The sequence below is a fragment of the Corapipo altera genome, unplaced genomic scaffold, assembly GCF_003945725.1.
Source record: "Corapipo altera isolate COAL_440 unplaced genomic scaffold, ASM394572v1 61, whole genome shotgun sequence".
NCBI lineage: Eukaryota > Metazoa > Chordata > Aves > Passeriformes > Pipridae > Corapipo > Corapipo altera.
Window position 1 is genome coordinate 7,727,869 of NW_020884910.1, and position 246,737 is coordinate 7,974,605.

General features: G+C 41.8%; 8 protein-coding genes and 1 long non-coding RNA gene across 42 annotated transcripts; 3 read left to right on the forward strand and 6 right to left on the reverse strand.

Annotated features, from left to right (window-relative positions):
- Positions 1 to 208: 208 nt before the first annotated feature.
- Positions 209 to 29,645, reverse strand: ZYX (zyxin). Of its 8 annotated transcripts, none has more exons than XM_027653448.1 (10): positions 29,586 to 29,645; positions 8,904 to 9,164; positions 5,105 to 5,304; positions 4,024 to 4,116; positions 3,226 to 3,732; positions 2,771 to 2,912; positions 2,517 to 2,686; positions 2,181 to 2,359; positions 1,835 to 1,955; positions 209 to 1,413 (listed from the first exon to the last, which is right to left on the reverse strand). In XM_027653448.1, exons 2-10 carry the CDS (start codon positions 9,151 to 9,153, stop codon positions 1,303 to 1,305), a joined length of 1,773 nt encoding a protein of 590 aa, XP_027509249.1. In that variant the 5' UTR covers positions 9,154 to 9,164; positions 29,586 to 29,645; the 3' UTR covers positions 209 to 1,302. The 8 variants fall into 8 exon arrangements, with proteins under 8 accessions (XP_027509249.1, XP_027509246.1, XP_027509243.1 ...); XM_027653445.1 differs by lacking the exon at positions 29,586 to 29,645 and adding an exon at positions 27,423 to 28,108; XM_027653442.1 differs by lacking the exon at positions 29,586 to 29,645 and adding an exon at positions 12,934 to 13,265.
- On the forward strand, positions 12,527 to 14,278 carry LOC113951890. Its single transcript, XR_003529311.1, has 2 exons — positions 12,527 to 12,736; positions 14,090 to 14,278. It is a non-coding gene; the product is annotated as an uncharacterized LOC113951890 (long non-coding RNA).
- A 234-nt stretch (positions 29,646 to 29,879) lies between the features above and the next one.
- Positions 29,880 to 63,552, forward strand: FAM131B (family with sequence similarity 131 member B). 4 transcript variants are annotated; one of them, XM_027653455.1, is made up of 7 exons: positions 29,880 to 30,170; positions 49,163 to 49,272; positions 50,697 to 50,732; positions 53,283 to 53,376; positions 53,959 to 54,165; positions 54,494 to 54,637; positions 55,070 to 63,552. In XM_027653455.1, exons 1-7 carry the CDS (start codon positions 30,143 to 30,145, stop codon positions 55,612 to 55,614), a joined length of 1,164 nt encoding a protein of 387 aa, XP_027509256.1. In that variant the 5' UTR covers positions 29,880 to 30,142; the 3' UTR covers positions 55,615 to 63,552. The 4 variants fall into 4 exon arrangements, with proteins under 4 accessions (XP_027509256.1, XP_027509257.1, XP_027509258.1 ...); XM_027653456.1 differs by having other exon boundaries at positions 53,968 to 54,165; positions 55,070 to 55,614; XM_027653457.1 differs by lacking the exons at positions 29,880 to 30,170; positions 53,283 to 53,376 and having other exon boundaries at positions 49,195 to 49,272; positions 53,968 to 54,165.
- A 5,150-nt stretch (positions 63,553 to 68,702) lies between these two features.
- On the reverse strand, positions 68,703 to 125,175 carry CLCN1 (chloride voltage-gated channel 1). 6 transcript variants are annotated; one of them, XM_027653422.1, is made up of 23 exons: positions 124,991 to 125,175; positions 98,719 to 98,869; positions 98,077 to 98,208; positions 96,448 to 96,576; positions 96,211 to 96,344; positions 95,519 to 95,596; positions 92,081 to 92,159; positions 89,742 to 89,867; positions 86,345 to 86,429; positions 83,771 to 83,872; positions 82,263 to 82,347; positions 81,712 to 81,861; positions 79,743 to 79,812; positions 78,340 to 78,450; positions 78,000 to 78,252; positions 77,106 to 77,239; positions 76,374 to 76,600; positions 76,147 to 76,252; positions 74,407 to 74,489; positions 73,614 to 73,652; positions 72,866 to 72,970; positions 70,927 to 71,013; positions 68,703 to 70,444 (listed from the first exon to the last, which is right to left on the reverse strand). In XM_027653422.1, the coding sequence occupies exons 1-23, from the start codon at positions 125,039 to 125,041 to the stop codon at positions 70,046 to 70,048; spliced, it is 2,916 nt and encodes a 971-aa protein (XP_027509223.1). In that variant the 5' UTR covers positions 125,042 to 125,175; the 3' UTR covers positions 68,703 to 70,045. The 6 variants fall into 6 exon arrangements, with proteins under 6 accessions (XP_027509223.1, XP_027509222.1, XP_027509221.1 ...); XM_027653421.1 differs by lacking the exon at positions 124,991 to 125,175 and adding an exon at positions 105,047 to 105,387 and having other exon boundaries at positions 96,531 to 96,576; positions 98,120 to 98,208; XM_027653420.1 differs by lacking the exon at positions 124,991 to 125,175 and adding an exon at positions 105,047 to 105,387 and having other exon boundaries at positions 78,000 to 78,207.
- A 4,367-nt stretch (positions 125,176 to 129,542) lies between these two features.
- CASP2 (caspase 2) lies at positions 129,543 to 147,353 on the reverse strand. The gene is made up of 10 exons (XM_027653453.1): positions 147,046 to 147,353; positions 142,738 to 142,905; positions 140,967 to 141,042; positions 139,512 to 139,606; positions 137,893 to 138,069; positions 136,560 to 136,688; positions 136,039 to 136,129; positions 132,299 to 132,448; positions 132,102 to 132,211; positions 129,543 to 131,487 (listed from the first exon to the last, which is right to left on the reverse strand). The coding sequence occupies exons 1-10, from the start codon at positions 147,193 to 147,195 to the stop codon at positions 131,353 to 131,355; spliced, it is 1,281 nt and encodes a 426-aa protein (XP_027509254.1). The 5' UTR covers positions 147,196 to 147,353; the 3' UTR covers positions 129,543 to 131,352.
- Positions 147,354 to 148,767: 1,414 nt separating this feature from the next.
- Positions 148,768 to 153,715, reverse strand: TMEM139 (transmembrane protein 139). Of its 2 annotated transcripts, XM_027653463.1 has the most exons (4): positions 153,585 to 153,715; positions 153,277 to 153,362; positions 151,950 to 152,258; positions 148,768 to 150,606 (listed from the first exon to the last, which is right to left on the reverse strand). In XM_027653463.1, the coding sequence occupies exons 3-4, from the start codon at positions 152,195 to 152,197 to the stop codon at positions 150,198 to 150,200; spliced, it is 657 nt and encodes a 218-aa protein (XP_027509264.1). In that variant the 5' UTR covers positions 152,198 to 152,258; positions 153,277 to 153,362; positions 153,585 to 153,715; the 3' UTR covers positions 148,768 to 150,197. The 2 variants fall into 2 exon arrangements, with proteins under 2 accessions (XP_027509264.1, XP_027509263.1); XM_027653462.1 differs by having other exon boundaries at positions 153,277 to 153,715.
- A 17,246-nt stretch (positions 153,716 to 170,961) lies between these two features.
- LOC113951876 (rap1 GTPase-activating protein 1-like) lies at positions 170,962 to 216,577 on the forward strand. Of its 18 annotated transcripts, none has more exons than XR_003529307.1 (24): positions 173,869 to 174,348; positions 178,367 to 178,460; positions 178,924 to 178,959; positions 184,278 to 184,325; positions 185,441 to 185,479; positions 185,593 to 185,784; positions 192,409 to 192,512; positions 193,992 to 194,070; positions 194,354 to 194,407; positions 194,498 to 194,581; positions 195,292 to 195,392; positions 196,009 to 196,138; positions 196,387 to 196,542; positions 198,286 to 198,357; positions 198,548 to 198,634; positions 199,328 to 199,462; positions 200,896 to 201,042; positions 202,266 to 202,369; positions 204,545 to 204,661; positions 209,502 to 209,628; positions 209,717 to 209,819; positions 213,523 to 213,608; positions 213,766 to 214,398; positions 215,868 to 216,577. XR_003529307.1 is itself a non-coding variant. In XM_027653427.1 (24 exons), the coding sequence occupies exons 1-23, from the start codon at positions 174,305 to 174,307 to the stop codon at positions 213,787 to 213,789; spliced, it is 2,163 nt and encodes a 720-aa protein (XP_027509228.1). In that variant the 5' UTR covers positions 173,869 to 174,304; the 3' UTR covers positions 213,790 to 213,837; positions 215,868 to 216,577. The 18 variants fall into 18 exon arrangements, 14 of the variants coding, with proteins under 14 accessions (XP_027509235.1, XP_027509234.1, XP_027509241.1 ...); XM_027653427.1 differs by having other exon boundaries at positions 213,766 to 213,837; XM_027653428.1 differs by lacking the exon at positions 215,868 to 216,577 and having other exon boundaries at positions 213,766 to 213,837; positions 214,282 to 215,072.
- Positions 216,578 to 216,710: 133 nt separating this feature from the next.
- Positions 216,711 to 224,709, reverse strand: GSTK1 (glutathione S-transferase kappa 1). The gene is made up of 8 exons (XM_027653461.1): positions 224,456 to 224,709; positions 223,785 to 223,866; positions 222,881 to 223,009; positions 222,387 to 222,487; positions 221,942 to 221,977; positions 218,933 to 219,049; positions 218,326 to 218,419; positions 216,711 to 217,037 (listed from the first exon to the last, which is right to left on the reverse strand). The coding sequence occupies exons 1-8, from the start codon at positions 224,519 to 224,521 to the stop codon at positions 216,997 to 216,999; spliced, it is 666 nt and encodes a 221-aa protein (XP_027509262.1). The 5' UTR covers positions 224,522 to 224,709; the 3' UTR covers positions 216,711 to 216,996.
- Positions 224,710 to 226,913: 2,204 nt separating this feature from the next.
- On the reverse strand, positions 226,914 to 242,673 carry LOC113951874 (antigen WC1.1-like). The gene is made up of 15 exons (XM_027653425.1): positions 242,604 to 242,673; positions 239,678 to 239,992; positions 237,878 to 238,186; positions 236,005 to 236,319; positions 234,901 to 235,212; positions 234,150 to 234,467; positions 233,128 to 233,442; positions 231,582 to 231,896; positions 230,737 to 230,799; positions 230,336 to 230,650; positions 230,103 to 230,138; positions 229,646 to 229,783; positions 229,251 to 229,346; positions 227,419 to 227,592; positions 226,914 to 227,035 (listed from the first exon to the last, which is right to left on the reverse strand). Exons 1-15 carry the CDS (start codon positions 242,671 to 242,673, stop codon positions 226,929 to 226,931), a joined length of 3,198 nt encoding a protein of 1,065 aa, XP_027509226.1. The 3' UTR covers positions 226,914 to 226,928.
- Between the last annotated feature and the right edge of the window lie 4,064 nt (positions 242,674 to 246,737).

Sequence of the window (246,737 nt, forward strand, 5' to 3'; positions counted from 1 at the left end):
TGCAGTCTTCCACTCCTTTAAATGAGAGCTACTCTTCAGGTACAGCAAAAATTGGAAACTAAACACTCTGGAAAGGAGACCAAGACACAGAGAGAAAAACACCACGTTCAGACTCCTCATCTCTGGAGGCAAGGTGGAAGAACAGCTATTCTCCACTGCCAAAGACAGCAATTTTCATGGGCAGTTGAACAAACACAGTAGACATAGGTTAATGGAAAAAACCACACATTTTATTGAATGCAAACAGTGGTTGGACAGTGTTGTTATTCAAAAGGTTTGTTCAGTTTGAGAGTTTCTAGTCTAGAAATGGGGCTCGGTGCAGTAACACTTAGAGCCAGACAGTACATTGCAATTACACCGCAGCTTTCACTGACAGCAGTGACAGGATCCCTACTGGAATGGGGAAACGTTCCTCAGTCTGCTGAATCCTCATCCATGCACAGAGACATCTCCTCTCCGTGTGCTGCCCATCCATATGACAGTCTTTACTTGTAAACATGCATTCTTTGGACTGCTTTGCTACTCTGGTGCCCAGCCTGGCTGTCCAGAAACCACACTGGGAAATGATTCATTTTGGGAAGGGAAAAGGATTTTTTAAAAACAACAAAAAAAATGTTTCCAAACTCAGGAACAGAGTAGTAATTCAAATATTGCCAGTTTAATCTGGCTAAGGAAAACAAAAAGGCAACAAGACAGTTAATCAGTAAAATCCATTAAAAACAGGAAAGCTATAGCAGGTTAGCTTTTTCCAGCAACAGTAACAGATCCTTAATGTTCTGCCTCCACACTCTAACCTAGGAGTCAGGGAGGGAGCAGGGGAAGACATCCTGACAATAATGTGCCACAAGACAGAAAAAAAAATTGAAGACAGAAGTGGTGCTGAGATGTAGACTTCCACCTTCTAAACTCCCATCATTATTCTTGGCTCCATGGAACTGCAGAATGCTCAGCCCTTCCCAGCACCTGCCACCAGGTTGTTCTTGCTACTTCCACCAGGCGGTGGTGGAGGTCTGGTCTTTCTCCTCCAGAATCTTGAGGGAACAGCGACTGTGCACTCATCTTGATCATAGACTCCAGCCTGGAATATACTGGGGCCAGGAAACAGTAACAGAAGTGGTCCTTTCTTGGTGGGTGTGCAGAGTGAAGTCTAGGAGCGGTGAATCCTACATGAGTAAAGAACTGTGCTGGCATAGTCTCCATTGGTAGCAATCTGCCTTGTCAGGCAGAAGGGTAGGACAATGGCAGGGAGGGGAAGAGTAATGAGTGCAGGGGGGTCTCAAGGATATGCCCACTCCAAGCTCCTCAGCGTGCCATTTTTGCACGAACGGTGTGACACTTGATACACAGCACATGCCCATCCAGCGGAAAGCACCCATTCTCATCTGCTTCAATGGACAAAGGCTTCCCACAGTCCTGAACAGGGAAAGAAGAGAGAGGGAACTCAACAACAGCCCATGGCAAGGTGATTGCCTTCAAGGATGTAAGAAATGCCCCACTGTATCAGGATAATGGCTCACAGCCTACTGCTCTTTCTCTGATGGTGCAAATGGGAGATGCTATTTTGAGGGGAAAGCGAGCCACTTCTGTGATCCCAGCATGTTCCCCTAGTATACACAACTGCTGCATTAGGGGTGTTGGAGAATACAGCCACCCTGTATAGTCCTTGTTCATGGACCCATGGTCTGTGAATGTCTAATTTTTCCTGAACCTGCTTAAAAAATGCTCCAGATTCATTCAAAACAACTTTAGCATTTTGTCAGGATAGATAACTAAAGGTACCCAGTTGCTGGTGACGGGCATGGGAGAGATGGGAGGAGCTGGCTACCAGGTTTACCTCACACTTGTAACATTTCATGTGAAAATTCTTCTCCAGTGCCACCACACGCACTGTCTCATCCTTCCCAGGCTCTGGCATGATAGGCTCACTACAGACTGAGCAGCGCGGAGCATACTTCCTGCAACACATAAAAGCATGGAGGAGACTGTGACCACTGTGGTGACATTCAAGGCAGGTTTCTCACTGCTGTTCAATAGTATTAGCCACAAGGGAATAATAAATCACAAAGAAGTTTAGGTGGGAAGAGACCTTAACTGCTACAGCGTTGCTGACTCAGTTTTAACTTCACATCCAACAGATGACATGGGCAACCCAACCCCACATGCATGTGCTCTCTCCATACCTATGGTAGTCATCCACACAGTGAGGCTGGTTGGACTGGTCCACAATGAAAGAGGTCCCCTCAAGAGGGGTATGGCACATCACGCAGGTGAAGCACTGGGGATGATATGAGTTACCAGTGGCCTTCAGCATCCGATCTGTGATGGTCTGTTTGCAGACACTGCACTTTTCCAAGGTCCCCTGAGCCCAAAGGAAACAAGTAAGACACATTAATCCAATCCACCACCTGTGCAAGGCTATGCCACAGAGATCCAAGACAGAAGGAGGAAGGGAAAGCAAGAGAGAGCAACCACAGCAAGCTCAGCACTCTTCAGTGGCTTTTATTCCAGTGACTCACAGCATAGCAGTCCTCACAGAAGGGCTTCTCATCCACATTGTAGAACTGCTGCCCCTGCAGTTGCTTCTCACATTTGAAGCAGGTGAAGCATTCCACATGGAAGAGGCTGTCCAGGGCCCTTACAGCTGGCTGAGTTCGTGATAGGGGCTTCCGGCAGAAGCCGCAGAGCTCTGTCAATGGAAGAAGAAAGGGATTAGGAGAGATAAAAACTCACCGCAGTCTTAGTCCTACCACTGTCCACCGAGGGAACACACCAGAAGTAGCAGCCTCTGAGGGGGGCGGATGCTCCATATCCTTCATTAGTTTCTGAGTCAACTTCTCTAGCTCTTCTACCTCCTTCATGGTCAGACAGGAATTCCCTCTAGGTGGATCCGCAGTAGAACCTGTGGGTCTATGCTGCAGGAAGAAGAAACATTCAATACCAAAGGACACACACAGACAGAGTCCTTCCCACCCTGTCCCTAATAGACCTACTTCTCTCTCTTTTACTGGTCATCCCTATCCCTCTTTAGGGAACAATCTGCTATCCACTCTGCTTGCTCCTTTCTACCTTCACATGAAGTCCTATCCCCTCTTCACCACTATCTCTATATTTACATCTCTCTTTCAGATGGGTAACAGCCTACCCCAGTCTGTGGCAGAACCTCCCTCATCCTTTGTTTCACTCCCAGTGTGCCTGTCCAAAGACATCCGTAGCTCTTTCCCTTACCATGTCCTTTGCAGCAGCAGGTTGTTCTGTTGGACGTGGCTTCACCTGCACTTGGGGTCTTTCCCTCTGCTGGGCATAGGTGAAATTGGGAGGCTGTGGTCGAGAGGAGGGACCTGAAGGTGAAGGGGCTGTGAACTGAGTCTGAAGGGAGGTAGGATATCTTGTAGAGTTTGAGGGAGCCATGGGAACACTGGCATCTGATTTGGACACAGACATAGGAGAGCCAGCAACAGAAGGTGGGGTGAATTTAGGGGTAGGCTGAGCAGGAGGGAGAGAGGGGGGTGGAGGGACTGGTGCTTGGGGTTCCTTGCGTTGCTGTGGGGCTGCCCATGGGGTTGGAGTGGGGTTCAAATCAACTCCAGGGGGCTTGAAAGATGAGCTTCCACTTGGCTTTGGCGTGAACTTGGAAGGAAAGGAATAAGGAGTATCTCTGGGTGCAAATGGCATTTCCTCATGGGTTTTTGGGGCCAATGGTTTCTCCAGAGAACCTGTGGATCCTGGAGTTATCTGTAAAGGGAAGCAGCAGAAGGAAAACAGGCAGTTATCAGCAAGGTGGAAGAGAAAATATGCCGGCTATAGCAGTAAGTCTGCAGCTATCCCAGACCCAGAATGCTAGGAGTACCGTTATATATTTAGCAGTCCTGACAAGTTGCAAAGTCTATGCTTTCTGGTCCTTCACAAATACTTCCATGCTATAGTTTATCCAGACATTTTAATCTTCAGTAGCACCTTTCTCACTACCTCTGTTCAGCAAACTAGTCATCTCTTCTTCCACCTGCAACATTCTGGAGAGCTCACCCGGGATTTGAAGGGGTCATTCTTCTCCATGTCATCCAACATTACAGACAGTGAGTCAATCTCAAGATCAATGCTGCTCATCTTGCCACGTACCTATACCGCCATCCATGAGGAAAAAGGGAGCAGAGCATGTTACAGGAACAGCCAGAGAAATTAGTGTATCCCCTTACAATAGCAGATTTTGATACTTTGGACTGTGGTACAGATCTGCTCCTTGCTTTGAGTGGATAACAAGTTGGTGAAGATGAACAGGATACAGTCTCCAAGGTCTACAAAGGGTGGGAAAATGCACAGCCCAAAGAAGTTCTCAGACAGATTTAGGTGGGAAAAGACATCTGGAGGTCTATAGTTCAACACACTGCTCAGCACAGCTAACTCCCAAGATACACAAAGTTGCTCAGGGCCCTGTCCAGATGATTCCTGAACGTTCCCAGGGATGCAAGTTCCCCAGTCTTTCTGGGCATCTGTACCAGCGTTGAGTCACCCTTGGAGCGGAACACGGTTTTCTTCTGTCCAAGAGGAATTTCTCTTGCCATAACTTCTGTCCATTGTCTCTTGCTGTGCCCCAGTAAGAAGAATCTTGTCTTCTCTCCAGCCCTCCTTTAGATATTGCAGACTGCAGTTAGATCCCTCCCTTGGTCGCTTCTTCTACTCCAACCCCCAATGACTGCTACGACCATCTACTGGATTGCATCTCCTTCAGTATTCCACTGGAGTTATACCAAAGAGACCCAATGGATGCAGTCCTCCAAGATGCAGCCTCGCTAGCACAGAAGGGAGGAATAATCACAGTCCTTGCCCTTTTCTCACAAGTGCAGCCCAGAGTGCAGTTGGCCTTTATTGCCACAAGGACGCATTGCTGGCTCACATTCAGCTCACTGTCCACCGGGAACCCTAGGTCCTTCATCTGCAGAGCTGCAGCCCAGACAGCTGACCCTAAGCTATGCTGGTCCATGGGGTGGTAGCATTTTCAGCTTTCCCAGATCTCAGGGCTTCCTGCTGCTGAGGTCAGAGAGTAGCAAGAAGCTGTCACAACTGACAGAGCATCACAGAAACCACATTTCCTTTGAACCTCACTCACCTGTGGGGCAGGTACCATGCTTACAGGTCCTTCATCAAACATTGGTGGAGGAGGAGGAGGAGGAGAAGGAGGAGAAGGAAAAGCTTCTTCTGGGGCTGGTGGAAAAGGTTCTTCAAAGGGTGGTGGGGGTGGTGGAAACGCACAGTTTGAGGAGAAACTTGTCTCCTCTCCAGGTGGAGGAGGAGGTGGTAGTGGCAAGTCTATGGGAAAGAAAGAATGAGAATAAAAGTTTGGATCATTTCTTACTCCAAGCCAGGAGGGTTCTTAAAGGTATTGCAGCAAGTAGAGTCACAGAGTCATAGAACAGTTTGTGTTAGAAGGGACCTTAAAGAATATCTATTTCCAACCCCCTTGTCATGGGCAGAGATGCCACTCACTAGATCAGGTTGGTCAGAGCCCCATCCAGTGTGGACATTCATAGATGGGGCATCCACAACTTCTCTGGGCAACCTGTTCCAGTGCTTTATCATCTTCTGAGTAAAGAATTTCTTCTTAATATCTAATCTAATCTAAACCTGCCCTGTTTCAGTTTAAAACCATTGCTCCTTGTTCTGTAACTATCTGCCAGTATAAAAAGTTCCTCCTTTTTGTAAGGCCTCTTCAGGTACTAGAAGGCTGCAATGAGGTCTACCCAATCTTCTCTTCTCCATGCTCAACAACTCCAGATCTCTTAGCCTGTCTTCGTAGGAGAGGTGCTCCTGCCCTCTGATTATCTTTGTGGCCCTCCCCAGAATCCACTCTAAGAGGTTCATGTCTTCCTTGGGCTGAGGATCCCAGAGCTGGATGCAGCACTCCAGGTGGAGTCTCACAAGAGTAGACTTGAGGGGCAGAATCACCTCCCTTGACCTGCTGGTCTTCTGATGCAGCCTAGGATGCCACTGGCCCTCTGCTGTACCCAGGGGATCCTAGCACCCACCAAGGACAAGTGAACTCCACAGGCTGGTTTCCACCTTGTCCAAAGCTTTTCACAATCACGTAATCTTTCCTCAATAGCTGTTGCTATTAGTCATTGAGAATAGTTATTGTATATTTGGTAAACACATCTCACTATGTCCTTTCCCACTCCTTGTCTCAGTTGCTGGTCCACAGCATATGCTTTTCTTGCCAGTAACTTGCTCAGGTTACTGGATACAGAGCAGCAAAGACAGAGTGCCAGTGGACAACCCAGGATCCTGAAGAGCCTGTGTTTTTACAGGAAAATTAGCTGGCACCTCACAGCAGGGCAGTAAGCATATAAGAAACAAGTGTGGGGGGAAAAAAACCAAGTTGCACCAACTGCCCATTATGCATATGAAAAATCTTTGAAACTTCTTTGTTTTTCTGGGGGATGAAAACAGCTCTCCTTTTGGAGGCCAAGATGTCCTCACACCCAGTGCATATTAGGACATGAGAAATTTTCCAGAACCTTTTAAAGCAGGTTGAAAAAGCACCAGAGGACTTCAGTCTCCTAGAAGAAAACCCCGTTGTTACCAATTTGCCAAAGATGCGGAACAGGCAAAACCAGACATTTTCTACTACAACACAGTCAAAGAAATGTGAATCCTCTTCCCTTCACCATGTATGGGTAAAGTTGTCCTCTTATCAACCATGCAGCAAGAACAACAAGAACAAGGAGGTGTAACTTCCACATCCCTTCTTCTGGACACCCACCTCTCTTCCTAGCTATCCCCAACCAGCAGTAGGGTAAAAGACCAAGGTTTTCATTCCAGCTACTCCAAGTGCAACTTCTAACAGCAGTAATCGAATTGTCTCATCTTCATATCCAGCTGTTGTCAACAGGCTTTATAAGGACTGATCGGTAAGCTAAGGGAGACGATACTGCCCTTTCAGAAAATGAAAGCCAAAATCTTATTAGCCTGTGGAATGCATAAACTGCCCTGGTATGCAACACCTCTTCCAAGCCTTCTTGTGCCACAGAAATTCTATTGGGGGGAGGGAGTGATACTGTGTTTGTAATTTTTCTTTGAAATTACAGTTTGGGGTGCAGTTTGTACATGCTTACCTTTTGGTTTATTGAAATCAAAGAATATTACAGAAACAAAGCCCTGATCTGTTGTCACATTGTTTCAGATATGCTAAAAGCCTGTTTTATTAATTATTTATGGAAAAAAAGAAGCTGCCCATAAAGTTGTTATACCCGTTTTATAGAATAATCAATACCAAATATAACATTCCTACAGCAATACTAATTTAGCCATCCTGTCATTTAAGACAAAGAGACCAATTGCTATGGCTTTATATTATACTACATTTTGTTTGGGGAGTGTATGAGAAAGGCAGAAAAGGGTCAAATCAGATGCATTTCTCTCATGACTGAGTTTTGGTGGTTCATCTGTACTTCAGATGTCTTGCTGGCAGCTCTCAAATGATGATGACACAGCAGTCTGTGACAAATGGTTCTTTAGCTAATCTTTCTGTCTAGTTCATTCACAATACACATTTTAAGGAACAGAGAAGCAGAGCAAACAACACCCAGTGTTCCACTCACACTGTACACTGAAAAATTTAACATCAATCTGTCTACTTTAGTACTTCATGTAATGTATTTGTGTCAGTTTGAGACCTTCTGACAGACACATCCCTAATCCACACAACTATAGCAGAAGACCATAAAGCCTAAGATGGGACCTTGGTTTCCACAGATACAAGATTCCAGCCAACAACATACAAGAAATAGATCACCAGAGTTAGCTGGTACAATTCTAGGAGACAAAAGCACCGGCATGCCCTTGTGACTTGAGACATGGAAAAAAATGGCTTAATTTCTCTCCTCTAAGCACAGGAACAGCCTTCCTACCATCAGGTCAGCTGCCCACTAACTTAGCATGTTAACCTAAAAAATATTAGTGTTGCACAGTCTATGCTAAACAGGGAAAGAAATTTAAACCAGTATTATCTGAATATGTGTGTCCTGACTGAGATGTACCCTTGACTTGGTAGAACCTTGGGTTAACGTGCAGCATCAAGCATTAGCAAGGGGTCCTCAAGGAAATTTCTGATGGCCCTATGCTGATTAGTTCCAACTACAGAACCACACAATCGTGCTTCTTAGAGGACACAAAACCAAACAAGCAACAAAACATGACACACAAAAAAAAACATGCCACCACCACAGGAAATAAAAAAAAACACATAAAAAAAGAAAGAAAGAAAAAAGAAAACCACAGTGAATCAAGAAGTCACTCAACACAGGAAAACACACCCAACCCAAACCACTATGAAAAGTACAAAACTGTACAAGACATACAAACTCTAAGTCTCACTTCCTGTTTATGATCACTGCCATCATTTTTTCAGGCAAATATTTCTCCCTCCTCTTCTCCAGAAGGAAAGATGGCAACTGTAGGGTCCACAAGAAGGATCTCCACAGTCAGAGATAACCAACTTGAGCTGGAACCAATCATGAAGAAGGACAACAGCATGATTCATCACTATCAGGGTCAACTTCTCTGCAACATACTTGCTCTCAGATATGTTGGCCAGAAACTGACTGCAATTACACAACTATGCACCCAGGGAATACTGTGAAAAATCCATTGCATTCCTCCAGCATTAGTGCAATGCAGGACTGCCTTCCCACCTCCTTTCCTAACGAAGATACTATGTACTTGGAGAAGCCTTTCTAATCCATTTATCTCATTCTGGATATCTGAGACTGGAATCTGCCAGCCTCTACAGCAAGAATATCCATCATTTATAGCAGTTATGCCCCTGTTGTCATGTTTAGCCCAGTCACAGACCTCACACCTTGAGAATTTAGAAATGCATATTCACATCTGCCATGCCAGCCCTCACCTACCTTCTGCCAGCAGGGACATAGATGCTGATGGAACCTCCCCCACCTTCCCTATCTGAGCACGCTGGGCACCAGGTCCAGGAGGCGGTGGCAGCGACGACTCTGATGCTCCTCCAGACTTGAAGGGGTTCACCTTGGGTTTAGGGGCAACCACGGGTGCAAATTTCTTCTGTGGGTTGTAGAAGGAGGGCGTAGAAATGTTGATGCTGACTGTGGATGTCATGCGGGTCCCTGGGGCACCTGGAGAGGCCATCTTCTCAGCACCTGGCAGGAGAGAAGACGGAGGAAACCCACATGAAGTCATCCTTGAGCCAGAGTGGAACTTAATAGAGAGGATGTGAATGTGAAACAGAGGGATACAGGAATTTAAGTCAGGCCAGAGGGTGAGATGCCAGAGGAAAAAGGAGGAACAGAAACTGCAGACAGGTGAGTGAGCCATCATACTTCACCACTTCAACTCAGGATGGCATTAACCACAAAGGGGTTCTGGACACAGAGAAACACAGATCTCTGCTGCACCAGAGCCTCACACGCTGAAGAGGATCATGGTGATCCCCTGCACCCCAAGGGTGCCCCCAGAACTGGAGTCAGCATTTTCTCTTCCCCTTTACCCAATAACGCCAGACAGCTCCCCTCGACCTCAGCCTGTGACAGTCCCAGCAACGCTCCCCCAGCCCCCACTCCAAGACCCGGCACACCCCACCCTTTACCTCCAGGCCCCTCCATGCCGGCGGAGGCAGAACGACGGGGCAGGTGAGGCTCTCCTCGGTGTCACACCCCCCCAGGCAGAACCCCCGCTATCCCTGCTCCCTGCCCACGGCCGGGCTGGCCGCGGCTCCGCCGCCCGCTCCGCCTCCGCCAGGAAGCGCTCCCCGGATGCCGCCTCGGCGCCACCGCCCCCCGCCCGCCCCTTTGGGCTGCCGGGGGCGCGGGTAGCACCCCGCAGCCGGGGCTCCCCTCGGCCCGGTCTCCTGGGGGCTTGTGAACCTGCCCCTCTCCCTCGGCTCGAGCAGCCGGAGGATACCCGTACCGAGCCGGCTGCTGGGGGAACCTCAGGTCTCTTGAGAAAAGGCGCATCTCCAGGATTCCCCCAGGCCAACAACCTCACTCGTGCGAGAAGCCTCCATGGAGCCAGACGCTTTGTTGTAAAGCCTGGCATGCCTATAGCCATCCTAACACCCCAGCACAATAGGGCTGCCGTCAGCACAGGGGCTCCGTGCCAGCATTTCACGTTGGCATGTCCAAATCAGTGCCCCTCCACACTGCCGGCTTCTCTCACGGACAATAACAGCTGCTGGGACAGACAGCCCTGGTGCCACAAACATCCGCCCACCCCCGATTACCCCTGGCAGCTGATAAGACCTTCGTGCCCCATTCTAAGCGCTCCCACGACTCAGTGCAGTGTGGCACGATATAGTAACCTGTCACAGCTTCTCCAGGTCACAAGCATGTGACAACACAAACACAACGTCCATGCTGCTGCACTTTTCCTTCCCTTTGTGAAGGGCTGATGAGTTGCATATGCTTGGACAAACTCTTCTGAGCTTTTCAAGGGGAGAAAGAGGTTGAAACAGTAAGCACTAGCCAAAAAGCTGTGCTGAGCATCTCCCACTTGATCCAGCATGAGGAAAGGGCCAAGGCTGAAGAGTAATTAGCAGGGTCTGTCCTCAATCCCTCAAACTTGTAGGGGTCAAGCAGACTTGCAAGTCAGAAGGGACTGACCAACTCTCTCCATTCTACAGCTTCCAGCCAAGCTACAGAAGCTATTAAAAAGACCTCCAGCTTTTCTTTAGAGACTTCTGCCTCATACTCGACTATTTCACTATGGTGTAGTGAGCCACATGGTGGAACAGTAGTCCTACCAGATTTGACAGCATTATGAGCAGAACACTACAGTGACAATGTCACTTCTAAGCATGATCCATACCGGAGCTGGTCAACATACAGTTTTGGGACATTGGCTGCTTCACAAAAAGTTTTGGGACATGGGCTGCTTTGCTACCAGCAGCTGCTATCTCCCTTAACCCAAAGAAGCCCATTTCCCAATATGCTATGTTGCACTTAAGGTCCTTTTCAGCTCAGGGCTGTCTCCATCCAGCAGTTGCCCCTGCTCATCCTTATTTCTGTTTATCAGTCCACCCCCACACAGACCAAACCGCCTGAGAAAGGCTGGCCTTGCAGACTCACCCTCCCAACCCTGGGGCGCTGCCAATGCCATCTAAGCCTTTGCAGAAACACACAGCTCATGCAAGTCCTGTGGCGCAGATTGTGAAAGCTATGGGAGAGGGAATGTGACGCCAAGAGACCTAATCTCAAATCCTTCTCATCCTCACATTTTCCCCAAGGGGAGAGATTTTTCTACCTCCTGTAACAGTATTTAAGATGACTCAAGTGGAGCTAAGAAGAAAGATGCCCTCAAATGACACAGTCTGGATACCTAGTTGCCTCATACATTGTTTCACTCTGACAGCAAGGAAAAGTAGGAGGACAAAACCAAGTGACATCTCCCAGGAGGTCCCACAGTGGGTCTGCCACTTCTTATGCACCCAGAGAGCTTTCAGTTATTTGATCCCATGATACCACTTTCAAAAGTTCTGCTCCTTTCCTGCGGTAGTGAAAGCAGGAGGAATCTGAGGAAGCAGAGACCTGAGAGCCATTTTTCACCTCTGTTGGTAAAAGCAGTTTGGCTCTAGCCACGCTGGGAGCCCCTGTAAAAGCCAGCCCAGCATCGTGGTTCCACACACCGCATCTGCACTTCCCCTATTTCCCAACTTCCTCCCAACTGAGGGGGGTCAGAAGGAGAACTACAGAAAAAAAAAAAAAGGAAGAAAAAAAGATAAAAAGAGTATTAAGAATAGATTCAACGGATTTAGGAGTCATGCTTATTTTCATACAGAAAGTTCTCCCAGCCTGCCCCAAAGTTACAAAGTTTCAAAGAGAGAAAAGTCAGTCAGCTATGCAAGCTGCAAGGTAGAGCCTTAAAGCAACCGGGCTGGGGGAGGGGGATATTCGGAGTTACAAACTTCTCTCACAGATGCTGGGTTTGCCTCCTCCCTCTGCAAGGGAGGAAAAAAAGAGAGGAAAAACTCCAAAAAGCTATGCAAACGTATTTAAAACGTTAGAAAGTTCTACGACTTTGCAAGCACTTGAGTCTTCGCTTTCTCATGGCACTCCCAGAGAGACAGAAAGTCATAAATTAAGTAAATTTCATACACAAAGCGCCCCAGATTCCTCTCTCAAACACATCTGGAAAAAGGCTCCCGAGGTGTCTCGCTCATCCATGCGCACACAAAAGAGAGCTTGTCCCGAGTAAAGCCCGGCAGCACCCCCTCCCTCTCCCCCGCTCCCGGGGCTGTGCAGGAGCGCTGAGCCGCCTCCATTGCACTGAGAGAGAAGAAAACTCACCCCACAGACGCGAACCTTCTATCTGCGGAGGGGCAAACGTCCTCACGACCGTAAATCAGCCCCACCGAGAGCGAAGGTCTCTGTCCGAGGGCGGGAGCGGCAGGAAACCCGCACACACCTCCACGCCCCGCGCCAGCCCCAGGGCAAAGAACAAAAGCTTTGTCGCCAAGCCAAGCGAAGAGACTCACCTCTGGGGGAGCAGGAAATGCCACCCCCGGGGCTGGGGCTTTCGGGGCTGGGGCCGGGCTCCTCGGCTGCCCCGGCCCGCCCGCCAGGAGAGGCAACAGCACCGAGAGGCGGGGGAGAGGCTGAGCCCCGGCGCTTCCTCCCAACTCGCGAAAAAAGCCTCGCCCAGGCAAAGTTGTTTGACCATAAAAGGCGCGAGGCTGCGCGCATAGCTGAGCTCACTCGCTGGGGAATGTGGCAATGAGGTAACGAGGGGACGGGGCTTGCCGGGGCAGCGGCCCCGGGCTGTGCCGGCTGGGGAGGGGGCTGTTCTCTGCCTGCCCGAGAACGCGAGCGAGACGTGTCTGTCGGGGTTTCTCACCGGTACCCTCGGCACCGACCCTGGGCTGGGCTCGCTGACTGCCCCCCCGCACAGAGCCCTGCTCCTCCCGCTTTCCCTAACCTTGGAGCTGCCTCCAGCCCGTGATTTCACTTCCAGTCGCTGAGCTGGATTTTCGGAAGAAATGCGGCGGCTCTGGTGAGTCAGGGTCCCTGCTGGCCTCTTCCTCGCCCAAGCCAGCTGTGAGAGCATCTGACTCACGCTCCCTCATTCTGCCAGAAATTAAAGCAAACATCAGATGACTCCACCGTGCAGAAAAGCGACTTGTTCTCCTTACACTGGCTGCAAGGCAAACGCTATAAGGTGGTTTATATCAAATGCTATCTACAGGAATTGCTTTGTTGCATTGCCAGTGCTGCACATCGGTTTTATTTTTATCCCAGTGCTGGCTGTGGTTCCAGCCCTGCTCTAGAACAGGGACAACCTGACCCAGCACAACAGAACATGTAATTTTCAATCCTAGCCTTTGCTGCTTCTTGCTTCAAAGCCTCTCAGGAAGGAGGAGCACCAATAAAGACAGAATTCCTGTGCTGGGAGAAATCATTGTACTTGGACTTTGGAATTTGGTCTTAATATTGGGGTTAATAGCCCTACTGTTGCAAATGCCCTGGAGAATGACTGTATTTGGTAATGCTCAAGGGATTTGTGGCTTTTCTGCTCCTAAGACTTACCTATCAACACAGGTATCTTTCAGTACTGGTAATTTAGTTGCAGGTGGGTGAGTAAGCCACAAACCACACCAGTGAGACTCCCAGTCTGCACTATTGCAAAATGCTCACACTAGAGAGCTAGGCAAAGAGATTCATCCAAGGCTTAAATCCAGTGTAAACAAGTCTTTAATTTTACACATAAAGCTTGTACAAAGAGGTTATATCTTTTTATTTAACCAGATGATACTGTTGGAAAAATTTGGCTCTCTGAGGTTTTTCAGTGTTACATACCATATGAAAATGCCACCCATAACAATGCTGAGCATCTCACTCCTCACATAGCTGCAACCATTGATATATAGCTCTGAATTTCTTAGGCATATATAGCTCTTCTGTGGGTTCTAAATAACCCTGGAGTTACTGCTGCTTTTCTAGGCATGGTATCAGCTCTGTTACCTCCCATGGTTAATGCACAAGGTAATTATATAGGATAAGGAAGGTATCTCTGTGCTGGGTCTTCTAAGACTGTCACTTTTCTAGTGCAGTGAGTCCTTTTCCCTCTTGTTCAGGTAAAGATGTCAGTGCAGAGCTAAAAACATTTCATTGCGGAATTGCTAACCAAATTCTGGAACATCACAGCACCCTTTACACAATCAGCCTGACGTCAGAGAACTCTGCTGCTGTTCCCTGGGCTAGCCTTGACTCCAGAGGAAACAAAGAATGTCTCAGACTGAGATTAAAACAGTGCTGAGTGAATATGAAAAAAAGATCTGTGCTCTCATGTTTTCTGATCACATCCCCATAAAAACAGATGCTTGTATGTTTGATTGTCTCACCCATGTGGTGATGTTAAAAGTTCATGAAGGCAGGTAAAGCAAAGTGGGAATAAGAAAAGCAGATCGTCTTAGGCATTTTGTGTTAATTCCTCACTATGAAGAAACACATATGAAACAGAGGTGTTTTGCAGGTTGCACATGTGAAAGGTAGACTTCTCAAATTAGAATATATCAGTACACAGGGGGAAGCTAATCTGATTTCATGCTTGCCATTTAGTAGACTTAAAGTTTGTGTTTTGTAATCAGAAATGAAGATGACTTCCCTATGTTAGTTCTGACTGCTCTGGGAAGAGAATTAGAATCTCCTCATGCTAGCAACCTTCCTTCATGGAATTATTTGCTTGAAAGAGGAGACATTTTTTCACTGCAAATGAAAATTAGAGCCCTAAGATGTACACAGTTGTAGTCACTCTCATTAGTTGAAGGAAAATATTAGTCCTGAAGAGGCATTTAGCTGTCTGGGTACAGTGATGGATTAGCAGGTATACTTAGCTTGTGCCAGACGTTGTTATTTCTGGAATTAGCGGCAGTCCTCTGCATAAATCACTCTGTCTGTCCCATACCATGACTAAAAGTAATCTAATATTTGGATTATATTGTGATGCGAATGCTACTGTACACAATGGGTGAAGTGACAGCCCACTACAAAGCAGGTGTTGGAGGCATTTCGAAGACAAAGTTCTAGCTAGGTGCTTCTTTGAGGCAAATGACAGGATGCAAGCCCCAGTACTGGCTATCAAATCAAAGCTTAGAAATGCTTAGAGTTCAAGGCACTCACCTCAGAGAGACTAAGTTTTAATGAAGACACGTATAAAGAATCTTCACTGGTAATTCAGTCATGTAATGCAGAGTAAATAAAGAATAATGCCACACAGAAGTGATGTGGCAAATTCATATACTGCACTGGGATGAGGAGTATGCAGTGGTGCCTATAAAATGAAAATAAAAATAGATGTAAGAGAAGAAAAAATAAGTCCTTGAATGCAAAAGGAAGGATTATTTGCCAGAACACTATCAGGGAATTAAACTCGTTGGGCAGAAAATCTGTTCTGATAGTCAGGTAGGGTTCAGGTAGCTGCAGATGGGAATCTTTGTGTTAAATATATGTTTAATGTCAGAAGAAAGCAATCTGGAATCTGGACAGGGTGCTTTAGTTATTAATAACGCAAAATGTCTGCATCTGTATAATTTCTATTCATATCAACAGATCAATTAGTGCCATTTTTTCTCAGCATGAGTTAGTTAACAATTAGTGATGCCATGTTTTTCCTAAGCAGTGAAAAGTTCTGACTTATATCTGTGTCAAATCTCTGATGCTTTAGTCATATAACTTTTGTTTAGTCTAACCACATTTTACTGATTATTGCTAAGTTACCACTTAATAAGCTTTCCCCGTGCTGTATTAAATGCTATGTCTGGGCCTACTGGAAGAGTTAAGAATACGTAATGGATCTGCTTTGGTCCCCAGGCTGAGAGGTACAGATGAGGTTAGGCCTGCACTGTCCAGGGCAGAACCACCTGCCGCAAATTGCCTGCATCCATATGGACAACAGATGTTTCAGTTGGATTCAATGAACTTAGAGTTCTTTTCAAACCTGAACAATTCCATGATTCTATGTAATGCACCTTGGTAAGAGGTCTCCTAGGATCTGTTGTGCTCCCACAGCACGTCCGTCTTCTGGCATGCTCCTTGCTCCCACCCTCAAGTGCATTCTTGTAGCATTAAACCTGCATTATATGGGAAAACTGTGGTTTAAACAGGTTTTAGAATGGCTTTTGGTGGTGTCTTTGCAAACACATGCTTCTTCTTCCCAGCACCCCCTTTGTTATCCATGCAGGAATGTCCTGGGAAGGTGTCCTGAGGTGTGTCCCATTGGCCTTTGTTAACCTCTTCCTGTGATTGGGTGTTCCTGTAAGCCCCTTGAGACTTCTAATTGGTTACTCTGTGAATCCCCCTAAACCCTATAAATGTAACATCCCCCACAATAAACTCTTGCTTGCCTCCTCTCCACGCCCGGTGTCCTGTGACCTGTCTCCCTGCCGGCCATGGGGCCACGTGCGGGGGGGGAGGGGGGAGCACCTCTCCCCTCCAGGCTCAGGGCCTGAAAAAGCCCTGGGATAGCCCTGGAGTTTCCCTTTCCCCATCCCTCAAGGCGTCGCAATGGTTCTTCAGATGGAGAAGGAACTAGAACTGGGCCAGCCCCACGCCGAGGATGGGGAAAGAAATCCAGACATTCTCCATGTGAAAGACTACATCTGGCATAGATTGTCACCTGCCATGGCTGCTGCTCACACCCTTCGTGGAGGCCGTGACGTGTGTGGAGCTGCCTTTCTCCTGACCAAACAGCAGTTTCAAGTTGGAGTGCCTTAGTCCCCTTGCGGGATGTGTGTTGACAGCTATGTGCCAAACACAGCGAGCTGTGCTGGGGACAGCAGAGCCTTAAGAGACAGCAGTCCTTATGAGCCTAGTCATCTTCCTGCATCTGTGAAATTGGCACACAGTCAGGAATGCTATTTGCAAAGGTCACGAATTGTGAAGTCCCTGAATGACCAGCCCAGGACATATATCTAGTGTGTCCTTGCTGGTTCTCTTCAAAGCACCCATCAAAAGTGTCCTTCCCCAAGAAGGGGAGCTGTTTAGTAGCTACACAGAGCCTCTGTGATTTCTGCAACTGAAGGCCCTCAAATCCCACTGTGAAGGTATTGCATGGTACTCATGCACATATGTACATACTTCAAAAGGCCTCTCCGCCCACACACATACAATTATATTACCCTGACTAAAACACTAGAATAGGCCAAAAGCTGTAAATAGAAAAAAATCCAAACCTGTGAAACGCTTTTTTAATGAGGCAAATCAGACACATACAAATAAGTGGGAGCAGAGGATCTCTGTGGTATGACCTTGGTCATGCCAGGACATGACTGGTCATGGCAGCCAGGCACCCAGGAGAACAGGGGACTGGGTGGTGTCTCTCCAGGGAAGAAGCTCCATTTCCAGCAAGGCTGGCAGATCTTTCCTAGACAGAGCCATAGTAGGGCCTTCTGAGCAGGAGGTGCAGCTCCCAGATGAATCGCCACTGCTGTTTCCTTATCTCCTTGCACCAAAATTTCCTGCCAAGCTGCTGCCTCTATCTGCTTCTCAGCATGGCAGCAGGCCTGCAATTCCATGGCTCCTGGGGCTTGCTCACTGACAGGCTTCCCCTCACACGGCACTCCCACACCTACTGCTCACTGCTGCTGGGCTCTGTGCCTGAGGAATGAGGGATGCAAGCAGGCTGTCCCAGTGGATATCTCTTCCCTCAGGTGCTGTACGACCTGTTCTACAACTCTGGAAAACTACGAGATAGCTCCTATGGCATGCCCATGTGTGTGGTTGAGTACAGACGGCCGCCAGAGCCCATTCTGCTCGGAAAGCTGCCATTTCCACATTCCAAGGCACCCTTACCATTTCCTCAACTGTGTGCCCCACCCATTGCCACCAGCAAGACAAGCGGTGACATATTTGGATATTCTACGGCAAATATTACTGCTTGTCAGAAGTGACTATCAAAGAAACACATCTGTCAGCCTGCTAATTTAAGAGTTCCTGTGTGTAGTGCAAGCCTCTTTCCACCCGAGTGCCATGGTCTCGTGCAGAAGTCTTCACTCCATTATGTAGTCTTGTAAGCATGGCACAAACAGGCCATGCTACTTCCTACAAATGAGTGTAACCAATAGACACAGGTACTCCTAGGTACTCACTGTGTTGCATCCTAGGGGATTTTGGAAAAAAGTCCCAGAAATAATTCCAGTATATGTGTTGGGGGGAGGGTGCCACACCCTGGGAAAAGGGTTCTTTCCCTGCATCCTCCCTGTGACAAAGCTGAGAGGCAAAAGCAGGTTCTCAGCTCTCTTGATATCATACTGAGTGTCCTCCTATGTCATACAATAGAAGTTGTATAGTGGCTTCCCAGGGAAGGATCTGGTGCAGCTGCTTGGTACTGGAGGGACAGAGATGCCAAGCTACAGTCTCAGTAACATTAACCTGGTACAGGATCCTAATCAGTCCAGTCCACAGATGACCCCTTTCTATCCCAGTGCTATTATTTTCCTGCAGAAGAACTGGGATAGCCAGATAAGCAGAGACAGGCTTTGGAGACTGCTAATTCTGTGGTGCCTACAAAGAGGTGCCATGCATATGTCAGGGCATGCTGGACCTGTGAGTACATTAGGCATGCACAAGCAGATTGCTCTGGTCAGTAAGAATGACGCCTGGTATAGTCCACACCTGCATTATCTATAGGGTGTGGATCCTGAAGCAAACTATCCTCTCATAAAACCAAATAATTGGTTAACTCCAGATTAGAGTCCTGGCAAAACCTAGTATGTACACAGTATAGATGATCACGGAACCAAGGCCTGGAGCAAAGCAACAAACCAACCAAATAGACAATACAGGCATATGGTCCAACAGTCTGCTTGAAAAAAAAAAAAAAAGGGAAAAAGAAAAAAGAAAAAACCCCAGGCCAAATGTTACCCACAAGCTGCACAGTAAAACACCATTTGAGTACAGCTTTCCTTGCTTTCCAAAAGCAAAAGGTGTGGGGCTATATGAAGTTTCCTGCAGTTCCCAGGCTTAGTACATGTGGCTACTAGTACCTTTGCTAGTTAATTTACTGACAGTATAAAGGATAACTACAAACCAGACAAAAATCTTTGTTTCATAGGATTGTCAAGATAATTAGCAGGGACTTGCAGTGGAGCCACTGTCCTTTCAGTGGCAGCTAGGAGTCTGTGACAAGTGACAATTCACAGGAGAGAGCTGGTTTTCAAGCAGAGTATGATTTTCAGTAGGTTGAAAATATAAGGGTGTGACAGGTTTTACTGAAGATCTGTGCTAAGTTCATTCTGTATGCAGCAAAGTGATCAAGCACTGACTGTTTAGGATAGGGTAGTAGCAACTATAGGCCACCATTGCCAGCTTTGTAGCTAGTCTAAGTGACGCTGAGAGATAAGTAGCCACAGCTATTGTTCAAAATGCAGGAGAGGTCCTCAAAAGTGTTCCACTTTGTATTACCAAGTCATTGACTATTTGCACATTGGGGTCTCCAGAGGTGTGCTGGCATGACAGAGACATAGCCTAAATTCTGGATCAGTTGAGTCCCACCACTTTGTACCAATGCAAAGTGCTTTTCCTCCCATAACTGTGAACCATCCCTGCCTGTCAGTTGCAGATGCCTGGGCAAAGGCTCCGGACATAACATTATCTTAGAGGTCTTTTCCCACCATAATGATTCTAAGATTCTGTGATTAAAAAACTCAGCTTGCATGTACATTTCTGGAGAGGCATTTCCAAGGCATTCTTCAGTTGCCTTGATGAAGGTCAATATGATGACCATGTCTCCGAGGTACTTGGCAAACTTCCCGCCCCTTTGCTTCCATGGCTTATGAAAGAAGTCATTTGGAACCTTTAACCTTATCCAGAGCATTCAGTTTCCATATAAACCACTTTAGATATGCATTTGGCCAGTTGCAGTCTGCCTGAAGGTCATCTGTGTTCAGGCTTCATATGCAAATATACTTCTTCCCTGGGATTCTTGAGGGCCAGGTAATGCCTGTGACAGTGCTGGCTAAAAGTTGGGAGCAGCAGGTAGTGAAAGATGTTTGGAAACTAAGCCAGCAGAATCTCATCAGGTTGCTAATGAAAATAGGCTCAGGTTATGAGAAAAGCCCTATAAAACCATTTTCTGCAGAGTGACTGATGGTTTCAGAGATAGTGTTAGTTGCCAAAAGAAATGAATGGGATATTTACAAAGCTATTTCTCCAGATCAGTGTTGCTTTCCCTGGGCCTCCCACCAACAGCTTTCTTACCAACACCTTGGTATGTAGTGTTCAATGCCATGAAAAGGACTGCTGGGTCTTACCACCAATAATCCTTTTATTTCCTGTTTATTTGGCCTTTATTTCCATGCTTTCCAAAACTGTATCATCCCAAGGTGGTCATTAAGCTTCTATTTTAAGAATATAAAACAAAAATGAGATTTGATAAAAAAGGAATATTTGTTTGCAAATGTTTTTGGAGTAAACTAGAAAATAACGTGGATTAGTGTAACAGCTTGGCATATTTGAGACATTGCAAGAGCCACACATTACATCCAATCAATGTACAGGCAAGCAGTGCAACCTCAGATGAAATAACCTGACAGGGAGGGAGCTGCCTTAGTTCCAGTTGTCCACTTGCTTTGGGACACACTGGACAGCATGCATTTCTCCAATGCAGTAAAATTGCTCCCATTTTGTCCTGATCCAAGAAAGAGGAAATCTGCATAGAGGTCCACATTTAAATGTACATATGGGATACTATCTGTATCCATTCCCTCTTAGATTTCAAATGGAGGCATTCCACAGGGCTAGACTACATACTGCAATACGTTTTCTTGAGGAATGGGACAGGAAAGGGTAAAGGGTACAGTTCATCTGTGAAGAATATGGATGAAGGTCTGGTCTGGTTGATGCTGTTCATTGTCTCTAACTCCTCAGATGGTATCACTGCCAGACATCAGAGACAGATATCAGCCTTTTGGTGCCAAAAACCTAAATTCAGCTTAATGACCTTAGCTTGCAGTCAAAATTAGAGGGACGCTAAATTATAGACTTTTTTTACTCTTTAATGTTGCATATTCTCAGGCCCCTGGCTTGGTTTTAGGCTGGAATGATTCCCTCATTAGACTCAGAATTCATTTAGTCTTTCAGCCTACACTGATGAGGAACCTACAGTATGCTGCATCCTGCTTTGCTGTCTTACCAGATTATACCAGAGTCCTAGAGTCTCCATTTGTGTTTGCTTTTGACTTGAAAATTGTTATTCTCCAAATCCCTGCACCTCCAAGCAAGGAATGGAATTTCAGGTTACACGGTACCACTCTCCTAAACATAGCAATTATTTATGTGACTTGAGGGACCACAAGACCAGAACTCTCCTCATCTACAATAATTTCAACTCTGTCTCCCAGCTGACAGTAAACTGAGGAAGACGTAGTAAATATGAAAGTATGATAAATGTTCTCTTACCTATTGCAGATTAAAAACAATTTTGGGAAGGTAGAAAGAACTGAAGAGCAAACATTCTATGAGAGCAGATAAAAGCTAACAGCCTTTGCTTAAGTACAGTATTGATACCTAGTATCTCCACAGAGTGTGTGGTGCAACAATAAACATTATTATTCCAGTAGCCACCTCTTGAATTGCATTGGTGGATTTCTTTCAAGGATCAGCTATGATCCCAACAGGTTTGAGGTCAGGATGCTCTTCTTTGCTGGGCTGCTTCTGATAGGGGATGCCTCCTACTCAGAAGGTACCATCAGGATGTCAAGTGTTGCAAGACAGTAAGAAAAGGCAGCAAGACAGACTTCTGAGATCCTGTTCCTCAAATTTCAGTAGAGAACACAGAAAGAAGCAAGGTCCAAATGTTCTTATTAATGTGGTTGTCAGCAGGGAAAGACATTAGACCTCAGAAGACTTGTAAACAGATGGGAATGGAAAGGTCACCTCCAAATAAGCACTGAGGGAAACATTCTGGAACCCACCATATTCCTTATGGACTGCAGCAGAGCAGAGCAGGTAGATGTATTCACATCTTCCAGAAACAGCAGCAGGCCTGACTTGATTCCAAAAATAGTTTGAGTCAATGTTGATTTGCCAAAGCCTACTCACAACAGCTGTGTTCTCTGTGTTAGAGAGCAATTTCTGGAGATTTTTTAAAATGTAAGGGCCATTCTGTCAGCGCATGAGCGAACAGTTTAAGTTGATATTTTGCTCCAGGATACATTATACTGCCACTATTCCAGACTTAAGAATTTGGCAGTGAGGACAGAATCTCTAGCTTTTACAATAAGAAGTACTTTCTTTGTTCAGACTTGCTTTTAAGATTTAGGGTATTTTTGTATCTTTTTATTAAGAGCTGTAAAACTCCAGAAGCACATTGCAGGAAAAAAAAAACAAAACAAACAACAATGTATTTTTAAAACTGTGAGTATCCACAGTTTCTCTGAGTTTCTAGTCCCCCATCTCCAATATATCAAAGGGAGAAAGTGAGGAGATGACAACTGATATTTTGTAAGGCTAAAAATATTGTGCCTTTTTACATAACACTGAGAATTTAAAAAGCACATTAACTGCTTGCAGATTATTTTTAAAAATGCAGTTTGAGCAACACCACTAGCATAGATTCAACTGACATTTAGCAGAAGTAGCTGCTGTATATTTCACTGTTGGGAAATGAGACATTCCGTAGAGAATTAAGTAAATGTTTAAAAAAAGGCAAAATAAGACTCAGACCGCATCAAAGATGTCTGCATTCTAATATACACCTCCCATTTATGTCATGGGTGGTGTCTGTTTCTCTAATGCATATCAAGTAGCCTTTTTGACCCTCCAAAGCCACCTCCTCTGACCTTCCCTCTTGGCACTACCTACCTGATGGTGAGGAACCTTGACATTCTCAATGTGACTGCCAGAGGTTCAACAAATTCCCTTTTTTTTACACTCCTGGAATTTCCTTTCTTTTTTCCTCCTCATTTGTTAGCATCTGCTGAGCCCTTCCTGGCAGGGAGGGAGTGGGAAGGAGTGCCTTATCTGAAATCACTTATCTTCCCACTTCACTTGCTGCTGGAAAAGCCCCAGGCCATGGTGGAAAAAACTGGAATTTGAGAGCACGGCCCAGAATACCTTCAGTCTTATTCTGTGTGTAGCAGGCATTTAGCTGGTTTAGACACAAGGTAAGGACATATGAGGATGCAGAATAGATTTATGAAAGACACTTGCCAGAATGGTGTTGCTGAGTGGGTGAAGTTTGTGACAGATGAAGCAGACTTGCTAATTCTTTGATGCGGAGCTGCAGTTCCAGAGAGCAATGGTTCTCCATGCTCAAATGGAAGATGATGCATGATCACATGCAGTAGGTCAGTGTGCTACAAAGGCATCAGTGAAATGCTAACAGAGCAAGCTGCACCACCACAGTCCCAGATGGTAAATTCCTTTTCTATGTTTTCTGTAAAGTCATGAAATGGGAACTGTATGAAAATGAGATCTTAATATATACAAAACAGAGCATGACACTTCTGCATGACTCTGGATAAAAATCAAAACATGGATGAAGATTCTGAGTGAATATTACACTTGCTAAAAACCTACAAAACAGCAATGTTCTGAAAAACTCTGAAGCTACAAATTCCTAAGAAAGGCAAGTATCAGGATGAGAAAAGAATGGCGAACACTGAGTATTGCACATTTATCTGTGTACCAATATGTCAAACCCATGTGTTATACAGAAAGTTGATTACATTTTAATAAAATACCACCAAATTAAGTGAGGTCAAATAACAGGGATCTTGCAGCAAAGTACACATGTGAGTCCTGTCTAGGGCTAGGCTAGCAAACAGCTAGCCCACTGTTTGCCTGTGCTTTATGTTTGGGGATGACATACCTCTCCACTGCCGAAATTCTTAAAATTTGTTTCAGAAATACATTTTTTAAGAATCTCAACTTGCATTGAAATGAGTGTGTTTTTAAGGTATCTGGCTAACATCAAAGTATTGAATTCCTCTGAGTAAGACTGTCCTTAATTTGGGATGCTCCGTCAACGTTCAGTTTCCAATAGATCATGCCAGGATATACAAAGCACCTGTTTCTGCTTCGGCAGCACAGGCCAGTTCAAGAACTCACCACGCAGGGAGAGAGGAAAATAATGATTTGGCACTCACTATTACCTCTCTTCAGCAATATGGGACAAAATACCCAGGAGGATTTTTTGATAAATACACTATTGAGGTATTGATTATTTGTATTGATTAGTTCTATCTCAGCACTGAACTAATACGCTCTCCTAGAAGTTTTTTATGAGCTGTGGGTGCAGGCAGAAAAAGATCGCGTTTGCTCAGATGTGAGTGTAGGTAAGCATGAGCTTATATCACAATATGCAACGCAAACATATCCTACCTCTCTCCATCTGTTGTCCCTTCTAATCTTCAGTTGACTCACACAGCCTCAAATATTTTCCCAGCTTGAAAGGACCCAGCCTTTCACTTATGTCAGATAAGTTGCACCACTTTCAGGATCTGAACTACATTGACACTGCTTTTTTCACTCTTTAAACCTCATAAAAAGCCTTTCTGTTTGTCTCCTGCACCAAAGGAGCTCTGAACAAGAACAACTATATGAGTCATTTTGCTATCTCATTTCCTTTTTGGTCCACATGAAAATCCTATCAGTAGCTAATACAGTTTGATGTAGAATTAACTCTTATGGCATCTATCCATTACTTCTATGAAGCAATTACTGAGATCTCTGCCAGAAGTAGCTTTTGCTGGGGAATCCAAACTGCCAGTGGAAGGAGGCCAGAAGAGAAGCATATCAGAGCTACAGTCCCCAGAGGATGACTTCTGCCTCTATAGATCTGATATAGATACTATTTTTGTAAACATCTCCTACTCATGAACTTCATAGGCCTCTGTATATTTTCCACAGCTGAAGACACATCTTGCAAGAAGCATGTAGGAAGTTTCTCCATGTCTTTCTGGGATAGTAGTTGGTCACACAATATTACATAAGGATTTTAAAAAGCATCAGAGAAGCAGAAGGCAGCGAACATTCATTTGTCAGAGCCTTTTCATGGGAAGATAGACATGGTTCCCCATGACACCTCTGGGGACAGGAGTAGACAGAAGGAAGACATATTTCATGGTTGGTGATGTTTATTTGGAAGTGGAGCATTAGTTGGCAAGATTTATATTGGTATTTTTTTCATTTTAACTCGTTTAAGTGGTAGCTAAGGGAGATGACAGGGGCACATTACCTACTGTGATATAATCTGCATCCCTGATAATTAATTGATGAAAAGAATAAATTTACTCAGCAGGTATGACAGTGACAATAGCTCTGTATTTTATAAGCAGTGTTTCTTAGGAAGATGCTGTTCTGGTATTTATAATTTATAAGATCTTTATATTTATATAGAGATATAGGGAACACTTGGTAAAATAGGTTTAATGTATTCATCAATGGCTTATAGAAAAGATAAACACTGCTGAACAGCTGTCTCTTAAAACACAAACAAGAAGTTAACAATTTACAGCATAAGCCAGTCTCCAGGTTTATGACAGAGGCCTCAGAGTGGGTTTAGAAGAAGTTGTTAAAAACTATACTTAATCTAAAACTGCTTTACTCTCTGTTGTTACCAGCCCCTCTACCAGGCACAAGGTTACTATTTTTAGCTTTGCTGGAATTACGTTTTCCTCCCCACTCATTCCTGCTCAGACTTACAGTGACCACTCGGTCTGAATGCTGGGGGGTGGGAAGAGACCATTGGAGGCATGGATGCTTGTCTGTTCCCAACTCACCTCGGCATACAACTCCAGAAATAGGTGGCCCTTGCCTAGGAGCACATGCTTATTGAGTTGATTATGGCATCTCAATTTCTCTCTTGCATTCAGGACAAAGGTGCAGGAATGGAGGAAGAAAAAGGTCAAGGGAGCTTTATGTTGCACTTGCTCCACCAGCATCCTTGACCTAGTTTGGGCAGCACTGAAGCTCTGCTCTGCAAACAGAAGTTCCTAATGGCAGTGACCCACAGCCCCACAAGAGGTCAAACCTTCCTTCTCTTTTGCCCAGCACGCCTCTCACAACAGGGGCTGTGGAAAGGGAGGTCTACAGCTCTACAATAAACAGAGAGGCACATTATTTCATCCATCATACAAACAATTTAGGAGGTTGCAAGTGGCTGTTTTCTACTGCTCCTTCCTTTGAGATACCCAGCTATGTTAAGGATCAAGTGTCTCTCTAGACACTTAAATATCTCTCTCTCCCAACCCTGTATGAAAATGTTTATTTTCAAAGATCTTTCAGACCGGCATTTAAATCAGCACTTATCAAAGGTATTTTGTACACAATTTCCTACATGAAATTATAGCCTCATTGTTTAGGAAAGTACCCACAATGCTTAGCGAAAATACTTAGCGCCTGTCAAAGTGTATCTCAAAGAAAACAAAACCATTTATTTTCTGTCATTACCTCCAGTTCCTTGCAGCACCAGTGGGAATACTGTTGCTCAGGAAAAGCAAGGACAGAAACTGTGGGGGACAGTTAGACTTATGTTCTGTTTCAGTCCCTTGTTCAGAGATACAGTCCTGTCACTTCCCTCCTAGGTGATAATTCTCATGAAACCATGTACTGATTCAGAATGTAAAATAGATACTTTTCTTATGCTACTGTATGATAAACATATTTTAACTGATTTTAGAAAGTTAGTTATTTGCTTGTTAAAACCTAGAAACTATTCACAGATGATGAGCTCCCTATTGCATAGAACCTACTGTACAGAAGAGCCAAGCAACTGGGTGAAAGCTGAGGGATGATAGTCTAGCAAAATCTAATTAGAATGAAATTTGCTTTAAATATGGAGATTCATGTAAACATGGTCCATAATAAATAAAGGTGTGACTAAGAACCAAAGGATTGTGAAGAGTCTATCCTTTCATTAAATTGACTATATTAAAAATGGTAGACAAAACATGGCTGTAGGTGCCAAGATAGGTATTGCTTCCAGCAGCTAAGTGATATTGATTCCAAATTAAAAAAAGGAGGGAGCTTGTGGCATCGGGACATGTGAGGCAGCCACAAGACAGGCCAATAGTTCTGTGTAGTGAATGAATGGACACTTGGGTATAATCCTCCTTCTCTCCAGTTCTTTTTTTCTACTATGCATGTCTGACACTTACTTTGCAGCAGCATGGGTGCTTGCCAGATCCCTATGTAAACTATCAGCTCACTAAAGCATCAGAAGACAAATCCATCAAGAACTGAAAAGAAGTTTTGCAGGCAGAGTAAGTGGTAGGACTTGCCCACCTGCCTGCAGAATCATACCCTGAGGCAAGAGTCAGAGCAGATGTAAATGATATTGTAGCTTAATGAAAGGAAAGCCAAATGTGCACTTGCTAGGACCTGAGGTGTGACTTTAAGCTTGAGATAAAGTGATAGACAAGCTTAAGCATCATGCAGGGGGAATTAAGAAGAATCAATGTGACTTACCTGAAATCTTCATTTCAGCAGAGATCACTCACAGTGCAAAAAGCAGCTTCACTGAGGAACAGATTTAGATTGGGTGGGGTGGGTGGGTGAGAGAGAGAAAGGGATTAAGATGAAACCAAACTCTCTCTGAACAGAGGAAAAGGGATTCCTCACAGCTGTGTCGGTAATACATCTTCTCAGGCCAGGATGAGATGCAAATGCTGTTTGGTGGAGTTTGGTGAAACTCCTAAGGACAGCTGTCCTGATCGATCTGTCCACAGGAGACTGCAGATAAAACAGTTGGCTGGGCAGCGAAAAACATTTATCTGAAACAGGATTTGGGTCTTAATATACCACTCTTCCCATTGCAATTTGCTTTTGTTTCCCCTATACTTGCATTTAGCCTTCCAAGTCAATATAAATCTGCTTTTTAGAGATGGTGAAACACCTCCGATTAACATGAAGCTCTGCCAGACCTACGGTTCCCTGGTATTTTTATAACTTGGGTTTCAAGAGTGTAGATACGTTGAGAAAAGTATCTTTAGTGAGTCATTCAAAAAGACTAGATGAAAACTGATAGGTTTGGAAATACATGGGGGAGGTGGAAGGAGGAGTGAAAAAGGAATTTTACTTCAGGAAAAACTTCATCCTCAGCAGAGATCTAATGTGTTGTACCCAGTGATAAGCATCATAGCACCAGAGCAGACTGGCCTCGGGCACCCAGAGAGGAGAAGACTATGATTTCCTACACTTCAGCAGTGTCATGTTCATCATACATACATACATACATACATCACACATACACACATCATCATACATACATCTTCGATACCATAAAGGGAAAAGATACAACAGCTGCATATATTCAGACAGTGCTTTTTTTTCCCCTGCCTGCATAAATTTCCTTCCTATATAAATTTTAGTTCGTATGAGTAGACTTCCTGCTTATTGTTTCAGAGGGTCAGGCAAAATATGATATGCCTGAAGTCCTTTTCTTTATTTTTTTTTTCCTTCCTTAGGCTGACTGTAAGTTGTGCATGGGAATGAATGAACTTACATATTCCCTGGTACTGCTATTAATGAGGGCTGTTCAGCTGTCTTGAGTGACTTCTCAGCAATGCTGACAAAACCTGAATTTTCCAGGCCCAAGGATAAGATCAAAATAGCTCATTTGGGATCAATGAAATTCAATTTGCCATTAACTAGAGATGAGTGGAAGGATGCTGACGAGATCAGAGAGCCTTTTAGGGGTGAAGAATGCACAAAGGACCAGGGAGAAATCCTGAGCATTTCAGAGAGTGGAGGTGGAATGAGCAGACTGAGGGGAGACTGTGGTGGAGGGGAAGTGGGCAAGGAGGACACTGCCTGTTGCTTGTGCCATCAGCTGAGGAAGAATTTGGGCTGTGAAGGGAGTTGACCTAACCACACCTTCTCCATCTGCAGAGTCCCTCCTCACTGCCATATTAGCGGGGAGGACGTGGAAAAGGCCTCAGCAATCATCCTCAGGGATGAGCTTCCTTCACCGACCTGCGGGGCCACGGGCAGAGAGATGCCGGGCGGCGCCGCACGTCTGCGCCCCGCGGCCCCGAGCCCCGCAGCACGGCCAGGGGCAGAACGGGCGGGGAACACCGTCCTCCTGCCCGAGCTCGCTGCTGGGGCCGCTCCGCGGGCTGCCCGCCCCTCGGCGGCTCCCGCAGTCCCCGCAGGCAAGGCTGCGGCGGGGCCGCTCTCGGGGGCCGCTCTCGGGGACCGCACCGGGACCGCGCCGGGCCGGCTGAGCCGGGCGAGAACGCGCCGGGCGCGCCCCGGGGAAGGCGCGGCGCGGCCGCTGGGGGGCTGCCGGTAACTGAGTCGGGTCCGCAAGTGTAGTTACCGGGAAAACCGCGCCCGCCGCCGCCTGCCTCCATCCATACCTCCATCCTTTCTTTCATTTCTCCCTCTATTCCTCCATCTATTCCCCCGTGCCCCTCGCTGCTGCTGCTTCTCACTGGGACGGAGACGAGCCCCCTACCCGCTTGTTCCCCGCCTGCTCTACTCTCCCCCCTGGCTCCTGGCCTGCGGCACCGCCCGCCGCTCACCTGTGCCCGCCCCTCCCCGCTCCTCTGCCCAGGCCAGTGGGAGGGGCCCCGCGCCGCTGCAAACTACCACTCCCCCCGTTCCATCCCCATCCCGCGCCGCCCGCACCTGTCCCGTCCCGTCCTGCCCACTCGCCCGCCCGCCGGGGGTCTCTCGCCTCGTCCCGCCGCCGGCGCGCCCCGTGCCCCCCGCGGGCAGGAGGGGCGGCCCGGCCGGCGCTGCCTCCCCTCCCCGGGCCGCAGAGGGCGGCAGCCAATCGGCGCGGCGCTGCCGGGCCGGAGCTGTTTACCCAATCTCAGCCCGCCCCCCGTCGGGGAGCCGGGAGCGCTGAGCCGGGAGCGGGGGGCGGGCGGGCGGCGGGGGCTCGGCGGTGGCACCGGCGGCGACGCGGCCGCGGTCGGGGAGCCGCGCGGGGCGCGGAACAAAGCGCGGAGGCGCGGCGGGGGCAGATGACAGCCTGGCCCGCGGGCTATCCGCCCGCTCGCCTCGCCCCGGTGGGGGCACCCCGCGCCCGTACCTGACCATGACCCCGCGCCGGTCCCCGCTGGGCCACCCCGGCATCTCCCGCTGAAGGGACCGGCTGCTTTCCGACCTCCACCGCTCCCCACCTTCTCCGCCTACTCGCTGGTGAGGCTGCCGCCTCTCCCCGGAGCCCCGCCGGAGTGATGGGCTGCATCGGATCCCGCACCGTAGGTAAGGCGTTGGCGGGGACGGCGCTAGAGGATGCTCGGGCAGCCGCGGACCCCGCCCGGGGACCGGTACGACAGCCCCCGGCACGGCGGGTGGCGGGTCGCCCCTCGCAGCCCCCCTTCTGGTTGCCCGTCCAGCGCCATTAGCTGCGTGCGACCCTTCCCCACCTCCTCCTTTGCCCGGTCTCCCGTGGCGTAGCGGGACTCCGCGGAGCCCCGGCCGCTGGCCTAGGCGCTGGCAGCGCGACGTGCCCGGGGCCGGGGGGTCGTCTGCCCGTGTCACCCGTGACGGAAGGTCGTGGAACATGTGGGGCAGTGCGGCGCCTCCGGAGGAGGGGGTGGGAGCGGGGTGTGCCGTGCCGTGCCTCCCGGAGCGGGATCAGGCGGACGGCGGCTGCCTCCTTTGCTCGGTAGCGATTTATTGTTATCCGAGGATACATAACATTGCATGATCTGCACGTCTTCTTCTCTCCCCCTTCCCCCTACGTAGACTTCAATGGAGAACAGCGAACAAATGTGAATCCCTTCCCTCTCGCAGAGCCATTGCGAGGGGACACAGGGGGAGGGATCGCATCCTTCTAGTGGGCCATGCACATTTTACAGCAGAGGATCCCAAGCCTTTAGGCTGTGTAACCCATCTCTCCCCTCCTACACACCTGCAGATACCAAGAGATCCCTTGATCCCTAAGCACAGGTCTCTTCAGGTAAAAACAGCATCCTGGGCACACTTTCTTCCCTGCAGGAAAATTTCTTTCTGTGCAAACCACAGGTACAGTCATCAGTTATATGGAGATGTATCATTCAAGACACCAAAAGAATCTCTTGAGAGCAGACCGGAGTTCAATTGGTAGTACACGTCTCTCTACCAAACCTGTCCACAAAGCACATGGGCATGGGGACTTTTGTGATAAAAGGAGACCTCTGAGCACAACAGAGTTGCAGTACATCCCCAGAATAAATCCAAGGGACTGTCTCAAAGCCTGGGACAGTGACACTTGTCTCAATGGGAAAGCCCTTTGTGAGCACTTCCAGGGAATCTACTCCTGCAGCAGCAAACTTAGACTACAGAATCCCATTTCTACTTTGGGAATTAATTCCCACATCTAGCCTATGTCTCTTAGTGGTCTCGAATGTCCTCATGACCTAAAGAAATCTCTGACATCTTCTATAATGTCCACATGATAATGATCACTGCATTATTTCCCTTAAGATTCTTCAAGCTCACCTGGATCTCTCTCTCTATAGCATATCGAAACATATATTGCCTCCACCTCCTGTGTTGCCCATATCCCTCACACGTCCACACTGCTGAGGACATTATTATCCTGTTAACTGGCAAATTGTCCACGTGCCTTTTATTGATGTGTGTCTGAAGTAGCAACGTTAATTCTTGTTCTCTCTTCCCACACCACAACACTCTTGAAATAAAGAAAAAGCTTGCATCTAGTAGCACCCACTCTCCACTCCAGAGTGTAGTTAAGCTGTCATACCTAACCACACAGACATTTGTTCCTATGCATGCCAGTGTTTTTATGGTCTGTGACTTGAAATCTGTGTTACGAAAAACCCCCTTTGTATAATTTAGCTATTGCAAGTATCATTCTCATATGAGAATATATATAGTTATATATATATTTATAAATGTTATACAGATATGTGGGCCTAGATGAAAGTATAAAATAGTGTCTATGCATTAAAATGATGATGGGATAATGATAATTGCAGACTTTGTCTGCCAATTGCAGTCCTTAAATACAGACCTTAATGGTGTAGATATTGGACTGCCTATATGATAGCGACTTTTGGTTGATGCAATATATGTTCATTCTAGATGGTAATAGCACAGTGGACATTAGGGACCTATTTGTACAGTTAACTGAGGAGTTGTGCTTGACCTGGTGTTATGAAGGTGTGTGCTAAGGGGGATTGCACAACTGTAATTCTTATCTCCGTGGGAGTCAGATAGGAATGCAGTGATAGTACCTAATGCCTGTTTTGTGTAAAACTTCTATGCTGTTTTGCTTTAGTAGGGGCTTCATCTGTTCTCAGTCTTAAAGGCTGGATTGAGTGAAGATGGGACCCTTGAGTTTTATTTGGACTCCTCCATCTAAGGGGTTTTGTTCCGAACAAATCTTATTTGGCTGCCTAGATTTTTCACTCCAGCCTTCCTGAAGTTATAGGGAGGATTCTTCAGACCTGTTTTGGGAAAAGTACTAGGTCTGAGCTCTAGAATATGGTTGGCTCTAATACCCTAGCATGAGTAGAGCTTTGTATTCTCACTGTATAGTGTATCTAGATTTTTGCAGAATTAGTTTCTGCAAAGAAAGATGTCCTAAAGGTAGAAAAAAAGTGGTACTCTTGTGTTAGCTTTACCTCGGAATTTGCATGTGACAGATTTTGAACTCAGAACTTGGGTGGTTTTAATTAGTGATAGAAAGCTTGTAATCAGTCACATTTAGTTTATTCACCGCACAAGGGCCTGTGCAGGATTGTGCCCTGAGCTTGCTCCAGGCCTTTTTCCATTCCAATTTTAAGCAAACCACATGATTTCTTCATCTCCCGCAGGGATGTTTTGCTATGATCTAGTTAGATGTCATAGTTTGCACATGTTTAGTGATGTGCAACTTTACATTTTCTTTCCCAAATATGAGTTTTCTGATTATTTCTCCCTGGGGAAAAGTAATTGAAAGGGTCATAACAGAGTCGTATAACGTCTTGTAGTTTTATTGAGGACACACACAATGGTAATGATCAGATTATGATTTCCTGGGGTATGGAAAAAGCTAAAAAGTGATCTTAAAAGTCTAAGCTGATATCCAGTCACATCTCAATGTTATACATATGCCTTGTGTAACATGGTATGATAGCAGTTACACAATGAGCATTGCAGCTTGGCTTCTGCCTCTGATAATAGCTACAAGTCAGGTCTTTGTATTGGTGGTACCCCATCATAGTTCTTAAAGAGCTATCTAACAACTCTCATCATAGCTGGGACTCAAATTCAGGCAACGTATAGGAGGTTTTCACTGAGATTGCTACATAGTTAAGGTTGCAAAATCCAACTAGGAACTTGTAGATATTTGAGTACCAACTAAATGCCAAAGATCAGCTTGATTGGTGTTAGTAACTGAATTAGCAAAGTTTAGGATTTCAGGCCAGCATAGATATATGAATGTGTTGCAAGTGTACCTTCGACCACAGCTTAGACATCTCCTAACACTGGCTATTCTGACTAGTGTGGCAAGATTTCTTTTAATTCCCTGAATGGATTTAGATTAATAGAAAGCTCAAGCCTATTAAGCTCAAGATTGCTCTCTGTTTTTTTTTTTTTTTTCAGTGTTGTCTCTGATTTCTCTCATGTCTTTGCACAGAAGCCTGCAGCAAACATGTTTTGTGAAGTAATGTAAAACGGTGGGAAAATATTCCAAGAAATTAAAAACCAATAGTACTTTTGAAGTGTGGGAGAAGAGAAACTAGACGTTTTTACACTGGGTATCAGGAAAAACCTTTTGAGTGAGAAGTGTCAAGCATTGTAAGGGGTTTCCCAGAGAGGTTGTGCAGTGTCCATTCTTTGAGGTTTTCAAGACTAGACTGGATAAAGCCATAGATAACCTGGTCTAACCTCATAGCTGACTCTGCTTTGAACAGGAGTTTGCACCTCAGGAGGTGCCTTCCAACCCAATTATCCTGTGATCCTATGCTTAGGATCTAAAGCCTGGCACGGTTGCCTTTCTGAGTCAGGTTGGACCCATTGCTTTAGTCTTGTTCTGCAAGAGGACCCCGGGTCTTCTACATTTTGTTAGTACACTCCTATACATTCCCCCAGTCACCGCTTTCCTTTAACTACTGAGAGTACAAAAATCCCTCACCATGACAATCCCGGTTCTCAGCTGAAGTCCTCCCTGTGTGTTTTTGCTCTGTCAGTTTTGTAAGAAACAGCCCAAGCCATAGCTAGGCTCATGCACCGAGTTATCAGTTCTTGACCATACAGACTGGTAAAGGCAGTGCTTTTCATTTTTCAGTCTCTGGGTCAAATCTGATTGGCCAAAGCTGGCTACCTGGCTTGCTGGACTGCCCTCTACAAGTAATGGTCAGCATACTGCAGAGGCAGCAGTACGTACTTTCTACATTGCTTTCGCACTGGATGTTCTATACTAAGTGTAAATGAGTGGCTCATAGCATACACAGCAGGAGGAGTGGAGCCAAAGACCACCCACTTTTAATCCAGCTACTTTAGATTCAGCAGAGTGGGAGCAGGATAGGAGACTGATAGGAGAGGGGGTAAAGCAGCTGGAGCAAGCAGTGAACATCCCCTGCATTTTTCTCCTTACTCATGCCCCCCACAGATCTGTAGGTGTGTGGAGTGAGATCTGGAATGGCAAGTGTAGTCTACACACTTGGAGTGTGAAAAACTGAGGCATCCAGTCTGCATACATACATCATACATATCAAGAGGCCCAGTGTCCAGTTCCTCCCTCCTCCACCTTCAACATGTAAGGGAGTCAGTGAAAAGAAATATAGAGAGAAGCCTCAGAGAGGAAATGTTAATGCAGAAGGAAACTGAGTCATGAAAGTAGGGATATATTAATTTATTTGCATGCACACAGGTAGACGGGGAAGGAGCACAGAGCTCCATGTAGATGCTGCCGCTTTATAGGCAGTGTGGGAATACATGGAAATGGGCATCTGGATATACTGTTCCTCTCTTACCCAGGGGAGAGACAAGCAGAGCAGAGGGACAAAAGGATACCTTTCCTTCCAGATTAGACTGGTTTGAGGTTGTTCTCACTTCATTACTCATATTTCTTCCGAGTCTGGCTTTTTCACTTTCGAGCAGTTCTCAATCTGATCACTTAAAAAACTCAAGTAAAGAGCTCAGGGATAAGAATTTGTTTCTACCTGTAAGGATCTGAACAGACCTAGCAGCCAGTTGTCGTGAAGAGTGTACAAACTGATCATCTCTGAGAGCTCTCTTTCTCTCGTCAGGGTTTCTGAAACATAGGTGAGTTGTTTCAAAGTTGTTGTGGGGAGACATCTAGCAAATAGTATGATTGCCTAAGCCTGGCTTTATAAGGAAACCGTACTAAAAAAGGTGTGCAAGGTATGTGTATGTTAGCAATAGTCATTAGTATTAGAAAGCAGTCTTTGGCATGTTGCTGATTGACCTAAGACTTTTTTTGTGTGTATGTGTGTACAACACAACAGATGTTGAGGAACACAACAGATTTTGAGGAACAGAACTCAGGAACAACATACTGACTTTGTGAACTCTTATGGACAGTAATCTAAAAGAATTATGAGAAAACTTATGAAGGAGCTGATGAAAAAATTGAAGTAACGAATAGTTTTTCCTTGATGTGATAGAACTGGGAGTCTGACCTCTATAGACTGATGTGTATTGAAGCAGAAACAATGAAACTAATCAATAAATATTGTAGGTCTGTTTTCTTGAGGGGAAGTAGAAAAAAGTAGTTTTCAACTTGTTTAATAAGGTTAAGCTCTCCAACAGTAAACAACCCTGATTTTAGACTGGTGCTTACAACAGCCAATTCAAGATAATTTGCACTCGAGAGTTTTTAAGCGCTTGGATCAAAAGTCAAAGCTTTGTTTTTCGAAGTTTTGAAACAGTGAGGAAGAACTTGAAGTGAAAAGCTGGAGTGTTACTACAACTTTAAAAGTTCTCTGAGATGACCTAGGTACTTAATTTTGTCAGTCTGATAAAATTCCCAATAAAATATTAGAAGGACAATATGTCAGTGAGGATGGGTTTATAGAAAACAGATCCTGTCAAACTTAATTTCTTGACTTTTATGAGGCTCCCTGCAGCCAAGTACTTCTGTGATAAAAGTACCTTTACCTACAATCACGGTAATGGAGCTAAAACATGAGATTGGTAAAAGATAAAAACACTAATCAGTTAGCAGTCAGTTTAGCACCACATGATTCTCTGGCTAATAACATATGAATACAGTACATTTTAAGGGCATCAAAATTCAACAGATAGCAAAATAGTAACAAAGAAAGAATCACTGTTGAAAAACTTGTGTTCTTATGTGAGCCCACATCTCTCAATGCAATTGACAGTACTGTGTGATTTTAACATATTGCTCAAAATCCTAAGGGAGATCTAAAATACTGATAAACTTGGTAGAATCTAGAAAGACTGGAAAAACTGCTAAAAATGAAAGTACAAATTAAAAGAATAAATCGCTGATATGGAAAGTTTGATTCATTTTGAGTACTGAGGCCTGACAGACAGTGTGTATTTCAATCTAGCCAAATATGAGTTCATATATTTAATGAATAGCGTGAATAGTATTTACAGGACCAGAACTCCATGGTAGAAAGCAGTCACACTAAAAAAGCTTATAGGTATCAGAACTTCTAATCAGTAAATCAACAACTACTATTGTGATGCTGCAGCCAAAGAAGCTGATATGGTTCTTTGATCTGTTGAGAGCTGAATATTGAACAGGAGGAGAGGACATCTTTTCTCTGCATTTGGCACTTGTGAAAAAATTATTTTTCATCTACTTCGTCTAATTCTATTATTATCACTTTGAGAAATACTGCAAATGGCCAGATAATAAACATGGAACCCTGAATAAAAACTTACAGAAGTGACTTGGTGACAGTCTTTAAATGTTTGACTGAAGAAAAAAACTACCTCAAAGTCATCTGACTTTTCAACCCAGTAGAAAACTGTTAAGATGTAGTGGAAGGATGTGATACATTCAGATTGGAAATAAGGCAAAAATCAAGTGGTAAACATACTGAACTATTAGAATAATTTACCAAGAGTTCTGGTGAGCCCTCTGTCATGTGAACATATACAAATCAAGATTAAAAAAAAATGCTCTAGTTCAAGCACAACAGCAGAAAATATAATTAACAAAGGGAATACCATTAGCGTCTCTTTATTTCAAGGAGGTGAGATTAGATGATCAGGATGTTTCTCTCTGAGTTTAAGCTACAAGTTCTCAAGTCCAGGAGTATACTAGACTTTTACAGGAAATGTAATTCCTATATCCTGGAATGAATGTGGTTGTATCTGCAGATACTGATCAGACATGGCTTGCAGAAGAGTTTCAGTGCAAAATTTCTAAAGTACATTGGAGAAAATAGTTTGGTGATCCAAATGGTGACCATGTGGATTGACATTCCACGTGGGAAAAAGAGTTTTAGGGTTTATACTATTGATCATTTATGCTCACTGGCCAGGATGGTCACAGAAAGCTGTGACAGCCAGAGGAAGATCAAAGAGCCTGTGAAGGCAGGAAACTCAGTAGTAACAGAGACTTCAGTTAACCCTACGTGTAGGCTGGCAGATTAAGTGTTTACTTCAGGAGCTATTCGAGAGACTGTGAAAGAGTAACTTGCCTTGTGCAATGATTAGGATGACTTAGTGCATGATGTTACTACTAAAGAGGCTTCAAGTGACTTGGGGACATTCAGACCATGGCACAACATCACCCCCCCCAACCTCAAAACTCCAACAGTTTTATATCTGTTCATCATGGAAGAAGTGGTGGAATTTTATCCTGTGGAATTTTTCCGTGTTGGAGATGCATCAGATCAGCTTCAAATCAAAGACTCAGTGAGGTTGCAGAACAGGTAGACAAAAAAGTCATCAGATGGTATTCATACAAGACTTCTTGACAGGTTTGAGTGTGAAAGAGCTGAACTACTAATTATTATTTGTCATGCTTTCCAATTACTTTGGTGCAAGAAGATAGGAAGGTAGATAATGTGGTGCCAGATTTTAAAATGCTTTTGAGACTTGAAAAACTATAGGCTAGTAAACAAGCTAATATACTTTACTCTGAAGAACAGAATTAGTCCATGCATGGACAAATAAGATATTCTGAGAAAGAGTTAACACTACTATTGTTAAGGAACATCACAATTTATAAGTCTTAGAAGGGGTTCAACAAGCGTATTGACGGAGATCCAGTAACTATAGTCTACTTGGGTTTGCAAAGAACATTTGTTAAGGTCACTCACCCCAGGCTGTTAAAGACATGAATCTGCTGTTGAATCAAAAAGAAGTTCCTGAAATTGTTAAGGAGCTGGGTAAAGGTAGGAAAAAAGGATTAGCATGAAAGAGGGATATTTTTTTTCAGATTTGTGCATATCCATAAATGATACAAAAAAGAGGGGTATCTAATGAGGTAACAAAGTATGATAGTAACAGTAGTCATTTGGGGAAGCAAGCAAAAAACTGCATGCAGAGATTTGAAAAAGGATTTGATAATATCGAGTTACTAGGTCATTCGATTTCACAATATCGAATAACATAAATTATGGGTGAAATTTGAGAGGGATAAACGTAAGATGATGCACACAGGTAAAGCAATTCTAGTGTTACATTTGCAATGATGGAGGTTCTGAGTTTACTATTACCATGCAAGAAGGAGATCTTGGGATTATAATGTGTAACTTAATGCTTAGTATCACTAAAAATGCCAATCAAATGTTAGCAATTAAGGAAAGAATAAGAGAATAAAATGAGAAACAGCATTATACTATGCATAAATCCATTCTGTGCCCTTATTTTGAATATAATATGTTGTCCCTAATTGTCCATTCCCATTTCAGACAGACCATAATCAAACTGGAAAAGATTCAGAAAATGGCAGCAAAGACAATCAAAGGTATCATGTGGCAAATATGTAAGAAGCCTTTTAAATAGATAGGAATTTCTCAAGTATGAAAAAGAGATGATTAAGGAAAGTTATGACAGACATCTATAAAATCATGAATTTTCTCTGTGATAGGAGCAGCATGGAGAAAATGATGAGGGAAGAATACTTCATTATCCATTTCTAAAGAGAATCTAGACATCAAATGAAACTAGCAAGTGACAAGTTTCAAACAAATAAAAGTCAGCGCTTCCTCATGCGACACAGAATTAAATTGTGGAACTACTTGGCATAGGATGCTATGGGTACTAAGAGGCTTTTTAGTTTAAAAAGGGAACAGATGAATAGAAGAAAACTCCTTTAAAGATGACTAAATACAGAGGCGATGTCTTTTTCTGAGGAACTACCTGAGGTGTAAGTTGCGGCAGGCTAGGACAAGTATTTTGGGAAAATATCACTGCTATTTCCTTTATTCGTATACTCTTTCTTATACATCTACTCTCACTTTAGGGGCAAGCTGATATCCATCCCAAACAGATACTAAATGCCTCCTTTCCCGCTACTCCCCCAAAGAAGAAAAAAGTGAAGAAAAGAAACCAAAGAGAAAAAAAGACAGTCACTGGAGTGGGGAATGGGAAGAAGAAATAAGAAAAGAGTACGAGGTTAACAGGCTAACAGGCTAAAACCTTGAAAATAGGGAACCAGAGAGAAACAGTGAGCAGAGCACTTATGTATTTCCATGATATTCAGGAACTGGTAAACACTGCCTAGTGATGCCCTGTTCAGAACAAGGGAATAGAAATAGCACTGTTAGTTACTGAGATCTTGGCTTTTCCTCCTCCTGGGGCTGAAGATAACCAGCCTGATGAGAAACGGGAAAGTTGATAAAGAGGGCTCAGAATTTAGTGGGTCTTGGGATAGGACCTGTACAGTAAAGATGTGAGAAGTGCAACCAGAATCTTAATAATAATTTCTGGAGGAATCAGAAGACTGGCATGCTTGATGTGCCAACCTTCCTCTGACTGCAGAAGAAACATGACCTAGGGGGGTCCTGTGAAGAAACTAGTACCTTCTGCTTGATGAAGGATTTTCCCAATGATGTTCCCAATGGTCCATGAAATTAGCTTGAAGTAGAAACTGGCAGCCAGGATTCCTCATTCTCTCCTGAAAATGAGTGGACCTACAGCCACGTATTGTGATTGTGTTTAAGGGGGAGGAGGTTGAACAATTACTGCACTCACCTGACAGAGAGCAGTGACTGTCCCTTTGATGTGAGGACAAACAGCAGAGGGAGTGGGGTAGCCCTTGGGGATTAGAGGGGCCTCATGAACAGTAAGTACCCTCTGAAGGTTGGTCCATGTAGGTGCCTATGCCCTCGGGGCCAGCAGGGAAAATTGTGGGGTAGGATTATGGGTGGGTGTGATGGTGTTTGTGGTGGTGAACTGTGTCCTCACCCCAGCAGGTGCAGGACTGGGCACTCTATGCCTGCAGCTCTGCCTGATGTGCTCAGCTGCTGCAGTCTCAGGGTTAGCAGGTCTTATTTTTCCCAGTTGCTTGGGGAGCTGTGGTGCTCTGTCTGGTAGGACGCCTGAAGCCCTGCTGATGGTTTTTTAGGATTGGGAACAGTTTTTCTCACCAGATATCTGTTGGAAATACAATGTAGCAGAAAGGAAACAGACTGGGAGTTTCCTGGAGTGTGTGGAAGATAATTTCCTGATGCAGCTAGTGAGTAAGGGAACTAGGGAAGGCACCTGCTGGACTTCTTTTTTGTGAAGAGAGAAGGACTTGTGGGTGCTGTCATGACTGGAGGCCATCTTGGGCATAGTGATCACAAAAGGATAGAGTTTTTGATTCTCAGAAGTAAGGAGGGAGGTTCAACAGAACTGCCACCTTGGACTTCTGGAGGTCAGACTTTGGCTTGTTTAGGAGTCTGTTTGACAGAGTTCCTTGGGAGGCAGGTCCTGAAGGGCAAAGGAGTCCAGGAAGGCTGGACATTCTTCAAGAAGGAAATCCTAAAGGCACAGGAGCAGGGTGTCCCCATGTGCTGAAAGATGAGATGGCAGGGAAGAAGACTGGACTGGCTGAACAGAGAGCTTAGGCTGGAACTCAGGAAAAAAGGGAGAGTGGAAGAAGGGGTGGGCCAGTCAGGAAGACTACAAGGATGTTGTGAGTTTGTGCAGGGAGAAAATTAGAGTGTCCAAAGGCCATCTAGAACTTAATCTGGCCATTACCATAAAAGGCAATGAAAATGTTTCTATATTAGCAATAAAAGGAGGGCTGAGGAAAAATTCAATTTTTTATTGGATTTGGGGGGAAGCATAGTGACAAAGAATAAAGAAAAGGCTAAGATACTTAATGCTTTCTTAGCCTCAGTCTTTAATAGTCAGTCCAGTTGTCCTTAGGGTATTCAGCACCCAGAGCTGGAAGACAGGGATGGGGAGCAGAATAAAGCCCCCATAATCCAAGGGGAAATGGTCAGAGATCTGCTACACCACTTAGACACACACAGGTCTGTGGGACCAGATGGGGCTCTGAGCAGCTTGGTCTAGTGGAAGATGTCACTGCCCATGGCAGGAGGCTTGGATCTGGGTGACCTTTAAGGTCCCTTCCAACCCAAATCATTCTTTGGTTGTATGGGATTCTCCTGGAGAAACTGGCTGCTCATGGCCTGGACAGGTGTACTGTTCGCTGGGTAAAAATCTGTCTGGATGGCCAAGCCCAGAGAGTGGTGGTGAATTAACATCCAGCTGGCAAGTGGTCACAGGTGCTGTCTTCCAGGGCTCAGTTTTGCATCCAGTCCTGTTTAATATCTTTATCAATGATCTGGATAAGGGGATCGAGTGCACCCTTAGTAAGTTCACATACAATACTAAGTTGGGTGGGAGTACTGATGTCCTGGAGGGCAGGAAGTCTCTGCAGAGGAATCTGGACGGGCTGGATTGATGGGCTGAGGCCAGTTCAACAAGGTGAAGTGCCGGGTTCTGCACTTGGGTCACAACAACCCCATGCAGTGCTGTCGGTGGAGAGGATTTGGGTCTTCAGATAACAATGAATGCAGAGAGGAAGGAGGCATGAGAAGTAACAATTTTTCCCTGTAAACAGCCCTCTCCTCCTGCATGGGGTCCCCCCAGATATGTGGGCTATCTGCTTGTGACCACTGCTTCACTGTTTGGAGGGTTAATGACTCTTTCCTGGGTCAGAAAGCAGGCAATTCAGAAGTGTCCCTTGAGGAGCTGTGGATGCACAAAGAGATTCCTGATGCTGAATGTAAAGGACTCTGCAGCTCTCTAGGCCGTGTCCTGCCTCACTGTCTGGATGAGGACTCACTGGCAGAGGGAGTTGTCCTTTGCAGCCCTTCAGAAGAGAGATGGTAGGAAATACCAGGTTCTTTAGGATAAACAAGGGAGGTTTAATGAGAATAACCACATTGGGAAAAGGAGTGAGGCAGAAGTTAGTGTCACCTCTACACCCAGCACCTGGAAGGGCTTGAGGAGGATGAAGAAGCCCTTGCTGAGAGCCCTTTACGCATTGCCTCCCATGGAGTGGTTTGTATTGCCAGGAAGAAAACCTACTATGGCTTGGAGGTCACTGTCATGGCCTAGGGTATCACTGCCTCTGTGAACTCTCACACTTTGGTTTTTGGGGAGAGTGGTGAGAGGCAGCCAGCAGTCTCAGTGCCTCCTGGCTGGCTCTGACCATTGCTGCTGTTCCAAAACCAGGTGCTTGATGACGACTGCGACTGAGTGTGCGATGGCTGTGGTGGAGAAGGATGTAGTCACCTGCTGGTTGACTCCTGAGGAATACTGGATATAGTTCTTCCGCACTGTTAGGGATGAAGCTATGGCACATAGATGTCACATTGAATGGTATTTTTATGCTCCAGGACAGTGCCCATGTGACATGCGGGCTACAGAGAGATTAAAATTTAAACACATATGGAGAGCAACATATGAAATTGCCTGCTGCGTATTACTTCTGTAATGTTGGCTGTAGGCCAGCAAAAAAGGGCTGCTACCTTGGTTCATATTGACGTTTTCATACTTACTGTGCTGAATGAGGCCCCTGGGGACACATTCTCTGCACTTCAGAGAGGCAGTGAAGAATGAGGATAAACCCATCACCACTGTTCACGCTGGCTGATACTTGCTCTGCAAATGAGACAGGGCTTTGAGATCTTTTTTTTTTAATTTGTGTTAATTGGATGTGTTTCATTTTGCAGTACCTCCTTAGCTTAAATGACATGATTGCTTCTCAGGACAGAACTGCCTGTGTCTAGCATTATGCTCTCTGTTCATCTCCTCGTAGTTTCAAGGATGTGATATGCAGTAGCCTTTAGTATTGGTTTGAAAATGTTTCCAGTCAAGAAGAAAAATGTTGGTGTTGGATTTTGTTCATTAATTCTACTTCCTAAACAGCTCTAAAAAGGGGACCTACCTGCAGAAAGAGGCAGAATGGTCTGGAAAACTATTGAAATTATCCAAATCCAAAGCAAAGATCCTGAGAACTGCTCATCTGATTCCTCTTCTTACAGACATCTCAGAGCTGTAGGTGTTTTCATTTTTTGTCAAAAATTTCCAAGACATCTGTTTTGTGGAGACTGAGACATTTCTCTGCCTTGGTGAACACCAGCTGAGCTGATGATCAGTCCTGTCTCATCCAAGAAAACAGGTTTTTTTTCTGGTCCTCTTCGACAAGTGACCCTGTTGGTAGGTGCCAACAACAGCTAACTAAGTTTTATGTTTCCTTATGCAGTACAAGCTGGAATACTTATGGAGTTGTGAATAACTCAGGTGAATTGATTTCTCTGCTTTACCTGAGAGAATTTGAATAGTTCCACTGGAGGTTCACCTCAGGGACTGTTTGCCTCACAGAGGTTTATCCTTTCCTTGATGTTGACCTTATAGCTAGCTTTGGTTGGCTTTGTATAAAGCATGCAGGGAAGGAAAAGGTTTCTATGGTTATGCTATCCATCCATCTGTCAGTCCTTCCCAGTAGCTTCAGCTGCTTTAATTTCAACCACATTTGACAAGACATGGTGATGTTGTGTTTGACAGACACTCCCACAAGTATCATGAAAATTGGTACCAGGGAAAGAACAATTTACAGACTGATCATAATTACTGCAATTACATTTGTTGTTTTCTTAGTTGTTCAGGGAAAAGAAGGGAATGAAAAAGAATAATGAATCATGTACTCTAAATATTCATCTTTACCAACATTAACATTGGCTACTGATATCAAATGATAAGGTTTCTACTCTCTGCTGGAAAGTAAAATTTGAGAAATAGAAGAAAGTGTGCTAACAGGGGATAATAGCAGTGCTGGAAAGTCATTGTTTAATTAATATGTTTCTTCTTACATTAATTGGCATGACACATCAGAAAGCAAATGACACAAATACATATTTGGTATACAGTTTTCATCTTCACTAGTGTGATGTCCAAAAGGAAAACCCAAAATTTAAGTCTCTAAAACTGTACTGATCTACTTAAGTGTGGAACAAAATAGAGAAGACAAGTTGGAGATGATTAATATCCAGCACAAAAGTTACAACACAACAGATTATTACAGGCTATAGAGGCAGATTAAAGTCATAGATGCAGAAGCCTGATTCAAATGTATACCTTGTTAAATGAACAAAATACAGGCACAGGTACCAAATATAGTATCAGCGAATGCACAGTGGTGATAGCAATTGAGAAAATGTCAAGAGGAAACCCAAGGAGAATGGACTCGTTTAGATTAAGTAATGAGTAATTCAAACCAAAGTGAATTTCTTATGATCACAGAAATGCAAAGAAACTGAAAATATGTCTAACTAAGAAATTCTGTGTCTCCATGGTAAATTAAAGTATGTGGCAAAATGAACTAATGAAATAGGGAAAAAAAAGTAGTTATACTATATCAGCAAGGTAGGATACAGTCATCCAGATGGTTTCTTGGATTTTTCCAGTGCATTCATCAAAATGGTCACTTTGCTTGGGGAACACTTGGTACATACATGTTCTAGTTTCTGAGAGTTTGTGATGCTCAGAAAACCCACAAAACAAAAAGTAGGGAAAAGGGTATTTTCTTTCTTCCATTTTTTTCTCCTTTGAGTGTTTTTCATCTCTATTATTTAGAAAGGCTAGATTTAAAAATAAATCTCGATTTTTGCCTTAACAGTAATGTAAGAGAAAGAGGGATGATGTTTTCCCCCAAAGGCTAAAATGACTTGAGTTGGAATGTTACTTTAGTTGTAATGGAGACACCTTTTTCTGATGAGTGTTTTTCAGAGGTTGTTTTTATCTAATTTATGTTAAAAAATACAAAGCAACAATGATCTGCCATAATGTCTTAATATATTTATGTATTTCAACTGCTTTGGTTTTCTCTCATTGCTTCATGTAATCAGCTTCCTACTTGTTCTTCAGTCATCTACTGAGTCTTCCAGAGCAGAATTTATGATGTTAAAAACCCTCAAAACACATATTAAATTTTTAAATAAAATGAAGACATCTCTTAAGAGTTTAATGAAAATGAATTCCCTCTATATCCTTTCTGTACACACCATACAGAAACAATGACAAGGAAATCAGAAACCCAGTTATCTTTCAACTTTCATCATCTCATTTCAGAATATTTAAATGAGAAATTTGATAGGATGTGTTTGTAAAAATCCCACTTTAAAATTAGGTTTATGACCCACTCATTTTAAAATGCTTATCAATTCTGTGTGGAGTAGAGCAAATACTGTTCTGTAAGAGGTGATTGATCATAGGACTAGTCATGATTATTAGCAGAAGCTGGAATGGAAGATGGATAAGAGAAAATAAATTATATTGGAGAAGAAACGTACCATTACAAAAGAAAAAAACCCATACAAATTGATGGTAGAAAGAAGTTGACAAGAAGTTGGATAAAAACAATGCTGTGTACTGCTTTCAGTTTCTCTTTTTCTACTTCACTGTCCATACTTTTTTTTTTCCTGATTTTCCATGTTTTTTTCCTTCCATCTGTCAGAGCAGAACTTGATCTTTCGTGTCTGTGGGTTAATGTTGCTCTTGCTATTTCTAGCAGAAGAGAAAAAAACCCAGTAACCTTTATCCGACTTTCAATAAGAGAAAGTAACATTGGTCCAGGCCCAACACCAGTTAGAACACAGGGATTTTCTTTTCAGCCAGTGTGTGATGTTGTAACTCTTCAGCAGATATTACTGCATTTAAAAGCATTTAACAGATGTTAAAGAGTTATTTTCTCTCAATATATTTCTTTCTTAGTACCTATGAAACTATTTAGATCAAGAATTTATTTTCAATAATTATTCAGTCTTTATGGAGCATGCAAAATCACGTATTACTCATTCTTTTCCCTGAACTAGGTGGATGAGCTATTTCAAGTGGAGAAAACCAGTCATAAATAAAATTCTGTAGGCCTTTAGTTCTACTATTGTGGAACAGGTGTGGACTTTGAGACAAATAATTGTTTGATGTTATTGTTCTTCAACCATTTGATGCCACCATCTGCCAGAATAATATTAGTATACAACCTGGAGAAGAGGAGGCTCTGAGAAGACCTTGTAGCACCTTCTAGTGCCTAAAGGGGGCCTGAAAACTGGAGAGGGACGTTTTACAAGGTCATGGAAGGATAGCGCAAGTGGGAATAACTTTAAACTGAAAGAGGATTGCTTTAGATTAGATATTAAGAAGAAAATTTTTACTGTGAGGGTGATAAGGCACTGGAACAAGCTGCCCAGAGAAGCTGTGGATGCCCCATCCCTGAAAGTGTTCAAGGCTATGTTGAATGCAGCTCTGAGCAACCTGGTCTAGGGAAAGGTGTCTCTGTCCACGGTAGTGGGGTTGGAACTGGATGATCTCTAAGGTCCCTTTCCAACCCAAAGCATTGTGTGGTTCTTGGAATATTTTCCACAGTCTTAACACTTCAAGGAAACCATTAGTGAGCTTGCAGAATTGAGAGCAAAGATTGCGTGTCATTTGCCAAATTCTGGGGCTGTCAAGACACATGTGCTGAGCACCAGGCTCCCTGAGGTTGCTCTGTTTCTTTGACAGGGGTGGGGGTGTCTTTGCAGTGCATTCCTAGAGCTATGCTGCAGACTGTGATGTGTCCCAGGATGTCTGTGTAGACTTACAGAAGGGCCACAGTGTTATGTTCAGAAACAGCTGCGAGTACAGGGAAACTACCTCAGGTAAACAGATAAAACAGGCGTGACATTGCTACCTGCACTAAAGGCTTCTGTACAGCTGCCTTCTGCTCTGGAGAGGTGGCATCTCTCCTGCCTCCCCATCATCCCTGCCTTGGTCAGGTCTGTGGCAGGAATACCACAGCTCTCCCGTTCTAGTGTGAAGGGTTGCAGGTGGAGGGAAGGAGCACAGACAGAAAAAGGCAGCTGGATCCCAGCTTGCAAGGACAGGCTCCTGCTCTGCTCTTCACTGCGGTTTCATCCTCCCGCTGACCTCTGTTGATCCCTCAACTCAACCTGACCACAGTCAACCCCTCTGCTCCTTCCCGTACCTGTCCTCCCTAGATTTGCATTTCCTGACAGTGCCCCCTTCTTCTCCCCTTTACTCCCTTAGACCAAATTCCATTCTAAGCCGCAACCAAACCTTACAGCTGATGTGCCTGGGACTGTCAGTTGGGCTTTCACAGCTCTGCCTGGCATTTCCCCTTGCCAGAGATATTTCCAACCTTGCAAGATTTGTTTGGACCCCAGATCTAAGAGGTCTCCAGGCATGCTGGAAATAGGCAACTCATGAGTGGCCTGTTAAGACCTTGCTCCTCTCGCTTGAATACAAAAATGCCCAAGTCTCAAGATTGCCACTCTGATCAGCGGCAGTGCAGTCACCAACAGCTCAGTGAGTCCAAATGTATGCATGTGCTTGTCAAGAAAATCAGTTAAGTGGATCACAACCTTGAGAGGTGGTCTTTGTCATGCTCATCATACCTGTGTCCTGCCTTTTCCCGAAGTCTGTCTGTGTCTGACCTCTATGCTCACCTTTGTAGAATACAGTACAGGAATCCTTTTTCTTTCAAGTTTCTTTTAAGTTTCTTTTAACTGCAACTTTACTCAGCCTAGTTAGAAGCATATGGGGGATGCTATTAAAACACTTGGTTTGAATAATCCTGGTGAACAAAAACACACTTTGGAAGTGAAGGGAAAAATATCTCTTAGTTCTTTCAGAAAGGAGAAATTTTTGTACAGCAGAAAATTGAGATGTGAAGGAGTGGTGGACACCACAGTATACAAATAACATTTGCTTTCTGATATTTTACATATCGCCATGTTTAGCCTTTCTAGGGGACCAAATTATTTTTTTGCATTTTGAATTTTAGCTGACGAATGCCTCAGGCTTCCCACTCATAAGTGCAGACCTATGTGGGGTGGAGCACAGCATCTCTTGCCTGTCAGAAGATTTCTACCTGGGAAGTGCAGTGATGAGAACTATGTAAATGTGGCAGAGCTGCTAGAATGAGCAAGGGAGTTTGCATATGTTTGTGGAGGAGAAATTTGCTATAAAGAGTAAATAAAAAGCTAAAAGCTGATGGAAATAGAACCATTCACATTCAGTGGCATTCCAAATAGACTAGACATTGCTGAATTGATCCCAGGAATAAATGATCATTTGGGGAGCTATATTTCTTGCCAGGTTCTAGCAAGGCTCAAGTTTAAAGACAGTACAATTGTTCCTCTCTGACATGACAGCAAATAATTCTAAGCAGAGTTTGAGGATGGCGCAAAGGCTGAAGGCACAGTAAATCACTAACAGCACAGAGCAGTCCTGGTTACTTGGCTGACTATTTATGTGTGCTTCTTTGCATTTAGTTTTGCTTTTTAAATTTAATGTTCTTTAATTTTTTAATCTTAATTAAATTTTATCATTTGTATTTTATGTTATTGATATTTAAAATTTGAAATGTAATGGCAGGTATTAAGAAGGTCTTTAATCTTGCTAAGAATGGCAAAGCAAGGGCTCCAGCAGCCCTAAGTTGATGTCAGACCAATTAAAATTATAATGGAGAAATACCTTTTTAAGTGATGATGGTTTAATATTGGAAGGGAATATCAAAAGAATTGGTTCTTTTTCAGTCACACATCATGACTGGATGAATCTGTGCTTTAGCCAAGCATACATTATGCTTGAGAAAAACACAAGGGACTAGTCTTCATGTGGAGATAGCTGTGAGAAATATAATAGTTGATGATGTACATGTGGTCTGATTAAAAACAAAATATCTGATTTGAGGCTATTGTGGCCTTAAACTCAATGATTCTCTTGTTTACTTAGCTGAGTTGGCTTAAGACTGATAGAACAAATTGTAATGGCATTCAGAAGCCTGACCAGATGTGTTCCCACAGGAAATGAGGTGATTGCAGTAGACTGGAAGGGACTGAAAGATGTGGACCAAATCAATATGGACAGCACGAGTTCACTGCATGGAAGCAGCTTCCATCGACCTTCCACTGAGGTAAGTGCGTGTCCCAGACCTACTTACCCAAGGGGATCAGAAAATTTGAATTCTCTGTGAGGTCAGAAACGCGTGTTGTGCATCACTGAGGCATCATCTGGGAGAGGACCAGAATGCCAATGAGCACCTGAGCACCAGACTTTCGTACCTGTGTAGTTTGGCTTGCACTGAGTAGAGTTGAGTCACTCCTTCACAAGATCCATAGTGAGTAAGAATTTGCAAATGAAAGTGCTTTTTAGCCACTCATGATGGGAGTGGAACACAACGTGGAATAAACAGTGACAGTTCTCACAAGCCTGTAGGTCTGCATTCCTTGAATACAGATTAATGTTGAAATGTCCAGCACTATGTCTGTCCCAGCTTCTGCAGCATAGCCATAAAATCTTTTGATTTGTTTACATTTTGATTTTTAGGGCTGCATTCACTAGTAACTCCCAACCAATTGATTTACCGTGCAGTATCTCAAGGGCTGGTTCATTTGCTGTTCTGAATTACTGCAGCTTCTGCACTCTTAGATACCTGAATTTTCAGCTTTGTAAAGTTTAGTGCATGCAATGATGATTAATAAAAATACCAAAGCTATTTTAAATTCATAATATTTGAAGAATCACAAATAATGTTCACAAATAACCTTAAAAAAATAACATACAATTTGCAAAACCTTAAAAAATATTAATGTATCAATATTTTTATTTCCTTTTTATATGTCTTTGGCTTGGAATATAACTTCAAGAAACTTCGAGTTTCATGGAATCCTGGCAGAAATTGTTGGGCCCCATCTTGTGTGGAAGATTCAGTTAAATCAAATGCAGATCTAAAAGTCAATGAGCATAAACTACACCTCAGTGAACATCTTGATTTATATGAATGGATATAATAGGTGTAACTGACTCATCTAAATTTTCCTGTGTCCACATCCCCAAAACCAAGTTGTTGAGATGTGAGTCCTCCCAGCTGAAGGAAACACACTATGAATTGGTGCTGTGATGGCTGATATAGGAAATGGATGTAGTTTGCAAGGGGAGAGTGAGTCAGAATGGACAAACCAAAACACTACAAGAAAAAATAACTTCAGCAGACTTCTGTTGCTTGCTGTATTATACTTAAAATATAAAGGTGGTGTAGCTCCTCCTTGTGTTAGCCTCAAAGTGGTGCAACCCCCACAGTTGGAAGGGGAGCCTTGTGAAAAAGTGTTTTTCCCTTTCCTCCTCTATCATCCTATCTGCTATTGCGCCTCCAAACACCGTGACACCTACAGACACCATAATCAACAGGAGGGATTGAAACCAGCTTGAAAGACACAAGGTTCTTTTAATATATCAGATAACGTAGCAGTTGTTGATTATGGCAAAACTACCAGAGTTGCTTGGCTGTTCGCAACTTGTTTGTTGCACTGACGTGCTGTCATTCTTTACTTTCTTTAGCAAACACGGACAGATTTCTCCTGGGATGGCATCAACGTGAGTATGCGCTACACTACTGTTCAAATTTCTAGTTATAGGAAGACCAGGATTTGTCTGCCATTGGATGCAGTGGAGGCCAGAATGGAAATACGACTGAAAGTTTTTAGTGCCACTGAAATTCTGGGAACTGTCTATGATTCAAAGGATGGTGATAAATATTTTTTTGCTTTCCGTTTTTTGCTGTCTGGCAGGTATTTAGATCTGCAGATGGCTATTGAGTTGCCTTCATCCTTTTTGGGACAAATGTGTGATGTTTCCTATGTTCTATTTTTGAGATTTCTGGGTGCTGCTACATAAGAAAGTAGTCTGTCCAGAATGTTAAGAAGATTGTTAGTCCTTGGTCATAATTTGATCTTCTCTAGGAAAAATGTCTCTCTCATATTCAGTTGCATACAGAAGTAAAAGAATTCTTAATGTCCCTTGGGGGAGATGGTCAGTACTAGTTAACTTCAGTTAACAAGCAGAAGAAAAAACAAGCAAACATTTTAACACGTTTCTTTTGCTTTTAATACCTGTGCTATGAACAAAAAAATGTGGTGTTTTTTTTGTTTTGTTTTTCACAAAAGTAAAAACAACATCCTGGGAAAGGAATAATGCATATTTATGCTACCAAACTTTTTTTTCTTTTTTTTTTTTTTTTTGTGCTCAGTAGGCTTAAAAAGTATTTTAATGTAAGTTAATTTGATAGTTTTGTACACTTGTAAAGGCAAGATTAGAAGCTCCATTTTAAGTAGTATAAATATTTTCATATTCCAAATACTTTCAAAACTTTTAAAATGTCTGTAATTTTCTGGTAATCTGTGGTTTAAAAGTGCTTGGGACACTGAATATCAAGAGGACATTTTTTTAACTAATTCTCACCCTGCTGATACTTCTTTTATTGTAGCACTTATGGCTTGGGATCTCTTGCCTAGGATCAGTTAGAGAAACAAGTTGTGCAGGAAAATAATGGTGCATGCAGCAACTGTCTGGAAGAAATTTGTCAGATTTTTTTCCTCATTGCACCTCTGTCTATCTCAAAGCAAGGTACACAGTCATGTATCCTTAAAGAAAGTAGAAGACAGTTTCCTTACTTGCAGTTTCCCATTTTCCAACCCATTCAGAATCCATGGAGCTCTTCCGTAATGCAGCTCTTTTGCAGTGTAATTCCATAAACCTTCTTTGGTATCTAAGCTGGATCATTAATTTCCTTCTGATCCCATTCATTTCTGCCTTCATGTCATAGCTCTCCAACCTTGCAGTGGTAGAAACCCCCTGATTTTACTTTCTTCTCTGGCCGATTTCCATGAGGCAGCTCATGACCCAGCCTGCAGGCTGTCATGGAACAAGTGGGTGGATACTGAACAGCAGTGCCCAGGCAGGAGTGACCAGTGGGGGCATAGATGGACTTTCTCCATCAAGCTTCATCACCTTAGGAAATGCATCATGGAACAAGGGATGTGTTCTCACTTTTTACTGTTCTTCCCCTGCTTTGTGATTTCTTCAGCTCGTATTACACACAGACATTCCTGGTTCCAAAGTTACAGGGTGCCTTAGCTGCTGCCTTTATGCTCAGTTTCCAGAAAAACTCATCTCTCGTAATTCAGCAATTGACTGGAATTATATGCAGTTCAACATCTTTAAAATGCCTTTCTTTGCCTCCAGCTATTTCATTGCCCAGTTATTGCTCCACTCACTTTTTGTGAGGTCTGTGCCTGTGACCAAATGCTTGTTTTGTGTCAGGATTTAAAATTTCCGGCATCATGGTCACTACTTTTGAGTATTGTTGTGTTTCAGACATTCTGGCCTTGATTTTCAATGAGGTTGAAATGAAGAGCAGAAGCAATGCTTGTTTAGCCCTTGTGAAAATTAAGCCTCAGATCAAATGTGTGGCATCTCTGAAGAAGCCTGATGAATTCATCTTGAGAGATTATTTTCATTATGATATTTGTGACTGCTGACTGTCCCAGTAGTGTCCTGTCCTTGTTATTCTGGGACTTTGGATGAACATAGAGAAGACAATAAAGAAAATTAGCAGAACTGTATACCACATTTATATACAGGTAGTTGTAGGTGCTTGAAACAGGACACATCACTGATACAGTCATGTTCATTTTATTAAGACCATATGAGAAGAATAAAAACCCCCAAAGTGACATATAAAAATTATTAACTTTAGTATGATGAATATATGATACATTAATTACTGTGCCTTGCCATTTGCACTGACAGCTCCCCATTGGAAGTTCCCTGAATTGTCCATCAGCCATGTCTTGGATCTCTAACAAAGAGTTGGGAACGGTGCTGCATGTCTATGAAGGACTGGCAGCAGCAAAGGGAGGCTTCTCACAGCCTGGTTCTGCCTCTCCCTCTGACCTTGCCTCACTCAGTCCCAGTGCTACGCAATACCCAGTCCTGCTTAAATAGCCTCTAATTTTTCCTTTCCTTCTTTTGTTCCTATTGCTTGCTTCTGCTCCTCATCTTCCAACTACCTACTGATTTCTCACTCCAATTCACTTCCTTTTCTCCTTCCTGTATATCATTTCTTCATATTCTCTCTCTTTTCAGCTCTCCATGGAAGATACGACCTCCATCCTCCCCAAGCTGAAACGCAACTCCAATGCTTATGGGATTGGGGCTTTGGCTAAATCATCTTTCTCTGGTGAGGTCCTCAGAATTTGAGTTTATCCTTGGCAGCTTCTCTCCACAGGCCTTTGTGCCTCTTCCCATATCTCTCTGTTGCTCTCACACCTGCTCCTTTCTGACTCTCGCCTTTTCAAGGCCTTAGAGGAGTCTCCACCACCATGGTTCTAAATACAGAAATCTCATTGTTGTTGCCCTTTCAAAGAACAGATTTGTCTTACTCCTGTTGACTTCTCACGCTCAGACATCTTCAGTTGCTTCCCCTCAAACAGTCTTGAGTTTAACCCCATTTTCTGTTTCTTAGTTTGTTCACTTCCAGGCTTCATCCTTCATGCCCAACTCTATCCTAAATGGATTCTAGGCAAGGAAGGAAATGGTCTTTCAGATTTTGGGTTTCCCTTTTTCCCCCTTCTGAGAGCTAGTCCAAGGAAACATGGAGAAACTCTCCTGGAGAGTGATACAGGGAAACTGGGAGACACCCAGCTGCAGGCATGAATCCTGTCAGGAAAGGAGGGGAGAAGCTCCACTTCTAAGAGAGGTAAACAGCATGGCAGACAACCATGGAACTGTGTAATAGCCCTTCCTTGTTTTCTAATGTCTGGCCCCTTAGGGATATCTCGCAGCATGAAGGACCATGTCACAAAGCCAACAGCAATGGGCCAAGGCCGTGTGGCTCACATGATTGAGTGGCAAGGCTGGGGCAAAGCCAACAGCCAGCAGCAGCAGCACACGCACGAGACAGCACGCAAAGACGCCGATGCCTACTCAGACCTGAGTGACGGGGAGAAGGAGGCCCGGTTCCTTGCAGGTAGCACTGACTTTCTGGCATGTGGATTGGATTGGTTGAGATGACTCAGAGCAGAATCCCCGAGAGACCACTTAGGAGAGGTTGTGGGTGGTTCAGATGGCCAAAACAGAGCCATTGGCAATCCTTGGTGGTTAAAGGATTGCCACCCACATTTGCATTTGCCAATGGAATGCAAATGTGAGAAGGTCAGGGCCCATTGTGGGTGATGGGTGTTGCTGAGACAGGACAAGAGTGGGACAGTGTGACCAAGAGATGAGGTTAAGGAGGGTGATGAGAAGTGGAGACCTTCACACATCCCTGTTTACCCTTCCTGTTTCCTTTGGCACAGGAGTGATGGAGCAATTTGCTATTTCTGAAGCAACTCTCATGGCCTGGTCCTCCATGGACGGTGAGGATGTGAGTGTAAACTCAAATCAGGACAACCCAGCAAGCAACTACTCTGAGAACTATCAGGAGCTGATGGAGAGCCAAGGTGAGCTCCAGTGCTTCTTGCTAATCTTAAAACTTCCATTTCCTCCTCTTGTTTTCACGTTGCTGTCTTTCCCTTTACCCTGTTTTATTCCTCAGCCTCAGTCTTTGGGGGTGTGACTAATAGAGCCATCCCTATTTGTGGAGCTGTTCAAGGAATCTAATTATAACAGGGAGGCTCCAAAGTCCAGTTCCTTTTACCTTTTTTCGGGCACAACTGTGGAAAGCTACCAGCCGTTGCAGTTAATTGTGGATATAATCAAGGTTATCTACCTACTGCCTAGAACTGTGTTTTCTCTTCGCCCTCCTTCCCTCTAAGGGATTCATTTACCGTGTACAGTGCAGTGCCATGCACAGGCACACAGACTACCTGAATGAGCCAGCTTGGCCTAGAGAGATTGTCTAACTGTGTGTTGTTTCCCTCCTTTACTTGCAGAGCATATGGCCCAGACGCAGTATGATAGCTGGCCTCATTCCTACGTCTCGCAGGGCATGTATTGCTTAGGTTCATCTGATGCCTGGGAGGCCAGTGACCAGTCCCTCATCGCTTCCCCAGCAACTGGCTCCTACTTAGGCCAGAATTTTGATGAGTCCCAGACAAACCTTCAGGAAAGCATTTTGCTTCAGAGCAGCTTTCTCCAGCAGCAACAGCTGCAGCAACAGCGGCAGGAGCAGAACTTCATCCAGAGCACGGGGCTGGTCCACGTGTGGCCCCTGCAGACTGCTCAGAGTGGGGGTGGAGCTGAGTCCAGCACATACGTGGAGGACCACATTGAGGATGAAGGGAACCCACGTCTGGAGAAGGCTCCTCTCCTGAACAAGAAGCCCTCTCCAGAGGAGGATGATGCAGTGTGCCGGGACCTGGAATCTCTATCTCCTCGAGAGGAGATGGAACATGCTGCACTGAGCCGCAAAGTCTCAGATGTCACCTCCTCTGGGGTGCAGTCCTTTGATGAGGAAGAGGGAGAAACAAATAACTGATGCTTTCTGTGAAGTTCTCGATCACTGCTGAACAAAGAGAGGGGTGGCAAGGAATGAAATTACAGGGATTCTTCTCTCCAGCTCCCCATATTTCTGAGGAGGCACACCTTCCATTCTTGACATTTAATTATTTTTTTAAACAAGAGGAAAATCTCAAAGTGATTGACACATAAAAACCTCTTCTCCCCTCCCCCATGGACATATATTTTGGATTTTCATTGCTCTGGGCAACACGTGAGGTGCTTGTAGAGATCTGGATTGGTAAATAATTTCTAAATCTTTTTAATACAAAGTCTTGGCTGTGGATACAAATTCTTCTGGTACGGGGGATATGGCTGATGTGACAGGCTGGGTATAGGGAGCGGCTATGTGGCTAGAATTCATCTTGGCAGAATGGATGGTGTTCTGTGCACATGGTCCCCTTTGATAGAATATGTGAATATAAACTGGTTTAAAATGAAGATTTGGCTTTGCAAATATGGATTGCACTAGTATTGTGTGATTGTGACCGATACAGACTATAAGGCTGTATTCGATACATATTGTACTGAAATGAAAGATTTACTGTGTAACCAGATCCTCAATAGCACCTTGATACAAAATGGTAGGTTTGATGGATACAAACTGTGCTCCGTGGGCACGGGCTATGCTGCTGTACAGGTGGTGTGGCTCTGTGGGCCAGGCTCTGCTGTGGCATGGAGGAATGGTTGCAGATGTGAATCTAACCCTGTTCTCAGATATTCATGTTTTGGTTTCTTTCATTTATTTGTTTCTTTCTTTGACATTTCTGCCTTCCCAGGAGCTGGCAAGAGTGGTATGTCCTTTTGGCATTGGGCACTGGAAGCCGGTGGAAAGGACATTTTCAGCCTCGGAGATAGTAATAAAAAGCTGACTCTTGCAGGAGGCTCGAGAACATGTCCATCTTGGTGCTGCTGCTGCATCTTTCTGTATTCTCCCTTGCCAGCTGTATGGGGAGACCCAGAGAGTAGGCAGCAGATCCAGGAACAGCGTGTACAGCTATGAGATCACAGATACCCAGTTTACATTAGAGTTTTCAGCTTTTGCTTTTTTTTTAACCTTTTTATATTGCTGAATAAGTGTTAATAACAGAGCAGTTAATAATAGGAAAGGCCTGTACTCCGGTCATGACTTAACAGAAATACTGTTCACTTCCCATTTCTGCCACTCCTTCTGCAGTGCCAAATGTAGCTGGAGGAAAAGGGGTGAGAGGAAGTTTTCTCCTCCTATTTGTCTTCTTCCTGCCTATGTTTTCTTTTGTTTTCCCACGCCCAAGCAGTATCAATAATGCTCAGTATTTGATCTGTTTGTTTTTCCCTCCCATCTCTTTTTTAGGTGTGGAGGAAGCTGATTTCAGGAGTTTTCCCTATTTTTACGGGTTCTACATTTTTTGTTAAAAAAAGGTCGTTCATTGACTAGGGGAATTTGGTCTCTTGCAATTCCTCGCCATATTTCTACAGACCTCCTTTTGGGAGGAAGAGGTTTTGAAAGGACATTGTCTCCTTTTGAGCTCTCACCAGAAAAAAAAAAAAAACAGAGACAAAAGCAAAAATTGTACAAGGTTATTGATTTTGCTGAAGAACTGAACAGAACCAGCAGAGATTACCCAAATGCTGAGTTTTAATTGCGAGATGTCTTGCAAAAAAGCATCAGCAAAACATGGGTGTAAATCAGATGCTAAATCTGATGAGCTAGAGAAAGGAATTTGCCTGGGCACTGCCATACTGTTCCAGGGGCAACTCTTTCTCACTTACTCTGACTCATATCTGCTCCGTTTAATTCATGATACATTTGTTTTTTCTTTGCCTCTTCTTCAGGCTTGTTGTGTTTTTTTGGATGACAGGAGAGTGATGCGTGCTCCTTCCCTGCTTCAGGTTTAGTTCCTGCATATTTGCAGGGAAGAGTGTCTAAGGAGAATAAATTGTGACTGAAGTAATATCATCAAGTCTCAGAGTTCAGACAGCTCCTGGCAAGCAAAGCAGGTGACATCCAGAAATTAAGAAAAGTAGGAATGGGGCTCTCAGGTAGAACTTTACCCCACTCAACTTTCTCCCACTTACACCGGCAGCTGCATGAAGAGGGACTCCTCTTTCAATAACTAAGTCGTTCCAGCAAAGTCCACTTCAAGCAGATCTGTCTTTGCTGTCTTGCACCTCTAAAGGAAAGACCTTTGGGATATTTAAGTAAGATTGGTAATTTGGTGTAGGTAAAAGGGAAAAGTTTTTGTGATCATCTTTTTTTACTCATTTGTTTGGTCTTGCTTACATCTCTCTAAGGAGGTAGCTCTTCTCCTGAATGATGACCTTTCAATATCTCTTCAAAGATGTTTACACATTCAGGTGCTAACTTCCCCTGGGCAGGAAGGTTTGATAAATATGATCTTCTATAATTCTTGCAGGGCCAGTGCTAACTCACTGTCCTGAACTAGTTTGGGTCTAACCTTAGAGCGGGGCCTAGGAAATCACGCTAGCCAGAAAAGGGAGATGGGGCAAGTGCCAAGAGCACATCAGCAGATGACAAATGAGTAAGTGTTAACCTTTTCTTATTTCTTTTTTAAAAATCCTTCAGGGAAACAAACATTTGTTGGGTATGTTTCTTTCTGGGAGATTTGGGTGGCTTCTTGTTTTCCTCTCCAAACCGTTTTGTTCCCATGTGCCTCTCCAGGAGCAATCTGGATGTTTACGGTGACTTTAGAGTAGCTTCTAATGACCCCTTTGTGTTGTTTACAGGACTGGGACAAGTGGGTCAGCTTGTCCAGGGCTTCTTTTTCTTTAATATGGACATGTGGTACATTTACTAAGATGTGTGACTCATGTCTGAAAGATGTACATTTTCAAACCACTACACCATGGAAGACAGTGACAAGGAATTATCTACATGGGAGGAAGTGTGAAAAAAATTAACCTCTGTGGAATGGGATAGAGAATTATACCCTGCTATATAATTCCATAACCTGATCTCTAGAAACCTGTAGATAGCCTCATTCTCTGTGAATACAGACTGGTTTGAACACTATTCTCTGTAAAAACTTCCAAACTTACTAATTATTTCTTTTTTCATAAAGGTCTTGACTTTCTGTGAATAATAAAATTTCAGCCTTTTCCCGAAAGAAAGAAAAAGGCTATTTTCTGTGACCTCTCCACAATCTAAAAGAGAAATGTATCTATATTTGCTAGGAGCTTGACTAGAGAGAGCAGATCTGCCTATCTACACTTGCCACCTGCATGAGCATCCTGAGCTGAACTGGAAAGGCAGTTTGAATCTCTTTGAAAGTGGAAAATTGTTTGTATAACCTGGCCTTTTCTTATGTAACAGGCCTGCTGGTTGTGTGAGAGAGACCTGGAACCTCGTGTACGTTTCCCAGAAAAGCTGTTATTATGTAGATACACCTATTCAAGCATATGGGAGGCACAGGTGCTCTGTGAGTGAAATTTGGCCTGCAATCCCTTTATCCTGGTGAGGAGGGATGAGTTGGAGAGAGTCCAGCCAAATAGTTAGAGCCCAAATTGTATTTGTGAGGCTGAAAATAATATGAAAGGTAAGCTCAGTATTCCTGATCTGCAGTTACTAAGAAACTGAGCCTGCTGTTTGTTTCCACAAACCTTTTGTAAAGCAGAGCTGCACTACAGAAAAATTTGGATATTCTTGAAGCAGTGGAGGTGGAAGATTCTCATCTTTTCCCCAAGCCTGTCTTCAATAGGAACTTGTTGATATTATTATGCTAAACACAAAGAAAGCTTAAACACAAGTGACCCTAATTTAAAAGCTTCCACTGCAAGAAAATTCTTTCTTGCTCCTTTTCCCATGATTGCTCATACCTGATTACACTATTTCATAAGTCATTGAGGGTTTTTTTATAAATCTGAAGCTTTCTTTATAAGCCTTCTGAGTTCTCTTCAACTCCATTACCTCAGACTCTGGGATGGAGAAGTCAGTCTGCTCCTTTCAGTTTCTGTGCCTCTAAATTACCATCACCTTCTTCTGGAAAGCTGCTGACAAGTCACCCACTTGCTTTCCCCCTTGAAAACTTTAATGTCACCTTTAGCAACAGACTTGCAGCAAAGAACAGTTTAACCACGCTTCTAAGTTGATCCAGTGGTCAGCTGCTGTGAACGAAGGCAGCCCTTTGCCCTGGCTGTGCTCACCTCCCACAACCCTTGTGCTGATGCTGATACACAGTTGACCCACAGCAAACCATGCACTTTTACCCTACTATAAAAGTGAAGAGGGAACAGCTGTAAGCAGAGGGGGAGATAGTGCTGTTCACAACAGCTGGCTTTCCTTTATATCAGGTTAGAGAAACAGGGAAAGCGTGCTTTGAAGTGGCATCTTCATGATGAATCTAAGCTGCTTGAAGGAGCTGTCATGCCTCCTTTCCGCCAGCACCAGCTGTGTACTTCTACTGCCTAAAAAGCACCAGCGCTAGCACTCATTTGCCTGCTCAGGAACTGGTCCCATTGAAAACTAACCCAGTCCCCTATCAAAATAAGGGTTTCAGTGGGATGAACTCTTCATATTGCTTCAGTTGGTGAGGCAAGCATCACTGAAGGCTGGTAAAATGTGCAGATGGTCATGTGGAAGACTGTTTGGTTGCTGATGCAACTTAAATTGGCTTAAGCTGATTGTGAAGTACCTGTCTGAAAAGAATAAGCCCAACTGGGGTACCACGAAGGACATATTCCCCTTTCTCTCCCAGTGTTTTTCTTGGAATTTCTAGTATGCTCTTACTTGACTTGGTGTTTGTTGTTATTTATGCTCTGTTATTTCCCTCACTATTCCCTTCCTTTCCAAAGGCTCCTTTGAGATAAACCCTTGCAAGGGACAGGAGGACAGGAGTAACTTGATAGATGCATGGAATTAATAAAATTAACATGCACAAATCTCATATGCACTCAGTGATTAAACTCCATGGCAGCTAAAGGTACTGATAAGTCTTATCCTGTAATTGCAAGAGGAGAGCCTTGTGCAAGAGTGAAGCACAGCTGGAGCAAGGGAGGCTTATTCCTGTCTTTAAGCCAATTCCAATCTAGTGTGAGATCCAGAAGAGCACTTCTCACCTATGCAGAGTCTGTGCGTTCTGTACTGTGTACAGCAACAATGAAAAAATGTTAGTTGTAGCCCCAGAGAAGAGAACCAGAGAGAGGAAATTGTTCTCTTAGTTGGACAGAGGTATGAGGTATGGTGGTGAGGCAAGGTAGTTTGCAACAGTACAGGCTTGTGGACATTTATGTGTGCTCTGTGCAATGGCAAGGAGAAGTCTAGCTAGAGAAGGAAAGACATCAAGAGAAAGGCTTGGGGAAAAGGTCAAGAAAAGCTAAATGTCTTTTGTTTACACAACTTGGGTAGGAAGCTTCATGGCAGACTTGCTGCACAAGCTGTAAATCCAGGATTGTTGCACCTTATAGTACTCCTTAGTCCAAGCCACACTGTTTTTTCTGTACGACAAAGTGATAGGAAAGGGTACCTGCTAGCTTCTTTTCATTATCTTTGAAAAACCATTCTCAATATGCTTAGTTCTTCAGGGAAATCTTATGAGAAATACACCAAATAAGAACTTACTCCTTGTCTAAATGAAGTTAATGTGAGTTTTGTTCTCATTGGAAACTTAAAATACCTAAATTCAGCTCAGTTTGCCTTAACTGATGTATTGGTAATTGTCTAGAAGGAGAAACTCAAATAAATCCACCTCTAAATGCTATAGAAAGCAGAGCAACATTGACGTAGTCTAAGCTCTTCCTTCTGATTTCTCCCAGGTGGAATTTCCAGTGTTTCTTGTTCAGACAACTCTGGCATGTCTTTTAAATTAAATTTTTGACTTTTTCTAAAAGAAAAAGAAAAAAGAGGAAAAAAAAGCTGGTGCCCTTACATCTAGAAAAATGTAACTAAGTAACAGTTTCATCTTTGGTTTTCCTCCCCTGTAGCAATCTGACAGGGAAAGATTTCTATGCCGTGGCTCAGGGAAAGGAAAAATAAACAGGGAAAATGTGAGTAAAACAGTGCCTATTAGAACTAAACGTATGTGTAGGACAGACTACAGTCGTTAAAGCACAGTCTCAAATATGATTGCAAGCTGTAAAGTCAATGTCAGGTGCCTCTTTTGTATCATAGGCTTTTCCCAGGCTAAGTAGTGCAGGAGCAGAAGAGCTAGACTTGTGTGCCGGATCAATGTCTCTCTTTCAGAATTTGTCATGGAACCTGGAGACACTACACTCTCTCAGCAGCACAACCAGCTCCATGAATTGACAGGTGTAGGCATGAAGACAAATGATTATTGTGTTAACAAATGGACATGGACAATTTGCACTTGGAACATTAGGGTCTATTTACATCCTTGCACTGGCATTTTTCCCCAGCATAGGCAGATCAAAGTGTTATCTTTTCCTTGGAAATGAAGAGAAGCTCTGTGATTGTCACTGTTGGTCTGCACAAAAGAGAATAAATATGTGATATATTTTTCCAGTGCAGATACACGTTGGAAGAGGAAATATTTGGTCCGAGAAAGATTACGTTTACTGAAACTGTAGAGACTTGTTCAAGACTGTTCTCAGTGCAGCTACTATAGAATCACAGAATGGTTTGGGTTGGAAGGGACCTTAAAGATCATCTAGTCCAACCCCTCTGCCATGGGCAGGACTTACCTATTGATAAGTAGTAACTGCTGTCTTCTAGGAAGAGAGAGATTACAGTGTTCTGTGGATCTTCCTCATCTCCTTTGACTGGGGACATTTTAAATGCCCTCTGAAACCTAGTCGTGTTTTTACTTTCCCATAAGGGATCAAATGTCCATGCTAGCAAGACAATAAAGGCTTTTCTCCATTATGTAGACAAGATCATGCGTGAAGATTTGCTTCTAATAAGATACAGGCATCTAGTCCAGATTCATTTGCCTTCTGGGTTCATTTTCATTGGGCATGGAAATCTGGTCATGAGTTGGAGGCCAAAAGGTTAAGAATCCTCTTCCAGAGCCCTGCCAAGTTCCCATGAGGCAAGTACAAGTGGATTTCCCTTCCTTTCAGATACTGCATGCTTGAGCAATGTAGCAAGCCAAAAGCTCTTTTGCAGGTATATATTCTTGTTTGGCTTTAATTTTTCTTCTCTAATTTGTGGATGTTGTGCATGATTGGAGGTCTCTGGGAATTGCTACATTATAAAATTGGAACTCAAAATAATTTTATGAGGAACAGGATTTCTCTTGTTTCAGCTCTTTTTTAGATATGGGTGGGTAAAGACTGAGGTTTTGGGAGGTACAAGGGTGGTGGATGGGAGTCTCAGGGGTGGCATGCAGAATGGATTCCTGAAGCATGTATAAAAATAACTAAAGGCTTGGGTCTTTAAATGTTGTATTCTCAGTATCTGAAACTACTTTAGCGTAAGTGTATGGGACAATGGAGGTTGCTGCAAAGCAATTTTAAAGAGCTTCCCCCAAGCCTGTACACTTTCTGTAGTGGGGAGGCTGCATGGTGATTATATTTATTCTTTCAAGCTAGTGTTTACAGAGGTGCATTGATGTTTGGGGAGAAAGTACTGAATTGAAGTAAAACAAGGGAAAGGGACTTGCTATTGAAAGCTTTCATCCTTACCTTGTCCCACCCTAGCCCTTAATAACTAAAATGAGTCTGATTTGCCTTTGGTCTTCCAGCTCCAAAACATGTTTGCCTGAAAATTTTTGTTGGATATACTTCGCATGTTTTGATAATGTGACTTATGAGATAACACTTCTACAAAGATATATATAAATACATACATGTACAACCACATCCATACATGTGCACACACTACATATAGACTTAGAAATTTATATGGCACTACACACCTCCATGCCTGTATGTGGCAGTAACCACAGTGAAGGAGGGGAGGTAGCTCAAAATAGCATGTACAGTCCTTTATGGAGTTGTTATTAAACAGAATGTGGTCTTGCCATCCTGGCTGGTGGAAGTGTTTTATTTCTGTGGGACTGATTCCAGGGGAGTTGCGTCTCAGGAAGGAGGATCCTAGAAAGAGGGGGTGGATTTCCATAGTCGGATGGACCATGTTGAAAAGGATCCGTGGTGGCTTGGAGAAGCATTCCAGAGTAGGAAATATCTGATATGCTCTTTCTCATTAAGAAGATAAGAATGTTTGACTATACAGAGCTGAAATCTGATGTGTGTCTGTGACTACCATGACACGAATTCCAGGCCATTGTGGCGGATTTGAGGATAGATAGCATTACATCAACAGAATCCTCTAGTTTAGCATAGAGTGAGTTTTCCTGTTACACTGGATACATGTAAGTTTTGTCCTGATATTGATGACATGCAGACACATCTGGCATAGAGTTGGACAAAAGTTTCACAGCAGCAGGTTAGGACTGGACACAAAGAGGAGTTTGATGCTTAGGCACTGACTTTGGGTAGCACATTTCAGTTTTGAATCAGTGCTTCTCAGCCTGGTGTTCTCTTAGCAGATTGAGGAATTAGTTGACCCAGAGGAAAAGGAACATCTCTGCACTTCCAACATTGTTGTATCATCTGCTTCTGATCTAGGACATTAGGCCAGATCCAGTAGCTATTTGTTTGCCATATGAGACTTTTAAATTCTAGTCATAAAAGATATATATTTCCTTGTCAAGGTACTTCTGCTTTTTCTCTGGTTCTTCCAGGGGCTGAGTAATGTCCCTTGCCCTGCCTAAGGCATAGCATATTTCACAATCAGGGCTATTTAGGTGATCATTGCTTTCTGTACTCTATTTGAAGTTAATTTGCTTCTTTCCAGTTTACCTGCTTTTGCTACTTGAATAGATTGCCACCCACCACTCGGTATGTATATCTGCATAATTATGTACATGTAATTAATTTTGACTTGCGTAAGACACACTTAACTTCTTCAGGTTTTTTTTTTTATTTTTGTCAATCCTTGTAAGTCCCACAGTACTCTCTCCTGGGTTTGTGGAGGATTTTCTGTCTTTTGGGTTTTTTTCCAAATGGCCTTTAAATTGTCACTACTGTTTTTTTTTAAACATGTGCCAGATGAAATCAGTTATTCCACATTTGTTTAAGTCCTTGGGAAAATAAGATTTTTCTGAGCCTGAAAGTTGTATCTCTGCAATGTCTTTTTTTCTTAATTTCACATTATGCTACAAAGATGATGTCCAGCTGCTGAGTGCTTCACCTAAAAGAACTCTTTTACCATCATACTAGGCTAGACTTATCCCTCAGTTAAGTTTGTCTCCTCTGGATTTAGCTGCTTAGCCCCAACATGAATCTTATTCTATGGTGTCTGCCTCAGGCTCTGATTTCCACTTTCTGCTTGTATCTCTGTTTAGACTAGATGACAAACCTACCATATGTTTCTCTCATGTTACTGTTTTACAATTTCTCCTATCTTACTTCTAAGTCATTTATGAAAACAGTAAATAAAAAGGGCATAAGAGCATTTTTGCTGCAGACCTCACTGGATCTGCACTGTGCCAGCTGCAAGGGTATTTTCTATTCAGTTCCTCAAACAGTTCATATCTTCTGTGCCAGAGAAATTGTAAATTTGATTTAAGCATAAGATTCTGTGACATGTTTGGTCATAATCCAACCATCTCAGCTCCCATTTCTTTTCACAGCCTGTTTGCGTAAGTACACTGCAGAAGTTTGAGGGGGAGAAAAAAAGCAGATTTTTTGTTTTGTTTTTTTTTTTGCAAATGCATTCCTCATAAATCTTCCATTACTGTCTTTTGCATTTGTTTCTGTGTGGAAAAACTGAAAAGCTTCTAATTTGAGTTCATGTGACTTTATTTTTGAATATATCTCAGTATGTCTTGTATTTTTACCTTCTGTTCTTCACACTTAGTAGCTATCCAGTAAATAGTCAGATATTAGCAGTGTTTGGGTTGTTGTTCATGTAAAGCAGGCAATTCACATTTTCATTTCTCTACATTCTGTTTTCTTTATAAATTTGCTACAGGACTTTTCCTCAGCATACATTGTCTTCCATATCAGGTGCAATCCTTCAAGTTGGCTGAATATGTTTCAGTAAATGGTTTTACTGTGGAACAGAAAATGTTTGCACAAGCAGCACACCATAACAGCTGGGATGTGAACAAATGCTCATTTGAAAGGCCAGTGCTTGAACTAGTAATAGGTTTTGCTGAGACTGGCTTCAGGTAGCTTTCACACTAATCCCAGCAGTGGCCCCAGCAATGTCTTTAGTTGCTTGTCTTTCCATGAGGCTGCACCGCGACTTAGTGACTTCCAGCAAGCTGAGTGAAGGGGAGATTTGGTTCAGGGCACAGGCAACTGAATTGCAGAGCTTTCTGCTATTGCACAGCTGTGATTTGAAGGAGGTGATGTTTGAGTGTGTGTGAGTACACATGCACAGAGTTGTCTGTCCAGTGGCAGGGAGAGAGACAGAACAGCCTGTGGCTTTTGATCAGGACCAGCTTAAGCTTGTCTCTCACAAATAAAGCCTTAAAAAGTTTTGCATTGCATGGCTTAAGATAATTAATATTTTTCTCTGAGAATAGTAATGATCAGGCATGGCTTTTAGGTGGAAATATTGATTATTGGTCTCCAGTGTTTATTAAATTTTTATGAGAGCTGTGCCCAGATATGTGCTTATGTGACCGTGAATAACTTAGTTCTTGCTGTGACCGTATTTTTAATAGTGTGTTTTTCATTATACCCTTCCTGGGGTTGGACTAATTTGGCAAAGAGGAATCTTTAATTGCTCAGCTAGTTATTACCCTGTCTTGTACTCTTTGGCCACAAAACACACACTTCTATACAGTGTTTGTATAACTGGGAAGAAGAGGGAAGTTATTTTCATGGACTCTACCTGTCTCTCTATTTCTGCTTGTACTATGTGATTTTGTCCTTAGGCTTAGCAAACTAGAATTTTTCTTAGTCTCAAGTAATTTTCCAACCAAAAAAGTTACACTGTTCAGGCAAATTTTTCTTGTTGTCCATTAGTCCATATCCATGTGTTTTCTCCTTCATCTGACTCATGACTACGTCTCTTAGCCTTGTCATAGCTACCCAAAGCCCTACCTGTTATCTTACCAACCTTAAGTCTCCCCTATTTTTTCAGTTCTTTATATTGATGCATTTAAAAACAAAACTTCTGCTTTCACCTTTGAATGCCATGTGAGAGTTCTATTTTTTGCTAGATTAAAATTTATGACATAACTTCTCACCTTCATTTCCTTCAGTGAACTGACAATTAGTTGAAATTAAGATTGCACTTATTTTGAAGATACAAGGTCAAAGGATTTTATTTAGTTTTTCTTTTGTTGTTTTTGGTGGTGGTGTTTCCCCCAGATTTTCTGCTCTGATGGAGATATTTCATTGTTGTGTTCTTCTCATACTGCTATATGTTGGGTGCTGTCTCAGTTTAACGAGACAGCAGTGTTTACTAGGGAGAGCGGGTTCCCTTGACGAGTGTTCAGTGTCAGTTTACTACACATTTTACACCTATTGAAGTACTTGGCATCAGCTCAGTGAAGATTTTATTGGTAAAATGGAAGTGGAAATAACTTCAGCCTTTGCAGACCATCTTTGTAGTATGTTTTTTGTCCCATCCTGACTCCCTATGCTTTTTCATCTATGAATACAGGTGAGAAAATGGTGCAGATGAATGCTGCTTCTGTTCCATGGGAGGAGGCAATACCTGGAATGGATCTTGAGTAGTGTCTACAAGAAGCAGCAGTTACACTCACCTTTCGGTTTCCCCACAGAGAGAAATCCAGCTCCTCATAGGAAACCTGAGAAGCTAAAGGCAATAGGAATGGAGAAATACATGTGTGTGAATGTGTGAGCACACACGTGTGTGCTTGTATATTGTCAGGTGACAAACCTCAAGAAGCTTTCCAGGTTAGCTTTTGTCTTACTCCAAGCTCCCCAAGCCGCTCCATGTGCATCATTTTTGTTCCAGCTTCATCTCCCCCAGCTCACAATCTGTCTGTCATGACTCACATGCTCACTGGCTTTGATTTAGACTCCATCTGCTTTCTCAGCTAGTCAAAATCCCAGTTCTTCTGTAACACACTGTAGGAGAAGTGTGGGACTGGAGCAGAACATGTATCTGTATTCAGGAGAGAAGAGGGGGAGGTGTATTGACTCCAGTCTCAAAATTTCTCCTTGTCTCATCTATCTCAGTGGAAGCATTTGTTTAAGCTACAAAATGTAAATCTGCACTGTAAGGCTGGGGATGACTTGGAGAAACTCGTCGTTCATGAGGGTACATGGACCCTCAGATCTGATTTGGTCTCAGTGTTGTCACTCACTGCACATTTGTGTGGGTTTAAAAGGAATGTCCTTTCTCCTTTGCTTATATAAAGGACTATCACAGTTCCCTGAGAAAAAAAAGCAGTTGTTTTGCCTCTTCTCTGCAGTCAGCAGAAGGGGACACAAAGGTAGCAGGGAGGCTGTGTGCTAATGCCTGGCAGACAGAAATGTGCCCCTCTGGTGGAGGCAAGCAGCTGGTGTGTGCAAGAGACTTGCCCTCAGATCAGTGTTGTCTTCTCTTCTCACAAGGACAGGGGGACTCTGGGAGGACAGAAGGGAAAGGTTGTCCCCTGTTAGCTCATAAAGGTGGATCATGTGCCGAAGACAATACACAGCTGGTGGGCTCTGAATTCCAGGCAGCAGAAATAAATTTTTCCCCTCTTCAAGAGACTAGCTGGTAAAATTTCCTTCTACTATAATCTTGTCACAGACTCTCCTACCCATAAGCATCATCAGAGAGGAATTGGTGCAAGGCCAATGTCAATCCTTGGAATTAAAGCCAGGAGGGAATTTTCCTTTGGCACCTGGGTTAGAGGTAATGATATTTTTGACTTGAGAGAGCTTATGGAAAATTACCTGGTGAAACTGGTCACTCTAAGTTAGGTAATGCTATAATAATATCAGGAAAGGGGATGTCACCCAGCATCTGGGAGAATACCCCCAAGAACATATTCTCCAAGCCTGGATTTCTTTTCTGTTGCTGGTAAGTGGAAACACATCCAATAGGCTGCTTGGGATTGCATATAAATGCCATGAGACACCAAAAATATGATAGAAAGAGATGTAGACTATTAGAAGAAAGCTGCAGAATACACAGAATTTGATTTTGCCTGTTTACTGAGAAAACCTCACAAGAGCGGTGAGTTAAACAAACCAGCATCTTATCTTTGGATGCTAAGATTTTGCATGCATGACACGAACTGACAAGACATCTTTTTGCAAGATGCAGATCAAGATCTGCTCCAGATTTAGAACTGGAATAGAGAGGGATTCTGTAGACAAGGGTTGAGATCTCTGCTGTTAGTCACAACGGAGAGAAGCTGGCAAAAGTGAGAGCTGGAATTCTCAGATATGAGGTATGCAGAAATATGTGGAAAGTAGGCAGTGCAGAATTAGCAGGAAAGAAAGCAGGAGTTTTCAGAAAGAAACCTGTTTTCAAAGTGTAGAAAGTGCGGCTTCCCTCTGCTATATTTCTTGGCAGCCTGCAAACACTCCATTTTTTTTTTTTTTATTTTGAGTTCTTGTATTTTAAGACTATAACTGTGGAAAAATTGTGAACAGTCATTCAGAGAGACAAACACAGGTATTTGAAATATAGGTACATATATGCTGCTTTACTCCTCTTCCCCCAACACTGAGAATGCCCCCACTTGAAATTTTCACATTCTGTTTAAAAATTCCAGAGATTAGGGGAAAACAAAGAGGCTTTTCTCCCTTCCAGTGCTTTCTAAAGCCCTGGTTGAATTCAAGACATGAGACATATACCAATTATTTTCCTTCTATCTGTTTTTAGGGCGTGGCTCAGCTAAAGGACAGAGGAGAAGTTCCTAACTGCACCCCCATCCAGGAAAATCCCAGAGTAAATATTGAGAAAGAATAAAAATGTTCTACATGGGAATGTTTGGGGGGGGATGCAAGATAAGAGCTAGTGAAAAGGAGCTGCAGCAACATGGACAGGATTGCAGTCAGAAGCAGCAATTTGCTTCTAGGGTGGGGGCCTGGCTGTGTTACACTAGTGTGTGCAGGCCAGGTGTGACTGGAAGGATGACACCAATGGTAAATGAGAAGAACTGCTCTTCTTCCACTTTCTACGTGGCAGATTGACCCAGGGCATCCTGACCGTGTCCAGCAGTATTCATATCCTGTTACAACCCCTTCTGCTGTGTTATGTAGTCATGGCAGAAGCCTAAGCATTATGAGCCTGTACTTTGGCACCTTCCAGTCCACATCCGATGCTTGCACACACCCGTATAGTCCAACAGCCCAACAGTCTTTGTGCAGAGACAATGCAGCAGAAGAAAGGATTGGTCTGATGCCCCTCCTCTCAGCTGAATCATACCTCTGTGGGGATTGCAAAGAACATCCAAAAGCTTCTCTTTGAGGAGCAAACACAAGAAGACTGGCTCACTGAAGAGTGTGATGGACTACTACCCTCACACCAGTTATAAGCGGACATCCTCATCCTCATCTTCATCTTCATCCAAGTCAGTGGTGCGTAGGCTTATGTCCTTGAGGATGTCTGAGATGTTTTCAGCAACTGGCCCTGTAAGCTCCATTTCTTCCAACTCAGTATCAGTGGCATAACTGGAGCATGGGACTTCCCCCTCGTCATGTGAGTGTGAGGGCTGCGGGGAGTCCGGGCAGGGAGGCAGTGGGCTCTCTGTGCCCAAGGGTGGTGCTTGCTGTGCTGCCACCATGCCATTGTCCTCCCGGCTCCACGCCTGAGCGGCCTGACTGACCTTCTCAGTTTTGGTGGAAGTCCGGTTGGTATTTCGGAAACTGGCGAGGGGTGGGCGGAGACGAACCCCAGAGCGTGTGGAACCTTCTATCGCCTTCTGGAGCTGTAAGAAGAGAAAAAGTTCGGAAGAAACAGATGAAGAGAAGGGTGATACAACCTTACTCAGCAGAAGTTCATCTACTCCCCAGGGCAAAGGGATCACAAATAGAGTCATAGCTCTAGCTCTGAGGCCTATGGAGATAATCTTTTACATTGGTCGTGTAATGAAAAATTCCGTGGTAAATAACAAATTCCACACCACTTTCAGAAACAGCAATAGCCACTCAGTTAAGAGCCCTACATTCACGAAAAGGATGAACCTTCTAACATTCCTGAAAACAACACCTGCTGCCTCCTCTGAAATGCAGTCATCCATTCCTCTACATGGCTTCCAAAGAGTTGATTCAGAATTCAACACTGGATTGAAAACGCAGCAATTGTAATTACAAATATTCCCAGCTGGAACTTGCAGCACCTCTAAGGTATTGCAGTGATCCACAGAACATTTGCAGTTAATTAAGAGGATGGTAAGGGATCTGTACTTACCTCTTCCAAAGCCAACACTCCCCTCAGCTTCCCCATACTGGTTACATAGGCATGGCTGAGGCCCAGTAATGAGAACAATGTATGCGTCTATGAGCAAAACCACAAAAGACCGTTTCAGGGATTTTGGAAACTGGTAGCATGGTACCTGGTGCTAGAGCTGGTACTTGGGATTTAGAAATGGGAATCACAAAGGCATGCAAGTCTGCAGTTATCCCAGTGAGAAACTGCCTTCACCCTTTGTATTTGCCAAATGCTGCTCTTTGGTCCTTCTGCTGTGCAGCCGTAGTTGGGAATGTGTTGATGATGGAGAACATCATTCTCAAGGTCACTCTCATCCTGCATCTGGCAGAGATTCACATACAATACCCTGTGTTGTGTATTTGGGGACTTACGCAGATCTATTTCATTTTGGTGCTGGAAATTGACCTAGCCTATGTAAAGCCAGAAACTGCTTAGGTTATTTATTCTAGTGCTTTCCTTAACCATAGAAGATTTATTTTTTCCTGTTTCAGAATAGTTTTTATTAAAACTTAAGCTTGTTGCTGCTTATCCAGTGCAGTGAGAACACTGAGAACAAGTTATTCCCTTTCTCTTGCAAAGTCTCCTTGAAAGGGCAAATATCACACTCTTCTTTTCTTAAGCTTAAATATACCCCATTATTTTACTATTCTTCATAGATCTGGCTTTCTAAAACTTTCCACTTTCTCAGTCCTCATCTGTGGTGTATTTCCAGCCTTCAATTTCTTTTAGCTGAGCTCCAGCTGGACTTTACCTGTGGTCTTACATTTAGTCATCCTTCCACAATTGGTGTTTGCCTGTTTTTTTACATCACGAGATATTGAATGTCATTTTCAAGTGTAAATTAGGAAAAATCTCATTTCTCAGGAACAAGACATTTTACCCTAATGTAAAAGAAAATGAGACTGCTTAAATATAGTTTGATCATGGTAAACAGTTATATTCTTGCCATTGTCAGTAGTCTTACATTTAGCTCTAACTGTGCATACCTCAGATAGTTTGATTATTTATTCCTGCTTTTTTGTGTGCATCCAAGTTAAGTTGATTTGTCTCTTTTTTCATTTCTCACTTGCTCTTTTGTATAACGGGTACAAAACTTCCCCTTTTGCAGCCTTCAAGTGTAATTTCTTGTAACCCCTATATTCTCAAAGATAAATGCTGGTGGTTTTCAGATCACTTCAGCCAGCCCTTTAGAAAACACCAAACTCATCTGAACTATATGCTAACCTGTTCTTATTTTGCTCAAGGCTATCTTACCCCTTTGATAACAGCAATTAATTAATTTTGTGCAAGGTATATGCTGACCATTCACATTAAATGAATATGTATAAAAACAGGCACTGTGCACTTTCACTTCAGTAGACTGCTTTTCCTTTCCATTGAGTGAAAGGCCAGTCCTCTCTTCCCCTGACATACAATGATTGCTTTAATCCCCAGTCATCCTGTGTTGACTCTAGAAGTTGCATGATCCAGCTTCCTCTTTCCCTGTGCTTCAGTTCAATGAAGAACCTATGATATAGGCAGACTCTAAACCCTGACAGAAACACCCTGAGAAATCCAGGAGTACTCATTCCAGTACTGCACACTGACAAAGTAAATCTCAGTGTAATGCCACAGCAGCAAGGCATACAATTCTACTACAGTGTTAAGGCACTGACTGGGAAATCCTGTGTGGTGTCCAAAAGGTTTATAAGTAAATGCACTCAGACTTCTTATCACATAGCCTTTTGTTTTGCAGGAGATTGGAGGTACACACAGAAGGTTGTAGGAACAAACTGACTTCTGTAGCTGGATGTGGAAGTAGCTGGTGGTAGTAGTTGTAGGTGAAGACAAGGAGAAGAAATAAGTCATAGACTGAACTTGCAATGATAGATAGGATGGAGAAAAATGATATATGCCTCAGGGAGACATCAGCACCCACCTTGTGCAGGGAAGTTCTCTCCACCAGTTGGAAAGGGCAGGGGTCTATGCGGCAGCTGTCAAAGCACACGTTCTTGTTCAGCTCCTCCTGTTCCCAAGCATCTATCTGACACAAGAAAGAAAAGGAATCACTTACAGTGATCTGCAGTGTTGCTGCCTTGTGTACCCAAACTAGTCCCCTTCTTCTGTTAATGCTTCTTCCTTCCTATGTAGACTGTTCATCTTGCCCATTATATCACCCTCCTGAGGTTTTACATCCCTTTCTTACTTGATGTCAAGTCTCTGTGGAAACAGCAATTCCAGTACCTCAGAGGTTTTCTGAGAAAATGAGGGTTTGCTTCTTCCTGCTTAAAGAGGGAGTGAACATCTTTCGCTTTCCTTTCTGAGTGCATCTTCCCCTTATCATTGCAAGATAATTGATCCTTTGTGTAAAAAGTGAAGGAATAACATAGGACCACAGAAAGATTTAGGTGAGGGGGCACATGTGGAGGTCTCTAGTCCAAAACACTGCTTGCAGCAGGCCTGACTTTAAAGGTAGGTCACATTAGTCAGAGCCTTATCAGCACATCTAGCCAGACAATCTGCTCTTACCGGGTGAGACTGTGCAACTTGAAGAAGAAAATGGCTTTAGCCATGGCTTTGTGTGGCAATCACTGAGGTTGCTGGTGTTCAGGAAGTATTGCAAGTGACAGGAAATGGGTATAAGAAGCACTCACTTAACCTCACTCCCTTTCTGCAGCTGGTCTTACCTCTTCTGGTGTCATTGTCTCAACAACTTCTGCCAGCTCCTGTAGGAGAAAGCACTCTTCAGGACAGCCAAAAACCCCACAGTTTCACTGAGTAAAGAAAATAAAAACCTGCACAGACCCATGTGGTCCCCTTTTTGCTCCAAATAGTATATTACTGAGTGCTTAGATTTTCTTTATATTCATCCATTATAAGGTGTACCTTGTTCCTGCTGTGCTTCTCTTGTCAATGACAATTCACCATGGAATTCTGGTGGAGCAATTCAGGTGCCCAAACATGGGCATCTAGTACTGATTTAGATGCTCTCAAGATATCCCATGTGGGGTCCAGCCACTGCTCTAGGGTGGATGGGTCTCCCATAAGCTCTTTATGATATCCACAAAGCCTGTGCAGATGTGTCAGATAACCAAGGACATTTAACATGGCAAGAGCCAAAAGCACTTTTTAATTTTTCTCTGTCTAGCCAAAACTGTTTGCCAAATGGAATAGAACTGCACTTTATTGCAGGTTATCCAAAATATCATTAATTTTTTCACTGAGAAAAAATGCCCACGCTCAGTCATGGTGGCAGCCTTGACACCTGAGCACAGGTGGCTCTTGAGGAAGATACACAATCCTTTACAGTAATCACACCCTTTCTCTTTGGAGAGTGTTCCCCACTGATGCTGTCAGAGTTCAGGACCATAATTGTGTCCATGTTTTGGCCAAATGCTGAATGTCTCTGAATAGCAGGTTCTATTTCCATTGCATTCCCTTCCTTCTTCAGGATACTACTAAGCTCTCTGTAGCTCTAACCTGGGCAGTGCTCTCTGTTTCAAGTGGACGGCTGCAATGGCACAAAAGCTGCTGGATCAGTTGCCTCAAATGCCTGGAATTGCCTGAACAATGAGAACAAACACATGGAAAAGAGAGAAGAACAAATGAGAGACAAAAATACAGAGCCCCATGCCCATCCCCTTACCCAAGGCAGGCTTGGAAATAATATGAGGGACATGATATGATAGGGCTGAGTCAGTCACAATCTAGTATTGAATTTGTAAGGTGGTGTCTGGGACATTCCAGAATGAATATTCCCATGCAATATCTGTTTTTCAAAGATGGGAAGTAAACCATTACAAAGTTGTCTTTGCAGATAATATTCATAGATCAGAAAAAACAAAACAACAAACCAAAGGCAGGATTACTAATACAGCAAACAATCTGATACCTGGGATAAAATACTGTGACAAGAGGTTTCTGCAGTCCACAAAGAGAATGTAACTTGGAGGACAAATGTGGCAGAGGAGGTAAGAGTTTGGAAAATGGTTCAAAGACAAAATATATCAACACACTGAATGTGACAGGTGCAAAGGGGTGAGGAGTCCATGGGTTGTAACAGCAGTGTAATTATAGGAATGGAAAAGACCAGAGTTATACTCCCACGCAGGATAGGCAAGAGTCAGCAAAGAGCAGGAGAGAATTTCGTGCTGTTGTAAACAAGGCTGTGGAGGAAATTTGGTCAGAAACGATAGCTATGAGCAAAACTAAAAATGGCAAGGCCTCACGGAGTCATTCCTTTACCACTTCCTCTTGTCATTACTGGGTCACTCAGTACTATCTTCCCACAAAATGTCTCACACACTGTCCTTGTTTTCATATGTGATTCTTTTTCTGCTTTGGTAGGGAAGGTGGATGGCTGCTCCAGCACTCCACTGCTGTGAAAGCATAGCATGGGTTTTTCTATGCCTTAGAGGTTTAGTCATACATGAGGGGTGTCAATGAACCAGAATTTGCTATATGCTGTATTATATGCTAACCTCTGGGTGCCTAAAAGTATGAGCTAGAGTCCTATCCTCTGTATTAATTCTCAATAGTGAGGTATATCTCTGTGCTTACTCACTCTCTGCATGTTTCAGGATGTGTAAAGGAGAAAAACAACCCACCATCCTGTATCAAATATACATGACAAATGAACCAGAAATGCACTCTGAGTACAGTCTTGAGAGCAAAGCTAATATAGACTGGGTTGGTACACAAAGAACACAATACATCAGTATTTGTCCATCATATTAATGTAGCTGAATCAAAGAGTTGCATGTCTAAGGGAAGAACTGTTCAGTTTTGGAGAAGGCTGAACAACAGCCTAAGCTACTCAAAAACCAAGTGCGGCTCTTTAGCTCTCAGGCTGCTTTCCCCAGGGAAATTAATCCATGTGGTGAAGAAGCCAAGAGGTGTTCCATTCAGACTCTCCAGAAAATGTCCAAGGAGATGTTATTGCAAAGGGTGGAGTGGGGAGTACTAAAAGAGAGAGAGCATCTTTAGTGGGCCTACTTTTGCCATGCTCTCTGAGAGATCACAACAGAAGATCTTTCCGGGTACAGTACACTGATTTTCAGGTGCACTAACAAAGTATCTTTAATACTGGAGTGACAGAGAAAGCTCCTTCTCTCAGTCTCTGGGAAACTAGCACCTCGCACAGGCATGTACAAACAGCTAGCATGAAAGCTTCCCCAAGCTGGCTAGGATGTGTTTGAGGCATGCCAGAAGTTACCATACCTGAACGTTGCTGGGGCTCCATAGTTTCAGTCATTTGTTTAAGTGGACTTGTCAGGCCATTTGGCTCTTCTGGGTAACTGGGAGTGGGACTTGGGGGCTGAGTCAGCTGTTATGGAAAGGAGAGAAAATAAAGTCCACCTTGTGTCATTTCTTTCTCAGCATCTCCAAATGCCTTACTGCTTCTTAAGCAGTCTCTGTGTTGCAATCTCTCCACTTGTCTCCCTCACCTCTCCCTTCTCATCTGTATCCTCATCCTCATCAACATAAGCAAAAGAGTCATGCTTCAACTTTGGCAGGTTTGCCCACGGTCCCTGGCTGTGTCCATCGTAAGGTGCCGCAGACAGCTTCTGCTGCATTTCTCTGTTGAGGAGCTGTCGTCGTTCTGGGCTTATATGTCTCTGGAGGAGAGCTTGCAGTTCCGATCGCTCTACAGACCCCAGAAGGATCATGGTTTCTGCATAACACAGAGCAGAGAAGCCATTAAGCCACTTCAGGGTTTTGATTGTCCCTTTCCTCCCTCATGGCTCTTCAAAGTGCTTGGGCTCATTCTGTCTAGAGCTATACAGGAATCATTAATCAGCCGTGCTAGTTGCTACTAGGCTGTGGTAAGGAAGCTCACCATTCCTGAGCTGTGCCCCTCCTAAGCACCACATCAGAAGCAGGCTCTTAACTTATGCAAGATCCCAGGAGGGCCCTGTATTCACAGTTCAGTCTACAAACTTCCCACACACCTCCCTTTTGTGCTATATCTGCTTCACCGCCCACACTCCAGCTTACCTGTCTGACCAGCTGGAACAGCCTCCTGTCATACAGCATCCCCAGAGAAAGATTTTTAGGAAGATTTTTTATGTAGTAGGTTCACACTGTCTGTTTCACAGCATATAATTTGAAAGCTAGTTTATCTGGCTCTTTAAGCTGAGACAGTCTTCAGGAAAGATGAGTTTCTTCACATTGCTTACCTGGTGAGTCCACCAAAGGCAAAGTCTTCACTGTGGTGCTTTGGAGTACAGTTTGCAAGTCTCGGTATTTACAGTTGGAGGAGACAAATTTCACATCTTGGACCATAATATCCTCCACAAAGATATTGTATTTGCTGTGAATTTATGGACAATAAGGGGAAGAGTTAGCATATTAACAATGCCTAGCAGGTAAATTCCTTAAAGAAATACATAAATGACCATTTCTTTAAAAAGTGAAAGTTGAAAATACAAATACCAAATGGTCTTCTGCATGACTAACCAGAGGACTTTCCAGCAGGATCAACACAAACTAACTGGATATTCATTACAGTGTTATTATTACATATATTATTACATTCCATATATTATTACACTACATTAATGTATTCCACCTCATTACCCTACACCAAAAAATACACACATATTTATAGAAGTTTTTTATATACTTACCTATGTATATTACATATACTAGAGAGAGGAAGTCATATGTATGAATAACTGAATTTTGCTTCAAGCAAAATATCCAAATAAAATGATATTTCAAACATTTGTTAAAGAAAAAAACCCCAAACCCCACTGAATTAAGATAAATGAAACTCTCTATTTTAAAATTTTTAAACTAAAGCAATTTGGCAATTTTTATACAGATTCAGTAACACCTCAGGTCATTCAAACCTGTGCTTTCAGTGAAAACAGAGGACTTTTCTCTGTTTTTGTGTATGAACCCTAATTCTACTCCATCACTTGTTTTTTTGAGCTGCAAGCTTTTTCTGTCTTTTTATTTCCTTTGTAGTACTATCCCGTTTTCATAACTTTTTTTTCTCCTTTGGTCTTATCCTTTTCTGCTTTATTTCTTTGCCACTCCCTGCCTCCACCTCTGTTTTACAACTATACCTTATGTGATTCCAGCCCAGGTCTGGCAGGTAGGGCAACTTCTTCACCTGGATGATGCTGTCATAGAGGCTGGGCTGCAAACTCTGGGCCACCATGTTGGCAAGAATGACAGCCACCATCATAGGAAGGATGTGAGAGATCTGACCTGTCAGCTCGAAGCAGATCACAGCAGTGGAGACAGTGTGGCTCACGGCTCCTGTCAAAGCTGCTGCACCTTTCCCAGGTAGGGTGGAAAAGGAACAAGGAGAGAAGACTATCATATAGAAACAGCATGTCATGTCAATAAGGAAAGTTCCAACGATGGGACCAGGTGGAGACAAAGAAAGACATGGAGACTCACCAATGACAGCATAACCTCCAGGTAAGATTTGATAAACAATATCATCAAAGAGGATCCCATTGGGAAAAAGTGCTGCCATGATTTCCCCAATAAGACGTCCAAATGCAGCACCTGAAAAATATCACTGACAGTTACAGAATTAACATTTAAGGAACATCCAGTCTGTCCTGTGCAGCTGTGCTGGGCAATCACTTGAATATTTTCTAACAGAAACGAAGCCAAAACTTACATTAAAATGACACTGCGGACTAAAAAGTAGTTCTCAGTTACAAAATATGGAAGTTAGATTCCAGGAGGAGAAAAGGATGCTAAGAATATAAATACAATTGACCCCTCATTCATCCACTTGGACACACCAGGCACAGCTATACTTACGCTTCTCAGGCAGGAGGACATATTTTCAGACTGTGTACCATGTCACAGTTGAGGCCCTTCAGACATTCTCTGAATGTCCAAACATTAGAATCACAGTTTACAGAAAAGTTTAGATGGGAAGGGACTTTTGAAGGTCTTGTTCTGATCCCTGCTCAGAACAGGACTAATTTCAAAGCGAGATCAAGGCACCCATGGCCTTGTCCAGACAGGTTTTACAAGTCTGCAAGGATCTTTTGTATTGGTGGACACAAAATGGCACAATATTCCAGAATTGTGTCCAAAATGCTGAATGCAGGGAAATAACCAATTTCTTTGCCTTGCTGGCAAATTTGTTTTTCCAAATACAGCCTTGTTTGTAGTTAGCCTTCATCACTGCAAGGGCATGATACTGACTCATGTTCAGTAGCTGCCTGCAAGAACATGGAGGTCCTTAGAGCACATTGTTATGTTTGACTTGTGGGTACTTAATGCTGAACTTCATGAGTTTGTATAATTCAGTCTAACTTAGCTTCTCTTTCTTAACATTAGCATAATAGTAATTTTATTTTTTGTTATTGGAATTAAAACCAGCTAAAAAAGCAATAGACTTCTGTTATCACATTTCAGTCAGAAGAAATGAAGAAGTCATAGATTACATAGCAGGTAATAGTTTTGAGGTTGTCTCTTCTAGCTGGCCTTCATGGGTGAAAGGAGCAATTATTATGAATTGTAGGATGAAAGTTTCTCTGTAGGTGAAGAGGCAGAAAGATTAGAAGGCCATGGCTCAGCATGTCTTCCCAGTGTGGCTTTCCTTATGTAAAAGGACAGGGATTTTCTCCTCAGTATTTGGCTTCGGGGGTTGGGAGAATGGCAAAACCAGAGATTCAGAGGTTGGTGTATGGACTGATAATCAAGCTTGTCATAGAGATCATGTGATGACTCTTCATATACTGGAAGAAACCTACTGGGCATGTATGCATGCATGCAATGACTCTCTTATCCTCCCCACCTGTCAGACGTATATGCTGCAACAAAAAATTGAGACTCACCTAATACGAAAACAGGCATGAAGCCTCCACAGGGGATTGGCATCGTAGTAAAAACAGCAGACATGCAGAACTAGAACAGAGGCAGAGAGTGCAGTTGTTACTGAGCAGCAATAGCATTTCCTGCAGCTTCACTCTACTGCCCATCCTGTGAATCTATGAGGAATCACGTTCTGAGGGATCTGGCAGTTCAGCCAGAAAGTAAAGGATAAAGGGGCTGTGAGGCATGAAAGGGAGCTGGAGGAATTGTGGCAACACACCAACACTGATGCAGAGGACCTCTATGTGACCCCTGTGGTGGCAGGGAAGCTGAATCACCAAGGGGATGGATGAACAGGAGAACTCCTTTGCCTTGGACCTCAGGAGTTGATATTTCCTACTGCTCCAAACACCTTAGCTTTCTATAGAACAGGGTTGTAAAAAATTCACTGACTCAGAAAGATTTCAGTACAAAGAGAATTCTGGAGGCCTTTTCCCCAACTCCCTGCTCCCAGAAGTGCTAACTCCTAAGTTAGATGGGGTTGCTCAGAGCCTTCTCCAGGTGAGTTCTAAACATCTTGAAGGGTGGAGATTCCCCAGCTTTTCTGGACATTTGTGCTACTGCTGACCCACAGTCAGGAAAATTTTTTCCTCAAGTCTAACTCCTAAGTTTTGTTTTCTCAAGCTTGTGTCTGTTGCCTCTTGTGTTATCACTACATTGGTCAAAATAAAGAAATCTGTTCTGGTATTGCTAAGACCAATTAAAATGCTGACTTAGCCCAGCACATACAGACTTCTTCTGCAGGCAACGATCTTAAAAATACCTCAACGGCCAATGTGCTCTTCCTTCCATAAGCCATTTGAGGAAAAGTTCCTGGCTGGCCACAGAGGCCAGCAAGCTGCAGAAATGGAGTACTGCTAACTAAGCTCTGTCTTTGCAGTACCAAATCTGGCCAAATATAGCCGAGAACTGGAACTATAGTGCAGTGGAGAATCAGGCCAAGGCTTTGCCCAGAACAAAAACAGCAGTTTCTTGTTTATATGGTCTATCTCAACTCTGAACATGTCCTGAAGAAAATAAACTGCTTGGTACAGTTGTCTAGTGAGTTGAGAAAACCTTTAGTTAGTAGGACAAGGCCAATGACTCTAGTATCTGAGGATGCAGCTCTTCCAAAGACAAAAAGATGGACTCAGAAGAGATACACCATGTAGTCCATACCTCTTTTATTCAGCTGAAGGAGACCTTATCTACTTGGAACACTATAATAAGAATTATCACACAAGCAGAACCCTTAGCCTCCTGTCAGAAATTCGATAGACTGTTTTACTCTAGGTGGAAACAGCTGTGTCAATCACTCATTGATGTCCATTCCTGATCTACTGAAATGTTTGACTGACATTGCAAGGTGGCCTCAGCTCTTCTGCTCCTTTGCAACAAATAGGAAAAAATAGGACCTTTTCTATGATATTTTTATCCTTTTATATATTTTTTTTCCATCTTAGGAAAACCTCTTTCTTGTTACTTGTATTTTGAAAACTGGAATACCATGTTTTCTTCTTTCAGATGTTTTCTTTTGTTCTGTCCTGTATCAGTTACACAATTGATCCTTTCAAGGCTGAACAGTTGCAACCTCCATACACCATGTCAGCTCAGAACTTTTAATCAGCTGTTGCTTTCTGAGATGCAAGTAAACTGTTTTCAGATGTATTTCTCCATCCAATTATGGTAAACAAAGAAATTGTAACGAATCCTTGATCCTCACATATTCTTATTTGTCGCCTATCTGTAGTCAGGAATATAAAATAGATGGTATCAAAATTTATTTAGATCAAATATATATTATCCAAGAGCTTTTTAGTCAAATATTTATTTTTGTGGAATTTGATAAATCTTTCCTGATGTAGTCCTCCCTACCAGCATCTATACAGTGAGTATCAAAGGTCATTCATCAGAATGTGTGATGAGATTGACCTAGGGAGCAGTGCTTCTTACCTTCACGAGGAAGAAGAGTAGGATGATGATGAAGATGCTGACTTTAGGATGAATCCAGGCAGCAGATTTCCCTAGGATCTGAGTGTCCCCAGTGTGTTTTATCCAGGTATAGTTATCAAAGAGAGTGCTGATGGCTTCCCGTGGCATCAACTGAACAGCAAAAAAACAGGTGTGAGTCATGAGATTAGATGGAGTAAGTATTCTAACTGTTGCAAGAAAGTGGAGGAGATTTTTGCTTTGGTAATTCATGATTACTAGACTTAATTCACATTTTTCATCTTCAGGAAGAGAGATAAAACTTTACCTGAACAGGTGAAAGGATAACTGCTTTTACACGTGGGGTGACATCTTCCTTATTATTTGCTTAGGAGAATGGACCTATTTCAAGTTTTATATGAAGGAGATAGCAGGGATCATATAGTGCCTCCTCAGTTCAAACTCCTCCTATATCTTTCTTCCCCTTTCCATGACACAAAGTAATGGGGGCACAGGATAAGAAGAGATTGTTCTGCAGAATTGCACAGAATTGCTAATATATGTTCCGCTCTCACCTCTCCTGCCATGAACTGCCCAAATCCAGGAGGAAATGTCGCAGTTGCTATAAGGAAGGTTATAACCCCAGGGTATATGAGTCGGCTGTAAAGGAAGAAAAATTTATTAAAATATGACCCCACATTCTCTTCTTGTAGCACTATCACTTCAGAACTATGAATGCTATTTCTGTGACAGCTCTCTGTACCTGTATCCTGTGCTTTGGAGTGCTGTTACTGGCTCCACTTATCATCACAATTCATAGAGAGTTCACCTGTCAGCAAAGCCCTTTTTCCAACCAGAGTTAATGTAATGGGAGGGATGAAGGGAGAGAGAGGGATGTACAAAATGCACAAACTTGAATGTGCACAGGGAAACTTGTATTTGCAATGATGTGTCGACCAACTGTCAAAAGCCAGTACCTCCTCCATTGTCCTGATTATGCCAGTCTTGCTTCTTCATCACCCATGCAATGTGTCCTGTCCTAGTGGATTTAAATGTACAGTTTTTTCCTGCAGGCACCCCCTACTGCGTTAAATCTTATGGGAAAAACTGCTTCTCTTTCCACGGAATTGCTGACCATCACAATTCTGGGGAAGGTGTCCTTGGTATTTAGTGGGTCTAGATGTGCTGGGCCAGTGGGCCATAGCTGGAGAGCAGGCTGAAGCCATCTGTGTTTTCATACTGCTGTGTCCAGTCCCAGTGTGGGTTTCTGGGTAAACTGAGACACTTCATGAGCACTAGGACAATGTTAAGCTACCTCTACATGCTGGACTAATTCTGTCATGTATCCCCTGGCAAGTTACTGTGTTCACTATAGGAAGTGTTTTCTGAGATGCTGTGGTATTCAGGAAGGCAAAATATAAACTTTAATTTCTTTCAGTCTAAGGGCCTACAAAATTCTGAAAAAAATTAAAGTAAATTCTCACTTTGCAGGCTTTGCTTCACTTTGTTATTAACTTAATTTGATGGCTCTGTCGATGGTTGTGGGTAATGCTACATAATGAAGAAAGACAATTTGTTTTCCACATAAGAAATTAAGTTAGTTTGAACTTCTATTTATCTAGTAGTTTTATTCTGCTCAGGTTTGCAACTCGCTAAGAAATGTAGGTCCTCCACACCTCTCATAGCATAAGATTTCTTCTGTTAAAGAGACTGAAGATATTTACAGTTAGCCATTTTTTCTTCTTCAGATTATATCTTTGGAGGTTAGGACTTTATTAGAGAGGGGGAAAATATTACCTATCTAATCAATAGTTTCCCTTGTCCTCTTAATGAATATTACAGTCACCTTTCTAAATCAGTAAACTATTTGAAACAATTGGGGCTGCTCAAGAAGAAAATCCAGTGCAGAAAAACCCTCTTGATGGTTACAGAGATCTTACTCCTGTATGAGAGCAGCTTCTCATATTTTTACTATCTCACACTTGAAATATTATAATACCTTCCAGAATGCATTTGTTACTATCCAACAGCAGTAGGGTGTAGAAATCTGGTCTCTAAAGAGAGTATCTTCAGAGGCACTCACTATTTGGTGAGAAACTGGCTCAGAGCCTTGTGACGCCGGACGCACAGGACCACTTGGCGATTGAGATAAACAAAAAACGCTCCAAGGAACCCAGAACATATGCTAAGATGGAGAAAAATAAATAAAGTCATAAAAAACCAGATAATGTACAAATGATCAACCAAGAAAATGAATTTAAGTGGTTTCATCTTTAGCTGCTTATGAAGTCTTTTAAATGTCACCTAAAGGGTTACTCCTACAGCAACTCATTTGAAGACATTGACTCCCTGATGAAAGGGAAGAGATTACTTTGGACCTCTTTGTCATTCATGCTGTCATTTTAGCACTTAAATTTTCTCTTGCTTAGAGGGGGAAATCTCATCTATAAAAATCTGTAAAATAGTCTATAAAAAGTGATTGCAAGTTCTCAGTGGGGGCTGTCAAAGAGCAACTGGACAAAGACCAGTATTGTCAGAAGTTAAACATCAGGTTGGAACAGGAAATAGTTAAAATGAAGGGAGTTTAACTCTGATTCAGCAAAATTATATGCCTAAAACAAATACTAAAAGTAATTGCAACTCTTGTGCCTACAGCAAAGTATGTAATTTCTATGATCCTAATCACCTAGGCCTAAGTTTCTGATCCTAATAAAGTAAAAAAAAATTATAGTGGTCTTATCCTTATGCTCTGAAGCCTAACGAAACCAGGATAAATAGGGTCTAATATTGAAAGGTAAAAAAAAAAAAAAAAAGAACAAAAAAAGACTGCATTTGGAATTTGTGAGGGGAAGCCTTATTTTATGTGGTACATAATTAATCCACATAATATTGAGAATAAACAGATAAGATTTTCATTCTATTAATTTTAAAAATTAATGGAATTTTCCTTCTTATATTCTAAGAATGCTTTTGCCAAATCTCAAAGATTAACTTAGCATACTTAAAAAATTGCATGTTGAAAAAAATCCTGCTTGGTCATTTAAAAATTGCATAGAAACAAGTTTAAGCTAAATCTAAAGCTGTTCACAAACAAACATGTCCAATGAACTACTCTTAAATATTTTAAGCAAGCACTGTTTAGAACTACAGTTAAAATAGACCAGGCAACATAGGCCTAAGAACTTCACAGTGAACTAAATTTCTCTGTAATACCTTATTTTTAAAAATAGATCTCTGCATTTATGTCTAATAATTTGCCAACAAACTGGAAGTGCACTTCCTGTATATATTATGCACTTTAATATTTACTGACAGGGAAGAACAAGATCTGCCTGTTGATAGTGCTTGTCCTACCTGAAAGCGAAGAAATATGTTGGATAGAAAGAGAGTTCAACTTTGAGACGTAAGAGAACTTGGAGCATTCCAAGTTGGCATCAGGACTTTATCCAAGATTATCCAAGTCTTTAGAACTGTCTTCTATTTTAACTACCACACTGAATACCCAGGCATTTGAAAGCATTTTGCTTTCATACTCCTTTTCCTAGCCTATATGCAGTACCAAAAAAATCCAGCTCGGTCAACTCTGTTCAAAACATGGCAACAAGAAGTTTTGCATTCTACCAATCAGCTGTAAATCAGGATTACTTTTTTCCTTGACAGTCTAAACAAATAGATTCCCCCTAGTTCAGCATGGAAGTCTGTTTAAGTGGAAGAACAAAATGGATACATATTATTAGCAAGAACTCGTGTATATTCATGCATTTTCAATATATCTGATTGCCTTCAAAAAATTCCACTTCAGTTCATGTTCAAATAAATTATGAGGAGGGCAGCCTACTAAAAGGAGCTGGAAAACCTCAAATACATTTCTGGTCTGGGATCCAGGTCTTGCAACAGAATGTGATCACCACACTAGTACAGGTGTTTGTTCTTACGGTACATTCCCTTCATTACTGCTCTGCAGTGATTTCCCTGGAGCCTCTCTCAGGCTCTAACCACAGCAATTCCAAATTCAGGTTTTCTCTAGTATTTCCCAATATTTATTCTTCTTAAGTTCATTCTTTCATTTCCAAATCAAAGAATCCACATCCACAAAAGAAACCAAATCAGATATCTCCATAAACAAAATAAAACTGATGTTCATCTTAATAAATTAACCATTGTTCTCACTGAATCCAATTACAGTTCAGTTGCCCTTGCCACCATGTCGGATGTACCAATCTCTCTTGAAAATTCTGATCTGATGAAAATGAAACTTCTGGTTAAATCTTTTGTTCCATTTTTATCATATGAAAAGGCCATACTTGTTGGATCAGTTCACTTGGGGATGCCATCAAAACAGTTAAAGGCCCATTCAGTAAATCTATTCCCAGAACTTCAACCAAGTTAAACTGACTTTTTTTTTTCCTCAGAACTTAATTTTTCAAGAAGATATGTGGAAAGGAAATAACAAACAGCTTGATAATACCCACATTTCCTTCTTTACCCATTGTGCTGCATGGACACCATCTGAAGGAGGAATTCCAACAAGTAGAAGCCTTATTTGTGACAACCAAAGTGTCTAAAAGTGATGTATGTAACTATTTGGCAGAAGAATTTCTAACAGAGATCACATTATAACTTTGCAGAGCAAGGAGTCAGTTTCCTGGGAACTTACCCTATTATAGCAAACGCTGGCAGCTCTTGCAGATCAAAGGGGAAATCCATACGGAAGTTTGTTCTGAACAGGGCTGTGATGGTATCTGTGAGAGACCAAGGAGGTAGAGGAGGAAAAATAATAACGAAGTGAGAAGTTAAATGCCATAAAATCTAGGAGTAGGGACAAGGAAACTAGTTTATATGTGCTCCTGTGTGGTTCCATGACATTATATACAGTATTACAGATTGGCAGACTGCTCTGATTTTAGTAGTGCCTATTTCTGAGCACTTGCAACCCTAGATATTATAAATTTGTTTTCAGAGACTGTATACATTTTTTAACTACAATCCCAGATTTTTAAAGGGTTTTCTTTTCTTTCTTGTCTTCTACCATCCATTCACTATTGCAGAAAAAAAAAAGCTCTGTTCACTATACTCACTGACTCTGAAAAGGTCTCTTTGCTGAGGCAGGCAGTGCTTGCATATCTGGAGAAGCTGTGTCACCCACAGTTGATTGCCTTCTAGAAACAAAACTCAGATCCTCTCTGAAGTTACATCTGCAAAATTTTTGACTGGTACCAAAACAATGAAAGGCTTAGAAATGAGAGATGGAAAAGATCAGCTAAGCCCCATCTTCTCCAGCTCACTCCTCCTGGTAGTGTTGCCCTGCTAAAATGAAATATTGAAACCTGTCTTACTTTTATCTGGAGGTACACTGTTGTGTGGAAACCATACATATCTGTATGCCAATGGGTGAAGTACAAATTAGCAATTTAATTGGGTGGAAATGCAGCTGAATGAGGATGTATGTAAATCCCAATTTGCCCTGGATGAAGCGATTATTTGCAAAATGAGGAAATAAAAGAAGCAGTGAAAATCTAACATTGTATAGCAATGATAGGAGGCATTAATTACTTGTTAATTGTTCAGGCAGCACTAGGTTTAGGGCAATGATTTAATCAGGTCTCTGTGAGTTACATTAGCTAAGATAACTGCATGCTACTTTCCAAATTGGGAAGATCTTGCTGTCTGCCTCTCCACCGTGTTCCTTCCCTCCCAGCTGCACTATTCTCCTTTCCCATCGTGCCTATTCCCACAGCCTTCACTTAATTCTTTCTTCTCATTGCAATTTGACAGAAAACGTATCTGCTCTTTTCCTGGATTGGTCCTCTGCCAGGAAAGCAAGTTGAATGGAGGGGTCCAACAAACACAGAGATGGTACAAGGGAGGGGAATCGAAGATGGTGAAAAACGAGATATCCTCTTTTTTTTGTTAGATCAGCCCAAAAAATGGATCATCTCAATACAGTTTTAGGAAGCAGATGGTCCAAGCCACTAAATGGCAGTGCACTAAAAAATATAGTAGGGCTCATTTTCGAAGACTTTTGCCACAGGGTGACCAGAGCAAAGGGAGACAGTCACAGCACTTAGTCTGAGTCTTTCTAGGTTCCCTCTCTACTCCCACAAGACAGAAAGAACTTTCCACAGAAAGATTCACCCCACCTATCTTCATTCTGTTTCCCGAGTCGCTAACCCATCCTGAAACTGAATGTCTAAGCCCTTTTCTCTCCATTGGCTACAAACTTCACCACTTTAGAGTAGCTGTTCAATTCTTTCAAGGTTAGAAAAAGTAAAAAGAAATGAGAAAGTCTAGTTAATGTGAAGTCTACTTAAAAATAGCTTTGAACTTTAAAATAACACATGTAAACACTTTAAAATAACATGTAGAAGTGATCAGAAGGAGCAGAAGGAAGGCAAGACATAAAACACTATGGCAAATAAGATGAAAGTTCAGGACATGGTAAAGCAGAAGTTTTGCAGATTGTAGAACTCCAGTCCTCCATGGCTGGCAAACAGGGGCTTAAGCTTCAGCAGTCAAAGAGAGTGGGTCAGACATTATTTGCAAAGTACAGACAATGGTGTAAAGCCTGCCAAGAAAGCCATGAGTATCTAGAAGCAGGCAAAGATTTTGTGGGTCTAAGAAATAAAAGACTTTTGGTGAGATGCTACACAACTTAATTGCATTTGTCACTCTGATATGATCGCTTCCCTACCTGCTACTGCCTGGTAGCAGGCATAACAGAAAAACCCTTGCATGAACAAAGACTGAAAAAACTGCACTTGTAACTTCCAAGGGAAATGAGCAAGAAAAGACATGAAAGATAAGTTAGAGCAGGCATGATAAAAGATCATAAAATAATGAATGACTTAGCTACACAAAAATTTCTAGTTCCTTAATACAAGAACAAGGAGACTAGCAACACAGACAAAGAAAATTCAGAACTATGAAAAGGAACAATTTGTCATAGACAATTGAATCATGGAGCTTTTTAACCCAGACAGTCAATGAAGGAGAACTTAAGGAGCCATTAATACGACAGGAGTCAAGATGTTTCAGGATTAAGCTGATTTCTAGTGATTTGAGAAAGTAGACAAAGTGAAGGACAGGAAATTATCTCCTGTCATCTCTCTTTGAATTTCTTATATTTTTTAATGAAAAGAACAGAAAGATTGAGGGGAGGGGTGTTTTGGGATGGATCTAATGGTTGAATACCCCTCGCTTTTAGGCATTGTGACATAAACAAAGATGTAGTCACTTTCTACATTCGAGTAGAAAGTGTAATCATTTTCTATATTCAAGAGTATGTTCAAACTCTGAAAAAATCCAGCCCTGTGAAGCCCAGAGACACAAGTTACAGCAGTTTTAACTAAGCAAACTGCCCCCATGGAGCTCAGATAATAAAATAGATACAACTGTAAAAATGAAATAAAAAGGCATTATAAGGAAGAGGTTTACATAGAAATGGCATTCTTCTGCACCAGAGCTCTATTCCTGCAGTGTCTGAGATGCTTTCCTGAAGAAGCTTGCCCTGTGCTATTTCTGTCTGCACAAATGTCACTCTCATGCTTTTCAGTTACTTGAGACAGTTATTTTTTCAGGACCTTCAGTCATATCCTACCAGTCCTGTAGCCTCTTAATCATTTAATCATCTCAATTTTCTTGACTATTTGTTTTAATGTTTTTAGTTAAGAGATGACCAAAGTAGACCATGGTATTTCCATCAGATCACAGCAGCACATACTGTGGTAGATATTGCATTCTCTGTGATGGGATATCTCTGTGTTTACAGCCTTCATATTATTTTGAGTAGAGGCAAAAATCTCGCCTCAGGGGCCCTTTTGTTTGCCAAACACTCATATTCTGTCATTTATCAGTCATATCCTCAGCACACTTAGGAATAGGTTATGTTAGACAATCTGTGACAAGACACTTCTCTTTCTCTTCTCCTCTGTACTGCTGAAATCACACGTTATGGCAGAAGTTTCAAACGTCGTAGAACATTGTGGTTTGGAGGAAGATGGAAAGTAGTGCATCAATACAGCAACTTTTTATGAAGACAGTAGCTCTTAGCTTACCTGCATCCTTGTTCCAAACTGCAAGAACTCGGAAAATGAAGGCACTAAAGGTAGCTGCAAAGAAACCTCTCCAATAATTGCGCACAGCAAAGTAAGTGGAAGTGACCTCAATGCTGAAAAGTACCCCTAGAAAGAGATGGAAAGGGAGCAAAGTTAGAATCAGAAGTGCAATGTTAGAAGCATGAGAGAGGCTTCTAAATAGCCTTCTAGAGCAGTGGTCTCCACACTTATTTGATCACATACTCCTATCAGTAAAAGATTTTTCAGCATGTACCCTCCCTTTTATAAGTGTATTTATTTAAAAATAATATGCATGCATTACTGTACTAAAATATTATGTACAATATAAAACATACACAAAAAAGAAATTTAAAAAAGATGAGGTGAAATAAACAAAAATTTTAAAAAAGTATTTGTTTTATTTCTTATTGGAGCAAAAAAATTTTGTTCTCACCTTCAAGTGCATCAAGTACATGCATCAAATATGTTTATTTTTTCAAAAATAACTGCTAGGTAGCATGCTACTGGCAGACTCCTGTCATCACAGAAAAGATCAGCAAATTCAGAAGACTTGTCATTTTTGTAAAAGAAAAATGTGTAACTGCTCTTTAAATTCAGTTGCCATGAGATAATCAGCAAATATCTCTAGAATTTTCATGGTCACTGCCCACCCCATCTCATTACAATGTATTGCAAAGACTCTACTGTTTCAGTCTTGTTTTTATGAAATGAAGCACATCAATGATATCCTGTAGCACCTTGTGCATGTCTGTCTCCCATTTCTTTGCTGCAATAGCTCATCCATGAACATCACAGTGAACAAATTCCTGATGTAGCACTATCAATGTAACCACCCAGTCCTTCTCTTAGTCCGCTCCACAGCTTTTCCATAAAGTATTTTTATTAAAGAAGTGATTTACTGTTGAGAACACAGCTTCTGTACTAGATCTTTCCTTCAGTGACTCACAGAAAGTAGTTCTGCATGTATTTCACTATTGAAACAGAATTTGGCAAATACCATAATGTGAGGCATTTTAGAAACACCTGTACTTTCATCCATCCAAACAGGAAGCCGCTTCTAGAGTGTAATTTGTACGAATACCTGTTTCTTCAAACCTTTAGCAATATTTCCTATGTATCTTTCCACAGTGTTTGCTGACCAAGGAATGCATTTTAGTTTGCTGCTCTACTGTGTATTATTGCAGACATTTTTACCTTGGCAGGAAGAACAAGTGTTTTCTCGGTGGTGTGTGGCTTTTTGTATTTCACTGTGAAGCAAGAAAAACCTTCCTGTCTTCTACACTAATGTCATTAAGTGTAATTTGTCATTAAGTTCAGTGAAATTTTGTACTGTATTGAATGTCACATGACTTGAAACATCACTAAAATAATTGTAGAGGTTTGTCTTCATGTTCTGGGTGCTTAGATTTTAAATGTCTTACTATTTCTTATGGCTTCATACCATCATTAGTGAACTTCTCAAAGCACAATACACACTTAGGGTGAGGTTCATCGTTAATGATAGCAGATGTAAATCCATATTTAAAATAGTCTTTGATAATTTTGATTTTTTTGTCCAACTTCTTGTCAGGTCTGATTAGCTGATCACTGCTGTACCTCATAGTGTGGCTGATTAAGAGCCTGTACAAGGAGTAAAAGTGTCAGCTCTGCCATTTTCTTGTCGTTTGTCTGAGCTTGCATTATTAGTGTTATCTTCAATCCGTGGCCTCTTTGCAGGGATCTTTTTAAGCCACTTGTAAAATTTGTGAGGATTAGTTTAGTTAACACTAGATAATATAATCCAAAAATCCACTTAATCCAATGTGGGCACATATTGATTGCAACACATGGCAATATGCTGCAAGAAAGCAAATGATTGAGGCACCATGGTCAACTCTCTGCTTTGGGAACAACCCTATGCCTCATGCACTGTATGTGATAAGTGGCCATATGACATAAGAGGGCACCATGGCCAATACGTATAATTAACGTTAGCAAAGTTTAATTTATTTAGTTTTTTATATTAAAAAAATAAAAATTCCGCTATTTCCTTCCCACACCCAATCGATCACCTTGCACACCCCCTGGGATATGTGCACCCCAATTTGGAGACCACTGTTCTAGAGAGCCTTCCCCTCTTGCCTCCAGAAGGTGGACAACACGTGTTAAAAAAGACTGTGTCAGAGATGCTGGAGAGGTTGGTAACAATAAAGGTAAGCTTCTTTGTCCAAAGTAAATGATAGATCAAAAATGTGGTGCAGGAAAGGGGAAGAGGAGAGGAGGACTAGTCAGGAGAGGATTTAGGTACCTGAGAAAAAGGAAACAGAACAGCCACTTGCCTCCAAGTGGTGTTCCAAAGCAGCAGCCAACGCCCACAGCACACCCCACAGTCAGGACATCTGTGTAATAATATGGCTGCTACTGGTGAAAGAGACAGAGACACAGACAAACAGAAGAAAGAAGGAAAGAAATCAGAGACTGAGTAACAAAATTGGCAGGTATGGCCACATAAGATCACCCAGCTCTGTCACCAGTCTCAGTTATAGCTACATTTATCTTATTTCTCCCTACTGAAATGGCTTCAAAATATTCAAAAGACAAGACCTGGCCTAGGACAGGCATATACCTGGAATCACACATTCAAGACACATGAAGAAGACAGCATCTCATCTTCCACATTTCTGTCACTGTAAAAGAAATGTCTCATGGAAAATATTCCAGAGGGTTGAATGAGCCTAAGTAGGTTTCGCTCCATCTCTTTTAGTTTGGCAGGGAATCTCAGGATGCACTTGTGCCACAGACTACCTCAAAAAACCCACTCTGTAAGTCAGTGTGTACAAGGCACATGCATGTCCAGAGCAGAGTGTGTCATGCTGAAGGTCCTTTCACACTGGGTAGGTGAGTGGGTAACAGATCACCTAGTAAAACATTGTGATATCCTGGTGAAAACTATCATGATAATAAAGGGAATTAGAAGGTATAAAAGGTAGAGTCTTTCTAAGAGACTGGGCACCATTAACTTGTCAAGGGATAAACTGGTTTTTTATATCCATCCTCATTAAAACATACAGTGGTATTTATCAGCAACAGTGCCAAGAATTATGCACCACGGGCAATATGATATGAAGTTGCAAGCTATATCCTGGACTAAGGTCAGTTGAAGATTACATGTCTCCCAGGTAATGGAAATCACATATGGCAATTTGGTGTGAATCCAAAAGAGGAACTAGGGCTACAAAAACTATTATAATTTTCTGTTTGTTCCCATACTACAGTGTTATCACAGACTCACAGCAAGTATTAGTTTGGAAGGTGGTTCTGAGTGCTTCTCTATCTCTCCGTCAGAGATGGACTAACTCCAAGGTTAGACCAAGGGTGCTAGGATCAGGATGTTCTGGATCAGGGTGCTAGGTGAGCCCTGAACACCTCCAATGGTGGAGATTCCCTAGCCTCTCTTGGCACTTCTGCCCCCTGAACCACCCTGGGGCAAGGGAAGAAATGTTTTTTATGCAAGGATAGAATTTCCCTTGTTGCAAGGGGACATACAGCTCTCAGCCTCTTTCTTGCTGAGCCTGATTTTCTTCCTGGCACATCTTTTCTCAAGTTATCAATTGAAGAACCTCTAGTCTGTAGCAGACAAACTACATTCCTTTTTTTAAAATAGCCAACCAGAGTAAAGATCATTATTATTGCTGCTGCAAGACCATGTTGCATCTGTCAGCTAACTCATTCGTTTGAAGACTAACAGGAAAGTAGTGTATGGGCGAAATAAAGCCAACTTAGAAAAAAACATAGCATTTAAAAACTCCTTAAACTTATGAGCACAATAACCATGGAGAGAGGCTCAGGGCAGTGCACGGGGAGAGAGAGAAGTGAAATGAAGGCACAACAAAGAATGGAGAATGTTTTAAAGACAAATTATTTATGAATGTATTTCCACTGCTTTAAGAGAAGTTATGTTCCTCTGGCACATGTGCTGTTTAAAGAAATTCCATGAATCAGAAGACTAGTACAAATGTGAGGAGGAGACATAAATTTCCACATTTCTCCTCAAACTGGGATCACAGAAAGGTGGGAAGGGACTACTGGAGTTGCCTCTTTCAACTTCCTGCTCAGAGTTCTGCTAATTCCAAGGCTAAATCAGGTTCTTGTCCAGGTGAGTCCTGAACATCTCCAAGGGTGGAAATTCCCTGGAAACTCTGAGTATCTATGGCAGTGCTGAATCACCCCGGGGAGAAGGGAACATAATTTCCTTGAACACAGTCAAAATTTCCCTCATTGCAAGTTGTGTCCATTGCTTCTTGCACTATGTCACTCTGGAAAGAGCCTGGATCAATCTTTGCTAAAACCTTCCTTTAGGTGGCTGATGACATTGGTTACATCATCCCCCTTTAGCCTTTTTTCCTTTAGGCTGAACAAATCCAGCTTCCTGAGCTTCTCCTCATATACCATTACTCCAAACTCCCAATCATCCCATTGGCTCTTTGCACCTCTCTTATATGGGGAGTTCAAAACTTCACACACTGAAGTTTCTGTTCTCCAGTCCATTGCTGAAGTATTCATGTAGTAGTTTCGAGTTCACATTATCACTTCCTGTCACACTCACCATCACCTCCTGCTCTACTGCTACTCCTTACATTGAAGTGCTTTTTAACTTCCATTCTCTACTCGATCCTTGTTGACTTTCTGGACAGCCCTTGGTGCTCTCCAGGTGGAACAATGTCCATGGCAGGCAGGGACTGAACAAGCTATTGATTAGAAATCAGCATATTAATTGGTGTCACTCTTCCTATAATCTTCCCTTCCTTTTGCTGCCACCAGTTTCATGTGAAAAGAAAGAACTCGTGTTGCTAGAGTGGTAAGGTGTCTGTGGAGAACCTTTCCTGAGAGCAGAAAATCTCACAGCAAGAGGCTAAATGACTTGTACATTAAATGCCACATATAGGAAGACACTTGCCTCCAAGAGGAGCCCCGAAGCAACATCCAACTCCAACTGCGCAAGCCGGCACCAGAAGGTCGAACTGCCTATGCACATTCTGGAACACAGATTGCAGCCAGAGACGGGCATGCTGGGGTTAGAGGGAGCAAAGCCAGGGGGTTAGGACCCAGAATAATGAAAATAAGCAACAGCCAGCAGCAGATTCAGCCACTGCTATTACAAATAGCAGGCTCTACACGCTTTAGTGCAGTCTTTAGTACTGTCAGCTGGTCTTCGGCAGTGACATCTGGTCCTTGTGCACAGACACTCAAGTAAAACAGCCCCTCCAGTTGTTGTATTATACAGTAAGTTTCTGCTAAAAGCCTACATGTAAGGGAGTTCCTACATTTAGCTATATGTGCAGTTAATAGATTTTTTTGTACAACTAGTCAACACAGTGATTGGCCTGCAGAGGTTGTTCTGCAATAACAAAAGCATAGAGATGGTATCAGTGTCTATAATTAGCAATGCTGTATAAATTTGGCTTAAGGACAAATTGATTTTTGTCTGCAGCTACTTTTTTATATAGACAATGATCACAGTGCAAAAGTATCAGCATTGAAAACTTGTCAAATACATATTCCTAATCAGCCTCTGTGTAATTGAAAGGTAACATTGGTGGTCCTAGACTGTATATCTGGCCTCCCACTACCATTTTGTCTGGTTTGTATTTTGCTGCTCAGCAGTACAGTGAACTTCAAACCATATTTCCTCTCTGTTTTGTGGCCTACCCATACTATCCTATGTGTCTGCGGAGTTCAGCCTGTGGAAAAGCTATATGCAGAGACATGTGTCTTACCTCATACACACCACAGAAGATTGACATGAACTTGCTGAGTACTGCAGCACAGATACTGGCAATATGAACAAAAGGACCCTGCAAGAGAAGAGGAGGAGGAAATAAGAGAGGGTTACCCTCTGGTTACTGACAAGCATTTAGCTATTGAAGACCTCATAATTTCTCTTTGGCCATCTCAGCCATTCAGACAATCAATAGGGTTGGAAAAGACCTAGATCACCGAGACCACAGAGTCCAGTTGTTAACCCAGCAGCACCATGTTCACCACTAGACCATGTCCCCAGATGCCACAATCACTCAGCTTTTGAATTCTTCCAAGGATGGTGATTCCATCGCTTGCCTGGGCAGCCTATTTCAATACCTGACAACCCTTTCAGTGAAGAGGTTTTTCCTAATGGCTAGTTTAAACTTCCCCTGGTGCAACTTGAGGCCACTTCCTCTTGTCCTGTCATTTGTTACCTTGGAGAAGAGACCAACCCCCACCTGGCTACAACCTCCTTTCAGTTTGTCTAGTTGTAGAGAGTGACAAGGTCCCTCCTGAACCTCCTCTTCTCTAGGCTAAACCATGCTAGCTCTCTTAGCCACTCCTCATAAGACTTGTGCTACAGACCCTTTAATCTTCCTCAGTCCTCCAATCTCCATTTATTTTCCAGACTCTGATCACTATTGCACATGGAAACAGCAATATTTACCTCTTTCCCCACAGGCATGCCACTTCCAAGCCCAGCTGTAAGGCTCACAACTTTGGCCACAAAAGCTTTGAGAGTGAGATATTCCTTGAGGACCACTCCCCTCATAATGGTCTTGAGCTCTGGGATCCCAGACCCTGATAACAACAGCAGAGCAGGAAATGAACTAAACCCGCAGGCAAATGAAACAAGAAAAACAAGACAGACAGAAACAGATGTTGCCATGCCTTCTGCCCTCACCAACAGCCTGTGGAGAGACGAGGTGGCAGACAATGGCCGCAAACAGAATAAGAGCAAGTGGGTATGCAACCCACACCACATACTGCATAGGAACATTCGGGTGCAGCTTTCTGTACATCCACTTGTAGGCTGTAGACAGAAAAACAGAGAAGTTGTCAGTAACCACAGCTGCTCCAAACAGGTTGGTACATATCAAAGAATCACACAATTGCAAACGTGCCCATGCTAAATCTCCCTGAGAAATGCTACCCCAAAGTCTTTATTTTCTAAGAGAAGCCCTGTTACATTTTGAGTATGAATTCCCAAATAAAGCAGGCATTCTGGAGGAATGGGTAGAAAACACTATTAATGCCTGTGCCCCAGTGTGACCTAAGAAGAGGTGTGTTGACCTAAGCAGTTGTGAAGTTGAATCACTGTACAGTCTCTTTTCATTTGGCAGCCTGACTCTCTTATGTGTGTCCTGAAGGAGAATAAAGTGGTCCACCAATCTTTTCTTCCTAAAAATTAGTTTAAAAGCTCTGATTATGATTTGCCTTGGAGAGCAGCAGCATGAGGGGAGCTGTGCCAATAGCTATTAAAACAGCAGTGGTACCATTGCTCAGGTAGATACCACAGCATGAGTGGCTGAGAATCCATACTGAACTGTAGCTCCTGTGCAACTGTATCTTCTCTACCTGAGCTGGCTCCCTACATAGTAGGAGGCTGAGACTTGGGGGAGGGAAAGGAAAAAAACCCAAAAACCAAAGGACTCAGCTGCAGAAAGTAAAGGATAGGGACTCTCAGAGACTGGTAGACTATAGCAGACTCCTGGCAGATGGGGAAGTTCTGGGAGGAACCTTGGCTGAAGGAATATTGGGAGCTTTGAGGAATTGCAGTGTCTGGTGGAAATCAGCAGCGAAGCAGAAAGGGTTAGTGTGTATGTGCTGGTAAGGATTGGGACACTGAAGGTAAGGACAAAGGAACAGTGTAGTTAAAAGGATGTGAGCAATGCTGTGTGTGCATGTGCACACTGAGATAAGGGGAAGGGGGCCTGAAAAATTGTGTAATTTTCATAGCTGGGAAAGGGGAAACAGACCACAGGAAAAATGCAGGGAAGGGATATAAGACAGCAAAGAGGAGATCTTTCTGAAAAAGGTCAAAGGTCAGAGCACTATGATGCCAGGTAGCAGAAAACTGCAGGGCACTGTATAAATAAAATTTGGAAAGAATAATGATATAAAAAGTCAAAACAGTGTCAGGAGGACGTCTAAGAACTCCTTCCCCTTCCCGTCTTCATGTGCTTAATATTCTTGGGGAGGAAGAGAAGCAGTATAATAGGAAGGACCACAGTACTACTTCCCTGTGCTCCTGCATATTCAAGGGAGCAGAAGGGGAAGGTATTGAAGGTAATGGTTTTGTCTTTGGCTCATTATACACATATCCTTTGTTTATGCCCACTAACTTCTAAATTTTTCCCTGCCATCCTTCTAATGAACCTCTTCCCATTTAACTGTCAAACTTCAAACTTCCCTGACAGCAAGGGGTGAGGATATATGCTGATGTTAAAGGAGGAGGAACATTGATCATTGGGCTTTGTAAAACATTTGTATAATTTACAATCTGCTTTTGCAACACCTGAACGGGACCCACCCTGTAGGCTCTTCGCGCTGGCATAATCCATTCCCCAGCTCACCAACGCCATGACCAGACCCAGCAGAACCAAAAAAATCCAGTCCTCTCCAAGCTTCTTGGTAATATATTTCTGCATGCGTTTAGCACAGTCTGTGGAGGGAAGTGAACCAGAAAAACTGAGGGAAGATAGATGAAGCATGTGTCTATCTCTCCTATGGTGAGAACTGACCACAACCAGGATTTATTTGGAAGCATCATGGGATTTGTGTTGAAGGACTGGTACCCATCCCTCTCTCACACAGTTATGCAAAAGAATAAAAGGGGAGGGTGTGTGTGTGTGTGTGTGTGTGTGTGTGTGTGAGGAAAAATAGGGTGGAATTTAACATCTTGTACACTAGCAGCAGAAGTCTGATACAAGGAAGTCGTTTTCCTCTTGTTACAGAGATCTGTTGTGGAAAAAAATATTATTATTGTTTTTTATTACAAACAGATCTTGACTCTTCCTAGGATGAAAGCTCACATGAAGAAGTTTTTTCTTCCAGTGAGATTCCTTTTCCTTCCCCCTCTGCTTCTCCCCAGTCACAATTCCTTAAATTCCATCTCTCTGGTGGGCCTACCGTATGTCTGGTCATAGGGTAATGAAAGATGAATTCTCCCTACCTTGACATTTGGAATAGTGTTCTTCTTTGATCTGTACTTGACTGTCACGTTTCAGGGGTCTTCCATTGTTCTTTTCGACCTGTTTCTTCAATAGTTTTGCTGCTTCCTTCTCTGAAATGTCAGTTATCTGATCTGTGTATTTGCCATAAAGCTAGAGGAGCAGAAAGCAAGAGAGATCAATAGAAAAGGTAAGGCAATGCTCCTTCACAGATAGCATTAAGGATGAAAAGGCAGATCAATCCACCAATAGTCCAAGGTGCAGGCCCAAATGTACCCAAGGAGGGAGACTGAGACAGAAACTCTCAGACCGATGCAGCTCATTTTTCTTTTTTTTCTTTTTTCTTTCTAGTTACCACTTCCCAATCTTTCCAAAACCTTTTCATCTCCTTTTTGGGAGTACAAATATGGTCACAGAATTCTCATTGTTTTCTAACATGCCAAGAAAAAGCTGGCTGTGGTCTAAAGAGATTGAGCAGACTTTCTGGAGGTACAAAAGAAGGTCAAAAGAGTTCACATCAGGCTGCCATCCTCAAAGCTGTCTCACAGATTTCAGCAGCACTGTAAAACATCTCTGAAGGTTTTGAGATGTATTACACTATCAAACAGGCTGCAGGAATGTCCTGCATCTGTTCCTCCTGCTGCCAAGGAATGCTTAACAGGGCACACAGCCACTGATGGTGCCTGCAGAGGAAAAGAATCAGCATCAGCTCAGAAATATCACTGGGTACTGCACTTCTGTTATTTACCCAAATCAGCATGTTAAATCCTCGTGTATCTCCAATTCCTCTGAATTTCCTAACTACTTAGTCCAGTCTTTGTCTTCAGATACTAATCTTGAAATGCCATTGGTTATATGCAATTCACAACTAGCTACACATGCTTACCAAGGATATATCATACATGGGTATGCAGTAAACACGGCAGTTGTGCTGTCTTGTCAACAAGATCTTAAGGGAGTCTGAAGAACCCTGACTGTGCCCCCTTGTTTGTTTACCAGATTCTCTGAAGAGCAGCTAACCTACCTCACTCTTCCAGAGTATAGGTGGGGAAGGTGTGTATTTAAGAAGCTGAGAATAAGCCTCTCCTTCTCACATGTCCTTCAACGAACCAGGTTTAGCTTTACTTCAGGTCAGGTTACCACCTGGTGCACTTCCCACCTGTAAGAAGGCAACTCTGCTTCCTCTGCAGTACAACATCTGCTTCTCTGAGATTTTTTGAGTGGCAGGAGGAGAGTGAGCAATGTTTTTATCAGCAAAGTCAAACACTTTAGCTGGAGAATGACTAGACATAGGAGAGAGATAATGCACTACCACACACTTAGAAGACATTTCTATTTGACAGTTCCTGCCTCCTCCTTTCGAGGTAACATAAGAGATGTTCCTGTTCCCCTAAGATAAAATAGATTCAGAGAATCAAAGAAAGATTTGCAGTGGAAGGCACCTCCTGAAGTTTCCAGGCCAAGCCTCTGCCCACAGAATGCAAACTCCAAAGCCAGATAAGCCAGATTAGGCTGCTCAAGACCTTGTCCAGGCAATTCCTAAACATCTCCAACGGTGGAATTTATCCAGCTTCTCTGAGCACCTGTTTCAGTGCTCTATCAGTTAATATTTCAATATAACAAATATGACTGAAAGTCCTAATTATTTTATTTATTTGCACATATTCCTCAAGAGACGCTTGAACCATATGCCATAGCACCCTTTGGAAATCCTAGTGGATTTTTTTTTTCACTGAACACATCTATGCTTTATTAAATCATGCTGTTCTAAAGGTGGCTCACCTAGTGTCGCTTGGAGAGATTGATCCTACCTGAACAGCTGAAGGCATTCTTCTTTTCATCACTGTATTGGAAACTACACAAATTTAATGCAATTATTAACCACATGATTATCAACACATTCTAGGTAAATTAAGCAATGCAGATCCTTTGCAGTGAGGAATGGCCATGCTCTGAACTCCATAATAGAGACAGGACAGTGAAACATCAGGTTGAAGAATTTCATCTAAAAGCTGCCACATACAGAATGCAGTCCTACATAGCAAACTGCTCAGGTTTTTTTCTCTCACTGTGTCTATTTCAGCCAGAAATGCTAAGTACTAACAGATTTTAGACAAATGCATCTTCACATCACCTCAGCTAGTGTTTCATTGCTGTTAAATGGTCATGAGGGATGCATTTATATCAAATACAGCTTAAACCCAATTGTGAACTCAAACCTATATCAAGTATGAGATTCAAATTAGAATCTTCCATCTGCCAGATAGAACATCATGACAGTATAATAGTAAGAATGTTGAAAGTCCTCATATGGTATCCTAGTTCACTGCTTCTGGCTGGCTGGAAAATGGTGCACTCAGGATGTGGGAAAAGAGAAGTTAGTCCACAGACATAAAAAAAAAGAAGTTTGTCCTGCCAAACAAGATAGTTTCAACTCATTTAAAGAATGATTCGCACATGTGCTTTGCTTCTCCAGGAATCTGGCAGTATCTAAAATGGTAAGAGATTGTGGGACAGAGAAAGAATCCAGAAAGCAAAATTAGGTTAGGCAAGAACTATCTACTCCACTAGAAGGCATGTAAAACTAAAAATATAACACAGTAAGACTCTGACTGTTTCTTCTTCTGTTGCTCCCTCACTAACACAAGGAATACAGGATTTCTGAGCACCAGAAAAATTGAAGACAATTTTATAAGATCTCAGTTACCACCTAAGAGTTGAATCAGAAAAGGTACTATCACACCTAGCTTGGCTAAAAGTTGAGTGAGACCGTGATAATGGCGCAAAACCAGCTGAAGGTGTAAATACCACTAAGGATTAAGGGGAGGAACATACATATAAAAAAAAACCATCCAGGGAAAAAGCACAACCAGGGTGAAGAACATTTTCGGGGAGGAAGCATTTATTAATGCTTAACTGTAAACCAGCAGGGTTTGTCTTTTCAAAAACTGGGGAAGTTTCATTGCTTGAGTAACAGAGGAAAAGCTGCACAGAATCTCAGGGAAAAAATACATTACAATCTCAAGACTTTTCTGGTAGCTATTTTCTGAGAGCTCAGCACATGTATAAAACTGTTCTCTCACAGTCCAAAGTCCAAGCTATTTCCCATGCTGTTCAGACTGAACAATACATTTTACAAAGAATACTCCAGTCCTGAAACCCCCTCTCCCCAGCACTGTCAGTGCATCCCGTTTATAAGTTGCTGCTCCTAGTCACTGGGGCTACTTCTCATCCCTTTCATTCCAGCCTTGTAACCATCCTGCTATCTTCATTAGGTGATTTTTTTCTGATGGATCACAAAAGAGAAGCCATATTGGTCTCAAAGGTGAAACCCCAGAATTCACTGCATAAGTAGATTCAGATGTCAGTAAAAAGTCTTGACTCAATGGCTTAGACATAGAGCCAGTGAGGCACATGCAAGCAGTGGGGGACAGCAACAAAGTAATAGTTTTTCCTGTAGAAAAGGTGGCAAAGGGGAGGGTCTGTCAGCAATTCCATTACTTGAAGGGCGAGAGAGAAACATCAGAGCAAGACTTCTTGGAGGGGCACAATGAAGGTCAAAAGGGAAAAAATACAGCTTGCAAAAAAGTCCATGCAAAAAGAAAACATGTCCCCATCTACCCCCTCCTGAGTGTGGTTCAACACAGGAACAGATACCCAGAGAGCTGGGGAATCTTCAGTCTTGGAGATGCTCAGAATGCGCCTGGACAGGGCCCTGAACAACCTGACCTGTCTCTGGAGTCAGTCCTGCTATGAGTAGGAGCTTGGGCTGGAGAGCTCCAGAGGCCCTCTCACCTACCTCTCTGTGAGCCTGTTATTCTGTATTACTGCATTGCCTGATTTCGTATTGCACATCCCTCCCACTACACCCATCTGTGTATTGCTGAGTGAGCTCTCTGCCAGGAACACACTTTCTATAGTCACAAATAACACAGCTTCTAAATACTTCACCAGCTGTAGCTGCTTTTTCATGCAGACAGAAAGCAATACAAAATCCTACAGTGTATGATAATGTATATTTTTATCAAAGTATATTATATCATCTATCATATATCTACTGTATGTTATCTTAATTGTCCAACATCATGTGTATATTATTATTATCATCCTACTATTGTTATTATTTTATTATCTATTAAGCACTATATGCTTTTTTACCATTTATTTTCTGAAGGTCCAAGGCAAAAGACCAAGACTTCACTGTTCTAGGGCCTGTGTAAACCCAATCAAATCACAGGTAAAACAGATAGCAACAGCTAGCAAAAGAAAAGTGTACAACAGAATCAAAACCTCTCTCTGCCAAATGTTTTTTCACGCATCACTGGAGAAAGAAATCTTAATGATTAATCTAGATGGAAATGGATGAAAACATGTGCAGCAGGTTGTTTTTCATGTTAATAACATGCTAATAAGTATGCATGTTTGTACAAAGTATACATGCATATTTATAATTTATCTGAATGTGGATGAATGGCTAGCAAAATACACACATGCACAGCAAGCCTGGCTTTGCCAGAATATGTCTGCATACAAAGTTTCATACATAAACATAGGTGCATATGTGTACATGGTTGTTTATGTAAAGTATTTCTGGGACATATTTTTCAGTAAAACTATAAATAGAACAGTTGCTTTTTTCGGTTTCAAATTTTGTTCACAAATGCATGCTTGCTTGGGGACATATCTGCCTGAAGATACCCTTGGGAATGGATTTGATGGCCTTGTTTGTGCTTGAGGTTGTCTATCTACGTGCACTGACCATCATGCCTCTGGAGCCAAGCACAGAGACATTCTGGTGCCAGGCAGCAAGAACACAGCGGTGGGTTGTATCTCCTTACTGTGTCATCTGTGTCTGCTGGTGAGTATGGTTTTAGATGTGTGGGACTGGCGTATCTGGTGGATATGCATGAACTGGAATGTTTCTGGGATGCGCTTAACTGGAGAAGCAGTTTACATATCTGCAGCTCCCTCCCACACCCCAGCTCACTGTCAGTTCATGGTGCACACACCAAGGTGCATTTCCTTTGCCCATCTCAGCTCTCCAGCCCCAGGTGCTGCCCTACTTGCACCCCATGGGGCAGGCGTGACCCCCAGCGGAGCTCAGCTCCAGGTGGGCACACGCACCTCTCTCTCCATCCTGTCCCACCCCACCCCATGCTCCAGTCAGACCTTTTCCAGAGGCCTTCCCAGTGGCACTGCTGATTCCAAACCATCCGGGGGGTGGTTTTGGAAGACTTTAGTGTAGGACACATGCAAATTCTCTGATATTGTAGTTTCAGAAGAGAAATTCCTGAATATGGCCAGATAACCAATTCTCTTATCTTTTGTGATGTGACACGTAACCATCCTCCTTGGGATGCTTATCTACTGGAAGAGATTTTCTTGGTGCCAAATGTGGCTTTTTTTTCTATCACTAAATCACAAATACCTTCCCCCATCAATTATTCACCATCCATGTAAGGGGATTTGTATTCATGTAAGGAGAAACACCCACTCTATGAATTGCACATTCACACACTCTCTCCCTCATCATTTAATTGGATCCTTCGTTGCACCAAAGCCCTCTTAGGTCAGATTGGTTTGAGCAGAGTGGTAGGAAATTAGATACCAGGGCTCTGCTGTAAAACCTCCCTTTGCATGAGGCTGTCCCAAAAGTAGAGGTAAAGGAGATACAGAGAGTAGTGGAACAAGAAGCCATAACCAGAGTATATCTCTGTCTCAGATATTTTTCTGAACCACTGCTTTTAAGAACTACAACAAGAGCCAGGTCAAGTGTAAGGGTTAGAAAATCCCTCATTTACAGCTCCCCTAAGAATTATCAAAACTATCAATACACATGTATGGGTCTATGACCATGAAGTTCTTTTTGTTCAGAGAAAAGTCACAAGAGAGCTTTACTTCATCTGTACAGCTGTGCAGACAGATACCCATCCATCTACATCACTGTTCTCTTTGATTTTATTCACTCTTCCATTCTAATTAATATCACTATGCAGATGAAGGCAGCTGCAGCCTCTCTTTGTTGTTACAAGTACATTAATGCACTGGTTGATTTTTCCCCATCCCAGCATGTCCATTCCAACTCTAATTGAATCTATGGCAGGTGAAAATGACCTCTGACTTGAAATGCTGATAAGGACTCCTGGCTTTAAGTACAACCCTGAATGCCAATGCCTGACCTGGGAGTCAACAAACAAAAAGAGGAGAATTTGTGGAACTGGGAATGGACAGCGATGTGTCCTCTACCAGCACTGCTCTGGGAGCCCTAAGAGCCTATGTGATCTCAGGGAGACCTATGCTGCCACAAACATCCCAGTTGTCCAGCCCTACCTGTGGGTAGCTGAGGGAGTTCTCCAGGTAGCGTGGGTCGTCCCCTGTCCCCCCGGCCTCGCGTCCTGCCTCCAGGGGTACCCCATAACGGGTGCATTTCTCAAAGCAGACATAGTCGTATTGCGGTGTGCCCCCCCACAAAGCTGGCTTCAATTCGGGTTCCTGCGTCATGGTCTCTGAGCTCTCCATGCCTCTACTCTTCCTCACGCTCATCCTTAACGGAGTTGCTGCTCTGGGCCTTACCTAGAACCACCTCGTGTTCTGGTAGAGAGCAAGGCCTCTGCATTTTCTGCTGCTCCTTCCTTCTTTTTTTCTCCCCTCGGACCACTCTGACTCGTCCTGTTCTTGCACTCTCTTTCTTTCTGCACCCCCTACCCTCCTCCTCCTTGTGCCTCTCTCACTTTCTTCCCTTCCTGCACAAAGGCAGTGATGACAGGGTTCAACTATATTTATAGCAACCTTCATCTGCCACATGATTCCTCAGTACCGTGCCTGATCTCAGCAGAAGGCAATAACTCTATTGGGATTGAATATCAGGTGTGAGCAAGAGGGGAACTCCTGAAGGAGAGGGAAGGGGGAGGGGGAAGGAGGTGGTATGACAGACAGAGATATAAGTACAGAGAAAGAAAGCAGACAGGAGGAAGCAGAAAATATTATCCAGGATATCAGTTCTTTCACAGCTTCCCATCCTGAGCAAGCCGTGTTTGCAATGACTACAAAAGTCAAGGGGCTTCCTCATTCTCTCCCCAGATACCAGGTGTCCAGAAGACTGAGCGACAATGATAAAGATGCCAGCAACTATGATGAGATGGAACAAGATAGGTGTCCACTTAGTGTCCCAAGAAAACTTTACCTAAGTCCACAGCCCACAAGAGAAGGAGCAATCCCTAATGGAGAAGTCAGGCATCCCTGTAAACTGCTGAGCATTACAGTCTAATCTCAGCCTTCCCACGTGCCCTTATGGGTAACACTTTGCACTTTGAAGAATGTCACCAAACTACTCTGCAGGTACTAAATTATAGGTGTATGCAGAAATTTATTCTTCTTAGTGCTCACTTTTCACACACTAGAGCATTGAACAGCTTTTTTTTCTCCAATCTGCCAGCTGTTTCTCAGCAAGGGAAAAAAGCAACAAGCTCAGCCAACACCAGTGAGCTACCAGACAGTGCTAGGAATATAAAGCGTGTTACAGCAACATGGCCTAGAGGCATCTACCAGTACTACCAGTGTGCTGCCTGTATCCATTCTGATGGCTATTAATTAAGGAAGAACAGTGAGTTCAAGATCCTAAAAACTGTGTACAAAAAAAAAAACAAAAACAAAAGACCCCACATGTCAAGCTTCTCATACTGCAGGATAAGAGATTTGCAGGCAGGATGGTGTTGAAAGAGAGGCAAAATTCCGAGCAGTGGTCCCATTATTTCATTTTGCAGACCCCTGTAAAACATTTCTTCTTTTGCTTTTTCTTAATCTGCATAGTCCTTGAGAGTGAATTAGAAAGAAAGAAGAAGACATACTTAATTTCCTCCATAAACCACCTTTTCAACTCCTCCAGTGTTTCTGCTAAGATATCCATATCGATGTTCATTAGCAGTAATATACATATGGATATCGTTAGTCTCTACAACCCATGACTGGTGGTGGGCCAGGTAAGCACTGAATATTTACAAAAGCAATACCAGTGCTGCCTCAAAATCTAGAGACTTACCTGTTTCATTCCCACCAGCACTCACTTTACTGTCAACAAGCAGTGTTTTCTGGAGGAAGGCTACCTACCAACCAGTAGGACAAAACTTGTAATGAGTCACCTTAAAGAAGAGTTTCTAAGTGACTATGTCTAGGAAATCAGAGAAAAACATTTGGATACCCTCATAGATTACCATCTATAAAAGCATTAATTGCTCCCAACATATTGATATGTTTTTGGAAGACCAATGTCACTATGGCATAGCATATACTAGTGTATAAAACATAAAAAACTCTGTAGAATATAAGTGCACATCATATATAGGAAGCCTAAACACCAACCACAGTAAGGCTCAGCAAACACCAAAGCTGTAATACAGCGCTAGATCTTTAGTTACTATTATGTGTACCGGAGGGGAACAATCATCACAGCCACTGGAAGAAACTACTGAGAACCTTTACCCAAAAGTTCTCTCTTCTAGCTCATGTTTTTCAAAAGGCACAAGAATAACACATTAGAAATTGCTACAGTATTAAAATGAACCCCACACTGCCAGCTAATCAAACTCTACTCTCTCTCTTGCCTGATATTGTTGTGAAATTTCCATAGGAAATAATTATATAACAATAGCCTAAAATAGGATGATCCTACCCTGAAAGGCTTTTTCCAAGAATTGTCCCTCTCAGCCTCTCAGCACCAGTGTCACTCACCTTATCAATAAAAGCATGAACGATCCCAAGGCCAACATTCACCAAATGACTCTAGATGCCACTTGAACCTCTACTATCCACATGTAGAAGGCAACCTACAAAAACCCTGAGCCCTCACTCTTGCTTTCCACAACATAATATATCTCATCCAGTGCATGGAGTGGTAGAGTGATAATTGAACAATCATTGTGCTGTGGTGGTACTTATGTACACTCTAAAGACCTAGCTCCAAGGACATCTGCAGCTAAGGACCTAGGATTTATCTGATTACCAGTGGGACAGCACTTCCCACCAAAAAATATCTCTACCCCTGGTTTCCTGAGATACCATTTACCAAGAAAAAGACTGAGAACTGATCTAATGAAATGTATAGTTCCAGCTCTACCCGTTGTCTTGCCTGTGTTTTTAGATCCACAGAGTCCCATAAGTACAGAATGCAGAGCACACTCCAAAAAAAGTCTGCCTTTCTGCATTGCTGCTGCCTGGCAACTGCTGTCAAATCTCCTCTATCACTTTTCCTGTAATTTCTTGCCACAGTTCTTCTTTCTGTATTTTCTTTATTGTTCATTTGTCCTGCTTTCTACTACCCAGGGCTTGCTCTGCCCTTATACCAGAACTCAGCAGTGTAGTACTGCTGCTGCTTAAGAAGTTGCCAGCAGACTCAGGAAACTAGCACAGACAAAAAAAAGAGGAAGATTTAATAACCATCTTGCACTAGCTACAAACACAGATGATTTGTATGCGTGGCTTGACTCTTCAGGTGCACCTAAGCCTCTTGAAAAGGCTCACAAAAGTTTCTGGACTGCTCATGGCATGCAAGAGGAAAGGTATACAACTTGCTCATACACCTTTTTTTTTTCTTTGCACATTACAGGCCCTAGTGGGACTGCAAAGTATGTTTCTGAGTGTACTTCCTTCAAGCAGGGCATCTTTGTGACAGATAAAACTGCAGCTATAGTCCAAATTAGGGTATTAAGTGATGAAAAAGGAAGGAACAGAAATTGGAAGAACTCGCACCCAAGATGGGTCTCTTCTCCAGTCAGCCATCTATTTTTCTCCCTCTTCTTCCCAGTTTTCTCTCAGGTCTCCCTTTCTCTGCCTTTATTTCTCCTGCATGCTTTTCAAGATGCAGAAAATAAACATATAATTCCCTTATATATGTATATAATGGCCTTCCCATTCTACCGCCTTTATAGTGAAAGCTCTGATAGGGTGAGGGGACAGATAATTGAAGACTTGCACTTCTCTTATGGAGATTTATCACCTGAAATCCCAGTACTATTAATCTACAGTGACAATCTTAATGTTCCCTGTGCCCTGCCCACACAATTATCAGATATCAGTCTAACTTCTGAGACTTCTGCTTATGCTAGAGCTTTTTTTGGTTTGTTGTGTAGCAGATTCATCCTAAAAGATCTAAACCACTTCATGACCTCACTGTATACAAATGTTATGGCCCACCACCAGACTGAAGCCTCCTCTGGAAGGAAACATCATGTTTGTTTTTCAGCTGCCACCAATACTTCATACACAGACATTATAGCAGCTGGTAGTGCAAGCCCTCTACCACCCCAGACTGACAGAAGTTGAATTTTCTGAGGCAGAGTTATTGTTACTTAGAACCCTGCATGCAGAATAGAAAAACAGTCATTTAAGAACAAAGAAAAAATAGCATTCTGTGCTTAAGAAAGCTCAGTCCAAGAGGTCTATGAGGCTGTGAACGAGATAATGTAAAAGATAGATATGAGACAAAAGAAACTGTAAAGGTGAAAAACGGAGTTTTAAAGGAGGAAGAGGAGAAAGGTAACAAAAGGAGGACTACTTAACAGCAACAGAGGGTCTAAGAGATAAACACAGAGGTAAAAAGAGACAAAGCACAGAAGGGCATGAGACAATGAGATACTGGACAGGAAGAAGATACTACAAACATATTTTGCCTCAAGCAATAGCTTGAGATAGAGCAGAAAAAGATGGAAAAGGCAGGAAAAAGATTTCAGTATGTGTCAGACAAGGCAATGGCTTCTAAATGAGAACAAAGTGCTTGACTAGGACATTTTATTAGAATACCCATGGTGGCTTCAAAGAGCTACAGGAGGCAATTAGAGCTTTGGCAGAGAAAGAATGCTGTGAAAAGGGTTAGGAAGAAGGAGGGAGACTGGAAGAAAAGACAGCTTTTGAAGTTAAAGAAAGATATAGATCATGGACTGAGGCTTGAACAGCAGCAAAAGACAAAAATTTAAGCTGTGCAGGGGCACATAGTAAGCCAGGTGACACAATGACAGAGAATTTTCAGAGGACACTTAAGAGAAGGGTTGAATTCACAGCAAAAAGTAAAAAGACCAGAAAGTTCAAGAGTTTTCATCACAGAGAAATAACAAGATAATATGATGATATTCAAGTGGACATGTACTGACTAATACTAGACTGAATAGAGTAGAATTGACAGAAACAGGGCAGATTTTGAGAATCATTAGCTTTTGATAACTCAAGTAGAGAGAGGCAGAATGGGGAAAAATCTCACAATTGAAAGCAGGTAAATACAGGAACACAAGGACATGAAGGAGCCATTGAAGTACATGTTGGAATAGATGAATTTGGAAGGAAACTTGAATAGATCATGATAGGGCATGATGACACTGTGGTATGACATGATATGACAGTATGATATACCATGACTCGACAAAAAATAAATGTCTCAGTTCCAAAAACAATCCAACTGTGACAGTCTGCACAGAGCACCATATCCATGTTGATGCTGATACTTAAGGTAAATTACTTGTTAACTTGAGATTTTCTTGTCCTACATCACAATGTGGTCACAGGTTGGAACTGAGAGCAAAAATAACAAGCAGAGAGAACGTAAACAAACCCAGCAACAAGAGTAAGATACAGAAAATCAGATGAAAGAGAAGACAGCAAAATTAGGTTTTATAAATGGATCCCAGCTCATTCAGAGCTTTAAAGTGGATCTGACTGTCCTGGTGAGACCATCAGGCTTCAAAACTCAAAACAGAACAGCCTTTACTGGAATAAAAATAAGATAATTTGATTTTTTTAAACAGAGAAAACTTCAAGCATGCAAGTCAGGAAGCACAGAAATAAATATATAGCTTATACACAACTCTCCTCCACCCACTGTGACCTTGGTTGCAATTAAGCTGACGACCTTCTGAGCTGCTAAAATTTTGTGCTTACAGTCTATTGCCTAGGAGATTGTTTCCATACCTCCACAGCTTGGATGGCTCCTCCCCTACAGCTGCCCCTCTTCTTAAATTGCAGTCCTCAATTCCATCAGCGATTCCCTACCCTACAGCATCCTGTAGCTTCTATTAAATAATTTCTTCTTTGCATATGCTCAGAGACTTTCCAAATGAAGAGGTGTCTTACTGGCAGGGTAGAGAAGTGATTGTCTTGTCTTAGAATAAACCAAGAACAAATCAAATAGGCACAGTGTGTATACAAGTGCCAAAAAGTTAAAGAAAAAAGTAATAGTGGACTGCTGAGAAGCAGAAGACTTTCTGTAACTGGACTGTGCATCCAAAAGCAGCTAAAGTCAGTGAGAACTAGCAAACATTTAACTGTTTGAAGTGGATTCAGTGGATTTCTTATTTTCTAGGATAATAATTTTGCGTGACAAACATTCTCTGATGTAATTGGCTTGAAGACAGTTTTAGCAGAAAGGACCAAAGAACATCTACGAAATACAGATTTATTAGGGATGCTTCTAAGCTAGTGTATTCTTTTTATTTCAGCACAGATAATCTCCAGTTTGTGCCTTTTTTCCCCTTCTCTCTACAGATTGCCTGTTGCATAGGTAAAATTAATAACTGCACATTAGGTCTGTCAATCATGCTATTACACAGCAGCATGACTGTCATCACAAGGGTGGAAAGAAAGTGCAGTGATGAGCTGCATAGAGCTGGGCTGCCACAGGCTGTGCCAGGGCTCCTGGTTTTGAGTCGGATTTGGCTAATTTCAAGTGAAGAATGCTGCCTCTTATGTAAGCCATGGCCAACTAGGAAAATGTGTGGTCAAAGCTGAAAGGTTTAGGAAGAGGACTGGCTTATGAAGTAAAATTATTTGGACTGAGTTGAAACAGGAAAGTTTCAAGGACATGTTTGTGGTGTGCTTGAGCTGGGGTTGGTCAAGAAGAAGAGACCGTAAGTATGGACAGGGTATCTCCAGAAGGCCATAGCTAGGATTAGAGATATGCAAGAAAAGAAATAATGTATTTAATTTTCTTGATATATGTTCAACTTTCAAAGTCTTGAAAAGTAATTTCTTTGAAGCCCAATAATCTATAGATCTCTCTGAAAGAGCGATTACATTATATAATTTAGGGGACTTAAGGAGCAGATTGGTTGAAAAGGACAGTCATAATTTTTTACATACTGGAACTAGTGATCAGGAAGCTTGATGCAAGAAAAAAAATTAATTTTTCAGCCAGCTCAGCTCTCCATTCCAAGTGATGAACAGCCATGTGAATATTAGTAAAGAAGTGGTCAGGAACACACCTAGAAATGAGGAAAGGGACTGTCTTTTCTGATTGCAGCAGAGACATAATCAACCATAACCCTTTTCTCAGTAACATGTGAGTCTTGCTTACATTTCAGACTTCCACCATGATTAGATCAAGTGCTGTAAACTACTTACAAGAATTCCATGGTTGCCAAGTACCAAGTACTAGTTGTTGTCTGTACGAGTTTATCCTGTCCTGTCTCAGATAACCCAGACAAATGGTGTCAATATAAAAGTTATAGCACAGATGTATTATCATTACCATTCAAGATTTTTTTATATGCCTTATTTACTATGTTATACTAGTAAATCTTGTACAGTTTTGACTAAGCTTCCTGTTTTCCTTCTGCTTCCTCCATCTGAATGCAGATACCCATACAAAAGCACCTAACCATCCAGCACAGCTGAGGTCTTGCCTGTTTCCCAAAAAACAATCCCTGGTGGTAATATGAGACAAAGACTAAGGTAAACAGAGGGAAGATAGTGTTTCTCTTGCCAGCCTGAATAATAAATCCATCACAAATGAGGGCAAAGCAATTCCCCTGCAGCAATAAGCTTTCCTGTTATCACTGGCTGCTAATACAGGGATGATAGTGAGAGTCAGCTGACATTCACTGGACTCTCTCCCTCTTTTATCAGTCCCTTGCTTTGACTTGTAGGAAGGTGTTGGGGGAAGGGAAGAAGAACTGCATCAAGCAAGTGCATCCAGGTTGAAGTCCTGGGCCACTCTTGGCATGAAGGCTGCAGAAAGTCTTTTCTCTGTGGAACTTATTAAACTAAAGCTGCTGCATACTTACCAGCAAGAGCCTATTTTGACTGTCACAAGTGAAAAAGTGAAAGAAGTACTCCAGGGCTATGAAGCAGAAACAATCTCCATATGTCAAAGAGAGAGGAAGCCTAGTATTTACAGTCGATAACAAGATAAATCAGCAGAAGTGCAGGAAGTTGCCCATAAATGGCATTATGTCCCAGAACTGGCATTTAATGTCCATGCCATCTAAAATATGAAATATTTTTATTTATTATAAATAAAGCTGGAACAGGAGTCCAGGAAGTGGACGTAGATCAACATAAGAAGCTGTTGACCGAAATCAGGAATGGTGGAGAGATAATGAGCCAACTCAGAAGAGGATGCAGAGGATAAACAGTGGAAACTATGCTAACTTTCATTCAAATTGAGAACAGAAATTAGTTCTAGGAGCTGCTAAACTCAGACTGCTTATGAGAAATTACAGATTTTTGGATGCCATGTTTGTTTGTGTAACAGCATTGCTCACAGTCCTGCTCGTGCATTACTAGGTGTTCAGAGTCAGCAATAATCCCTAAGAGTGTTCATGGTATCTTGTTCAAACACTGCCCTTGGTCTGGGGTGTATATCAATTGTTGCCCATCTGTATCACAGACAGATTCTATTCCACAAACAGCGTTATATCTATAGAATATTTTGATACAGATAAGTCAGTAAACCAAAAAAAAGCAGAGATGGTCCTTGCGAATTTTTTCAAATCCCATTCCCTCTGCTGGTTGTTCTTGCATCAGGGAGAGTGTTGCTGCTCTCTGACAGGTGCACTTAGTGGCCTGGGGACCTTTACTTTGCAGGAGGAGGACAAATATTTCAGACCACAGGTTTTGTGCACCATGAGGGCCATGGGCTCACATAAGTCTGCAGGCTCCTCAGACACATTGTGCTGAGGCATAAGCTGTGCCACCTGCTGAAGACTCATTGCTCTAGGAAGAAGATGCAGCTGACCCTTGCCATGGTCAATTACAACCTCATCTTTATCAGTGTTCAAAGAGAGAAGGTGATCCAGAGGGTGTTGCTATGGTGCTTCCCTGTACCATGAGGACCACAGCTCTGGCTACAGAACTGGCTGGTGTACAGCACTGCTGGTACCAGTGGCATGACCACTGCTGGCTACGAGGTTCCTTTCTCCCCTTCTCTCTCCGCCCAAATGAAACTGCTCAAAATGCTGTCATTACACCCCATGGGATGGGGGTAAAATCTCTGTAGGTACACAGTATTCTCTTGGCTTTGGGCAGGAGGGTTCCCCACTGTCTTCCTGCAGAAGATCTTCACCAATCTAAGCGTACTTTGTGGCAGGACCACTTGGACAGGCATGTCTGTCTATACAATTTCATACTGAGTTTTGCCACACTCATCATTACAATCCTGTCCTGTCTTGACCTATAGTCTTGTACACTGAGGAACATGATTGTTGCACTAAATCAGCTGCTGCACATTCAGATCTGCTTAGAAGTGTTTTAATGTCTTTAATATCTGTGTTCTTATACCAGGTCTGCAATGTCATTTTTACCGAGACACCTTCTTCAGCAGTCCTCAGTCCACAGGAGTGTTTGGAGCCAGCTGTGAATTTTTATTCTGCCCGGCTGATAGAACTACACTGGAAACAAGAGGCAGATATCATCAAGAAGGCAGGAGGTCAGCACTCCCTAAAGGACTCCTGGTATACTCTCCAACCAGATAATAATGCTTCTTTCACCTATATCCATGTGGAACGAATCAGTCTGAGCTGCTCCTTACTAGACAGAACCTGCATCTTGCACAAGAACATCTCATGGACAGCCTCTGGCACCTAACTGTTGTCCTTCCCAGATGACCATCCACTCTCCGTAAGGGCTGTTGTCACTTCTTGCTGGCCTGATGGTCATTTCAATATGGGCATTGTAGGACCTATGGAAAGACAGGTCCAAAGGCTTTGGAAAATGCCATGTACCTGATCATCTTGCCATACCTACACATAGTGATGGCTGCCAGCAGAAGGATATGGCAAACATGCAGTTGTATCAAGAGGTTTTGGAGCTGGATGGGTATTTGCCTTGTGATCCATCATTTTACAGTTAATGTTGGCAGAAGTAGAATAAGGTGTAGGATTTGGAAGTTTGATTGTCCTGACATGTTGGTTTTTTTCTTGTCATTGCTGCAGCTCCTCTGGGAAACAGATCATATCATACATTTCCTCTACACCCTGAAGAAAAAGAGGGTTCTAGGAAGCATATCACCTGCATTCTGGCAGAGGGCAGCACTAATTTTAAGAATCTGAATATTTAGAAGGTTATCAGCACACTTTGGACTGAAGATTTAGGAGAGAATCATGCGTGCAAAAGCATTTTTTTCTTCAGGCTCTTTCTATGAAGGATAGCAAAGTTACAATAATTCTGTATCCTCAGGTGCAGGGCAGATCAGAGTCTGTGAACAAACAAATTAGACATAGAAAGCAAATATGGTTCAATGCAAATGAAGTACCAAAACAGGAACCAAAGCAGGTACACCTGCTTCTCCAGACTGGTTATGGAATCAGCTATGTCAGTCCTCCACATTCAGTAGCAAAATGCCATCAGCTGATGATTGTTCATTCTCTTTAGACAAGATCCCTTTACTACAAACCCAAGCACACTGATCTGGGAAAGTGGGAAAAAGAAGGTAAAAGCCTACACATAGAAAAAGGAGTTGTGTTGGAAGTGGAAACCACTAGAGGTTCTGAAAGAGTCAAAACTCTTTGCAGAATGATTTAGAAAGGGTATGCTGGAATGTCTAACATTACACTATTTGCTACATAGCATTCAAGCAGTTTTTCACAGCGAAGGAACAGTAAAAGTAGAGAATAAGGATGACATAGGGTAGCTCAGGGCTGTAGCTGAATGGGGAGTGAAAGGTACCATGAGGAAGGACTACTTGCAGATATTCTGCCTGTTTCTGGGCCCTTGTGGTGAGGGGCTACAAGCCAGGATGGAACAAGACACTCTACCCAAGCTATGCACAGAAAAGGCTGCCTGTCACACTGTACACTGGCCTAATCAAAAGCCAGTAATATATCAGACCTTGACCTTCTTAGTCTCCCTTGTCCCACATCCCCAGACAAAGTGTCGAGTCTGGTCTTTTATCTTTTGGTATAAGGCAGCTAAAGAAAAAAAAGAGAACTTTTCTGCAGTCATGGCATAAGAGTAGTTGAGACTGCTTTTGAAATATAGCTCAGTTAAAGAAGAGAGAACACACAGCAATTCAAGATTTTTCAGTGTGGCCCGAACCTTCACAGCTGTCCCAAAACTGTGAGCAGCATAAAGAAAGGACAGTCACATTCCTTTCCTTGCACTAGCTTTGATATTTCTGCTCTGAGCATTGTGAAAGGTAAACTGACAAAGAAATATTCATATCCTCATGCAGTTAACTGCTCAGTTGTGCTCTGAGTGAGTTCACTACAGGTTAGAGGAGCAGCATGTAAGTACCAGGCTATTCATGTGGCTGTCAACATATCATGTCAACTACAAAGTGCATGCTCATGTGCAGCACTGAAACATACGTTTAGGGAAGAGAACTTTACTTAGCCTTTGCTTCATCTTCCCAAAAGAAAGATTTCTATGTACCTCTGGAATAAAGTTCCTACCCCACTCTGGCTTTTTCTACTGTCACTACTCTGTGGCACAGCTGTGATAAATTTAATGCTGCATTTGCCATTACTTGGAAAAGCTTAGGTGATCCTGCAGCTCTTTTGTCCTATGAGCCTGAAGCATTATGGACTTCAAACTAATGGAAATGAGGTTTCCAACATGCCCTATTTCTATATGAAAATGGAACTAAAAGCAGCCTACCCTCAGTGCCATGTCCTCTATCTCTGATAATAAACTTGATGCCAAGCAGCATTAATATCAACTACCTCTCTGGTCTGGATAAGGGCTAACAGTGTAGTTAAGGAATTCAGAAGAGTAAAAATGGTTGAAGAATTGTACAAAGACTTTAACAGGATGATTGAGCAATAAAATCACAGAAGTCAAAATAAATCTAAAGTGATTACTGTGAGGAGGAACAGACATTCTAGCTTTGCATACCCCAGAATCCTCCAGCTGTTGCTATTTAAACTTTTACTATTTAAGAATAAGGTCTTGGGGTTACACAGAATGGTCATGATAATGATTCCCTCAGCATTTATTTAGAATTACAGGTTAAGAAGAAGGAAAATAAGACTGAACTAAATGCAATATGGAACTACATCTGAGTAAGGTTTGCCTTTCTGTTTCCCCCAGTTTAAAAAAGAATATAATAGAACTGGAAGAAGTTTCAGAGGATGGTCAAAATTATGGAATAGCTGCTGTATGAGGAAGAGTTAAATAGACTTGAACCTCCCAGGCTGAAAAGGGCAAGGAGATCTGGACATGAATAAAATAACGAGTGATTTGAAGAAAGTGAACTGAGATTTGTTTTGCTGTATCTCAGGAGGTAGGGTCAGTTGTTCAGAAGGGTCAGTTCAGAAGAACAACAACAAAAAAGTTGATCAAAAACTATTCATCTTGTTCTACTGAAGTCAGAATTTCTTGGAACTTAGATGCAGGCAAAGAGTTTTAATTTGCTTCTCCATAATAGAAGTAAATGACAGGTTTGTGTAAATCACTTAACATTAAGGGTAGATAAGAGAGTTCATTACAGATGAAGAATTAAAAATACATTCTGCATCATATTTAGAAGACAATAATCTTGTAGACCAGTAGCTAACTTGCACTGCTGTTCCTCTGAGTACTTTAGTTAATTACAGAATCGCAGAATAGTTGAGCTTTGGATGGGACGCGTGCTGTCTTGTCCAATACCATGCTCAAGCAGTGTCAACAGAAGCAGGCTGCCCTAGGCTATGTCCAGACAGATTTTGAATGTCTCCAAGGATGTAAACTCTACAACCTCTCCAGGTAACCTGTGCTAGTACTCAGTCATGCAAATCCTCTTTCTTTATGTTCAGACAAAAATTCCTATTTCAGTTTGTGCCATTTCCATCTTGTCCTGTCACTGGGCACCAATGAGAAGAGTCTGGCTTCACCACGTTCAGTCTTCCATCAGATGACAAGAACTCACCCGAGACTTCTCTTCTCCTGGTTGAACAATTCCAGCTCTTTCAGCCTTTCCTCAGATGTGAGATGCTCCAGTCTCTTCATCATCTCTGTGGCCTTTTGCAGAACTCTTTTCAGTAGCTCCATATGTTTTTTGAACTGGGGAGCTTAAAATTGGACACAGGACTCCAGGTATGGCCTCATCACAGCTAAGTGGAAGGACAGGATCACCTCCCACAGCCTACTAGCAACACTCACCCTAATGCAGCCCCGGATACCATTGGCCTCCTTTGCAGCAAGGACACACTGCTGGCTCATGTTTAACTTGGTGTCCACCAGGACCCCCAGGCCAAGCTGCTTTCCAGTCAGTCAGCCCCCAGCATGGATTGGTGCATTGGATTGTTCCTCCCCAGGTGCAGGACTCTACACTTCCCTTTGTTGAACTTCATGAGATTCTTCTCTGCCCATTCCTCCACCCTGACAAGGTCCCTCTGAATGGTAATGCAAACATCCAGCATATCAACTGCTCATCTGCAATCTGCTGAAAGTTTACTTAGTTCCATTATTTAGGTAATTAATGAAGAGGTTAAACAGTACTGGATCCAGTATTGACCCTTGGTGTACAGTGCTAATGAGTGGCCTCTAGCTGGCCTTTGTGCTATTGTTCACAACCTTTTGAGCCCTGCAGTTCAGCCAGTTTTAAATCCACTTTGAGGTCCACTTGTCTAGCCTTAATCGTCTTCCTGAGGATGTTGTGGGAGACAGAGTCAAACACATTGCTAAAGTCAAGATAAACTAGTCCATTGGTTTCCCTTCATCCACCAAGCTGCCATCTGATCACTGAAGGCTATATGTTGGTTAAGAGCGATTTTCCCTTCGCAAATCCTTGCTGGCTACTCCCAGTCACCTTCCTGTCCTTCATGTGCCTGGAAATGGTTCCCACGATGAGTTGCTCTATCACTTTTCTGGGGATTGAAATGAAGTGGGCCAGCCTGTAGTTTGCTGGACTTCTTGTCCTTTTTGAAGATGAGTGACATTTGTTTTATTCCAGTCCTCAGTAACCACTGTGAATCCCTATGATCTTTGAAAGATAAGTGAGAGTGGCCTTGCAATGAGATTGACCAATTCCCTTGTACTTGTGGGTGCATTCCATTAGGTTCCATGGATTTGTGCATGTCCAGTTTGTTTAAACACTTCCTGACCTCAGCCTTTTCCAATGAGAGTCCTTGCTCTTTGTCATCTGGTCCCCTGACCATTTTTTGCTGTTGATATACCTGTAGAAGCATTCTTGTTGCACAAGATTATGTACTTAAACACTGCGTTTCTTCACATCACCAAATCAGAAAACAACATACCACATGTAATTTGTCAGAGTTTTTAGACCTACAGATAATGGTTTTCTTTGAAAATGTGTAGGTGCCACTCACACTTGCATTATCAATGCAATAGATACAGTGAAGGTGCTTTGTATTTTTATGTACTTTTAGAATCCACTCTCAGTGCTGATAGTTGATAAGCAAACATTCCTGATCCATGGCCTTTTATAAATATGTTATGGAAATGGATGACTGTGACTCCCAACATCCACTTGGTTCCTTTATGGACACATAAGAATCAATTTCTTCACCAGGAGGCAGGAATTTGTCGTAGAGGTACATGGCTGAGTTTTAACAAAGTGAGCAAATCCTTTAACCCTCCCTATATCCTTATCAATGTCAAAAGACTAAAGTGTCTGTTGCAGTTACAACTCACAGAGGATCTCTTTGCTAGTCCTATGTTCAGTGTGAAGAATAAAAAAACATAACATGCAAAGAACCCACAATATAATCTGGTTCCCCAAGAAGTCCTGCGTCATTCAGTAGTAAATGTAAACACTAAATAAGCAGATTCTGTCTGATAAGGTGCTCTCCAACATTATTAACCTATGTTTGTTCTCCCTCTGTGTTAATGAGTTAACAGTTATCATTTATTATGCAGGTATGTGGAAGCTGTTCCATCAAAACTGACAACAGCAACTTACTGCTACTTTGCTAAAGCAAACATTGAAAAAATAACTTATTTTTATGTAGTGTTTACCACCAGCTTCTCTCCAGCATGTCCATGTTTTTTGCTGTGATTTCATGGAGATTCACAACAGTAGTCAAGTTTACCTTGGGGATTTTTATTTGCTGTACATTTCAGTATTGATGAATTATTTCTCATTTACCATACTTTGTATGCCACCTGCTGTACAGCTTGGGCACTAATTTCTGTATTCCAGTTGCCCCTCTACTGCCATTGTTGAGAACTATACTAGCAACAGGTCTAACTTTTTTTAATGTCAGGAATTCTAGTACATGGTCTTTCCATACATACACCCCCTGCCACAAACTTGCCTGAAATAATTTAATCTGCTACATTGCCAAATTAGCATATATCAGCTGCCAAAACAATTATGTACTTTCTTTGTCCATATATTAAAGCTTATAGCATGTAGCTACCCTATTAAGTTTCAAACAAATGTGGGATGCCCCCATATGCCATTTATACACAAGCAAGTTTTCTTACTTTTTACAGCACAAGATCAACAGCAAGGTTTAAATTGATCAGCATGCTACCAGCCCCTGGGGTTTATTTGTTGGGCAGGAGGTCTGTACAATCCATGGAAAAGCTTAAATTTTGTAGATTATAAATAAGGGATATGTAGCTGGACAAAATCACTGAAGTATATTCTTACTGCTACTGTGCTATAATTGTGACAGCTTTCTCAGGAATAGACAACTGCAGTGCTGAGGGACAACACCACTGCTATCCCACCAGCTCCTGGTGAGAGAGCTCCTGGTGTGAGAGTTTCATTTTGTACCTGGACACTTCAGGTGGTTTGGAAATAACATTTTAAAAAGTATAATTCTGTACACCTTCCCAAAAGAACCAAATACCTGACTGATGCTGGAAATGTGTGAAAAAATATCTTCCTGCAAGTAGAAGAAAAGGTCCCTTGCACCCCCTGCCACAATGGTGCTATCCAGAGCACAGTGTCTTCAGGGAAGCTGCTCCTGTGGTTCAGTACAAGGACAACGTAGGCAACAGCCAAATGACAAGTGGCAGGAAAAGTCTTTAGTGCCATATCTGTTGCATGTGCTACTGACCAAACTTTCTCTATGGGAAAAAGCATTTAGGTCAGGAAAATACAGCACTAGTGTGCAGCTGTGGGTGTCACCTTGGGAAGTCTTGCCTGGATTGTTTTCTGGACAGGTTGAAGGAGCTGGGTTTATTCACCCCAGAGAAGAGGCTGAGGGGGATCTATTTGGTGTCTGCCATTACCCAGAGGGAAGGTATAGACAACACAGAGCCAGGCTCTCCTCAGAGAGGCACAAAGAAAATGCAAGAGGCAAAAGCCATGACTTGAAACAAGGAAAATTCATGACCAAGGAGGTTGGACAGGATACTGCCAGAGTTCCCTTCCCATCTAGATCTTACTATGACTCTGTTTTTTTTTGCTTTGATAGAAACAAAAACAAAATAATGGCAGGCAAACTTCAATTATTAATAGAACTATGGAGACCAGACCTGCTAGCAATACAAACTGGAAGTGAGAGAATTTCCTCAGTAATATGCTAGGTCTCACAGCAGAGCTTATGGCCACAGCAAAATATATCAAAAAAATTCCTAGGTAGGGCAGCTCTGCACATCTCTCCCATGCAGTGATGGACTGAGTCAAAAATTCCTATTTTTCTTTTCTTCTGTCACAGTCAGCAGCCTACATCTTGCCATGTACAGCTTGGCCCCGTATTCATCTGCATCTTTTGTCCTCTCCAGCTTTAGAACCGGCAATAGAAATCTGCACAAATGATCTTTCTCATGACCTCAGTTCTCCAGGTCTCTTCTGCCTTCTAATATTACTTTCTGTATGATTGACAACATCTTCAAAAAGAAAAAGAGGAGAGAGGAGCTGTGGAGAATCCCCCCTCTGCCTTGGGACAGCACAGGGAAAGGGTCATATGGGATATTTTTAGAACAGAATCCAATGGCAGGGATGTGAGGAAGGCACAGAGAAAAACACAGCTGTGAAACCTAACACTTGGCTTCATAGATATTGAGAGCAGGAGTGGCAGAGAAACAGATTGAGGAGACGCAGCAGAAGACAAGTGAGGAAAAAGTATATGACGATAACAAGAGAATGGTAAAAGAGTAAGTGACAAAGAGGCAATGAATACCTAGTAAAGAAATGGCTAAAATAGATTATTGGAGAGGAATGGGGAAAAAAAAGCCAGGAGTGAAAAAAATTAATAAAGTGGCCATATTATATAAATAAGCAGAGATACTTCAATCATAGAAGGGACCTAAGCACAAGAAATTGTCAGATGACTCATCAGCACTCTCATGTAGACCATTTGTGACCTTGACGGCTGACCAGCAACTACTCACTCTACCATATCTCCTCATCCCAAAGTATAAGTTACTTCACGAGTAACTTAGGTTATGGATTGTGACACTGCAATACATTTTCTAAATCAGAGGAAAATAGAAATCATTCCTACAGTCTTTGAAGTCAGGTAGTGACCTGCTGTCTCTCTTTTACTACTGATCAGCATGCCCAAAGAGCAGCGATTGCTTTATGTCTGATGTCTTGAAATGAATGTATGCTGCATTAGTTCAGAAGTGCTCTCTGCTATTGTTCACTCACTAAACAAGAAAGAACTAACATGACTGAGAATACAGAGTGAAGAGAGGTAATGATGACATTTGAGAGGAGCCTGCTCCTAAAGATAGCATTTAAGGTGTAAAATTGCTAAGATACTCAAGTCCTGAAAGTGTCTGGTATCCACTTAAGGCAACTACATCCAGAATTACGATCCCTTTTTCACTTGCTACTTAATCCTTATAAATGTTATTAATTTTTCGTGTTTTGGGAAATAATTTATTCTTCATTGAGATTCAGCGCCTACTTAACACTAATGCTTGGATTATATCCAGCAACTAGCTGCTCTCAGTAATTAGCTGCTACTCTGCCTATGATTCCTGAGGACTTGAATATAGATGGTCATTCTCAAAGAATTCCCAACTTTACAGTCATCTCTTATGAAACAGGTTGTAGCATGGCTGCCTCCTTATCACAAAGCTTATCTGGGACTTGAATTCAATAAAGAACTGATCCTTTTGGGTTTACCTATGCAGATACCTCAGGAATCAAACGGCTACCATTTATTACACTATCCTGACCTGTCCAGAAGCCTAAAAGAACTCTCAATTGCAAATATTTGGGATAAATTTATGAATAAATTAAGATCATGTAAGACATTTTCTTTCTTTCTTTCCCCAATAGCTATTCAGTAATATACAAATATTTTGTCAACGACTTGCCTTCGCTCACATAATACAGACCACGATCTTTGAACTCAAGAAATCTAGTACTAGTTGTGTCTTCCCACATTCAAGAAAACTCTCATTAGTCTAAATACTCTGACTAGTCTAGTTCTACCCTAAAGAACCTAAAACTGAAAACTGTAGATATTCATGAGTTTGTTACATTTGCAGAAGAAATATAGACATTTTATCCAAATAGCATACTTGCTATTTCTGCATCTTTTTCTGTCCCATGCTCTCTTCTTTACCACTGCTTTTGTTCAGGTTTTTATTATTTCCTTACAGTTCAGTGTCTTATGCAATCATTACAAGTTTGTTTACTATGCAAACAGGTCACTGCAGTCCCATTATGTTCTATATTAGGCTCAGTCTTGATGCCCCAGTGTTGGTACCACTCACTCCGAACAGTGAGGATGACTCTTTTTTGTATTGGACAACAAAGTCAGGCTGCCGGAGATGAAATATATCATAATCCAGCCTTTCCACTATAATGATTGTATCCTTCAGCAATGTTAGTACTTTATATGCAATAAATAGGGCTCTTAGTAAAACATTGTTGAGCTGAGGGCATGTGCTTGTGATATGCCTATTTGGAGCACTCAGAAATTTACATTCATTACATAAGTCTGAATTTTAAATCAATATTTCAGTCATAAAGGGCTATATGGTCACATCAAAGATCATACAGTTCTTCATTCATCTGTAAGGCACTATGTCCTACACAAGAGCAGTGTTCAGCAGCAGAGAATTTTGAACTGAAAGCTACTCTCCTGTTCTTCAGCTCAGCTTTCTGCTCCCAAAAACAATCATACCTTCTCCTTAGTAAATCAGATATTCTAGAAACAGAAACCAGAAAGTGTAGCAACAGCCTTCATTCAAATATCTGTAAACCAAAGCAGTACAAGACCCTACTTGGATGTGCCCAAGAGACACCATAGAGCAACAGGTAAAAAAGTCTCCATCTTTCTTTTCAGTAGCTTAAAGAAGATGAGATTTCATACTTTCCTCAGCCTCAACACAATCTTATTTGTCTCTAAACACTGCTACCAAAACTTTGCATGCTCAGGTCACTAATCATTTTTAGAGGCTGGGATTCCCTTCGTGCTGCTCCACAGGCAATCTAGAATGTATGATGCTATGTTTCACCTCAGTGACCAAAGTGGCTTTTTAGACACAGTACAGGCTGCTACCTCCACTTGCCCAGAAAAGTGTGAGGACTTACAAGATGCAACAAATCTTAGTTCTCCTAGTTGGTGATAACTCTTTAAAGTAGTTAAAGCAGAAAGTGGTGCAACAGTTCATATCCAAATACCTATAAAGCAAAGCAGTGCCCGACGCCAGTTGGACACGCCCAAAAGATGTCCTAGGACAACATGCTCCATGCTCTCACAGCACCTGTTAACAGCCAGTATGGCAGAATCCTAATCACATCTTCTGGGAGCTGCAAGGAAGGGCAGGGAAAGGTTTCAGTGTCTTATCTGTGGTTGTCTGGAAAAAGGAAACCCATTCACAACCAGCAGTTGAATTTCTATGCATCTCTGCAGAGTAGGCATTGCTACAGCCCTGAGTCACTCCAGCACCTTTTTCCTTGTCTGGTGGTGTAAATTTTTCATCCACGTGGATTAGGATCAACTCTCATTTTCATACTGAGCAAAGGAAAATATGGCCTCGTTCTCTCTTGGAGGAAGCCACTACTGGAACAAGTTCTCAGGCAGATCTCTCACAGAGTCTGTCTAATGCAAACAGGAAAGGATATTTGTAGGCAAAGAAAGCATTGAGCCCCTTAAGCAGAGAACGGAAGCCAGCTATCATGTAGGAAACATTCTGTCCTGCTGCAGGTATTGTACTCACCAGTGTTTGTTGGTATCTGAACGCTTTTGTTGGAGAGGCATCCCCAGTCATATCCCCAGCAACAGTGTCCTGTGGGATTAGGGTTTGTTCAGGACAATGTCTTCCTATCTGCCGTCCACAGCAGAATCATGGAGTGAAACAGGCGCAAGGCTTCAGCTAAAATCCCACAGAGCACCCTGAGAGAGAAGGTTACTGGTGAGGGAAAGACAGAGAGGGAGAGTGTAACCAGAAACTCCCTGCCCCCTCCTGTTCAGTCTGCTTGGACACAGCAGCCGCTTCCCTGCCTTAATCTCTCTCTGCTGACCTGGCAATGGGACAGCTCAGTAAATTAACAAGAGGTAACATTTCCCTCTCCTCTCTCAGGCAATGTCATTCTTCACTGCATTTGGAAAGGGTGGGGGACCATAGAAAGAATAGATGCTGACAGCAGAGAGAGACTAGGGATAAAAAGGGTGGAAAAGAAAAATTACCAAAATTAGAGACAAGAGAACCATCCTGCAACTTCAGTAGGATTATTCCTACAACTCGTTTCAGGGACAACTTTGTGAAGTGTCAGCATCTGAGAGGGCAAGTATTCCTAGCTGGCTGTGGAAGAATATTCTTTATATAAATTACAAGCTGTCTTCACATTTAACGTAATTTTTCTTAAAGCACATCCATTATTGCTCGTTACCTCACCATGAATAAGCAGCCTTCCTCACAGTCTTAATACCTTCATCCATGGGCATAACCAACACTCAGTGTCTTTTCATCCAGAATCACAGAATGGCTGATGCTGGAAGGGAGCTCTGGAAGTCATCAGGCCCAACTTCCCTGCTCAACCAGCGCCCCTGGAGCCAGTTGCTCAGAGCCATGTTCAGACAGCTTTTGAGTATCTCTAAGGATGGAGACTCCGCAACTCTCTGTGCAATGTCCTCCAGTGCTCAGGCACCCTCATGTAAAGACATGTTTTTATTCTTGTTTTAAAGTTGGTGGGGTTTTTTTCTTAATCTCTGACTAGAAATGACATGGGAATATAGAAGACAACAGAAAAAACTATGCTCAACCAAATTTTGTTATACCTAAATCCAGTCAAAGTTGTTCAACAGCACAGTCAGGAAGGGTTTGTGGGCTCTTGAGGATTCTGGGACATCTGCAAGGTTGCAAAGTAGGGAGGTCCTGTGTCCTACCCTGCTGTGTGTTTTGGGCCTTTGCCACAAGAAAAGCAAGGTGGAACTAATAGTATAGAAAGCACAAAATCAGGGTGCTGCTGCGTGCTTCTGCCTTGAAGAACAGCACTGAGCAGCTGTAGCAACAGCTACATCCTCAGCTGAGTCAGTGCTACTGTCTGCTGTACCCTGAGGCAGCAGCAAGCACAGAAGTGTGTGGGGAAAGAAGCAGATAATATAGGCCACAGATCTTTTCACAGACAACTGCTCATTTTTTTTATCTGCTATCTGTAAAGCTTTTCATTCAGGGAAAATGATAAATCCTATATCTAGGCAAAGCAGTTACTTAGAGCAACGTCATGACTTCCTAAGCTGCTGCTCCCACTAAATAAAGATGGGTTATGTAAGGTTATGTGAAAGGTGAAAGCATCTCCTTTATTAAGGTTATTCAGTCAAGGACTTTTTAAGTGCAAAAGTTGGGAAGCCACAACTAACACCACAGAGACCCAGAACTCAGAGACAGAGAGAGAACAGAAATCATGCAAAAGACCAAATATCTAGTCACTATTTGACAGGCCATTAAGAAAACTACAGCCACAGCTTTGGACAGGTCCAGCCTGGACTTTTTAACTATTATGAAGAGGGAAACAAGAGGAACATAAGGATTTGAACTAAGTCTGCGGGACTATGCAAACCTTGATAAGGAAAAGGGTTGGGGAGGAACAAAAAGGGAAACAGATGGAAAGGGACAGGCTTTGTGAAAACCAAAGCTGGTCAATGTCTGTCCTATCTTCATATCAAATGCCTTCTTCATTATCTTTCCACGAAATCTCATTATCCCATGCATATGACACTGTAAGTTTGAGATGCCAGCAGCTGGCAAGACTGGCATGAGTGAATTTGGGGTCAGCAACTGCAGTCAGACCAGGGGTGTTGGGGTTCTGGGGACAGGAGCTGAAGCAAGTGGGGTCTCAGCATCAGTAGCTGGAGCGGCCACAGCTCTCTGGATCATCTCAAGGGGTGCCCAGAGTGTTAGCTACAGGTCAGACCTGTGTGAGGAGACCTGGCACTACTAACTGGGTCAGACCAGGGCTGTAGGCAGCCCAGGCCTGTGGTCTTAGCAACAGGAGTGCCCAAGTGTATGCTCCAGCCTCTAGGATAGGACCAGTACATGTCCCTGAATGCACCTGCCCGGGCATAAAGCCCAGGATTTCTGGGCTGGGCAGGAGGAATACCCAAGCCAGAGATGCAAGAGGCAGTGGCAGTTTGTAACATTCCTTAACTGCTTTTTCTGTGTAAATTGATTTAGAAAATTTAAGCCTGTGCTCAGTGTGACCTCTTCTTCTCACCCTAAGTCACTTTACAAGTGACTAACAGCTAGCTAGTTTGTGTTTTTTCTTTACAAACTGAGCATAAAAAAATCCAAATCTAAGTATTTTCTTAATACAGTATGATGCTTACCTTTGTCAAAGCATGATTTCTATGGGAGGTGTAACTGTTCATCCTTATTTTGCAGCTGCAAATCAAAACTTTCAGGAGTGACAAAGAAAATTAAAATAAAAAAAAAATTAATGGCCTGAACAATAGCAATTCCAGTTATATTTCTAAGTTAGAGAAATGAGTACAACTGTGAGCTCTTTCAAAGAGGTAATGAATTACACAGATGTCATCTTAAGAATTTGTGCATGCAGGCGGAAGAGTTTATGCAAAACCACATACTAAAGACCAAGTTATACATAACACTTACCATAAACAAGGTACCAAATGCAGATGAATGGAAACAAAAGAATACCTTCACAAGAGAAAATTCTGTGTGTAGGACTGGTAAAAGCAGCAACACCAGGCCAAATTGCACTGAGTAGGACATAGCTCACTCTTAGTTAAACAGACTCACCAAGGCTGCTGATCCTGTGACAATGATTGGTTGTAACTTCTCTGGAGATCCTTGTTTCATTCCCTTCCTTTTAAAGAAACTGTTTTCTGTATGCATATGCTGATGACATCATCTATTACATAACAGTATCTTCTTTTCTTGCATTTTCTTCTCCTAACTTAATAATTTAGTGTTGTGATGTAGTGAAGAATTCTCATACCCTGAAGGGTAAGAACACTTTGCACAACACAGGTACTGGGTATGTTAGGAGTCTCAGTTTTGCATAAATTTTATTTATAAGATGTTACCCAAATCTTTTCATGTTTTGGAAAGCATGCCCTCTTTCAGTACCATTCTGTACATCCTAATTTTTAAGGGGACCAATGACTATTTTTATAAAGTCGGATCCTTTGAGTACCTATTACTTTTAATAATGGTAAATGTGGAAACAAAATCAGTTTAATATTACAATTTCATTAATTATACTGAATTTTAAATAAATGTACAATTTATAAATAATTAATAAATATTTTCATACAATTTAAGATTTTTAAAATAGTTTGTCATCATTGCGTTTACTGTTTTCACTCCCCATCCCATAAAAAAAATCTTTGGCCTCATTCTTTAGGTTTCAAGACAAAATGTAAAGCTGTTAACATTTGTCAGCTATCCCAACTATTAAAACTAATTCCTTAAACTATACTAGTAGCTCAAAACTTACTTCTGTGAAAATACAAACATCTTGTTTACTACAACTTCTGGACTACTAGAAACACTTTCTCCACAAGTAGATGTTGGTAATTCCAGTGCTAATATTACTACTAGATTTCCTGTATCAGAATTCAGTAGTATTAACAAAACCAATGTACTCCTTCACTAAAAACAGAACTCAGACTCTTCTAGGTGTCACAAATGACATGGTAAATGGCAACCTCTAGTGGATCTGGATACTGGGGATTATTTTAGAACTAATGAAAACAGAGCTTTTACCTTCTTATTTCACACTCATTGGCTTTCATTGCTTGTTTGTGAAGGAGGAACAGAAAGTTCTGTTGGTTCTGTGCTGTACAGCTGTTCCACTTGGCCTCTGGGCATCCCCTGGCATTTGTTCCCATGCAGCTCTGATTCCTTGGATATTCCCCCCACTTCCAGGATTTTTCCTCCAGCTGGTATCTTCACCTTCTGTTTGGGCTCTTCCTCCTTCCAAGACTCCTTTTTTTCAGGAGCCATTCATTTTGGCAAGAACACCAAGCCCAAAATTTTCTGATGTGCTGAAGCACATCATCAGCCTCCTACTTGGTGGTTCTACCTCATATGTCTTTATTAATGTATTAGCCTTTGTTTAGCTCAGGTGTTATCAAAATTTACAAGCAACTCACACTGGTTGCAGCTAGCAAGTAGCAGGCCTAAGAGTTCAGAAGTGCCTCTGGGATGTACTATCTCAAGAAATTATGTGAAGTTGTTTTTATATAGAACCTCCATTTCTGCACAGAGGTCTGACTCTCCAAATGGAAGATACTGCACAGATTAATCAAACAAGAATTCTTTATTTTAATGCTTCAAGGCAGTAAAATACAAGTATACAAAAAGAATATACAAAAGTGGCAGTGACAATCCAACTTGATGCAATCCTACAGAAATTTAATCAATCCATCAGAGTGGACTCTTCATCAATATACCTATCTGTAAAATATTGCACCATTTCATAGAGGGAGCACTCAGGAAGACTGTTAATACTCCAGGAAGGTACAACAGCCTCTAAACTGGTATATTAAACTTCAGAGTAAGGCACCAATTGGCAAGCATGATTCTTGTTCCGTTTATCACATTGTGTGTAAGATAAATGTAAGATAAATGTTAATGATGCACCTTTGTCAACTGGAGGAAACTCAGCCTTCATTTTCCTAGGTAGAATAATAAAAAAGCATATGCCTAGTTTTTCAGCCTCCCTTCATATCCCTTTGTGCTTCCTATTCATAATTCTATCCTGAAAAAAAATATTTTAAAAGCCACACTTACATTAGAAAAGGAGTAAACCAGGAACTATGCCAGCTTACTACTACAAAATGAAGAAGACTGAGACTCAAGTGAACAGCCTGTAGTCCATATGTAATCCAGTATCCCAGGATTTAGGCTCTACCACAAAACCAGAAAAATGCCCATCTCCCACATCACATCAAATGGGAGTAACTGCAATTGGACACAGCAAGAGACAAGCTACAGCTTGAAGAGACTGCGAAGGAAATTTTCAAAAGAAGCGGTAGATTATGCTTTGCAAAGACCATGGCTGAAGAAAGAAAACTCATAATAGGGTAATAATGTGAAACTCTTCCCTTTCATTTAAAAGGGAAACAAACTGCAGTGATAAATAATCTAAGTAACGTACTTAGACTGTAAAGAGCTGCCTTGAATATTTTTGTTAATTAAAAAAAAAACAAGCAATCCTTTTGTTCAAGGCTGTAGGGCTTCAGGGCTTCAGTTGTACAGTGCAATTTATAGACTCCTGAGAAGTTGGTGGACTGAATGCTGTCAGTCATGACACATAACTACTATGGCAAACAAATTCCTGAAAAATAATATTCCATGCAATTGTTCATTCTTGTGACTATGGGGAACTAATCTACAATTTATAGATTTAAAACTATTTCTGGGGCAGTTTCTGCAGACTTGTCTAGGTCTCTATTTGTTTTGCTGATACTCTGGGATGTCTTGTAACTCTCTTGATAACTTTGCTACAGAAAGAATGTAGAAAAATAGACTTTTAAGTGATCACAATGGGTAGGAAAGTGCTGAATACTGAGAACATAACCTTTCATTTTAAAGAGGGGGAGGATTCTCCTTCACAAGGGAGCTCTTTTTCTAATATACACAGTAGTAAACTGTCCTGTATGAAGAACCACACAGAAAGTATTTAAAATTTTTAAAATACAAGCATAAGATAAGTAGCATTTTATGACTAATTTTCCTTTCAGAAAGGCTTAACTTTTTTTAAAAGTTGTACTAATAGTCCATTTTCACTTTCACTTTGTTTATAAATGTCCTCACATCTCCTTCCAAAGGATGTTCCCACTTCTTCCAAATTCTAGTGCTGATCCTCTTTCCATCATTTTCTATACATACAAAGCAAATCAGAATATTAGAATTTTAAACCCTGAACTGAATCAGATTACAAAGAGAGTTGCCAGAATATTTTACAAAAACACATCAAGCAAGAATTGGACTGGCCAGATGAAGAAGCATTCCTTGCTTGCACATCTGATGTCACAGTCAATAAGAATAAAAACGCAGACATCCATAGTCAAAGTTCAGGTTTGGCAGTATCCCTCTTCAAATACAGAAGGTTATTTTCCTGGTAGATAACCAGGAAACAGGTAAAGATCCCGACAGAGTGTGCTAGAATATTCTGACATTTCCTTGCAGCGGTGAAATTCTGTGTCTGGGGCATAAGCCTCTCGTTGCTTGATTTGCCTATTCACCTAGATGTGATATTAAAAAAAATAAAAAAAATAAAATGACTGGAAGGATTAAGATAGAAGAAAAATGTCATCGTTTTCTGTACTCATAGATTGTTCTGTTTAACATATTAAGTAGTCCTCTTTGTATTGCCTCTCTAAACTATAAGAAGGAGAAAGAACTAGGGTGCAGTTCCACAGCAGCTCAAGTTGCCGTGATCACACTGCTTTCTTCACTCCTTCTTCCCCGATTTTCTCAACCTTTACCTTATGTGAGTACTAGAGCTTTTACAGCTATGTGGTGTGCTTGTTCAGGGAATGAATTCACCCGAAAAAGAAAGTTATTTCTATAGAAGAAAAGTAATTCCTGGCAAGAAAGATTAATTCTTCTTGCAAGTTTATCATGTGACCACACAAGTGAAACAAAAGCAGTGCAAGAAACAGCATTTTTACTTTGGTTAAACTGCTATGGATCTGCATATAAATAAATAAATACGAACTGGGAAACAAATAGTAAATTTGCTACAAACAAGGCAAGAACAATTGCTTTAACAGTAGACTAATCCTAGCATTTTGAAGCACTGAAAGGCTGTTCAAAAACCAGGTAAAAGTGGGAGGGTGAATACACTCCTGCTTACCTTCACCAACATGTCAGCCACGTGAGTGTCTCGGGAGTCCTCTGCAAACACAGAGGTGAGAGCTTCGATATACCAGGATCCATGCTTGGTGTTTCGAATGGCCACAGTGCCTGAAAGGAAAGTGTCTATGATGAAGTTTTTGGGGAACACAGACACATAAAACCTCTTTATGCACAATTAGGGCCTCTACCCAGTACCTTTCAGACAAGCATATCCACAGATCATATCCGAGCATGTAGGCAGACGCAGCTTGAGACTTTCTTCCTTGTTTGCATCACTTTCCTCACAGCCTGAGGAATCTGACCGTTCTTTCCCATCTCTCTGATCCACTCCCTGGTCAAATGTATCTGTGGTGGCAACAAACAAGGAGGGGCGGGGGGGGGAAAAGAAATTATCCAGAATTACTGGGTGTAGTTTTCCTGTACTTCCTTAGTTTTGGGCTCTGGTCAGCAATGCCACAACTGCTGTTAAGCAGAAAGCTTTTGCATGAACTTTAAGCTTCTTCAGCTGTTTTAAAAACTCATCTGAAAGTCCTTCTGCATAAACTAATGCAGATATCAACAACTGCTCAACCTAAGCTGACTTAGTCTGCATGCTGATTTCTGCTCCTCCCTCTTCCTATGCAGATCATGGGATAACCACGAAAGTAGAGACGTTTCTGACAGTTCTCCACCGTCCATGGAAGGATTTGATGCCTAGCCATAAAGTTTTGATTTTCCACTTGTACCTACCTTAAAAATATCCAAAAATGTCTAGTGCAGTTTGCAGTGCTAAAGACCTATTTACTGCAGAACCCAAACAAGAGCTATAATTTTAGTTGCTCAGGTCGACCTCCAAGACATATAGAAAATCTGGACCAAGTATCTCACCGAGTTCTAAAACCTGATTACAATACTGCTTATATTAATCAAAAGCATAAATTGTGCAGCAGTAAAATGCAAAATAATCTGAGCCCAAATATGAGAACTCAAGTACATGGAGATTAGTTTAAAATCTTGAGAGAGTATTTGATGCCTTTTCTAAGATTTATTAGTATGTACTGTAAAAGTATAGATATTCTCAAATTTTTTTTACATGATGCAGAGTTTCCATTATAATCTAGATTAATTGCTTAGTGGTGATAACTTTGATAGTTCAGATATGTTGTAAGAAAATTAAAGCTACATTTTTATATAATTTTGCCTTCTCACCCCCTTTACTTTTAAGATGAGAATCTATTATTCTACTTTCTTCCTAACAGCATGGGTCAGACTAGTCTTAGGAGATGAAAGTGTCCACTTCAAAGGCCTTCCTGTTATGATGGTTCTTAGTTTTTGATGCCAGCTCAAGCCTTAGAAGTACATTTGGACTTCTAACCCTTTTACAGGCAGTGGCACCAGTGGTATCTCATAATTATGCACAGGAAATGGTCAGTTCATAAGTCAGTAACATTGTTCTTTTCCTCTAAAGTGAAAGCAGCAGTGGGAGGACTGTGATTATCTGACAGGTTAGATATAGCCTAGAATAATGCTCCATAGCTCAAATGACTTCCATTAAGTTTCTTCCTCATCTCTTTAAGGCAGCAATGCAAATTTTTCCATTTTTAACCACACTTTTTTCATGTCTTTTATCACAGTTTTCCAAATCCCTTCAGTTCTCTATCTTCTTAAAAATTCAGTGTGTTTTTTACGGTGTTTGTTATTTCAGATAAGACTCAGGTAATTTTACAGTCAAGCTATATTATTCACGCTGCCATCATCCCATTATGTAAAAAGTCAAAACTTTTTCTATTAAAGCTTCAGAATTACACATCTTCCTTGTGCATTTGTCTTCAAACACCACTCAAGTCAACTTACCAACATAACTAAAACCTGTAAAACACTAACCCTCTGCACACTTAACCTCTAATTTATATCAGCAATAACAGCCACACAGATTGATCTAGTCTGTTCACATTTTATTGAAGCTGCCAGATAGGTATTTTGCCAACTGACTTAAATAACTGCTAACTACCCATTTGCCATTACTTAGCACAGTTCTTTACTCTTCTGGATCAACTACTACACTAAACACAGATATAAAGCAGCTTCAGAGTTACATTATGTCACACTGAAACTTTTCCCATTGTTTTCTGTAGCCACTGTTTTTTGATCCATGACTGTAGATGGACTACTTCAGTTCTTTAGTAGACTCCTGCCAAAAGCTCTTTGGAAATTAACACTTTACTGAATCTTCTTTAGCTACATTTTTTAATGTGCCATTAATAGAACATAGAGCAGGCTTACTACATAACATTAGGGAAGAAGAATAACCTGTGCATTTCTCATTTTGTTTCAAATAGCTCCAGCTAACTTGCATGGCATTGATAGATTTACTACTATTCTAAAGTTTCCATACTATTTATACAGTCTTTTAAATGCTGTTTTTGAAAAAAAATTGTATTGGCTAGTCTAACCTTTGAATGCTAACATGAAAGGGTACACATTTTTGTTGACAATTAATTACTTTGTAACTGGGTTTCCCCTCCAACTATTAATCAAGGTTTAAAAGAGGTTAGAAAGGGCAGGGTTTTGCCTTTCTTTTTTTTTTTTAATTGAGGAAAGAGTTTTCCCTTTCAGTTGTTCGAGTCTCAGTCCTTTGTCTTTTGGAGTATCCCAGTTCTAAAGTATTGCGCATAGCAAGCTTTACCACTCTTTCTTAACTGCAACTTTTTTGGGAATAGAAAGGCCAAGCTTGATTTGTTAGTCTTAACAGACTTGTTATGGTAACATTACAGTCAAATAAACCTAATTACCAATTATTTCATTACACTTATTTCCACACTGAGTCTGTGCATTCACATTTGCTCAAGAGTATCTAAACGTTCAATAACATAAGGAAAGCAATCACATTCATTACATATTGTAAACATGCATGTTACAATATTTCCAAATACTTAGAGGGATTGGAATGTTTCTGATTGCCAAAATACTTCACGTAGACTTTAGGTTTTTTCCCTGCATTGGGATTAAACAAGGTTAGATAACAGGTGAATGAACTATCCTCTTGGCTAGAGGACAAACTATAAAGCTTGATAAAAATAAAAAGGACAATTGCAAGGAACAAGGGAAAAGCAGGGGAAAGAGCATATACACTAGAATCGCTATCACAAGGGGAAAAAACAAAACCATAAGACAGAACTTCACTTTGGAGCATCTGCAATTTCACAGCGATCTCAGAAAGTCCAAACACTTGATGGAAAAATTCAGTCATTAGCAGATCTAAAAGGTGGTTAGTTTACAGATATGTGTTTAGTTACAAAAAGAAGGAAAAGGAATAGGAGAATTAAAAAAAAAGACAAAAACCACAAAGCATAGAAAAAGAACAGGTGTATGAGAATCAAGGAAAGAGTTCTGTACATTAGCATGTAAGAATTCTCTAACAGTATGAGGAATAGGGTAGAAAGAATGGCCATTTTGAGGTTGAAAACAGGTTAGGGTAAAGTAAAAAAGAAGACAAAACCCCAAAAATACTTGGAACCAACTTTGACAGCTCAAGAGACAACCACAAGAGACGCAACACATCGAGGATGAAGAGAAAGACACAATCTCAGACAAGATCCCAGTGCCAGTGTACCTCTCCATGTTGTGCTACAATTTGTGCACCGTATGCCCCACTCCCCTTAATGCAGGCACAGTACGAGAAAGCCTCAATGTATGAGTGGGGTATGACAGAGCTTTATGTCACTAAGGTGCTCTGAGGTCTGCAAGTCAATGCACACACCTCATGCAGAGCAAAAGACACTTACAGAGCAACAGATGCAGTGGCAGCAGCAGGGCAGAGGGAGGTGAATATGGGTCCCACTTACACCTGAGAGAAGCAAACAGGAGAGATGACAGCAAGTTGAATGTGAGGGTGTGCATGTGTGCAAAACGAGCCTTAATGGCATGCCAAGTACTTTTAGCATTTGGGCACTCACCTCCTCGGCAGGCCTGAATAAAGAACATTTTAGGTTTATTCTGGAGATTTGGACAGTTTGCGTTATCAAAGAGCCGGAAAACCTCCTGCAACTGAGAGAAGAAAGAGGATTCTTCACCGTAGCCTTCTACAAGCCAAACCCAGCCTCACCTTGCTTCCCTGTATTTTGGTTATTACCTCATCAGTCTTGGTATTTTCTCCTTTATCTCCAAACTCAGCATGTGACAAACACACCCCTTCCCCATCCTTTATCCCAGCTACTGCTAGTTTGAGTTCTTGCACTTTACCTAGTACTTGTACAGAAAGAATGAAATAATTTCCCCATACTCGCCAGTCTTTATCTTCCAGACCACTCACAGACTCCTGCCCTTTTCTTCTCACAAGCCCTTATTTTTTCCATTTAAAAAAAAATGTGAATCCTCAGTCTCCCATCACTTCATTTTTTTTAAATTTTTCCCCCCTTCTTTCTTGGTACTTTCCTAGAGACAACCTACAACACCACATCAGAATACAGCAATATACCTGTAGTAGCTTGCCATCACTACCATAAACCGCACCCTCCACACCATGGGAAAGCAAAGCTACAATGCAGGAATCCACATACTGGTGATTTGGCAGCTTGGAGAATCTCTCCAATGCATTCTGCATCTCCTGGAACAGAATAAAAAAACCTGTTTAATCCTTTCCAGACTTGCACAGGGAATGCGAGTCAATATTCATGGAAAAACATAACCGGTCCCTCCTCTTACAAAAAAAAAAAAAAAAACAAACCACCTACATAGAACAAGTTTGTAGTAAAAAGATGTGTTTTATTTAAAAAAAAAACCCACACCAAAAACCAGCAAAATGCTCTTGTTCTTTTATGTAATATTCAGTTCTAAGTATGACATTGTGAAGTAAGAATCACTTGGCCAACAGGGGTATACAGCAAGTACCTGAGCTGGTACATGTGGATTCAACACAGAAGAAACTAACTGGTATTTTACAAAGGTTTTACACTGACACTTGAGTCTGACTGGTATATTGGAGCAACTTAACAGATATCTATTCTGGGACTTCAGGTAACACTAGTGGTCAATAAACAATTTTAACTGAAAAACTTTACAAACTCTGACAACATGGCAGGTGCAAAAGTATTATTATAATGTTGCAAAAGCTGCTTTCTTGAGTAAAACACTCTTTAACAGGTTTTGTACCACTTGGGTTCACAGGGATTTAAAAGAAATAAGAACAAATGAAGCTGGAAAAGGCAGCAGTTGCATTCCCAGGGATAGCGGCTTGATTAAGTTAGTCACGGAACACTACTAACTTTCCTAAGTGAAACACAGCCTCTTCTTTAGCAAAGCAAAGACTGAAAAAGTGGAACTTAACTGCACAGATACTGGAACACTGATAAATACGACGACAATTGACTTCATCAATGAAAGGACATGAAAACATCACACTTGCAAATACTACATCAAGTATTTGCAAAGTTTAATTTTTAGGGCAGCAGAACACTGTAAAAGTCTATCTAAAGTGTACACTTCATTCATTTGTGTTTTAAAAACACATGCAAGGTGTGGTCTAAAAATTTTTGCACCTTGTACTAGAGTCAGACTGCAGTAGTACCTCTCATGGTCCTTTGTAATACTGCTTTCCATTGTAAGAGCTCTGCCTTCCAAGCTTCCTCATATTGATCAGTACGTGAGCAGACATTATCCCACTTAGCCTTATTTTCTATTCATAAGTGATAATTCACACCTTCCCGTTCAAAGCTTAGTTACACACCAAAGGGAACATCTTACGATGATTATGTAACAGTTACAAACTTTCATTCCTACCAGTTGTGAAGTACTGGGATCCACCTCCTTACCTGTGCAGTTCGATTAGGAAGAACAGTCACTCGATACCCGAGGTGCTTGAAAAGCATCTCCAGGGAAGCACAGTCCACGTCTCCCCCTTTGCGATAATCCAAGTCCTTCTCACAGCTGAAACTGACGTTGCTGAGAATAAGTGCTAAGCCTCGGGGCTCTGATACCACCTTGTATGCCTGAGAAAAAGATTTCAAATCGATAAATTTAAACTACACAAAGAAATAACAGTGTGTTAGAGTAGAACAGCAACCCCTACATACCAACTTGATACCCTATTCCTGTATTTGCAAGCTTCCACAACTGATAAGCCTATGATACTATTATTGTTAGACTGGTTTGCCTTATTTCTCCTTTTAAAAGAAACACAGTTTATTCATTTCAAACTGCGAATTAGCTCTTGCTAACTTTTTTCCCCTTTCCTCACCCTCACCCCTGCAGGGCCCCACATATTTCCACCATCCCTATCAATGGTACTAGAAGAACACTTCATAACATTTAGCTAGTATTTCTTAATTGCTGTTGGGAGCAGACAGAGATGTAAAATAGCATGTGAGGGCAATTGTAACAGCAAGAGACTGTCAGGCACTGACCTTGAAAATTACGTGACTGGCAAAAAGCTTAACAGGAAAAGAACTAGTTTAAGAGCAGTATCTTCAAACTAATTTCCCCCTTTGTCCCTACCAATTTAACAACAACAAATCAATAGCAATTCAGTTACTAATACTCCTGTAAATTGGAAGTAAAATTTAATACCAAAGGAGAATATCAAATAAGGTGTACCCAGGTATAGATGTAAAAGGAGCCAGTCAAGTTCACACTGGCACTGCTTATTAATCAGGTCACCTCAACAGACAGTTTCAAAAAAAACCCCAAAAAACCCACAACCAAACAAAAACAAACACAGAGAGAAAAAACCCCTCTGTTTTGCTATACAAAGAGCCTCTGACAGAAGTGTTGTTAGCACATTGTGTAACCCTAACGAAGCATTTGCCCCTTTATACAAAATAATTTTATTCCTTAAGCCCACCCCACCACAACCCATGCTTTACAAACAGAATAAACAAAAAGTGATTAGACTACCTACATAACTCCAAACACTGCAGCAGAAGATTAGAAATTCAGGATGTTCTACCTAGTACTACCCAACACAGAATCCCGACCTGGTTCTTAAGCCTAAGGACTCTTTCAGGTAGAGGTGACAATTGAAACAGCCAAGTCTGTGACTACTAGTTGAAATGCTGTTCTGCTACCTTATGGTCATTTACAGAGCGTGTCATTATACAGAAGATGAGGACACAGACAGATAAATCTGAGGCAATAATACTGACAGCTTACACAGAGCAACAGAACAAAAGGCATTCCACCAAGCTCTTCATGAACAAAAAATAGAGGCAGAAATTTGTATAGAGTTACAGAACAATTTCTTGACACTTGTAAATGACAACTACATCAAATGGATCACGACTGGTAACACCTTTCAGTTACACAAATAGCACAGCACTGATCTGCATCCCAGTGAAGGGTTTCAACTCAAAAATTTTAAGTAGCAGGTGTTCAGCTGATAGACTAAACACCTCACAACTTTCACATCTTAAGAATTTCTCTGTTAATGACTAACCGAGTGCTGATGATCACGATAAAATTCAGGAGTGCAGTATTTCACTGGAGGAATTGAGTGACCATCTCCATTATCCAAGGAAACTTCCATTGGTCCTGTGTAAGGCAAACATATCAATAATAATAAATTTCAACCGCAAAGTCTCTGCATTAAGGAAGTAACTTGCAAATTCTGAACTACATTCTCTTAGGCATATTTTTGTATTATACTATTCCCACCCCTAAAAATTTTGTTTGATCAGGGACTACAGACACAAAATGAAACACAGCAGAAAAAACATACTGTAAGGGTATTTTTTTATTATTATTTTAATTGGTGACTTGTTTTTTGGCTAGTATGTGGGCTAGACTTATCTAAGGCCTAGTGAATTTGGGTCTACAGAATGAAAACACCATTCTCATCTAAAATTAGAGCCTTGTGCTGTCATTTCGCACAGTATGTTATCCCTTTCACAGTTTGGTTGACAAAATGTTGCTAGAAAAATTCAAACAAAATACTGTTTTTCCTTTCATAAAAGGCTTCCCATGCTGAACACATGCATAAGTGATCAAATGAGAAGTTTCTAACTTTCACAAAGTGCAATGCCTTTTTTTTTTTTTTAATCTGCTGCAACACTTTTCTCTGAATAACAGCAGATGAGGGGAATGATAATCAGCTATTTGCCATTTGCACGTAAACACTCCTCTGTACTGGAAGAAACTGAGCTAATGACATTCACAATCTCCTTTGAAATTCTTTTTCAGCCTTTTGAGGTATGGCTTTCCTGGTTGCAGGAATATATGCTCTAAAAAAATCAAAACAATCAAACCCTAAAACCGTTGCACGTAAATAAAAACAACCCAAAAAAGTCTCCAAAAAATAGTTAGGGAAAATGAATACTCCAGACGTTACCACAAGCAACATAAATACTAGTGAGGAGATTCATTCCAACAACTATTTATTAGAACAGTTCCCTGGTCTAAGTCACAAATGCATGTTAAAAAAAGCTGATTTGCTGCCCTTGACAGAAGCTACAGCAAACCAAGTTGTGCTCATGTAACACACATAAGGCCTTAGACTGCTTTTTCCAAGTAATAAGTTAAAGTTAGGGCGTACTGCCCAAAATCAGTATCTTGTCACAGCTCTAGTTCAGTGAAACTCTATTACAAATCTTAAACAAAAAAGGAAATCTTTGAAAAATCTAAAATTTTACTGACGTGTACTGTTTTAAGCAACAAAATTTCCTGTAGGAGTAAATGAAGCTGACTAGAAACTAATTTGGTTCTCTCTTCCAATATACTATTTCACTTCCATTTTCTAGCGTAAATCACTCTCTTTATCTGTCAAGTTTGTATTCCTGGGATGAGCAAAGTGGTGGCAAGCTTGTTTCTAGAATTGAATTAAGAGACTATTAAGAAATTAGAAGCAGCCAAATAGACATCAAATCAAGTACCCACAAAGTCACACACAACTCACCAATCCAGCGTGGTCTCTTTGAATTACAGGACTCACTCACAGGGAATGGAAGATCTGATCCATGACAGTGCTCAAGCTACAAGACATCCAACAAATACATTAAAAAAGTAGCATAAAACAGCTATTGTTTTCATCTATGGTACAAGCCTTAAGTTATCATGGAAAAAAGATACATGCATTTACCTACACATAAAAATGACTTCAAAATAATACTACAGTTCACATCCAAACAAAATATCATGACAAGGCACCAGCATTTTCTCTCAAGATAAAACTCCTTCCTTTCTTTGCTCATCTCTTCTTCTACCCAAATTCTCAGTTTGGAAACCTTACACTGAGGTCATCATATCCTCCTTGTTTTGGCCAAAAATTTGTCCAGTGATTCCTATATTTTTGTCTGCTGTCAAGATTTCATTGTTTGAATAGTAAAGCACAACTGAAAACAAAAAACAACAGAAGAGTGTAAATCCTATATTTTAATAAGGGAACATCTCTGTTCAGAAGTGTCTTGTCTCCATTCCTTTGTAGAATATACGCTTAATGAGAGTTTCCATCCTTGCCAATGCACTAAGAATATGGAATCTGCAAAATTCTTCCTGTAGTTCAATGTTAACAACCACAGAGAGTGAAAAGGTGAAAATAAAAACACCAAAAGAAAGAAATAAAAGTATCTCTTTCCTCCATAGTCAAGACTAGCTTTCAGTAGCTTCCTACTCAGAGAACCATTAAATGTTAAATCAAAAAAATTTGGAGAAAATATTTTCTTTGCAGCTTTTGGATTAATGATGGCATCCATTAACAACATGATGGATGCAAGAACACCCAGGAACACTGTACAGTTCAGAAAGAGATGTTCAAAGTCCTGCATTTGGGGAGGAGCCATCCCATGCATCAATATATGTTGGGGGCCATCCAACTGGGAAGCAGCTTGGCAGTAAAGGACATGTAAAACAGGAACCAGCAATGTGTGCTTGGCATAAAGACAAATAGTACCCTGGGCTGCATTAGGAGGAATGTTGCCAGCAGCACAGACGAAGGGAGGTGATCCTTCCTCTCTGCTCAGCCATGGCAAACCTGTATCTGGAGTGCTGTGTCCAGTTCTGGGCTCCTCTATACAAGAGACATGGGCATACTGGAGAGAGGCCAACAACAGGCCACAAACATGAAGGGACTGGAGCACCTCACATATGAGGAGAGGCTGAAGGAGCTGGGACTGCTCAGCTTTAAGAAAAAAAGGCTCAGAGGGAACTTATCAATGCATATGAATACCTGAAGGGAAGCTGTAAAGAGGACAAAGCCAGGCTCTTTTCAGTGGTACCCAGTGACAAAACCACAGGCCATGGGCACAAACTGAAACCCAGGAGGCTCCATTCTGAACATCACCAAACACTTTTCTACTCTGAGGATGCCTGAGCACTGGAGGAGGTTGCACAGAGGGGTTGCAGAGTCTCCATCCTTAGGGATATTCAAAAACCAGCCAGACATGACCCTGGAAAACCTGCTGAAGGTGATGCTGCTTGAGCAGGGGAGTCAGGCCAGACGACCTTCAGAGGTCTCTTCCACCTTGTGATTGGTGGTAGAATGAAAATTCTCTTCTTCCCAAATTCCCTCCTCTCTGTTTTTACTAGGCTTCTACAAGCTTCAACTTGCAACAAAATCCCATCCTGTTTTTCGTAAACAATTGTTTTTTTCCCCCATTTGACAGAGTCCTTTGTCCCCAACCCAATCTGAAATGCAGTCCACTCGTCTTATTTTTTAAAAACTATTATACCCTTGCAATCTCATGGCTCAGGTCGGACACTGTCTTCAAGATCCTTGCCTCCAGATGCTGCTGTTGGGTTTCTCGTAAAGCTTCACAGAAGGCTGAGAAAGCATTAGGGCCTCTCTTGGGCAGCAAATTGAGGAATTCCACATTTCGTTCAAAGTTCCCAGACTTTGCCTAGACCCAGAGGAAAAGAAAACAAAATCCACACTCTATGTAATACCCAACACAATTAATTTTCAATGAATTATCAGAACAACTACTTTTTAAATTTCAGATAAACATTTCACCACTATGCTTATCTATGCTAGATCCATTATTACACTCTTCCTAGATGATTTTGTTCACACTCCTCTGTTCCTATCTGCTCAAGGATGAGAGTATATAACAATACAACAAGCCAACAATTCATACATTACCATGCACAGGAATACACCATATTCTCTCCAAACTTTTACTTCCAGTTACTGTTGGAATAGTATCTATTTTTCCTCATTGAATACACAAAGAGTCCAAAACACAATACCATCCAATACTATCCAATGGTTTATGGTCACATGCAGATACTCAAATCCTCCAGAAAACATTACTATAAACAGTCAATTCCAGAAAGGTACTTGGTATGTACAGACTGTAACATTTAGACCAATGAGGCAATATATTCTAGTCTAAGTGAAAAATTATCCATCAAAAATGAAATTCATGTATTTGTTAAACATTGTCAAGTTCTATTTGTTAGAATACTAACAGGGCATTTGCCAACAAAATGTATAATTTATACAATAACCTTCCCTGTGAAATCTAAAAGACACCAAAAATCACATCCTAAAATACCGGATATCATAAATAAGTTGTTTTTGTTTTTTTCATTAAACACCCAAAAAGCTGTACCTCTTTATTTAACCTCCACATCAACACCACATTTAGATTACACTAAATAATGTTCAGCAAACATTCAGAAGTAAAACTCCCTAAGACACACTTCTTTCATTTTATTTTCCAATACATCCTTAATTTATTTCTGTACCCTCACGGATGGGTTTGATAATCTGCATAACAGGAACTGGTTGTAAAACAAATTCTGCATTTCTGTCAAAATTCCATAATATTAGTCTTATTGAGCCAGAATATAAACACAAAATCTGTGAAAAGACCATACATATTTTACAAACATTCTAAGCAAATTTATTATCACTTTGTCAAAACCAGCGATCCCTTCATTACTGTCTAGTGATCAACACAGAGTATTTATATTTCCAAATCTACATAGTCTCAGTCTTTGCTTACAGTAGAGAGTGTTCCAATCGTTTAAAGAGCAAGAGAAAGCTCTTGCTACCTTATCTGCCATTTTGAAGGTCCATCCTAGAGCTCTGGAAGAACATCTGATGCTCTGAGAAGGCGGCATTTATAAAGTGGATTTTGGACTTTGCCTTAAAAACAGCTGTTTCCACTATCCCACTTTATTTCCACCTTGTTTTTGCTCTGTGTTCAAAATTCCCCTCTTCTGGGTCTTCACCTAGATAATTTTATTTACATCATCTTCACTACAAAGAAAACACAGTTTTTTTCTTTACTCTTTATTCAAAGTGTATATAGTGGAAAAAAACTCACACTGTTTAATATCTTTGTGAATGACCCAATTTAAATTCATTCCTATCTCCCCACATTTCAGACATCAAAGGAAGCTGCTTCTATTTATTAATTCTTCTCCAATGTACACCTAAACTCTTTACTTACTCTTCATACTCCTTATGAGCTCCAGAATCATTTTCTTCTTTTGTTCATCTTAAATCAAGCTCACAGGATCAATGTCACTGCTGTGCTTTTAAGACAGTATGATTTAGAATGTAACTATTTATTCCGATCTTGATTTCCTGACTTACTGGAGGAGGAGGGGGAGATATATATATATATATATATATAACACCAATTAGTTATAATATCCAGGAAAATCTATGCTCTTCTATCAGACACAGTGCCAATTGGCTCCTCCTGTTTCCACTAAAGTACCTGATGATTGGCATCAGAATGCATTTTCAAGAACAGCCTACCTAGCAGTACTTCTAAGACCTTTGCTCACACTTGAGCCAGAGACTGGAAGAATATTAAAAATTCACAGACCTACAACAGAAAAATGAAAGGTAAGACAAAGTGTTTTCCATTCAAGTGATTTTTTTTTTAGGTATCTTACTTTTTCTCTATGGCACTCTTATGACTAGTACTATCCTGAAAATGTTCCCTTCATTTCTACCCTTCTAGTACAACGCATATTTTGCAGTACTACTGTTCCAGCTGTGAATGCTTTCTGCCTACCTCTGCCATATTTCCATTTTTTTTGCAATTTCCAGATCCATACCCTGCAACAGTAGCTCAAGTCCCTTTGCTCTCCTGCTCAGGCTGCTATTGCTGTTTATATACATTTAAACTCCTAGTTATGTGTGTATATTGTATTAGGCAGAATTTTTTCACTAAGCTATTACTCTTTACCTCACTTATCCATCATAACACCTTTCTCCTTACTGATAATCCCTTACTGAGTATTGTTGCATCTCCTTTTATTCAAATACATCTGGAGGAGAAGATTCCCTTAGTCTTCTTCACCTCTCAGTTTAACACGTTTCAACTACAGCAGCATCTTGCCAAAAGCAGTATTATCTCTGGTATTACTCTAATTTTGAGAGGGCTTTTTTTTTTACCCTTTTCCTTCCTCTCCCCTCACTCTCCATTCGGTGACAAACTGCAGGTCATCAAATGAACATCCCTACTAATCACCCATACTTCAGCAATGTTGCTGTTCAAGACCCGGCTGCTAAGCACCACGCAGACGCTCTGTTACTCCCTCCCCAGCAGGATAGTGGGCAGAATCAAAACTGAACAAGCGAGAGAACTTGAGATAAAGATGGTTTAATAGGTAAAGCAAAAGCCACACACACAAAGTAAGACAAAGAATTCATTCACTGCTTCCTGTCAGCAGGCAGGTGTTCAGTCACCCCCAGGACAGCAGGACTCCATCCCGTGAAAAGGTGACTTGGGAAGACAAACACTGTCACTCTCAGAGTTCACCTCTTCCTTCGTCTTCCCCCAGCTTTATATGCTGACCATGACAGCAAATATTGTGGAATATCCCTTGGGTCAGTTGAGGTCAGCTGTCACAGATACGTGCCCCACCCCCCCCCCCTGCCCCCTGCACGATTGCTGAGGTGGGGCGAGAAGAAAAGTCCTTGGCTCTGCGTAAGCACTGCTCAGCAATGCCTAAAACACCTCTATATTATTAACACTGTTTCCAGCACAAATCCAAACACAGCCCCACACCAGGTACTGTGAAGAAATTATTCCAGCCAAAAGCAGTACAAGAAGGGACTTGAACTATTTCAGGTAAGACTGCCCGCATCTCCCACAACTTAGCACTGATATCCTTGACAGGTCCCACGAAGAATCTGTCATTATCTTTGATACTGAGCCAAAGTATGCAAAGTGATTCATGTTATCTTTGACAATGACTCAGAATTAATCTGGAAGTTATTTCATCATTGTTATCAAGAATCTTATCAGTCTCAGGTTTACACTGTCAGCAGTGATGCCCAGAAAACAGTTCATAATCTGTTCTTATTACAGGACCATCAACTTTACTAGGGAACTAAAAACTCTCTCAGTTGCTTACTTGAGTCCTGAGATGCACTTGCCGTGCAACTTCAGTCATTTCCTTTCCAGTCTGCTTTCTTTGAAGACCTGTATCTCCATCCTGCATGGTGTTCAGTGCACTACCATCCCTCTGGAAGAAATCCCAAGCTATTTCCCATGACTTCTCTCCATAGCACCCTCTGCACAGGGTAAGTAACACAGGCCTACAAACGAACGGCATTTGTCAGCTGAGAGTGGGCCTTGCACGCAGTTTACAAAAACACATATACAGCACAAATTTTTCATGTGAAACGTGCCACAACAAGCTGGTTGATAACGTATTCATTTACTTGCTTTCACGGTATTCTTTTGGAAACATGTACTATTTCTGCTCCTACGAGTGGAGAAAAAAAAAGGCGGAAAAAGATAACAAAGGACTCCGATCCACAGAGTGCAGCCTGCTGCAACTGCACATCAGCACCCAAACAGTGAACTTTTGACAAAATACACATTGCCATAGTTCTTCTGCACGCTACAATCAAACCCCACATCGCTTTGCACGTTCCCTAAATGCAATCACGTTAAAATGTGCAGGTAACACACAGGTGAGATTTCTTTCATACTGCCACTGCTAAGAACGACACCGAGCTCAGTCAGAAATAATGGCCACGGCGCAAGCGAGCCCACCCCGCGTACCTGTATCATCTCCACCATCTCCGGGGTGATGATGTCTTTCTCTACCATGTGCTGCACCAGTTCATACAACACGAGCTGCTTCGCCAGGATCACCCGGTTCTTCTTGAGCGCTTCCTGGTGACACCGCTGCATTCCGCACGCCACCAGCATCCTGGGAGAAGAGGGGAGAGCCGGGGCACGCTCAGCGGCAAAGACCCACCCGCACTCCTCCCGACTTTTCGCTCAGGAGGGACAACACGGGCGGCAGCCTCCCGCTCACAACAGACGGAAAAGGCCCTTCCCGCCCGCCTTTTCCCGGCGGCACCCGCGATTCAAAGCGCGAGACCCGCTTTCCCGCCGTCACGTGACCTCCCACGCAGCGGGAGCGGTTTCCCGCCGCCTCCTGCCCGCGCGCGGGCTGGGGCGCGGCCTCTCAGGGGAGGGGGGGGTTGGAGGGGTGGAATCATGGCAGGGGGTTGTAGTGCGGCACAGCAGAGGCGCGGCATGGTCCTGTCTGCAGAGAGTCTTAACAAGTGCAGCTTTCTTTGGAATTTTTTTTTTTTTTTTTAATTTTAGAGGTTTTGTTTCCTGTCTTTTGTTACACGTGCGTTTCAGCGGAAATCAGCTGAAATCAGAAAACATAACGCGCAGTAATTCAGAGGGAGACAGGGAGCACGCGGGGTTTGCAGAGAACATGTGAAATACGAAGGGAAGATCAAAGTGACCATCCTTCTAGCATAAGCAAATTCGCAGCACTTGTCATATTATCACAGGGTCATTATGATTGGAAAAGATCTCTGACGTCATCGAGTCCAACCTTTAAACACCACCTTGTCAAACTAGACTATAGCACTGAGTGCCACATCCACCTCCAGGGACAGTGACTCCAGCACCTTCCTGGAGAGCCAGTTCCAATGCTTGACAACCTTTCTGTGAAGAAACTCCTCCTGATGGCTAACTTGAACCTCCTCTGGCACAGCTTAAGACTATGTTCTCTCGTCCTGTCCCTAGTTGCCTGGGATAACAGGACACCCCCACACACACCTGGCTACAACCTCCTTTCAGGTAGTTGTGGAGAGTGATAAGGTCACCCCTGAAACTCCATTTCTCCAGGCTAAACAACCCCAGCTCCCACAGCTGTTCCTCATAGGACTTACAAAAACGTCATGTAAAGCTTCAGATGGTTGCTCCTTGGTGTGCAGGAGTTCCACATGCTAAAGCTTAACACAAGTCCAAAGGCTTGAAAACCCTTACAGATGCTGAAGACAAAATCCAAGTGGTCATAACTGATGGCATTTTTGGTCTTTGTTTTGGCCAATTTTTAATCTGTGGTGGTTACGTGAATTTATTCCTCACTCCTGGCAGTTTGGTGCACACAGAGTTGCCCAGTTTAAGACTCAAAGTTTCTATGCCTATGTTGTCTACCCATATCACTTTTTAGTGAGGTTTTTTCTTTTCTGTTTGCAGTTAGAGGAGGGAAATGCAAGTAGTGATTGGCTTTAAAGAAATCACATTGCCTCTATCAGCAAATTTGTCTCTCACAATACTTCTATGATAGAAGTATCATACCTCCTTCATCACTAGTGATATTAAAGTGATGTAGCTGTACATTCAGAAGTGGAACCCTTCTCCTTTTTCTGAGCCAAGATTATCAGATAAGCAGAATGTGAGCCAAAAGCACAGCTTTGTGGAGTGGTTGTTTTGGGAGGAAATATAAATGATGCCACCAGGAATTTTTAATGCAGTCCTGTTTATTTACAAACAACATAAAGGGTCCTTTTTTTTCTTTGAACTATGAAGAATCAAACTATAAGAAATAGTTTGCTTCTAGCTGTGGTTTGATGGTTCCTCATAGGAATTCAAGATGATGCAGTCATACAAGCAAGGCTGTGAGGATTGCTGCTCTCCTTCATAGGAGATTCGGACGACCATTTTTATTTTTATTTTTTAATTTGGACATTCACCAGATGTGAATGTCTCCTTGCATAGTCTGTGATGTAGACCACTTTGACACTGCAGAGGCTATCAGTTTAACTCACCCATTTTAAGAGACTGCACATTACCACTGATCAGTGAGAGCTAACACCTGGCTCCAGCCTAGAGCCGTCATGATGAAGACCACTTGTGCCTTGGGACTATTATTCTCAGGTGCTCTGGCCTTGGCAGACAGACTGGACCTTCCCAGAGTCCAGAGAGAAGCCTCTGAGTACAGCATGGTTACAGAAATTTCCGTGCAAGTCCTTGCCATGATGACAATAAAGTATCTCGAGCCATCTGTTAGGGGCTGCATTACAGCAGAGACACACACCCTGCTGTAGAGCCATCAAGACTACTGATCTAGGCAGAGGATGCTTATATGTGTGTATATCCCACTGCCAGCCTCTCTTACAGGAGGAAAAATTATCCCCCTCTTGTACACTACTGGCTGTGTGGGATGAGAACCTTGTGAAGAACAGAAGTCAGTTCATGGTGCCATGCTTGCCATCAGCTTTTTAACCTTAAGTGACACACATTAGGTGGTACCAGCTTCCAGATGCAGACAGCCACCCTCCCCTCCATCATGCTCCAGTGCAGCACAGCTGAGGATGTGGCACAGGTGTGGCAGAGGGGCAGTGACAAACAGCGCAAACCATAAATTTTTGTTGCCGCAAAACAGCAACTACGGGAAGTGCAGGTCTCTCTGTAAGGATTTCCATGTGGCTGATGACTGCACAGCTCTCAGCAATATTGCTGTTTGTAATGCACAGGCAGAACGTGCTTAGTGCTGTTTCTATTCCTCCCCTTTCCCAGGCAGATTCTTTTGGCTGCATCTTACAGTCCTTCTTCAGAGGTCCTTTGATAACCTTGTCTGTTCTCATGATTTGCTCTTTTCCCCCATAAAGGTGTATCTTCAGATTGAGAATGTTGCTGTATATAACACAACTTTCCTCACAGTGGTTTTATGTATCTGCCAAGTCGAAGCATTGTGGTATTGCATCAATTTATATTTTGTGCAAAAAGATTCTAGTGACATCAGAAGTTGTGTTTGTAGTTCAACTCTGTTTCAAAGAATGGTGAGACAAACTTTTACAGTTTAAAAATGTATGAAAAATCTCAGCCCTTTCACCTTCTTTCTAGGAGCATTCTGTATTAGGGTAAGGGTTTGGTTCTGTATTCATGGAAGGTGAAAGTAATCATAATGCAGAGGGCTGGCAAGCATCTTCAAAGACCTCATCACTGATGGCACTCTCATAAGCAGGTGGTGGAGTGAGTGGTTCTAGTGGTTCAAACCTGTCTTCAATATCTCTCTCCTCATGGATGTCTGAAACAAACCGCTGCGGTCTTGGGGGCAACACCAGCTGCAGCTGTATCCTGGAGCCCATGTCTGTCTCAGAGGTGGGCCTCGTGTCTGGTGGCACTGACACCCGGAGAGCCTCCACTGTAATCTCTTGTTGGCCAGAGGATTCGATAACGACGCTGTAAGGAGGAGGCTCGCTCAATGGCGAGGGCACTGGGCCTGGGTTGGATGTAATCGTCCATATTGCTGGAGATGACATGGTCATCACCTCCTCATAGGTGGGCGCTTCATAGGCAGCATTCACCCTTGTGCAAGAGAGGAAAGCCAGTTACATCGGTTATTTTACTGCTTAGTTTATGCAGAGGCAGATAGCACAGATTATGTACTATAGGGACCATGCTACAATCAACAAATAGATGAGACTGAGACAGGGTATCTCACGTGGTATTGCTGTATGGGCTATTCTGCCCCTGGATCAGCTCACTTGTCCAGCCAACTTAATGTCTTGCTTACTGGTGCAGAGAATGGCTCATCTGACCATTTTCCCACACTCCCCAGAGTAAGTGAAGCGACCCCCACTGTTCAGTTCTGTGTACCAGGCTTAGCTTGATGTCCCTCAGTTAAAATCTCCTACCAGTTAAAATTTGTTACGAAGAATTGTTAACTACTGATTATTTCTTGGAATAAAACAGGACCTTGCTTTTTTAATACATTAGCTCAGTGTCCATCTATTTTTAAGAACTGAAGAAAATTAGTATTTTCATTTCATTTAAACAAGGACTAATTGTTCTGTGTTGAGAAGAATTATCTGCAAAGAAAAAATGCTACTTTGGGAACATTTTCCTTTTCAGGTCATACTTTCAAATAAAAGATACTAATTTTCTTCTAGTATGCCCCCAAGATAGCAGAGCCCAATATAGTCTTTTTTTTTTCAGTCTTTCTAAAAATAAACACATAGTAACATTTTTTCTCCTCCCACAGGTCCTGTATTTGAGAGTGTTAAGTCATTTACGGATGTGGAAAATGATTACCTGGATTATACAAGGAAGCAAAGATACAAATAAAGTAAAACTTGTCAACTATAGTAGGCAAACAAGAGTTAAATTAGGTGATACTGAGAACCTGCAAATGTACATGAAGCCAAAAAAAAGTATTCAAAGCCTCTCAAAATCAGGATTATTAGTGTCAAATTGGGATTTTAAGACTGGAAACAGATCCAATACAGGTTTCTTTTAAAAAGTTTGCCAAGGAACAGTTGCTCCAGAGATAAGTTTTATAGAACTAAACCCAAATAAGATTCAGTATTGCTTCAGCATTTTTTCTTTTTCCTTGTCTGAGTCATTGTTTGGCAAGCCTTGATTACTCAAAGTAAAATAAAACTGGGCCTGGATCTGTTCAACCTTGGAAATTTTTAGTGAATCAGTTTCCGGGGGGAAGAAAATACGTATTGTACAAGATACAGGAGATGCGTGGCATAGATATTTGCAACCTCCACCTGAAGAATGAAGGAAAACAACCTGAAAACAACTTTTGTCTTTGGGAACGGAGTCTGTGTTTGTTGCCCCAGGGGAAGGGCAGCAAAACAGTGTGTAAAATGTCCATGACGGAGGTGAGAGGGTTAAAGAGCAATAACCAGGTTGCTGCTTACCCTGCTTGGCTTTGACTGTTTGGAGGTATTTCATTTGCGTCATGTCGGTGTTGATTCCTCAGGTAACACTCAACAAACACACTCAGCAAATAGCCGACCAGGCACACTCCCCCTACCCCTAGAAAGAAATAGCCTACTGGGTTGATATTAGATGAAATGGCCAGCATGGTGACACCAATGAGAAGAGCAGCAGTGAAAAGAAGCAGCAGGGTTTGGCGGATGTTCTTCCAGCGTGTCTCTAACCACATGGTAGTATAGATGGTGGTAGCAGGTAGTTGAGAACAGATGAGCAGTTAAAGGGACAGACATCTGTGGAAGATGGAACAGTTTTTTCAACATGAAACATAAGAATATAAACACATTATAAGTTTCATGACCAAAGTAAGAACATACATACCAGAGCAAAGGACATCATGAGAACATGAACTATGCACATACATAATAAGTCTGTGAAATCCTCATAAAGGCACACCAATGTAAATGTACTAGAATTTCCTGTGTGAATGCATATTGAATAATAGGAATACTTGGACACACAGTTGGAAGACACAAAATGCATAAATAGACCCTGAGCACTTATTGCCAGGCATATCTAAGAAGATCTGGCTTCATAGAGCAGTCTGGGATGCAGATTTGAGGTTACTATGAAAGTGAAACACAGAATAACTTTAAGGGTTAATTCTGGGACATTTGTATGTTGCATAATGAACATTCAAATATTCATTCAGATCCCGGAAGAAAAGCAGTCTGATTTAATGGGCCTGTCTGCCCCACTAAATTGAGAATCTAACTTCAGTGTAGCATTATAGCAATAATGTTACTTTAGGTTCTGGATATAGCTAGGGTACGTGTGTTTTTGCAAAGTGTAGGCATAGTTTGAATATTTGCCTATATCCTCAGTTCTTTCTCTGTTGATGTGCTTATTTTTGCACCATTCTCAAACACAAGAGCCCTTTCTGTCCTGCATTCCAAACCCCATCTCAGTGAAAGAGACAGCACTTTCACTATGTGCAGTCAATATAGAATGAATACTAGGGACCTGTGGTATTCAAGAATACCATAATTAAGGAGTTGTCTTACATGTGTTCTGCTAACCTACGTGTATCCCCCTGTTTTGATGAAGACCCCTTTGAAGGAAAAAAGCATGACACAAGGAGCATGTTTTTTATGAATATGCATCTCCAAACAAATATACAGTTTTATATAGTTCCATGTTACATTGTGTAACATGTACACTTTTGCACACTAAATGTGTCCCCTTGTTACAGCAAAAGTAGTTAAATGTATATATTCAAAAGAAACACATTCTTTTTCAGCATACACTTACCAGAAAGAGGTCTCGGTAGGCAGGAGCAGTCATGGTTTAACTTCTCTCTTCATCACAAGGAGAAATGTGCGCTGCTGCTTCCCGTTCTGACCCAAGAATAGGACACCAGTTAGAACTCTCCCTTCGTCCTTTCGAGTTTTCTTGTAGGGAAACAATGAAGATTTCTTTTGAAAATAAAAGTTGGAAATCACTGAACATGGGAAGGTACCAAACATCGAGAAGATCCCATTGTATGAGTTTTGCATGGGAAAGTAGAATCTCCTTTTTCCAGGTTCTGAATCCAAAGCAATTTCTAGACGATCACATACCTTCTACTCTTTTGCAGCTCTTCTCCGTCTGTCCCACAAAAGCAGGAAACTCATTAGGAAAGAAGGCGGAGTGAGCAGTGGGGGAGTGCTCACCTGTGTCGTATCTGTTTGGTCTGCTTTACTTTAGTGGGAGAAACTGCCCTGAAAATTCTGGTTTTTTTTTCCCTGCGTAGCAAAGGAATCTTGAACTCTGCCTCACAAAGCAGGAACAACTGCCTGCCCAGCCCACATCACATGGCCCACACATAAAACTATTTACAAGTTCTGTAAAATGTAAAACTATACATTTTTCTATCCTGATCAAGTGCTTTTTGTCAAATGTTGTTTTATGTCCTCTTTGATTTTACAAACAAAAGGGGGGGAAAAAAAGGGGCAATGGGTTATTATATCACAGAGGGCTGAGTTAAAAACCTTTTTACTCCCTAATGTATCTGGGAAAGATAAGCAAGAGAACAGGTACTGAATTACTTCTGTTATCTGAACCTTTAGTGTGTGTCTGAAAATTAGAATAGAATAGAATAGAATAGAATAGAATAGAATAGAATAGAATAGAATAGAATAATTTCAGTTGGAAGGGACCTGAACTTAGCCCAACTCCCTGACTGCTTCAGGGCTGACCAAAAGTTAAAGCGTTTTGGCTTTAAGGGTATTGTCCAAATGCCTCTTAAACACTGACAGGCTTGGGGCATTGATTGACCCCCTCTGTAGGAAGCCTGTTCCAGTGTCTGGCCACTCTCTCGGTAAAGAAATGTTTCCTAATGTCCCTTGACGCAGCTTTGAGCCATTCTCACGCGTCCATTCACTGGATTCCAGGAAGATGAGATCAGCACCTCCCTCTACTCTTCCCCTCCTAGGGAAGCTGCAGAGAGCAAGGGGGTTTCCCCTCAGCCTCCCTTTCTCCAAACCAGACAAGCCCAAAGTCCTCAGCTGCTCCTCACAACATATGCCTTCCAACCCTTCCACCAGCTTTTTTGTGCTCCTCTGGGCACATTCAAGGACCTTCACACCCCTCTGAAATGGTGGGGCTCAGAACTGCACCCAGGAGTCCGTGTGAGGCCACACCAATGCGAGCACAGTGCGATGATCCTCTCCCTCTGAGGGGCTGATGATGCCGTTTTTGGTGCTCCCCAGGACATGGTTTGCCCTCGAGGCTGCCCAAGCACACACTGCTGACTCACACTGAGCTGCTGCCCACCAACATCCCCAGGGCCCGCTCTGCAGGATGCTCTCCAGCCACTCCTCTCCCAGTTTATACTTGTGCTTGGTGTTACTCCATCTCAGATGCAGAATCTAGCATTTGACTTGTTTAATTTCACACCATGAATGATTGCCTAATGCTTCAATCTGGCTAGATCCCTCTGCAGGGCCTCTTGTCCCTCAGACCTGCTCTTGTCCTCTAGATCTGCTCATCTCAGCAGTTGTATATTACCTGCAAAATAGTCCTGTCCTATTGCACAGAAGTGGCCCTAGAATTGAGTCCTAAGGAACACCTCTGGTGACCAGTCACCAACCAGATGTAGCCCCGTTCACTACACCCTTTTGAGGGTTCTTCACCCAGTGCACAATGAAACCACTCATCCCACAGCTGGAAAACTTCCATCCAGAAGGAAGTGTCCAGAAGTGACAGTATTAATAAACTTACTAAAATTCAGAAAATCTACATCCACTGCCTTCCTTTCATCCACTAGGCAGGTGACGTTATAGTAAAAGGATATCAAATTGACTAAACAGGACTTTCTTCCCTTTGTGAAACCGTGTTGACTGTGACAGATGATTGCACTGGTCTTGAAGTGCCCTTCAGTAGTACCCAGTATGATATGCTCCATAATTTTTCTAGGTATTGAGGTTAGACTAACATGTCTGTAGTTCCCCCGGTCTTCCCTCACACCTTTCTTGAGGATTGGAATAACACTGGCTAGCTTCCAGTCAGAAGGGACCTACCCAGACTCCCAAGACCTTTGGCAGATGATCAAGAGAGGTTCTGCCATAACATCCCCTGGCTCCTTCATGTCTCTGGGCTGAAACCCACCAGGCCCCATTGGCTTGTGAACATTCAGTGATACCGCCGGTCCCTTACAATTTCAGTGTTCACAAACTGAAAGTTACTGTTCCCACACTCATGGTCCTTCAACTCAGGGGACTGGGCAGCCCAAAGTCCACCATTATTATTAAAGACTTGGCAAAAATCACCTTGAATGCCCCTGCTTTTTCTTCATGCCTACTAGTCAGGTGACCATCTTCAACAAATATCACTGAAAATTTTAAACTCAACCATTTCATGATCACTGTGGTCAAGACAGCCTCCTACCATCACATCTCCCATAAGTATTCACAAATAGCAAGTCTAGGAGGGCATCCTTCCTAGGTGTCTCACTGAGTATCTGTGACAAGAAGTTATCTCCTACAAACTTCAGGAATTTCCTAGATCTTCTCATCTCAGCAATTTGTTATTGCAAGTTGATATCTGGGAAGTTGAAGTATTCCATAAGGACAAGGGCTACTGATGCAGAGATTTCTCTAAACTGCCTGTAATAACTCATCAGTACTTATCACACTGGAAATTCTCAAATATGGCATGAATTACATCCAGGAGCTGGCTGCGGCTCATGTGTGTCTGGAATAGGAAGATGCTCTACTACTAAATGTTTATTAATAGTATTTAGTTTGTAACATTGGGCCAACAAGAATTCCGTGAGGTTTAACAAAGATAAATACAAAGTCATGCAGGGATGGACCAACCCTAAGCAGCAGTACAGGCTGGGGTCTGACTGACTGGGATGCAGCTCTGCTGAAATAGCCTTGGTGGACATGATGAATGGGAAGCTCAACAGGAGTCAACAGTGTGTCCTTGAAGCAATAAAGGCAAACCGTGTCCTGGGCTGCACCAGTAAGAGTGTAGTCAACAGATCAAGGGGTGGGATTGTTCTCTGCAGCACTTGTTAGGACACACCTGTAATACTGTGTACAGTTCTGGTTCCCCCAGTTTGGGTATGGTCTGAAAAACTGGATATGGTCTGGTGAATTGCCACAAAGATGCTTTGAGGGTTGGTGAGTTTTGACAACTTAAGAGGCTGGATTTGTACAGCCTAGAGGAGAGAAGGCTTGGGCAGATGGTGAGTGTCTACTTACAGTTTTCCAATAGTAGTAGGTGGTTATGGAGTAGTAAGTAGTTATAGTAGTTACTAAAGAGTAATAGGTAGTTAGAGGAGGGAGGTAGTCTTCATGAGGGTACATGGTGACAGGACAAGAGGCAATAGGGTAAGTGCCTGTGGATATAAGAAAAAAAAGTCTTTAATGTGAAAAGAGCAAAATGCAATTACTTGCCCACAGAATTGGAGGAATCCTCTTGGCTGGAAATATTCAAGACAGAGCTGAGTCTAAGGCTCAGCTTTGAATAAGGGGTTGGACCAGATAATCTGCCCTTCCAGCCTAGACTTGTCAATATTTTTATGTTTTGAATATTTTTTCCTCATAATTGCCTTTTTTGACTGCTGACAGATAAAGGACCTTTAGTTCTGATTGTTATCCATTCTTTGCTGTCAAGAGAATTCCTTGAAGATGGCAGACTTAATATCCACGTAAAGGGGAGGAAGTAAGGATTCTGGTGTGTAGCATGTCATTTTGCGAAACTATCATTTAAATCAAAACTATAATTTCCATTTCAGGGTTGCCTGGTGTTGAGAACATCTTGACTACTAAGGAAGATTTGACAAAACTGTTTTCACAGTCTCTCTTCACAGGAATAATGACTGACCCATGGTAGAATCTGCACGTGTTGGTACTAACAACAACTTCCTTCTAACCAGTGTAGCTGGTGGTTGTTAGAACCATTCCTTAGAGATAAAAGATTTATATCTGACTGATTTGAGAAGGTAATTAAAATTATTCTTCCTGCTTGTCCTCAATTTCCTCTTGTCCTTACCTTGATTCAGTGCTCAGCTGATCTCTTTCTGAGCCAGCCCAGTCAAGTTGGCTAGTCGGAAAGTATTTATATATTTCCAGAGTGAATTTAGTGCACGGAATCTAGTCTCCAAAGTATCATCTAACCACTAGTTCTGCATTGGGAATGTGTAGCTAGAGTGGTGGAGGAAAAGGGAGGAAGAGTGGATAATTTCCAGGGCTGCAGTGACTGTCATTTGACCAGGTCAGCTCAAACCACTGGAGTAGAAAGAAATTCTTCCTTCTTTGATGGAGTAAGTCTCACAGAAAGGTGTAGAATCTAAGACCCATCTTGTACTCAGCAAATCCTGTTAGTTAGATCAGGGATTTCCAGCTCAGCCTGATGACTTTAGGCAACTCCCAGCTCTGGTACATTCACTGACTACTGTTAAAATCCCCCAACAATCTGATCATTGTTGAATCCTCCTTGTAAGTACCTACAGAAGGTACTTATGCTTCTTTTTGCTGTGTGGAGGGAGCTGAGGCACTTTGCTTGTCTGCACATTCTCCTGTGGGGAGTAGGCACTGCTTTGGGGCTAGATCTTTTTGCTAAGTTAGGAGAAAGTCAGAAAGGTGAAAACATTCTTCATTATTTGGTGGAAAACTACCCTGGTGATTGGAAAGGGTGTATTTGATTTGTGGATAGATAGAAGTATGTTGGGTTTGCTGAAAATCTGTATAGTAATTTTGACTGGTGCACCATTTTAAAAAATGTTAATAGACATAGATATGAAATATCAGGATGAAAAAGGCTAGAAATTGTAGATGTCTTTGCTGCGTTAATTGTTGCTTGTATTATTTCAGTTTATTTCTGTTGAGGTCCAGAGTTCAGTAACTCCTACATGGAGTTCATGGATGACTGTACTGAATATTTAGGAATTTGGAGTTCATGGATGACTGTACTGAATATTTAGGAATTATTTTTATTCATTTACCTGAATGCATAAAACAACAATACTGTACAATGCAGCTGTGAATGCATTAGTTGAACATGTTTATGGATGTGATTAGACTGCTTTGTGGGTCTAAGGATACAAAAGAGGATGAACCACTATGAACTAACCTTTGCAATCTGTTTTCTAGCAACACAGTTCTACATGAGGCCTTTTGGCATTTCTGAAAGACTTCTGAAATTTTAATCTGTCTGCTGTTTTGATTGTCTCCATAGTCTGGTTCAGACTGTCATTGGTTACAGTGTGTGGGGATCCATAACAAAGAAAAAAATGATCACACAGCAGGGTCAAGAAGTCTTTGGTGATGAAAAGATTCAGAAAATGCAGAGGGGCTCTGGAAAGGCCTGAGACATCACTATGCAGGGTTTGTTAAACAAGGTGTTGAAGTCAGGGAGAGTAAACAAGGACATTTATACTGCCATCCTAAACTGTCTCCCTTTCATGTGCAGAAGAGATTTTTTTTTTTACGAAAAGCTTTTTGTTCTGTTGTTCAATCATGCTGTGGGGACCTTCATTTAACAGCAGATCTCTTTAGTTAAGACCATGGATTTCCTTTTTTGTTTTTAAATCTTTCTTTGTTTCTTCCAGTATCTTGTTGTCCCCCTCTAGGAAGCATTTAACCTTTCCCCTGTTTCATCTCACTATCTACTCAGCCTCCTGCCCTGACTGCTACTAATTAACTTAGTACCTACAGTAAGCTCACTTATCAGCTCGGTATGCAGAGAAGCTTGCTTTATTCCCAAGGGCCTGTGACGTACATACCACTGCACGATTAATCTCATGGTAATCGCTAAGTCTATTCTTCCCCATAACCTTGTCCTGAAGCAATTTCTGAGAACCTGAGCAAGTACTGGGGACAAAGGGCTACTGAACCACTTTTCCTGTCTTGTCTACCTCTCCTCTTGTCTCCTAGGTTTTGCTTAGTCACCTTTGTGACTAAGAAAAATGCATCATTGCATTGTATCTACAGAGACCACAGGGCAGCCATGACCTCTGGTTTATATGTTTCTGGTCAGTACAATGTCTTAGGCAGGAGAAAGCAAAACCCCAAAGAAAGCAAAATGCCAATGCTTGAGTATTCAAAAAATGTGTGTAACTTTGAGAAAACCAGTTGTTTGACCTGCATAGCTGAATGTTCATACATTTCTTGGGAACTGGCAATCTCTTTTTGTCTTCCAGCTTATTCCAGTTCTTACAGGACAATGGTTGAAAGTTATCATATGTGTAGTCACTGTGTGGTGGGGTTTTTTGGCATGGCTGTCTTCTACCTGTAGTAGCTGAGATGTGGTCACAGGACTGATATTACAAGAAGAGCTTCTACTGCTGCTATTAATTCCTCAGCTGTCTGAAGGTTAAATGAAAAGCATAAATCTACAGAGAACAAGTCAGAGACACTTGTTATGTTGTGCAGAACTAATGGATTTCTCTTTGCTGAAAGTGAGGAGTCACGTTCAAAATGAGAAGTGTTTCCAGGGCTGTCTGCACACCTAAAGTTCCTATGTATTTAAAATTAACAAAGCAGCACCTCCTTGTCTGCCAGGAGAAGAACAAGTAACAAGCATTTGCCAAGACTATATGAGGGTTTTTATCTCCTCTTATAACCTTTTAAATTCACTTACATCACATGTTTTGCTTTTTGTCTGAAAAAAAACACAAGAAAGCAAATGCAAGAAGCTTCTTCATCTTTTTATTCTGAGTTCTCTTTAGTGTAACGGCTTTCAAATTGTGAGGTTTCATCAGCATTGGTAAAACTTTGTGCATCTGATTTAGTTTGATGATAGAGCACAACCTGGTCTAAATTATTTACTTTTTGTTGGAGGACTTTCTACACTTATGTAGAATCTCTGCACACCACAGTACTTCTACTGATGAAAAATCAGATGTTACTGTATTTGGGATGTAAATTGGAAGTACACAGTTCTTTGAAGGAATCCACTCTGGTGACTGCAGTGCTACTAAATGGAACACTACAGTGACCTCTCCTCTTTTGCTAATTTAGAGCTCCTAATGTGGATCAGACAGAGGAGGAGATGTCTAGTGGTGATCACCGAAGATGAAGAAGAACAAGAGTAGTTAAGATCCTACTGCTAGAATATGGTGAAAGAATTAAGTGAAATACCTAGTGTGGAAAGACCAAATGAGCAGAAAAAAATAGTTGCAAGATGAAATTAAGGAATCAATTGAGAATAGTTAAAAGAACACAGTAAGATCATTTACTATCCTTCTGGGCTGTACTAGGTGTCTCTGGAAATAAGAGAAAATAAAACCTGTAGATGCTGAACTGCTTTTTGATGGAACATTCTTTTCTCTAGACATAATTGCACCATTCTAAAACAGGAAAGTTTTCAGGCAAAGGAGATGCAGTGAGAAAAGTTAATGTGTAATTGCCACAGAACTTCTGTTCCTTATCTTCCTCCCTGGTCCTAGTGACATATTCTTGCTGCTTATGTTGCCAAACCTGTTATACACTGGAACCCTCTCTGACATGTTCTGAATTGCTAACAAGACACAAACAAGTAAAAAGGAAAAAAGCACTATTTTCTCTTGTGTTAGTAAAACAGTCACAAAAACATGCAGGTAGTACCAGTACAGCCACAGGAGAAGAGAAAAGACCTCATGGCCCGTTCCTGTGTTGAAGAAAGGTGGATGCCCTTTTCATTTCAACAGCATTAGATAATTCTGCTAGGGAACCACACCTGAAATATTTGGGCATTACCACTCAGCATTAAAATATAGTCTCCTTGGGTTGGAATTCACCAATTATCCAACTCGCTGTGATACTAAATAATTGTGGACTAAAGTGTAATAGGCGTGAGAGGAGTAAAAGAGGCTGAAGCTCCTGTCACAGAATGCAGATTCCTGAGCAGGAATTTGGCATTGTTTGCTGTCACTGGTGGGACCCACCACATCTCTCCATGAGGTGCTCTTACATTCCTATTGTGTAGAGCTGCACTTTCTTCAGATTCTTTCAGTAAATAGAGGGGGGAAGAATGGAGGAGGTGTTGCCAGGCAAAGAGATCACTTGACTATTTTACTGATGAGCTGTGCTTTGGAGAAAAAGAGTACACTGCTGTTATTGGTACTGGTCCCCTCTCTAAGTGTTGTGCTTTATAGCAAACGCAGTGCAGAATCCCACATGCTCCTTGGTGCCTATTCTCAGTCTAAGGTGCCCATAGTCTAAAGCAAGTGTGACAAAGACACAGAACAACAATTCAAGTACAGAAGGCCAGAGAGAGATAACTTAGTCAAAAAAAGAAAAAAAAGAAAGAAAAATTAGTAAAATCTATTTTAATAAAGATAGTTTTTGCCTGAAAACTATATGTATAACTGGGATCCTTTTTTATTACTTCAGTAGATATCTTCCATTCAAAGACAATACCGTTTGTTTCAGCCTAGTTTTAGCACTAGTTTTCACTACACTTTGCTCCAGCTATGTGCCATAAAGGCAGCACACCTCGGAGAGAGGAAACTCAATCTGGTTCCTTTTTCTGCCTCAGGAAAAATGGGTGTTACATTTCAGTTACATCCCTGCAAACAGACATTCACAGGGGTCAGTGAAAGAGCAAATATGCTATTTTATGAAAGCAAATAGTCACATGAGCTGAAAAGACCGTAGCTTCTATCTTGGCCTGGTTCCTCAACATGCGAGCTGCTAGTTTATTTAGAGACACATACAGGTTTTGTCCAGTTCTGGCATGGATTTGCATTCCTAATGGACACTGCCAAATTAGCAAGAGCACATCATAATGCATTTCTGGTATGTGCCATTGTCATGCCTTATAGTATTGCAGTTTGTATGGCATCTGAATTGTTATTCTGGTACATTCTAGCATGGCATTGTGACAATGTTTTGGATGTTTGTTCCTGTGGAGGGAAATGACTGTTTTCAAGGTCAGCCATCAACTGCAGGGACAGTATCATAAAGAGCACTGTGCCACATCACTGCCAGACCAGCCTACTCTTTGTGAATCAGTGCTGTGAAAGCAGTACACCACTTTTGCTTTCTCCTGAGGCGGCAGCAGTGGTGATTACTGCAACTCCTATTGTTTATAAAGGGGAACTCTGTGTTATCAAGGCTTCTGTTGCTGAGAGATAGCTTTCTTGTTCACTGTAGGCAAGTAAAAATCAGGACACTCAATATATGGAATTAACTGTATATCTATTTGAACTGATGGCTTTGAGAATTTATTAATGGTGAAAACTGTGCAAGTCTGCTGCTTCCATGAGAAAGTACTGACTAGTTCCAAATGGTCTTTCTGTGAAAATGAGAAAATTTCCATTGAAGGGAGAATTTTAGGGTAGAGTGGTCATAGTTCATGGCCATCTGTGTTGGACTGAACTCTGATGCCAATGATGATCCATGAAATGGTGCCTCTGTTTCTTGGGAAGAGTTTTCAAGTTTAGACTATTGGCAGCCTCTCATTCACAAAGCTGTTCTGTGAAATCCCTTGCTGATGAAAAATGTCAGAGTGATTCAGGGGACAGTGTTTACTATTTGAAAAGCTCTCAGTGACAGTCATTGCATGAGACATCATAGTTCTAGTCGAAGAGACTTCTTTGAATATATTGGAACTACTGATGAGCTATATATTCTTGTCCACTGCCTCCTCTGTTCCTCCCTTCTTCCTCCAAATTTTATCTCGCTCGATTAAAAAAAAAGGGATAATAGTCTTTTGTAACAGAATCACTGTTACATGACCCTTTACTTCTCACACTTGAATTTGTGGCAGTATGTGACACCCAGATCTCTCACAAGTTTCCGGTCTACACCTGCTTGAGATCCTGCTTGAGATTAATATTGAAAAAGTCTCCAAGCGTCCATTAATATTGATGAAGTTGCCAAGTCTGTGGTACATAGTGGTACTGCTTATACTCAGATTCCCCTGCTTATCAAGCTACTCAGCAACAACTTTGACCGTCATCAAGACTTCCTAAATTTTCTACTTCAGCCACTGCTATGGGATGTACATTTGGCCATCTCCATGATAAGAGCTGACTCCTCTGCTTCCTTGGCAATATTATGTTCACCTGCTGTTCTTAAAAGATATTCACAGAGCAGCATGAAGAATCTATGGATGTGAAGTAATTTCTACCATTTCTTAGGAGCACTGTAAAGGCCAAATGACGCACTGATCTTTATTTATGCAAAATCCCTGACAAGTGTTTGCTTATATTGAGGACTACAGCTTTCTGCATCTCTTGCTTCTGCTTGCTGCTTTCCCCTTGCAATCCTACCTTGAAGTGTCCTTCCATGTCAGTCCAGCTACACTGAACTTTGTAAAGCTTGTCTCATAATTTTTAAAATTCTGAACGTCAAGTATATGAAACTGGCAACATGAGTATCTACCATATCAACACACTTCATTATGGGGCTGGAGAAGGCAGAAATATGTTCATTTCCATGCAAGGTATGTCATATTTAATGTAATAAAGAACAAAATATGACTCATTAAAACACTTCTAGAGATCTTTTCAGATATTATTTTTATGCTCTTACTTTATATTTTATGAATTTGCAGGCTAAATATTTTTTCTTACAAGTTGTGTTGAAACTGGTAGGTCAAACAAGCAGTGTACAATCTGACTGTAAACATGTTTCCAAACAAAACAAAGACAAAATCAAGGCTTCTTATTAATTGTGGCTCTCTAAATGGAGAAGTTTTGGCTAGAAATTGCCATAGTAAGATGTTTTTGTGGTAGGTCAGTAAGAGACAACTGAAGTGGAACAGCTTGAAGAACACGTAGAAAAGGGTGGAAATCAAACCTGATATTCTCCAGTTTAACACTATATGTATATAATTGCATGAGTCAAGGGGAAAAGAAATGACTGTTTGGGGGTGATAGATGAAATACTGATATTATAAAAAACAAGGCTGTGATTAGCTGATTCCCCACATTTGACATGCCTATGCAAAACTCTTCAGGATGAGAGAGTAAGTGATTGTTCTTGCTGTTCCTAAAGTCTCTGGTTTAGCTGTTGACCCTTCTGAGTTCTCTTCATACCATTCACACCAAGCCAGATGGGCTGGTTAGTTGCACAAATAACGCAGTGTAAATATTTACTGCCTAATAAATCTAACTTTCCTGATTTTGGTAAAGTCCCACTATTGATTATAGCTCTGCCTTTCATTCCACAAATATATTTGCATCAGTTATAACAATATATTTATCAATTCTTAATATTCTTTGAGAAGGAAATAAACATCTTGTCCTCCTTTCATTACATTTTAGTTTGTGTAGCTCTACTTGGTGTTAGAAGATTGCTGGATTTTCTCTATTCTCAGTTTTATATGTCACCAAAACATTGCTGGCATTCTTTATTTCAGGTCTGCAATTTATAGAAGACCACTTGTTGCCTGAGAATGGCTGAATGCTTCTTATCCCATGCTGTGCTGGTTTTGACTGGTTTTGGTAGAATTAATTTTCTTGAAAGTACCTTGTATGAGGCTGTGGGTTGGATTTGTGCTAGAAACAGTGTTGATAATTTAGAGGTGTTTTAGTCAATTGCTGAGCAGTACTTTGTGCACAGAATCAAGGCCTTTTTGGCTTCTCACCTCACACCACCAGCAAGGAGACTGGGGATGCACAAGGAGCTGGAAGTGGACACAGCCCGGATAGCTAAGCCCAGCTGGCCAAAGGGATATTCCACACCATTTGGTGTCATGCTTAGTATATAAAGCTGGGGGAAGAAGGAGGAAGGGAGGGACATTCGGTGTGATGGTGTTTGTTTTCCCAAGTAACCACAATGCATGATGGAGCCCTGCTCTTCTGGGAATGGCTGAACACCTGCTTGCCCATGGAAAGTGGTGAATGAATTCCTTGTTTTGCTTTGCTTGTGTATGCAGACTTTTCTTTACCTATTAACTGTCTTTATCTCAACCCATGTGTTTTCTCACTCTTACCCTTTTGATTCCCTCCCCCACCACATTTCAGGGAAGTGAGTAAGCTGATTTCACTGCAATCTATTAGGATTTTTTTTTTTTTAATTGTAGCAGTTTAGCTCCCTGCAGCCTAGGAATTTTACTGGATTCTTACTAACTAAGGTGCTTTATGCAGGCTGATTTTCCGGTAGTGCTGTTTGTCCTCTTAGTGCTCTCCAGGCCAGTGAGGTGCTTAACAAACTGGCCACAAAATAATTTTTCCTTATTTTTTTTTTCATTTAAATTTGATGTAGAAACACTATTTTGTGAGAAATGTTGTCTGACATTACTCCACAAAGTTTAGGGAGCACTTCTTTGTAATAAGTAAACTTGAAGCCATAAATTCTGTTTTTATTGCAGGGCTGATAAACAGAATATATGTATTTTATAAATATATGTGTATCTATACTGTACAGCCCACACATGCCATGTGAAACTGTATCCTACTGTGATATGTACTGTACAAACACATTAGGACATGGTTTTAGCCATTCACAGAAGCAAAATGTTCCCCACATTCTTCACTGGTAGATTTTCTGGGTATTTGGGGTTAGTGTGTGGCTCCTATGTGGTAGACACTTTCTTACTGAATATCATGAAGTGATTCTTTTTAAGTCATTGTATAGGGCAAATATTTGTCAGTGTTGACTGTTCTTGGCTGTTGTCCACATACTACTGGACCCTCCTTATTCTCTACGTGTCCGTTTTGGTTAACAAATAAATGATCCATTATTTTGTCTCCTAATGCTTTGCATAAACCAGCTATCTTTATTGCTTTCCAGGTGGCCTGTCATTGTGGAATAATTTGTAGGTGCTTTTTGATGAAATTCTGTTGAGGAATTAATTGTGAACAGTTTGCATGTTGTTTGTTTGCTGTCCTGATTCCTGTTAGTAACAATGTCCTCCTCTTTCCGTGATTGAGAAAGGCATTGTATCACAGGCTTTTCTTTTATTGACAAACAGTAAGAAGGAAAGGTGAAGCAAGGAGACAGTTCCTGTAAGTGAGGCTCTGATCTCTGATTCAGGTAATCTCAGATCAAATTCCAGTTGTTACAAACCCTTCGGCTGTGACTTTAAGCAAATCTCTTCACTGCAGGTGTCTCCGAGAACATTTTCTTTTAGAATGGGGACCTTTGCAAGTAGGGCTGAGATTTCTCCCGAGCTATCATCTTGCATCCTCTTTCAATTAAAAAAATAAACGGAAACGTTTCACAGAAGTACAAATGTTTCACCGAAGTACACCATTTCATAATATTTCAGGTGTTAATCAAGTCCAAGAAATTATCAGCACGACTCCTCTGCCCCCACCCCGCCTGTATTTACAAGCGACCCAGGGGTGTAAGCCCTGTCGGGTCTCACATACAGGCTCCGGGCACGGCAGCCTATTTGTGGGCGTCCCGCTCCGCAGTGGATCGTGCCGTCCACACTAATCAGCACCGGCTCCCATTATTAAAGGGGCCGCCGCATCGTTCTCATTTCCCAGAAGAGGGGGCTGCTGCCAGTGGAGGGGGGCCTGAGTGTCCTGTCCCCGGGGATTCCCCGGTTGGGTTGGTCTGACAGGAGCCGTTCCTGCCACCCTTTGAGCTGAGGGCTGCTTTAACTCCTTCTCTGCCCTTCACAGTTGCAGAAGATGTTTGTGGGGAATAATCCCAGCTGGTTCAGATTATCTGGACAGAGAGAAATTGAGAGCAACTTTATCCCTAATTCTGCAAAAGGAACTTACTTGTCCAATTGCCTTTCCATCCAGGTGTTCCTCTGTTGTCTTCACCTGCACTGCATCCCGGTCTGACCTCCATTCCTCCCCAATCCGCATGTCTTTCTAGCAGCAAGCACCATTTGGAAACTTGTGGGTATACACATAGCAAAAAAGCTTTGCCTGTGCTCCCTGTCTTTTTGTTTGGATTAGGCAGCTATTATTACCCTTATTTGAATACCATTTCATTACTGCAAATTGTTAAACCTGTTGATCCAACCCAGGCAAGGCCCATATGTTCACCCATATGCTCTTCAGCCTCTCACCAGTCTAACAACCTGCCTTTCTGTCTCTTCTGTCCATCTATCTGTTTTATCATGACCTTGGCAATCCTTTCACTTCTCTGCCTTGATTTCACATGTAATTCACGGACATGAACTGGCTTTGTATATCCACGTATCACTGCTTTTGAGGGACTGGGCTGAGAGAGGGTGTAAAGAAAGTTTTCCTTTGTTAAAATTATTAATTAAAGGCAATTATGAAGTTAATTGTGCCGTAGAGCCTAGGAGCACCTTTCTCTTAGGTGTTCTTATTATATAGATACTGCACTACTATTTGCAAACTATAGGCTTGTTACAGTGCCTTCCTCTGGGAGAGTTGTCTTCACATCTCATGTTTTCCATCTACCTGAGTTATCCTCTCATTGAGCAGCTGTGATATACTTCCAGGGCAAGACTTGCTGGATGCTACAAACTCTCTGATTTTCCAAATACTTTCACATATGCCAAGAAAATTTTTACCTGCTGAATGATTAGAGCACTTGATTTCTGGGTGGAAACCACTGGTGAAAAATTTCAACTTGATTATGATCTGATACACTGCAGAACTTGAAGCTCTCACATATTGTACTGACATTATGAACTTTGAACTTTTGAACATTTCATGCCATGGATTTTCCAACATGCAGTGAATAAAATTATAGAATAAATTAGAAGGGAAAGGTCTCTTTTAGGTCAACTACTGTGCACAAAACAGACAACTTCAAAGCTAGAACAGGTTCCTCAGGGCCTTGTCCATATATCTTCTGAAGATCTCCAAGAATGATATTACTCAGCCTCTCTCGGCACTTTTCAGCACTGAACCACCCTCATAGGAAGAACCAGTTTTTCCTTAGATATAGCTGAAATTTTCCTTGATGGAACCTGAATGTTATCTCTTGTTTTTCTGCTGTGTCCATAGTGAGAACTTCTGTGGAGGAGCTGCTTCCTCTTTTCTAAATGCTGGGCATTCCAGTCACATCTGAAATTAGCAAGTAATCCCATAATTTCCTTCCATATGAATTTTTTCTGTTAACAAATATCCAGAGTTATACTGTCAAAATCTCCCCCAATTCATACAGTAATGACAGGCAAATAAATTAATGCTTCACACATCATTAAGTTCTACTAGCAGGCAGCTTTGCTCAAAGCTTGAAAATAAACTAAGTTGTTATTAAAGGGCTCTGCTGAGAGAATGATGATGCACTTCCAAGGGCCAGTTTAAAATTCTGCTGCTTGCGAAAAAAAGTAGTCCTGCCATATCCCATTTCCATCCCTGACCACTTATCCCAGTCCCCTTCATCGCATCAACACTAGCATTCAAGATGTTGCGTGGATCCACTGGCTGATCCAAGTGGGACTATCCCTGTGTCAGTGTGGTATGCAGGCATCTCAAGCTGTTTATACAACTGTACTGATGGACTGAGAGCTCTATCTCCTTTTGCTGGCCCTGGGTGACAGTGAGGGTTAGTGTGTCTGTGCCACTTTATCCTTATGTGGAACACTGGTAAGCATGGGAACGAATATCAGTAATGTATTGTGAGATCTTCAAATAAAGGTCTCAAGGAAATGTGAAGTGTTAGTATTTATGTGGAAACAGTATCTTTTAGAGTCTTTACAGACATATGTGAAGACTCAGTCAGTTTATAATCTAAGGGTGATTTAAAGACATATAAATGGCAGGATGTTATAACTGCATTGATCAGGTTATGAATAATATTAATTTCAAATTGTAAGATGCCAAGATAGTCACACAATTAGTCCAGTATGAGTCTAATATTCAGGAAAAAAAAGCAAAAATATATGCTCCTATATCTGCAGGTAGATGCACAGGTATTGATATTTTTTGTTTACTGGAAAGCCAAACATGACAGCTGTTCTAATACTTACAATGCTGATCTTTTTACTTTTATTGAGTTTTACCATGCTTTGGTCTTAGTCGACTTTTCTGGAAAAACCCCATATTTTAGACAGTCTATCTGTGTACCATTATCCCTTAGTAACCTTTGGAATAGTTATATTCTACCAAAATTAGTGTATCAAGGTCTCAAAGATAATTTATTGATTTGATAATTTCCTTAAAATTATATTCTGATAATTTGATAATTATATCTTTGATATATCTTTGATAATTACCTCAAAGAGAATTTTTTTCTGTTACATCAGAGAAGAGGTTCCTAACAAATTAATTAAAATGGTCAACCAGGAAAAAAGGTTTCCCATAAATGGTCCAAAGGAGGGAAAGCTTGCAAAGTGAATGTCATCGAAGATTCAGCACAAGAGAAGGGTCTTGTAAATGCTCCAGAGAATTCAATCAAAGTTCTTAGACCTGAAACAGCTGCACAAACTAAATCCATGGAAAATTTGTTGGTTTTCCATCTATAGTACTTGATGGTTCCTATGCTCAAGTAAAAACAAAAAGGTGCTAACTTTTTCTTTATTTAAAACAAAGAGTTTCCAGCCTTCATAATTGTGGAGAAATGCTTGACAAAGACTGATCCATGAAGTTTTGAAAACAAGATAATTAAAAACAATCACAGTGCCCTCTTAAAAAGAGTTGTTGGTTTTCTTACTCACAATTTCTATTAGACACTTGATTTTTAATGTAATTTCAGGAAGCTCTTTATTACTTATGGTAAAATTCCTGCAGATTTTTTTCAAACGATGGGAAAAGTTACCTAGGGCAGAAAAGCCATGGTTACCTTCTGTTTGAGCACCATAGTATATTGTTGGGGTTTTTTGTTTGTTTGTTTGTTTTTTTGTTGGTTTTTTTTTTTTTTTCTGTCTCTGTGGTGCCTCTGCCACATCTGTGGTCATGGGAAGATTTAACAGAAGAAATTACTGTGATGTTTGAGTTGACCTAGCAGGAAGGTCCCCCAGCAGACCTATGGGACCAGCATGAGGCTGAGTTACTCCAGTGCAAAACAGAGCAGCTAATTTGGCCTGGGAATTGAACCTAATTTTGCTGTTAGGCAGATCTAAAGCACTCACCCAGTTGTAGGTAGTAGCCCTCTACAAAGGCAAAATGCTTTAAAAGCCTTGGCCTAAGTCTGCCAGAACCCATTTTACCTTTGCCTAAGGCTGGTACCACGTAAGAATTCTTTAATAATCTACAAAAATTGTGACACAACAATCATGCCAACTCACAGGTCAATCTCATGACTATGATTACCAAAAGCATTTGCAGAAAGTACCATGTCATCCTGTCACCTCAGCTTATCCTCTTAGTTCCTTTGCAATGATACTAAATCAGTACTATGTAAGCAGGTTTCAGATTTTTCCAGTCCTCTACTTTCCCTTTCTACTCTGATCTATACACATGAATCCTGATGACCCAGCTCACCGTCACCAAATAACTGCCATTATACTTGAGAGGACTAGAAAAATGTACTTTTCTGTGGAAAAAACACCCCCTTTTTCATTTTTAAAGGTGATCCCCGCAGGTCTGGGATTAGAAGTGCAGGGAGCAGGATGTTGAAGTACAGAGCGGTCCGTGCTCCACCTCTGGAGCTGCCCCCTGTCTGTCCCCTTCTGCTAGGGCAAATCTTCCCTGCTTAAGAGCACAGCTGCTCGGCAGGCTGACTGTTCAATCGGCAATGATCTCTAGTTTCAAGTATGACAGCACCGACCTGCTCAGCCTCCATTCAGCCGCAGGTGGGGGCAGCGGAAGAGAAAGGGAGGGAGGGAGGGAGAGGGAGGACACTGCAACCTACGTGAATAATTGATAGTGCAAGGAAAGGAGAGCAGCTGGGTTCCCTGTCTCCATCTGCTCACCAGCTGGGGATGAGAGATCCTTGCTCAGGTAGGGGATGAACAGCTTAGCTGCTTTTATTCTCATCTTGCCTGCAATGCCAATTAAAATATTTTACATCTAGAAGGAATGGGAGCAAAGATAGCTGGGGGAGGGTTGATCCATATCTTCTCTGTTGCTTGCGTGGCGTTGTGTAATGGATAGACTTTGGGGTAGTTTCAGCCTCAGCGGGGAAAGTGTTTGTGTGGTTTTGTAAGACATTATGCTACACTGCATTGTGTAGAGAAGCAGTTGGAGAGAGAGAAAGGGACAGTGAAGCTGGGGAGAGCAGATGTCTATGTAGGAAATGAAACAAACTGAAGGGATGAAGGGGCATGAAAGAGGGTCTGTCCAGACTCAAAGGAAGCCCACCCTGATTCTGTCAATCTTGGACATAAAATGATGGGTCCAAGTGCGCAGCGGGAGGTGCAGTCTGTGCACAGCCAGTACTATATATAGAAGCTGTGTGCATACGTCTGTGGAAACAGTTGATGTGAAAACATGTATGTTTCTATCTGTGGATGTATCTATGAGTTTGTGTAATATTGTAGTAAAACATTAAAAAAATACAGCTTTTACCCTGAAGAGTTGACCCTTGAAGGATATGCTGCTGTGTTTATCTGGTACTGCGCAGTTTCCGTGGAGCTCCTGATGTTCTCACAATGACTCAATTAATAAAATTGCAAGGACTAGTTTCTGTGTTACAGCCAGTACAGACTTTTCCTATGTGAGCAAGATAAAATGCTAATGCAGGTAAACAAATGAAAAACTTCTGCTAATAAAAACTAGAAAAATACATAGCAAAAGGTATAAACACCAATTACTGTAATACATGTATTAATATAGCTACATGGATATCTGAAAGAACAGAAAATTGTATGCCAGTCCCTAAAACACACAATATCTATAATATGCATAATGACCTATGCAACTATAGACAAATATATGGATTACAATCTGTGACGGTAAGTACACAGAATTAGTCATATCAGAATGCAACTATCAATAGGAGCTGAAGCTACTTAGTACAACTCAAGGCTTATATTTGGTGATATTGTTGCATCAGCAGGGTAAATAGTAACAATCATTAGCTTGATTATAAGTTGAGGAACAGAAAGGGGTCCTGGGATTTGCTTGCATGTGATCTATTCACATGATTATTGCTAAAAGAGGCTAATTAAAACAGTAGTTAAGGTATTTAATAATTGTTTTCTGGTTTGCTTGTGTATCTTGAGGGCTTTGTACACAACTGGAGTTGCACAGAAGGTTAGGTAAAGCTGTGAGACAGTTAAGTGAAAACTGAGCCCAGTGTGGCTTTGAATGTGAACAAAGTTGGCTCTTGTCTGTAGTGGCAAGGAGCCAAAGAACAAGGATGGCAGAAAGACCTGGGCCTCACTGTATGCTTTCACGATGTCCAGGCTTGCTAGTGCTGCTGATAATGACCCTGAGATGGGGGAGGGCAGTAGTTACTGCTGGCAGCCCTCTCTAGCAGCAAAAAATAATGTCTCTTCCTCCTTCCTAGATGCAGCAGAAATGGCAAGCTTGGCTCTTTGCCTTGGCCCAGTCACATCTCTGCTCAGACATTCAGGTGAATGAGTGAGAACTGCTTGTGCTGCTGTATTCGGTGCTCTGGGTCCATTTGGGAGGCATTTGGGTTGGAGCAAGGACGTAGGCTGTATGAGTTAGCCAATACTCCAGCATCACATCTTCCAGGGGAAAAAAAAAGAAATAGACAAGAGGAAATGGAATCACTTGAACTCCATGCAACTTACTAAAAATAGCAAGTAGTCACTCTCTTTGTCTATTCAAAGTTGTCACCTGCCTTGATTCCTTACTCCTTGCAGTCTCTTTTCTCACAGACCCTTGAAGTCCCCATAATCATTTCTATCCAGGTCTTTTATGAGCAGAATTTATAGGAAGCATTAAGATGAAAATGCTGCACTCATCCCTAAACCTTTGATGTAACTGCTTGCTCTCTATTTTTCTTTTTACTCCCCCCCGCCCTCACTATATCAACTATCTCATATTTCTGTCCGATTTCTCTGCATTTCATTTGTACATCTTTTCCTAGCTCTCTGGCTCCTCTGCAAATTCTCTCTTATTCTATGTTTCCTTATGTCCTCTTCATGAGTCAGAACAAAACCAGTGTGAGACTGACACTTGGTGTAAGGTTCTAGCTGCTGCTTTTATAGGTCCTGATGTAAAGAGGAAACATTACATCATCCTGTGGAATGAAACTGAGAATCAAAATTAAAAAAAATTGTCCAGAAGAGCTCTGTATTCTTGTTTAAACACAGGTATGTGCATACTCTTGCAATGGAAAAGCATCTTCTCACGCTCAATTTTTATTAGGAATGACGATCTATTGAGTGAATGCAAATACATGTGGTTAAGGGGTTTGGGATTCCTGAAAATGTGAACTTCCTAAGTTTACATGTTAGACAGGTGAGCTATTTCATAAGCTGTGTAGTGCCAAATCTCTGTAGTACTTGATGTATGCCAGCTCCAAATGCCAAGGGCTAGTGGATTTAGTATCTTCTTATCCTTCCCTTGAAGGGAATGGACATATACGAAGCCTTGATGCTCGCTTTCCCCACTGGATACTGAGAGCTTGGGGAAGTGATTTTGTTCTATAGCAAAGTTGAATAAGGGACCCCTCTGCTCTTCCTGTCTAACGCTGCGCTTGTCTTACCATCACGGAGAACCTGGAGAGCAGCATCCCCGGCTCGGCTGTCCCAGAAGCTGCTCCTGCACTGTCCGTGGACTCCCCACAACCCAGGGCTCTAAGGGGAACCCATTTTCCCCAGCGGAGGAGGGGCAGGAGTCACCAACCCATCCCCCTTTATCTCATCTTCCTCCATCCCTCCTCCTCCTCCTCCTTCTCGTCCTTCCCTGAGCCGCTGCCGGCTGGGGCCCGGTGCCAGCCGTGGGGGTCCCTTCGCTGCCTCTCCGGTGAATCCGGCCTGCGAGGAAGAGGAGGGGTGGGGGCGGGAGCCGCGGCTTCGCGGGGGACCGGGAGGGAGCGTGAGTCTTTCTCCATGGCGAGGCCGGGGGAGAGGAAGCTCCCGAGGAGGGAACCCGGGAGCTGACTCAGCGGAGCATTGCAGCATGTTTTCCCGGGAGCACGGCTTCCCTGCCGGAGCCTGCGGAGGGTAGGTACCGGGACCGGGAGTGGTGCCGGCGGCCGCGGGGCCTGGGGCCCTGCCTTTCCCGGGCAGCCTGGGGACGGGGCAGGGCAGCGGCTGCCGGCGCTTGGGGCGCAGTGCTGGAGCAGCAGGAAGAGCCCTCGCGGGTTGCCTGGAAGGGCGGAGGGCCGAGGAGGGGTAAGGCGGTGGCTGTGCCCCGGCCCAGCAGGTCCGGGTCTGGCTGTGGGCCCGACGCTCCCTCTTCTCTCCCACCCTCCTTCCCTACCTCCCTCCCGGACGCGCTCTGGCCGGGGGGACGAAGGCGGTGAGGTGACATACATCAAGAGGGTGCTCCTCTCCCTGGAGGGAAAGAGGGAGGCTCGGCGGGCTCTTCTGCTACCCTGGGAATGGGGAAGCTCTCCAGTTGGGACTTCTCAGGAGCTGGGAGTGCGAGATAAATTTCCCTCTAGAGTTATCCTTTCTCCTGCCCCGCGGGGCAGTACCTCACGGGCAGAGAGAGCTGGCTGGGTTCTCCAGGCCCTCCTGATACCCTGCCCATCTCCTTTGTGGCTGCACGAAGTCCTGAGCAGAGGGCATGGGCAGCCCACGAGTGGGAACAGTGGCCTCCACACGAGGGGCAGGAGCTGGGGGGAGTGTGGCTGGAAGTGAGGTTCCTTACTGGAAGTCGGGGTCTACGAGCAGAAAGTTTGTGACCGCCTGAGAGCAAACCACATCTCATCCGTAGTGGTTGTTTCCTTTTCTTAGTTCTGTCTCAGTAATTCCTTCTCTTGAGTTTTATGAATCTGCGTGTAAGTAAATTTCAAAGCTGTGCAGGTGCTTGAGGGTGGGGCTATTCGTGTGATGTTTTCAGCTGTCTTCACTGTATACCTAACAATCATATTTGGTAGACTAAATGTGTCTCTATAAGGGGGAGATGAGAGAGAAAGAGCAGAAGCTGTTGCTCATGAGAAGTGGTTGCCCGGAATTTTCCTTGTGAGTATTTCAGGCCTGCTTTTGTTTCACATTGCCTTCAGTTCTGAATTGCCTATCCCTTCTAGTGAGGGATTTAAAAAACATATTAGTGTCTCACTATCCTATCAGGCTGTGCCACCAGTTATTTTATTGACTGTCATTCCATAGATAGCTGCAAATCATGCTGTAGTGTTTCTCCTTCTGGAAGGCTTCCAGATTAGCTGAAGTATTTACGGTAGCTATGCACCTTCTTCCCTGTGAACTTCCAGGAAACTAGTTACCCGAGGATTTGGGGCACTTGTCTTTTAGAGTGCAACAAATCCCCTTTACCTCTGGAATACTTATGAAAGGATGTATGAAATTCTGTCAAGTCCCATTTGTATTTTTCTTAGAACAAATATTTGCACTGACTTGGTTCTTGAACTGGCTCAGCTATAGCAGATAGTGATGATTTTGAGAGCTGTATAGAGGGATCTCTATATCAGGACTGAAATGATGCTGCAAGACAAGAATATAGGGCATGAGCAGAGTTCTGTGTGTGTGGAGATAGAGGTCTGCAAAGGTGCTTCCTGCACTGTTTCAGAATTGAGAGTGGAGTCTTTGGCAGTGGATCAGCAGTACCTACGTTTAGTTTGGTTACCCACTTGAAAGTAATACACTGGTTAATGTCAATAGCAAAATCCTGGTTTAGACTTCAGCATTTTCCAGGCCCTTTGCTTCTCCTAGTTGCCATTTCCTAAAAATAAAGCTTCAGCAAATAAATATTCCACTCCCAGATTGCAGAATTGCTTTTCTTTCTCAAAAGGATGATATTCTTCTTTTCTGTGGTCAAAGAGTTTGAAGTTCCAATTTGAAAAGAAGTATGTTCTCTTTCTTTAATAAAACTCAGTGCTTTTCATTCCAGAAGTTAAAAATTCACAAGTAGATTTTCAAGCAGTAGTTATAATGGCCCCACATTTTTGTGATATTTTATAAAAGATAACATAAAATTCAAGTAATCCTCCTGGATTTCTAAAGTCTGTTGGCACATTCCTAATCTGGGATAATTATAGAATTTTGAACATCTCTAAATGTATGGTAAGACTGGTGATTTTGGTCTCTGCTGGACTCATTTTGACAATAGAACTGTACTAGGATTCAAGAGTAAAGGAGCAGTTGCTGCACAAAGTTCTCTGGTCAGTCCAAAGTATAGAGATAAATTTATGGTGAGAGAACAGGGGCAGTACTGGTCAGAGTTATCTCATGTAGGAACTGCCAGATTTCCATGATGCAGGTGTGTATTTAACTCTTCACTGGATGATTCAGCGTTCAACCCAGTGACATGCCAAAGAAAATGCTGTAGCATGCAACAAGGCCCCAGGGCATCCAGTTGCACAAAAAGTTCAACTATTACATTCCTTTCTGAAAACGAGAATTTATCAAATTAAGCTCTTATCTTTTTAGGGCTCACAGAATAAAAACTTCAGGTTTTTAAAAGAAACAATGAAAATCCTTCATGTACTGCCTTGGACATATATTTTGCTTATCCCAAATATGCTTCAAGTAAATGAATAAGATGATGAATGAAGCATGTATTAGTATAATATTAATATTCATTTAAAATACATTTGCCATCAAATTATTTCAATATTTATTTGAGGTTGTCAAGACTAACTCCTGCATCTTCCCTCCCAGATATTTTATGGCTTTAATCTCTAGATGCATTACACAGATCTCTCTCATCTCCAGTTTCAGGATGTGGGATGGAAGCATTGTGTTACTTTGTGTAGATGAGCCTATATGCAAGTTACATGATGCCATTGGGCCACTAAAATAAATTGTGAATTGTCAGAGCATTATGCTTCTTGGAGCTTGTGATAGAGTAGCTTCATGATTGCAGAAATATGTTGTACCTCCATACAACAGGGAATGCAGCCACTGGTTTCAAAGCAAGAGTCTGCATGACTTACAGATACTGATCTCTTAGAATGGAAGCTGTAGCAGTCATGCATCTAACAGCTAGAGGATAGCAATTCTTGATTGCATTATATTATTATTATATGCATTATATGATGATTATATGGCCAGTGATGAGTGGTGTCCCTCAGATCTGTGTCTTGGGACTGGTGCTCTTTCATATCTTTATCAATGTCATAGACAGTGGGATCGAGTGCCCCCTCAGCACATTTGCAAAAGACACAGTGCTGAGCAGTACAGTTGACACAACAGCAGAAAGGGACCATCCAGAGGGACCTGGACAAGCTCGAGAAGGGGTCCCATGGGACCCTTGTGAAGTTCAACAAGTTCAAGTGCAAGGTGCACCTGAGTCAGGGCAGTCCCAGACATAAGTACTCAAGAATAGTATGTGTGTCTTTTAAACTACAGTTTGTGTTACTTTTTATTTTCCCTTCTATGAAATCAAATAAAGTGCTGCTGCTTGTACACACTACTGCTCCAGCAGGGGCCATAGTAATAATATATTTTCCATAGCAGGTGGGCAGGCAAAAGCCCATCTAATCTCCACGCTGGCTTTACTAGCAGTGGTAACACAGAACCATGCCTGCATCTCTCCTGCAGGCTATATCAGTTCTGATCTCACACCATCTCTGTTATGCCCCTGTCTTGGAGACTAATACCCAGGCTGTCCTTTAGATGCTGATTTTGGTGATATTTCAGAACTTTCGTCTCTTTTAATGCGGTCGAAATCTGAACACAAAGCTTCTTGTGAGACCTTCTTGTGATTCTTTAGTCTGCTGCAAATCTGTGATGGAAGAGGAACTTGGCAAAGAAAGACCATTCAGCACTTACATGACAGTTGTGAAGAAAATATTGTGTGTGAACAGAGACAGAGCATTCAGGGCCAGAAGATTTTTGCTGTTATATCCAGGATGTTTTCAGGCTGTAAGTAGTAATATCTCAGGGATTCTCACAGGAAATGCCAGCTTCCTCATAGGTAAGAAATGGTCTGGGGAGAGGAATAGTAAGCAGAAGGCAAAGGAGACACTGCAGGCAAGCGCTGGCATCTTGAATTCTCTAAGTGTTAAAACTTTTTTCTTCTTTTTTTTTCTTTTTTCTTTTACTCTCTCTGTTGCAGGAGGTCTGAGGAGGTAGCGCGGTGCTTCAGCAATGTTATAGACTCTCCCACTGAAGGCTTTCCATGTGCCCTCACTCCGGCTGTCCCAAACAAGGTAAAAGCAGTCCATGTTCCTCTGGCTTAGGGTTGGAGTGTGCTTTGAACAAAAGTTATGTGTGCAGAAGGAATGACTGAAATCAAACTCGTGTGCAAGCATGTCTTACAGCTATAGTCGCCTACTTCTGTGAGAATCCTAAACTTTTTCATTTAAACTGTTCTTGTGCCATACCGTATCAAGTCAGTGTGACCCGTTGAAAGAGAGAAATTCCTGATACCTGTCTGACCAGGTTTCAGGCCAAGCTTTTGCAACACAAGCTGAAGACAATTTGGCCAGTTGTTTTGCCCATGCTATCCGTTATAAGGAAGAACAATTCCATCATGTCTTTGGTGAGCAAGTAGTTTCTTTGCTAGAACATGGAAGGAATTGTTGGCTCCTTCAATATCTGAGATATGACAGAAGATAATGTTAGCTTCTTCAAATGTTAAATTATTTTCCCCTCTTGTCTTTTCCTTTTCAGACTGTGGACTTGTTTGAGATGATTGAAAAAATGCAGGTAAGGAGAAGTAATTCTGTCCAGTTTTGGGATCTCTTGATTTTTCATAGCCAAACAAATAAACAGCTGCCATTTGTCCTGTCACTTCACTCCCAGTGCCCTTTAGTTTGGGCTTGCAGAATGTTTAGGTCTTCTGGGCACAAACTCCTATGCCTGCTCTTCAATGGGATATCAAAAGCATTTTTCTGTGTTTTTTCCAACCAGCATGATGGAAGCAATAGACACAGATTATTATAATTCTGTATGTTCTTTGAGGAAGTGTGATTCTGAGAGAATCAAAGCTGCATTAAGGTATCTCTGTCATCTTCTTCAGAAAACTGTGTTTCTGATGGGTAGCAGGTACTAATGACAGGTGATTAATTGGTTGTTGACCTAACTGCGTTTAGCAAGGTCAAACAGTTTAATAAATAACTATGGTAGGCCCTGTCTTTAACTTGTGCAAGGTAGAAGGACTCTGCCTTAATTCTTATATGGAAATAGGTGCATTTAGTTGCATATATTATGTTATAAAATTAAAATAGGGCAGAGTTAGGTTTCTCTGCCTTTTAACTTATCAAATAAAGAAGTAAGAGTATAATAGTATATGTGTTAAATATATAACAATGAAGTCTTTAAATTTTTCACGTTGTGTGTTCTCAGAGCATCCTTACAAGCTGCCAGTATTTTCCCTGAGTGGTGCACCTTCTTTAAAATGCTGTGCTTAACCTTGACCTAGCATAACACACAACGTGGCACATAACTCCTGCTTTTTATTATGTGCAGGAATTAAACTTATCAAAACCAATTAACTTCTTTTCTGGCATTTGGGTGATCAAATTATGAGTATGAGGAAAATGCAAGACTTCGGTGGGACCATAAAGGTGAGGAGGTGAAAGGTAGCAGCAAAATGCTGAGGTAGTATTTGGCAGACCAGAAAGGAAGAAGGAGGGAGGGAGGGGCTGAAGGTATATCTGCTATATATTCATGTTAGACAGACACAGGCCTTGTAACCACTGTACTGACATTCAAACTATATTTGGGGTCTATTCTCAGTGATTTAGAATGACAAGCTCTGTAAGTGTGCCTGGCTTATTTAACTCTGTGCTGGAAAGTAAGCTTGAGCATGCAGTGCTGCTTCAGTTCAAGCACATGTTAAAAGGTATGACAGTCCTTTCCAAGCCTTTTGAAATATGTTTAGAGAAGAGTCACTAGCAGATGTCTCTTACTGGAAGACTGTTGCTTAAGATTCTCAGTGTTTCTCAGCTCCCAGTTTACCATATGAAAAGTCTCTGACTGGATTTACACTCCTTTAGTTAGATAACAGGAAGCTGATAAGAATTTCCGACATATGCAGGCTGCTTAATTTTGCATCTGTGTTGTTTTCTTAGCTGCCCATTGTTAAGACTGTATAGTAGTTTGTTTTTTTCTAATTCAGTTTGTTTTGTCATCTGACTTGCACTAGGAGAACTAGTATCTGCTGTGTAAGCATGACAAAAGTTTTTTGAAAGAAGAGAGATGTTTTCCAAAAGAAAAAACTCCCCCGATATTTTGTTTAAATATCTGTTGTGATCTTTCTTTGTATTTTTACTAATTTATTTTTTATTCTTTTTGGGTTTTTTTTTAGTTTCTCCTTCCATTTGACTGTGACAATCTTTTAGATTTGTTGAATCAATCTTGAAAATGAAATGTGGGATTTTCATTAACAGTCAAAGTGAGTAAAAGGCAAAGCAAGAGACTTGAACATTTCTTTTGTAGAATAACAACAGCAAAGCTACGGGATAGAATTGATTTTTGAGTATTTTAACAATTGGTTTGGAGGCTAATTGTATTACTGACAATTAGCATAGCCATTTTGCATTGCGTGTGATGAATTAACAGGTAAAGTTGTGCTCTCTTTTTAAACTGAAACCAATCCCCAAGATCTGGGAGAGAAGTTTGCCTTTTTTTTTCCTTTCTTTTTTTGTTTTCAATTTTAATTGGACTTGGAAGTAAATGGGCTATTGGCCACTTTATTCCATGCTTCCAGGTGTAGTGAAGTCACAGTAAACGCTTTAAGGACACATAGGACTATGTTGTTCCTAGATTGCTTTGCAGTGGAAGTAGTTGAAAAACATGGACATTTTATTTCAACCAATAAAACCAGATTTTTCACATCTTCACGTTTGCATAGCCAGTCCCTCTTCACTTAACTGCTTTTGTTTGCTGCCTCTGTTCTGCATTATTTTTTAGTTTCCGCATATTTTTCAGTCTTCTTTTCTCACAACTACCTTCATGTTTTTTCCCTGTATTCCCTTTTGTATCCAAGTTGTCTGTTTTGAACTAGTCCCCTCCAGACACTGCTCTTTCCCCATGAAAAATGTGTGTGACTGTAGCGTTGTTATGCCATGTTGGACCTGACTTTGGGTCTGGACAGTTTCTTCTCTGCCATTCATTCTCTCATTTTGCTCAGGCCAGGTGTTTCCCCTGTACAAGACCTTGGGAATATCAGATTCCCAGAATGATCCTGTCTTCAGTAGGGTACCCAGGGAAACAGTGAGGGAAAGCCCTTCCTTAAAGGCAGTACTGCAAGCCATACTGGACCAAATCAGAAGAGTATCTCAACCAGTGGCTGAGACTGCTGTAGTTTATGCCTCTCCCTTTCGAGGAATGACAGTGATCATCAACAAATTGGTCTGCCCATGCTCTGACACTTCCAACAACTTATGCTGTATATTTCTGCAGTCCTGGTTACCCTTTAAAATAAAGCTTTGGACTGTACAGCCCACGGCTCCATTAGATCTTTGCCAGTGTTTTAAGCTTCACTCTAAAGGAGAGGTTGGTAGCTTTAGACCTATGTCTTCTACTCCCAGACTAGCAGGAGCTCCCTTAACAGTGCAGGGTCATGGAATGTGCTGGTACATTCCTCTGCTCTCTATAGAGGCTCTGATACAACAGCAGCTCCTTTTATCAGGAAGTTTTCCCTCAGGCCTTGCTGCGATATTGGTCTCCTACCAGGACCTCCTTTGAAACTGGAAAGTTTTTGCAGTTATCAAATCTGCCAAAAATGTCAAGGAAGGGGAGACAAATATTAGAAAATTGTGGTTTCCCAATCTCCATTTCCATGTGTAGAAAGCCCATGGTGCACAGTAAGTTTGTGCCAGTACTTTCCACAGTTAGTTGCAGAAGGCTTTGGCTGCTTTATACCTATGTATGCCCTGGTAATTTGTTGTTCATTTTGACTGCTGTATACCAAAATCACAATTCAAAACAGGTCTTCTGAAGTTTCTCTATGAAAGGTTTCAAGCTGCTATTTGTTTAGAATCCCTTGTTGAAAACATAAATGAAAAAAAAATATTTTTTTTGAGGGCAGGGTGGTGGTGGTGGTGGTATAACTCTCTCAAAGTTCAGCTTTTATAGTTTGATCCTGTGTCACCCTGTAGATACTATTCAAAGCTTCTTTCTCCTAATACAGTTAAGGAATTCAATTTCGTTTTCAATTTTGTTGTCTGCTGATTTTTCCTTACTTGTTTTACTATGTTTCTATATTTAACCAACTAAAATTTGTTGTTACTGCTCCTTTTTGCGATTGAACTCAACTTCAAACTTAGGAAGAAGGACCTCATACATCTATTTCTAGTTTTCCTTACCGTGGAGTTTAGCCATACTGTTTTACTTCTGGTTTTTCTAAGAGTTTTTTAAAGATGTTAAGCATCTTTAGGAGCTCAAAGTCTGGCTCCTCGTCATTTCATTAAAGTTTAGCTTTTTTTATGGCTCATTTTTATATTCTTTTAATAACCTTTCTCATTTTTCCAAAACCTCATTTTTATGTGAAATAGATATGTTGGGGATTGTTTCCTTTTTTTTTTCCTTTTGTTGCTCCTGCAAGGAGCATCCTGATTATTAATAATCCTCAATGTAAGGTTGCTATTTCTTAATGTCAATGTTGTTGCTATGCTAGTAGTTTTTGCACCCTATACAGCTGGAGCATTGGCCCAAAACTTTTGTTCTTGAGCCTCCTAAGTTTCCGCTGTAGAGCTCCTCTGAGATTTACCTATTTCTACCAGAATTTTGTTTAAAAGACAGTTCCACTGTAGAATACATACATAGACATACCTGTTATAAATCACATCCTGTTTATTTTCAGAACTAAGTCGAGAGCTGCCTATCCTGTCTGGAATCCCTGATTAGCCGCTCCATTAAGCAGTCGCTGATGGTGTATAAAAATGTAGTCTCAGCATCATATTCTGGTATGACAGTTACAAGATTTAGGTGGCAGTAGTTGAATATTCACCTATTGTGTGTAAGAGAAAGCTTCAACTTAAATCCTGGTTTTCAGCTTCCTATCTAACAATGCCAATTTTGGCTCTTCTTCTTCAGTCTGTGATGGCAACTTGGACTATGGCCTGTTGACCCCCCGTATCTTTTTGGCTTCTTCTGTTCTGGGCCTATGCTCTGTGTTGGGGCTATCCTCAAAAAAATTTTCCTATTCTTGTGTGCTTCTGCTGCAGAGGTGTGGTGGAAGTGAGTTCCTTTGCCATGGTGAGAAGGCAGAGGATGGAATAGCCTTAAAGAAAGAGAATCAAGTCTGGATGCCAGCTCCTGACTCAGGAAGATACAGGCATTCAGTAGCCTTTTGCCTTGCAATTCCAACCCACCTTGTGGTAGTGGTGCCTGGGAAAGCAGATGTACATGGTTTTACTATGTGGCTCCTTTTTGCCTTCAACAGTCTCTTGCACTAGTCAAATGTTTGGATGGAGAGCAGCTCTGATTTTCTGCCTTACCTCCAAGACATGGATTTGTTCCCATATGTGGATGGAAGCAAGGCACATGAGCTGCTTGATAAGAAAAGGGCTTCTTGTTTAACTCTAATGCTCAAAACAAGTGTTTTTTACTTCCCTGAACCTTGCTTTGAGGCTCTCTATGCTTTGCCTGACAATATCTTCAAGGGAGAAGGAAGAGTAGAACAGGAAAGAATGGTTGGAAATACTGTTCTTTTGTGTTCTGTCTTTACCTCTTCCACTTTTTTATGTTGCTTCGGATAGGAAATAAAGTAGCTAGAAGAGATTAGAGTAGCACATAGGATAATCAGGTTGGGAGATTCCTTTTGATATCTCCCAACTTTCTGCTTTTTAAGAGATGTAAGTTTGGGGGTAGCCTTTCAGTTTTAATGTCAAACTAGGGGACTGGCCAAGTTCTAGCTTTCCTGCTCTTTTTTATTCAAACTTTCAAACTTGCATAAAATAGAAGATTATGTAGAGAGACAAAATATGCATATTGAGTATATGGAGAAGGGCACAAAGGGTAAGTGAAACAGACATGCTAAAATATAGGATTCACTGTCTATGACTTTATGTTTCCAGGGGAGTCGTCTGGATGAACAAAGATGTTCCCTTCCAGCTCCTCTCAAGGTCAGGCCAAGTCATTGTTGCCTCTTAATTTGCTGAGAATGGCAGATAATTACTGACCTGGCTTCTAGTGTATTTTCATCTTGAAATGAACAGGGAGTCTACAAACATCCCAAGAACACATATATGCTTGCCTTTTTTCTTTTCTTTTTTTTTCCTCATTGCTGCACAAAAGGGTGAAACTGTGTAGCTGAAATAGAATTAACACTTCCCTTTTTCTAATTTAATGGTTCCAATAAGTGTTTATTATTATTGGCTGTCTTAATTTTGCCTAAGTAATTTCTTAAATTTAGTCAATATAAGAGCTATAGTAATATCCATGAAACCAGATTGCATTTATTTCAGTAGTCTGCTTGAGGACACATAGAGATACTCTGGAAAGCTGGTCCATTTTGCTCAATATTAGGACAATAAGGACAGATTCCCATCTTTAAATCCTCAACTCTTCTTCTCCATTTCTTCAGTCTCAGCTCAGGCCCAGTAAACTTAAAATCAAACTTGACCTTGATTTTAATCTTGGAATAACCTTTAAAAAAACCACTTAGAGAATTGATACAGGTCAATTCTGACAGAGATGGTCAGTGATCTTTGTGGCGATGGAAGGGGCATCCAGTTGGCATAAAATGGCTCAGATACTGTTCCTGTTCCCTCAGTCATGCCTCCGCACTTGTGGTTGTATGCCACAGATCTAGCCATGGAGATGACACAACCTCAGTCTCACTGTAAATAACAGTACTGTTTCTACTATTCCTGCTGTCATCTCTGTCTGCAGAAGAACAGCAGCTGTCTAACACTGTGTGGAAGGAAAAGAGAGATGCTGACTCCTCTAACCACATCGAATTTACCTATAGTTTGGCTTCCTCCACATTTTGCATGCCTATACTCTGTGGTTTCAAGGAGGAGGGTGGGTAAAATCTGACTCCTAAATTTATTGTTCTCAAAGTTCTATATTACAATACTGAGACCTTGGAAATGGAGTCTAACCTTTGATCTTGAAATGAACCTCTAAAGATGACCTAGGGAAGAATGGAAGCTGAGAGCACAGCTTGCACTATCATGAGCACATAACGCTTTAAAAGATGTCACATGCTTTTGCTAATGGTCTCTTCTGATTTCAGACAGAAGAGGAGTATATTCCTTACCCCAGCATCCATGAGGTGAGTTAGTACTACTCTCCACTGTTTTTCCTTGGACTTTATTGGTTTTTCAGCTTATTGACCTTCCAGCTTATTGTTGTGTCAGTTTTGATGCTCTCTGTCCTTCTGAATAGGTGTTACAGAAAGGGTGGCCATATCCTCTCATTATCTTACCCCAGTTTGGGGGCTACTGGATTGAAGGGACCAGCCACAACCTGTCCAGCTTGAGTCCAACTCTGTCTGATGTACCCTTTCCCTGGAGTGGTAAAGTGAAACTGGAAAGTGACCCTACAGCCAAGCTGTACCGCAAACATTTTCTGGGAAAGGTAAGGGTGACCTTCAGAACCTTCTTTTCAGCCTCAAGACTGAAATGTTCCTTGAGCTTTTTCTGATGGACTTAGAGATGACTGCAGAGCTGCTCCATTTCAGTTCCTTATGATGCCTTGAACTAGTGTAAATAAAGTACATACTGTGGTATGGCCTGTAGTGCGTTAAGTTGGTTCTATCCCCTTGTGAAATGTGGAAATGTACATCATCCTGTGCATTAATAGAAGAGAAAGATTTGCACAGGAAATTACTATATTTGGTTAAGAAGCTATTTTGAGGCTTCTGTACAGATACCAACTTTGGGATGACAAGGGGAAAACAATGTAATAAAATTGGAAATGGAGATCGTATTATTTTAGAGGGGACTTCACCACTGACAGTGCAAGCCTCTCAGTAGGAAGAAAAATGTTCTGTTTTCCTCAGTGTTTGGTCATCATAGAATGTGTATGATGAAACTGGAATGTGTGTTTTATAGTTGTTGATTTAAGTGATCGTAGTGGTTTGGTTTTTTAGGCCTTCCTGGTAACCAGGTCAGAACTAGGAAGTGGCCATGTTCCCAGTATTCCCTATGATTTTTTTACGTAAGCTAGAGTTTAAATAAGATGGGAGAGAAGCTGCTTCCTCTCTTCCCTTCCGGCAAGGTTTGGAGACAGCAGACTCCCATGGCTGGTCTTGCTCCTGTGGGGGAGCTGAGGCCTGGCTGGGCCTACAGGGCCTGTTGTTTCTGCCGATCCGGGGTCTGATAGCGTGGCGGTGGTGTTGAGTGTGATTGTGCTATGTTAAGGAAAGTATTAAGGTTTTCTTTGACTAGTTCTTTATTGAGTGTGTATACCTGGTTTTTTGTGTGGTTTTTTTTTTTTTGCTTTTTTTTTTGGTTGTTGTTTTGTTCCTTTCCCTTTCTCTTTTCTGTTTTTTTTTCCTTATGTGTATATAGTTTTTGTAATTGTATATAAATGAAATATAAGTGTACATATATTTATATATTGCTTTAGCTCTCTCTTATTTCGGTTCTCTTGGTTTTTTTTTTCTTTTCCCTTGGTTCTTGTGGGGGGGGGAGCTCTTGCGGTGGGGTTTGAGGACTTGGCAGGGAGCCAGCTCCAAACCACCACAGTGAGTTTGGTGCTAAATGCTCCTTGACTTAAAAAAATCCAGTTTGACACATAGGGAAACAGAGCTTGGCCTCGTAAAGTGTATGTTTGCTGGCTGGCCATTAAGATCCATCTGGGTTGGCCTACTTAGTGAGTTGGTTGATTACCAGACTGGATCTAAGGATGATATTAGCCATCAAGAACAAGTGAGAACAACCCATGATGTCTTCTGAGATTCAGTTCATAGCATAAAGAGATAAGAAAGATAAGAAAGCCTGACAGGTGTACTCATGCTGCTTACTCAGTGATCTCCCTCAATGACTGCTCAGTAAGTTCAAAAACAGGAATAGGTAGAGCTTTGAGCAGATCCCCAGCACTAGCTGTGCTTGTGTAGTATGCAACTCTGAAAACTGATATTAATATAATTTATAAGTACTTAGGAAAAAAGAGAAAGCCTTCCTGGAGACTTCCTTTCAAGACTGGCAGATTTGCTGTGCAATCTGTTAATGGACATTTATCCTGCAACCTTCTGGAAGCTTTCAGTATGCCAACTGTAATTATTTTTATGTCATGTTGAATTTGGGGTTGTGCTTGAAGGCTTCCAGAGACAGATAGCATGAGAGGCAAATTGGGATATGATTTTTTCAGTCTGATTGTAGGATTCACTGCTGACCTGATACCACAAAACAGTTGAGGTTGGAAGAGTCCTCTGGAGCTCATCTTGTCCATACTCCTGCTCGAGCAGGGCCATGTAATCATTGTTCCTTCCAAGTGAGATCCAGGATTCCCTGTATCATCACACTTTGCATTTGCAGAGTGCCCAACCATCAGTGTCTCAGTACTAGAGAAAATTTCCTCTCTCCTGTGTTATTCCTATTCTAGTGTCCAGTGTTTTATTCTTTGCCTTAATTGATATGAATGTGTGTCTGTGTTCAATTAAACGTGCACGTTTTTGAGCAAGCCAGTGTCAGAAAAGAACAGGGTGAACAGGACTCTTGTCACAGAAAAGTCTTCCTAATAGAAAACTTTACCCAATGGTTTAAGGGCTTAGGTAAGGAAGGGAGGTCAGAGCTTTTTCTCTAGATGAGTATTTCTTCAGTGCAGAGTTTGTGATACCATTGATTTTGATTCTGTGTGGATTGGGTCCTTTTCTTGCTGAGAACATGGGAGGGTTATTTCAGTGATGTCAAGAAAGTTCTCTTTCAAACTTTGAATAATGGCAAACAGTTCTTAGCTGAAGAAGAGTCCAAAAGCATCATGTGGTGGGAGAGGCACAGCCAAATGGTTTAGGGAATATCCTTTAGAAAAGGTGGGAAATTAGAGCATTGTGTGTGGTATTACAAACTTAATATGCATGTCTGTGTTATGCATGGGTGTGCATATACAGGTCATTCAGACAATTCTTTTGACTCTTTTTGCAGAACCTTTTATAGCAGACTCTCTAAAACAACCTTCAAAAAAAGCGGTAGGACACACAAGCTGTAACTCAGTTCCTTTTCTTTGCATCATGGTCTGTATTTTATATGATGATTACACAGTAAGATTTATTCTGCCTGTAGGAAGAAGGCTGTAAAACCTTATGTCTTATACTTTGGGAATAATTCCATGTCTACTTTGTTTTCCAAAGCTATAATAAAGAGAAGTAGCCTGAAGCCAGGAGGGGTTTAATAAAGGTATACTACCAGTCAAAGAAACTTAAGGTGCAGTTTCATAAGTGCTTGAGGCTGGCAGTGCTGATGAGAGAAGCTTTCTTGCCATGCATTCCTGTGTTTCTCCATTAGGTTGTCCTTTCTTCATGCTGGTTAAAGTACTGTTGCTGCAGATGGCAGATATCTTAATAGCTTTATAACTTCTGAGGCAAACTGTCTGTTAGTCTTTTCCCTTGGACCCATGGAGGAGACTTAATTGTTTTCACAGAGATCTGTTTGAAATCCAAACCTTCCTTTCAGACTGCATTAAATGTTACAGAAACCGCTTCTATGGCTGAAGAAATTTGTATCTATATATAGGTCATCTCAGCTCCAGGGTATATTGTCACCACTGAGAATCTTCAGTATTAACCATGAAGTCTTTTGGTGGTTCATCTCTTAATATCAGGACAGCTAATGATAAATGCTGTTGTCCATTGAAGGACGCGGAGTCTGCCTTCTGTTGCCTGTGTGTTTTTACAGAGAAAGAAAATCACAGAGGAAAAAGAAAATCGTAATGAGGAAATTACAGGTTTATACATACATATGATTACTCAGATCTCAGTTTAAAACCCAGGCTTACATTCAGGATCAAGTTACACAGCCAGAGCAGCTTTGAAAAAAATTCAGTTGTTTTAAGACTTCCACTAATTCTGGTGCCCATTCTGCTGTGAAGATTGCACCGTTTTGTGTAGCCCTGTTATGTTGCCTACAGAGCTGATAGCCCGGTCTCCAAAACGACTGAGATCTCAGTGTCAAATCTGCTGGGGTGTGGCTTAGAAGTCTCACCAAAAGAAATCTTGATTTCTGGTCTTTGCAGCTCAGTGTTACTTTTGGCTGCAGCTAACTTCAGGTTTTGGCTCCTTGTCTTTTGGTCTGCCTTCTAGTCCTGACTTTTATTGGCATTGTGCCATATTTTTCCTTAACAGCCTGTCTTGGCCATCCACCCTAGCATATGACTTCTTTCATTTATGGGTTTTGATTCTAGACTTCAGCTGACCATTGAACATGCTTTTGTTTTGCTCCTTGAATCTGTCTATTCCTCAGCTACTCTGTCTTTCTGCCCTTGGTCACAGTGACTACTGCACCTGATTCTTGTTCACATCCCAAAAATCTATTAGTATCCTGAAAGTCATGAGCAGAAGAAATAAACTGTCCTTTGTGGCTTCCTTTGATCTCACCTTTTCTTCCCATGGACAGATAAGTTCAGTCACTATCATTGACTTGTGTGACAGATCACACTGAACTTATGGGATTTGGACACTGCAGCTAGAGGCCATATTACTCTGCCTCTTTGCTGCTCTTTACTCACACTTTAACTTTTTCAGACCCTCTCATTTGATCAGCTGTGAAACCTTTTACCCATAAGTCAGTAGCAGGGCAGTTCTGGGTGTTGTTTTTTCCTGTCTCAGAGAGGAAATGGGGACAATCATATCTTTAATAATTTAAAGAAGTCGAATAGCTTCATCTTCACATTGAGGTTCAGGGTAGTGATTGTAGTCTTAGTTATTCCATTTTTTGTTTCACAGAGAGAATTGGTTCATGTCTGTTAACTTCAAGTTGGCTGTGTCCACTTAGATATCAGAGTATTTCACTAGATATATCTTTTTTATTTCACAGTGAGTCAGAGCTATGACTAATACAAAAAATTGTGTAGACAGCAAAAGGCAGTCTCACCAGTGTATTGAGAGAGGTTCTGCAAGCCAGAATAGACCTTTTATATTTTCTATGCAAAAGGCTGAGGAAAGAACTGACAGACTAGCAACCATTTTGGATCAAATTACTCTTTGCTCCCATTGAGTTCTTACTAATCTATTGTGTCCGGAGTATTCCTTTGACAGAACACGTTTCAAGCTTTGACTGTACAACTGAATACAACTTACTGTCTCACTTTTCTGTTATGCATGAGGATGCTTTTTTACAGTGCTTCCTGTGATGTTCCCTCTGAATCTTGCAATCCTGGTTACTGACTTCATTCTCCCTGGCCGTCTTGTCAGGTTGACTCTATCTTTGATTCTTCATGGCTGGTGGTAGAACAGCCCATTTGCATGGGAGCAGTTTTTTATCTCTCTCTTCCACTTAATTTGACAGTGACAAACACTTTGCAGTTAGGCTGAGGAGATCACTTCTACAAACCAAACAGCATAAAACCACTGGTATACACAAGGACAGAATCTGTACACACTGAAACATATGCGGAGTACTTTGAATATATCTTCCAAGTAAGTTTCATTAGAAAGCACATCAACGAACAAGATAGTAGTTGGTGCCTCTTCTCTGTGAAACTGTTGACAAGTGGAATTTGGGAATCAAGTTCCCCACTGAAGGGTGTAAATTTTATGTCCTGGGAGCATCTGACTTCTCAAGTGAGTAGACAGAGGTTCTTTTTCCTACAAAATCACAAGTGGGAAATCCGTCTAGATATTTTGAGGTACATCATCTGGGATTTGGAAAATCCCAGGATTTGTCTGTAAAAGATACTAAAAGAAAGCCTTCATTTTTTTGCTGTTGTCTAAACTGTTCTGCACTGCAGGTCTCTGTGGGCACATTCTTGATCCACTGTCAGCAGATTGCTGTATGACTTCCTTCTGATTTTCATGGTCCCAAGGCATAAGGAGGCACTGATTATTCCGCTTGCTATAGGGTAGCTGAGACGATAATGGTATTGTGAGTCTTTGTTTTGTATATTTACTATTACTTTGCTTTGCTGAGGAGCCTGACCCCAACTTTATTCATTGCTAGCTCAGAAGTACCTTACCAATCTCACTGTACTCCTCTGGGTTTGAGGCTAAATACTGAAATGTACTACTGCCCCTTTCAACAGAAGTTCTCGTTATCAGCAAAAGATTAAGATATTAATCTAATCCAAAGAGAACCAAATTCCCTGCATGACATTTTCATTGGACTCTCTGTGCTTATACCTCAAATTCGTTAAGTTTGGATTGTTTGCTGAAAGCATAGATTCGGTCTCAGTGTTCGGTCAGAGTTTGTGTAGCAGCCAGCTCTGAATACTGGCTGTAAAGAGGTTTTCCACTAGGACACTGGGAGTGATCAAAGCATTTCTGTATGATTCCAGCTATGTAGTATTTTCATTGTGCTAGAGGTTTCCATTCACATCCTGTGTCAAAATGCTTTAAACTTTTGAGATTAGGGGTTATATATCAATATATATTGATATACATAGGCCATTGGAATATGGCTGTGCAGCCAGGAGAAATGTTTGGCCACAGCCGCTTACATACAGAGACTGTAAAAATGTTTGCATTGTGGCTCATGGTTTGACTGAATGACTCTGTTCTAGGCACACTCTGCTAAAGCTCGAGCAGTGTCAGTGGCACTGCTGAGAACATTCATCTGCAGTGTGGTTACTTACTGACTGTATCCTTCCTGAGATGTGAGCACTCTTGGAGGTCAACCATTTGGCATAATGATCCTTACTTTTTGTATAGAAAATTCCCACAACCACATCCAGTTGAATGTGCTGAGGACCACTGCTTGGTCATGAACAGTCTGAATGAATACAGGGAAAGATACAGTTTTGTTTACAAGAAACTTGGTTTCTTCAAAATGTGTTGCTGAATGTTCTAATCCTATTCCTTCTCAGGAGCCCTTCTGATGTTGGACAGGTGAGGAGAAAATGAATTGACAGTGGATGCACTCTGACTGATATGCTCATGCATTGATGATCAAGTGGGCTGGAAGACAGCATATGCATGTCTTCAAGCATGCTATTGCTAGTTAAATTAAAAATCAGCTAATCTTGAGTGACAGGTTGTATGCAAAAAAATCTGGTAAATTTCTCTGGGAAGCATGTTGGGAATAATGCATTTTGGCTTCCTGTTTGCAGGAGCACCAGAACTTTTACTCCAGTGACATGTCCTTGGGCTACCTAGTACTTTCTGTGAAGTATGAACAGATTGAGAAACAGGAAAATCTACGCCTGTTGCTGAGGTAACAGTGGCTGTTGTTGAAGCATATGTTACTGTGCTGTGTCTCTCATCTTACCTGGAACTTCCTCTGCGCAGATGTGGGTGTGAATTTCATGACTTTCTTCTGGAGGGGACCACAAAGAAAACTTTGAGCCATTTTTTTGCTTGCCTTCCCCTCTGAGTTGCTCTCAGCAGTCTCCTTCAGGAAGCTGAAGTGGTGCTTGCAAGTGCATCTTTATAGTAGCTGTGTGAAAGATATCTTCTTCCCTCAAATAGGAAGTTTTTCTGGTTTTTTTGTTTACTTAGAGACATGTGAGTACTCTCTAGGAGAATATAGATTTCCTAATGGAGGACAGCCTAGCCCAGGCTTTGTCCTTGAGACTAAGGCTTCCTTGAAGGTGAGCTAGAACATTTCCTAGGTTCCCAGGGCAGCCTACAAAGTGCCATAACCTTTAGGGCTTCCACAGAGAGACATTGCCCAGAGAGAGCTGCTGAATGAACTAGAGGAAGAATAGAGATGGACCTTGCATGGGTGAGAGGCAAACGCTTCAGAAAAGCTTTTTACCACAGTATGGGCTGGGTGAATTTCCAGTAGGCAACATGCTACTGGAACCAACAGTTGTTCTAATACAGTTGCTGCTGAGAAGGATTCGTCCAGGACTGAGGGAAAATACTGGTTGCATAGGAGTCAGCTACAAGAGAATCACTGGTGGGTTTCCATCACTGTATGCAGATAATGCTTCAGTGCCAGCAATAATCTTAAAACAAAGAGAGAGCCTATTTATGAGCTGTGCCTGGGAATGTTTATCTGAGCCCCAAACCCTTCCCTGTAAGAGACCAAGGAAGAACAAAAGGGTAGAAATTCCTCTATTAAGATATTTCATTATATGCAGTGCTTTTTGCTCAGTAGCTTGTTTATAATGGTTTGAAGAGGATTCTGACAGCTCAATAGTTCTTTCTTAGAAAGATATCTCTCCTTAAATATACAAATATAGAGGAAGGAAGCTTTTCTTTATCAGCTTTCTGGAACAATGCTACACCAATTTCTACCTCCTTTACTTTGCTTAGATCTGCTTTCCTAAGCTGTCTATAACAGGCCTTTTACAGTCTTTCAAGCCCTCATTGTATGGTCTTAGGAATCCTTTATTATTGTTTGTTCATGAATTGTATTTTAACATTTAGATTTCTGTGAAAGAAAATCGGGGGGCAAAAGAAAAGCAAAATATTTCTTTAAACAAGAAAAGAATGCAAAGAAAGGAGCAAGAGAATAAACATTCCTGTTTCATCTTACTCTGCTCCCCACAACAAGTGATGAACAATAAGAACTGAAAGTACCTTGTTTTTCTAGTGACTTTATGCACCAGGGTTAAAATTAACCCTTTGGGATTTACTGCTTTAAGGATACTCTGAAGAAATGGATACTCTTTCTTTAAGAAAGAACCAGTGTTGCTTGTGTTTCCCTTCAGCTATGTCTCTAATGCCTTTTTTTGTTTTGTGTCAGGACTCGTACTGGCACCAAACATGACTTAATCCCCATTTCCTGTCTGAATGAGTTTCCCAATGCTGTCCAGATGGCAAAGGTGAGATTCATGCTTGCCTGTTTAAGACCCCATTCTTCAAGTTATTTTCACTTCTGTCTTCCCATTTCCCTCTTTTTCTACTATTGCCTGGTAGAACTGTCATGTAGTTCCCTCCTACCCTTCCATTTAGCTTCTCTTCTTTCTCTTCTAATTTTAGCTCAGATTTTTTGCCTGAAGGGGCTCCTGTCAAATAATTGTAAACAGTGCCTGCACTCTCATGTGTGTAGCAAGCTAGGGCAAATGATAATCATGCTTCTGTTTCCCTTTCTTTCGCACTTGACAGCTACTGTGTGAGGATGTGAATGTTGAACGCTTCTTTCCTGTCCTCTATCCCAAGGTACAGTGTTCTGGTATGTCTGTGTGTCACTTTTCCTTCAAGATCTGGCTAATGACATCCAGCTGATAATTTCTGTTTTCATTACCTCAGGCTTCGCAGCTTATCGTTGCATTTGATGAACATGTCATAAGCAATAACTTCAAATTTGGGGTCATCTACCAGAAACCTGGACAGGTAAGCTCCGTCAGATCCCACTATATGTGAGACAAAATGCAAAGAGTCAGTTCTCTTAGCTTAACTGTAATAAGAAGATCTGTGCTGCCCAGAGGCAGTGGTGCAGAGGCAGCAGTGTTTGTGCAGTGCCATGGTTCCCTTGGCATGCCTATTCCACCCCCAGTATCCCTGGCAGCTTTGTAGATCTCTGAACCCTAGCCCTAATGACAGCTTGGGATTGAAGCAGAAGTCCCCAGCTCCATAGGCAGCCCAGATGAAGTTTGTGGAGGCAGTGATGTTGTTCTAGTGCTGTGCTTCCCTTGTCTTGTCTCTTCCACTCCCATCGTCCCTGGAGCTGTAGGCTTTATGGATCTCTGAATGCTAATCCTGACCCTAAAGGCAGTTTAGGGATGAGGCAAAGCTCCCCAGCACCATGAAGTGGCCCAGATGAGAAAGGTGCGGAGGAAGCAATTTTGGTGCGATGCCATGCTTCTCTTGGCATGCTTCTTCCACTCCCAGTGCCCATGGAAGTGCAGGCTTTGTGGATCTCTGAACCCTAAGTCTAACCCTAATGGCAGCTTGGGGCTGAGGTAGGAATCCCCAGCACCATGGAAGGCCCAGATCAGAAATGTATTTAAGCAGAGATGTTTGTTGGTTGAATTGTGCATAGAAATTACTGCTTGTTCTTTGTACTGCTTGTGCTTTTTACAAGTTCTGCTTTCCTTTTGTAGACAACTGAAGAAGAAGTCTTCAGTAACACAGTAGAGAGTCAGGGTTTCCTGGAGTTCCTGGATTTCCTTGGTGACAAGATTCAGCTGCAGGATTTCCGTGGGTGCGTACCCAGTGCAGCTGGAAAGCCAAACTGAGTCAGGGAACACTGTGCATTCACAGGCTGTGACTCTGTTAGAGCCCTGCTTTCAGAAAAGTACTGTGTCCTCTGAATCCCAGTGCAGGTGAAGAAGCCCAGGATGCTTTTGCCAGCCATCGTGGCTGGAAACTAGTTAGGTCTTTGTTGGTATTTTCCTGGTATCTCAGTCTGACCCGCAGTATCATCAAAGAATAATTTTATTTAACAAGTGCAAATACAAGTTTGTTTCACAGTGGTATGGAACAGTATTGTTTTAGGCTCTTTCTGTGGGGCAGCCCATCCCTTCTGTAGTTCTGAAATATGGAGTATGTTTCTCAGAAGAATACCAAAGAAAGTAGCATCTTTGAGGATCCCTGGTTTAGCTTCATAGCTTTTAGCAAGGTGGTACGTTCACCAGCAGAAACACTGTGCAGCTTCAGTCAGTGCATTGGTTTGGGTAAGATTTGGTGCGTCACTATCACTGACTTCCTAAAAATTACCTTTGATATTATTGATGTACTACTGTTACTGATACTGTCATCTTTCTTTCTGCTTTCTCATCTCTACTGCCTGACCTATGGTGTGGTATGGATTTGCTCAGGTTCCGGGGAGGCTTGGATGTTACCAGAGGTCAAACAGGCACTGAGTCAGTCTATACAAATTTCCGGGGGAAGGAGATCATGTTTCATGTATCTACAAAGCTGCCCTTCACAGAGGGAGATTCCCAACAGGTATCAGAAGGAGAACTACAACAGTGTGTCTAAGAGAGGGGGGATATTCGAAGAAGGACTGTGTAGAGGGGAGAACGACTAGCTGTATAATGTTGGGAGTCATGGCTGGAGTAATGGTAAAAGTAGTGGTGAGGGGTTTGGTTGAACAGATGGGTTTGAGATGCTTGGCAAATGCGTGTTTGAGGTCCCATTGTACTGTTCTGCTCCTTTTCACCTGCCTTTTTTCTTTGTTATTTTTTCCTCTCCAGCTTCAGCGGAAGCGTCACATTGGGAATGACATTGTAGCCATCATCTTCCAGGATGAAAGCACACCTTTTGTCCCTGATATGATTGCTTCTAATTTCCTACATGCTTATGTGGTAGTTCAGCTCACTCATAGCACCACTGGGGACACTCTCTACAAGGTAACCAGAATCAGTAGATTCCCCTTTACTGTTTTTGATCCTTTAAGTGGAAACCTGTACTTGGGCCTCTGGGAGAGGTACAGGTTCAGTCAGCCGTCATCCTCGTTTCTTAAGTATCTGCACATGAAACTAGAGTGCTAGTTGTATGTTTTTCAAAGTAGCTGATGAATTTCTGAAGCTTAAAGCTTGGGAATAGAAGCAGGAAGAATTCAGATAAAAGAATTTTGTTTACATCAAGGGACATGAGGCACAATTGATCCCACTTTGGGGGTTGTCTTGCTTACATGATATAAGTCAGGTAAAATTCATGTCTGCATTTCTTCTGCTGCACTGCACAGTGCTTAGAGCTTGCACTGCCTGAGATTACAGGTCAGATACAGCTGGTTGGCCTAATTTATGGAATCTGAACCAGCTACACCTGCTTTTGGGGATCCCAGAACTGATGCCTATCTTGTAGGGAACAGCTACCTGTTAGGGCCCTCCAGTTGAAAGAAGTTCTGCTAGAACTCATATTCCATATCTGTGGTCTTTGGACACAGCTCTCTTTCTCCCTCTCTGACATGACTCTCTATGGATGTCTATATATCTTTATGTTCAACTTTCAGTCATGCTTAAAGAGCAGAAAATATAAAGAAACTTGCATTTGTGATGGAGTTTCCATTGTAGAAACGTTTTAATCCGTGTGTTATGTCTTGTATTAGGTTATGATTTTGATTTGGTGATGATGAGTTCTTATGCCTTGGAGGTCTACAGGAACACTGAGAATACCAAAATTAGGACAGGATCTCCATCTGCTTTTCTACCGAAGAGGGTGTTGGTGGTGGAGCAACCATCTTCCATTATTCTGCTTTGTGTAGTGACAAATGAAAGCCTCGTGCTGATCAGGGTCACGGGATTCCACTTCTCTTGTTCTCTGTATTGTAGGGCACAAAAATTCACTTCTTCTTCTCGGTAAACTCACGCCTCTCATTGGCTCTGTGGCATTTATTTGTTGTTATTTTGAGGCAGTTGCAATTGTCATGACATTGTTCCCTCTTGAATGAAATAGCAAATAATAGTATTGCTCCATTTCAAACATGACAAAAAAAATAACTGAAATATTGTGAAGTGCTGTATGTATCTGGTAATTATAAGTAAGTGCTGTGAGGAGACAAGTGACTATGTAAAAGCTGACCTGCATTACAGTTACTTTTTTTGACATTGGTATGTTAGGTAGGAGCATGTTAAAAGTAAAACAAACAAAACTCATGCATTTTCTTATCTCATACTGGGAAAATGCTTTTGCATGTTTATCACCTGTGACTCAGAGAGGCAGTGGCACTGAGATGGTCCCCTCAGTGTGCGGTGTATCTCTACCAAGGATTCTCTGTAAAAAACAAATAGGTCAGTACAACCACGTTGACCAAAGTTCTAGTGGAGGTAAATCTTGCAGCCTGAATAGAAGCATTTTTTTGGTAAATATACTGATTATAATGGTTATTATTAAAAATATTTTTTAAAAAAGCAGTCGGTTCAATTTTTTGTTGCTCTTGCTGTGTGCACATCCAGCTGAATTTCTGGGAGATAAATCAGCACATTCATCCACTGAGTTCAGAAACAAAGGGATGCACAGGATACTGTATTACATCTCTTTTGGATATGTAAATTATTCAGAAGGGATCAGATCTGTCATAGTAGTTTGAAAACTTTGATAGTTTCACTTGTGTTACGATACTTTTTTTTTTCTCCCTTATATTATTTCAGGTTTCAGTCACAGCCCGAGATGATGTCCCCTTCTTTGGACCCCCTCTGCCAAATCCAGCCATATTTAAAAAGGTTTGTTTCTCTGGTCCAATGTTAGATGGCAGGAGGATATTGTACACACACTTAATGTTCTGAGTCAGTATTGTCAGTCTGGCTAAATGACTTTGGAGGTCCAAAGAGTAGTAAGCAGAGCTTTTATCATGTGATATTTTTATTACTGTTTTTATCTCCAGTTTAGTCTAGTCTTCATCTTATCTTACAGAGTGCAGAATTTCGTGAATTCCTTCTGGTCAAGCTCATCAATGCTGAGTACAGCTGCTATCGAGCTGAGAAATTTGCTAAATTAGAGGTAGGTCTATTACCTGGTTGCTTCCATTAAAATTTATAATTATATGTAGTTATAAAGATATTATTGTCAGATTAAGAAAATATAGTAAAATTTTTAGCTTTTGATTTTGTGTTGCTTAAGAAAGGAAGATGAAATGTGATTAATACTCAGCTATGGGATGCTTCCTTCATATTTCATAGCAGGTGTGATAGAATATGAACAGGTGCATTCTAATGTAAAGGTCTAATCCTCAAGTAAGAATGGGAACGTGACACATACAGTTTGCTGAGAAAATTCTGTATTAGCTGAAACTCACTATTATGGTACAGGATGCATACTGATATTAGTGATTTTTGGTACCAAAATTCTGTTCCAGAATCTGCTGTTTGCCTGATCTGGAAAAAACATGCCTCTGTTTCATCAGCTGTAAAAAAGTGTCCTTTATGACTTGCTTTAGAAAGAGTTTAAAAGGGCTGGGTCTTACTGCAATCATAACTGTGTCGTAAAACTGTAAACTGTAACTATGCAGTTAAAACACTTCATACTGTTTGAAGTATTTTCATGGGGTTTTTTTGCTCTTGTTGTTGCTATTTTGGGAATTTTTTGTTTGGTTGGTTGTTGGATTTTTTTAAGAAGGATGTGAGACATTGAGAAAAAAGGGAAAAAATCCTCCACTCCTGTTAAAAGATGTTCTCATTTCCAATGTTGACGCAGGAAAGAACACGGAGTGCCCTCTTGGAGAGCCTTTTTGAGGAGCTGCAGCTTCGCAGCCGCAGTATGATGGGATTACCCACAGGGGAGGATGACAAGATAGAGAATGGCAGTGGGGGCTTCCTGGAAAATTTCAAGGTGAGCCATCCTACAGAGCTATAGTGTGGTGCAGAATTCCATACTGGCCTGTAGAAGTCAAACTCTTTATGCTTCATACTTGTGTCTAGTGTCAGATGGGGTTTTATTCTGTGACTTACAGAAAAAGGAATCAGTGTTTGCAAGTGGAATTGTAATAACTAGTAGCAAGGGGCTTTTGGTTCCTACAGCAGATCTCCTCCAATTCATTTTTGTTATAATTGGAAGAGTTGCAAGAGCTACTACAAGAGAGTTTCTAAACTGTCTCTGAGTGTCATGGTTGGGCTTCGCAAACGAAGATTTGGGAAGGGCTCTACCCACGTTTGTTACAAGCGCATTGGTGGCTAAAAAGGCCAATACGAGATAGGCACATCCGGTTGCAAAAGGGTCTCTGAGTGTACTGTCTAGAAAAACTGTGATGCTTTACTTACTCTCTAAAAGCCAGAGTTATTTTGTCTTTGTTCAGTGTAAATGGCATGGTGTTGTTTTGTTTCAGTTTTTTAATAAGTCAGGATCAGGTGACAGAACTTTGTTTTGAAAGTGATCAAGATGATACGAGACAGCAAAGTTTTTATATGAATGGGCAAACTGAGTTTTGAACTGGTTACATAGAGAGAATCTGATGTCACTTCTGTCTGGAAAGAAGTGTTATGAATAGCATTTCTTCAGATGACCTCCACCTGCTTTGTGTGGTAGGCTGGTTAGAGTTACTAAGGGCTTTGAAACGAATCCATTCACATACAGTTTCTTTAACTACGTGTGTAGCTTTCGTCAGATCTGGGATGCTTTGATGAGGTGCATTTTTACATACAATCAGTCTACCCTGCCTTTGCTACTAACCATGAATTTTGTACCCATCCGTGTCTTACTCTAGTTATCCTAAAATGTCCCTTTTCTGACTTCTAGCAGATACTGTGGTTTGCATGTCATACATACAGGTGACCTTTGTAAAAGGCTGGAAAAGGCTGAGTAAACTCAGAAAATGGCTTTTTCAAATGCTTCAGATTTTGATGTCTGCTTTCCCTTTGCAGCCAGCACTGAATCATACAAGACTGAACCTTACAGTCTTGAACAGGAGTTTGATTTTGTGTTTTATAGCCTGTACTGGGTAGGACTGCTCCAGTCGATGCTGTCTTATCCAGTATGCTGGGATACTGGTAGGGAATCTCGAATTATTGCAAAAGGACAAGGGAAGTGAAAGTAGAGAATATACTTGAGGAAGAGTTCCTCCCTGGCTCTTCCCAGAGCTCCATGCATGAAGTAGTATGGACAGTGTCTAAGATGCTGCCTTCTTGGAATTAGGATTTGTGTGGTTCTGATGTCGGTCTGTCACGACTTTCCACTCAATCTGTGATGCTTCTCATACTACCCTACCGTGTGCATGTCTATATGTGTATATCTGTGTTTGTCTGTTTCCCTGCCTCCTTCCTGTTCAGAGGGTGATCAGAGGCCGCAGCCAGAGCCTGGATACCATGGGGATATCCATGAGAAAGCAGCAGCCAGCCACCCTGCCCAGCCGCCCAGCTACAGCTGGCCTTGCCCTCAGCCAGAGTGTCGCCGAGGGCCCTAAGGCCATTGCTGCGGTAAGGTATTCGGGTGGGCTGTAAGAAGAAAACCCGGCATACCTTTGTAGCCACCCATACATTTTATTTCTCTTTCCCTATTAGTTTGTCCTCTTGTACCGCTGTGAATCTTTTTGTTGTATCATCCCATTTCACAAGTGGTGAAAAGTATGTGTTGCAGTCTGTTTTGTCTGTGCCTGTCCTTTAGCCTCAGTTCATGTGTCAGCTAGAGCTGAGATTGATGCAGACTGGGAGACGAAAGTCAAACATGGTTCTACTTTTGACATATATCTCTGCTATCCTGGATTAGATCCTGTACATTGCCATATGCTAAAAAATGCATACACTGTGGTTTGACCAGAATGGGACTGTATTGTCATATGGCAAGAGCTGAGAACATAAGGACACTAGAACTGTTTAACTTTTTTCAATTTCACCAATCAGATTATTTTCTGTAATATAAACAGGTGCACAATATATATTCAAGGTGCTGTTTTGCTGTAAGTAGAATTTGCATGTTGGGAAGAAACAGCAAAATTAATAAAGTTTGGGGTGAGAAAAAGACTGAATATTTCTAGTCACTATCAAAGCCTTTCTTATTTGATAGGGATACTAAACATACATGATCAGTGTGAGTATAATAAATCTATGACAAATCTTTCCAGAAAAGGATCCGTGTTTCCAATACTGAAAATATGGTTACCTTGGCCAAAGTACATCCGGCCAGTTGTGGTCTCTGCACTAGTGATGTCAATACAGGCAAACTACAACAAAGGCATCTCTGAGTAAGCCAAGAAGGTGCCCTTCAGTGGGAAGATTTCTTGGTTGCATGCGTTCTCTATGTCAACACAATAAAGTCACAGCCTATTAATGACTTGGGTTTGCTGCCTCCTCCACACCTTTAACTTCTTGATTTCTTTACCTTTCTGATTCTGCCTCTCCTCTCATCATAAGGGGTATACCTCCCTTCCAGAGCTCCTTTCTCTGTATACTGGCTGTGTTCTGCCTTTGTTTCTGTATCTCTCTGTCCCTTTCTCATACTACCTTTGTAAGCCCTGGCTGCTCTTTCTCACTGACAGAAAGTACTCCTTGCAGAGGTGGAGCTGAGCTGTGCTATTGTATTACAGAGTAAAGGAGAGGATCTGGATTCATGTCACAAACTCTTCTGCCATGCTTCCAGTTCTCCACAGTTTTTCCTGTCTTGTTCCCCTCCTTCCATTCTATCACACTTTCCTTTTTTCTAGTCTTTTGCCTTGCCTGGTAGGAGCCCATCACGTACTCGAGCCAGCCGTTTCCATGGGCGACGGAGTAGTGCCATTGGCATTGAGAACATACAGGAGGAAAAGAGGTATGAGCTGTGGGAAGATGAGACAAAGAGGGTAGAAAAACAGGAGGAGATGAGAAAAGGAACATGAAAAGGCACATATAAAGACAGAAGGGGAATTGACAGGAATGAGAGCTGAAATGGAAGTGGTTAGAAGAAAAACCTAATTATCAGCTAATGGAGAAATGGACAAATGACAGAAACAGACAAAATTAAAAAAGGACATTTGGAAGTGGGGAGAATCAGTATTTGAGGAGGAATGGAGGAAATGGGTGGAGGAATATTGTAAGATCGCTCTTAAATATTTTACAGTATGATCCAGGACTCTTGAGTCTCCTCTTCTCTATTCACCACTTTTAGATAAGAGTCAGATGACAGACTAGTCAAAAAGACTAGTGTTTAAGTTAGATCATCTGAGAAATAATTATAACTAGTGGATAAAATACAGGTTCAAGGAGTGATTTGGCATATTTGACAGAATTATAACCATTCAGAAGTTGTCTGCTGGTCACCAGAGATTATTTAGATAAATCATAAATTTCTCTCAGCTCTAGCTGAGACACCTTTTTAAGATTATACAGAGTCTCAAAAGTCACATGAGTGCTGTGCATCTAATTTGCAATTTTCCCAGTTGCAAGAATTCCAGAAAGCAGGTTAAAGACTGGGTATAGAAGGGAAAAAGTAATCTTTAATGTGGAAACCAGCGATTTTATGACAGAAGGAAATTACTACATATTCTGTTCTTTCTTAATGAGGTACATATGACCTAATCTGAATAAAAATAGTATACAATCTACTTGGAGAAAAATTAAATCTTCTGAGACAACTGCCCTGTTGCCCAGTCTAAGCCAACACAGTTAACCACAGCTTCTCACTATTTTAATTACTTTTGTACTTTATGCACTCGTGTCCCTCAATCCATTACTTTGTGTTCAACAAGCTTTTCTATCCCCTTGAATAATCTGTAAAACTTTTCTATCATAAAGAAAATGCCTGGATTTATTTTCTTCTTTTTTTTTTCCTGCTCTTTGCTAGGAGGAACTGGTAAGCTGTTTGGCTTATTTAGCTTTCCTTTTGCATATTTGTAAACTTAGATATGAGGAACAGGGAGCCTTAGCTTGTATTTTGTGAAAGACATTTTGGGTCATTCTTGAAGGTGCAGTTTCACTAGCAACTGTTCTGTTCTGTTCTAACAGTTTGTTGCTATTGAAAAGCAGATGTGATACTTCCCCTCTCCCAGTGTCTCTTTCAGCTACTCAGTTCTGACTGTTCCTTGTGATGGTTCAGATGCTCAGTGGATCTTTCATGGAACTGATTCAGCCCACTGATCTAAGAGAAAAAGTATCAACTTGCTTTCCTTGATAATTGTCTGCCAGATTCTGCCATGAACTGGCTCATGGAGAAGTTTGATGGGTATCAGGACTGATGAGAAGTGCACTCAGTAAAAGAGTGAAGGAGGCTGGAGCATTCTGTCTTTCTGGCAACAGTGAGCTCAACGTGTGACTTCACCTGAAGCTGTAATTTAATGATATGCAGGCTTTGATGATGGAGCTGACCCAGTCCATCCCACTTGTTCATGTGTTACAGAAGTTTCAGGATTGTTTTAATTTTAGAATTTTTGTCAGAGTAATTTCCAGTCTCACAGACAATTGTATTAGCACAAGTGAGGGCGTGAGGAACTGTTATTTGAGGGGTACAGGTAGGATCAACTGACCAGGAGAAGAGCTCTGTGAACTCTCATCACTGAAGCTCCCCAGCATCCCCCCCCAAAAAAAAACCCCTTAGTTTTCCTTTACTTAATTAAACATACCTCTCTTTTCAGTTACTCACACAGACAGCTTTCTTCAGAAGTATCTTGACAAGTACTAGCAGCAGTAATACTATAGTAACCATCATATTTACACTCTCTATTAAATCCTAATGAAAGAGGGAGGATAAAAGAAAAAGTTAAAGAATTAAAGATGAATACTGAAATTAATTTAAGCTTTTAAATCAATTCAAAAGGAGCTTAAAGTTTGCCATTTCGAATATGTCAGATGTGACATGTAAGGAGTCTGTCCTTTTCAATTACAACTGTGTTTACTTCTGTTTCACATGTATATGAGAGATCCAGCTTTGTATTGTGGCTTGTAAAGGACTATTAGAATAGACAGTAGTTAACTCTGGCTCTGGGTATAGCTTGTTTCTCTTTTCTCCAAGCAGAGACACTGCAGAGAGGATACAGAGGGTGTTGGACAGTCCAGGAACTTTCTTTGACCTGAAGTCTGATGGATCATCCAGTCCCAGCTCCCCAGAGTTCCCCAACAGGAAGAGCAAGTGAGTTGAAAATAATTTGAAAGATGCTCACTGTCTCTGGTATTGGCTTAAGTGTGGTGCATGTCTCATTCTGTTGGAGGCTTTGCTGAGATTGTCCACATCAGGCATTGTAGCATCTTAAAAGTTAGATGTCTGGCTGTGGTACAGTATTTCAGAGCCTGTCATGGACTCGGCTTTCTGAAGCAGTCGGTGAAGAAAGATTGGACTACTTAAAGGTGATTTTGGTTATATCTTTACTATAATGTTAGCTTGCATCCAACAGGATATGCAGAGTCTTAGCTGTCCAGTTATCCATGTTTACTCATGTATATGTTTCTTCTATAGTTTGCTCTGGAGTGATTTTGGAGCTTCATGGAGAAGCTTGGACAAGGGTATGTTGGGATGTTGGGTTGTCCTCAAGTTCTGCCCCTTTAAGCAGAATCCGTACCGCTGCTCCCAACCAGCGTGAACTAACCTGTCTTCAGTCCTCCCGAAGTGTTATAGCAGATGTTACAGCACAGTCTCATGTGTTGCACCTATGTTTCATTGCTAAAGCACGCCATACCACACCCAGTGTTCTCCTGCAAAACACTTCATGCAGCAGTCTGCAAAATAGTTTTCCAGTTTCTGGTTGCCAAAAACTGGAAAAATGCAATTTCCTTGTAGTAGAGCTTTGCTGTTGCTAAGCTGTTTTATATTGGCGTGTGATCCTATCTAGAATACTTCAGGCAAACCACCCATTTACATTTCCAAGACTCCAGAGCAGCCTGTCTGTAAATCCAAGGCTGCAGCTGACTTTCTGGAACAGCTTGCCACACCTAATTTTTTTCATGAGGACTTGGATGAGACCTGTGGCAAAAAAGGGACAGAGTATTTTGTATTAGGGCATGTTGCTTCCTCAGGACTGTGTCTAGTCTAAGAAAATTTCAGGAGGTGCCCTAGAACCAGGGCTCTGTGGTTGTAGTTGCTCCAGGTGCCAGATATGACAGGGAAGAGCCTTCCTTTCAACTAGACCCAATGCTATCTAAGAATTACAGGCTGCTGACTATCTGCGGTAGTTCAGCTACCCAGTTGAGTGCTGTAGTACTGCCCGGAATTTTGTCACAGCCAAAGTGCAGAGTTCTGGTAAGTACACTTTTGTGTATGTGCTAGTTTTGGGTTTGGGTTGGATGAGTGTCCAGAATTTTGGTGTGGAGGAGGATGTGAGTACATCTAGGAGATACAGACCATTTAAGATGCTAGCTCTGGCAGCCAAGGACAAGAGAGAATGCAGGACATGGAACTGTTGACTGGTCAGCAACCACCATCTTCCAGCATTACCACGTCATTCCACCTCCCTTTCCTGATCCTGCCTGGGACCTTGTTAGTGAACTAGAAGTTCCTGACAAGGCATGTGTTAGGGACTCTTTTTTGATTAGATAGCTGATTACCTTGCATAATAAGCAAGACTTCTCCTATTTAGAAAAGATCTCATAGCTTGGCTAGTCCTGGTTACCTGACTGTAGAATGTGTGCATGTCCTGGAAAAAAAGAAGTATGAAGCTTTCTTTCCTGACTTTTGCATATGATTGTGGGCTTCCCCCACTTCCCAATCCCCGTTCTCCATCAGCTGAGGTGAGCCAGCTGCAATGGCTGTTTCAAGTTGGTATCCATATGCTTTTGGAGAGAAAACATAGCATGGGATTTCACTAACAATACTTGCATGAATATTGTTTATGCACATGAGGCATGACCTGTATTATTTGGCAATCTGTCTAGTTCTGTCCCCAGGATTCTCTCTATGCGTTTTTTTCCAGTCACAGACTCAAACCACTTACTATCATAATTGTGGTGGTTTATCCCATTCCTGGAGAGTTTGTTTATGAGGTGGGATGTAGCATGGAGTTTTGCACAATTAGTGATTAGCCAGTTAGAGTTGTGATCTCAGACTTATGGACTAGTGCATGTGCAGTCATACTTTCTGCATGTTGTCTGAGACAGGGGAGTAAGAACATGTTATTCCACCATGTAAAGCACACCATTTTCAGCAAGACATTATTAGCACAGTATTGCAGGAAAAGGCTGGGAGTGTAAATTCTAACAGTCTGTCTCGGAGACCATTTACTGATGTTCTGCTGAAATAGCCTATCTGTTTTTCAGTAATTGTGGAACCACAAATCAGGATTCATGATATAGGCATAATTCTAATGCAAAAAGAGTTCTGAATGGTTCTAGAATAATTTATGTAGTCCCTATTAGATAACATAAATGGGTTATCCCTGGTAGTATGTCGTCAATCCTCTCCAGGTTCTCTCCATAGAGTACAGTCACAAGAAATTTCTCTTATCGCAGAAATGTCCAGCATGTTGCTGCTGGTCTTAAGTAACCGTTTCAGATTCAAGACTTGAATGATCAACCTCTTCATCTATGTTCTACTAAAACTAGCCTGGAAATAAATGCCAAGGGAACACATAAATTAGAGATTAATTAATTTATAGTAGAGACAAAGTGGCACTTACTTTCTGTCCTTGCCTCCTGATTCTCAACACACCCTTCTGCAGCGATCAGCTTGCAATCCATGAAACTGCATTGTTCACTTGAGCTAATGGTGTCTTCTGTCTCACATGCAGGGACAATTGTCCTTAGTTTTTGTGCTCTTCTGTCCAGGTAGCCTTCCAAATAATCCTTCTTCCCAAGGGACACACTGAAAAGAATTAAGCCAGCCTATGTAACCAAGTAGCAGAACTCCTCAGGAACAGACAACTTTTTGGGTTGCATCTGAAAAATCAAGCACTATACTGTATATGTCCATATCTTAGGAAAAGTACATGGGTTTTTTGTGTGTGTGTTTTCCCTCCTCAGACACATCTGAGTGGGGACATCAAGCCAATCAGGAGTGGACCGGATGCTACTCAGTCATTGGTTACCTCACTGAAGATACTGGCAAGACTTTTGGGGTGAAATGAGAGTCCTGGCTAAGAGGAGCATGAACGTACTTAGAGGACCTCAAGGACTGTGGAGAGACCAAGTGGCACCAAGTAACGCTCCACTGGCAGTTCCTGGAGCAGGGATTCTGGGAGAGGGAGATGGACACAGAGCTCCTGTTGGAGCATTTTGGCTCTATGCTCTTCCCATTGCCCAGTCAGCAGCCACTGAACCAGCCTCTGCTAATGATGGGGAATGGAGGCCACCTTGAGTGCGACCCCTTTTCTTCCCCTCCCTTCAAATGAGTAAGAATATCTTGGCCTGCGGAAGGCAAGAGCAGAGGAACATGTTTCCACCTCTGTCTCTAGTGCCTTTGAATTACATAGGTCAGGAAATGCAGTGCAGAGAACGAGGATGGAGAAACCTGCTAGAGAAAGATGCTGAGAAGCAGATACTTTGTGGAAATCTAGATCCCAGTTCACTTAAATTCATGTTATTGTTTGCTCTGCTGAGGGAGAAGCATGTTGGCTTTCATTTCCTCCAAAATATATTTCCTAAATTAGAGGAAATATCTTTGGCCTATATTGGCCCTATCTTTACTGTTCTCCCTGTTGCATGCTGGCATGGAATATGCCTGGGACTTTAGGTTTCATTACTGCTTGTAGGTCAAGATTGGCCACATTTTGCAGTGTTTCTGAAGGAATAAATATATTTAGTATGTTAAAAGTGTCTTATCTTTCTTGCCTCTCTTAGCTTTTTTTATATTTCTTAACATTTTTAAGCACTCATCTCTCCCTTACTGGCTAGTCTTATGCAAACAGTGGTATTTCCCCATAAATTTTAGGCTTACATGCACAGCGCACCATGTAAGCGTGTCAGCCTCATGGACTACTGTATCTCCTAGGTGACTGTAAGCAGTGGATCACAAATTCTGATCTGGGAAGAGCTGACCTTAAGGGTCTTTCTTGATAGTTATGAAACATGCACCGGGCTACCTCAGTGTCTGTGTCATTTGAGAAAGTAGTGGTAAAGTGATCCAATACAGTTTGCTTTGAATATCCCTGTTAAATGACCCTGTGAGACCTAAAAGTTTAGTGGAATGGACCTAAAGGAGCCCATCTACTGGCAACTTGTCACATGGAAAATCACCAGGATGGGAATCTGACCTAGGTGTGTTCCTGTTTGTAAGCAGGAGGAAGTTCTGACATGCCTGTGCAAGAGCTTGGCACTTGATGCGGAATAGTTTGACACTGAGACAGCCTGCAGATCTCAGTAATTTGTTTCAACCTTCCCATTGCTTTGTTAAACTTTCTTAGTTAACTGTTCTATAATACTGGTTAATGTCTGTGTGTTTTCCTGCCTTCTTGTGTTACACCTGTCCAGAAAACCAGCAGTAACAATTTATAAGCTTTATGGCATGAAAAGTGTGCTTTTTATAGTCCCTTTGTTCTGTCTGGAATTTCACATAAGACCAAACATGATAGTCTGATAGTAGCTGTGGGAATGGGCAGCCGAGACTGGGTCTTGCCTGCCTTTTATTCTCAGTTTCATGTCTCTTCATATTATATTTAGGCTTCTAAACCTCTGATCTCCAAAATAAGGCATCTGTTGATTTTAATGAATGTCTAGATGTATTTGGTACTTAAATGCAGGTGGTGTGACTCACTCTGCTTTACTACGTGTAAGTCTGTGACTTAAATATTCAGTTAGATTTGTCCTTTCATACAGTTATCCAGCATGGAGACAAAGAAGTGGTGTTTCTACTAAATGATGTAGCAACTAGAAATTAAAGTATGCAAGCCAGTTCACTTGTGCTCTGCTCCTAGGTGGAAAAACTAGTTGTGGATGAATCATTTCTTCTTACTGTTTCTGATTGCTGTATAATAAAGTTATGCCACAAAAAATTAAGCCTGTGTGTAACAATAAGCATGATGATGTTGAATGCTTGCATTTCACAGAATGCTCAGGAGTCAGACTTCAGGATACTGCGTGATGCAGCCACTCTCACGTTCTTCATCCAGTGTAAGCAGTTGTTGTAGTGGATTAAGGGAAAATGGAGCATCTGAGGAAGAGGAGAATGACAGGGTGGGTGTCTGATCTCTAACAAACAGAGGCTACCCTGCCTGATTTTACCAAGTGCATTATTAAAACACGTCTTCTTTGCCCTCTCCAGGAGCTGACGTGCTCTCTTGAGGGCCCTCCAAAACAGGATTCAGTGGTTCAGAATATGTGGCTGGATGACAGTGACTGCACACCCAGTACTTCTAGCTCACCAGGTAAAAAAAAGAAAGAATAAAAAGAAAAAAATCCTCTACTTATGCTTCTAGAAGCGTATGGGAGGTTGAGCTGCATCCTTTATATACTGTACTTAAGATCTGAGAAGATCTGTAGAAGATCTGTAGGTAGATGATAGAGAAATGGGGAGAGAAACTGGCGTGCAAACTTTAATGTGGAGAGAATGTTTCAGTAGCACGAATAAATAGTGCTGTACATACTGCAGACAGAGTTACAGTAGACTGCAAAGAATGAACGTGTTTGTGTTTCTGTGGAGAGCTATGGTTGCATTTCTGAATCAGTGCCCATACTTCTTTATAAACTAGACAGTTTGGATATAGGAATTATAGAAACAGTGTTTCCTGAACTAAGCAGTATGCTTCTCAGAATGGGGTAATCAGGTGGCTAACCTATACTGAGCTTTTTTTTGGCTTGGCTCTTTAGTCAACCTTACTTGATTAAAGCTGAAGTAGTTGATTTAAGTCAGCTTGGATCCAGTGCAAAGTCAGCTTGGATCTCTTTGCAAAGTGCAAAGAGATGATTATAGTCTTCTTTTCGGTCCCATAGCAGGGAGAACTATCGTATTACGTGCTGCTGAGGTTGTTATCACCTGCACTGATCTCAGACCCTGTTTGCAGTTGTTTCGCTTTGTTAAAATGAACTGGTTTGTACTAAAGCATTTCATGTTGAGAAGCAGTCTAAAGCTAAAATTAGGGAAAATTTAAATCAGTTTCAACCTGTTTCTGAGAATGAGGCTAAGAGGCCTTTGTAAGATTTTGGGAAAGTATGATTGAGAAGACTAAGCTTTTGAGTTTGGGAAGTCATTAGAAACTGTGAAAGGCAAAACTTAACAATGGTTGCCAAAAGACTGGAATAGGAGCATGTTGAGATGGTAAGAGATACTAGAAATTATGTTTATGGCATGTGAGAGAGTTGGTTGGAAGGGACAGTGAAATCTTTGTAGGAATTGTGTGAAAAGGGATTGTTGATAAAGATAACAAGCATCAGAAAGTGGAGCCAGTTTACTTTGAAGATAGAGTTAGGTCTTAGTCTCCGCAGCTGCCCTGTATGAGATGTCAGTAGTGGCCCTGCTTAAAATTGTCTGTATCTTAGCGACAGCACTGAGGATGTGATACTGTCAGATGTTCTGCAGAGACCTCTGTTCTGTGAGATGTTTGTAAGATTTCTCCACTTTGCAGAACAACTCACAGCATGAGTGCTTGTATGCTTAGAGACACAAGAGAACCCAAAGTGCTGGTGTTGAAACTCTGGGAGAACAGGAAAAACAAGTGGGATTATTGATCATGCAGAGGAAGAGGAGAGCCATTCCATATGCTACAATTAGGAGCTGGGGTGCTATATACAAATATTGCTTGTTCTGAAGGAAAGACATAAAGGTGTTAGATGTGGTGATATGAAAAAGTGGCATGTCAGGGACCTTCACAACAGAAGACAACCAATGAGCTGCTATTATGAGGCAGAAGGTAGGAATGAGCTTCAATAAGCCCTTCTTTTGAAAGCTTGGAAGAAAGAGTTCAGTGTCATCAGCTCAGAGCAAGAGTGATAAAAAAATACTGTAAGGCCAGGAGGCCCAACACCATGAAATTGTCTCTTTTGTAAGGGATCTGGAAACGACACCATAAAGGCAATAGTTGCTCTGTGCCTTACAGAGGGTTTTCACTCGTGTCGCCATGACATTGTCCAGGTTACCATTTCCGTGTATTTCTGGGATTATCTTGAGTGGGCCAGAGCTCTGCTCACAAATTCACACCTATTGCCTTTGTGGCATGACACTGAGAACAGGCAGGTGTGAGAAAGATGGATGCTTTCTAGTGGCCTCTGCTGCTCTTCCCAAGATAGTTTCCCTATCTGCTGACTCCTTATTGTCCCACAAGTATATAAGTCATGCATCACCAAGAATAATCATTGCAGAGAATGCGATATAATGTTCAATATAATTTTTAGGTTTTATAGACTCCACTGTGAGTGGCAATGATCTGATACTGACACTGCAAAACTTTCGCTGTGCTTTCTCAGTACCTTGGCATGGTCAGACAGCTGCACCCTGCAGGAGTGATTTTCTGCTGTACCAGTATCTATTATATCTTCACTGCATACATGTAAAAAAACCAAACCTATATACAGGTACACCAACAAACCTGCAGGTGTGTATGTGGGCTTCTGATTTGTGCTAAGACAGCCATTGTTAAAATGGATAAACATGGATACTTTTCTGATTAGTTGAAATCAATTCATCTAATCAGGAAACTGCAGAGATGTAGTTATACGTGTGTGTGAGGTACGAGGTAGCAGAGTCAAGCCTGCATTCTCTAAGCACAAGGTGAAATCTTGCTCTTAGGAATTTGAAAATTTATTTCCAGAAATTCTGACAGTTCTTGAACTAGAAAAAGATAGGATTAAGACCAATTTGTTGTGCTAAAAAAAAAAGAAGGAAAACCACAGGGATGATACATTTATTTTGATTTTTGCAAATACTAAAAATTTTCTGTTTATTTACTACATCCAGTCCTGACGGAAGACTAATTACCACAAGATCAAGTGTGGCAATAGATGTTAATATTCCTAGACAAAATTACTAGACAGAATATTCCTAGACAGAATATTGGTAATTTGGGTTAATCTGTGCAACAGGGAAGAACTGTAATTATCCATAACTGAACATAATAAACTGAAGATATGCCAGAGTTAAACTAAACAAAGCAAAGAAAGCCCCTTGGGACACAGAGAGGCATCCTGGTGTTTTAGTTTTGCCCTTTACTGAGCTATACAATAACTATTCAGCCACAATTAATGCACTGTGTAAAATCAGACTGAATTGGTTTGGTTTTTTTCTAGAGAAACATAAGACATGCCCACTGTAAGTCTAAGTCTTACACTGAATGATTCCAGAATTCCTAATCATGTACACTTGGGTTCTCCAAATTGCCTTTCAGATTAAGAGAAAAATGTTACAGAAAAGGAAAAAAACGTGTCAGCAGTCTGTAGTCATTATGCTCCCAGATAAAGACACAGAGAGCTGCCATTGCCAAAATATTTTCTGATTTGGCTTTAAAGTACAAACATGTCTCATATGCCAGTGCATATCACATGAGGCAGAGGTGACTTTTCTCTTAGCCTCAAGGGCAGGACATAAATCCAGCTATAACTCTCTTTAACACTTCTAGTGTTATATTCTTAGAGATAAGGCATTCAGGTTGCACAGATGTATTTAGTAATGGCATTTCTTAGCTTGACTGCATGAATTGTCACTTACTGGAACCTGCTGTATTATTTTAAACTATTTTTTGTGTGTAACATTAGATTGATACAGAAATTAAAAACAGACTCATGAAAACCTTTGTAAAGGTTGGAAAATTCCTTTATTACTCATTAGATAGCTACAGGTGTAGCTTCTTTAGGCAAGAAGCCAAAGAGCTGTGGCATTGAAACAGTCTGGAACCAGTGGCCAGTGATTTCTTTTGAATGAATGAAATGAAAATAGTCACCTTCCTCGTGTTTCAAGCTAGAATGAGAAATAGGTCAAGGTAACATTAGTCAAGTTGGCCATAGATACATTCCTTTCACTCTTACCTGTGGATGAGTCACAGATCTGTGAAAAGATTGGGGAAAAACCAGCTATATGTGCAACTCCTGGGATGCCCTCTTGATTATTTCTTTATTGTTCTGTGCTTGGTTCCCTTCTAGGAAGCAGGTTGCTTCCTTCCAGCAGTGTTGCTGGCTCCACTGGAAAAGGAAAAGGCAGCAAAGCAGATGCTCAGCACCATAATCCAGTAAGTGCTTTAATAAAATGTTTCCTTCTCACTTGCACAAAGATAAAGATGGGAGAAAAGAGAGGAACTTTATTTAGGAGGCTTTGCTTGCTGAGGGTTGAAAGGGCAATGAGAAGGTGCTTGGAGAGGGAGGTTAAAAAACTGCCTTGTTCCGCAGGCCTCCATTTTGTGCTGTGTGTGATGTCACCGCTGGAGGACTGTCTTGGTGCACACTGGGTGAGGAGCACAGGTAACAGACCTGGAGGAGCGCTGTAGGCCCTTGGCTCAGGATGGAGGCAGGCCCTGGGCCATCCCTGGCCTCACTGAAACAGTGCAGCAATTACTGTAGGGCTCCACAGTAAACAGAGTTAATCCTATACCTTCTTCCCCAAACGATCTTCCATGGCCAGCTGACTCTGGCCTGCCTAATGTACCTAAGTTCTCCCTTTCTTGGTTGCCTCCTTCCTCTCAGGGAATAGCATTTCCCGTTGAGACACTGCTCTGTGCCCTAATCTAGGCACAGGTTTTTTCCTCTTCTTTTTTGTTTGTTTGTTCAATTTCCTTTTCTCAGATGCAATCTAGCTTTCTCTGTGCCTATCTACTGCTTCTTATAGTTTCATACTCTACAGAACCCCTTTCTTTTGTTCATTTTGTAATGTTGTGCCTATCTGTTCACTTGCTTGTTTGCTTTTAGCCTAGTATTGCTGGGACCTACTTGTCCACGCCAGTTTCACAGCTTTTCCAGACATGGGAAGTGGGACTTGATCTCCTGGAGAGATCTGTAATAGAGCAAAGGGGAACACACCTTCACGTTTGTTCCCTACAATTCATAGTCCAGTTTTGCTTGTGTTGCTGAGAGTATCTCTTTTCACTTGCTATATTCCTTTCCTTGCTCAGTATCTTCTCTGGCCTGACAGCTAAACAATATGCTGCCTTGAAAGTGGTGTGGATGTGAGGCTCTCAGGAACTAGTTTGGTATATAGTGAAGTAGAAGGGGTATCATCTTTATAGAAGAAAATTCTTCCACCTATTGCTAAATAATCCTGAACAGCTGGTAGTTCTTATTACTGATGTTTAGATCCTCAGTGTTTATTCAATGTTCAGCTTTTAGCCGCCCTGCCACCTTGTGGCATTCAGAGCAGTCAGGTAAGCAGTCAGCATTCAAAGTCAGTCACCACCACTCCTTGTGGTGGTGGTCACTGGTGCCACAGGAGATCAGAAAGGGAAGCCAGGTAAAGAAGCTGTTACTTATTACTGAGACTACTGCAATGCACACTACAACAAAGACAAATACTGAGCATGACAGTGTAGCTGCCAGCCGAGCTTGTGCTCTGTAACCCTGGAGCAAGGTTGTCTGAACAAGAGGCAGAACTCCATCAAAATTCTGCTCCCAAACAGGCAAATTTTTCTCAAAGTATGTATACAGTCAGAATTACAACAATTTGCAGACTCACTGATATAAATGCAAAGGCTGTGGTTTTGCATTTACTGGTGGTTATTACAGGCACTAAGCAATGGAAGGAAAATCCTGAGTTTGGATTTTCCTTATCTCAGTAGTGTTTTAAGTATTATTTTAGTACGTAAGGTTTTGAGCATTTAGTTTCCACTGATTTGAAGTAGGTCTAAGGGCCTTTAAAATAGTTTTGTGAAATATATCACAGTCTGTAAGATCCATCTCATTTGGTACACCTGCTAAATCAACAACATTCTGCCACAAAGGCTGGTTATTTTTCAATCAGTCTGGTTCAAATGATTAAATTTCATGAGACCCTGGCTTTTACGGTGAGATTATCTCCAGATGTTCCTTGAATTCTCACCAGTTTCTCATCAGAGTTCATTACTTCCACAAAAGGGCATTTTACCCACTTTGAGACAGCACTACTGGCTTAAAGTGATGTTTTAGTCATTCCATTTTATCACCTCAGAATCACTTTGATAGCACAGATTGGAGACAAACAAATTTCAGGAGAGAAGTGGTAAAAATTGCTATAACATGGCTTCAGGGGACTCAAAGAAACCTATGGTACCTACCTACATGTCATTCTAACTCCTCCTGTATCTCACAAAGATTTCCTGAAGTTCCAGGCTGGATTTGCCCAAAGACTAATGGGTGCACTAGTAGAAAGGAGGAAGGAGTTCTTAAGTTATAGGATATTTCCTGAAGAACTGAAAGAGGTGTAAGAAGGCAAAATTGTGGATGGGGGAACATGATACTCCCACAGCACTTATAGCTGTAAGAACCTGAAAGATACAGATTTTTTTTCTGATGCTTTGTTCCAGGATTTGCTGTTCAAATGAACAAGTGTGAACATGCTTTACCTTAAAGTTCAGAAAAAGACAAAAACCAGAATTCCAGCTGCTGCTAGTTCTTCTGCTTCATTCAGTGATGCATCAGAGACAGCCTGGGATCATTGAGAAATCAAGCTTCATACAAATCAAATTAGTTTCAATGTGTTACTCCAATTCAGCCAATACAGGGCCAGGATCAAACTGTTTCCATGGAAAGTTCTTAATTTTATTGTTTCCACACCTTTCCCTCTGCAGACTATGTAATGGAAAGTCCCTCATAGCCATATCCAAATCACCTTTGGATAGGCAGCAGTTAGGGCATCCTTGAGGAAGCAAAATACAATCTGGTTCAGTTACCAGCTAAACTTGCATGGTGATCACCCCTGTCCTGCGAAGACATTACTGTAAAACTTGCATTAACTAAAAACCCCTGCAAGGTCTGGGATTGGTGCTGCACGTGTATGGTGGTTTCCTCAAATGTCAGTCACTGCAGAGCAAGGTGCACAAAATACTGTTCAGGATGGGGACAGTTCCTTTTGAAATGCTTGATTGGTTCCCTAGACTTTTCTTTGGGCTTGAATTGTGTCCCCTCCAGTTGCCACGCTGCTAAGTAAAAGGAAGCATGAATACCTTATCCTGTGCTTCTAGTGCCTATGTACTATATTGGATTTAAAATAAAAGAAGAATATGGCCAGCTTCTCTTAGGTTGTGTGTGTGTGTGTTTACAAAGGACAAGCAGGAAGACATAAGAAGTCCAGAGATCACAGTCCCATTACAATTTAACCCTCATGTTTTAGGGTAAACCAAAAGAGGACTAACGAGAAAAGAAGAATGTTTGATCTGCAAGACGTTAAATATTTAATGTTTGATCTTTCATGTTAGTCTGTGATCTATTGAAAAAAACTAAGCACATTTGTATTGGTAAAGGCCTCACCAAACTGTAATACTGGCAAACCTTGAAATTCTTCCTCATTGGAGATGAGATCAAGCTGTAAAAGTAACTGTTAAGGATCAGAAAGCCATCTCTCCCTAAAATTGATATATTCAGATAATCACTGAAGATTGACTGTGTGTATATATATATATGTATTTTCCTTCTTGTATACTTCCCCAGGAGTTTTCACAGCTTGGCACTTGGAGCTGGTCCCAGCCATTTTTCACCTGCAAGACAAACCAGACAAAAGAGACAGTTAGAATTTAATACACAGGAGTAATTCGGCAGTCATATTTCTGCAGCAGGATGATTATTCCTACTCTTTTGAAGGGTAACTACTGAGACAGAATACAGATCTGTATGTGGTTTGACTTCAGACAGCTGCATAAATCCTTCACTGTCTAGGAACAGCTGAAGCTGTACAGAAGAATTATTCCTCTGTTAGACATGAGAAATTTGGTGGGTCTGGGGTATTGCACATGAGGGTCAAAGCAATTCTTTTCAGGACTCCTTTTTGGGGGGGCTGGGGACTAAGAAAGCAAAAAAGGGTGGAAGGCTGGGGAGTCAGAGAAACAAAAAGAAAATCTGAGTAACTCCTTGGAGTTGAGATTAGAAACCAGACCACAACATTCTAATCAGGACTAGTGACTACTGTAGTGGGTGTTGGGTACTCATCTTTCTCACTCTCATTTTATGGAATCAGAAACCCATTAAGAAGAGAAAAAAAACCAAACTCAAAAAATTTCCCTTCTGTTTAAGCCTATGACTAATATTAATTTACATTAATATTTTCTGTTGAATTTTTTCAACAAATGCATGAGAGCTAGTTATGTGCATAACTCTTTCTAGTGACATATTCTCTCAAGTGCCAAATCTTGAGATCAATAGACAAATGCCCTCTAACCCATTAAAACAGGTGACTTGATTTTTTAACACAGCCTATTTCAATCTCTTTAAAAATTTAAAGTGTGCATTCTGTGGTAGAAAAATGAAAATAAGGATGTTTAATATATGAATATCTGTTACAAATTTGTGTAGGTAGACACAACTTATGCAAGGTACAGGTTGGGGAGCTGTAATAATGTGCTTTTTATTAAAGAGATAGAAAATGAAAATGTTAAAACTAAAAAAAAAAAAAAAGCAGCATCAGCCACAGTCTTCATTAGTCTTAATCTTAGCCGAGAGCTAAGGTCCAGTACCAAAAGGTACCAAAATATGAATATTTTGAAAACTAAAGAGTTTCAGTTGTAATTTGAGAACGGCATGTGGAGCAAAGTCATGAAACATACCGAGAGAGGATGGAGAACTCAAATTACTTCTTGTTTGGAAAAGGACTGTGGTCACTCTAACTGTACTGAGATAGATTTCAGTCAGCAGTTTCATTCCAGGAGAAGGATACTCAACATTAGTTAATATTTGAAAGACCTTAAGAGCGTTTTATTCAGCTGCATTATGTATTTCATTAAAAGAGGGTGAAAGTCTGAAACCAGAAGTGATGTTATTAGGTAGACTCACCTATAACGCTGCCTAGCAGCTCTAAACGATCAGAGCCAAAAAAGAGATGAGGTTCCCCATTATAATGTGCCACAACAGCAGGCATCCCAAATGCCTATTAACACCAGGGAGATGAAACAGAGAATGTTATAATGAGAACATTTTTTGCAGACACATTATCAGTATTCAGGAATGAACCCAAATAAGTCTGACTTTTTTTCCTCCCCTTCTTTTCACCTTCTTTATTCTTAAAGTCTAATGGAGCCATCAGAAGATAGGTGACTCTCCAGACCTTGTGTGCCCCTTTTGAAGGAGCAAAAAAAGTAGCCTGATAAATCCACAGTTCTATTTCAAGTAGTGATAAGTGGTATCTCGTGGTACTGGTCCCCTCCTTGCTGTCCAGCTGGAATAAGCTGAATGGGTCAACCTCGTTTTCCCATATGACAGCAAAATAAACTACCAACAACAGTGAGTTAGCTTTCACACATTCAAAAAGCAAAGAGCACCCAACAGAGATGGTCTGTATAGTGCTTTCTAATCATCACCTTCATTGTTCCTTGCTTCCCCATATTCATAATAGAGAAGGAATGCATAGCTGTGAAGCCCAATGGCTTTGGAAGTGTCTCACCCCATATTTCATTGCTTCATCTGTTGTCTCTCTCAGTCGGTCCTTCACTGTAGGGGATGAAATCATTTCAAGTACCTTCTGGGAGAGCTCTGATGATAGCCCAGCCTGTCGGGCAACCTGAGAAAAGATGATATAATTAGGAGTACCTTACTAGTAAATACTCTAATTCCTACTATGGTCTAATTAATTTAATCCTTAGTATTATCACCCAAGGTCTATTGCAAAAAAAAATTTCAAAATACTCTCGAAGCACTTCTTGCACAATTGTCTTGCTGTGTGCCCAACCCATTCATCATTTAACAGTTCTTAGATACAAAGTAGAAGAGACATTTTAAACTTCCAAAATCTGCACATTATTTTAAGGAGCTCCTAAACATAAAAGGGAAAAAAATACCCCTAAGTTGAACCTCTAATACAACGAATCATAAATAAATTACTAAATAAATTACAATAAATTACAAAAACCTCAAACTGGTACTATGAAAAACAAAATCTTACTGTTCAAGCCTATCAAGATAGAACAGTTTGTATGGCAAATGTGGCCACATGGGTTCTGTACGTGACTGCATGAAAGACACTGTAACTCACAGAGGTTAAACAGTTGCTGGTGTTACTGCTGTATCTTTTTCACCTCCTCTGTGCTTCTGCCACACAGGAAGGAGATAAAGTAGCCAAAGTTAAAGGTCCGATGTTTATGAGGTAAAACTGAGATTACAATTACTTTTAATAAAGTATTTCACTAAAACAAAGCTTAACTTGCCTGCCATCTACCTGAATAGCATGCTTTTTCTTTTTTTTTTCTGTTTTTGATTAAAAAACCCCAGAACAACAACAACAAAACAAACAAAAAAACCCCCAACCAAAACAAAGCAAAACCCAACAACAAAAAACAAACCAATAAACCAACATTGCATATGGACCACTAATCCTGCACCTGCAGGTATTACTGATTCTTTCTTTCAATCGCTTTTTTTTGTTTAGCATCCACATTTGCTTGTACCTTCTCCTACTTACACATCAGGGAGATTAGGAGCTCTTTTTTACTGTGCTTGAACAGGAGGTTAAACAAATGTAGCACTGGATGAGAACAAAATGCTGTGTATGCTTGATAGCCAGTGTTCAGACTGCAGTATTTACACTGCAAGTATTAGACTGCAGTGATGTAGTATCTAGTCCTCACCATTTTAGGGCAGAAAGAGTACTTAAATAGACTGAGGCAGAATTCAGACTATGCATTGCTGCTATAGCAATTTATGTGAAGTTATTGCTGATAAAAATAAAGAAGTAAAGAAATATTAAGGAACTGTTATCAAGTAAAAAACATTCAATTTTTCTAATTGATGTGTAAAATAAATTCGCCTATAATTACTCAGATGAAAGGGTTGGGACCCCTCACCAAGGACCCCTCTGGATGGCAAATTTCCAGAAGAGAGCAAAGTCTAGTACTTGCTGCAGGGGTGAATGAAGACAGACACAAGCAAACAGGAGGACATGTACTTGTCTGCCTCAATGAACATAGGGGGATTCTTATTGACTGCCAAACTGACTAAACTAAAGATCTTTCTGAGTGTGAAGTCTGACTCTGAAGTTCTGCATGTCCTTGCTTTATTTAAACAATGATGGATTAAGAGACTACGTGGAAATGTTCTGTATATGTTTATGTACTGGGTCTGGTGTGGATGGAGCTACTTTTCTTCACAGCAGCTCCTATGGTTTTGTTTCAGATTTGTGACCAAAACAATGCTGCTATACTAATTGGTTTAGCTATTAATGAACAGTGTTTGCATAGTGTCAAGACATTCTCTGTTTCTCACTCTGCCCCCACAGTGAATAAAAGGGGGGGTTCACAACATGTTGGGAGATGACACAAGGGAGATGACCTGAACTAACCAAAGAGATATACCATGCCATATAACAGGCTGAGCAATAATTAGTGAGGAAGCAGTTTAAGGAGGTTAACCTCCTTTTGTTTGGGAACTGGCTTGGCATCAGTCTACCTGTAGGAGGTGGTGAATGATGGCCTTTGCTTTGTTTTCTTTCACTCTTCTTCCACTTTTGCTTATTAAGCAATTTTAGCTCAACCTACAAGTTTTCTTGCTTTTATTCTTCTTTACCTCTTGCCCTGTCCTCCTGGGCAGTGGGAGGAAGCAAGTGAATGTCTGTGTGGTGCTCAGCTGCCTGCCAGGGTTAGCATACCACAGTTTAATTATATCCTTCAAATCGTGCCTCCTGAAAAGGGAAAAGGCAAGCCTTTGCTGAAATTCTGGTAAAAAAGGTACACTAGGAGGAAGCTGAAGTGCAAGGACTAGACTGAGGGAAAAGCAAGACTGCAAAGACTGCAAGTTTCAAATTTCAGTTAGGGACATTGGGTAGGAGAGACTAGTTGTGGACAATTCCTCTCTTTTCTTCATATTAAAAGAACTTATAAAATAATGTAGAAAGGAGAGCCCTTAAAGAGGATCTCCTGGTATATGAACTTACATGCCATGACAGCTTTTACTATAATAAACAAAATCTAAACATCAAAAGAAAATACATCAGGAGTGTAATTTCTAAGCATACAAAAGGGCAATGCAGCACTGAGCTTAACAGAAAGCCTGGCTCCATCACTCCATGGAAAGTCAACTTCCCCAAAGTGTTGCATTTTACCTGAACATTTCATATGGCAGCAATACCTCAATGTATTCTGGAGAAATGGTTTGTACTTTCAAGACTTAATAAAGCAGTATTAATAGATAATTGTCCATCCTGGGTATCTTGCCACGTGAATTAACAAAAAAAAAAAAAGGGGGATTCTGGTTCTGAATGTGATGCAACGATGACAAGAAAAAACCCCCACATTCCAAACAGAGCTTCTAGGCAAATTAAATCCATTTTTTTTCTACCTGAAATTTTTCAAAACTCCAAGTGTTCATTTGACTAAGCTGTCTTCATGTTTATTACTGACCCAAGTCATCAATAAGAATCTGTATCAGAAATGCAGAAGCACCAAAAAAAGGAGACACTTACAGTCAATATGTTCTCTGGCTGACTGATATCTTCATGCTGGTAAAAGAATAAAATAAGTAAATCAGTACTTAACAAAAGCTCAGCTCCGGACTTGAAAGCAAGTTTTCTAACAAAATAGAAATAAACCCAATATACTAGTTGCTGGAGAAATTTCCTCAGAAAAGGTATTAAGTCACCTAATCTAGAAATTTTTTTCTGATAGGAACCACTGATCCACTCAGCCTGTAGGACTCATCATATGATGAGTAAACTAAAAGAAGTAAATTAAGGTGACTATAAACTAGTTCTTTTCACAGTGGTTCCTGAACTACTATGACCTGAAGTTCCTCCTATGACTCTTCATTAAAAGACATTTCCTTTCTCTTGCTTGAATCCCACATTTGAATGGTGTAGGACAGGAAGGGTGACAGAAAGGATCAAAAAGTTGGCTTCATAAAATACTGACCTGTGACCAGAAACGTATCCAGAACTCCCTAGATAAGGGTTCCAGGTATTCTGGTTTTGTCATATCAATGGCTGTGATAAAGCGCATGGCCGCAAGACTGCCTGGGATTAGTGGGGAGACAGAGAAACACACTGAAACAAGGCACAGGTTCAGGAACAGAGACGGTCTGCATGAGTGCTACCTAAGAACAGTATGACCTCCTCTGTAACAGGCCCGATAAATCCACAGTCTGTAAAAGTAAAGCTTATGTTGATTCATAGTAGCTTATGTTGATTCACAATCATCTTCCAATGATATTATGTGAATTATATCATTCACAGCCATATTTCTCCAGAAATTTCTTTTATGGTTAAAAATGCACAGGCTTCATATTGCTCATAGACACAGAAAAAGGCTGCGGACAGGGAATTAATTTTCACCTTTACTGTTAGGGAGAACTCGAACCAGAAGTGTTAGAGATGAGAAATACCAGCTAAGCTAAGTGTCTTTCTTACTTGTACGAAAAATACGTTGGAAGTCATCTCCGGAAATTTTTACAGGCACTTGGTAGTATTTTGCCATCCTTTTTATATCCTTCAGCAGGTATTCAGCACGCTTTGGTAACATTGCTGGTGGCTTGTTACCTTTAAGGAAAAAGTTCTGTTGAGATTTCCAACTGTATTATAATACTGGACACACCAACACTGGACAAATTAGACCTCATATGTACATGTGCCTAAGGAAGAGTTTAATTTCTTACTGGCTTACTGAAACATACTCAGCTTTTCCAAAGATAATGCTAGGATTTAAACATGATTTATTTTGGTTTTGCACAGATCAACCCTTTAAGATAGCAGAATAAGCTTTAAACCAAGGTACAAATGTCCTAGCAGGGATTTATGTTGATTCAGACAGATGACTTTTAAGACAGACAACTACTAATGCATGGGTAAACCAATGTAGAGACTTGTTAAATTTCATGATTTGTAAGTCTCAGTGATCAATTTGTTCTAATAAGACCATGAGGACTGTTTTAGGACATACTTGGATCCTTCCTGCATATTACAAAGTGCAAGAGTTCCACAAGTTATTTCTGGTTTCAACTCAACAGAAAACTTTAAGGAAAACACTCCATATCAAATTATTATTATGGTATTTTAGAACTGATGAACTTTGGCACAGACTGCCAAAGTCTGTGTGGCTGTGTAGTTGCAACAGTTTGAAATTCTTTGGGAGTGATTTCTCAATCACTACCGAGCTCCACAATCCTATGGTTAATTTGTTATTGGTGCCAAAAATTAGTTTAAACCAGGCTCTGTGGGCTCTGCACTCACCAAGAGTTTGCCCACTAGTGCCCTACTAGTGAAGAAGGTGCTACCTTCTTCTACCCTATAGAACTAATCTCTTTGTGTTGCCTACCAGTTTGTTGCATTACGCCACCAAGGAATGCTGGACGAAAGCGCAGGTCAATATTCCAGATGTGCTGGTACCGGCAGAGAACCTGCAACATAAAAGAGTAATGATGGATTAACAGTCAGAGGTGTCTATAGGGCTGTGTGCAGGTAAGGCAGTAAATAGACACTTAAGATAAATCCTTTTCTATTTTATCAGTGATAGCCCTAAAGCCTTTTCTGGATGCTGCCAGAGAACTGATCTCAGAAAAACTGAGAGGACCATATTCGTATCATGACTGTAAAAGTCTAAGCAGGAATAAATAAGCGAAAGATCAAGTTCATGAGTGGACACTCACACCTGTTAAACATCAAAACTATCTCTGAAGCAAAATATTCAGCAGTAACTCCCGCATAGGCACAGGCCATGCTGCCGTTTGGCTGGGACACGCTTCCTTGGCGTCCCTGGATTTCAACACACAGGAGGAAGGAACCCAGACACCCCTCAGAGGTGCAAGAAGAACTAACTGCGAGGCGGGAAGGGCACTGCCTGCAGCCGGCCGGACGAGCTGCCCTTGAGCGGCCTTTCGGAAAGGGAGGCGGCGACAGGAGCGACCTCCCGGGACCGGCCGGGCACCAGCGGCCGCAGAGACCCGAGGCGTCCCGGGCAGGGCCTCCCGCCTTCTGCCGCCCCCTCACCTCAAACCCCAGCCAGGAGTACGGGGAGATCACATCGTAAAACAGCTCCACGACCGTCCGGCTCATCCTGGCCCCGTCCCGTCCCGCCGCTCCCGGGCACGCTCCCGCAGCAGCAGCAGCACCGCCCCGGGCAGGGAGCGAGGCGGCCCTTCCGCAGTCCCTGCACGCCCGCCCCTCAGCCTCCTCCCCGTCTTTCCCTGAGCCGCTGTCCGACCCGGCCCTTCGCTGTCCCTCTTGTGACTCCCGGACTGGGAGGAAGAGGAGGGGTGGGGGCGGGAGCTGCGGCTTCGCGGGGGGCCGGGAGGGAGCCTGCGCCCTTCTCCATGGCGAGGCCGGGGGAGTGGAGGTTCCCGAGGAGGGAAGCCGGGAGCTGACTCAGCGGAGCAGTGCAGCATGTTTTCCTGGGAGCACGGCTTCCCGGATCAGCAAACGCTTTACGTGCAACTGGCCCTTTTGACTCCCTACCCTCGATTTTCCCATACTTGTTCCTCCTCCATTCAGCTAAACCCTTCCCTTTCCCCCAGCTTTAGTTCCTCCCCTAACCATCCTACGAGAAGTTACGTGCAATGCCCAAACGCTTCCCCCTGCTTCCTGTCACGTGCTGCTCAGGATTCATCTGGCTGTAATCTCAATTGTCAACAAAGCAGCTTTCTGAAGGAAGAGTAACTTTTAACTCAAGGATGAAAAACACGAACTACCGACAGTAGCTTGTGACCTGTTGCTGAAATCTTTTTTTAACACGCGAGTACAGGGCAGTGAAACAATCGTTAAGAAAGGATTTGGGAGAGAGCTGCGAAACACCAGTGTGAAGTCTTAAACAGGCATATTGGTAGACATAGTGGGAAAAAGGAATTAATGAACGACTGAATTAAAAAAAAAAAATCTATCTGGAAGAATTAGTAGTGCCTTTCCAAAGGAAAATCCTGCCTTGCATTTTTCTCAAGGGGTCAAAACCACTGCAGAGTGTGAATTTAACGGATGCTATAAGTCACTGCCTCAGACATCCTCTGACATCTGGGGTTTCCTTTTTCCGGGCCACTGGAGCCTACGGATGTGCCTACTGCTTTCCCATGTGCCAGTTCAGCCAGTAGAGAGCCCGAGTGTGTGTCCCAGAGAGATTCATAGGTACATACACACAGGACACTTAGACAGCTGGCTACACAGACTGCAACAAGCAGTGCTACCTGTAACTCCACTCGCAAACAACAATTTCCTTTTGTACCTGATTTTTTAAAAAACTTTAAAGATAGATTTGTAATGAGCTTGGTGTTAGCCTTATTCTCTTGGTTTTCATCCTACTCTTTAGCCTCAATGAATGATTAGTTGTTTCTGATTTAATAAATCAAAGTGATCTGTTACTTATACATAATTCTGTGTGCATCTGTTTTCATCCCCCAAAATAAGAATTTTACTTGATAGATCCCACAGTTAAGCCACTTTACATCTTTTGTTTATCTTGTGTTCTGTTAATATGCTTTCAATACAATTACTCCAATTATCCCAAAAATGACCTTGTGCAGGTCCCATTTAGGTGCAGCCATAATGTTGTAAGAGTTTGGCTACAAATTTTAACACCGTGAGCACATTCCCAGTAGCAGTCCACTCATCCCAGGGAGGATTATATACCCCAGTCACCTGGGGAATAGTCATCTTAAATGGATCATGTCAATGACATCAGTTGTTGCCATCTCTGAGGCTCCAGGGTTTCCTTCTTCCTGGTCACTGCCTGGTGCCACCAGAGGGGAGAAATTCTGTCCTATGTAGACAGTTCTGACAGGGATAAAATTTCTGCCACACCTTTTTCTGCCATAGAATTGGTTGCCCCTGTCAGTTTCTGCTGCCTTTTCCTGTTCCTTGCAAACGCTCTCTATTTCTACTTTCCCAGTTTTTCTGTTAGTGAGTCAGGAAAGTAGATAGCATGATGCAGTTAAATCACATGGATGTATGCGTTTCTCTCCTTCCATCTCTCACAGCATGCCTGTCAGGCCTTGTTGATGGTGTTGCAGAAGCAATCAGCAAGAATTCCTTTTTCAAAGACTTGGATGAAACAGAATTTTGATTATTTTCTTGCAGTTCATTCTCCATTCATAATAACCCCCAGAAAGGTGTCCCATGTATCTGGGAGGAAAAACATAAATTTGAGAAGAGATCTTTGAACAGTTTCTAATAAGAAAATATCATAATTTAACAGATTAACTCAGTAGAAAAATAATTGCAACTACAATATTTAGAAATAAAAGCAAAAAGTGTCTAGGCATTCTTGGCAACAAGAAATTATAAGGGAAATTTGAAAGATTTTCTTAAAAGTCATGTTTGTTTATGTTATAAGTATGTAATCACTTCTCTACGAATAATCCAAATTTATGTAAACTAATCCTAAGTGTAGGTTGTTCTGGTTCTGCTAGTAGTGAACTAGCATTTTATGAAAAGAGTTTTATTTCCAAAAGTGGTCAGTACAGCTCAGCAGTCTCTATCAGCATCCCAGCTCTTCAATGTCATCATAGCCTGTATCTTCAAGAGCAGGGGATGAAGATCTCTCAGCTTCAGGGGTCCTGTTTCGGAACATACTAGGACTCCAGTCTGAAAACATGAAGGGAAGAACACTTGAGATAGATAAATGCACACTCTGTATTGTATAAACCCATTTATATGATTGCACAGCTGTCATTTGTCTCCTCTAGAAATCAGAACCTTAGACATGAGTGACTGTGAAAGACCTGAGAAATACTTATGTCATTCTGCCTTCTGATAACATGCACACATATCCAAAGATCAAGCTAGCTGTTTCCAGAAAACAGATTACTGATCTGACTTTAAACACTTCTAGTAAAGGCAACTCTTCCTGATAGTGGTTAGATAAAACCTAGCTAATCCCTTGAGGTACCTTCCACCTTGATTATCTTTGAGTTCAATGCAGTAATTATAGATTACAAAAACTAACAGCATTGCTCTTCTAGCCTCACCTGTCTGTGAATCCTTGTTTCTGTCACTTTCTCCAGGGTTCCCAATGATTTCCTGTTCATTCTGCCCGTAAAGAGAAGCATCTTTAGGTCCAGGAGCTTCTGTCGCATCATCATAGTCATTTTCCAGGGCATTTTCAGGCAGTGGAGAGATCTCTGGAACAGTACAGGTATTAGCTATAACAGGGAGAGTTCTTCCACTAGAGAAAGCAGTAGCTGATGATCCAGCAATACAAGGCTTTAATACTGACATGTCTGTACTTAGCTGGAATCCATCCCTCAGAAAATGTTAGTTTTCACAGTTTTATGGTATATACATATACTTACAAATAATATGTGTATAAACATGAAAATAAATTAAAACCTTCCTGTTTTACTTTTTATGTAACAATCAATACTCAATCTGAATAAGAAAAAGAGATCTTATTTGGAATAATTATCATTTTTATAAGCATTTCAAAACAAGTAAGAAAAAACTTGTAATTTATTTTTAACTAAAAAAAAAAAATCAGTATTAAAAAAGCAATGGATAATAAAATTAAGGACATGATGCAGCAGAGTCTGATATATGGGCAACTGAGGTCCAAAACAGCTTGTGCCTTTTGAAGTTAATCTCTTGGAGACCAGGCAGCAGCTAAAGAAGCTTTTTGATCAGTTCTAGAAAATTTCAGCTCTTTTTCAAACACTTGCTCTCCTTCAGCTATTTCAAATTTAAAAAAACCCAAACCAAAACAAAAACCCCTCAGCTTGGAATCTACATTTTCTTCAGACCTCTTGGATTAAAATTTCCTAACCTATTCAAATTGTATGCCAGTGTTCTTATTTGGAGCATGTCTTTCCTCTGTCTTAATTCTCCTCATTTTTCTCAGAAATAAAGCAATAGTTTACAAGCTATTACCGTTGAAATTTCTGGGAGAAGCAGTTATCGAATTGTTGGATTCCTGTGACTGGATCCTGTGGAGTGTGCAATAGTATCAGCACACATCTATTTCAAACTTCTCATACAGAAGAGAAAACTAGCACTTGTATATGAGATTGTATGACATTCTTCCACCACAAGAGTTAAAAAGAAAATTTTGATTCACATCAAAACATCACTAGCACATGGCGTGCAGCAATGAAAAAGTTTTAATCACTAATAATGAAAATTTTGGAATTAAAAACTACCCTGATCTGGGATCTCTTTCTTTGTATGATCATTACCTTGAGTTGCTCCAGGACCATTTTCTTCATCATTGTCTCCTCTATAAAACTGTGACTTTGTTTTTGAACTCTCTGAATAAGAATCTAGGCAAATGAGAAAGAATGTGGTATCAGATTAAACTCTCCTTAACTGCTAAGACTGCATCATGAGAAAAAGAGCAGGCTAGGGTAATACCATCCAAGTTCAACAGATTCTTTGGCAGTCAGCATTACTCCTGCAAGGCTTACAGTGGAATAACCAAGAATCCCTCAGGGGTCCCATAACACTCTCATGGCTCGTGGGGGAGACAAGCCACAAAGGGAGAAAAGCAATCCACAGGAAGAAGCCTACAGGGGGCACAGTTGCTGGCAGAGAGATGCAAATTATTCCTTTATTTGTCCCTGCTTTAAATAATTGCAGCAAGAAGCTTTTGTTTGTTTGTTTTGTTTGACCTATACTGATCTATGGTCTATGGCTGCACAAAACAAATTGTCCTTAGGAGAGGAATGGGCAGAGTCCACTGGGCAAGAAACTCCTCTCCTCAAATCTAGAAATTTTTAGTTTTCCAGTAGATTTGGGAGCTACGAAGTATCAGACAGGGGTCGGGGGCACCAAAAAGAGCTTTCCCTTGAGAAGAGCAAGACACACAGACCTGAGAGGAAAGTCACGACCTCCTTTTCCCTCATCAGATTATAATCAATCTCTTCATAGACAGCCTCGGAGAAGGGGTCATAGGATAGTCTGGAGTCTGAAAGTAAAAGGTAATGATCACTCACACAGTCTCTGCTCATACTCAGGTTGGGGTCTTGAAAAGGACAAGTGCCCTAAAGGGGCAGCATAGCCAGGTAGGTACCTAGAAAGTCACCAAGATGTGCTGACTGAGGATAAGCACTGCTGGGCCACTTCACTACCAGAAAGCGAGTGAAAATCTTGGTGTGGCAACAGATGCAATTCATCTCAGTCACCCATCCCCTCAAACTCCCCAGGCAACTAAACACTTGCCAGCCATGTCAAGGAGGCATTTCATACCAGTCCTGAGGGACCCACCTCTCTGCTGTGCCCTGGCACGTTGGATCTGTCTAGCAAGAATGGCAAGGACCAGGCAGAGAAGGGTCCCCAGGATAATGCAGAGGATGACAGGCATTGAAAGTCTCGTGCTGTCTGTTGCAGGGCGGCGAGGGGGATCTGAATGGAAATGAAAAAGGAACAGGAAATGAATCAGATGTCCCAGAGAGCTCTCTCCTCCAGAGAGCTGCTCCTCTACCCTGTGCCCATGCTAGCAGGGTGAGGCAGGTCACCTGCTGCCCAGTTGTGGGTCCTGCTCAAGCAGGTAAAATTCGGCAGCTGGGGCTAGTGCCACTAGGTTTTCCTTTACAAAAGGCTGCAGGAGATGCTTTCTGGTGAGCTGAAATAAACTGCTGATTTACCTGCTAGGCAATATCACGGATGTTAAACTGTCATTTGATGAGAGAAAGAAAGGGGGAAGAAGGAAGAAGGAATTTACCTGCTCTAGTGGGTAATGCTGTTGTTTCTGTCATACCTGCAAAAGGAAAGTGAGTCCACATTAAAGAAGAGGCAAGTGTGAAAAACAGTCATATCTTTTGTCATAAGTCATATCTTTTGTGTGTTCCTGCAGTCAAAATTATGAAAGGGCTGGTCACTGGGAAGTACAGCTGATGTAATGCTCCTCTATCTGCCTCCTTCCCAGATCTGTGTAATAAAGGACCAGTCACTAACCAGAGCAATTCACAGCAGCATCTTCCTTATGATCACAGCTTTTGCCAAACAAAGACTTGGCAGGACAGTCCCAAAGAGACAGCTCTGTTCCTTTACAGTGCACCTTCTCCAGCCAGATGGGACCAGCCCCTTCCCCAAAAGCAGCTTCACTCAGAGCAGACACAGCAGATCCACAGCCGAGCTGCCTGCACACAACGTTAGCATCTGCCACATCCCAGGTGTCATCACAAATTGTTCCCCAGGAACCTTGGTGCCAAATCTCCACTCTGCCAGAACATTCATCCTCTCCTCCTATGACTCGTAACTTCTCCCTGTCTGCAAAACACAGAAACCTTCTGTTTTACTGAAAGAGCAGGAAGCTTCAGAGAGACGAATAAGGAAAAACAAAGAGGTCAAAGTACCTGAACACCTTGTAGAGTTTGGACACTTAGCAAAAGTGGCTGGAGATGTTGCCTCTTTTCTTCCTGCAGAATTTAAATAGTGAAGTAAATAATTTAATTGTTTTCTGAAAAAAAGTAAGGGAGTGTAAATTGCCTGAAAATTAACCATCAAGTTAATTTTTTCCTGAAATACATGTGTGGCCTGCTTAGTTCTTGATGGATTGCTGTTTGGCTATTGCTGTAAGTAAAACAATCTTCCTGTTGGTTATGCTTTCTTTCTTCTCACATGAGGCAGCTGCAATCCCTTTCAGGATATCCGAATGTCATCTAGAATTCATTTATATTATAGTGAATATATATGAATATAGATATTCATACCCAGGGGTATGGAATACTGTCACAAGAGCAGGCATTAGAAGTGGATCTTTAGAGCCAAACTGATTTGTGCACTTATCCATGGCTATGACCATGCACATGTGTACACACATGTACATGTGCACTGATATGCCTCCATGCATTTAGAAACACATACCTGCCTCTAGACTTCTTGAGAAGTCTGATCCTAACTCAGATCTCACAGGGTGACTTGTGTATCATAGATTTTTGCTTAAAAAATATGCAACGGCACCATCCTATTGGGGAATCCCGTAGGATTTCCACTGGGTAACTGCACTCCATGACAATCATGTAATTTTAATTCACTCATTTACGTCAAGGATGTAGACAAAAATGTGTCTACCATTTGCATGAAACTAGAAATAATGTATACTATATAACAAGCAAACATAAGGTAATTACTGCAATGTCCCTTTATGTCTGCATAGGTTAATATCTGGGCAATTCTATACAAATGTATTTCTGATTACCAGTGCAAGAAATGTGGGTCTCTTCTGCTCGGTTATCACATGACTGAGGATCCCAGGGGTCTGACTGACACTGCCAGAGAGAGCTATGTTGCTCAGTGCACTCAATGTGGTCCAACCATGTGGGTCCAGAACCTCTGCCGTATTTGAAATCTTCTGCAATTTCCGCTCCACCTCCACAGCCCAGGTGTTTGCATACAGTTACTGCAGTGAGTTGAGTCATACGATTGGAACAAATGCTCCCCCATGTCCCATTGTAGAAAACTTCTAGACGCCCAGCACAGTCATTACCATTCACCAGCCTCAGAGCCAAGTAATCTGGAAGTGAAGACATAAAAATGGAATTAGATTCTTCTAGGAACTTGGCTGTGCTGAGTGAAATCCAGATATGTATTACCATATGCTAGGGCTTTTATAGTAAAAGACATTTAGTCTTCCTCATACTATTGATTGCTGGCCATTGACTTAGTAAATTCAGCTAATCCTGATCCAGAGCTTGAATCAATATGCGCTGATTGGCAAAGGGCCAGTAGGCATTTTTGTCATGTAGTTGTGGTTGCTCTTCCCTCAGTAGTATTGAATACTTGAACCTAAAATTCAGAACAACTAGTATAGGGCATAACTTAAGTGATCTGTCTGCACTCACTTCAGTGGCACTCAGACACCCTCTGCAGATGCAGCTAGGACTTCTTGCATTAGAGGGGAGTAGTTATTTTCTGCTCCTTTGTGGCTCTGATTCAGTGCCAACAGTGTCTCTCATCTCTTGGGATGCTCAGTGCCACAAACTTCTTATGACATATGTATATAATCTTTTTTTTTTTTTTTTGCAGTGCTAACTGCCTGTATTGGTTCTACCTGTGTTGTGGAGCATGGATGCTCCACAGGCTCCAGTCCATTCAGAGTTTGTACCGGCTCCATCATGGGCCCTAACAGGCTGCACTACCTTCAGGTGTTGTACCTGGACCCGTGTGGGTCCTCCATAGCCTGCAGTCCTTTCAGGAGCATACCTGTTCCAGTGTTACTTATCCACAGGCCATAGCCCTCTCAGAGACATACCTCGTCTGGTATGGAAACCATATCTCCAGCCATGTTCCCATCAGTGTCTTTTTCCACTTCTCTTTCATTTCTCCTCTCTCTTGCAACTTGCCACTGTCTTAAATATGCATGAGCAGAGCCACCATAATCTACTTTGATTTTCTGATGCTTTGGTGCACAGTGGGTTGTTTTCATTGGCTTCAGGGTGAGCTGCAACTGACTGTAATGGGCACACAGCACCTTGCTGTGGAAATCTTTACAAAATCCTCTAATTTACTCCCCAAATATTCCACCACACCACACACATTTTGTGTATGTGTGTGTGCTAATGCAAAATATGGACTTCTGTAGACCCTTTGCATCTTGGTAGGACCAGGAGGATATGCTGACCAACTACGCTTGTAATCAAGACAGCAAGAGGCTGTCCAAGCAAGTCTCCACTATTCACTGCTTCCCTTTCATGTAACCCTCCTGTTTGAACCCACAAGCTCAGAAAAGGGTTTTCCAAACACACCTGAGCACAGGACTCCAGCATCCTCTTTGTGTTGGCAGTTGTGCTGGCCCCATGCCCTAGAGGGACATGCCCAGAGATCAGATTCAGCCCCAGTGCAATTCACGTCATCCAGCCAGATCTGTCCTGACCCTTTGCCATAGTGAGCAGAGACAAATGCCTTGATGGCATGTCCGCATCCAAGTTGTTTGCAAACAACATTAGCATCTGATAGATCCCAATTATCATCGCAGATGGTGCCCCAGATACCATCATGATAAAGCTCTACTCTCCCAGCGCAGCGCTTTGTTCCATTCACCAGCCTGATCTGTCTGCTACCTGTAGGAGGAAAAGCCAGTTGTCAAGCTGCAACACAACCAAAATGCACAGGTCAGCAGAATGGCTGTCTTTTTAAAATATTTTTAAGACATCATGTTTTTGTTATATTACAAATCTTCTGCTATGCTTGCTTAGGCCAAACTTGTTTGAGGCTAAAATTGTATAAAGGGAAAGGCCTACTCCTCCATCATGTAAATGTTTGAATAATTCCTGTGAGATGTTTCAAACAAGGAGGAGTGTCTGATCATACTGAGTATATGCAGAGGTCACCTTTTCTTCTAAAGCCAGAGAAGCTATTCTCTATTTATACTCGTTTAGTTAGACAGAGACAGTTGCTGTTACAGATGGATGACAAAATCAGAGAAGGGCAGAAACAGTCGTAATATCCTTTAGAAAGGCTGCAGGTATCTATAAATACAGAAATGTCACAAAATAAAAGCTATTTAATTCTCAAATATCAATCAGAATGTGTGGCAATCATGGCCAAGTTAGTGATCTTATGGCTTCTGTATTCTAATATTTCCTTTTGATTCTGGAAGATAAATTCTTTAAGAAATTTAGATGAAGAAAGCATTATGTAAATTACACATGCTTCCTTAACTATCAAGCTCAGACTCAGGCATATGTAACATCTGCTGAGACCACAGCACAGGGTGGCCTGGAGCCAACCCTAAGAAACATTCTGTACCTTTCACACGGTAACTCACCTGAACAGATCACACCAACATCTTCAGAAACTCCGGTTGGCACTGTCTGATACTGGTAGGTCTTGCAGAGCATCAGCTGAGTCTCATTTCCAGTACACTGGACACTCCTTAAGCCAACAGGACCCATACCTCGCTCAGACTTTGGAAGGTAATAGGCTTTCTCAGCAGTTCCACACTGGAGCTGTCTGCATACCACCTGAGCATCCTTAATGTCCCAGTCATCGTCCAGGACTCTGCTCCACACACCATGGAGTGAGATCTCAACTCGCCCATCACAGCGGCTCTCTCCACCTGAGAGTCTCAGTGATTCAGCAGGACCTGGGCTCAAGAGAGGTGGAAAATACATTGAAGAATATCTGCTGCTCTTACTGTAGTATGGATAACTTGCAGGAGACATATGGAGGACAAATTTCTATGTTGGTAAAAAATTAATTCTCACCACTAATTAAGGAGACTGCCTGTGCTAAGGCTTTCTTTGCTTTCATGTACAGAAGGGTCTGCAATAGGAAGCAAGAAAGGCTTCCTCAGCTCAGAGATTAGATCCTGTGGGGAGTCAGGTACATCTAAACAATGTGAATCCCTCTACTAAATCAAGTTTCTATGCTGAAACAAAAGGCTAGAGGGGTTGGGTAAAAGAAAAGAAAGAGTATTAAAGACAGGCTGACATACCAGACTTGCTTGTGAGAGTGAGATCACCAGCACTGCTCTGGTCTGAAGTTGCACTGCCCATTAAAGGGCACTTCTGACTTACCTGAGCAAATTACAGTGGCTGCTTCTTTGGCTGAACAGGTTGGATTGCCCAAAGTCACTTGAGCACAATCCCACAGGCAGGACTCTGTCCCTTCACAGTGAAAAGCATCTCTCCATATAGGCCCATTCCAATCCGTTAAATGGTCTTCCATCTGGATTGACTTTGCATAACCACAGTTCAGCTGATGGCAGAGAATACTGGCAGCTTGCAAATTCCAGTGGGAGTGGCAGAGTCTTCCCCACGTGCCTTCATGGCGGATCTCCACTATGCCAGAGCATGTGGTGCCGTTCACCAACCTGCCCCCTGCACACCCTGAGTGTAAGAGAAAGTGAGTACTGAAACTTTACATTTGTAGGTGCTCTTGGGCACAACCTGGAAGTGACTGGGAAATGGGAAAGAGTTTTCCTTATCATTCAATGGTAAAAATGACTTCACTGGGCCACTGGAACTTCCATACTCATTATTAGACTTCGGTCCACCCTGTTTTACTTAGAAGAATGACTAGAAATCAGGATCTGGTCCCCTTTGCTGTTTTTAAAATCAGGGCACTAGGTTTTGAGACCTTAATTGTTTGGACTAGCCTCACCTAGGGCCTACAGCTATGCATCCTCAGACTGCTGGTCCAGACTGCCTTAAACCTGGACCAGGAATTCAGTTCCTTGTCTCAAGTATGTGGCAGGTGTAACTGTCTCCAGTTTTGCCTCCTGCTATATCTGGCTGTTCTCTCCAGCTGGACCCTACATTTGATTGATTGCTTTGACTTGTCTGGGACTGTCCATAGACCTTATTACCAATACCTTCCTCTGTCCCCTCTGCAAGTGCTTTAGCCTGTGCCTTGGTGGTAAGGACTCTGCCTGTGCTGTCCTCACTCTCTGCCCCCAGCTCATCCCACCCTGTGGAGCAGCCCTGCTCTTGCTGTTCCCTGACACTAGGAGCCTGTCAGAGAGAGCAACCTTGTGGTACAGATGAAGTGCAACCTTGACTACTGTAGCAGCAGACAAAAGATGGAACATAACTCCACAGACTCCCTCTGAATTTTGGGTTGGTATCTTTCCTCAAAGAAGGCGTTTTTCAGTTCTCCTCTTATACCTTTCCACTGCTTACCTGAGCATACCACACGAGCATCTTTTCCAGCAGGGCATTCATCATGACCTAGCGCACTCACAGGACAGTCTCTCAGGAGTGAGTCATTCTTCTTGCAGCTGAATGTGCCATTCCAGACAGATCCATTTCCTTTCCCGAAGGACTGTCCACTTGGTATCAGTAGGGCAACTCCACAGTCCAGCTGCTGGCAGAGGATATTGGCAGCTGGTAAATCCCACAGGTAGTCACAGAGGGTTCCCCATGTGCCTCCATGAAGAAGCTCTACTCTCCCTGAACATGTGGTACTCCCATTTGCCAGCCTGTACCCGCCATAGCCTGAAGGAAGAATGAAGGAACTTAGCTGTTACTTTTTGGTTTTTTTGTGCTATTGCACTGAAAATTGTAAGCTGCAAGAAACTAGCTGCAAGGAACTGTCACTCACTGTGTCTCAGGTTATTGGAAAGCAGGTTGTTGATAAGCCAGTTCTGAAAATAAAAGTCTGTGTTGTCCATGTTGTAGCCTGCACTGCATGACTAAAAGCTTTTTGATTCTAAGTTCAATCTCTCCTTTTCTGCTCTGCTCTCTCCTCCCCCCACAGTACTGCTGCTACCTTGCAACATCTTTTCTTGCAGAGGCAGTTCTGGCACTACCTTACTTGTGAGAAACTCAGAATAAGTGCTACCAGTAGCACTCTCTCTCCCAGTAGTTGGTCATCTCATGTTTCCCAGCAAGCAGCAACTACAATGTGCAATTCTGAGCTTTTATCCATGTGCCAGCATAAGGCTCTGAACACAACAGGCCATACTCATCAGCATATTCATAATAAATTAAATGCGGCATGGGTAGGACTATGGTGTGCTGCTACCAGCCCCGTGTAGTCCCTCTGCCTTCTCACACTGTTACTTCCTATCTTTACGTGGTCCTTGCATAGTATCCCTAATGAGAGCTGGATTTCAGCTCTGAGCAGAGACTCTTGAGAGAGAGGGACAGGAGCCAAGACCTGTTAGATACCTTAAATGAGCTTTTTGGCTGCTACAGCTCCCCAGCCAGTGCTCCAGGTCACTGTGGCCAGTGGGACAGTGTCCAAGGCAGTCTTGAAACAGACTGTAGCCCTTTGACTGGGAAACAGACATGAACTGCAGTCCTTATTCAGGCTGGTTTTGTGACAGGGTGTTGCCAGAAGCTCTGCCCCATGCTTAGTTTACCCCTTTGAAATTGTGGCCTCAGAAAAAAAGCTGTGTTTGCTAGGTCTAATCTTCACTTTTGAAGGGGGTGACAGTACATTAGCAGTATTTAGATCCCCCAGCAGTCATGACCATATGGAGTTCTTAAGTGATGTTACCTGTCAATCACAACTAAAGTCATCTAGGCCTCTGACAACTTTTTTTTTAGTAACTGAATTTTGTAACTTGTGCCTCCTTCAATCTTTTGGAGATATGATACCTCTCCCAGTTTTTTAATTAGCTGAAGTGCCAGAGGTTAACATACGCACTGTCACCACAGGAAATAAATTAATTTCTCCATATTCCTGCTTGTCCTTTCTGGCCATTTCTCCTTTTATTTATAAGAGAAAGCTGTGTAAAGAATTCTCAGCACTATTGAGTGCATGTCTCTAATAGCATAAAAGAAATTACAGCCCTTTTGAGATCTGCCTCTGGTGCAGTAGTGAAGTGATTCGAACAGCCCATGTCAAATGTAGACTCTCAGTGGAGTGAATGAGAGATGGCAGGGCTGCTCTCTGTAACGTCCTGGCCTCCCTTGAGGCGTGATAGGGGAAGCATCCAAGAATCCTGAGGATCACAGAAATGAGTGTGCAGAGGCTCTGAACTGTGGGTTAACAGGAAGAAGACATATAGGACACAATTAAAATATGTTCACCAGTCCAAAGTCTCACCTGAACATACAACAGTGGCATCATGAGAGCATGTGTTAGTGTGGTGTAGGTTCCTGGGACAGTGTGCAAGGTGAGTCTCATTCCCTACACAGTGAAACTCTTCTTGCCAGATCAGTTCATGTCTGTCACCAAAGTGAGTTCCTCTCAAGGTATCCACCGCCTGGCCACATTCTAACTCATTACATATAACAGAGGCAGTTTTGAAATCAATGTGTGAAAAACAGACAGTAGCCCAAGTTTCTTCTTGCTTTACTTTCAGATTTCCTGAGCAGGCAGTGTCCCCTCCAGTCAGACGTAGACCAGAGAAGCCTGTGGAAAAAAAACACCAAGAAACCCAGCATCAAAGGTTGATTGTACTGACCTAATTTCATAATTTCATGTACCTTCATGGGCAAGTCACGTCACTTCTCTGAGGACCACTGATACTTTTAAATAATGATTGGGACAATTCCTCTATGCCACTGACAAGAAAGAAAATGGTGTATGAGATTGCTTATTTCTTAGTATGTGAAAATATTAAGTCCTTGGAAAGCTATAGAAGTAGGGAATCTTTGAACATCTACCAATGACTGAGAAGTAGCAACCCCTAAAGAGAGAAATAAATGGTCATTTACTAGTGTGTGTCCACAAGACTTCATTATTTAAATGAATAGGAAGCCAAAGCTTCCTTCTTTCCAGGAAGAGGAAACAGGAAATGTTGCACCCATCTTCATAAAAGGCTAAAAAGACAGACTGAAGATCTACAGGCTGATCAGCCTCACTTTGGTGCCTGGGAAAATTATGGAGTAAATCTTCCTGGGACACATCTCTGGGCTCAAGAAGATGAATAGGAAGAGTCAACATGGATTTACTGAGGGTGTATCATGGCTGTGGGACCTTATTGCATTGTCTGATAAAAGTGGATTTATGGATGAGGGGTCAGCAGCTCATGTAATTTACCTTACATTTAGCACGGTCATTAGCGCTGTCTTGCACAATATTCTTATGTCCAAAAACTAGGATATTACAGTCTGGGTGGAAGGACAACATGGTTAAACAGCTGATTGAATGGTCAGGCTCAGAGAGTCGTGACTGGGGGGTTGCACTCTACCTGAAGACTGGCAGCAAGCGGAATACCACTTGTTGGGTCTTTCCTGGGACCCGTTCTGCTCAGTGACATTACCAACAACCTGGAGGAGGTGATGGAGTACACTATTATCATTTTGGGGGGTGGAGGGAGATAACCATGAAAGCAAAGCTGCCATTCAGAGATCTAGACAGGTTGTATTAATGGGCTCACAGGAATCTTATAAAAATCAAAACCGACAAATATAAGGTTTGAAGCTGGGAAGGAAAAACCTCATGCAATCATGCTTTATCCGAAGAGCAAAACCAAGCACATCTTGCAGAAGAAGCAGCCAAATATTGGATTTGTTTGCCATTGAAGACTGTCCTGTCTTAGCTTATGTGAAGATCTGAAGAAGAAAGGCAGTTGTATGGCATAACACTGTATTTTCTTGCTTCTCCATCTACACTTGCTTTTTTAGCTCCCATTCCTGGTCATAGAGAAGTTTAGTACTGCTGTCCTGTTGCCTGCGAGAGCTGTGATAGAAACAAATATTTTCTTTTTCTCTTCTATGGCATTTAATAAGTCCGTTCTATGTCACTGCTGTGCCCAGGCAAAGTAGACTTGCACATATAGTCAGTAGAAGACTTAGTGCTGGTGCAACTTGCTGTGGCTGAATGGAGGCAGTACTAGGACAAAGTCTGATCCCAGCCTCGTATCTTTTTTCTATTCTACAAGGCTGAATGAATTCTTACCTGAGCAGATCACTCCAATATCAAAGTAATGAGGGCAGGTAAAAGCACCCCATCCTGTATGTGTGCAGTTCCAGAGAGCAGATTCATCACCACGGCAATCAACTCGATACAACCATGTTGGTCCAGTCCCTTCTCCAAAAGGAGCTCGATTAAGGGCCTGAACAGCAGATCCACATTGTAGTTGCTTACAAACAACCTCAGCATCTTCTATGGTCCAGTCACCATCACACACAGTTCCCCACTGCTCCTCGTGTTTTACTTCCACTCTCCCAGAGCAGGGGCCGGTTCCGTTTGACAGCCTCAATTCATCAGCACCTTCAGGCACAGAGACACACCAAGATTATGGAAAGGACAGTGCCTGATCATGATTATCTGTTACATATGGTTAATGAGATTATTATTGCTCTTAATTTACTCTTACATCAGACTTAGTTGGTTCACCTTTCTAAATAGTTCAACTCAAAGGTTTTTTTGCAAGGAGTTTTCTCTGTATTTACAAATTTGACCTAACTGCACAGCTAAAATTTAAGTTATTTCTAATGGCAGGCAAGCTTTCTCTTCTTCTGACTTATCAGGGCTAGGAAATGCTGAGTAACGTCCCCACTGTGTGGTTCACAAAGCACACCACAACAGACACCAGCAACTGGAGTGGGCGAGGGTAAGGCATGTCAGTATGTGATTGCCAGTGTATATCAAGCTAGATTATCCCATGGGTTAATTGACCTGTGAGCCAAGTATACGTGTCTTTGGGAGAGAGGTAACTGGAGGAGTTGGCTACCAGAGAGACCAGAGGGTCCAGGCCTGCTGCTAGAGGGATGGTAAGGTCAACTAATTCTTCTCTCTAGGCGCTGCAAGTATGTCGGTTTTAGCCCATGAACTGGTGCTAATGCAGCCACTTCTTTCAGTAACTAACCACTCCTTCATTTCTTAATCCGTACTAAACTATTAGCAGCAGTCAACTAGAAGGCAGTTTTGCCTCCATCTTCATGTGGTCTGTAGCCCGATTCTTCACTGCTTTATTAGACACAGACAATGTGACTTTGACACATGATCACCATGACACAGGCAAAGGTTTTACCTCTTCGCTAACACTGCTGGACTTCCACAGAATTTTCTGCCTATCATATAGATTTAGAAATAAAAAAAGGATTGTTACTCAAGTGACTGAGAGCTGATAACTTCCAAAAGCTTTTTTTTCTGCAAACTGTCCTCTTTCCTCAAGTCTCCTGAATAATAACATCTCTCACATACCTAGCACAAGCCTCAGATAACTCGAAAATCACTTTGTTCTTTCAACATGTTGTCTCAGAAGGAACATAATCTTTCTGTAATAAGTCTTATAAGACTTCTGAAAAATATTCTGGAGAACAACCCACACTCTGAAGAATGTAGTCCAAAAAAGAGTTTTCTTAGCTAAAACATTTATACATTTAAAAGATAAATGAATCCTAAGAAAAGTTGAATTCATAATACATTTTAAAAGGAATCAGATAACCCATATCCATTAGCCATATCCAGGAGCAAAACAAGCTTAACTAATTGACCTCTCTGCACTTGAATTTTTAAATAATCCAATATCTGATGTTTTCAACATGTAATAGCATGCAAGAGGATTCAGAGGCAAGCATAACTCAATCAACAGATTTAAATATTCCCTAATAAAAGCTATAATTTGCTGTAATCAATCTACTGTGAATTTTTTATGATTCATACAGACGCATTGTTTTGTATTTCCTCATATACCATAGCATGTCCCACAAGTACCTTCATTGAATTCAGTGGTTCGGTGTTCTGTTTGGGTAAGGTAAGAAGGCATAAGTTTTACTTGCTCTGGCTGAAGACCTGGTTCTCCTCATAGACAAGGGATGAAAATGAGCCATGCATTCCTGTGCCCAGGCCCTAAGAGGAGGTTTTCAGCAGATTGCCAGCTCATTCCCTGAGGGTTGTGCCTCCTGCACTGCTGGTACAATGCCCCTGCCTGGGGAACATCAGTGGTCTTTAGAAGCATGGAGAGTGCAAGTACTTCCAGAGCAGAGATGAGGGTGGTAGGTGCTGATGATGGTGTCAAGGTAAAGCTACCCCTGTCTGCATCTTCCAGTTAGTCTGTTACTATTCCCTGACATTAAAATAAGTTGGCAGAAAACTCACTCTCATTTCTACAGTACAGCTCAGTTGACACTCAAGCATTGCCAGAAAGATGTCTAAATAAAAACCTTTCATATTGTGAAAATGTGTGTCAAGAGTGCCTCCTCTTCCCTGCTGCATGGACTGTGACTGCATCCACACAGCTGGTGAGAACCTTTAAGATCAGGGCCATGCTACATCAAAGCATCAACCATGAAGTCTTGTTCTCATCATATGGGGATGCAAGCACGACTACAATGCTATAGTACCACCTCCATGCGTAGAGACAAAAAAAAGAGATTTCCAAAATCTGTCTCTCATTACCAGCTTCAAACATATACATATAGCTCTAGAAGAGCAGAGAGACAAACAGTAATAAGATGCAGATATACAGGAGTGACTGAAGGGATGGTGTGTTACCCAGTCAAATTCCACTGGACACACAGGGCACAGCCACACAGTTTTAACTGATGTTGAACATAGACCTGGAATTATTAATTCTGTCTACAACCAGTTCAGAAGGAGAGGTAAGATAGTAATAAGAATATCCAGTTTGTTTCCATTACAGCTTGACTTGGACTTGAATTCCTTTGAGAATGTCTCAGTAAAATACAAAACTTTTACAGATGGCTTACGCTTCTTTATCTCAGGACCACCAAGGAGATTGAATCAAAGACAGAAACATATTTAAACACCTTCTTGTCTCTTTGCCTTAGAGGTTGATAGAATAACAACCTATTTATACTAAATTTACATACTTTTCCTGTATCAGTACCTTATGTGAAATAAAGTATGTACTTACCCAGGGATACCTGAATGGAGAGGAGAAGCAACCACAACACTGGAGCAGAAAGATGTCCTTTTGTTGCCATTTTGATTACAAATAGATGAAACTTTGCTCTTCAGGCATTACCTAGATCAAACTCTGCATGGGCTTTTCTGTGTCTCACAAGTGACTACAAAAGAGGAAATATATAGATTCACGTGCTAGCGTGAACTACATGAAGGAACCAATAGAAATATTGTTCACCTTTTTAGACGTTATCGATAGATTAATCTCAAACCTGAAAGAACCAAAACTTCCAATAAAATTTGAAAAGTGTGCTTGTGACCTTATATGAAGGATGATTGCACATTTGATGTGATCTTCAAAATTGTTTTACTATGGGACCAACACTGGTGGCACTGGCAGAGCAATACACAAAGTGGTTATTTGTGACCTGACAAAGGAATGTAAAAGTGCAGAACCATGTAGTAGAGAAAAAGGCAAAGAAAATCCCTGAATTTGTTGCTTATCCATCTCATTGGGAAAAATTGTTCTCCAATAAACAGAAGTGGTGTTTATCACTAGCGGTAGTTCTGTGAGCAAAAAATTATACCTGTTCTGTCTTGAGTCAGGTGCTTCTCAGGGCTTCCTTAATCAGTCAAAACTTTATGGGCAGAAGCTCTTGAAAGATCATCTTCCTGAGGATGTGAATTACAGGACGTCCTATTTCGTCTGCTGAGTTTCTTTTTGTTTCAGGTGACCATAGCTGGTAGTTCTACCCACTCATTCATTCACTTTAGAATGGTGAATTTATGGAAATAAAAGCTGCTGTTAATTAAATGGTGGCTACTTGACTCATTCTGGCAACTGGAAAAAGTTGCAGAGTGCTGTTTACATCAGTCTAAACACACAATCCTCTTTATAACACTGACAACACATACTCCTTTTGTCCGATAGCATTTATCTACTGTTTATCCAGAATCCCAAGTTCAGTAACATCCAAAGTATTGGGTCCTTAGAATATCAAGCTCTGCAATCTCTTCCCCTTCTCACTGGGCTTTTTCTGCTTGTTCAAGGTCTGTATAATATTGCAGCAGTGTAACCTTTGGTCAGACTGCTGCAGAAAATGCTGCATGAGGAAGAGCAGAGAGAAGTCTGGCCAGAGGCTGCCCATTTTTTGCTTAGGAGTTGCTCAGGAGTTCAGACACTTGCCTATGGTCTCTACTAGAGCTTGACTGGCCATAAACTTTGCTGATAATGACCCTGACCTGATGACTTGACCTTATGGCTTGGACTGCCACCTTACTATAGTTTTGTCTGCGTTGTCTGGGCTGCTGGTTTAACCTGGCTGCAGTTGCTGGGCCTATTCTGGTTTTATTGTTCAGGTACTATGGGATTGCATCCCTCATGAAGTTCTTGCCTCATACCTGGTTTGCTGTTAGCTTCAGCTAACAGCAAGCCTGGTTTGCTGTTAGCTTCAATTCCTGACTGACCTTCTCTTGCAGAGCATCCTGCTTCTGCTGTCTGATACAGACCTCCAAAAAACAGAAAGTTACTTCCACTCCATTAGAAATCTGGTCAGGCTGAGGAAAAACCCACTGCAGAAGTACTAATGAGAGCTAGATAAAGTATCCATTATAATGTCTATTCCTGTACCGAGGTTCAGTGATTTCACTTAGCACTATTCCTTGCTGATTAGGGGCCATCAACTGAATTCTTATTGACACTTAGAACCCATTCCAGGAAGTCTAAGATTAAGATTTGTTTCTCAGCATACAGGCCCTTGATGATGAGAGCCTCTTTCATGAACACTGTGTCCAAGTAACCAGGTACATGCCAGTGCCCATGGATGTTAGAAGTCAGAATTCTCATCTGGGAACACTCTGGTACTCCCCTTTTCTTCTTTTTTCTGTTGCAGACAGGTTTGTTATCTGGATCAGTATTCACTTAGGTTGAGACTGCCAGCATGGATTTCCCCATGCCCAATGGGCATGAGAGGCTTCCTAAAAACTACCCATGATGACTTTAAGGAGTCCTGAATATGTCTAGTGACAACAGGACATGCTCCTAGTTGAATGACCAGGAGAAGACATCTCTTCAAGGACAAGTTCAGTGGCAACATGCTGCCACATCTGTCATCTAGTCTTATCTATCTAGGAAAGTTTGTGAAGGACCTTAATGGTATGCTCCTACTAGACTTGGTCTCAAAATGTTTCCTATATGGAAAAGTAACCCATTCGTTATGATTGCACATCCCAGCATTGCTGCTGCTATCCACTGTCTGGATAGAGGGACTTTCTGTGACACCATTCCTGCACAAATAGCAGAAGAAAATCCAGCACCATGTCTGTTAAGCCATAACTTGGTCTACATATCCAGAAATTCTGCTCTTTCCTGAGGTGGCTGAAACCCTTGTTTCATAAGGAAATCTCCAGTTCTTATCATAGGTATGGTGAGAGATTAATAGGGTAGAAGAGAGGATTCTATCTTCTGATTCTCCTCATGCCATCCACTTTGTATTTGCAAAGAAATGTAGCATGGGGTACTTGCAGGCATCAGGATGTTCTTATAACATGGCTTTGAACCCAGCTACATGCTCACCATTCATGGCATGTCCCATGGGAGTAGCTGGAAGACTCTTGCTGCAGGACCCCACAGCTGGGAATTGTGTAGGGACTGCTTTCACACAGACTCACTTAAGATAGCAAGTACAATGGAGACTCTGGGGTTTTCATCTGGAGCAACCAACGAAGGATGTGGTTAGAGGCTCATCTAATTTTTGAAGCAATCAGCACAAACACTGTCTACAGTTCTAAACACAAGTTAGTCAGGGACTGATTCCTGGGTTCAGTGTCAAGACTTACTTGCACCCCCACTGCAAATGATTATTTCCCTCTATATCATATTTTCCTTGAAGTGTCCCAAAGCAGAGACTGAACCGGCACCTGAGTCATGGTGCTCCATGCTCCGAGAGTGCTTGTGTTTACTTGTTTATTGTGCAGTGTCCCTACAGGGTCCCTACAGTCTCTCTCTCCTGCAGATGAAGAGTTTCCTAATATTCTCGACACTTTCCAGGATTCATCGCCATGGCAGCATAAGGAATCCCTCCCGATGAACATTAATATGAAATATATAGAGTAGAAAGTCAAGTCCTTCCTTGTAGCCTGTAAAAAACTTTCTAAAAGAGTTTTCAAATCTGGGAATACAAAGCTGTCTAATGGAAGATTGCTTAGAAAAAGTTGTAGTGGAGATGGCTAAAAAAAGCATTGACAAGCTCCTCTGGATCACGTGGACTACACAGAGGTCTTTGCAGGATTTCAGGCATGCACACTGATGCAGGGTAAGCAACAAAGGAAGCAATACAGCCCCTTTTAGAGGATGGGAAAGGAAACAGGGAAAACATCATCTGAGAAACAGAGGTGAAGCAGAGAAAGTCATAGAGGGATGGGAGAGAATGGGAATGCGTACCTCAGCCATCCTTGCACAGTGCTGTGGTACTACTTACTGTCCAGAAGGTAGACACAGGGAATCTGTGGGGAGAGGAGATCCAAGACATCAGTAGTTGTCTGCTGCCCAGTGGAAAAGGACCTGTGGGAGCTGGTCAACGGCCAGCTGCACAAGAGCCAGGATTGTGCCCAAATGACCAAGGAGGCTGATGCCATCCTGGCCTGTATCAAAGCCAGCGGGACTAAGGAAGTGATTGTCCTCCTGTGCTCAACACTGATGAGGCCACACCTTGAGTGCTGTGTTCAGTTCTGGGCCCACGACAAGGACACAGAAGTGCTGGAGCATGTCCAGAGAAAGGCAATGAGGTCAGTGAAGGGTCTGGAGCATAAGTCGTATGAGGAGCACCTGAGGGAGCTGGGGTTGTTTAGCCTGAAGAAAAGGAGGCTCATGGGGACCTTATTGCTCTCTGCAGCTACCTGAAAGGAAGTTGTAGCGAGGTGGGAATCAGTCTCTTCTCCCAGGTAACAAGCAACTGAATGTGACGAAATGACCTCGGGTTATGCCAGGGGAGGTTCAGGTTGGATATTAGGAAAAGTTTCTTCACTGAAAGGATTGTCAAGCACTGGGACAGGCTCCCCAGGGAAGCAGTTGAGTCACTCATCATGGATTTATTTCAAAGGTGTGTAGATGTAGCACTTAGGGCCGTGGTTTAGTGCTAGGTTA

Bases quoted from the DNA above. Each gene is read 5' to 3' on its own strand.
- ZYX (XM_027653442.1), bottom strand. From the start codon at position 13,105: ATGTTTGCTTTAATTTCTGGCAGAATGAGGGAGCGTGAGTCAGATGCT. The intron at 2,360-2,516 runs GTGAGTCACTGG...CTTTGGGCTCAG, and splicing joins TCTGTGAGGACTGCTATGCT to GGGACCTTGGAAAAGTGCAG. The intron at 1,956-2,180 runs GTATGGAGAGAG...TATGTGTTGCAG, and splicing joins TGTGTGGATGACTACCATAG to GAAGTATGCTCCGCGCTGCT.
- FAM131B (XM_027653455.1), top strand. From the start codon at position 30,143: ATGGGCTGCATCGGATCCCGCACCGTAG. The intron at 30,171-49,162 runs GTAAGGCGTTGG...GTGTTCCCACAG, and splicing joins CATCGGATCCCGCACCGTAG to GAAATGAGGTGATTGCAGTA. The intron at 49,273-50,696 runs GTAAGTGCGTGT...TACTTTCTTTAG, and splicing joins TCCATCGACCTTCCACTGAG to CAAACACGGACAGATTTCTC.
- CLCN1 (XM_027653418.1), bottom strand. From the start codon at position 105,259: ATGAGCGTGAGGAAGAGTAGAGGCATGGAGAGCTCAGAGACCATGACG. The intron at 79,813-81,711 runs GTAAGAAGCACT...CCTCTGTTCTAG, and splicing joins TACTCTTCTTCCTCGTGAAG to TTCTGCATGTCTGCTGTTTT. The intron at 73,653-74,406 runs GTTAGAGCTACA...TTTCTCCTACAG, and splicing joins AAACAGAGAGCACTGCCCAG to GAGCTGGCAGAAGTTGTTGA.
- CASP2 (XM_027653453.1), bottom strand. From the start codon at position 147,195: ATGCTGGTGGCGTGCGGAATGCAGCGGTGTCACCAGGAAGCGCTCAAG. The intron at 142,906-147,045 runs GTACGCGGGGTG...CTCTGGGTCTAG, and splicing joins AGATGGTGGAGATGATACAG to GCAAAGTCTGGGAACTTTGA. The intron at 139,607-140,966 runs GTGAGTTGTGTG...TGCCTTACACAG, and splicing joins AAAGAGACCACGCTGGATTG to GACCAATGGAAGTTTCCTTG.
- TMEM139 (XM_027653463.1), bottom strand. From the start codon at position 152,197: ATGTGGTTAGAGACACGCTGGAAGAACATCCGCCAAACCCTGCTGCTT. The intron at 150,607-151,949 runs GTAAGCAGCAAC...CTCTTGCACAAG, and splicing joins AACAGTCAAAGCCAAGCAGG to GGTGAATGCTGCCTATGAAG.
- LOC113951876 (XM_027653427.1), top strand. From the start codon at position 174,305: ATGTTTTCCCGGGAGCACGGCTTCCCTGCCGGAGCCTGCGGAGG. The intron at 185,480-185,592 runs GTGAGTTAGTAC...CCTTCTGAATAG, and splicing joins CTTACCCCAGCATCCATGAG to GTGTTACAGAAAGGGTGGCC. The intron at 192,513-193,991 runs GTAACAGTGGCT...GTTTTGTGTCAG, and splicing joins AATCTACGCCTGTTGCTGAG to GACTCGTACTGGCACCAAAC.
- GSTK1 (XM_027653461.1), bottom strand. From the start codon at position 224,521: ATGAGCCGGACGGTCGTGGAGCTGTTTTACGATGTGATCTCCCCGTAC. The intron at 223,867-224,455 runs GTGAGGGGGCGG...TTTATGTTGCAG, and splicing joins ACTCCTGGCTGGGGTTTGAG to GTTCTCTGCCGGTACCAGCA. The intron at 219,050-221,941 runs GTAAGTGTCTCC...ATCTTTTCTCAG, and splicing joins AGCCAGAGAACATATTGACT to GTTGCCCGACAGGCTGGGCT.
- LOC113951874 (XM_027653425.1), bottom strand. From the start codon at position 242,673: ATGGCAACAAAAGGACATCTTTCTGCTCCAGTGTTGTGGTTGCTTCTC. The intron at 234,468-234,900 runs GTAAGTCAGAAG...TCTTGAGCCCAG, and splicing joins AGCCACTGTAATTTGCTCAG to GTCCTGCTGAATCACTGAGA. The intron at 233,443-234,149 runs GTGAGTTACCGT...TTCCTCCTACAG, and splicing joins TGTTGGTGTGATCTGTTCAG to GTAGCAGACAGATCAGGCTG.